Here is a 262,516-nt window from a genome sequence, read left to right on the forward strand (position 1 = left end):
CTTACTGTAGGAACCTAAATTTTTGTTTTGGGCTGTTAATGGGTCCTTCTGATCCCAAATGGCAAGAATATTTTTAAACGATAAAATAAACAACTGTCTCCATGTGTGGACATTGTTCAAAAAAAAGAAAAAAGAAAGAAAAGAAAAAGGCTTCCTGTACAAAAACAGTTTAATATACTTGTTAGAACCTATTAATCACAAATTAAAGAGAAATTAAAAGTAAAAAATTCTGGGATATATTATATTGAATTCCCCTTGGTGAGAGATAGTTGAGTGCTACACATGTTTTTGCAACAAACCTGAAGACATTTTGCAGTGTTGACAGACACTGAGAGGGGGCACATCAATGAACTGAGAAAAGCAAAATGATCCTCTCAACTAAATCTCACGCTATCACGGCTGCCCATCCGTTTGCCAGCCAGACATCATCACCTTCGTTTTTAGAGGTATTGTGAACGAGAAACCTGGATTGCTGTGGATTGGAACCAACTGGATCTGGAGAGAGTCAGATGAGTATGGAGGCCTTGCGCTTCAATTCTGCCATTGCTATAGAATGAACACAATATGTAATGATTTGGGGAGCCATTGCACAGTCGGTCAACATTATCACTAATAGTCAAATAACCTTAGTCTAAAGTCAAGTCTATCCAGTCAGAAGACAGCTTAGGGTTATTCCTACTAGGCAGTTCCTAATTTTGATCTCAAGATATCTGTCTACCCTAGAAACCCTGCTTTGTGATACACCCCTCCTGGTGTGTCAGGGCCCTATGTTGAGAATTGTGGTTTTAAAACATGCTCTTCTTGACTGTGAGGGAATTTGGTAAATTATACATAAACAAATATTATTCTGAACTGATCACACAGCCATATAGCATATATGTGATCAATCTACTATTATTATTGTGAACAAAATAAAGACAAAATATAGGAATTATATGTAATTCAAAGAAACATGGCCTACTTTTACATCATCAACTCCATGGGGTTCAACTGTAGTGAGGGCCTATAGGTGTAGCTTATTCATCACTCAGGGTGATTCAGTTGCTCAAGGACATCAACTCTTCCGTCAACAGGGTCAGCTGACATGAAATACAGACCATATGTCAGCTGTGCTGTACAATCTTAGGGATAGCCCCCTACCCACTATATATAGATAGATAGATTATAGCCTCCTACGTAGACAAGGCCTCCTGCGACTGGTGACCTGGCAACAAGGACAGTAATGAATTCTAATTCATTCTAATTCTAATGCAATTAGGTTTATGCATGAAGCACACTAGTCAGGGTACAGTGTGTAATAAGTTTTTAACTTGTTTTGACCTGTTGAAAACACAGTAGCTACCCAGTAAAAGCATACATTTCAGTGTTAGTGCAACAACTTCAGTCACTAAATACATTTGACATTATGAATACAGCAAGAACCATTCTAGTCTTTATTGTATTTTTGTTTTGTTCTATTCTGGTTTCTTTCCTTATGAATTTTGTTTCAGTAGCTCTTTTGTCTGTATTGCTGTTGGTTAGGTGACGAATGCCAAATTGGGTCTTTCACCACAAGAAGACGTTATTATATTCATTCCTGAATATGGGTGGAAATGTCTATATTGTAAAGTTTACTTGTTTATAAAAGGTATTTTATAGCCACTTTGCTTCAGTGTTTTGTGTTTATGATTATTTTAACAGATACAGCTGTCCAACTAATTAATAATATTATAGAGTGAAAATTAATTAGTAATAATTGATGATCATTTTACTTTTTAAAAAGGGGGAGGAACATTGTTTGTGTACTTTGTCCACCACTGTCTTTCCGTTAAGTTACCTTCTGACATTCTTTAACCCTGTTCACGTTGTATAGGCTCTCCATTAAAGACTCCTGCCTGTTTCACTGCACATAATCACTTTGCAATGCCTATTAAAATGCCTCTTTGAATTTTTTTGGGACATAATATTTAATGTGTATATCCAGTGGTATGAAAAGGTGTTTGTCCATATATAATTTCTTATTATATAGTGAAAAAGGTTTTGAAACCATTGGAGCAATTATGTGGAACAGTGGTTAAAAAAATGTCTAGCTGACCAAACTTACCTCAATAGTGCAGTGAAGACTCATCCAAGAGGTCACAAAAGACCCCACAACAACATCCAAAAAACTGCAGGCCTTACTTGCCTCAGTTAAGGTCAGTGTTCATGGCGCCACCATAAGAGACTGTGGAAAAATGGCCAGAGTGCCAAGACAAAAAACACTGCTGAGAAAAAAGATCATTCTCAATTTTGACAAAAAACATCTTGATGATACCCAAGATAAAAGATAAACTTTTTGGAAGGTGTGTCCCATTACATCTTGTGTAAAAGAACATCACATCTACCCTAAAATACGGTGGTGGTAGTGTGAAGGTCTGGGGCTGTTTTGCAGCATCAGGACCTGGAAGACTTGCTGTGATAAATGGAACCATGAATTCCACTGTCTACCAAAACGTCCTGAAGGAAAATGTCTGGTCATCTGTTTGTGACCTCAAGCTAAAACTAACTTGGGTTCTGCAGCAGGACAATGATCCAAAACACCAACAAGTCCACCCCTGAATGGCTGAATAAAAACAAAGTAAAGATTTTGGAGTGGCCAAGTCAAAGTCCTGACCTGAATCCTATTGAAATGCTGTGGCATGACTTTAAAAGGCGGTTCATGCTAAAAAAAAAAAAAAAAAAACTCCAAAAATCTCCAATTGTCTGCAAAGAAGAGTGGACCAAAATTCTTCCACAGCGCTACCGCAAATGATTGACTGCAGTCATTGCTGCTAAGGGTAATCCAGAAAACACTTTTTCACAAAGGGCCATGTAGGTTTGGATTTATTTTTCTCCCTTAACAATACAGATCCTTTATTAAACTACATTTTATTTACTTGTGCTGTCTTTAACTTTGATATTTAAATTTGTTTGATGATCTGAAACATTGAGGAGTGACAAACGTGCATTATTTGTATTTATAATGTATGGCCATTTAAGAGTCTTGAGCATTATTTAAGCTGGACTCATTTTATGTTGAAATCATGTACATGAGACAGCACAATGCTCAAAACAATTAGCAGATCAGTATCCTTTTTTGATACTGAGCATAAACAATCCTTAATATGGAAACTTAAAGTTCAGGTTTTGAAGTATTTAATGTTTTTTTTAAATAAAAGGCAACCCATCATGTCTGACTATAGGTTTAGCAATTGACTATGAGTTTAGTAATCCAGCCTTTTATTTCATTGGGTGAAAATGCTAACGTCTAATCCAGGCACATACTCAGTACTGAACTGTTGATACTCTAGCCTTCACAACTAAGCTGCAATAACCTTCGTCACTACACTACTTAAAACAGTGTAGACCGCAAGACGTCAATTTAGCCATCTACTTGCAGCTAAATAGTCATCCTGGGTGAAAATCAATGCTAACCAATTATAGTACATTCAAACATGAGACTTACACAGTATGCAGCTCAAACAGGGCTTAGTTTTGAACACTACATAGTGATTTAGCACATTCAGGATATAACATGTTCAAACAATAATCAGAAAACAGACTGATGGTACAGCAGATGTACAGCAGTTTCTATCAAAAGATTATACAGATATTTTATTGGTGGATTGAAACCAACTCCAGGATCTGGACAGTTTTACACAATGTGTACAGTAACAACACAAACAGATACAAGGTAAGCACAAAATGAACTTAACTGCTCAGATTACATTTATTAGAATGGAATTTCAGTAAACTGGAGGGCTATTAGACATACTGAATAAGTGGAATCTTGTATTTCAATATGCCAGTCCACAGGTCAGGTCATTTTCATTCATCCATAAGGGGATAACTCCCTTGCCCGCCCCCAACAGTACATGGATTTTTGTAAAAAGACATCTGGGGTCATCTTCCATGTTGACTAACACCCGAGCCAGGGGTCTTGTCTGTCCGCCCTGGATATGAAGGAGATCTTGCGTGCCATCTCTGCATGGTAGATTCTCTTGCAGTTTTCATAGTTCTCCCTCTGTCTGCGTCTGCAAGGCTTTTCATAATAGCGTTTGCGCTTCACAGTTTCAACGATTCCATCCACAGATAAGATCCTGGAACAAAACAGAAGACAGTTGAAGAAGGATAAGATGAATTGGTCACCCACTGAATGAACACAATCATCTTTTTGTCTGACCAATCAATAGAGTTTAATTCTGTTCAGTTAAATTTCCGTCTGTTAAATTACCTGTAGCAAATATAGTTGCAAAAAAGTCAGATTCCTCTATTACTGTCAATTCTCACCTGATGTCCGAAACCATTAAGAGTCCAGAAGCTGCCAACACACATTGTGTTGCAGTGTAAAAAATGCTCTTTTCACAGCTTATTTCCTTATTAAAGGCTGCACAAAAAGTTTTTTTGTGCGATACTGTATCTTTTTCATTTGATACAGTTGGTTTGATGCTGCAATTGCTTAAATGTACCACATACGTCTGCATAACATTATACTTTAATATCATCACTGACTTCACTTCAACCGCATCCCAAATTCATCACACTAACACCACCATGCTTTACAGTTGGACGAAACAGACCAGAAATTGACCTAAATGGTTCCATGACCATAAAAAGCTTCTTGGTATTTATCAGGTACTAACACTATATTCTAAACCTCAGGAGGATCATAAAAACTGACCTTGGCTGAAGCAACAGAGACATTTATGGCGTCAAATCAATGTCAAAAGTCGAGGGCACAAAAATACCAGGTTAAAAAAACGTAACTAGTGTGTTTTAACATTTTGCGTGTGTAAATTAACTTCTAGTGAGCAAAAAGCTGAAACTAGCGAGCAAAAAAAAAAGGAATTGTGTGCTCGCTAAAGAAAATGTTGCGCTTGAGCTTATTTTTTCTCCTCTCGGGTGTTTTTTTTCCTCGATTTGTGCAATTTACCTGCTGCAGCACTAAAGTTTTGAAAGGGGTGGTTTTGACAGTTTGGGGGCGGGGCCAGGGTCACCTCCCTCAGCGAATGCTTTTGGCTAATATCTCCAGGGTTTGTGATAGACTGCCTTCTTCCACGAGCCGGCACACAAACTGCTGCGGCAGGTAATTCACTCAGCGTAAGAGTGGGAAAAAAACCACTCAAGAGGAGAAAAATGAAGCTTAAGAGCATCATTTTCATCAGCGCGCACACAATTCCCTTTTTTGCTCGCTAAAATGTGTGCTCACATTTGTGCTCACGAGAAGTTCATTTACACACGCAAAATGTTTAAACACGCTGTTTAATTTTTTTTTCATGGTATTTTTGCGCCCTCGACTTTTGACATTGATGTGACGCCATAGGCATTCTGTTCTTTAAACTTTGTTCGTCTAATTAAGTGAAATCAAAAAAATGAAATAAAATCATGCAGATACAAGCCAGAGTTCTGTTTACTCAAAAATGGTTCTGTTGATAAAAATGTTGGAATAGCAGGTTAATACAGAAAAACTAGACTTGTTTGAGCTAATAGAAAGGTAACAGATGATGAGTCTATACAACCGTGCTGAGAAGAGAAGGCACTTGAGGTGCATGGGCTGCAACAGAAATGACCATCAGGTTCCACAAAAATAAGAAGTTGATGACTAGAAAAAAAACACAACCACTTATATATATAAATTAATTTAAAGTAATCCAGTCACAGAGTGGATGGGTGTGGCTTGGTCAGCTGACATTAAGCCCTGCACGAGGCAATGTAAATGCATGTAGATGCAAGTGTGGTTCCTCATCCAAACACTAGATGGAAACACACTGGCAGTTTTAGAACCGTTATCATCACAGAAACATGATTCAGGGTTTGTGCCATATTTACAAACCTGTTTATGTACATTCAAAAGTAGCACAGATTTATAAACAGAAAGAGACAAATATGCTCCTGTGTGACGCTTGTACTCATTAGAAGCTGTAGTAGCTTTAAATTTTACAGTACACCCAGTAAACTGGACAGTTATTAGGGAAGGGATCAATGATACTCAAACAAGTCCATCTAAGTAACCTAATTATAAAATGTTTAGTACAATATCTAGTCGTTAAATAACCGCTGTGTGTATTGTGTTCTCTACAAGCCTAAAAATCAACCAAGATTTATCTTTTAATAGGTTTAAATGAAGAAACATGTTAAATTACAGACTGACTTGCTATAAGAAAGTAGCTCAATATTTACAACACTTATACACGGGAGACTTTACAGTTTTCCCAAATGTTTAAACGCATTTCTAGAAACTTGGCTCAGTTTCTCAAAACTCTAAACACAAACTGAAAATTATTAACTGCTTAGTTGAAACTCCACAAATCTCTAGCAAAACTGACTCCTTTCACAAAAAACATAACACACAGTTATTTATATGCTTATCTCTCACAGAGCAACAAATGAACCCTGACAAGATCAATTCAAAGCACTATTATCAGAAGTATTTGGTTATGTTTTTGACTAAATGAGGCCACTGTACAAAATAAAATGCATACAAGTCCATGGAAATATGTTGGAGTTCTGTTCTTTATATTTATTACTAAATGTATATGCGACACAAATGTAAGCCTTTTTTACTGTATGTAGTATGTTGCAAAACTGTCATTTTCACCTATGTAAGTACAATAAAAAACATGACTAGGAAAATCAGTTTACATACAAAGAAGTAAAAAAAACATTTATTGCAAAATCCAAAGAAACAGATCACTGTTCATCAGACTTCTGATCTCGGTCAGGCCAGAGGACCTGTACTAAATGATGCAATTTGTGTTTAGTGATTTGCAAAGCTGTGATTTATAATGATATTTGAGTGAGAACATATGGAATTTTGCTAAAAGTTTAGCAGTTTGAAGTCACAATGTTGACACATGAGCTTCATGTTTTTGGATTTGTGTCCACATTTTGTGTATATACAATGTGGACAAGACTGTATTGCTACCAAGTAACTTAGGGGTGGGTCGATAAATCAATACAGCGATATATGAACTCATTTTTGTTTGCCATGCTTGGTCTCTCTCTATAATTTTCATTTAAACATAAGCTATAAAGCTATACACTCATTAACACTCGCCCACCAATGTGACTTACTGCTTCATTACTGCATGTGGGGGAGTTAATGAAATCATGTTGTAATCCTGTTTGTGGAGTGGCTATCTGGAGCAGTCAGCTACAGCAGATACTCCAGGAACAAAAAAAAAAGCTTTTTGTTTGTAATTGTAGCTAAAGCCAGACAAGGATGCAAATCATACAGGAGCTCACTACCAGAAAAACCAGCACAAATGTCTTTGATCACCAGATATTTCTGAAACAGCAAAACCATCAGAAACAGGAATTCAGAGGCAGTCTACCAGCTTAGCTTGGAACACTAGGCCTGCTAAGCTCCACTGTGTTTTCTGAGCCTGCAGGCCAAAAGAGGGGTAGTCGAAGGGGAGCGAGCTGAAGTGGAAAATTGTCAGGAGACATTTTAACAGCGTCAGAATTGTTCTAATATATGACAGTTTATGGCTATTTTACAACACTGGATTACATTGCATTGCACTTAATGGATGCTTTTTTCAAAAGTGACTTACAAAAAATGATGTACATTAGCAATAGAGGATATAGAAGTTCAAGGCACAAACATTTTAGACATGGCCAAAAGGAGGCCAAGGGGAATATAGGGCTAGAGGAGAAAAAGAGAGGAAGCAAGGAAGGAAGTTGGATGTAGTTAGTGTGTTAGAGGTGTTAGTAGAGTAAGTGCTTTGTCAAGAGATTCTAAAAGTGAGTAAGGGATGCTCCTGCTCCAGTAGTGGAAGGTAGGTAGTGGGTTGCACTATTAGTGAACTATGTATGAGAACAGTTGAAAGCGTTGCAGTCAGTGTGCACGTGTTAAATGGACATGGGCAAGCTATGCTGTTGTACGTTGTTTATGGATGACAAATTATGTTAAACTGGGATTTACTGGTATTTGTGACAGTATTGTGATTTTCACATTGTGAGATGCCCTACGACTTACATCCGATAGTATTACTACATATCAGAGGCTACATTAGTGAGAAATGATGAAGTGTAAGAGAGCTCCGCTGGGTAAAAAAATATAATTATTATAATACAATGTTGTTGTTGTTGTTATTATTATTATTATTATTATTACTATCAGGCAGGTGAGTGTGAGAGGGTGTGTAGTGGAGCCGAGAGTGAGACGGAGGTCAGACCAGTCACACTCACAGACTCCTCACTCCGATCACTCTCAGAGCGGCTCCTCCGCTCCTCTCTGAACACTGTGAACAGGGAATAAAGCGGGTTGAATACCTGGTCAGAGCATTATAAGCAGCATCGACGTTTCCGTCCCGGACCATCACCGTCCGAGCCACGAAGCGAAGGTGGTTCGACATGTTTCCAGCACCGCCCAGAGAAACAGTCCGGGCGGAACCGTCGATCAGCACAGAAACGTTCCGGCCACGGAGAACTGAGCGGAGAGAACAGAGCCCTAAAATGTTAACTATAAAACACTAAACACCAAAACCGCTTAACCTGTGCTCAGAATCGCTCCTGTTACAGACGTGTGCACTATATCACCATGTCAGCCATTATTTTTTTCATATTATTGAACCTCAAGCTAATCAACAAAATGGCACTGTACACATGTTGACATAATAGTGGCACCAAGCACAGACAAGTAAATATAATTAACCTAGTATATACTACAAAAAAACAAAAGTTTCAAATCATAATAAAACTCTATCAACATTCTTCAGTTTCTTTTCCTTTAAACAGAGGACATATAAGGATTATTCATTATCCATATTATGTCAAGAACCACTTAAGTAAAGAAAAGATGAAGAAAGAAATGAAGGTCAGTCAGAACGTTATAATAAAACTCAGCCTCATGAGGACCACCACAGGAAAAGAAGACCAGTAGTTACCTCTGTGTACAGGATAAGTTCATCAGAGTTACCAGCCTCAGAAACTGCCAGCAGTTACCAGCAGCCCATATTAGAGCCACCTAAATGCTTCACAGATTTGTTTGGTTTGTTTAACATGTCTAAATTTACTACACGATTCATCATGTATTCCTATACAACATATAATAATATACTAATATATTTATGATAAATCTGTGGATAAACAGTTCCTATTTATGCATATCTTAGGATACAATGTGATATATAGTTGTAATTTGACATTGACATGCACTCATAAGAGACATACATGTCTAGTCTTTTAACTAGAGGTGGGCGGATCGATCCAAATATCGATAATATCGATACCAACGCTGGTATTGGTATTGAGCAATACTCGTGTAAAAATATCGATATTCAAGCTTTTTTCTCTGCCGCACGCACTGACTGCTGCGCACGAGGATTCACCACAGTCTACTCTCTGGTCTCTTGTTGTTGCACATGCGTCACATATGGCTCAGCAAAGCCAGCCAAACCGCCACGCAGGTAGGCTCAGCCTGGCCCCGCCCACTCAGCGCTCTCCTCGAGTCGACACGCCTCTACCTCAGGAGATTAGTGATGAGTGATATTTTTTTACACTCTGTTTATTTAAGAAAAACTTGCATTTGAATTGCACTGAAAGGAAGACAATACCTCATTTTTATTGTTTTTCCAAATGACAATTCTATTAAAAAAAAAGAAACAAAGAACTAGAAAAGATGTCTAGTGAGGGGAGAATTTTTATTTTATTTTTTTATATTTTTTTACTTTATATTTAAACTTTGTTTTGTTACTGTTCCATTGTTTCTAAACAAAAAATGTTGATTGTGATACTAAAGTATTTTGTTATCACTTACAATGTTTGGTGAAATTATATCCTAGGTTTTTGGATCATTTGGATCTATAAAGCTTAAATATTAAAAAGTATCGGTATCAGTATCGATATCGGCAATACTGGCCCTGCGTTTACTTGGTATCGGATCGATACCAAAATTCCCGGTATCGCCCACCTCTACTTTTAACTTTAGATTAACCAAAGAACAATACAGTGCTAATGTGCAAAGGAGCTCAGTGCAGGTCTGAGAATGATGACTCATGTCTCTTGGAGCCATAGTCAAACAACTACAAATTCCAAAATCATCAGTTCAAACGACTGCATGCAAAGACAAGAAAATGAGACATGTAGCCACTTTGCCAAGGTGAGGTAGCCCGAAACTGTCACCTTCAGATTGGAAATTGGAAAACATCAAAGCAAGGACTGCTGTCCAAGAAAAACTCCCCTTCTCCAGAACTGACACTTTCATGCTGTTTAAACTTAATGTTCTCAGATGGAAAAATGCCCTCTGAAGAAAGATTTTTTGCCACATTGACCAGAGGTATGTTTGAAGGAGTAAAGGTATGGCAGTCAACCCCATAAACATTTCACTGCACTGGATTGGGTTTCCTAAAAACAATCAATCTTAGCGAATAACAAATAAACTAACGAATGATGCGAGAAAAGAACGAGCAGTTCTGCATGTGTTTCCCAAAGAGCTTCGCAAAGTGAAAAATAACAAACATGTTAAAAGAACGTCTTTGTTGACTTCTCCCTCAAAACAGAGCGCCCAGTTGAACCACAAACACTGATTCAGCACTGCCAATATGCAGTATTTATTCACCAATATGCTCAAAAAACGTAGAAATGTGTTGTAATCAACAACATTATACATATTCGGAATATTAAATAACAAAAAGATATACTTAGGCATTGATAAAATATTCTTAAAGATGCATATGACTAAATAATTACTATATTTTAATAAAATACTATGTAAATGCCATAATCTTTATTTTAAAACATTGAACTATATAAGTTTTTATATTTCATATTGACCTTTATAATTTCATTAATCATCCCTAAACAGTAAAACATGACTAACAAATAGTTCTAAATCACGTTAAATCAGTATAAATTAGCTGTTAAAAACACACATACACACACACACACACACACAGTAACAGCCTGATTACTGAATGCACAGACTTAGATACAGCACCTTTGCTTAGAGCGTGAGCATTATCTGCAGGATTGCTTTCATTGCAGCATTAATTTCAAGAACTCTACAATTGCTAATCTGGATTTTAATTATTTATTCGTGGGTTTGATTGGTCATTTCAAATATGTTCAATTAGACTACAAGGTAGGCTACAGACAAAGTTGGCATTATAATATAATATAATATAACACATAACATATAACATAACATAACATATAATCAATTCAACCACAAAAATAATATTATTTTCTCCCTCAAAAAAGAGATCCCTGGTGTTTAAGGTGCTAAATTGCAAACAGAATCCACATAAAGTAGTTCTTTTAGAACAACTGGGTCGGGTTACTCGTTAATCTGTGTTAATCTCGTTAATCTGCGAGCGAGTTCACGTAGTACTTTAGTTACGCGCTGGTTTGAAAAACACTCTTTAATTAACAATCAATCTTAAGTACGAGTTAACAAAGTTCTTAGCGTTACAAAGCTTTTGGGAAACCCACCCCAGAACTGTTGAGCATGATTGGATCGTTCTCTGGGTTTGTTTTGCTGCTTCAGGAATGCTGTACAAAGTAAAACAAAATTTGAAGAAAGTGGACGACTGTAGAGTTTTTCATTATTACCATAAACCATCAGCTAGATGGTTGAAACTTTGGTTGTTCCAAATAGGAATGATATGGCCCAAAAGTAAAATCACAATATTTCAATGATATTTTTGCATGTTTTAAGGTAATATGACAATATTAACAATATTTTTTTCTCAAAAACATATGACTGTAATAAAATAAATGTAAATGTTGTATTTGGTACAGGTTTAACAGTTTCTAACATTAGGTACAAACCAACAGTGAGATTCTGCAATACTCTACAATTATCTACAATACTTTACAGCATCTGCGATAGTGAAGACAATAAATGACTCCTAAATGAAAAAATATCAAGGGTTATGGATTTTTTTAGTGAAGCATCATTTCACTGCAAGTAAAATATCAATATTTGAAGCCACTTGCAAGCGAAAACAATATATTGCAACATACATTTTCCCCACCCCTAATGTGCTGTATGTGTATTGTGACATTGTACAGTGGCTTCTGAATTTAACCCTGTAGAATTTTCTGTATTTCTACATAAATATAAAATAATTGAATAAAATATTATCAGATTTTCACAGATGCCCTAAAAGTAGCTAAAGACATGTGTGGAAACAAAATTAAACAATGAGATTAAAATATTATATTTATTTATTATCCAATTTTAAATAATTGTGAGTGGTAACAGTATGTGAACTTCTAGGAGTCGCGTTTTTTTAAGGCAAATTTAGAGTTAGGAATGCTCTTTAGAACACATTTGTGGAAGTGTCTCATAGCACGAACAGGCTGGAAAAAGATTTCAAAACCATCTCTGAAGAGTTTGGACTCCATCAATCCACGGTCTCACAGATGGAGGAAATTTAAGATCATTATTATGCTCCCCTGAGGTAGTCGACCAGGTTAACTTCTTAGCAAATGCTTAGGCCTCTCTCACCTTGTCTAATCACCATCAGGAGAACACTAAACAACAATGGTTTTAGGCCATATTTATGCAGAAATATAAAATATTGTAAAGAGTTCACAATCTGTCAAGAACCACTGTATATATAATGTTGACCCTGGTTTGATTTATCTAATAAAGGTAATGTTTGTTGCACTCTCATTCATATGTATGCCGAAAACTTCCGACCACAACTGTATATATTCTCAGTGAGACGTTAGGGTTAGTGCTGAGTAACTGTGGGAACAGGCCTGTTGTCTTATTCAAATTCAGCTGACTCTTATTATGTTGATCACTTCAAACAAAGACCTGCTGATGTTCCTTTAGAGAAAGCGTTCAACAAGAGTTTAAGAAAACAGACTGAACTCCTGCCACAGACTCCATTTTGACTAAACACACACTGCTCCCCTCCCCTGTTCTCCCTCTGCCTTCTTTCCCACTTCTCTCATTCTCTCGCTGTCCTCGTTTCCCTCTGTTCGTTTTCCAGGAGTATCAGTTATGCCAGACATGCTGAAATAGAGCTGTTGAAATGTGCTGGAGAGGGGGAGCAGGAGGAGGTTGGTGAGGGGGAGAGAGAGAAAGAGAGAGAGGGGGAAAAGACTGGGGGAAAAAAGAGAAGTTGGTAATTACCTCTGAGCATTTGAAGTGAGGTACATGGGGTAGGGGGTCTCAGTTTACACTCCCTCCTCTCTTTCTACCTTTGACCACGCAGGCTCTGCATTTGCCTTTCATCTCAGTGAGACGTTTTTCAGGTCGGCCCTCTTTGTCAAACACACACCTCCATTTTGGGATGAGCCTTTTTTATGGTCACTTACACACTTCCAAACAATTTCCTTTCATTAACCGTGAAATGGCTCACATTCTCCCCTCCCCAGCCCCCCCGGCCCCCCTCGTGCCTCCCTGTCTCTGTCTCTGTCTCTGGCCCTCTGTGTGTCTCTCTCTCTAAATCAGGAATGTAATAATGCGTCCAAAGTGGATGAAGATGGAGGGATTACAGGGAGACTGGAGTGATATGAAGACATTGGCTGGTAATGAGTGAGCAGAGTGATGATAAACACATGTCGGCATCATGCCCATTATGGGATGGCAAAAAAACACCAAAAGTCTCTGTTGCTTCCCAGCAGCTTCTCTAAAGTGCTATAAAGGGTTCTTTGAACAATGCAATAGAATATCCAATCTTTGTTTAAGAACAGTTTAAGAACAATAATATAAGTGTGTGAATTTGTGAAGAGTTAATTGCTTTAATTTCTTGCTGTCTTAATGTGTTTGAGAGCATTGGTTGTGTGGTGAAGTGGGAGAGTTGGTATACAGTGAATAGCTCTGTGTGAGAAATGTTTAACAGCACCCCAGATATGAGCCCCCTAAATGCTATATTATTTACTAATTATATTTTGGTTTGTTTAACAGTTAACTGTTTAAAAAGTCGGTCCCTTTTATAATTAGACTACCTTTATAAATGGTTTATAAATGGTTTACAATTAGTTTATTAATGGTTACTAATTAGGTTGTAAATGCCTTAAAAATAATTAATAAGCAGTTATAATACATACGTAGAAAGGGCAATAATGACCTGATAGTGAACCCACAGCCATATATATATTGTTGCCCTTTCTACGTATGTGTTATAACTGACTATTAATGACTTTTAAGGCATTTACAACCTAATTAGTAACCATTAATAAGCTAATTGTAAACCATTTATAAACCCTTTATAAAGGTAGTCTTATTTTAAAGTGGTACCAAAAAGTTTACTACATAAGTCCTTATGTGTTCCTTCATAGTCTGGATTTCTTCAGTATTTATTTACAATATAGAAAAAAAAAACATAAACATTGAATGAGAAGGTGTGTCCAAACGTGTGCATGCTACTGTGTCTATATATATTTGGCCGGCCAAAAAAAAGTTGCCACTAAAAAAAAGGTCACACACTCTAATATTTCGTTGGGCCGCCTTTAGCTTTGATTGCGGTACACATTTGCTGTGGCATTGTTTCGATAAGCTTCTGTCACAAATGTCACAAAATGTATTTTAATACAGTGTTACTGGATTAATTTTTCACCAAGATCTTGCAGCATTGATGATGGTAGAGTCTGACCACTGCACAAAGTCTTCTCAAGCACATCCCAAAGATTCTCAATGAGGTGTAGGGTCTGGACTCTGTGGTGAACTCTCAATCCATGTGTGAAAATGATGATCTCATGCTTCCTGAATCATTTTTTCACAATTCCAGCCCCATGAATTCTGGCATTGTCATCTTGAAATAAGTTGAGAGTTCACATAATTTCTCTAGTATTAGGTTAAAGTCTAGTTCATTTAATTTCTTCTACTTTCTTCTCTATGAGAATCTTTTTAGTGAGGCAACAATTTGTGTTTTGCTTCGTCATTATCATTGTAATGACACAAAAGGTTAGTTTCAATTGAATTTAAACCAATTAATATTATATTTTTTGTTTATTTTATAAAGTTGGCTGTTCTGTAAAATAGTTACCGGTAAATTCAAATCATTCATAATTTTGGCTACATTTACTTTCATTTACTTTAGACAATTCAGATACTACACTGACATGCTAAAATTCATGGAACAGCAGTTATATGTAAACTAATGATGAAATGTTACCTCAGGGGACAGCTTGACACAAATCACATCCGCAATATGTGCAGGAGACCCCACACATATTTCCTGCAGGGCAGAGTACTTTAACTTCAATGGGACATGGTAAAAATCCTGGGACACAATACTTGTATTTGTCTCATGACATGTGTCAAGTCAGTATGTTCTTTGGTCAACTGTTGACTGTTCTGCCTTAAGGGGGTGTAGGAGCATTTTGCATCATTCAGTGTTTGATGTTTAGACTAAACGTAGACAGTCTGGTTTCTGTTCATTGAAAAGAGTTCCCAGTGTGAGATCCAAATGGACTTAACATGTTACTACCAGTGTATAACATGATGTCAACTATCAGGAGGTAACTCACCTGTGCATTCACAGATAAAAAAAAAAAACCCAAAAGAAATCAGCGTATACACGCCCTAAATTCTATTACAGAGCTAAAACCTATCTTTCTTTATCTGTATTCTAAATCGGATTCTTAGGCCTTAATCTGATCTAGGAATTAAGAGAATGCCGTTTAGATGACCTCTTAAATAATCAGATAACTGCAGAAATACAATTATGATTGGATTATTGAGTGCATTGTAATCACATTAAGTGATCAAATTAGACTTGTGTCACGTCTTCTGCAAGAAGCTACATCAGTGTCCAATACAAACTGATGAATTGAGGGTAGTGGCTTTGTTTAGGCTGGTAGCTAGCTTTTTGCTAGCCGTGTTGGTACTTGTAATGCATTCAAATATTTGGCCAAACTTGGCAGAACAATGTTTGGCATGGTTCTGAGTTTGTGGTTAAGTTGTAATGCTGTACAGCGCAGTTTCTCAGGCTGGAATTAAGCCTAGTTGTAGTCTATATTTTGCTTTAAATGGAAAATCTCCATTCAGAATGCTGTGAAGTCCAAGATTAGGCTTAATCTCTGTCTGTGAATCTGCCCCTACAAGTGTCTACAGATAAGCTTCAGAAAATGCGATGGAGTTTCCCCTTTAAACATAAGGTGTAATACTGCAGCTTAGCCAAATAGCTGAGTGCTGCACTGGTATCTCCATTCGTCGTCCTCAGTTCACAGTGGAGTGCTGAGTCGTCTTTAGCTCAGCTCATTAGCACACGTTCCTATTGTGCGTCAGTGACAGCGTGCTTACACCATGGACATACAATGTTGTGGTGCGACTGGGAAAGAGTGTCAGTAATTGTTTTCGTTGAGCGGTCGCCACAGTGTTCGCTGGTTATGAGCATGCTGTGATTTCCTTTGGCTGGGGTGACAGGTCATGTTGTACACTAAAGTTTATTCAGGGACTGTGAGAGCTCATTAAATCAAGCTGCACTGGCAATGTGTTGTTTCCATTACACACTATGGACAGATCTTCAGCTCTCATTCAGGAGCCAGACCCAGATGGATCCTCTGCTGTGGCTGCAGACAGAATTTAAAATCTGTCTTTGTTTAAAGGTTCTCATAACAAAACAGCCCAGAGCAGTACTTTAACTTTTAAAAAATGCAGTTTAGTTTTGCATGGTTTTAATAGCTATTTAAAGTCTTCCTGTGCTGGTGGATCTTATTGTAGCTCTTAGCAAAGTTAATACTAGAAGAACTAGTTAACCTGTTAACAAGTCTTAGCCTGCCAATTGACCACAGGTGTATACAATACATGTATATTTTTTCTGCAGTAACATTTGTTATGTACATTTTGGAGAGATTAGGGGAGTCTAGGGCATGTGGTATAGTCATTAGCCAATTTTCCTACCAGCTCTAAGGTACTGGGTTCAAGTCCCTAGCTGGGTGGAGTTTTCATTTTCTCCCTGTTTCCGTGTGGATTCTGTCAGGGATTCTATAATAATATAAATTGCCCTGAATATTTGCATACTCTAAATTGCCCCTGCATGTATGGATGGGCATTCTGTCCTGGGTCAATGTCTTAGTGTCCAATTCAGTCCAGGTGGGCAGTTGTTTCTATTTAAGAGCATGCTGTGATTGGCTGCCATTTCTCACTGGTGTTTGTTGGATAAGAACTTGTGTAAGTTGTTGTGTGTAGAACATAATATTAAAGCATTCTTGGGTGTCAAGAAAGGGGCTATATAATTGTAACTTTCGCTATCATCATCATCGTCATCATCATGAACTCTTCAGGTTGTAGTCCATAAATATCAATTATGAAATGTAAATTAGGAAAGCATAATTTTTTCTTTCTTGTTTTTATTATATTTTGACCATTGCAGATACATTCCACTATTGTTAAGTATTTTCTATTTAAATTTTACTTCATGAAATATGAAACTAGTATTGTAATGCCTGAAGGAAAGAACTCGAGATTTGGGTAATTCCAGGCGGAATATAGACAAAAAGTCTGGAGTCTTATGAGGTTGACATTTATCTTTGTCATGTCACATTAAACAGGGAGAGTGGATTTCAGTAAAAGAGACCAGATGAACAAGAGACAGCAGAGATGAGAAACAGTGATAAGGTTGTCTAGCCATCGCTGTGTGGCTTGGTTTAAAAGCTAACAAGCATTGACATGCTTGTGTACTGTTACTCTTGTGAATTTAAGACTTAAATAACTCAAAATAGCTGACAAAAGTATGAAGAAATCTTAAATACTTAGGAAGCATAAGGAGAGACATTAATAAGACTGGTACAGCAGGTTTTATATCAGAAATACAACTGTAGGCAATGTTTACAGTCTTTTTTGATTAAAAAGAGCATTCATAAAAGAGAAATATTACATACAGCAGTTTTCTGAAGTGTGATTGGATAAACACTTCCAGTCTGCAGATCAACCATAACAAGTGTGTACACTCTAAGAAATATAAGTACAGATTTGTACTTAAAAGAGTACAAAGCTTGTCGCTGGGGCTGTACCTTATATTGAGGTACAAAAAAGTACCTTTCAGTGAAAGTCCTTTTTTGTACCCATGGTTTTTGTGCCAGTAAAGATTATAAAGATTATAAACATTATCATCAACTAAAAATGGCTCAAAAACTTGATGATACAAAATTGTCTGGCTTTCAAATAAAAAATGTGCAATTTAAATATATACTGTTCATTAGTACAGTGATGCAGAATACTGAATGTACCTTTTGGCTGGTTAAATGGTACAAATTTGTACTTATTGCTGTTAGAAATGACTTTGTACTTCAGAGGGAACAAATCTGACCCTGTAAAGACCAATATTGTACCTTTGAGGGTACAATTATAAAGAATGTACCTTCGAGTATCGTACCTCATATCGTACCTCTGTTTTTTAGAGTGTAGCACAACATGGTTGGCTAATATTTAATTCATTAACATAAGTTATCTTTTTTTCTAAAATAAAAATTATAAACCCCAAATGTGTGACAAATCACAAAACAGTAAAACCATCACTAACTTAACTTAACTAAATGTTTTAACTTAAAGTTCTGGCTACCTGCACCAGTACTACAGCTCACTATATAATTTCTAAGCTATTTGGTGAAATATAAATTTCCTGCATTTCAAGATGTGCTGTATGTTGTTGGAAGACAAATTAGTAGCCAAATTTGATGAACTAGTAGAATTAAAGCTGAACATATAAAACTTATATAATTTGAGGGACTGTACCTTCACAATAGCTAACGTAATTAAATTAAACTCAAAAAGAAATTTGAAAATAAATAAGAATATATATATTTTTTCATCAAACCACAAACTGTAAGAATATTAGCTTACTGCTCTGTACGGAAGGAATGGAGAAATTAGAATTGAACTACACCTTTTAAGTACCTCCACCACAACCCCAGAAGAAGGGATGCACCCTCATTTTTTTTGCAAGTGTTATACCCTAAGATGAACATGCTGCTTTGTTCGTGTCAGAAAAGGTGAGGTGAAAGTTAGCTAGCTAGCGCAAACAATGAAAACTAAGAATATAAACGTGGGAGGTAAATATAAGAAAGGGTTCTTCATCATTTACAGAAACAAGCAAGTCAAATCGGCTGTTCTGAACTGGGCTAAGGGTGTGGGCTGTGTGGCTGGATCCCTGGTTAGGTTTTAACCAAAGCCAACATTTTTTAAAACTATAGGGAACTGTTGTTTTCTTCAGAAAGAGGGTAACTTATATAATTTATATAATTATTATATTATATAATTATATAATTTTTTAAGTATATAATACTTAAAAAAGACTTTTTAAGTATTGTGATGAAATGTGGTAAACCCTGCTAACTCTATTGTCTGTTCTCAGTGAAAGTGGAGAAGCACATGGCGCGCGGAGTGTAGGCCCCGCCCACCAAACAAAACCCACGAGCCGCCTGCAGAACCTGAGTCCAGAGAGAGAGAGAATTACAAGCAGAGAGAGAGAGAGTCAGATACAAGCAGAAAGAGAGAGAGAGAGAGAGAGAGAGAGAGAGATCTGAAAAAGATCTACAGAGCTGTACCTCCATCCAGAGAAAGAAATAAAGAAAGGAGGAGAAGCCTGATGTACAGAGACTCCTGAAAGAAAAGGGCGAACAGAAAACGACGGAAAGTTTGACTGAAAGTAATAACAGTATATCAGAAATCACTGAAGGAGAAAATAATGGAGGGAAAAATCACGGATTTCTCTGGAACCTGGAAAATGAAAAGTTCAGAGAACTTCGAGGAGCTGCTGAAAGCTCTCGGTAAGATTTATTTTATTAATTGCAAATTAATAACACTGAGTATTACTTCAAACAATTTTCCAGCATGAAAATGAAATAAATAGGTATGCATTTCTTTATATATTGAAACAAGTTATATTTTTATTACATTTTGAACTGTATTTTTAACAATTACATTACATTTTAAATGTACTTATAAATCAATTTTACAAATATTTCCTGTCTATTTGAGTTGGACCTATAGCATTTTTTCTTTCTTTTCTTAAATTGTCTTTTATTTAATTTAATTATTTTTTATGTATTAAAATATATTTAATTATCTGATTCACTTAGAGAAAAAAAGATGCAGGAGATGATTTAGGAAATGGCACCATTTATGTGTGGAAATCAGTGTTAACATGAATAAAAAGCTAAATTTTTTTTATGTTTATGTGTGAACAGTTCTGTTAATCTCAAATAAATATTTTGAATAAAAAAGAGTTAATTTAAGTTATATGGCAGTTATTTAGTTAAATAAACCCTGTGTAGGTTTAAGAGTCCTGCTCAATCCAGATTTACAGTAAATTACCTTAATTCAATTCAGTGCAGTCCAACAAGAGCCTTGTTTTTCTTAGCCTGAATCAGTTTATCAGTTTAAAGGGCTTTTAAGGCAGTTGTCTGAGGTGATGTGCTTGCCTGTGGAGCTATAACATTTAACGTCTCTGCTGTAATTTACATCACAGTGCAGTAAGTCTGGGGGGTGGTGCTGGTGGTGGTAGGGGGTAGCCAGGCCATAAAAAGAGCAGGTAAAGGTTGAGTATTTTCAGGTAAATTTCTTGTCCATTAAAAGCCATTGCAATAAAGAATTCAGGACTAATTTGCTGCAGTGCTTGTGGGTCAAACCTTGGCCACCAGCATGGCAGAACAAATGGTTCCCTCATGTAGAAAGGCTGGAATTTGGTGATCTTCTGGGAAAATGAGTCCCCACCTCGCGCCTTCTCCTGGTTCTCCACTTAACTAAACTTTGCGCTGGCCTCAAGCGAAATGAGCTCTGTAATGAAACCCCAGGCAAGGAGGAATGTTTGTGAACGAATCAAGATTACCCTGTCCTTCCCAGGTTCAGGGAACAGTCTGGAGGATCTGTATTTGATTACCTCTGGGAATAGTCAGTGGAAATGCTTTCCATCACAATTGGCGTGGGTGCGCTCATTAAGGGCCGGAAATCTACCCCAGGAAAGTCTTTTGATCTGTCTGTGGATGAATGGCCTTTCATTCCTCATTCTGTGTGTGTCTGTGTGTGTTCTGTAGGTGTAAATGTGTTTTTGAGGAAGATTGCAGTGGCAGCGGCATCCAAGCCCTCAGTGGAGATCTCACAGCAGGGTGAGACCCTCTCCATCCAGACCTCCACCAGCGTACGCACCACCCATGTGTCCTTCACGGTGGGAGAGTCGTTTAACGAGGCCACTGTGGATGGACGACCATGCACGGTAACATCACACCTCTGGTTAGATACATCTGCCTGCCCTGTCCTGTATCCAGAATGATACAATCAGAAAATATTGGAAATATTGGATATAGTTTTATTATCAACTTTTTTCTGACATTGAAATGGGCCATAACATTTTTTTTAAATAAAAAGAGCCAATTAACCTGGACAAGCTTGTACTAATGCTTAATTAATGTATTTGTTTATGGGGTCTTCCAATCTAAATAATCTTAATAATTGCATTGCTGCTTAAAAGGTGTAATAGCTTCATTATTCTATTAAGTTATCATTATATCAGTGGCATAAAATTAAATTAATATCTGTTATTGCAATTATTTCTGAGACAATATGTCATCCAACAAATGCTATTGTAACAGGTTTAAATTGTGAAAGAAAGGCATACTTTATAAAAAATGAGCAATAATAATGCTCATTAATATGTTACATTTTAACATATTTCTGTATATGTGTTGGAGGTAAAGAGCATCTAAAAATAATAAAATTATTACTTGCAAAGCTTTTTGTGAATCAGTATACACCAATTGTTTACAGTTGTTTGGTATAAAAACTAAATGTTTCATTGAAAACCACCACACTCAAGTTACCTCCTTTTTTAGATACCATTTACAGTTGTTACTTTAATGAGTTTGTTACTTTCTTTAACAGCTGTTTTATTTTGTGTTATTCCTCTCAGAGTTTTCCTAAATGGGAGACAGATAGAAAAATCACATGTGAGCAGACACTGCAGAAGGGCGAGGGGCCCAAGACATCCTGGACACGTGAGCTGACCAACGACGGAGAGCTTATTCTGGTTTGTACCTCATTGTGATTGATTACATGAGTGCACATCACTACACAATACCTTCCATCTCATTTCACACACTAAGAAAAGTAGGTACAGATTTGTATTCAAAAGAGTACAAAGCTTGTCACTGGAGCTGTACCTTATATTGAGGTACAAAAAAGTACCTTTCAGTCAAAGTCCTTTTTTGTACATATGTTTTTTGTGCCAGTAAAGATGATAAAGATTATAAACATTATCATCAACTAAATATGTGTCAAGAAATTGATGATCCATAATTGTCTGGCTTTCAAATAAAAAATGTGCAATTAAAATATATATTGTTTATTAGTAAAGTGATACAGAATACTGAATGAACATTTTAGCTGGTTAAATGGTACAAATCTGTACTTGTTGCTGTTAGGAATGGCTTTGTACTTTAGAGAGAACAAATCTGACCCTGTAAAGACCAATATTGTTCCATTTTGAGGGTACAATTATGAAGAGTGTACCTTTGAGTACAAAAAAGTACTTAGATCGTACCTCTGTTTTTTAGGGTGCATGTATCAATAGGGTCAGACTGCTATTCATGGCATATGACTGCATACCCAATTAGCAGTGTATGTCTTTAAGGCCTGACTGCTAACTCAGTTGCACTGCTAATTATATCAGTAAAGAACAACTGCTAGCCATTCTTGTTTTATATAAGTAGTGCTTCACATTAGCAGGTTTTGATACCACTGGCCAAAAGTGAACTGAATTTTTAAATAACTGAAAAGTTGAAGATTAAAGACATTTCAAATATTTTCATATATTTTAGTCAAGATTGGGTGTTTATTTCTATTTTTTACGTTTTCATAACAGAAAAGGGAAATGGCTCATTTCGGGTCTATCTACAGATTTTCATTGATGTTTAGGCGAAGGGATTATGACGTCAGACCCCCACCCCCATGTTTAACAGTTGGAGAGGGGGGCACTTTTTTATAAAAGCCAGGACCTTTTTTATTCAGACATTTGCTGTTTTTTTCATTGCACAAAGATTACACAAAACAACACATAATACACTAATCCATCTTAAAAACAGTGGGTAAAAAGAGCTATTCACAGTAAAAGATATTTTGAACACGGTAAATATATATCTTAATGCAATTTACTAGGACAGTTTTAATGTGCACTAATACAGACATTTATGAATGTATGATGGTGAAGATGTTGTTATCAGAAAGTGTTATCAGAAATGTAAATAATTTTATTCTAGTTTAATGTCATTGACTATAAGGATGCAGATAATTAATTAGTCTGTACTTTATTTTGTTTCAGACCATGAGTGCTGCAGATGTTGTCTGCACCCGTGTTTATGAACGAGAGTGATGAATCGGCCCTGTGGTCAGATGGCTCTTCTAGTTACAACCCACGCTTCATTTTTTTATTACTCACGTAGCCTATACATTTGTTCATTGTCACTGACAGCACCTTTCTGCCATTTATGTGCATCATTTTGACCTAGTTATGTGTGCCTGTGATGTGTGTGTCTCTGTGTGTGTGAATGTGTGTGCATGCTCTGTTTGAGTGTGGATGTGTGTGCGTGTATTTCTCTGCTTCACATGAGGATATCAAGTGCAACAACTGTATTTATTGTGAAGCAACAGTTTCTACCAGCTCAGTCAAAATCTGCATGTGTTGTTTATACACAAGGTTTATGGTCAATAAAACATGTTAACATTCACACACAGATGCAGAATGGCATTTTTTCTTCGTCTTATAAAAGGGGGCGATCTTACTGCACTTGTTAAATGACAAACAGATGTTTCTGCATGCTAAGTCACCACTTATATAACAAAAAATGAGGACATTTCTTTCCCTCCTCTTCTGTTTTCTCGATCCTGCTGGCGTTCAACATCAGTGTTGAATTACTGTGTGGACTTAAAATGTCCATATCCTGCAGTTTTCGTTTTTTCTGTTGATGTGTGACAAATTAGGCATGTCATTATTGCTCCGAGTGGCTCAGCAAACTAAGACACTGACAAAAAGGATCACAATTAAAATCCTGGGTCATGCTACTTAGCCATCAGCAGCTGCATCCTGAAAGAGCACAATTGGCCGTGCTCATTCTGGGTGGGTAGATGGCACTGTCTTTCTTAATCACACCCATAGTGATGCTGGCCACCACATGCATCTGTTGGCCGATGTATCATAGGTGGGGATCTAGTGCTTTACTCCAAGTGAATTGGCTGTCTAGAGATGCTGTGTCTCACTTTGCACGTATCAAAAGATAAATATGGCTCTCGCACTCCTAGTGTCTTAAAACTTGTGAATAAATTGAGCTAAACTGTAAGCTAGGTAAATGTGCAGGTTTTTTTTTTGGGAGGGGTTTGAGAAGACTAAAAAAATTATATATTTTTTTTTGCTTCTCTTCAATGCAGGAAGTCTGCTGCTTAGTAATATTAAGCTAACAAACAAAGTAAAAATATATATATAAAAAGAGTACCAAGTTTTGTTGGGAATTTTATTCAAGCAAACAGTATGATTCGTGAGATCAAACTATATATTATTTAGCTCATATGCAGTCGATAAACAAATATATATTTGATTATATATAATATAACATTATTATAAAAATAATAATAAAGGGCGCCGAGTGGTCCAGCGGTCTAATGCGCTGCCACTATGAGCGGGAGGTCGCAGGTTCGAACCCCCGCTCATGCAGCTTTGCCATCAGCTGCCGGTGCTTAGAGGGAGCACAATTGGCTCTGCTCCCTCTGGGGTGGGTAGATGGCGTTCTTTCCCCATCACACTTAAGGTGGCGCTGGGCGGCACGAGGCGTCTGTGAGCGGATGAATCGGAACCGAGCCGCTGTGCTTTCCTCCGAGCGCGCTGGCAATGATGAGGCAATGATTCATCAGCAACAGCTCGAAAAAAGGGGTGATTGACTTCACACGTGTCGGAGGAGGCGTGTGCTCGTCCGCATCCTCCAAGGGTCACAGGCGTCACCGGTGATGGGGATGCACAAAGGGGTGGGACAATTGGATATCCAAATTGGGAGAAAATGGGGAAAAATCAGAAAAAAAAAAAAAATAATAATAATAATAATAATAAAGAAACACTGCAACCTGAACTGACATTAACACGTAAAAGAACCGACAACTGAGAGGGGAAACACATGGACTATAAATACACTTATCAAAAGAGGAACATGGCCCTCACACTCTTAGTGTCTTAAAACTTGTGAATGAATTGAGCTAAACTGTAAGCTGGGTAAATGTGCTGTTTTTTTTTTTGTTTTTTTTTTTAGAAGATTTAATTAAATTTTTATTTTCTGCTTCTCTTCAATGCAATGTTCTTCAATGATGGGGAGTCTGCTGTTTAGTAATATTAAGCTAACAAACAAAGTAAAAAAGAATATATAAAAAGAGTGCCACGTTTTGTTGGGAATTTTATTCAAGCAAAGAGTCTGATTTGTGAGATCGAACTCTATATTATTTGGCTCATATGCAGTCGATAAACAAATATATATTTGGTTATATATAATATAACATTATAGAAATAATGTTAGATGTACTTTCAATGCTGTAAGAATGTTGAAACAACATTTAATGTTAAATGGTTGTGAAAAAGTGTCAGGAGCAGCAGGGAAAGACACAAACCAAACCAAAAACTGAAATATAAAGAAACACAGAGAGTACTTGGGCATAGCCAACTGAGGTAACAAAGAACATGCAACCTGAACTGACGTTAACACATAAAAGAACCGACAACTGAGAGTGGAAACACATTGGACTATAAATACACACGGACCAACAGGAAACACCTCAGACAGGTTAACAAGGGGGCGGAGCTACAAATGAAACAGGTGAAAACACTTAAGGCAGAGACACAGGAGGAACACACAGGATCATGTGGGCATGAGTAGGAAGGTAAACAAACACAGCAGTAAAAACAGAGACAGACAGGAGATGACAGTGAACAGGGCAAGGACGTGACAAAAGGTTAACATTTTTTTTACCAACATTAAATTCTTAACTAGAAATCAATGTAATGTTTTTTGAGATATAAGAATAATGATTTCATTAGCCTTTTATTATATTTTGATCCACTTCAACTGTCTAACTCATAAAAGCCCAGATCCATTTCTGACCATCAATACCAAATATAAAAAATGGTAATCAGATTAATTCAGTGAGCAGATCAGCAGATTCTTTAGTTTATTACTAAAAAAAATGGTAAGCTAACATAACTAACAAATCCTGGACCGTAACGGATCACAATATTAACAGTCTAAATTATGCCTAGAAACGTTCCCCAATCCACTCAGAACACAGCCAAACAATAAATTGGTGGGTAGCCAATTTTAGCAACCAGAACCCCTCAGCACAATATATTTCTGTTACCTAAATGTATTTAGGCTGCTTTTTTGATGTTTTCCATGCATACAATTTAAGATTTTGTCAAATGTTTTAAAAGGTTATTGAGTTCATTCTACACTCACTACTTGTTAGCAATGTTAGCCTAGTATCAGTTCTGTTTAAACTAAAAAAATTAAACTTAAACTTGTCTTTGCTGTACCGTAAGTGATTAATCATGTTCATTTGATTTCCCCCAAACCTTTAATCATGGAAACAAATTTCATTTAGAGAGATTTTGCTCTTCATAACAGCATCTGAGTAAATTGAGGGATAGTTATTTTCAATCTTTCTGAACATCTTTCTCTTGTTTTTCTTACATGTTCCCTTTCTCTAAGGTAACCGTCGTCTGTTTGCTTGTCTTTTATCAGTCTTTGAGCTTTTTCCAGTTTGGACTCTCTACAACAAATTCATATTTTCTTGAACACACCCCGTTTTTTCCTAAAGGGCTTTGGCACTGAGGACTGAGAAACTTGGGAGTGGTTGGAAAGAAAGAGTGACCAACTGAAAGAAAGAAAAATAATTTCATAGTTTTGAGCTTTTATATTCCCTTTGCTCATCAGCCCATCTGTACCTAGTTACAGCGCTATGAGGTCAGAAAATACCTCTCATTATTTCTCTCTCTCTCCCTCTCTTTGTAAGTTTAACTTGTACAGTGCAGTGTTTGTGTTTGAGGCTTCTGGGTTGGCCCCTCCCCTCAAAAATCCCCCCAAACTTCCAGTACATTTAACATTGCTTTGCTTTATTCAGATCTGAGATGATTAATGATTGTCTGGAACACAATGAAGTTTTAATGAGCTTCATCTGAACCACTGTGGGTTCACTGCTTTCTACCCCTCATCTACAGCAGGGGTGAGCAGTCCTATGTAGTTTTGTGCTTATTAAAATTACCTGTTAATCGCCAGGTTTTGTGGGTCTAATAGAGCAGAAAAATCAGCAGATTTTGATGCACTTCGTTCACCTTTACCCACACCTTATCTAGAGAGAATACACATCTGAAAATGTTAGTCATAACCAAAAAGAATTGGGAATTACCCATTTTAAGAAATACCAGTATGACTGAAGTAAATCTATGAGGTCTACAGGTAGTTCTAGGAATTGTGTTCAAATGAATAGATTATCAGTTCAGCATATCAGTTCAAGTATAGATTGTTGGCTCTGGATTTCATTTTTTCTACTTTGTTCTGAAAGTGTGTGTACAAACACACACACACACACACACACACACACACACACAACCCCATTCTCTGAGTTCATAAGTCCTCTGTATTTTTGCAGTCTGCAGCTGTGATGGTTTTTCCAGGCTGCCAGACAGCAGAGCAGAGAAGCCCACTGAGTTTTCATTCAAGGATAAGGTTCCAGGCTAGCGTGTGTGTGTGTGTGTGTGTGTGTGTGTGTGTGTGTGTGTGTAAGAGAGAGAGAGCAAGAAAGAGTGTGTGCACAAAAAGATCTCTAGGGTCCTCTTTAGACTTTTACATTCTTGAAGTCAAACAAGCCCAGTGTGTGTGTGTGTGTGTGTGTGTGTGTGTGTGCGCGTGCAAGTGTGTGTGTGTGTGTGTGCGGGCACGTAGCCCCTCGTCAGGTTAACTCACTCTTTTAAATAGTCTGGGAGATACAATAAAGACAGTGTTTTCTCATGTCCCTGCAGGAGCACTTCGATTAGGTCTAACAATGCAGGCTAATTCTCTCAGATAGAGCCTCTCAGAGAAGAAGAGTCTGGTCTGTTGCTGCAGTCTGATCCATTTAAACAAGAATTTGAATTCCTATTTTAAGTTTAAGTTTAACTTTAAATTTTATGTTAGAAAATGAAAACATGATTTAGCCCAGGTGCAGCAAGTTTGTTTGTTGCATTGCTAATAAACACTGTGCTGCATAACAAGCCATCTTAAGACCAGTTTTTGGTGGTGAGATATTTTGGATTGTCTAAGGTGGTATTTCATGGTAAAGGTGGTTGAAAAACTGATCAGTTTTTGTGGATAGTTAACCACACAAATTAAAATTCAGATGAAAACATACTCATATGCTGATCAAGAGCTGAGCTAGTCAACAAGCTTGACCAAATTGACTGTTTTTTCAGCAGGTTGACCACTATCAGCATTCTTATCTCAACAGATACATTGAAAAGCCATATAAACAAGTTTTTGCCTATTCAGAAAAATACCATGTATTAGGGATGCGCAGATGTGGGAAATCTGGGCTGATGCTAATATCCGAAATAACATATATATACAGGGGTTGGACAAAGAAACTGAAACATCTGGTTTTAGACCACAATAATTTATTGTCTTGACGGACAGTTCTGGTGGAAACAGGAGAGTTGAGGTGCACATTGAATTCTGCCGTGATTTGGGCAGCCGTGGTTTTATGTATTTTGGATACAATGCGGGTTAGCACCCGAACATCCCTTTCAGACAGCTTCCTCTTTCGTCCACAGTTAATCCTGTTGAATGTGGTTGGTCCTTCTTGGTGGTGTGCTGACATAACCCTGAATATCGTGGCTCTTAATACATCACAAAGACTTGCTGCCAGCAAGACGTGCACCAACAATTTGTCCTGCTCTTACTGGTGCAATGTGCAATTAATGAAGATTGGTCACCAGGCTGGTCCAATTTAGCCATGAAACCTTCCACACTAAAATGACAGGTGTTTCAGTTTCATTGTCCAACCCTTGTATTTGCCAGTGCCAAGGTCGATGATAAAAATACACATTTATAACACTATAAATTTACAGGGGTCCAACCTATTCTAGAAGTTCAGGGAATCTGCTGCATTTTAATAGGGTGGCCGTTCCACCATACTACTGGGTAGTAGCCAGCAAGCTCGGAGGTATGTGCTGCAACACAGCTTTGATACATCAGCTAACAGCCACCTGTGGTGAACAACATCACTGGGAGTGATGTGTGGAGAGAGTACCACCTACCCGCCCAATGACAATGCAGTAACAAAGGAAAATGCTAAGTTAATCGTGTTTCACGTTCCTTTCAGATTTGTGCTGGATGTTAGATGTTGGAACTGGGAATTAAGTCACACTCGAGGTGAGTGTGTTCCAGATAAACTAATTCTATAATTCTGTGCTTCTTCAAAACATAAACTTTGCAGTTTGCCACAACAGATTTGTCAGTCATTTATCAGTCAAAAAAATACATCTTTTTATTTCCCAGAATATCATTGTTAGCATTATTTCAGGTTAGCATTGTTAGCAACAGTTCACTGAACTGTGTGAGAAGTGAATTTTTAATTATGAAAACTTATTATTAAGCATTACTGCAGAATTTAGGAGTTTGTCAGTAATCAGATCAACATGTTTACGTAAACTTGGTTAATCAGATAACATAAAACGTATCATATTATATCAATCTATTTTAGTGCCACTTTGCAGGTACTGTGCTAAATATTACTAGCTTATTTCTAGTATAATGATCTGTTTTCACACATTCGCAGACTAAAAAGACTAAGAATACTCCGGTTAAGAGTATACATGCACTGAGAAAACCAATTACTGAGCTAAAATCCAGCTCTCTGTATTGGACTACTTAAACTGATTTTTAGACCAAACTTAGATCTAAGAAAACAAAGCAAGCTGTTTACTGACTACTGACTAGCTGACTACTAATAATCAGATAACTGCAGTAACCCAACACACTCTGCTCTCCATCAAAAATGCCAGCATGCCTAGTCTGTGACTAACATATGGTCTGACCTCATAAGGTCTTAAATCCTAGGATCATTCAGCAGTGGTCTTGTTAACGAGGGTCATGTTACACCAACAGTGGTAAAGGGGTCACCAACATTTCGCAGCTCATTCCACACTGAGGCATTGTGGTTGTTCATTGTGAATGGGGCCCAGCCCTCCTCACTAATATAAACCATACAGCCTGGAAACGGGGGAACGAATCCCACAAACCCACCCCGACCACTAGAGCCCCTTCCTTCCATCCCTGACTGTTTCCACGGCAACTCACCAGCACCAGGCTTGATGTCAGTTCATTCCTGAGGTGGTGATATCATGGGGCTGCTTGCGCTTGATTGGCTGTGGAATGCTGTGGTTTTTCTGATTCAGAGCTGAGGGCGAAGGGGTGGTAGGGGGTCTGTGGAAGGGAGGTGGGGGTGTTGGAAATGGGAATGGGGTTGCAAAACAAAACTCCACCACATGAATGTAGGATCTTATGTAGAATAAGGATGAGCCTACATGAGCAACAAGTAGATATTTTTATTATAATTTTAAAATTATTTTTCCAGAGCAGTTTCGCCTTGCTTTGCCTTGTTGACCCAGTGTTTGTGTGTGTGTGTGTGTGTGTCAGTCAGCATGTGTATCATATGACTGCCCCTTACTCACCCATGTAACCCCACATGACTGCAGGGTCATACAGCCTCAGAAATTAGAGAAGCTAAAGAAAGATGGGAAACAAGAGGGAAAACAGAACAGATGAGAGAGACTGAATGAGAGAGAGAGAGAGAAAGAGAGAGAGAGAGAATATTGGAAAGTACAGAGACAGAAAAAATGGGTAGTGATCATCATCATCACAGAAATAAATTGTATTTGTGAGTAAATGATCCATCCATATTCTTTTCCACTTTTTTAGTGGGAGCAAAGCAGAAATAACCCGGCACATAACACCAGTCCATGGCAGGGTACCACCTACACGTGTTCACTGCTATCCGAATGTCTGTCTTTTTATTGGAACTGTGCCATATGTCATGGAAATCTGCCCTTTGCTTTTCCCATTTCATACCCCTGGTTTTCAGGTACAGGAAACAGCACGCAAACAGTGTGCTGCAGCCATGAAAACAGGCAAGAGGGATATTTTTCTGCTGAATAGGTAATCACTAAGCTTCAGTACAGTTGCTAATCGTAGCTTACTTAATAATCACCACTCCTGGCATTTCAAACAAATATATTTACTGATCAGCTAGGGAGTAAGATTCGTCGCCACTTGCCACTGTGTGTCAATTGGGCAACCTGCATGAGCTTCGTTTCTGGGGAGAGTCAAGTGGTTCAGAAAACTCTATCCAGTGTTTTAAAATTTAACTGATGAGGCCATTTCTCACACTCTCTTGAATGTATTACTGATTGTTTCTTTAAATGTTAGACATATGATCTTAATGTGTAGTGTTAAATGTTGCTAATTGGATCATAAACGGCCACAACAAACGTTGTCTTAGGATCTTTATGCATATTATTAAATGTTGCTGCTCAGGCATATTTCCTAAATGGCCAAAGCAACCTAACTGTTAGGAGAAAGATTTTTAAGCAACAACAGCAACCTTAATTGTTAGGTGCTGAATTGTCTTTTGTTTGTGTATTAATACTTTGTTATTCATGAAGTGCTGTAAGATTTTCCGGGAAAAACACTGCACTTTGAATTTGGAGTTGATATAACACAGTGGATTAACACCAACATGAAATGGCTCTCCAAACCATTATTGACCATTTCATTTTGTCTAGAGAGTCTGGAGAAAGAGGGCATAGGCACACAGTCCAAGCTGCTTAAGGCCTAGTGTGTTTTTTCAAGTTTTTACAATTAGTGACACATAAATTACAGTAGAGAAGAATAAAGAGACACTATGCTAGCCTGGAAATCAGTGCTAGCCTAGTGAATGTGCAAATTGTCTACTTATCTGTCAAGTTTTGGGGTGCTCCACAGACCTCAATATAACCAGCAGAATTGAGTGAAACTGAAAAAATTTACATCCCTTATTTCGCATTACATTAAACATAAAATTAGATGAGAAAACATCTATTTTAAAAACATTGATTTTCACAGCATTTTTTTAATTCAGGTGCCAGCCCTTGGCCAAAAGATGGAATAAGCTACCCAATAACTCTATCTTAGGGCTGTCCCAGAAACCACCCTGTGTTCTTTGGTGACGTCAACAACATTAATGAAGAGCAAGGTTTCGTAACATGCCTATAGGATAACCCCGCATGACAGGTACGGTATATACAGGTACGGTATATACAGTATATATACACTGTACACAGATTATCCCAATAAGATTCACTATTACAGGCTGTTTTGGTGATCGCATCACCTATAGATTACACTTTATGGCATAAAAAAAAATCACAAATGGTTTGTAATCAGATTTAGCTCAAATCACCCAAACCCCATTTGTGGTATCTTGTTCACCTTTAATACAAATGTAAACAGAATCTGAACAGTATATCCAGATACTACTCAGATACAAAATGCATGTAATTGCCAGATGTAAACAGGCACATAGACATAGACACATAGACTTGGATCCATCCCTTCTAAATCTCACTGGAAAGCTAAACATCCTTAAAGTGAATGTTAGTTGCGCACTCTCAGAGAAAAATAAGGCAATTTCTGTTGCCTAGGATTCCTGGGTACAGACTCCTGTGGCACCATTTGGAACTGCACAACATGACCAAAATGGTCTATCTGGGGGTAGGTCTCCGCACGACGAGTGTTCTGGTATCGCTGAGGGACGCGGTTTAATTTTTCGTGTTGTTTGAGGTGGGACAGCGCCGCCTAATGGTTGAAGTGGACATTGACACCCTGTCAGAAATGTTACATTTTTATTTTAGATAAAAGAACAATGAAGCTTCTTCAGGTGATATATGTCCACATATCAGCCTCTCAAATCAATCAACTTCAATTGTTCCCTCAATTTAACAAACCATTCCTTAAATTTAACTAATCATTATCTAAATTTTATAAATAAATCACTAAATTTGACAAATCGTTCCCTTTATTAAAAAAACTAATTAAATTATTTTAATAAATTGTTCCCTCAGTTTAATAAACTATTCCCTCAATTTGATGATTCGTTACCTTAATTTAACAAATAATTCCCTTAATTTAATTTAATTCATTAAATTATTCCCTCAATTTAAGAAAGTGTTCCCTCAATTTAAGAAATTATTCTCTCGATTTAAGAAGTTGTTCCTTCAATTGAATAATCCATTCCCTTAGTTTAACCACACAATCCCTCAATTTATTCATTTCATTTAAAAATCTGTTCTATCAATATAAAAACCCATTGCCTCAGTTTAACAAATCATTCGCTCAATTTAATTGATCGTTTTATCAATTTTCCTCAATTTAAATTCTCAAATAAAAGTAAGACTTTCTGTTTAGTGCAGTCACTTTAGTATTAGTCAGTACTTTGTTAACTTGAGGGAACGTATTCATAAAGTGGACTGGTACTAGAGTAGAGTGTAGTAGGCAGCACTTCCTGACCTCTTTAGAGCACTTCTTTGGGACAGACCGTGGCCGTTTGAGACGCGCCCTCGTTTCTCCGGTGATTCCGGAGCAGGGGCGTGGCATTGGTCCGGCGCGCGCACGTGGCCCTGTAGCCGCAGTCACATGACTGTGAATATTTCCTGAATTCTGTTGGTTCTCAGGATGCGATAAAGCGGCGCTGTATCTATTGATAAATCTTGTAAAACTGCGGTTCAGCAGCGCGAGATTAGGCCGCAGCGTCTCCAGCACTAATAGAGGGGGTTAAACCCAGCCTGTAGAAGCGGAGAGCCGAGCTGAGCCGAGCCCGGGAGACTCTCCTTAGCTGGGCTTGTTTACAGGGTTTGTTCGCAGCGCCGCTCGAGAACAAAATCAAACGACGAGCTATAAAGCCGCGGTGTGGATTAATAGATCAGGGTTTAATCTGATACTGTTTAACCTGGTACTCTGGAGAGATCAACGGGAGTAGTAAAAACTCGCACGGGTTTAGAAATAAGTCCCACAGGACTGTCAGTCAGTTAACACTAGCTTATCAGCTAATATCCGAGTCTCCACCACAACACAGACATGTCAAAGTACACGAGCTTCCCGGAGCCGAGCGACGACCACAACCCCTTCCAGGTGATTCTAGAGGATATTCAGTGTTTTCTGGTTTAATTCCCTAATTTGTTTAGTTGTGTTCGGTGTGTATTAAGTTGTTTTGTTGTGCTGTTGACCACAGGACCCTTCAGTCACACAGCACAGCAGCAACACGGACTACCCAACTCTAGACCTCTACAACCCGTTCGACACCAGGACTGCTGGGGTGAGTTCAGACAGACAGACAGACAGACAGACAGACAGAGAGAAAGAGAAAGTGTTGAAGAGAAAGTCCTACAGTTTTACTTCTCAGCAGTGACGAGTATCTATCTATCTATCTATCTATCTATCTATCTATCTATCTATCTATCTATCTATCTATCTATCTATCTATCTATCTCTATATTTGTATCTGTCTGTCACTTGCTTGTGAAACCTTTATTCAGCTTTTTATTCACAGGCACAATTTCCTTTAGTATGGCATAACATCGTCTGTTTGTCATTCTGTCTGTCTCTATCTTTCCATATCAGTCTGTCTATCACTCGCTTGTAAAACCTTTATTCAGCTTTATTATTCACAGACAGCATTTCCTTAAGTATAGCATAACATTGTCTCCCTTTACAAAAGTACTTTAGGGGACTTTCACATCTGCCTTTTTAGGTCCGGACTTTCGGGCTTTCCAGTTTGGATCCGAAACAAAAATGCAGGTGTCAGAGGGGCCAAAATTACCAAAATTTGGTCTGACCAAAATAAGTGGTCTCAGTCTGGATTGGCTAAACCATTGTCTGTTTTTTGATCAATTGCAGGAAATTGAGGCAGGTTTTCATCAGTCTTTAAACAAACCAAAGTAACAAAGAACCACTGTTGTGCTGAAATACGACTTTCCTTGGCGTGCAAGGGCATCACACTGCCGTATGGATGCAAACACTTGTACTAGTGATTTCTGTATCTAGTGTTAATGTATATTGATCTATATTTATGAATAGAAATAAAAGAAAACTGATGATCATCTGTTACACTCATTCTTTTAAGTGGTGTGCGTGCCTACAAAAGGGGAGTCGAACTGTGGCAGAGGTAGAGATAGAATTCAGCATAAGGTGGAAAAGGTGAACTGACAACATTTTACAAACCAAATTAATATGAAATCTGGGGAGATGCAGCTTACATATTTGATTTTGACAGGATATATTAAAGTTTGCTCACTAAACTGCAGTCTGAAACCAAAACTAACTAGACCAAATATATACAATGCAGCAAACTTTCAGGTGTTAAAAAAACACCCTTAGCTTTCCTTCTTAGCAGTAAATAAGGAAGAAGCTCCAAACAACTCTCAATTACTGGTTCAAGAAACTGACGCTCTGACGCTTCTTTCACCATGGCCTAATATCATCCCTCTTTACAAGGAAATTTTGTGAGTTTTCAAAAGTTTTATTCCTATTCAGTACAGTAGATTTTTTTTTAATCTATGAAGTGCTATGCCCGGGGTAGTGATTTTGTAACCATTCGATCTGATCCAGTCACTAGGGATCCAGTTTCTGTGGAGAGTTTGGAGAGTCCTGGGGCCTCATGTACTAAGACTTGCGTGGACTTCCTACTAAAATGTTGCGTACGCTCAGACCTGAAAAGTTCCGTACGCACAAAAAAATCCGGATTTATCAAACCGTGCGTAGGCAGAATCCCACGTACGTTCTCTTAGTACATCGCAATCAACTTAAAATCAAGGGCAAATGCACGAAAACATCACACCTGCCATGACTCCTCCCTCAATTACACAGAGTATAATGTTATTATAATAATAATATTAATAATAATATAATATGATTATTATTATTATTATTATTATTATTATTATTATTATTATTATTATTATATATGCCTAGCATATAATTACCCATGTTTTAAATTGTATTATTCTAAAATGGATAATAAATGCTTTCATTTAAATGCTTTAAATGAGTTGCTCACCAAGAAGCCACACGTCACGCACTCAGCGTGTGATCTTATCCTCTTATGCTCTTGGAAATCTAAAACGGTTTATAAGCCAGTCATTATCATGGGCCAAAAAACATAATGGTCACGGAAAATGCGCTCTCAGTGAATTCAATATTTTCCAATAATGCCAATGTTGCCAAATCCAACAACTCCAGCGCAAACTTTTATGCATGTTTATATAATCTGGGCTAAGTGGAAACACGTTGAACGATTATTTCTGTAAGCCAATAAAATTCTGATTAATTGACTTTATTTTACCCAATAATGCTTACTACAATGTGTGCATAAAGGATATCTTATTAGTTGTAATTTCAATGCATCGCCTCTAAGTGTCGCCAAATGACAAAAACACAATACATACGCACAAAAAAACAGACGTACACATGAAACGAAAATGCCGTGGGGGAACGCACTTTCTCACGTTCAAGTCAAATTTAGTACATCTGACCGTGACCGTGAAATATGGCGTACGCTATGTTTTTGTGCGTACGCACCTTTAGTACATGAGGCCCCAGATCCATCATTAACAGATATTATTACCCAGCTCGCAGTTCTAGGGAGAGTTCTTAGAAGGTTAATAGCAGTGTTTCGTTTAAGTCTGCAGTGGGAAACATTTTTTACATGATTTCTAAAACTGAAAGCCACTGCAGAAACACTGTTTTACCAGAAAGAGAACTGCACACATTTGTTTTTAAACCAGCAGTAATCAGCACATTCAGAATCAAGTGGAGGCTCCTGAGTGCTGAAGCTGTCATTGGGAGTTTGTGAGTTTGATGCATAGACTAAATATAAGGATATATAGTAAGTTTCTGTTTAGACTAAGTTGGACTTTTATTAGAAACAAGAGAGCATTCTGAAATACCTGTGTATTCACAATATTCAGTGTGCTCACATTTGGCATTCACCTAATTGCCACACCCCTTGTTAAATATCACCAAATATATATTTTTTAACTTTAAATCGGATTGGGCAGGATTAAAATTTGTCCTACAGCCAGCCACAAGAGAGACACACTTTGGCTTAATTCTAATTGTTAACTGCCCTTTTATAACCACTCTTTTTTATAATGTAGGGTTTGATGCCAGGGTTGGCATAGATGTCTGAAAGTCCCAGAGGGTGAGGGTGAGGGTGTAAAATGGCCTCCCTTTTCCTCCATCGCTAAGCGTGATGCTAACCAACCACAACTGTTTGTTAGCTGAACAAGTGTGGTTGTGTTGGTGAAAGTGTGAAAAGTTGTGGTTAAGCTTCCTGTGTCTCAGAGGAAACATGTCCTCTAGTTTATCCTTTTTTTGCTTAATGAATGTCTGAGAATGTTGGTCATGAAAACCTCCAGTTGCTTAAATGAAATATTTATTCTCATAATTAGTAAAACACCTGTTCTCATTTTTGCATCAGTGTTTCTGATTAGTTGTTATTGTTGCTCTCCTAATAAATTATAAAATCATAGATCAGAGATCACTAAAAGGTTGAGAGCGGTCTTGGTCCAGACCCAGATGTTTTCCTTTCTGGACCTGTTTCTGTAACTAATAAACTATTGAGAACTGTTTAAATTTCATGAAGTGTTATTTTTTAACTTGCTTAAGTTTTTGAACCTTAAAACAGATTATTGAGATGCATTGTAAATACTGCACGTGACTGTGCTCAGATTGTAATCTGATCTGTGCCTTATGATGAGTGTCTGCAGTGAGTGACACACAGGGAAGTTAATTTACTTGGCATGCACTTAAACAAAAAAGGAATGTGGAGCATGAAAACCAAGCTTTTAATCGAGAATGAACTGAATACTTGTTTGTTCTACCCTTCTAAACCAGACTTATATGTTTCAAGAGTGTAAGGATTACTAAAAGCAGTAATGTCGAGAGCTGCTACAGGACCACCACATAGCAGGTATTATATGGGTGGTGGGTTCTTCTCAGTATTCCTGTGACACTGACATGGCAATGGTAGCAGTGGATCAGACACAGCAGTGCTGCTGGAATTTTTAAACCCCACCACCCAAATTATAGCTGCTCAATAGTGGTCCTGCAGGGCTCTGATCGTTGAAAACCAAGGTGAAAGGAGGATCATAAAATAAGCAGAGAAACAGGAAGATTACACTCTGTATAGAACAACAAAGTGTTTCTGTTTGCTCAGTAGAAACAAGGAGTTATTAATTTTGTTCATAGTTCTGTGTTGTAAAAAGTTACATATGAACGTGTTGCTGTATTATAGTAAATGTATTTATTTTTAGTGTATGCAGTTTGGATCAATAGAATCACACAATATTCTTTACAGTTGAACTGATCCACTCTTTAGTCTGTGCTGCTAAGAAAGCATTTTTTTTGGTATGTGTGTGCATACCTCTTTTTTCTCTTCCAGTAATGACATTCAGCAGACACGGAAATGACATTATTTATTAACTCGTCAGGCTTTCAAAACAAAGCTAACTGGTCTGCAACATTAATTGGTGTCCCAGTTTATTATAGAATGCAGGCCTGCTTTTATCATAAAATATGATTTATTTAACATTTGTACTTTAAACAATACTCTCAGCACTCATTTTAATTAGTGGTAATTAGGGGGATGTACAGATGTGGGAATTCTGGGCAGATGCAGGTATCCAATATTAGAAGTGTATATCTAAAGCTATCACTGCCGATATACATATGCAAAACTTACATAAAGACTAGATATAATGGTGTAACTTCAGAAACAAATGTAACATTTATATGTCTTTTATATTTATATATATATATATATATATATATATATATATATATATTTTAACCAAATGTTTGCAAACAATAAAATGAAAGGTTTCTCTTTAGAAATTCGTTTTCATTTTGTGCTTCCACATTTATTTAGCTAATTGGCCCTAACATAGACAGTACAAGATTGTTGAAACAGTAGCTCTATTAATACTCATGAAAATCAGCTTAAATCAATGTTTTTTAAGTAGCTTTGCCAGTGTCAGCCTGTTTTAATTGTGTGTCCAGTGTCATTGGTCCCTTACCAGCATACAATAAAATCCTCAACCAATTCAGATTTGAAATAGTGGCAATGATTTAAAAAAAAAATAAAAAATTAATCTGATATCAGCCATGGCTAAAAAATAACTCACTGAGGGAACTACGTTCCAAACTCCGAGCTGCCGAAAGAAAATGGCATAAAAACCAAAAACAAGCAGACCTAAAAAACTACCAACAGCTCCCTCACAGACTCCCGGAAACTTTTTGCTACTTTTAAATCACTACTGAACCCTCCTCCTCCTCCTCCGGCTACATGCCTTACTGCTGAAACACTTGCATCATTCTTTACTGGGAAAGTGGCAGCTATCAGCAACCAGTTTACTGATGTAACATGTAGCAGTCCTACTACATGCTCTGCAGCCCGGTGTCCCTCCACCGAAGGCGTTGCACTCTCCTTGTTCACTTCTCTCACTGAGAACGAGACACTGGCTCTCCTAACACGTAGCTGTCCTACTACGTGTCCGCTTGACCCAATTCCCTCAAACTTACTACAAACCATCGCACCTGCAATCATTCCAGCTATCACTCACACCATCAATGCCTCTTTAACTTCTGGTGTTTTCCCAACTGCTTTCAAACAAGCACACGTGACACCACTGCTTAAAAAGCCTTCTCTCAACCCCGCCCAGGTTGATAACTACAGACCGGTCTCACTACTACCCTTTCTCTCTAAAACACTCGAGAGAGCAGTTTTAAATCAGGTCTCTGGCTTCCTCTCCCAGAATGACCTCCTGGACCAGAACCAATCTGTATTCAAAAAAGGACACTCTACCGAGACGGCTCTGTTGTCTGTGACTGAAGCGTTGAAAACTGCTAGAGCTGCAGGCCAGTCCTCAGTGCTCATTCTGCTGGACCTCTCGGCCGCCTTCGACACGGTCAACCACGACTTCCTCCTAACTATACTTTCAAACATGGGGATCTCAGACAATGTGCTGTCATGGTTCAGATCATACCTCACTGGGCGCTCGTTCAAGGTGTCGTGGCAAGGACAGCTGTCCTCAGCCCACTCCCTATCCACTGGGGTTCCCCAGGGTTCGGTACTGGGTCCCCTTCTCTTCTCAATATACACTGCCTCTCTTGGTCAGGTTATCCACTCACATGGCTTTTCCTACCATTGCTTTGCTGATGACACCCAGCTATACCTGTCATTCTCACCTGAAGATAACTCAATCTCTGCACGGATATCGTCGTGTCTCTCTGACATATCCTCTTGGATGAAGGAGCATCACCTTCAATTAAATCTCTCAAAGACTGAACTTCTGGTTATACCAGCAAAACCATCTTTTCAACACAACCTCTCTATAAGCATCGACTCTCTCTCTCTCACCGACAAAGGTTGCTAGGAACCTGGGTGTTATGGTTGATGACCAGCTCTCCTTCACGCACCATGTGGCCTCGGTTGCTCGATCCTGCCGCTTTGCGCTCTATAACATCCGAAAAATTAGACCGTTCCTGACGCAACAGGCCACCCAACTCCTGGTACAAGCAGTCGTCATCTCACGCCTCGACTACTGCAATGTCCTGCTAACTGGCCTCCTGGCCTGCGTAGTAAAACCACTCCAGATGATCCAGAATGCAGCAGCACGTCTGGTCTTCAACCAACCAAAACGGGCACATGTCACCCCGCTGCTCATTGAGCTCCACTGGCTACCAGTTGATGCTCGCATCAAATTCAAAGCTCTTACAATCGCCTACAAGGTGATGACAGAACAGCTCCTTCCTACCTGCACTCACTCCTGAAGGCTTACGCTACCTCCCAGCCGCTGCGCTCCTCCAACGAACGTCGCCTCGCTTTGCCAAACACTCACACAAAGCAATCCAGACTGTTCTCATACAGAGTTCCCCAATGGTGGAACAAACTACCTTCCACTACCAGATCAGGAGAATCTCTCGCTATCTTTAAGAGACTCCTGAAGACAGAGCTCTTCAAAGAGCACTTACTCTCCTAACACCTCTAACACACTAACAACTTCTAACCCCATTTCCTTCTTCCCCTCCTTCACTTCTCCATCCCTTTATTTCCCTTCGACCTCCTTTAAGCCCTATCTAAAAATGGGTTATCTAAATTCCTATTACTTTTGTACTTCATTATTGTAAGTCGCTTTGGACAAAAGCGTCTGCCAAATGAAATGTAATAAAGAAGACTAGAATTTTAAATGCAGTAATTTTAAGAGCTGCTCCAGGACCACCATATAGCAGGTGTTATATGGGAAAGGTCATTCTCAGCTAAAAAATAAAAATGAGTTTTAATAAATGGATTTTAAAGTAGCACGGCCAGTGTTGGCCCATTGCAGTTGAGCCGCCAGCATCACTTCGTCCTTTTCCAGTACACAATAAATACATCATCAAATATAGGATTGAAATATCGTCCAAATCAGCCAATGGCGATGATTCTAAAAAGAAAAAATATATAAAAATCTTGGTCCAATACTAATATAATTTCAATATCATTGTACATTCCTAGTGATGATGGCTTAACAATATAATATTATTATAATGTGTTTTTTTTAACAAAGAATAAATGAAACATTAATAATAATGATATAATTAAGACTATATGCTTTGGTGTTTGGTGTTTTATTGTAGTGCATGGAAAACAGCATACATGTGTATAATGCCATTGATTTTTTATAACATTTCTCATTTTGATGACTGGTACATAGTCATGGTACATAGACTGGTACATATTACAAATGCGTGGCTGTTGAGACCTAGAGAATTTGTGGCTTGTGCGAAAATGTATAGTAGTGAATGGGGGAACAAGGGATGAAAAACAAAGTCAGAAAGACTTTCAGAAGCATGACCAGACTGCAAGTAAATTTTGAGGTAAATAAACCTTCCCAAGACTTTTCACCAGATTTACAGGCAGAATGCGTGATATTAAAGAATATCAGTGTTTTGCTAATTGGGTGCATGTGCAGTTACAATTATCATAAAGTTACCAAAATCAATGCTCATTAATAACAAATGATCCCTGTATAAGGAAACTTTTGGAATGAGGAATTTCAGAAAAAGCCTAAAGACCTCTTCCTAAAAGCACAACCAAACAACTGTTCCAATCTCGAAGAAAACCCTGGGATTTAATATAGTGATTTAATAAAACTCCTGGAAACATGTGGCTTATGAGGCCTGAGAAATTCCTCATCTGTCAACAATCTCCTTCTTAAACATTCCAGTATTTGAGGTCCCAAGCCCTAACAGCACCTGTACAGGTACAAGAGTAGCAAAGATATGGTGGACTTCCTTCTGAAACCTGGCTTTACTCTGCAGAGCTCTGCCTGCTAAATCCAGCAACAACACAAGATTAGCCATTTCCACCGGGGTCACTGGTACAGAACCTTAGACATCAAAAATTCAGAAAGATGATTGCTAGTATACAATAAAAGTACTGGTCACACATTATGTTTCTTTTAGATACAATAATGCTAATGTTAATTGTTGTTCATTTCTATTCTTTTTTTATATTGTAGCCTCCACCTCCTTATGATGCCACACCTCCACCGGCTCAGACTCCGCCCAGCAGAACCACTCCTACAGAACCCAGAAATTATGGGTCCTACGGCACGCAGGTACCTTTACAGCCACTTGACAGACATTTCCTTTAGAAAAGAAACCTAAACTTCTAATACTGTCACAAGAAAGAGTGTAGAGCATAAAGTACATGTAGTGCAAAACTTGATAATTGCTAAATTTGTCTGTACTCTGTTTGCTATTTGAGTAAATGTTCATGTTCATTGTGCTGTTTTGAGTTTGACTGATAATTGAAGCTATATTTTGTGTACTGTGTAAAAACTGAGGAATATGAATCTGCTATTAGCTGCTATTACCATGTTTCAAAACACTATTCTATTAATTCTATTAATCTATAACCTTTTTTCATTCTCTCCCTCGCTCTCCCCAAAGCAAGCTGCAGTAAGTGCCACTACTGCGGACCTCCTGAGGAAGCAGGAGGAGCTGGAGAGGAAAGCGAAGGAGCTGGAGAGGAGGGAGAGAGAGCTAGACTCGCAGTCCCGCAGCACTGGATCCTGTAAGTAAAGGAGATGGTGGAGGTGGAGATGGGGTCAAGGAGAATAGAACTTGGCACTTCATGGTGTTGACTATTGAACCGTGCAGATTATAGTGAAATGGCTAGTGTTAAACCAGATACAATATATTACAATATATATCTGAGAAAGCATATGCTAGTCTTTACCCTAGTGTGCTAGTGTTGGGGACATTAGAGTCCTAATTAATGTGTTGGGTAATCGGCATTGCAAAAATTGGGGATAAAATTGGACAATAAAAAAACAAAAAAAAACAAGCAGTGCTTACTGGTCATATGTTAATATGCAGCTGGTCACAGCTTATATGAATTACATGAACACACATTTAATTTTAAGGTGCAATTTAGGTAAAGATTTAAGGTTTAGGTTCAGAATGTTTAAAGCAGGAAGATGGAATAGTAAGCATACCTTTTCTGACATGCTAAAAAAAACAAATCACCTTTTTTTTTTTTTTTTTGCAGTTTTTTTCTTTTACTCTATTTTTTCATGTACAGGCATACCAATGTCATGTGACAGCAATTAGTACTGTGTCCTGAGCCTTTTCCCGTGTCACATGGGAGTTAAAGAATGCTCCATTGATCTGTAGGATATGCAAGTGGGGTCTCCCGCGCTGAATGTGGATGTGATTTTGTGCCACAGTCACTTGTCTTTTTGCATGGACAATTTTAGCCAGACACTGATGGTCACAATCATTACCAACTACTGCACTGTCCAATGTGAGCAGTAATATGTTTCAACACTTTGCATAGAGGAAGGTTTAAATATCTGCACAACTTAAGAAATAGTGACTTTTCAGCATACAGTAAATATATCAGCAAGTATTGTTTTCAAATTTTGGCCATCGGCCGATGCTTATAAAAAAAAAAGTTTTTTTTTCAGGTAAAAAGAAAAGGAGCTGTATTGTGGGCAAAAACTGCTGATGAAGTCTAAATAGCGACTAATACAAACAATTAAAACAGCTTCTGAGCTTCTGACTCCAACTGCATACCATACACATAAATTCATCTGTTAAATAGAGAGTGGAGAGTGAGTGGAAAAAGTTGTATCTGACAAATTCCTACCAGCAGATCACGCACTGCTTTGTCTGTATTACAGGTGTGCTGTGTCATTCACCTCCCATCTGGTTAGCAGTAGTCCACTGATGGATGAGGCAGACGGGGGCTGAGGAATTGCACAGAAACAGATGGGCTATAGGCAGTCTTTGTTCTGTACCTGTGTTTAATGTGAACCTGATAACATGTCTAGTGGGTGTGGTGGCCATCGAATAGATATAACATCTGCTAATGAAATGTAAAGTATAGATAAAAAGATGCAGGATTAAATTTCTTGCGGAGCTAAAAAGTAGAAGGAAAAGTGTTTTAATCGACAGCTGACAGTTAATGAACATGACATTAATGGAACAATGCTCTTCCTTTTAGCTCGTCAGAATAATTGGCCTCCTTTGCCGTCTTTCTGCCCGGTGGGACCCTGTTTCTACCAGGACATTAATGTGGAGATCAGCCAAGCATTCCAGCGCACGGTCACCATCATGTACTACTTCTGGATGTGTAAGATGCTGTGTTTTTCTGAGTATTATCAATATGAATGTGTGGGCTGATTTGACTTCTAAAAGAATAGGAATGGAAATGGTGAACAGTAGGATTATCATTGAAAAGTTAATTTAAGTAATTTATAAAAAAAAAAAAAAAAAAAAAACACCACCCATATTATTGTATAGATTCATTACAAACAGAATTATCTATTTTAAGTGTTTTTTTATTCTTGTAATGTTGCTGATTAAGGCTTACGTTTACCTTAATCTTTATAAAGCTTGAGGGAAGCATAAAGTGCTGTTAGATTTTCCGGGAAAACATTGCACTGACTTTAGAATTGATATAAATAACACAGTGGATCAACACACGCAGATAACTTTGCTACCCAAACCATCATTAACCACCAGTAAATTGCAATTAATTTGGAAATAAAGGGACCAGAGTCTGGAGGAAGAGTGGAGAGACACACAGTCCAAGCTGCTTGAGGTCTAGTGTGAAGTTTCCACAATCAGTGATGGTTTGGGGATCCATGTCATCTGCTGGTGTTGGTCCATTGTCAGCTCAGCCGTGCGGCAGGAGATTTTACAGCACACAATGAGTGCAAATATGAACATATCTCAGCTAAGAGATTATTTACATCTTTTCATCCTTTCAGATCTGCTCCAAAAGTATTTAGTTGCTATCCTGTGGTACCATGGTCTGTTTTCACTCATGCACAGACACACAAATCCAGAAGTTCATAGTATACATGGATTACTGACTTCTGAATTTATAATCAGATTTTTCTAGACCTTATTTTCATCTAACAGTTACTTTACAAAACTTAAATAATGAACAATAACTGCAGTAATCTGATTATGATCATGCATGTGAACATACTTCCTGGCACATTTAAAGCTTGTGTGGTTGCTGCTATATATAGACATGTAGACAGTCCTAGTCTTTGGAGATTATACTTTAGCTGTATGTATGTGTTGAAGCTGAAGTTCAGCTTTAAGAACCTGAATTTATTTATTGAAAGAGGTGTATAAACCTTTAAAGGGAAAAAGTGTATTTTATATCTGGTATATATCTTGCAATAGCCATTAAATACCACTAGAGGGAAGGAAAAATATGCAGGTTTGATTGTAGGACATGCAGATATATTGCATTTATTCTTGATCCTTCTCCATTTCAGCTGCCAATGAAATCTTATAAGGTTTCTTCTTTTCCTTTTTATTATCTTTACAGTTACGGCCTCTGTTCTGGCCTTTAACTTGATATCCTGCCTGTCTCTATTCTGTGTGGATCCCAGTGGCGGAGTGGGCCTGGGTCTGGCTATCCTCTGGATTCTGCTTTTTACTCCGTGTTCATTTGTCTGTTGGTACAGGCCTGTGTACAAAGCCTTCAGGTATTTACCACCTACCTTACAATGACAACATAGTGTTATCAGATGACCGAAAAAAGTAATAGGCACAGGCCTAGCTGCAACACAGTAGGAAAATTAATGTTAAGAAGATATAAATTTTGAGGGCGCCGAGTGGTTCAGCGGTCTAAAGCCCTGCCACTATGAGCGGGAGGTCGCTGGTTCGAACCCCTGCTCATGCAGCTTTGCCCTCAAGCTTCCGGCGCTCAGAGGGAGCAAAATTGGCCCTGCTCCCTTAAGAAGATATACATTTTGTTCCAGAAATAATTGTGATGAACAATATTATTGTCATTTTAACACAATGCCAATAATACAATGAAAATATAATAAAGCAACTACAATATGGTCATAAAAACCCTGGAATTTAAAAATAGCAATGTCCAGGCCTGAATGAGCTTAGAAAAAATACAAATACCCAGAAACTTTTGGAAATGTCATTAAAATGTGCTCTACAAATCTTTGTGTGTCAGTTTATAGACTGAGAAAAGCTGTTTTTAAAACAAATTATTTAATATTAGGGCAAGTCCAAATAAAAGAGCTATTTTTAAACAGACAAAAGACAAATCAGCTCATTCATTTAATGGTTTCTCCTTTCTAAATAAATACAATTGGCGAGAAAGTTCAACAAAAATGATTGAGGTCATGTCTCTATAGTGTACGGTGAGTTTTTAGAGATATAGGAAAAATAATTGAATCATTTTAGGAGTACTTTGACCTGTAAACAAGGAAATGATAAATGTGTTAAGTTTATATTATGCATTTTCTTGTACATTTATATCACATCAATTTGACTTAGTTGTAATAATAAGGCATTTTGTCATTTACTTGTATACTTTCTAATAATAATGAGAATCTTGACTTATATAAACTATGATTTTTAAAGGATGTACATTTTTAATAACTCCAAAAATGTTTACATTTAATGTTGGCTCATTTTAGAAAATTTCTAATTATCTTATTGGGTCAATTTAACATGGAAACATTACTACTGTTGCCTAAAGTCCAACATAACAGAAAGGTTAAATCTATTGTAAGACCACATTAGATTTAACAAGTGTTACATTACAGTGCCAAACTATTGCATTAGAAAACAAACATTGAGCCATTTATATATATTAATTAGTAATCTTTTTCTCACCAGGAGTGACAGTTCTTTCAACTTCTTTGCATTCTTCTTCATCTTCTTTGCTCAAGTGGTTGTGTATGTCATCATGACCATTGGAATCCCAGGATGGGGCTTCAGGTGAGGTGAATGGTACAGAGGCGGTATCTGCTAATGGTTCAAATTGAAGTTTTGATATAAATAATATATAAACATGTTAATAATAATATTAAAATTGTTATTACACCTATCTAACTACTCTATCTCTACTACTGCCTCTTCCCTTAATTTTTGACTTATTCTCTCAGTGGGTGGATAGTGGGTCTCTATGCACTGAAGAAAAATGTTGCGGTTGGAGTGATCATGCTGCTGAATGCTGTGCTCTTCACTGCCCAGGCTGCCATGGGAGTGGTCATGCTGAAGAAGGTGAGCTTAAGTCTTTGTAAGCAGTTAAATCTTTACATGTCAAGGTATTTAATCAAAGCAAGGTAAATTTGTCACTGTGGTTCTTCAGTCTGAATAATCAGATCAGCATTAATTCAGAACTCAGTGTTCAAGACAAACCACCACAACCTACTTGTAATTTTGTGTGACCCCTTACAGCAAGGTCATCCAAAAGTCTGTTGCAATACTTTTTTTCCTTTTTAGCAGTAAGAGAGAGAGAGTCAGCACAGGCTTTGTAAACCTGACACTGATAAACAAGCAGTTGCCTCATAATGAGCAGATTTGCTCATTCTGTCCCACACAGCTATTGAATTTCATTCTGACTAACCAGAGACATATTTGACTACATAGTTTTCAGGCATATGGTGAGTGTCTTATCAGAATACAATCCAGATACTAGTCACATGAAGTGATTAGGTGTTAACAGGCTCCTAGTTTGTCTACCATCACGTTTTTTGGTAAAGTGAGCAGTTCAATTCAGCAGTGTGATCTGGCAAGACTAAGGTCAGACAATATTACATACTAGGGGTGGGTGAAATTCTTGATTCTTTAAAGCATCTCGATTCGGACCTGGATGATTCTGAATCGATTCACAAATTCCAAAAGTTGATTCAAATCTGCCAACATGTTCGCATTTTTCTTAATGAGCCATTCACTACTGTTATTCACACTTTTTCACAATTTATTCACAATTTTTCTAGAAACTGTCGACACTGTCATGCTAAAGACAAAATTCTCTCTCACTCTCAAACACACTTGTGTTCAAGCACGCATAGCTGATGACACGTTTTCTCTTTAATTAGGCAGTAGTTAGGTTAGTATATGCAGCAAAACTTTTTTTTTAATTTTTCCTCCATTTAAAGCTCCCTGGTAAACTCAGCACATTATAATATTCTCATTTAAAAATGCATCAAAACTACTCTGAGATAAACAAACAGCTCTTAATATATTTTGCATAATACATTATTCATATGCAGATCAAACACAGATCAACCATAACATTAAAACCACTCTATATATACATTTATAATGTAATAACTGACCACAGTAATCACCTTCTTGTTTCTCCTTACCTTGTAGCTGATGTTAATATTACCCTAACAACAATAATTCTAGATTTTTGCATTTATCATTTAAATTATTAAAATAACGATGCTTTTTAAAAAGTAAGTACAAATAGTGTTGAAGATTAAATAGGGAGATTCATAATTACACATTTTACTTTAATTTAAAAGTACCAAGTAGTCATGCAATGAGAAACAAATAAAGCCTGTATAGAAGAAAAAGATGCATTGATTAATTGTTTTATCATCGAATCGCAGACCCCTGATTCTTAATCGCTATTCTTATCCTATCCCTATTATTTAAAAAGCAAAAGAAATGGATTTGGGCAGTAAACTAAATTTGTGCCATTTTTACCTGATATGTGAATGTAGATTAAATGTTCGTTTAATGATGAGTCTCTGCTTTAGATTCTAAGGACATTTGTCAAATGGCTCAATGCTAATTATCATTTAGCTGTTTAGCATTTAGCTTGAGTTGTCTCAAGTAAGAAAGAGTACACAGTTATTCTGTATGTGAAGTAGCATAGCATGCAGTGCATCTGTTTTCTATTAGAAATTGGTTCTTTCAATACTACTTTTGAGTACCTTTTTCGGTGTGTCCTTACTTTTGTTCTTGTTAAATGTAGCAAAGGACAATTTTTTATCTATCTATTTGGTATTCGTATGCTGTTTATTTCTTTTTAAAGCACTTTGAGCATTTAAAAATTTAACATGTGTATGAAATATTATAATTATTATTGTTATTGTTAGCATTCATTTTGTTAATATTATTAGCATTATTTTTATTTCAAAGTGTAATAAGAATTTGTATTTCCATTTTAGGTCCACTCTATGTACAGGCAGACTGATGCCAGTTTCCAGAAGGCCCAGGCTGAGTTTGCCACTGAAGTATTTTCCAATCAGACAGTGCGTCAGGCTGCTGCGAGCGCCACGGCTTCAGCAGCACAGGGGGCTTTCACAGGAGCCCGGTAGAGTAAAGGAAGAGGAGGGAGAATTTGGGGGTGGGTAATGGGGAAGTTGAGGATGAAGCTGGAAAACAACAGGTACAGCCAACTGAGAATGTGGTAAATTCATATTGATAAAATTCATGGTCCAGATCTGTTTCAAACAGATGCCTGTAGGTATACCGATAGACTAAGCCCTTCTTGCTTGTGTTAGAGATATAGAGATATAGTGTGTCAGAGTAAAGTTTAATAACTGGAAACTGTCACTTTAATAGCTTTAATAGCCACGCTGGACTGTTAAACATTCAACTGTTATTTTCAATATACTGGGTGGACGGTTTAGGGAACTATGTCTATGTGATGGTGTTTCCCTTGATAACATTCTTATGGGTTATAAAATTCAAATAAGCAGATTAAACTGATGTACCACTATGTTATAACAGTTTGTACCAATTTAATTGGCCTGGTAATGTTGCCTGAATGGCAGAGCTGTTCTTGGCCACATAGATATGGTAAAGAGTTGTTTAATGGCCATAAAGCAGATACCCTGTATTGCTTATGTATTGTAATGCCCTTTCAGTGGTTCGGGGGCATTGGTTGTTAACCAATAAGAAAAAGTGACGCTGTTGATAAAAGCATGGGAAAAGAACTACATATTATCATAATTTAGAATCACAGTTCAGCTCCATGATTATGCCATCATGGTGGATGCCACCACCGAGATCCAGATCATGAGTTGAGAAAGAGCACTGAGTGTAAACTTGAGCTGAAGAGTTCACACAAACAAATGACTACTGGTAACAGAAATAGATCTGCAGTGTGGAGTGTAGCCTACAGCACTCAAATTGCAGCTAAAGGAAATGTACCAAGAAAGACTGCGCAACTCATAATGTGTAAATATATCAAATATCATCAATGTCATGCTAAAAAAAATTTGTATCTCCAAAATAGCAACTTTACAAAAAAAAAAAAAAAAAAAACATTCTTTACTTTCAAGGGAAGTTTAAATATGGCGATTTTCTTGTATTTAGTCATTTCTGAGCCTTTCAATTGGTCCCTTCACCATAAAATTGGTCAAAAATAGGAAAAATGTGCATAACAGCTGCCAGGTTCACATTATGTTAAAAGTGAAAAAGCGCAAAAACGGAGATATGCAAGTTTTGTGCATGACTTTGATGATCAGTTTTTAAAGCTGCATTCTGTAAAATGTAACCATTTTGCTAATTAATGACTATACTCTATGGCCTAAATTATCTTAGAGTATACAAGTGGGGAAAAAAAAAAAACTTAACAGTGGGTTCTGGTATTTTTTTTTCCTTTTCAAATAATACACTGTGCATCTTTTACATTTGTTAATAAAAAACAAATGGCCAAGTCTAACTGAAGACTGCTGGCATTATGCCTCGCTTCTGCAACTGACATTTAGCCTTATGTTTGCCAAATGATTTGTGATGCTGTGCCAGATACAGTGTCTGGTTTAAAGACCTGAAAAGTCATTGGAATTACTTTTTTTTTTAAATATGCCTTGCATGAAAGACTTATGTGATTTGTGGCTACCTTTTGAAGGCATTTCTAAATGCCAAAGATAAATCCTTCAAATACTTTTGCCAAGAAAGTGTGCCATTTTTTTGCTTACTGTCCTTAAAGGGATATACAAGTAAATTTCATGTAGAGTCAAATGCAAACTTTTGGGCACCTCTTCTGGAAATTACATTTTGTTGATTTATCAAACTGTATATAAATGCACCAATCCTAAATATCATATTTCTCTGCACATTTTTAGACACAATTACTAGTTAGTGGCTGAATGAAAAGTGCCATTATGTTTGTACATGTAGTAAAAATCGAGTAATTGTGCATTCAAATGTGTAGAATTGTACAATCTAGTACTTAACAGTAACAAACTGGCCTTGATTTACCACAATGTAGCATAAGTGGAACTGTTCCAGACCGATCCAGGCCACAAACAAAGCAAACTGCCATCAGTCTAGCACCCAGGCTCCTGTTCATATATTCAAGTATATATTTATGTCAACTTTATAAGCACTAATGTTTTCTGTCCTTTGTTAACTTCAGCAGAGAATGCCAATCTTAAGATTTTGCCTATTGCCAAATGTATATCTCCAAATAAGTATTATTTTGGGTGTTTTTGATATTGGTTGTAGCTGTAGGCTATGTTCTTGTCTTGTTTGTCATGCGGTTAATTTGTTTTAATAAAAAATTAATGACTATGCCTCTAGAGATCATGTTCTGTGTTGTCTCTGTAAACAGTGTGCAAGGATTAAGTAAGGTATGCTTTAGCAAATAAAAGCTACCTGTACTGATTTTGTTTTACAGACTGACTGAGTGCATGTGTGTGGTGTTTAGGAAGGGAGATAAAAATCATTTGTTGAAATCTGTTTTTTAAAATGGGAACACAAAAAACTCACAGCGTTGTCAGATGCATCATATATTAAACTAATCAAAAGGTATTAAAGCAGCTGGATTAACAAGATAAGGCATTTTGCCAGATTTTTAATCACCTTAACCCCTTAACCGGCCAGAATTTTGGTAAATTGTCTGTATGACATTACACCCCAAAATCTTGAGGATTTCTGTTCAAGCATTACATACAAATATTTTATAAGAAACATTACTGAAAAGCATAATTGTAATTTAAAAAAATATAGAAAAAATAAAAAAAGGAAAAAATTAAAGAATAAAATAGTCTCTTTCCTGAACGTCATTTTAAAATCAGTATTTTCCTAAATACAAATCAAACAGTTCATGTCCTTCAAACCTTTAGTTTTGTTGTGTTTGACTATTTTTTTTGTCTATTTTCAAACATACAGAATTTGGAGTTGATTCCTGTTTCTGATCTGGAATTATTAAGTGAAGTAGAGAGAAAACAGGCAGCTTTTCCAAGTGTCCTTTAGGAGATTTCAAAGCCCTAAAATGTAAATAAGTTATTATACTGCAGAAAAAACCTACACCTGTGCCTGCAAGCCATTTAAAGGTTAACCATCAAGATCAGCCCATTCAAACCAAGCTACAAGCAAAAGCTGGTCTTAAGCTGTGTGTTTCGAGAGGAATTTCTTGTCAAGCATGGAAAATATACAAAATACTTCAAGCTTGGTAAACTGGATTTATGGTTAAGATAATGATTAGCATATGTTTAGCATGATTAGCATATGTTTTAAGTGTGATGAACTATCTGGCCTGCTCATATTCTACTGGCTGACAAGTAAATGTAATGAAACTTTTATAATATAATGATATGTTATTGATTACAATTTTAAAAACAATAAGTTTATTATGGAAAAAATGTACAATTGGAATGGAATTTTTGTAGACATTGGCAGAGACATTCCAGAAAAAAACCCTGCTGTGCTTGGTCAAACATTATCCTGCTGACAATACCAGTATAAAGCCCTGCCATAAGAGGCAACACACGTGACCACTGGATGTTCTACAGATATTGCTGATCTTATTGCTAAGTGCACCTCATATTGTAAATGATGACTCCCTAGATTATCACAGCCTGTATTTGGGGCAGTTTGTTGCTCCACAGCAAAGACAGGATTGTAGTGCTGACCACAAGGCCTCCATTCTCTAACCTGACTGTTGTTAAATCCCAGACATAACCTGTAGCAGTCCTGGATTCTCATGCAAGACACCACTAATAACAAAGCCAAATGTGACAGATGGAGCTGATAAATGACCTAGATGATGGCCAATTAGTCGAAAGGACCATCCTGCTTCTGTCAGTCCAATGCTGTGCCCCCTCTTAAAGTCTGTCAGTTTGGCAAAAAATATGTGTATCGTAGATTTATGTCTAGCGGTCAACAGTCTCTCACCAAGAGGTAGACAACCCAAATGTAGCCTGTGAGAGACTTTTTATTATACATCTACACCCTCCTTTAGCAAGAAGAACCAGTATCTATCTAATGATTACAGACCACAACTGGGTGCATTATTAGTATGATTGCAGTATGCAATATTGAAAATACCCTGTTCGGGAATGTTGGTGTCGTACACAGCTTTTTGATTTGATGTAAGGCTTTATAAAAACATTAGGCTAATGAGAATGAATAGAGCGCAAAAGTACATGCTCATTTATGTCAAGTTTTGAGATATGAAGACCAAATTCTGCATGCTTATAGAACTCATCACTAGGGGTGGGCAATATGGCCTCACTAATCTCACAATATTTCATGGTCTTTTAGCGATAATGACACTCTTGGCGATATGACAAAACACTGAATTTTAAACAATTATTTCAGAAATACACTACTGCAACAAAATGAAAATTAAATTGTATTATTGCATACAAGAGATAGAGATACCCTGATGTGGCAATTAGGGGAGGGTGATATGGCACAATATTTTAGGGTATTGTTTATAATGTGCGCTTTTGTCAAATCTAAGCATGGAACCCCTTCTCTGGATTGCTCTCCAGAACTGTGTGTGCATGGAGGAGCTTAGCAACACCATAGCAACCACCACAGACACCATAGCAACAATTTAGCAACCACCATGAACACCACAGCAACACCTTAACAATTACCTAGCAACACCTTAGCCACTACCAAGTAACCACTTAGCAACACCATAGCACAAGGCTGGAGTTTGCTTCTTAATCGCCAACCCTTTTTTTTCAGATTTTCCAGTCCACTTTAAGAAGTCAAAATACTAATGATGTGCCAGTAGAGAGCTTGATTGAACCGAGCAAGACGAGTTTGGCATTTAAGGAATATACATTGAGAATAAGTAGCATGGTCTGTTGAAGTTGGCACCAAATTATGAAAATAGAACTATTGAACTGTAATAGCCTAAAGAAGAAGGATTATTACTGCACCATTTTTATTATGACCTTCTGAACCTGGCATTTGAGAAGATTCATTGAAAATGAATTGCCTTTTCTGCCTATATCCAGTGGCCCTAACTCCAGATGATAAAATAGTCTGTTGACAATGACACCAAATTATGATAACAGAACTATTAGACTGTGAATAGCCTAAAGAACAAGGAAAATTGCTGTACCATTTTTATTATGACCCTCTGAATTTGGCATTTAAAAAAAATAATTGAAAATAATTCATTAAAAATGTTGCACTATGGTTGTTATTATTATTATTAGTGGATTAGTGTGGAAGTGAAATAACCTGTATGATGATGGTGCAATGTGTGAACAGCTCATCTCCAACCCAGGTGTAGCAGCAGCAGATCCTGAGAGAGGTCTGGAGCCCCTGACTGGAGGAGATTACCTGATGAAGGCCTTTCCTTTGGTTCTCAGACGACGTGGACTGATTTGACCCCGCTCACTGTCGACCCCTCCTTCTGGGCCGCGTCACATTTCTCTCTCTCTGTCTCTCTCTGAGTGTGAGTGAGTGAGGGTTAGTGAGTTAGTGAGCTGCTGGGTGAAGATGGCGGAGGCCGCCGCCGCTGCCGCCGCTCCTCCTCACAGGTTTTTCTGTCACTGCTGTAAGAGTGAAGTGGAGCCCAGGCTGCCGGTGAGTTCCCGACACACCTGCGGTCTCTGTGTGTGTGTGTGTTTTACCGCGCTGTGTGCTTTTTGAGGTGGTCTCGGTGTTGTTTAACTAACACGGGGGGTCTCTGAAGGAGCAGACCGACTTATTTGTGTATTTATAAGCCGTATTTAAACTATTTCGCGAGTGTCAGTCGATTAATGAGGGATTGTTATTACCCCGCTGTGCTGCTGTTCCTCAGTATCCTGAGAGAAAGGTGGGCTGTTAGAGAGATAAGAGAGGAGTTCAGCCATGGCTGGGCTAAGTTTGGGAGTGACATCGTTGCCATATTTAGCGCAGACAGGGGGGCGGGTGGTCGGTCAGCTGTGCGGCTGAGCTGAGCCTCTCTCTCTCTCTCTGTCTCTACACTGAAGCAGACCCCTCTCTCTTCAAGGCGCTGCCCGCCTGCCTGCTGCAGCTGTTTTGACGCCGCTGAGCACGCGCTCGCCTCAGACCCCGCCCCCCGAAGCACAAACAACCTCTAGACATAAACCATGAGGTCTGAAGTCACTCAAACAGTGATTCATTCATATTATCAGGCTCAGTATCTATATAATGTGTCAATTTATATCGCATTATAGCTGTTTAAATGTCATACAAACGCAATACCTGATAATACATGTATTTATTTTTTAGGATTTACTCTGAATAAAGACATCATTACAGATACAGACAGATATTTATAAAGCACTAGAAAAAAGTGAGCACCACTCTTGGTGGAAGTGAAAGTCCTAAAGTATTCAACATTTTTTGTACTTAAGTATTGCAAGTAGTTTAAAGTAAAGAAAAAGTATTGTGTTGGTAGGTGGTCTTTTTAGATCACCTTAATCGCTTGATTCGCTCAATGATAAGCAGTTTCATCATACCCGGTGACTTTGCAAAGCAGTGATAATGTGGGTTTGGATTGATTTTTAACATTTTTAGAATTGGAACGACGAGTAACGATGCAGCACATTAAAATGTATCAGAGTGAAAGTATTAAACTCATGTAAAATATGTAGTGAGGTAAAAGTGGAAGTATAGGAGAAAAAATAATACTGCATAGATACAGATACAGCATTTTAGTACTTAAGTACAGTAGTAAAGTTTATCTACTATCTCTAAATATATAGGAGTGGTAACCTTTACTTTAAAGTACCTTTCAGTTTGTACATTTTGCACAGTTTTCACTGATTTTGGTGTTGGTGGACTTTTTTTTGTCTGCAGTGCTACAGGATTAAGTCGAATAATTCGTTTTTTTTAAGTGGTTTAAACGGCACATTTCTGTTTTGAAAGGATTTTTTCTTAAAATTTTAAAAATGTTTTTTTGATAATTCAGACATTTCAGTTATTAATTTAGCTATTTTCTGTAAAAAATATAAATGTATAAAAAGTATTAAAATCTCAAAGAATTCCCTGTTCAAAGTAAGCTTTGGCATCAGTGACATCACAACCTTTGTACTGTTTTATTTTCTATTTATTTAGCAGAGGCAAATTTGCTCTTTACAATTTAAACTTGTATTACTTGTTAGCTACATTAGCTTCATTGGTCCAGCGCAAAACTAAGGATATATAGCTTGGCTTATCAACTACTTTTCAGGTAAAATGGCTGAACGTTACATAAAGATTTCTCTTAGATAGTTGTTTTGCTGTTTTAAATGTAAGTAAATGCAAAACATAAAGCACTTGCTAATCATCTCCCCAGGAGTTTCAGTGCCCTAGGTGTGACTCTGGCTTCATTGAGGAGGTGGCAGACGACTCCAGGTGAGAGGTTTTAGTTGGTACTAGCACTGTGTGAAATGATGTTTCTAGGGCAGTTAGCCATTCATTTGTTCGACCTTATTTGTAATACAATATTGTTTTGTAGCCATTTACAGAGTGATATTGCTACAGATGGAGTTGTGGGTAGTGATGGCATTGCTTCACCATTCGCTGAAGTAAGTAATCTGCTATTTCTTTTCTGAAAGCCTTCTGACTTCCTTATGACATAATTTGTTTTGTTAGATTGCTACAGGCAAATAAAACATCTACAGAAACATGGTTGTGTACTATTCTACTTTGCAGTGCCACCTGCTAAAATACACTCTTCATGAAAAAGTCATCAAAAGAAATCAACTTAAAACATCTAAATACTGCATTACGAAAGAAATAGAAGCATTCTGTTCTCAGGCAGTGACTTATGTCCTTTTCGTGGACTAGGGCAGGAACCACAGATGTATGTAAATACTGCACATAAAAGAAAAATTCAAGATATTTGAAAGGATCCTCAGGTGCAGTCACAAAGATCTTCAAAAAAAAAACTTTATGATGAAACTGGCCCTTTTTAGGACCACCCCAGGAAAGGAAGAGCAAGATAAGTTCATTAGAGTTAACAGCCCCAGAAACCGCAAGTTATTAGAACCCAAATAAAAACCTTATTAAGATGCTTCACAGAGTATTTTAGTTTTTTTTTAAAATCTTTTAAATGTACTTTTAAATGGTTCCTTAAGTGTCGTCATAGTCTGGATGACCTCAGTATTAATTTACAATGTAAAACCTTAAAAAATTTAATGAGAAGGTGAGTACAAACTTTTGACTGCATTCTAAAAAAACAGAGGTACGATATGAGTACTTTTTTTGTACTCAAAGGTACACTCTTCATAATTGTACCCTCAAAGGTACAATATTGGTCTTTACAGGGTCAGATTTGTTCCCTCTGAAGTACAAAGTAATTTCTAACAGCAATAAGTACAAATTTGTACCATTTAACCAGCCAAAGGGTACATTCAGTATTCTGCATCACTGTACTAATAAACAATATATATTTAAATTGCTAATTTTTTATTTGAAAGCCAGACAATTTTGGATTATCATGTTTTTGAGCCATATTTAGTTGGTGATAATGTTTATAATCTTTATAATCTTTACTGGCACAAAAACCATGGGTACAAAAAAGGACTTTCACTGAAAGGTACTTTTTTGTACCTTAATATAAGGTACAGTCCCAGCAAATCTGTACTTACTTTTCTTAGTGTGTACTGTAGGTGTTAATAAATGGGACAATACTACTGCTTTTACTACTGTTGGTATGGAAGCAGTTGTCTTGGATTCTGAACTTGTGAGGCTCCTCCAACTTTCCGAGTAGGAATTCCAACTTATAGGAGCGTTCCAGGTAAAACTATCACCTCAGAACTAGAAAAATTCCAACTTCCCAGTGCCGTTAAAACTCAGCATTACCAGTTAGGACAAATGTAAATCCATTCACTTGTTTCCTTAAGGAATTACTTTTCTGGTTGGATGTTCTAAACTTATAGCATAATACACCAGAGCTTCTTTCTGGCTCATTAGACACACATCTTATTGTGTACTTTATCTTTCTTCTTCATCATCAGCTGTGGCAGCTGCTCTTCATGGAACGCTCTGCCCTCCTCTCCGACCCCACCGTCTCAGGCTCTGAATCGCTCCACGGAAGCTCTGCTGTGCAGACAGTTGCTACTCATACTCCAGAGGCGGTGAGGCCTGTAGCTGGTCTAGAGGAGCTTTCGGAAAACTCAGCTCCAGAGCCAATCCCCCCACAGCACAGTCAGCGGAGGCACTCTCGACCAGACCGAGGACCTGCAGTGGAGGGGTGGGTACAGATACTGTACATGTTAAGTAAACATAATGTAACTTTCAATATTTGTCGTATTATACAGCATGAGTTTAACAGGTTTGAACAGTAATGAAAAAGTAATGAAGCAATATTTTTGTAATTATTTTCTGATTCACATTAATATTTATATATATAAAGTCTAAGAATAAACAGCTAATCCCAGGTGCAGCCATGTTCTTCCAGCTGCCTTTAAAGCTCAAGTTGCCTATTGCACAGAGGGGATCTGAACGTAAATGAGGAGGATAACCAGTGCTTTGTCTGCTTTTTGTTCTGTCCAATCCCTTAATTACACAGATTAGGTCAATTACCGGCTTCCTATAGTGCCTGTAATCATTTACTCCGCACTTTACTGTGGGATTTAACAAAAACGCACAAGCTTAGTTTCACGCTTTGTTCAAGGTTGCTCATGCTATAGCCTGTATCCAAACAATGCACCAAACTGCCAAGCTGACCTTGTTTCTCCTGTTAAGAATTGTTCAGCAGTTCTTGGCTGGTCTGTTCACCAACCCTGGTACCCTGAATACTCAGCCAGCAGCATGGTAGGTTTTCATTTTGTTAAGGTTTTAATGTGTTTTGGTGTCTGTGTTGAAGCTGTTACAATTGATTAGGCGTATAATTGAGTAATCTATCCGATGTTTTATTAATTTAATAATCTGAGGCCAAAGAAAAAAACAAGATGATGCTTTTATGTATTTTTACATAATTTTAATCTAGTAGTTGTTCTTTATACAATATTATGTGAGAATGTCAATTAAGGGAAAACAGAAAAAAAACTCCATAGGGACTTGAAATAAAGATGCATTGATTTAAATCAGAATGAACTTGGCATAGGTTGTTCAGTGCAACAGAAATAAGTGATTCCTGAAGTGTGATTCCTCAGAAGAGGGTTGTGATCAACTATCTGTTTGGAAAACTAATTTTAAGGCTCTAGGGCTCCACTGAACTTCAATAAGAGCTATACTATCTAAATGGAGAAGGATTGGAATAGTACTCAGTCTTCACAGGAGAGGGTACCCTCCCAAAATCCTGCATGTAGTGACAAATGATACAAAAATAGCATCTAAAGAACTAAAGATCCCCTCTTAATTGAGGACACTGTTCATAACTGAACCATTAAAAAAGTAAGCAAGAATTTAATCTGTGGTAGAATAGAATAGAATAGAATAGAATAGAATAGAAAAGAATAGAATAGCAAAAACTATTGTTGATCAAATAGAATACAAACACTTTAGAAACATCTAGATGGTGCTAGATGAGCTCTGGAATAATATGTTGGGGACAGATTAATCAAAATTGAACCATTTTGGAACACTGGATTTCAAAGTAACAACTGTGAAACATGGTGGTGGTAGTGTAATAATTTGGGGGACCTAGGTTCCTTTAACAACACTAAGGGATCTATGAGTTTTGCTTTGTAATAGAGCTCTGAGATGTTCAGAGATTTTTAAGTCCTTCTGTGTTTAAAAAAATGCACAAATTTAAGAATTTAGACAGGGAAAAAGCATATTTTCACATGCACTGTATCTGTTGGTTTAATCACAGCACTAACCGCAGTCTTGTTTCTCAGGCCTGGAACGCTGCATTCAAACCCTGGAGATTACGCTTGGGGACAGGGAGGTTTTGATGCTGTCATTACACAGGTGGGTGACTTCAGTGCTGACCACATCAAATGATGAGACAATGACCTCAGTGTTAATTTCCTTCATACATCAATTCTTTCACATTCCTCTTTTAAATAAGGCATATAATACACAAATATAAAACCATCCACTGTGAGGTCCACTGTGGGTGGTAATATGATTTCAGTGACATATTTCTGGTACACATGTGATGCTGTGGATTAAGAAATGTTTATTACCTGCTCAACCTCAGAAATAGAATGCCCAGTCCACCTGGCACCAAATATCTTACCTCACTTTAACTTAAAATTATTAACAATAATTTATGTAACCTTGCCAAGAGCAAGAGCATACCTCACTAGATAACACCATACAACTTATACAGGTGTGGCTGTTCCCAAGTTGTTCCTTACAGTAACCCTTGTTGATCACACACTGCCCATCCCATGACTTTTGACATTTCACTGTATATTCGTGGTGCGTAGGAGCAATGAAAAATTAATTCAAAACAGATTTTCAGCTTAGTTTACATGAAAAAAATTCACACACTGAGAATGGTTAAAGGTTAATAATGGTTTTGTAACAATGTATACAGTACATTAAAAAAGTTTGGACACACCTCCTTGGTCAATGTTTTTCTTTGTTTTTTTTATATTTTCTACATTTTAGATTGATATTAAAGACATGGAAACAGTTAAGGCACACATATGGATTTACGTAGTAAACTAAATCTCCTGATCCCCTGATCTAAACCCAGCTAAGATGGGTGATTTGGGATGAGCTGGAGCTTCACAGCGTGAAGAAAAAGCAGTAACTATTGTTCAGCACCTCCAGGAACTCTTTCTTCAAGACGCTGAGAAACTATTCCAGGTGACTCTTCCTCATTAAGACACTGAGATTAAAATACCAAGAGTGTGCAGATCTGTCCTCAAAGATAAATATGCTACTAAGAAGAATCTAAAGTATATATATATTTTTTTCATTTAACACTTTTTGTGTTTACCAAATAATTCAGCATGTCCTCAATATTAAATGTACAATGTAAAAAATCATAAAAAGAAAGAAAACACATTGAATGAGAAGAGGTGTGAACGGGTACTGACATTCTTTGATTTCCCATCATTTCTTTAATCCTTTAAACACCGATTATTCAAATGTCATGGGGTTTCACATTTAGTCTCCTGAAAGAACATGAATGATGTAATTTTCTGTTCTTCTCTGGCATCCTTTTGTCCTGCAGTTGCTGGGTCAGTCGGAGATCGCTGGTCCACCGCCTGCAGAGAAAGAGATGATCTCATCTCTCCCTACCGTCCACGTTTCCTCAGAACAGGCTGGTGAGTTCCCGTAATCTCCTGAGTCATCACACACAGCACCGTCCTTCAAGGCCTACTGTGTTAAAAAAGGACCCGCCCACACATTTCTTGATGGTTTACCAGAAGGGATTTTCCAGCTTCTGCTGACTTCTAACAGGTTCTCAAAAGGCCTGTACGGCCTGTAGAGCCAGTCACTGTGAATTGGGGGTGGGGGTCTTAAGGATTGAGCATACAGTTGCTGTGTTGTATTGTAGTAATGCACTGATTTGATATACTGGTGTCAGCACTGCTACTGAGCAGATTTAACAGATTTAAGAGTGCTAAAAGGGGTAGTTGCTTTGTTTTTCAGTTATTTTTAAATCAGCACAGAGCATCAGCAGTAAGAGCACAAAGTAAAAAAATATTGTTTTTCTTCTGTAATTAAACAGTGATATTTAGTTACATGCTCATCGTATCTGGCTATCACTAAAAGAAAGCACTAAAAGAAAATCACAGCAACACAGTAAGCAGGAATACTGGAATACTGTTCACTGATGTGGCACATGTTATTGGGCAGGAATTAGGATCCTGTCCTCATGAAGGTAAAGAACACTGCACTGAGCGGTGAGATAAGTGTGAGTGGTCTCCTCTGTTAAATGTGATTAATGTTTCTCCTAGAGTCGTTTGTCGGTTCGTATGAAAAAACTCTATCCAGTCACAGCCATTCATGATCATTAGAAACCACAGGTCACTGTGGATCATGCTAAATGCCTGTACGGATCTCTGTCAAAGTTATGACTTTTATGACTGATACCTCATGACTTATTTGAACGCTGTTTTTTTAAATGCTAAATTCTTATGGAATCCTAATAGTATATTAGTATATTAGTAAAAAAATATCAGTCCATACGAACAATGTCGGTCAAAGGTTTTGGAACACCCCATATTTCTTCCTTTATTTTTGCCATTTAAGCCCTTTAGATCCAGTGAACTTTTCAGTAAACTGCCAGAGCCTATAAGAAAAACGAATTAACTAAAAACTGAAAAAGTACAAACCCCCCATACAGCTGGTAAGTAGCAATAGAAATAAACTTGGCTTTGAAAGTGTGTCATTAAAAAATGTCAATTTACAAAACCTCAGTCTAGTAGTAAAACAGCATTGGAACAGAACTCTCTACTGCAGCATAACACCTACCTAACTACTTACACAATTCACACAGAACATTCACACTTTCATCATAACAACTAGAAAAGACACAGAAACACAGAGAACACTGTACCTATTAAAAATGTAAATCTTTTCTGTAGAGAAATTACAGCTGAAGCCAGATGAATTACAGATGAGTACTGTTTCCTACATTTTCAAAAGACTGTTGGAAACTGGAGAAAACTGGTACAGGAAGACTCAGGTCTGGCTGACCCACATGGCAACACCTTTAGCTCAGCTTAACATTGGACAACAGTAAAGTCTCAGTTTCAGCAGTGAAGAGAAGAATTTGAGGTCTGGTCACCTTGAAGTGCTGAAATAAAGTCATTGCAAAGATGAGAAAATAAAAAGCAGCTTGTCTGGGCCAAACAGCACTGCTACTAAACTACTAAACAATAGGGGTGTTCTAAAACTTTTGACTGGTAGTGTATACCGATGCTCAGTCTTATGCATTAGGCCTTCAGTTCTACCAACCAGTGGTGTTTTAACCAGTGGAAGAGCTAGTGTATTTGTATCCAAACAGAACCAAGCAAAACAAAACTTACATTTTCTTAACATTTGACAATTTTCCGTTTTATGTTTGTTGTCGTTCTCAAATCTTTTACAAGTAGAAGCATCATTCTATTAAATAAAACTGAACTTAATAAAAGAAAATCTAATGAAAATTATCTTAAATTGCTCTTAGTGTTCCCTAATGGTCCTTTATTTATAAGCTATCTTATCCGCGCTAAACGTTTCATGTTTTTCTAAACAGAATTGTATACACACAAGAGCTTAGATCAGTACTGAAGTTGATCTTCTTTTGAACAAACTGCTTATCCTTGCCTATTCTCTCCTCTCTCTTATGTCTTCTCCCCTTGCTCGCTCTCTTTCTCGTCTATCCCCCAGCATGTCGTCTGGAATGTCCCGTGTGCAGAGAGGAGTACTCGGTAGGGGAATCAGTCCGACAGCTGCCCTGCCTGCACTGTTTTCACAGTGACTGCATTGTGCCTTGGTTACAACTGGTGAGAGCCAAGTGCAGCAGCTTTCAAACTTTTTATGACTGTAAAGAGGAGTGGGATTTCAGTCTGGGCCAGCAGCATTGTTCTTTTTAGTCTCTATTATCAGTTCAGTGGCTTATCTGGTAAAGTAATACAAAGATGAATCCTACAGTCTTGTTCTTTTAAAGCAGCAAGTGACAAGCTGGTGTCAGTATAAGCAATGTGATAACATTTACTGGCTTATGTTTGTGTCCAGAAATAACTGAGTTTTATCAATTAAATAACTTAATGTGTGGGTTGTTTATAATAATATAGAAGCTGTGTTGTAGAGAGGAACAAGCCAAATATCCTCTAACCAACTAATATGATTGCCAGGTCCTGAAACAGTTTGGTACAAGCAATTGCTGCTCGCAGTCGTTTCAAAATATTATGACCACCTCTGTGTTGCTTATCAACTGATAAGATGGAGATTCTTAATATTTAACATTTATTTTGATGCAGTTCTGCTCTAGAACCCTGCACAAATCCATTCCTGCCACACTTCATAGCTGTAAATATGAATGTTTAAACTGTCTGGACTTTAACATTAACACTGAGCATGTGCCCATCACCCTCTTACACTCATAATTCAGAACCTGTTTCTACATTAGCTATAGCTCTACATTATCTATTTAACATTATCTACTGAGCATGTGCCACTCACACTCATAATTTAGAACCTGTTTTTACATTAGCTACAGCAAGATATAGTTTTGCGCCGTTAAAATACCAATCTGCCAAAGTCAGAGCTCACCTGGTTCTTAAAGGTAAAAGCAAGTGAAATGCTGGCTAATTTCACGTTAGACCCAAAACACACATTAATGATTAATTAAGAGAATTAGTATATGACTTAGTATGGCACATTTTGAGCAGCGCAAGGCATTCATTGTTACAATAGCAAAGTCACACTGACTCATTTATCCTCGTCTGTAAAAATAGGGCGTTGATGTTCATCATATGGGTTTATTTGTTATCTTTTATTTATTTAACTTATTACCTGAACTGTCTACTACTTATCTTGTGTATTTTACTGATTCCATATTCAGCACCTTGGTCAATGCAAGTTATTTAAAGAGTGTCTTTTAAATAAATGTTATTTACTTACATACTTACTTAGAAACTAACCTTAAGCTGATAATGAGTACTATTAAATATTATGATAATTAAAACAGATACATATAAATAAAGTAACATTAGAATTGGTTGAATTTGTAATTATATAGTCATTTTATAACTAGGAATAATAACGGCAATCAGATAAATTCTATATAATAATTCTTCATTATGATTTAAACTTTTTGTAAAGACTCTCATTACCCTTTGTTTACAGCATGATACTTGCCCCGTCTGTCGCAAGAGTCTGAACGGCGAAGATCACAGCTTCCAAAGCCAGCCTGCACCTCAGGAGACCAGTCCTATCTCCACAGAACCGTACAGGACCCAGCACCTCTGATGATATTCCTCTATCATCTCTCTTTTACAAAGCCAAGTGTTCTACACATGTACCTACAGTGCCTACAGTGCTCACTTCCATAGAGACTGAGATACATCTCTCTTTCATTGATCTCACCATGTTGAACTCTGTTCAGGGATCATTTTTCGAGATGGTCAGTAGGCCAGGATTAAACTATGATTCTTCTGATGTTATGCACAGATAATAAGCTCACTTTTTATAAAGTGAGAAATGACCTATTTGAGTATGTATGTGTTTTCTGACATGAGAATCATACATTTGTACAGCTCAACATGAAATGATTATTTTTTTCATTGTAAAGAAAAGGAAACCATTCTTGGTAATAAAGTTAATAAGTTAATAATGAATTAAGGTACAGTAATGTGTTTGCCTTGGTCAGGCTGCTTTACCAGAGAGGGATTTGGACTAGATGCTGTCCTGCCCCACTGTGGGGCAGTTGTGGTTTAGCGACTAGAGCACAGGGCCATACACGACAAGGTGGTTGGTTTGATATTGCTTTGAGCAAGGCCCTTAACCCTCTTTGCTCCCTGGACATAGCAGCACAGGCTGCCCATGTGTGAAACACACCGGGCATGTGTTACACAATATCATTGTGTGTGTGTGTGTATGTGTGTGTGTGTGTTCACTGCACAGATGGGTTAAAGGCAGACAATGGGTGGAAATTATATCTGTGCCCTGCATGAAAAAGGTGTATATGGTTGTCTTGTCTAGATTTATCTTTTAATAGAGAAGCTTTATTCAGAATACAGCGTGAGCCTGTAAGACCTGACTTGCAAACCAACCCAGTAATGTCTTCCAAAACTAGTCACTTACCTTTACATATTAACAAAAAAAATCTTTTTAACATGAGGATGTTATTATTGATAACATCTTTATATTCTTTTAGTTTGCTTGTTTAAATAGTCGGTCCTATGACAATCATATCTTTTCTTTGTTATTATTCTTATTATTATACTTTTCTATTATTTTCATATTATTTGCGTTACTTAACATCATGATGTAATGTTTCCGCAGCATATATGCTTAGTGAAAATGAATGCATTTTAGTACAATGCAAATACGCTGCCTGGCACAAAAAAAAAGAAAATCAGCACAAAAAAGGTCACACATTCTAATATTACGTTGGATCGACTTTGGCATTGTTTCAGTAAGCTTTTGCACTGTCACAAGATATATTTCAATCCAGTGTTGCATTAATTTTTTACCAAGATCTTGCAGCATTGATTATGTAGAGTCTGACCGAAACACAAAGCCTTCTCCAGAACATCCCAAAGATTCTCAATGAGGTTAAGGTCTGGACTCCAGGTCTGGAATTCATGTCAGGGAAGAAAAAATCCATTGATGGAATAACCTGGTCTATATTCAGTATGTTTTCAGGTAGTCACCTGACCTCATTATTTTAGCACATACTGTTGCTGAACCTAGACCTGACCAATTGCAGCAACCCCAGATCATCTGCTTAGTTAAATCCAGCTGGTGATTTTTTTTGGCAAGGCAGTGTATATTAAAGAAGCTTAGTCTGCTATGTTCTTGCTGTAGAGTGATGTGACATCGTGTGTAAACCAATAGGGTGTTGGAATGGTAAATGGTAAACTTCTTACCCAGCCACAATCAAATTTACACTTATCTAGATAAATTTCTAGATTGTCTAGATTTTTTTTCTTTTGAATGATGAAAAGCCAGAATGAAAACAAGCTGAAATGAAATAGTAATGAGGCTATATTTAAAATGTAAGAAGAAGAAGGTTCAGATAATTGTGCAAAAATGTAAGAAGAAGAAGGTTCAGATAATTGTGCAAAAATGTAAGAAGTAGAAGTAAAAAGTAAAAAAGAAAAATAATATAATCAAAGTTTCTACTTAAGTTAGGTAATGAAGTATTTGTACACATTTGGTAATAAATAAAAAAAGTTAAGTAATTTAATTAAGAACTCTTCTTCTAGAACTAGAGGACGAGACCCCAGTTAAACATAAATATAACATTTATACGCAAGCATTTCAGTATATTAGTACCACCTTTTTCTGACACTTTCTGTTTATTTTATTAGCTCATCTGGGCATATGGGAGCACTTTGTAGTTCTATAAGTTCTATAATTACAGACTGTAGTCCTAATGTTTGTCTGCATACTTTATTATCCTCCATTTCACCTGTTCTTAAATGTCAGTTCCCCACAGGACCCCGACAGAGCAGCTGTTATTTTCATGTGTGATGTTGAGGGAACATTTGAATCAGACACAGCAGTGCTGCTGGAGTTTTTGAACACTGTTTTCACTGATGTTCACTCTATTAAACACTCCTGCCTAGCTGCTCACCTTGTAGATATAAAGTTACTAGTGACTAGAGACTAGTGCTCCATCCACGCCCACAGGATGCTGTAGGCTGGATAATCCTGGTTGGTGGACTATTCTTAATTCAGCAGTGACACTGTGATGTTTAAGAACTCCAGCAGCACTACTGTGTCTGATCCATTCATACCAGCACAATCTTTCACACTACCACCACCATGTTTGAGAGTTGGTATCTTGTTCTTATTGCATAATTTTGTGTTTTACCCCAGCTGTAACCCCACTCTTTACCAAATTTGACTTTCACTGTATTTTTGGTAGTTCCTAAAACAAACTTTTTATTTTGGTCTTGGTTAGTAGTGGATTTCACCTTGCAATTCACCTGCACCATCCTTTTTACTTAGTCTCGTAAATGTTGACCTTATTTAACTTGAGTAAGGCCTGCAGTGCCTGTTATGTTCGTCTGGGATATTCCGTGACTTGCTGGGTGATTTGTGACTGCACTCTTTGAAGAAGAATTGACTCTCTACTACTGTGAAGATTTATCATAATGTTCTTTTTTTTTTTATAAGGTCATAGGGACACTTTAGCCTACTTCAGATTGCCGAAATGTGTCCATTTCAGTGATATTACAAGTTTTGATATCATATACTTGAGTCATCTAATTACATCATTTGGAGTTACAAATCACGGCACATTATAATGACTGGCCTTTTTCATGCCCTTTTTAGCATTTATAGAGATATTTGAGTGTATAGATCTTTTAAATATGCTAAAAAAAACATTAACTGCAGGTTCTTTAAACCATTCTTTTTTGTGGTTCTTTTGTGGCAGCTATTGTTCTACGAAAACAAAATCTATTAGCACCTTTTGTAATACAATGAACTTACAAAAAAATATATCTAAGCTGATTGCTTGCATCTAGAAAAAGGGAGAAACTGTAAAAATAGGTTTTGGTGAGCTATTCCTTTAAGCTTAAAGTTTCTGCAAGTGGGCTGATGTCAGCATGCTTACAATTATATTTACAGAGATACACTTCATAGCTAGGATATGAGTCACAGCTGCATCATGTACCATCTGTGGCAGGATGAGGTCCTTACTGTTCTCATTACCAGCCTGTTTCATGGTTTATATCTTAGTGTCTAAAGGTGCTATAGTAAATAGTATTTACTTTGACATACAGTAGTTGATTTTTTGTTTTTGTTGTAACATATATATATAATGGTGCTATTTTAGTTCCACTGGTGAGCCTGCAGGACACCACCAGACTATAGATCCTATTAAATCACAGACCTTACATGCAGAAATCTGAAAACAATAAAAAACAATACATAAAAATGAATAATATTCCCTCTTTAAACATAAATTAATGTAGTGTATAGAATGTTACAGGCCAGTTTGTTCTGTTGAGTTTTGTTCTGCTATGCACTTTGAGATTACCAACAGCTCCAGTCACTGCAGTTAGACACCCCTGTCATAAACTATTGATGAATTATCTTTGACAGCTGACTGCCATAGGTTACAAAATGCTGGGACGCTTTACATTCCAGTCATCACAGGGTGCAGCCCAAAATATCCTTGACTCCTAAAGTAAGCTGCTGTCTGAAGCTTTACTGCACACCCTGACTGTTATGTCATTACATCCTCATAACATGAAAACATATATCATTACTACATATATCAATCCTGTCAGAACAAAAAAAAAAAAATATATATATATATATATATATTAAAAATTAGAATTTTACATGATAAAGAAAAATCCTGTAAAAAAAAAAAAATATATATATATATATATATTTTTTTTTTTTTTCGGTAAGTATATAATATAAAAATACTAATGATAATTATAATAAAATAATAATTTTGGAGCTGTCCGATTAGTGCATTCAATCATTACCTTTTTACACAATTGCATTCCTTTTAAATGTATCTATTTTTTTAAATGAATCTATTTTTTTCTTATAATTTATAATTATATTATAATTTTAGTATTATTTTTATCCCATTTTTTCCCCAATTTACAAGGCCAATTACCTAGCCCACTCATCAGGACTCCCTCGATCACTAGTGATGCCCCAACACCAGGAGGGTGAAGACTAGCACATGCCTCCTTCGGTACATATGAAGTCAGCCAGTGCCTCTTTTCGAACTGCTGCTGATCATACCTGTCAAGATTTTGTTGTAAAAAGAAGGGAAATGTTCCACCGCCCGCTTCTAGATGTCCCACTAGTCCAACCGAGGTTCAGTGTGTGTATATATATATATATATATATATATATATATATATATATATATATATATTTTTTTTTTTTTTTTTGGTCAATGGTATTGTCTGCAGTCAGAAGGAGTATGTATGATATTATACATAGTATGTATATATATGTATGTACATAGTATGTATGAGTATGTATCATCATAGTATGGTGTTTTTAGGAATACCCACTCTCTCCTTGCATCCATCCATCTCTCTGAATTGTCGTTCCAGGGTTGTTCCACCTGTCTGCACTAACCTCGTGAGAACTGCCACTTGCAGCAGCCTGGGTGACAGTTCTCACGAGGTTAGTGACATTTCAGTTTGGAGAGGCACAGTATGTTTTTTTATTTTTTATTATAATATGTATAATACTGGAAATTTACGGGAAAATACTAATACAGGAGGACGGCGGGAAAAAGGGCTAAATATGGTACTTTCCAGCCAAAAAGGGAAACTTGCTGCTGATCCAGAGTTGCCAAGTAGCCAGTGCACTTAGATGGAAAGCGCAGCAATTCATTTCCGATACATCAGCTCAAAGACCCCTGGGGCTGAGCGACATCACCCTTTTTAGAGTGATGTGGGGAGAGAGCACCATCTACCCACCCAGAGAGAGCAAGGCCAATCGTGCTCCCTCAGGTCTTTGGCAGCTGATGGCAAGCTACATGAACAGGATTCGAATTAATTGCATACAGACTTTTAATACATCCCAAAGGGTAGTAATGGGGTAAAGAGCAATAGTACAAGCATATTATTTATATGTACCATATTGTCCCAATTTTGGGTTGTAAAAAACATACAATAATAACTAATTCAGTGTGGATTTCAATGTTAAGGCACCAGAAGGCATTTTATTATGTCAACAGTCCAGGCTGCTGGATAAGGTCATGGTGTGGCGGTCATGGTCAATGTTTTCTTAGCACACTTTAGGCCTGTTTAAACATGTGCATCACTTCATGGCCACAATTTCCACAATCTTCTGATAGCAACAGAGTGACAAGCAACCATTCATTTTCTAAGGGGAAGGGGTGCAATTTGTAGCTGCGATTCTGCAACTAGAGGCAAGCGACAGTGCAGCAAATATAGTTGACTTTATGCAAAAAGTATGATGCTGTCAAACGACACAGTACACCAAACAAACAAATGGCCAAACAAATTCTTCCGACTAATCACAGATACAGGGTTCTGAGATCCCCACCCTCTGCTTTGTGAACCTTTGATTCCTACCATACTTTTTTCCTTAGTGGTGTGCTTCTGAACACAAAAGAAAGCATTATAGCCGCTGACTATTCCTTTCTTGTTCTATATGATGCCTTTTTTACAAATATAGTGGCAGTTTGGATAAAAGTAAAGCTTGGAAAAAGTAGTGGATAGCTTGATAGGTAGCTTGTAAGCATGATTACCGGCCATGCCACTACATGCCCACTCATGACAGGGCCAATACCCACAACACACCCACAAGAAACAAATGTGGGGCAACGTGAACAACTTATCGCCTGCCAACATGACCGCAAATTTAGCATCACAGCTCCAACCATGTCAAGGTTGGCTGCTGGCATAGCAGCTAACCCGCTTGAAACTTGCCGAGCCCAGCTGCTATGTCTGTTAGCATCACGGCTCCAAGCTTGCTGAGGCCAGTTGCTAATGTCGGGCATAGCACACTCCAAACCTTCCTAGCCTGGAGAAACAATTAAACCCAATGGAGGTCAGCGTACAGTGGTGCGGCTACCACATGCAATGTCAAAGTGCCTTAAGAGCAATGTTTGTTAGAATTGTCCTAATCTTGCTAAAGCCAGCTGTTAGCATCACGGCTACCCCACTGCAACCTTCTAAGGCTAGGAACACCATAAACTGACAACACACACAAACATAGAGAGGGTGCATTCTCTGCTCAGAACACATTTACAGAGCTCCACATCTTTACATTGACAGCAGTTGTTTGCTGCTATATTTATGTTAAAATGTCGAATTATACACCTTTAAAGGTGAATTAATGAATTAACGAATGAATCATCTCTGTTTCAAACTCGCCGTTAAGTGACACCCCTGTTTTACATGCAGGCTTTAAACACGAAGCTCATCCACCAAACCCCAAACAAACCCGCAGTCCAACCAGCAGCGTATCCACGTAGATCAACGTGTTCAGCCGCCCTCCGCTCAGCCCCGCCTCCAGTCTGCGGCGGCCAATAGGAGAACTCCGGGCTGCGCGAGCGTGAAAAACACACACCAACTGAAAACAGCGCTTTGACACAAACCTTCACGGTTGTGCCCCAACGACCTCGAGCCTGTGCGCACACGCGCACTTATTGGGCTGTTTATTAGACCGGTTCTCCGCTACTGACTCCCAGGGGAGTCTACACTGACTGTTTTTCACTGACTGAGTGTCAACGGTGGCACGGGGCGCACGAAAACACGACCCCTTCCACAGTCGTCCTCGGACAGGGCGGCCATCGCGCCTCTGTTGTACTTTGTGCAGCGAAATAAACACAAACAGTCGGACATTTTGTTTGTAGAGTCCGTTCTTTAGCTATACAACTGAAGGGAAAACGAGGAGAAAGTGGAAACACCAATAGCTGTATACATAGGCTATTGCGCCCTCCCTCCATCCACCATCCCTCCCTCATTCACTCACTCACTCCCTACCCCTCCTCCCTGTGTCTGCCTCCCTCCCCTCCCGCCGCTGACTGGGAGAATGCCCGTGTTGTACTGACAGAAACGATACGGGCTCAGCAGACATGGAGGCCCGATTAACGCCACAGGCCCGCTCGGACAGCCCTGAGCTCGACTAGCGCGGTCCCCGCAGAAGGAATACGGCGACATTTTGGAAACTTTCACGGGTAAACTACCGTCGGGACGAGCAGGAGGGAGAGGGCGCAGAAAGCGAGAGAGAAAAGGAGAGAGCAAGAGATCCATTTCGGGTTTCTGTTGATTCAACGCAGCCGCCATTTTGTTGACAGTTGGTGTTTTTTAATAACCTGTGCGGAGCTTTTTCCAAACAGCTCCCTCTCTTGTCACTGCGCTTTATTGTGTTTGTGCTCCGGGAGACGCCGGGGTGTTGTTATTGCTCTGTTTTGTTTTTGTCCCGGGTGCGCAGGAACACTTCGGGTAACCTAGGTTAGCTAGCGTTAGCTGAGCTAACCGAGTTGCACCACAGCGGGCGCCTCGTTTAACGTGAGCTAGCTGTTAGCAATGTAGAGTAACGCTACGTGCGGAACGCTCGCAGATATAGCCCGCTAGCTAACGCTAGCTAGCGAGCTCTCCGTGCCAGTCAGTAATGTGCCACTGACAGGACAGACACCTCAGCCCAGTTTCTAATCAGTGTTTCTGCTTAATAGGCTCCACTTTGAGTTTATTCTGCTATTTTTATAATTGGTCGTGATGTTGTGGAACATGTGCTTTATCGCATTCACTGCTTTTACAGCCACGTTGCTGGACAGCCACCCTAACCTACCATCACAGAGCGAAGCCTGAACCCTTAACGCAGCTAGATTAGAGAGTTATAACAGATATAATCTAGCTATGGTAACGTTACAGTAAAGTAATAAGCTGCTAACGCGGGATAAGCTAATGTTATTCGTCCTCCTTGCAAAACATAGAAACAACGAAAACGTTGTCTACTCGTATAATGAATGGCTTTGGGTTAGCTGTGTCCACAACAACACAAATGTTTAGCTAATCAAACGAAGCATTTGATCAACTAACCTAGCTAGCTATGTTTGGTGCTGATATCTAGCGTTAGCTAGCTAACGTTACCTTTCACTTGCCGTCATTTCGTTGGTGGCAGTTGACGTTAACATCTAGCGTTAACTAACGTTGAATATATGTTTTGGATGGTCATAGAAGGTTTAATACAATCTCGTTTGTTTTAAAATGTCTTATATATATATCCCCCAACGGTCTTAAAATGTCTGACATTAAATAACCTAGGTTACAGTTCTGTTATTTCCCGAATTTTACATGTAAGATTGTTTACAGATTTAACCTACCTAACCTAACTGCAGGCTGAATTAAAACGGTAGTTGGGTAGGTGAACGTTACTGTAGCTAAGCGGGGGTTGTAGGGAATTGTACATTCAATTCAAAAACCGGTTAGATAACCCCACTATTAGGCTGGGTCCCTTTCTCAGAATAGTTTCATTTTTGTTTTTATTGCGAAAGTGGTCCTCAATTATTATTAACGTGGTATTAAACGTCTGAAATTTAGGTTAGCTAATTCTCCACATATGCAGACACCCTGACCGTGAGCATCCAGTTAACCTAGCTAGGGTTCATGTCCCTCTAAAGCTCTCTCAGGCTGGATCACGCTGTTCCGATGATCCTGGATGTTGGTGATCGAGGCGAGCTGTTATCTAGTTCAGCAAGGATGATAAATGAAGAGGAATAAGCTGCGTTAGGTAGTTGGAGACGTTTGCAAGATTTGTGAAGACGTCTGTCTGTATCCTACTTGGCTGCCTGTGTTTGTTTTCTTCCACATTTTTGACCTTTTTTTCCTTTTTCCTTCTCGGGACTTCAACAGTTTCAACATCACTTTCCCAAGGGAACCATGTTGGTACGCACGCAGAGTGGATTTTGAGTGGATCTGAACGATGTGATCGCTGGTTTAGAAAGCGCTAAAATCACGGTGAGTTGTTTTTCTTTAGCTTAGCTACCCAGTTATCTTCTGCCATACAGTTACATTGGTGGTCCACACGGCTGTGAGTGAAATAGCAGTGTCAGTGTGTGTCTAATGCGAGATTTCAATGAGTCTCCATTCAAATCACAGTTTTAGCATCTTAGGATCCACATGTTTGTGTGTTGGTAGTGCTTTTACGACTTCCCAGGCTCTTGCCAAAACTAACGATGGAAGTCATGATGTAGCCAGTCTCATTAGAACTGCAGCGGGAGAAAAACGTGTAGCCAAAATGCCCAGCTTGCTGTGTTTTCATTCTGGAAGTCTGCATTCGAGATCCAAGATTTTTATTAGTCATTTGTTACAAGCAGCCTGTGCTGGAATTCAGACAGGCAGCTCTCTTGAGTTAACAACAGAGAATATGAGCCGTACTAAAAGTTCTCTGGGGACAGATGCCTTGTTTTGTAGTGTGTGTGTGTGAGAGAGAGAGAGAGAAAGAAAGAAAGAAAGTGAGAAAGTAAGTGTGTTAGCCACACTTCAGAGTTAGGTTAGATGCTTCTATACTCACTATGTTTTAAACTTACTTCTGCAATCCCCAAGTAACTGCGGTGAAGTGCTACAAGGCTCATAATTTCACGCCTAGTGTGTTTACACAGTGGTTTAACTGGTTTATTTATCACTCATTTACCACCGTTTCTTATTGACAAGCAAGGAAGTTGAAAGGGAAATTGCAAAGTGTTAAACAATGATCTGATTGTTCACCTGTCAGTGGTTTTGGTGCTTCAGTAAATGAAGAACAATTCATCCTGAAGGAACCTCAATTATAATGGGTCACTGAACGTGCACACTTGCTAGGAACCCTGTGGCTGGTCTGCATGTTAGAGGAGAGCTTCTTTTACTGACTGACCACTCAGCAGCTGATAAGGGAGAATCTGTCTGGAAACCTCTGAGCAACCCCTGACCTCTGACCCATGGAGAGGTTATTTGCTGCCAAGAAAGGAGGAGTTCCCACAGTCTACACCAGTGTCTGTGCCTCCTCTCCTATCCATTCCTTAAGCAGATAAAGACCAATGTGAGGAGAGCCTAGTCTCAAACAGATTGCTGACCATCTCATTATTATTTAAAAGAGCTGCCTCACCTTTGGAATATATTGCAGAAAATGCTTGCGTCAGCTCTGTCCTGCAGTAGTAGGCTGTACATTGTTCGCTTTAATGGGGTTCACTTAACCGGCAAAAGCTTTGCACCTTGCGGACATGAGCACAGTGTAACGGGAATGATGAATGATAATGATGCCGCCAACTTCCGTCCCTTATTTTTGGTTGCTTTTCAGCAAGCAACCTAGGAAAGAAACGTTAAGATTTCCCACATAGCAACAACAACAAAAAAAACAAGTAATCGTTATGCATAAATGCTAAAAAAAACCAGGGAGGTAGTTGGAGAAAAAAGTGGCACAAAGTTGTTGAGCGTATCTCTTCTGCAGCATATTCCTTAGCTGTTTTTTCTTCCATCATTTTCCCAGTGCCATCTGGTCACCTCCAGTCTCACAGTATGTTGATGAATTCCTGGATCTGTGACTCCTCCTGTGTGTCTCAACCCAGCAGCATGTTTTGCTTTAAACCTCAGTACTCAGTGCAGCGTTTGCAGTGGAATCAATTGAATGTGGTCTGTGGTTGGTGAGAGACTAAAATTAAAGCAGTGCTTTATACCTTTACTCAGGATGTCACAGCAAGGCCAGCTCACAGTAGTTGCAAGGAAATGAGGGACCAGGGCAGTGCTACAATGAAATGGAAAAAAATAAAAAAATAATTGGTGGCCTTTTGATGTTCTAGTCTTTAATACAGTGAATAAAATAACTAAATCAGTTTCAGACTTTATGTTTGGAAGCTCTGGAATCTGTTTTAAAACAGTATTAGAAAGTAGAAGTCCTATATTCCTAGTCTTCATTTGTTGATAAGTGGTTTGCGGTTTTACCTAAGCTTTTTCTCCTTGAACATAAAGTTTGTGAGTGTAAAAATGTGAATTAACACAATCAAGTACGTTTTGTAAGACTTAGAACACTTAGGAAATAGTGGAGTGATTGTCACTGAGGGAGGGACAGACAGGGAAAAGCGAAGGAGGGAGGGAGCCCTTGAGAAAATCTGTTTTCGATTAGTAGGAACACAGCGACTCTGGTTTGACCGCTGGACTGTGCGCTTTCCAAGTGAGTAAGAGACTGAGATTGGTGTGTGTGGAAAAGGAAAAGAAGAAGGAAAGGAAGGCAGTATTGTGGGGGTGTTGTAGTGAAGGGGAAAGAACGATGATGTGATTGTGGAAGGAGGTATGTAAAATAGGCGGGAGGGGATCATTCAGAGAAAAGGGGGTTGGACTTTAGAGATATGAAATGAATAATCGTAGTAAACAGAGAAACGTGGGTGTGGGGAAAGTCCGGCAATACTCCAAGTTCTGGTCCATAGTTTACAGTGGCAGCAATCCTGCAGAAAGCAATTTCCCTGCACCGAATGCAGTCACTAATAAAATACGTTTTTCCATCAGATTTCACATGGAGCATTCATCCTGCCCGGATCAGTAAACAGCCACGCTCACAAGCATACGATTTAGATGATCCAAGCACTCTTAATAGACTCTTTGCACTGCCGATAAGCTTTTGGTCTCAGTGGGGCATGAAGAAACTGTCTGCATGCCTCCTCTCTCTTGTTCTGCCTTTCTTTCTCTCTCTCTCTCTCTCTCTCGCTCTCTCCTGCTCCCTCCTTTTGATTGGCTGTCTTGGAGGGCTGGAGAAGGCAGCCAGATACTCTGACTCCCAGAGGGCCGTATGTGCTTAGGTCACAGCTCCGACTTTCCTCTCAGTGACTTCATCTACAGTAAGCACCTGCTCTAGGCAAGCCCTGTGCTAAATCACTCTAGAGCTGGAGAGAGAATAAAGCTAAGCTAAACTTAGTAATTCGAGTCGTAGTTATAAGCCAAACCAAATCAGATTTGCCAAACTGGCATTTGGGATGAGTAATAGGGCTGTAACTGATAACTATATACACGTACATTTAAAATAAATACTGAATACATCAGAATAACATGAAATTAGGGATTTGTGTTGTCCACCCACTCAAAACTAACCAAAATTCTTATTTACTAACATTGGTGAGACTGGCGAGTCTGCAAAAAAAGGTCTGGTGTTTTGTGCCGGCACACAATCTTCCCTGGATACTGTTTATTTTTTGGCCAGTCAAAAAAGCTGTTGAAAGTGTACTAAATATTATGATTAGATTTTGTCTGTGAATAATTGGTCATTGGCATTCTCTTAAAGGTCAGTCCTCAGAATTGTTTGAAAGCATAGCACAATTATGCAGTTGTCCTCATTTATGCCTTTTATCAAAACACAAATTTGTATTGCCTGGCTTGTCCCCATTACTAGGATAGTCTATCTAGCGACACTGAAACCAGGCTAATGAGCTGTCAAGACTTTAGATAAACACTGAATGATGCATAAAAATGTAAAAAGCTACAAACAAGTGAAGACTAATCTACTGTTTGTTTGAGAGCATTTTGAGAGGCAAGGACAGTTTGGGCATCAGTTAGTTCTGGTCAGCAGTTGTTAAAGTATGTCTTAATATTTCACCAAACTCTACAAATTATGATGAGCATCCAGGCCGCAAGAACTTGCTAAAAGACAGACTATATAAAAGCCTTTTTAAGAGCATGATAAAACAAATTAAGCAAATGCTTCAAACTGATTTTTTCCACTGTACAACTGCAATGAGATCCTTGTTTGCTGACTCTCAAAACTGTGCTTATTCCTGCATCCCTTTTGAGGTCACAGTTATAGTTGATGTTAGGTCCTGAGTGGCACCTTTTTTAGTTTCTGGAAGTTGTGACTAACAATCAGCCCTGTTTATAGCAGGTTATAGTTGTGCTGCTTATGCCAGGTTCACACAACATTTTCAGAGTTGTCAGGTTGTTGTAATTTTTGTACTACATAACTTGTCTCGTGATCAAATATCGGATCAGTTACGCAGGCTCACAAAAAAACAGGAGGAAAGTTTTAAAAGCAAGTTTTGTTATGAAAACGCAACCAAGAACTGATTCTACATATGTTCAAGACCCAAATGGTTAACTGTAAGAAGCAATACAAGTTACAATACAAATATGCTTATTATGCAAAAGCACACAAAAGAAAATTAAGTACTATGGATGAGAAAATGGATTGGCAGTTGACACATGTGTATAACTCCTCTCTTAGCTTTTTCCTGAGCCTGGCTTGTACTCTCATTGGCTGCACTGACTTCCACAACAACCGCAACAGTTTTTACACTATGGATATTGAGTCCCCAACAGGTTCAGATATTAAACCTGCGAGACACTAATTTGACTACCTACTGAAGCTTTGTCAGCTGTCTGTATAACCAGTTTAAGATTTGAAAACAATTTAGTGTGAACTAGGCATAGCATAGGATTTAAAAAAATGTTTGAATAAAGTTGGATGACTTGTTGTTTTCATTACTTCAGTAATTTGATAATTGTTCCATTATCAGATTTTATACCCACATTAAGTCCTGATTAGGAGTAAAATATAAAATTCTTAAGTACATTGTTGGTTCATAGGTTTTGCTTACCAAACATAATGTTTGTAATGTGTTTTTAAGAAAAAAGTCTAATGTCTAGGAAAGTCTAAACTGATCGTTTGTCTATGCTTAAGAATAAATGTCTTATGTGTTCCTGGATGGATTGGACATTTTGGATACATTTGCTTATTTGAGCAAGCAATGTTAGTTTCTGAATTTGTGAACTTCTTTAAGGTTGTCCAGTTTAATTGTCTCAAGTCCCTACTCTGTTTTTATTTCCACAGATTAAAGGTGAAGAAGGATAGGCAGTGAGGAAAGGGCGACGTTTCAGCAAACCAACCCAAGTATTTCTTCTCAAGTGTTACTATACCCCCTTCCCCTTCCCCTCTACCCCTTTCCCTCCTCCTACTGGACTTGTGAACCCCCTACTTCTGAAAACTGTACAACTTCTGCACACATCCTGTCTCGCTCAACCCTCCTTGCCAATGGATCAGAGGACACAGGGGGGGCCCACCACGCCACCCCCTCTCCCTGCAAATGCTCTGCCGGTGGAGCGTGAGAAGGAGGGAGTAGGTGGCCAGAAAGAGGATGAGGAGGACAAGAGAAAGCGAGAGAAGGACAGGGAGGGGGTGCCAGCCAACCTTTGCAACCCTGAGAATGGCCCTGGTGACCCGCAGCAACAGTCTCCACAGTTCTCTGTCAAGGAAACCAGCTATTCAGAGGGCAATGTCAAGCTTAAGATAGGCCTGCAGGCTAAACGAATGAAGAAACCCCCTAAAATCCTAGAGAACTATGTATGCCGACCAGCTTTTCGAGCAACTGTTCGACACGGGACCCGAGGAGGGGGGCGTGGAAATCGTCGGGGAGGATCAAATGATGGTAGTGGCAACACTCCTAGTCCAACCCATGTTAAAGAAGCAGAAAAGGGCCCCACCGTTAACCAAGGAGCGCCACAGTCCTCAGGTGTTCCTGCTGCTACTGCCTTCGCATCTTCTCTTCCTCCTCCCACTTCCACCAGCACTTCCCCTCCTGTGAATGGGAGTGCATCAGCTAAACGAGTAAGTAGACTTACTGCGTCATCCTGGAGTGGGATTTTGGTCCTAGAGGGAAAGGGGTAGTAGAGCTGTTTTTTATTAGTCCTCTAAGGAAATGTAAAATAAAGAGACTGGAAGGAGTTATGCAAAACCCTTCCTGCTACAGACTTGGATTTACAGACACCCCATTTTTGGAGGGCAGATGCTGAACTCTCCAATTTTCCAGGCTAATATACACTGAGTTTTATTTATTTGTTTATTTATTTATTTTAGTTATATTATTTGACAAAACTTAATAGATTTCAGCTAAATCATATCTCTGCACACTTTTAAATGTACCTTTTGTATCCTCTGTTTTTCTCTCTAGCCCTGTTTTGAGTTTACATTTTCTTTATTAGGGATGCATACTTTTTTCCCTGCTTACCTTTTCTCTCCATAATACAAACTCTTTTTTTCCCTCAGTAGCATTCCCATTGTTTCCTCTCTGTACCTGACATGTATATAAGGTTTCATCAATCCAGGGGAAAAAGCACAGTGACTAGTTGGCAGCAAATTACCTTATTGAACAGAGCTTTTAAATGGTAAAAAAAAATTGGCTTCCTTTTAGTTATCAGTTTAGTCTTGTAAGTTGATTGTTAGTGTACAACTGTCATGCAATAAGACACTGTAAATATGCTGCTCCACATGTTACTTTCTGATTGTTCAATTATGTTTTTTTTTCACTAGGGTCCTCCAAAGCTGGCCTGCAAATCAGAAGGAAAGGCAGATGTGAAAAGTATTGCACCTTCAGAGAGACCCCTTAATTTGCACGGTTCTTTAGCAGACAGCAAATCACACTCCTCTGGAAAGAAGGGCCTAGTGTCCCAGTCTAACCCTTCAGCCCCTTCTCCACCGGCTCCTTCCCCCACTTCATCAACCACACAAGACACCAAGATGGATGGAGTTTCAAAGAGCCCTGAGTACTCATACACCGATAATCAGAAGGAACAAGAGAGAGGAGTTCAAAGCTGGGGAGCACCTACAGTCACAGAAAAACTTGCGCAGCTCATAGCCACCTGCCCACCTACAAAGTGTCCTAAGCCTAAACCCCGCAAAGTGTCCCCAGCATCATTAAATAGTAGTTCTCCTCCCTTGGTTACCAATTTGCAGCGACCTGAGAGAAATAGGAACACTTATTCCAGAGCAGTTCACCTTGCTCCTCCTCCCCCTGTTTCTCGGCCTCCAGGCCGCCCGTATGGTTCTAGAAACAAAGACAGTATCCTGGAGAAGCTATCAAGCATACCAAGAAAAGAGGATGCTGATGGACTTTCAAAGGGGATTATAGGTAGCAACAGTCCCACCTCTGTTCCAGCTGTATCATATGGTAACAGCCGCTTTACAAACATTACAAATGATAGCAACGACAACAATAACAGCAGTGTATTGAAATCACAGTCTCGTCTTGGGCACTGCCCTTCTTATTCCTCCACACCTACTCTCTCCACCTCCACATCCTCTTTAGAGAGGTTAGGGAGTGGGAGCAGCCACCAGGGAACACCTGCCTCAACTGGCTCTCGAATTAGAGCGAGCCCCTCACAAACAGAAGAGAACATGGAGAGAGAGAAAGAATGGGACAAAGACACTGATAATCCTAGAGACTTAAGCAAAAGTCCTTCAGCAACAGTATCAGGGAAACAAGACACTAAAGAGAAGCTGCCTGTGTCCGTACCTCGAGGTGATCGGGGAAAGAGCTCAAGTCCAGCCAAGCGAAGTCCTGCTCAGGAAAGTCGTACTGCTGGAGAATCAAGCCCTATTGAATCCACCAAACACCAAACTGCGTCTCATTCTAACACTTCCAGTATAAGCAGCAGCAGCAGCAGCCCAGCAGCACTTTGTGATGATCCTGCATCTCCTGGATCTCCTGCCTCACCAGCAGAACAGGACTCAAAGCCCCTGAAAAAACGCAGAGGTCGTAGGCCTCGCTGGACGAAGGCGGTCAGTCGTGCACACAGGCCGTTGCAAGACACAGTTTCTTGTCAGTCTAAACCCACCACACCACTGGATTCAGATTTTACTTCTTTACAAACAATGCGACGGCCTGTGGGAAGGCCGCCCAATGCTAATCGTGTACCATCTGTTGTCTCCCAACTCTTTGAATCTCAACCCAAGAAAAGGGGCCGCCCTAAGTCCAAAATGCCAAGGCTTGATGCACCTGCACGTGGTCGACCACCTCTCAAGGCAGCCCCCTCAAAAGTCTACTCCATGCTTAAGTCCAAAGAGGAACAGGATCCCCCTGTCTTGCACCCAGAGGTGGATCTGAACCCTCCTAAACCCATGCCAAGGAAACGAGGGAGACCGAAGCGCTTGCCACCAACTCTACCACAGGAGACCCAGCCACCAACACTAGCTCCAGAGTCAGGGGATGCTGAATCAGGTGACAAGGGCTTTCGCAACAAGGGCAATGGGCAGCTTATAATGAAGACAATTATTGGCAAGATAAACAAGATGAAGACAGTTAAGCGGAAGCGGTTCCTTAGTCAGATCCTTTTAGGACCAGGCTCGGGACCTGATCCAGAAGTTCCTAAAAGCACAGTTCCCTCAGGAACTGCAACTACTACAACACAGTCTCTCTCATCACTTGCTGCAACCTTTGGTGGAAAACTGGGACCTCAGATCAATGTAAGCAAAAAGGGGACAATATACATGGGTAAAAGGAGGGGCCGTAAACCAAAAATGCCAAGCAACCCATTACCAGGTGCTCCTACGCCACCACCTGAACCTTTCTTGTCCCCAAACACCTCCTCCCCTCATCACTCTCATCAGGCATCTCAAGGTTCACAAAACCAGCAGCATCAGGTGCCTCCTTCTGATATTTTCCCCTCCCCATCGCTTTCCCAGTCCAGTGGTGGCCAAAGCCCCATTAGTGATGCTAGCTTTGTTGAACCAGGTTCAGTGCATTTCATGACCCATCCACACTGCAGCCACTCCCATCAAAACCACCACCCATTTTCTTTTACCCCACCAACGTTTTCAGCACCCTCTCCTCGTACACTTGGAGGAACCACATCTGCACACTCCTCACAAAAGAAGCCTTCTTGCAGAGGCCATCACCATCATCACCACCACTACCGGCAGCACTACCATTATCATAAGCTCTCGCCTCCCAGGCCGCTATTGCCCACATCCCCTGCTCCCCTTAGTGAATTGAAGGAAGCTACACCTTCACCTGTTAGTGAGTCACACAGTGAGGAAACTGTGCCTAGTGACAGTGGCATTGGAACAGATAACAACAGCACATCAGATCGTGGCGAGAAAGGTGGGAGTGCCAGTGGCTTAACTGGAGTTGGGGTTCCACAGGGTTTGACTAGTGGACTACTAATACCTGGCTTAATGGGGTCATCAGTAGGTGCTGGTGTAGGACTTAACCCCAGAGCCAGTAGGAGGCATTCGTCATCAGGGCTTCTTGATCGCCCCTCACCCACACCATCACCACTTGGAACAAGGTCATCACCTGACCCGCGGCGAACACACCCAGTGGCTCCTCCCTCAGCACTAGTTGGCCACAAAGAGAAGCACAAGCATAAATGCAAACGACGTGGACATGGCTGCCCAGGTTATGACAAGCTGAAAAGGCAAAAACGCAAACGCAAGAAGAAGTACCTGCAGCTGCGTTCACGGAGACAGGATCCTGACTTCCTGGCTGAGCTGGATGAGATTTGTGTGCAGCTTAGTGAAATACGAATTTCCCACCGCACACCCGCCCTTCGTTTGGGCAGTAGCTTGGGTCTGGGAGCCGGTCCAGCTGGCGTAAACCGTGGGGCTGGCTTGGCTAGTGCCAGAGCAGGCAGTAGCATTGGAAGTGGAACCAACCCCCCACCTCATCATTATTTGCATAGAGACCTTTTACCCACTATCTTCCGGATCAACTTTAGTGGTTACTATTCCCCCCACCCAGCCTACCCATGTGATTCTCTGCACTATGTTCGTAAGCCTGATCTCAAGAAAAAACGTGGAAGGCCCCCAAAGCTACGGGAGTCAATGTCAGAGGTGCCTTTTGTTCCTGGGCTTGGGTTCCCCCTCTCTAGCGGAGGGTTCTATCACCCATCTTATGGTGTTCCATATTCCTCTGCCCCTCTTGGACTTGGCTATTACCGGGGTTATCCCCCAGCCAGTGCACTATACCCTCACCCCCATCATCAGGCTCCACATTCGAGCCAGTCGCATCATGGACATCATTCGCCTTCCTTTCCTCCTCCTCCTTCATATGTTCATCATCATCACCCATCTCACCTGCTTCTTAACCCTTCCAAGTTCCACAAAAAGAAGCATAAGCTGCTAAGACAGGAGTATATTGGTGGGGGTCGTTCACCAGTGCTTTATCCTGCTATGTCCTCTGAATTGTCATTCGGCTGGCATCACAAGCACAAGCACAGGCATAAGCATCGTGACCGTTGTGGAGAGGAAGAGGGTGATGATGGTGCAGGTACAGGAGGTGGAGGAGGTGGAGGAGGGAGAAGTGGAGGTGAGAGCTTGGGGACAGGACGAGGTGAGCGAGGGAGAAGAGGAGGGAGCCTAGAATCTCTTCAGCGTTGTGGATATGGTCGGGATGGCTCGGCTGACTCCAGCGCTAACAAACAGGCAGCTGCCACCTCTGGCAACTCCCCCTCGTCTTCATCGTCATCCTCAGCGGAAAGATACAAACGCAAAGAAGCCTCTGTGTCTTGTCTAGGCCCTTCACGGCTATCTTTGGGACGAGGGAGTAGGGGACATCACCCTGCAGACTCCTGGTTCAGGATTGGCAGCTCTGATGTTGATTACTCCAAGCTCTCACGTAACCAGGTTCTCAACCAGGGTGCGTTCTCTGATGGACATGTGCAAGACTCAATAGGGTGCTCAGATAGTGAGGAGGAAGATCCTACTTCAGCTAACGAAGAAGAGGATTCAGGATCCCACCACACAAACCTGTTTGCGTCTGCTCTTACTCGGAACTCTCTTAAGGGTAATCGGGGCAGGAAAGGTGGGAGCTCTGAAGGCTCCGGTCTGATACGATTGGATAAATCTCTGAGGAAGGATCGTTCCACGTCTGCTGAGAGGAGAGAGTCTGGTGAGTGAGTTTAGTAAATCAGTGTTAATGTTGAACATCTTGTTTACTAAGAACATTAATTGCCATTAAATAAGATGTGTAAAATTACATAGAAAATTGCACGATATAATTTGCTGTGCAGTTTTAAAGCATCAAGTAACAAAATGCAAATCAGTCCTTGAGTCTTGTGAGGTGACCCACATTCAGTCTGACATTGTGAAGGTTACAGAATTAATGCAGTATTGCAGGAGTGTAGTCACATACCAAATATAGCTGTTTCTTCAATGTCCTCTAGAATTCTTAGCTATAATTTGATTGGATGACGGCATTTTTTGCTTCACTTGTTCACTTGATACATTGATTTTTGATCTGTTACTGAATACCAAGCCGAATTGATTTTACACAAGAATATCCAAGAGTTTAGTGTGCCATCTCTCTGATCAACTCTCTGCAGTTTGCTTTCACCCAAAACCCCAACAACATGAAATGCCTCCCACAGCATGAATGCAGCAGCTTGCTTTAAATAGCAACAAGAGGGAAGAGTAATGGCTTTGCAGCAATATCGGCAGTGCACTCCAGAGCTCTTTTAAAAGCATTGGACTTTTTTGTTTGCTTTAACACTGTAATGTAGAGACATACAATATTTCAGTTAGAGCAGAGATTACATTTTCACTGAAACAGAGATGATGTGTGTGTGTGTGTGCGCACTCACTGCACCTGCTCAGTAATGCTGAACTAGGTAATATGTAGAGTTTTAGGTAACGATACAGGTTTTTCATGCTGACTGAGATGGAGTGTGTACGTGTGTGTATACAGGCATCCATGTGCGAAAGTATGCCCCTTTTAAGACAGAATGTAGTGTAGTATGTAGCCAGTCAAAAAGAAGAAAATAAATGTCATTAATGTGGTTTGTTAAAGATAGAGTCAGTAAATCCATCTAATTTAAATAGGGATGGCATGTTCAATGTTTTCTGCCCAATACTGTTCTTTGACCTTGTTTTAGTGCAATTGGTTGATCGCTGATTCCTGTTAAGGGGACATTCACCTTTCCAAGCAAACTTTGGTAATGCATCATCATGCAGAGCTTCTGTAATGTTTTATGGAATCATTAAAAACACTATGGATCTCCCAGCCCCAGCTGCAAGATAACATGCGTGAATTCTCATTCAGAACCCAGTAGCTTCATTATGTGGTTTCTTTTGCCTTCCAACTGTTGCTGCTGTGCTTTTGTTGTTGTATTTTGGTTAAATGCAGTCTCTACACAGTTTGCTTAGTGGTGTTTGTTGGCTCTGATGCATTTTTATGCTCACTGTATGACTAAAGGATGGACCCTTGATAGTGTTGTCCATACTTTGCTTCCTTTACAAAGTGTGTTGGTTTTACACATTCTACCAATATGAGAGTAAATAACTATGCCACACTTATGATGCAGAGCTGAGCCAGTACTGTAGACAGCTCTGTGGTTACATCTAGCAGTTAAACACTGCAACTGTACAAAAACAATTATCTAGAATAGTAAGCATCAGCTAGAGTTAATGTTGGGCTGTATCCACTTTTTTCATACTGTCATATCATGCCAAAACATTTACCCTGGTGTATGGTATTACTGCGGGCAAGGATTTAATGGCTACAATACCATTCTGGGTTATATATTTAACATGAAAAAATACATAAATTGAACAAAACAAAGTTCTGTTTGTGTAAAGTCTAAGTAAACACTGCACAAACTGCAGTCTCAGTAATGCAATAAATGTTAAACCATCATTCAAACCATCAAGGCAATTAAACTATCTTTAGCACAGCTAACCAAAAGGACCTCACTTAACTAGTATGATCACCACAGAACATTTCTAAACATTTAGCCAAGAACAGTAGTGCTACCGGATATACAAAATGCAGAAATTAGTGATTTCTTCTGTGGTGATAGTTATGAAGCTCACTTTCTAAGCTAGCCACTAATACAGATCCACAAATTATCAGCCAGCTCAGTACAGCTGTTTTTATCTAACTAACCTGAGTACTGATGATAAACACGTGTCTAAGAGGGTGAAGTCTTGGTTAGCTTGACTAGCCAGGAACATCTCACAGCCGTCTATGTCCAGCTTTAGTGGCTTTGCCTATGAGATACGGTGAGATATGGCATTGTATAGGGTTCTTCTACAGGTGAAAAAATGATAAAGTGCCCCACCATTGAATTAAATGTTGTATGGTGCCCATAGATGCCTTCACAATGGAGTGTAATTGTATTTGATGTTATAAGACATTTTTAGTACACCACACCCCTTCTAGAATGTGAATGCTGCATAGTGTGGAGTAGATGCCTTTTTTATTTTTCCGTCCCTGCCTTCAAGTAACTTCGGCCAGTATACTGGCCCCTCAAATATTTACCAGAGCACTCCAGTACTTGTGCACATCACAAGATGTTATCTTGTCACTTTTAATTCTGCTTTCAAGTTGATGCATGGTGTGACCTGTATGGTTGTTTTGGCATGTTTTAACAGTGCTTTCGAATGACCAGAAGAACATAGGGGTTTTATCTCTTGTTGTTGTCTTGCAGGAAACTGTAGTGCTCAGACACGTGGGGGCCATTCAGGTATGCCTGAGTGTTCAGAGGCTCCTCTCCATCGTCACCATCACCACCCTGCCCTGCCCCTCTCCCACGCCCTCTCATGTCTCCCCCACCTCAGCCTGGAACAGCCTGGCGGTGGCATGGCACCCCGCCCCTCCAGCCGTCAAACGAGTCCATCTACACGCCCCTCCCAACCTGCATGCTGCCTTGACTCTTCCCCCTCACACCTCTCCCACCGCTCAGCTCCGCCTCCTCACAAGAACAACCTGCATCATGTCAACAAGATACTGCGTGCCAAGAAGCTGCAGCGACAGGCACGCACCGGCAACAACGTGGTGAAGAAAAGGGGTCCGGGGCGGCCCCGCAAACACCCGCTACCTTCTCCTCCACCATCTCCCCCGCCTTCAGTCCCTGAACTAGAGAACCACTCTTCTCTCGCAAAGCACAGAGCGAGCTGGGAAGGAGACACGGTCATTGATGCCATCGAGTCTGTTGTACAGGGTCAAAAACGAAAGAGCCGGAAGAGGAAGCAGTGGGAGAGAGAAAGAGATGAAAACGAAGAGGATGAGGAAGAGGTTGAAGACGATAGGGAGGAGGAAGATGAGGAAGAGGAGACAAGAGGGCCTGAGACCAGAGAGGAAGAGGTGGTAGCTGCAAGAGCACGACCGACAGGTGGGACGGGATGGCTGACGCAAGAGCAGTGTTTCCAGAGGTTTGTAACTATTTATTTATTTTAGGGTTGAGTACTAATGCGTGCCACACTGGAGGACTGTTTAAAAAAGGCCATCAGAAAGTATACTTTTCTGCTTTTAGTGTTTAGTTACTGTAAAGTCCTTTCACAAAGTGTAAACTAAAGGTCAGTTTTTTCGGTAACACTTGAGAAGAACACGAGAAGGTGACAGTAGACAAAAAAATAAATACAGTAATAACAGCCACAGAGTTAGCACTTGTCTTAGGGACAGAATGACTTAAAACACTCAGACTCTGGAAGGCAGCCTATTATATTTAAAATGTTGCAGAAATCACAAGGAATTCTAGCTCGTAGAACTATAAGAGCTCTCTGATTGTAGATGTAGTACAGGAATCGAGGTGTAAAGACAGATTTATAATACAAAGATAGAAAGAATATTGAATATTGAGTCACCCAAAAATCTATTTTGATTTTAAAGCACCTGTGTGCTCAGATGGCCCCACCACGGATTATTAGCTAAAATTTAAGTGTGCAATATAGCTTAATGCGGCCGTTACATTTTAGTATTTGTGATTGATTGCTTCAGATGAATGTAAATGCTAATGAGAAATCTTTCACTTTTTCAGTGCCGTGGAGGGTAAATCTGATGGCCACTCCTCCCCTGAATGTACAGGTCCAGCCCCTGAAGAACAACCTCCCCCTACACCAATTCCTAATCCGCGGGAAAAAAGAGCTGCTAGACCACCTAAAAAGAAGTTCCAGAAGGCGGGGCTTTATTCAGATGTGTATAAAACTGATGAGTATGTGAAGCACTGCAAATCACAGTTTTTTATTTCTGTTAAAGTTAATGTAAATGTTCCTTAAGGCACAAGATTCTGATTCTTTGTCACTGTCATGTCATGTTCCGCTTATTTTGTTTTCCTCTTTTTCTGTATCTCTACCAGTCCTCGAAGTCAGCTGCTACAATTAAAAAAGGAGAAATTGGAATATATTCCAGGTGAACACGAGTATGGCCTTCTTCCTGCTCCCATTCATGTTGGTAAGTCCACTTATAGCTTTGTGTTATCACAACTTTTAAGAGCTTTGTGCTGCATTGATTACATTAGTTTAAAGGGTGGCAGTGAATATAATGTGGTTAACGTGGTTTATATGGACCCCTGTGCCTTCGTTCGCACTAACCAACTGTCGGTCCACTTCTACTATCTGTATAGGAGAATGCATCATTTGTGCTCGTTCTCTCCTTCTCTCCTTTATAGCCATTAATCCCTTAAGAAAGAAGTATAAAGTACGCCAGTCTAATCAAGCCCATTATATTGGTTGGTGCTGGACATAAAATCCCCTTGTATGCTAATGACAGTTCTATTTTTGTCTGAGCCAGAACAATCAGTCCCTCCCTTGCTCTGCCTTATGAGCTCCTATAGTGAAATAATGTATAAAGGTGAATTTATTATTATTATATCTTTGTGGTGATTTTCCTGTTGATTTGGACATCCCTTTTGATGAATTTCCTTTTAAAACAAACATGCATATTGTCTCGGCCCTGTAGAGATGTATTGCCGATAGAATGGGTCTCTCTGGAGCAGGTGGACATGAATGTATTGTCTCCATTCCTAAAGTCATACAGCATTCTGGGATCACTAATGTCTTGTTTCTAAATGCAATCAGATCCTCACAGCAATTATTCAGAGTTAGACATCAGGGATAGTTATTCAACAAAATAATCTCCTTCTTTTTTTTAAATTGAACTGATTTTAGAATTGACAATAAATGAACAAGTGTCCCAATATTTTTGTGCACATTTTTAATTGAAACAAAACAAGAAGTGGCTCACAAGTATACATTTATATATTTTCGATAGCTATTAAGATTCTGGCACCATTCTGGCACCAACACTGCCAACATATTGTTTGATCTTGCATTTTACCAGTTTTAGTTTGCGTGTAAGCAGAGTGCTTTTGGCCAATTAGAGCTCTTTATTTTCACCCAGCCGACCCGCCTTGCCTCATCTAGCTTCGTGTTGTCAGTGCGTTCTTGGCTGTTCGTGTTGTCCGTGTCTGTATCATGCTGTTTACCATGTGTTTGGTTAGCAATGATGCTAAGTCATTTAATTTCAGTTGCATTTCACTGATATGTAGGTAAATGTTAGTTAAAATAAGCTTTAGGCGAACTATCAGAAAGTATAGCCAAGTGTCTTTGCTTATAACTGGCTTCATCAGGTTTTTCCAAGTTGAAATCTTCACTAAAAATACCCTCTTATCACTTGCTTCCTATTGTTAAAGTTGCTAGAAGGGCCCCAGTGTTTTTTTAGAGGTTTTAATTTCCACTACGCACAAACTGAAGGAAGCTCATGAGAAGAGTCTGCACATAGTCATAGATAGTTATGTTGGGTTTAAGTGCAAAAGACAGGTTATTTGTTTTCTTATCAATTTTTCAATTTTTTCATACATTTTTTTATTCTTTCCTCCACATGGAATATGACATTCGTTGGTTCTCCCAAAGTTAAGGGTATTAAAAAATGTAGCGTTTGTCCTGTTTTTGTTGGAGGAATTGTGTGTAGAGACTACTAAAGAGCTACTAAATTCTGGAGCCTTGTTAGAATTTGATTGCTCTCAGTGACAAAAGCATTAGTGAGGTCAGGATGTACTGCATATTAGTTAGAGAATTAGAGATTAGTTTGTATTGTTCTCATCGTATAATATAGCTTTCTTAATATTTGTTACTTTAACATATTGACTATTACATTATGACATGAGTGCTTGTGGATTGGTTAGGTATTCAGTTGCATGTGCTGCTGTGTAATACCGCAGCCTGCAGGGTTTAATGAGTAGTACAGTATCTCATCCCCTCCCAAGACTGCCTATTATTAACCTCTATCTACCTTCTGTCCTCTCTAGGGAAGTACTTGAGACAGAAGCGCATTGATTTCCAGTTGCCTTACGACATCCTGTGGCTTTGGAAACATGACCAGGTAGCTTGCTAGTACTCCTTCCATTTATCTAGCAGAACTCAGTATGGCTAATTTGTAGTTTTATTAAATGGTATGTCACAAGTTCAATAACCACTTAATATTTTTTCCAGCTCTATAAGAGACCGGATGTGCCTCTTTACAAGAAAATTCGATCCAGTAAGAAGGGCTTTTATTTGTATTAATTTCTGTTTGTCAGTAATAATCATTATTTGACCATTATTTATTCAGTGTTTTTAATAATTTCTTTCTTTAATCTGGTCCTTTTCAGATGTATATGTGGATGTGAAACCTCTTTCTGGCTATGAAGCCACTACCTGTAACTGCAGGCTCCCAGAGGACCACAGTGATAAGGGCTGCTTGGATGATTGCCTGAACAGGTAATAGCACTTGCTATTTAACAGAGCTTCATTTACAAGGCTTTTGCCTTCACCCCTGTTCACCAGACTGATGCAATTACAGTTAATGAAGCCAGACAGCCTGTTCTGTAAGTTTGAAAGGTTGGGTGTGTTAAAAGAAAGTTGAAAAGCCCCATGATACGGCTGTGCTCTGTTAACTGTAGGCCTTTTGTACGCATGTTCTAGATTCACATATTCAGTTGTGAAAGCAGTGTAAGGTAGACTGATTGTGTGGTCCTTTTCATTATACCCAAGTTAAGGGAGTTCAGGACAGTGACAACCATGTGGAGCTAGGACAGGGCAAAATGTGGACTTTCTAAGGGACGTGTGTTTTAAACCAGTGGTTTAGGATGATAAAAGATGATTTCTTGTATATTACTGTGTCAGTTCTTTCTGTCTCTCACTCTTTTTTTAATTTTATTTCCCTCTGTTCTCACCCCGTCTCCTGTTGAATCGTTTCTCTCTCAGGATGATCTTTGCTGAGTGTTCTCCTAGCACTTGTCCGTGTGGTGAGGAATGTGATAACCAGCGTATTCAAAGGCATGAGTGGGTGCAGTGTCTGGAGCGCTTCCGAACAGACGGGAAGGGCTGGGGCATCCGAACAAAGGAGCCACTCCGTTCTGGACAGTTCATCATTGAATACTTAGGCGAAGTGGTCAGTGAACAGGAGTTCAGGTGAGCCTCATAGTAACAGTATGGACTTTAAAGAACTGCCAGTTCATCATAACCTAACGTGAAGTGTTATAGGTCTTGGGTTTTAGCTAAACAAAGGTCTTGATTTATCTTAAAATATTAAACACATCTCCCATAGGTCTTAAAATGCATGAATACAATTCATACAACTTAAACTAATTCCTGAGTACTAGCTACTCATTGACCACAAAATTATGTTTATTTTAAATATTGGTTTATCTGTTTTTTTTTTTTATCGGAATTAAAATGTTACTTTTTTTTCTTCATTTTTTCTGTTGTGAACATGTTCTTAGTTTTGCTCTGAGTAATATTAAAACATCTTATTAAGTCTTACATTTAATATCTTCAAACCTGCAGATACCCTCTGTTCTGTCACTGATTTATGTGCTATGTGAATAAAATTTTGGCTCTTGCTCATGCGTATTCATACATGCATACATATTGCCTCTGATTGGCTAACAGCACAGTCAAACAACAGTTAGAAACGTTTCAAAATAAAGACAGACATTTTTATACCAATAACAGTCTTTGCAATGTCATATGTTACTTTACATTGTGTAATACCTGCTAAGTGCAGTTTAGCCACTGACCTAGTCTTAAAGTCTCTGTAAAATGCTGTGCTGGAGTTGTTTTATTTTAATGAACAAAGTTAATTCACTTGTTTGTGTGGTACACAGTTATGAGCACTGAAATAATCTAAACATTTATTCACTCTCTCTTTAGGAGTCGGATGATGGAGCAGTACTTCGCTCACAGTGGCCAGTACTGTTTAAACCTAGACAGTGGCATGGTGATTGACAGCTATCGCATGGGCAATGAGGCTCGCTTCATCAATCACAGCTGTGAGCCCAACTGTGAGATGCAGAAGTGGTAAGTAGATCTCTTTCTTCCTGATGTAACAGGGTAGAGTAATTTGATATAAGGGTACAATGTTATATCATTTTATTGTTATTTTATTATTAATTAGACTCTTGTGTTCAGATATAATTTATCATAAGTACCTCCATGTGTAGCATTTGGAGCAAGTGCAGTTGTTAAAATGGTTACTAAACAAAGGAATAAGTGGTCCTAAATAGGGCTGGATGTCCTTTTTAAATTTTTAATACCGATACAGTAATGCTGCACTCCTGTTGGAGATTTTATAATTGTATGTATAATAATTTCCATAATTTTGACTATGATAATAAAAATTATATTTTGCATTACTTTTATAAAAGTCTTGTGTTGTACTAGTATTGTACTAGGTGGCTCAGTATATTAAAGAAAACTATATTTAAGCCCTTTTTCTCTTCCTGAAACAGACAAAACTTTAAAATCACCTGTGCAAATATTAATTGCATGCATTTTATTATGTTTATTAATGGCCATTTAAATGTTAATAAAATAATCATCAAAATTAAATTCTATTATATACATTTTTAAATCATTAATTATATTTTTTAATGCTGGTACTTCCATTTATTGTTTGAGATAAAGACAGTAATAATAGTGTGGTTGGTTTAGGTCTTTTTACTGTATTATAATAAATCATGAGAAAGAGAGCGTGCAAGTTAAAGGAAGAGAGCGAGTGAGAGAGAGGGACAAAACAAGCAAATGAGAGCACCTGAAATTTTAGCACAGTGACTGTATTTTGACAATTTGAATTAATTTAAGTGTAGATAAATCCTTAGAAAAAGAATCAGACTTTAGAGCACTTCAACATTTTTATCTCGCTGGGGGTGCTCTCTGCGTTTATGTTTATGTACGTTACATGCAAAGTACTAAAAAATAAGCACCAATTTTATTTATTTATTTATTTATTTATTTATTTGACCGGCACTTCCTAGTAACAAGACATTTTGGTCGATGCCAACCCTGTTCTTGACAGTTCCCTAAGTTAAACTAAAGATGTTTTTCCTTGGATCTGTTGTATAAAAATGAATGGCAGTGATTAGGTGAAACCTAAACATCCTCAGGAATAGGGCATTGCACTCAAGATGTAGGCCAAAGACCCAACATCTGCTTGGTACCAAAGGACAAATGTACACACATTTTCTCACACACATGAGAAAAGCTTCTAGGCTAGGCGGTGGTGGGTCATCTGTCTTGTCATGGAGGAGCAATTATGTCTAGCTGGTAGAAGAGGGTGGAGGACACAGCTGTGCTTCCCACTATATATTCATACCTACACGTGCTCTAACTCACACACATTCAGGCATAAGGCCATTGCAGAGTACATCTTTATTTCATTGTGTCTCACTCTGTATATATTAATCAATGCTCTTAAGTCCTCCTTAAGAAAGTCAAATTAGTCTCAAATTAGTGTAGGTGTACCAAGACAGGTGTGGTTCAAGAATTGGGTAAATTGGTAACTCTGGTGAGGCATTTTATGAAACTGGTCCACAGTGCTTTTAAGTTTTCTTCCAACAGCTTCAATCAGCTGCAGTGTTGGTAGTTTTACTCTTTGCCTATTTGATTATTATTTCTATACTTCAGCTGTTAAGCTTTCTGATCTCATTTCAGTCTTTTTTTTATCAAATTCACTTTAATAACATGTTAAAGCAGCGGTCCTTAAATTTTTTATTTTAAATTGAAAACAGATGTGTTCCTGAGTTAAGAAAGAGTAAAATAATAGAATAAATTATATCTGCATGCTTGAGCTATCATTCCTGCAAGATCTAATATATTCATTCTAAATATTGGTAGAGTGTCTGGTAGGACCCGGTACCTTTTTCTGGCTATAACAGATTTTGTTAGTTACCTGGACAACTATGGTGCTTATAATGTTGCTGATACAAGAGCTACTGCACACGTTGGGATATCAGAAATGCAGAGTGCAACAAAACAACAAATCTCTGATCTGAAAAAATAGACTGAATCATAACACATTTTAAAGGACTTTTTTGCATGCAATAACTTTCTTGGATAATAATATTTACCAATTTCCTTCTACAGGTCGGTGAATGGGGTGTACAGGATTGGTCTGTTTGCTCTGAAAGATATGGACAATGGGACAGAGTTAACCTACGACTACAATTTCCACTCTTTCAACACTGAAGAACAGGTGTGTTTTGGCTGCATGTGAGGTGCACACACATACACTAATATGGTGTGTATGCTCTAAATAGTTGTTTTAATTGTTTATTACAAACAGATTTTTTTCCAACTGTAAACCAGATATAATTCCCAAAATGCTGCAATTGTCAGGCGTGTCCCTTTATGGTTTGGCATTATGATTTCTGTTCTTTGGGTCAAATGGATCTGAACCTTAATTAATACCCCAACCCCAACTGTTTTATTTCTTGGCTTCCTTTGGGTAGGTTCTGGTTTGGGAATCTGCAAATTCTACATTTATTCTTCTTATTCCATGTAGCATCATTGCTCCAAAGAGCATGTGTCTGCTGCTCTGCAGTTCAGTGGCTGATTTTATTAAAATGTATTGGATGATTGGCGAGATGCATGTTAATCTTAGAATGTTAATTTTAGTTTGACCATGGAATCCCATTATAGGATAGCTTTAGAAGTGCATTCTTTTGATGAACTGATTTCAGTTGATCACAGAAAGTTGGCCTCAGAAGACAGGGCATGTTGAAGTAATAGAGCCCTGCAGTCCAAAACTGTACTTGCTTCTGTTGCCAGTGTTTTTTAAGTTTTTTTTTCTTTTAAACCTGGATTTATGTGCTTGTTTGGAATGGACAGAAAGCCAAGCTTATTAATTAGAAGGGCTGTCCATATGATATTGTTTAAGTGACCATATTCTGTATGAGCGTGCAATAGAAAATATTTTACAGTGCTGTTTGTTTTGAAAATGTTTGTTTTTTAATTTAAATGAATAAATCTCTACCCATCAGTATCTTTATTTAAACTTTTCATATTTAGTGCGTTTTTAATTTTGTAAGGCTAGTGTGTCTAAGATTTATTTTTTTGCCCATATTTTTAATTTATGCCCTTTTTTTTTATGTGTTTTGTTTTTTTTGTTGTTGTTTTTTTGTACAGCAAGTCTGTAAGTGTGGCTCTGAAGGTTGCCGGGGTATCATTGGTGGCAAAAGTCAACGAATCAATGGCCTCCCTGGCAAAGCAGGAGGGTCAGGAGGCGGAGCCAAGAGGCTTGGCAGATTAAAAGAGAAACGGAAATCAAAACACCAGCTAAAAAAACGGGTATGGATGATTGGATTGAGGTTAATAGTATTAAACAGTTGTAGTTTCTTAATAGTTTTGTTTATAAATATATTATAGTTTAAGAACAGAACAAGGATTATATTCAATTTCTCTCACTCACAGGAGGAGGAGTCAAGTGACAGCAGTAAATTTTACCAGCATCTTTTGATGAAGCCCATGTCTAACAGAGAGAGGTAAGTTGGAAACAATGCAAAGAATGCAAAAAAAAAATAACATACTGTAAAGTTTGGACACACCTTCAAATTTAATGATTTTTTCCCTTAATTCCTGTAAATGAATACTAAAGTCATCCAGACTATGAAAGACCACGTAAGAAATCATGTAGTAGCTTAAAAGTGTTAAACAAACCAAAATACTCATCTCGGGGGCTGTTAAATTGCATTTTTTTGAGGCTGGTAACTCTGAGGAACTTATTTTGTTCAAAAGAGGTAACTTTTTGTCTTCATTTTCAGTGTGGTTCTGATGAGTGCCAGGTTTATCATTTTTAATTTGATGGTCTCTCCAAACATTTGACTTGTACTGTATATTAATTCAGAGTAAATTTCACTTTAAAATCTAGACTTAATACAGACTTGTGCACAAACTTGCATTTACCAGTTTTCATCTTCATTTTGAAAGATGTTTGAAAGTAGCTGCATATTCCGGCATCCTTAACTGATGAAGGTTGTTTCTGTTTGCAGGAACTTTGTGCTGAAGCACCGGGTGTTTCTACTGCGAAACTGGGAGAAAATGAGGGAGAAGCAGGAGCTGCTAAAGAGGGAGGGAGAAAGGGAGCGAGAGAGGGAAAGTACCAGCCTCTCCCCTTACGCACGCTGGGGAAGCGTCATCCGGGACGACGGAAACATCAAGTCAGGTGTGTGATGTCTGTTGCATTCAGTCAATAGAACTGACTGACATGACCAGTAAAGGCACAATTTCATAATGTTTGCTCAAACTGCAAAATTTCACAATTTTGAAATTGCTAGCTTATTTACTTGTTACGGCAGCCACACCTGACATGTGCGTTAAATTAGCCCACACTGAACAAATCAGTTGAAGGCAGTACAGCTTCCATGATTTAGCTGGTTCCAAATAATTATACTAATCTATTTATTTTGCAGTACCACACAGATTTACTCCACAAAATCCTGATGTTTCTATGTGGCATGAACTTGTCATTTACACACAATTCATTTCAGCAGCCATGACACACATTTAGTGATGTTTTAATTATTTAGTACGACACCCACACTAATAATGCATTCAAAACGTGCCAATACAGTCATATTTTTCAGATAAACATAAAATGTTATATAAATGCTAACGCTGTATTCATTAGTTGGGAAACTGTTTAAAGGTTTGGCTGCATTTGGCTTTTTGTTTGAGTGATTTAGCTACAACAAACATTGCTTTCAAGTTTTAAACTCATGAACAGGAGTTTCTAAAGAGCAGCATTCAGCTGCTTTTCTCCTGTAGCTGTGAGTTAGTATCGGCCGAGCTCGACTAAAGTAGCCAGTTAGCTAGTTAGCTACACTCCTTATAACTAAACCCAGTTAAATGGGTTTACTTACACGTCCTTTTTGGAATCCAGTCGAGGCTGAAATTAAGCTGTTCTCTGGAAGCTGATGAGTTTATTTTCCTGAAGCTGCGTCTAAAGCTTCGTGTCTGCCTGTTTGTTTACAGCAGCCGCCCAGCGTCCTCTGCTGTCTGTGGGCAGAATTGCAGAATGAACATTAGGGGGAGCTCTAAAGGCTCTACAGCAGCTAAACTCTCAGGGATGCCCGAGTGGTGCCTAAAGGCATTAATTAAATATCGGCCTTGTGCATGCAGATGTCAACTGATGCGATGGTCCAAAAAAATGCAATAATCATCCCGATTAATCAGCTTTAACCTGATTAATCATCATATAAATCATTCATATGAATTGATATGAAATATAAACAGAATTAAGATGATGTATTATTGCATCTTTCACATGGTTATCACTGTGAACAATTTTGCCATTTTAAACATTGTTACCATTGTATTTTATTTTTGTTGTAAAAAAGTGTCTTGTGTTGGCCTGTTTTTGATATTGTTTAATTTATTTGATTAAATTTTCTGTATTTGTGTTCCAGACGTGTTCCTGACGCAGTTCTCTGCGCTTCAGACCTCTCGTTCCGTGCGAACGCGCAGACTTGCCGCTGCAGAAGAGAATACAGAAGTCACCCGCACAGCACGACTCGCACACATCTTTAAAGAGATCTGTGACATGATCACCAGCTACAAAGGTTAGGAATAGAACATGCTTGAACACACTTAAATACACATTATACTAAAGTATTTCATGCTGTAGTTGTCAACAAGAGATAATACATAGAAAAACCACATCTTTTCTTGGCTCAAGGCTGCCCATATTCCTCGTTCTTTTACATCACACTCTGTCAACACCTCCAGCTAATGTGTAATCTCACTGTTAATGAGTGACTAATGACAATCTGTCTCTGTGGCATTGGCTCATACTGTGTCTCGTGCACACACACACACACACACACAGACATATATGCCCACACACATACACACCAGTAAAAGAGCTGGGTTTTATTTGTGGGTGGGCTAGCTGAAAATGTTTGGGTACAGTCTGTAGCCTGATGGATTTTTTGCTTATGAAAAATTCATTCATTTGCTGAAAGTACACCCAGGAGGGAAGCTAATAGATGTTTACATAAGATGTTTGACTTTATCTTGCATTACAAGCAATAAACATGCTTGCCGTTCTCCATTCCCTCTCTCCCTCTAAAGATTCAGCTGGACAGACCCTTGCTGCTCCCCTGCTTAATTTGCCTTCTAGAAAGAGGTAAGAGGATGCTTTTGATCATTTAATGTTTTATCTTTATTACATGGGATTTGATTGCTATTGGAATTGCTTAGATTTGTCTTCTTCCTATTATTTTTCTAAATTTGGTGCAAAGGTACAGTAATTTGCTCACTACTCAGTCAAAAGATATACAACCACTGTTTGCCTGATGGTGGCACTATAGATCAGGGATGGGCAACTTCCATGATGGAGAGGGCCACATTTTTTTCAGCATGACCATTGGAGGGCCACATGACCTCGCACTTCAAATAATTGAATATGAAAAACGCTACAAATGATTTTCAATAAGAACAAATTTTATATGAATTTATATCTGTATGTTTACAGCACCAACATTTATCAACAACTATTTTCTGCATATTAATGCATTTTAATACGGCAAAAGACAAACCGTTTGCTTAAAAAAAGTGCAAAAAGGAAGTCCTTCATATCAAAGAACAAAAAGTTTGCTTAAAAAACTGATTGCAAATACAGTAGTTCCTCTGTGTAAAATAAGTTCATTATAACAAGTCCTTCATAAGCAACAAGGACAAAACATTTGCTTATAAAAGTGCAAAAGGCATTTGAACTCATTTATAACAAAGAACAAAAAAGATTTAAAAGCTGATTGCAAATAGCTCATTCAATAATAGCAGAAAACTAGACCACAGAGGCCCAACATTTATTGAAGCTAATGAGAGAGCTGTGGTTTGGCCTGCTGGCTCACAATGGACTGGATGTCAATGTTCAATGTCAATTTTCGTGGTTGTTTGGCAGCGCCCTCTAGCGGTCAAAAGTAGAATTACGTTTTTTTTTTTTTTTTTTTTTTTTTTTGAATTATGAAATTGTGAAATTATTTTTGATCTATTCGCGGGCCGCACTGAGTGATGACGAGGGCCGTGTGCGGCCCCCGGGCCGCCAGTTGCCCATCCCTGCTATAGATCATTGTTTTTTGCGTTTGGGTCAATTACTCTAGAATAAAAATCTTATTCTGACAAGTTTTGTGCATCAAAGGAATTACAGAGATAATAGTGCAGAAATTGTCACTGTCTATTTAGTTGAAAATTTATATTTGATGACTTGTTGCTTACGTATGGGTCTTTTTACAGGAACACGCAGTACTATGAGAAAGTGTCCGACCCTCTGGACCTTAGTACCATAGAGAAGCAGATCCTCACCGGACATTACAAAACCGTGGAGGCCTTTGATGCAGACATGCTTAAAGTATTCCGCAATGCTGAGGTATGTAGAACTGTAACAGCAATTTTTATACAAAGCATGCGTTCATATCATGCATCCCTATCATGGGAATTTCAGTACATTTTAATTGAAATTACTTTATTAGTATTGCATTCGTGGCAGTTTGAAAAGAGACCTGTGATGCTTTAATGTCTTGTAGTGTTGAGGAAAATAGTTTTTAAGGCAAATTTAAATAAATAAATATTACATGTATTCTGTCCTCTACAGAAATACTATGGCCGCAAGTCGCCGGTGGGTCGGGATGTGTGCAGGCTGCGGAAGGCTTACTATGGCGCTCGGCATGAGGCCGCTGTCCAAATTGACGAGATTGTGGGTGAGACGGCCAGCGAGGCGGACAGCTCCGATTCTTTGGAGCGCGACCAGGCACACCACCATCACCACCATGGGCCTGGTGGCCACGACAAGGACGACGATGTCATCCGCTGCATCTGTGGCATGTACAAGGACGAAGGCCTAATGATCCAGTGTGAGAAATGCATGGTGAGTTAAAGGTCAGACTGGGTGGCATAAGTTCAAATATTCGAGAGAAATCTTACGTAAAGGTCAAAAAACAGAAAGAACTAAATGGGATCAAACTTCTGCCAAATATGTTGTAAATATACTGAAACAGAACTGTGGGATTTTTAATTGTGCATTTGAGTTTCATTTCCTTTTGTTCGGTCTTTGCATTGTGGTCAGTGTAACCAAAACGCTTGTGTCTAACATTTACTGAATATATTTAACTGGAATAAACATTTTTCCCTCCATACTGCTGAGTTTTTAGTCAGGTGACCAAGGTAAACCAAGTAGATGCTAATGCTAATGATTTATCACCAAACTGTCCTAATGGTAGACTTTTCAAAAACCTCCCTAACGAAAAATAAAAAAAAACTGTGGTATTGTTTAAAGAACAAGCAGAGAAAGGTCATCTGTAGGGCTCAGGAATTTCAGCCTGACACGTACTACAATTTGTTACTTATCGTTGAATAGCATTAAGAACTTTATTAAGAGTCCCTTTTCTTCCCTCACTTTTAAGCATCTTTATAAAGACATTGTGACAGCAGCCATAAAATCACTTTTACACTCTTTACTCTCTCTCTCTCTCTCTCTCTCTCTCTCTGTCTGTCTCTCACACTCTCTTTCTCATGTTCTCAGGTCTGGCAGCATTGTGACTGCATGCGTCTGGAGGCGGAGGTGGAGCATTATCTTTGTGAGCAGTGTGATCCTCGCCCAGTGGATAGGGTATTTGACCTTTTCACCCTGTTACCCATGACCCCGACCTTTTCACATTCCTCAACCCTGACTACCATTTCTACTGCCAGAAAATAACCTGTTGAGTTGTATGATCAGAGTAGTGCGGAGCCACATTCCTCTGGGTTTATATTACCTAAACCAGTCATAAATAATTTTTACATTCTTATTTCCAAGCCCTTTTCATCCTTTTTTATAATCGAAAGGGGGTGATTACATACACATCTGATCCCTGTTAGATGTGTTTGGATGTTTTTTATGGCAATGCATGCAAGTATAAATTGTTCACTTGTGATTATTTTGCAGACTAACTAGATGGATTATTATCTGTTTGCTGGTTCAGTTCATTCTCTTTTTTCATGATTTGTTGTTGCTGGTGCTGGAAGGACGGCACTGGGGTATAAAGCACTTCAGGCTTTTTTTTTTTTTTTGCTTGAGGACAACACGCATTTTTCCTGCAGTTTAGCATTATTTGATTGGCCTGTTATAATTTAATTATTTGAGATCTCTAATCGAGGATCATTTCCACTAAGAGTTCATAGTTCATAATGGTTCAATGACTAAAGTTGTTGGTGACTAATTTAATAGTTGAATAGCTTGTTATAATATATTTCTAGCACTAACAAGGAAAGGCAGTATTGTGACTGTAGATTACCACTAAACCATAGATTAATCACTAGAGATTAAGCATAACGTATGAATACATTTTTACTGCCGCTGTTACTTTTTGCAGTAATGGGTTCCTTAATAATCACATAGACTGGGCAGCTGCCTATGGCATAAAAAGCGGGTGTGAAGCAAACCTTTATTGTTTAACGGTGGGCCATTAGGGGCCATAAAGCAACGCCACTCTGGTGCGCGAGTGGAGATCAGAGTTATATGGAATATTTAAAGGATTTTTTTCGTTGCAAAAACAACAAAAAAATAAATGAATCAACAGCCCCCATTGGCCCCTGAGCAGTACCACTGCAGTACCCGCTAAGATAGCAACCCTTCAGGTAGTAATTTGAGAAACATGATTCAGTAAGGATCATATAATCAAATCAATTGTAAGTCAAAGATTGCTTCCATTTTAAAGCATGATTATGCTTTGCTATTTGATGTCTGAGGTGCCTAAAATTTAACCAGGGAAAAAATCCATCTCGGTTCTGATTTTGCTCATGTGCAGTCCACATTTAGTAATGCTTTAACTGCATAACATAAATGTTATTTTCTTGTTTTTCTTTTTATTCAATAGGAGGTCCCCATGGTGCCTCAGCCCAGTTACGCCCAGTCAGGCTCCATCTACTATATATGTCTGCTCCGAGATGAGCTGCTGCTACACCAAGGTACGTGTGGTTATGATTGTATGCAAATACAGACAAAAAAAAACTGTTATGAACAAATGTTATTTTATGTATATTTCCTTTTTGTGTAACAAATATAGCTCTGGAAAAAAAATGAGATATTAATTTTGCTATTTATAGGTATATGTTTGAGTAAAATAAACATTGTTATTTTATTCTAAAAACTACAGAACACCATTTCTCCCAAATTCCAAATAAAATTGTCATTTAGAGCATTTATTTGCAAAAAATGAGAAATGGCTTAAATAATCAAAAAGATGCAGAGCTTTCAGACCTCAAAGAAAACAAGTTCATATTCATAAAGTTTTAAGAGGTCAGAAATCAATATTTAGTGGAATAACCCTGCTTTTTAATCAAAGTTTTCATGCATCTTAGCATGTTCTCCTCAACATACTCATCATTTTTAACTGATCTCTTATTTTTGTCCAGAGCTGCATACACAAAATCTTAACTTTCTGAAGATGATACGAAATAGGGCTGTGTATTGGCAACAACCAATTGATGGCACCATGATATATTTTAGAGCATCGCAATCATATATGTCATAGTCATATATGTTTATGCAACCAGAACAGTGAGTTCTGAAGACAAAGTACATCATTGCCCTTTACTGGTTTAAAACACAACACAAAGTGAACCACAGTGTGCTTTCAACATTTACATATAAACCTTTGACAGTGTTGACATGTTTGAAACAAGTGACAGTGTTTTTATAAATTTTTAATAATGACTGAATCAACAGTATCAAAACAATTCTTAACAAAATAGTAATATAAGTGATTTCCATTTAAATATGCATCTTTTCTTAAATAAACACACATAGAAATGACATTGAACACTTTTTACATGCTGATAGTTCTTTGTGTTTTTGGGAGGGAGACAGTAATAGTAGTGTAGTGTGGTTTAAACCTGGCAGACACACACAAACTTGATTGCTTTGAGGATTTGTTGCTGCTAGTGTGAAGGCAGCATGGGCATTCCCATTGTGCATGTGCAGCAGAGTCTAGTGAACTTGTGGAATAACAACATAACGTTAAATTTACTACATCAGTGATCTGCTAATCATGTGATTCGATTAGGGACATCCCAAACTATTTTGTTTTCATATTTTGCTTTAAATTTTCTGAATACTGGTAATTTAGTACTGTTGTGTGCAGCACTGTTGTGTCCCACACTCCAGGATGGCATCCTCAGTTTCTTATGTGTTTGAATATTTTACAGGTGACTGTGTTTACCTGATGAGGGACAGCAGACGCACTCTAGAGGGCCAGCCTGTGCGTCAGTCCTACCGTCTTCTGTCCCATGTCAACAGAGACAAACTGGACATCTTCCGCATTGAGAAGCTCTGGAAAAATGAAAAGTAGGTGAAATCATTGATTTATTAAGATGTTTGCACCACTATAGTTCAATGTAAATCTTTTAAATATGTTAACATAGTAAAAACAAAGAATAAAGGAATGTCATTTACTGTTTACATGACCACATCTTTCTTTCTCCTAGGGGTGAAAGATTTGCCTTTGGTCATCATTACTTCCGCCCTCATGAGACTCACCATTCGCCCTCGCGCCGCTTCTACCATAATGAGCTGTTCCGAGTGCCTCTCTATGAGATAATTCCTCTGGAAGCGGTGGTGGGCACATGCTGCGTTCTGGACCTGTACACCTACTGCAAAGGTGAGACATGCAGTTCTCACCTTCACTACCACACAGTGACATGCAAGATAAACCTTAGGACCTCACAGATATTGGCACCTTTGAGCTGAAGTTAATAAACTGACTGTATACTGTCAGGGTGTCTGTTTCTCACCCAGGACATTTTGATAAAAATTTTGCACACACTTTTTTTACTTTAGTTTACTGACCTGTCTCTCTTCGAACCTGTAATTCAGGTCGGCCGAAAGGTGTGAAAGAGCAGGACGTGTACATCTGTGATTACCGGCTGGACAAGTCTGCTCACCTTTTCTACAAGATCCACCGCAACCGCTACCCAGTCTGCACTAAACCGTACGCCTTCAACCACTTCCCTAAAAGGCTTGCACCCAAGAGGGACTTTTCGGTGAGTAGTAATTGTTTTCTAGATCTAAGAGACTGTGTGTAAATCTGTGTGTATGGAACCTGTGGCCAGAAGAATGGCATGAACAAAACAGAAACAAATTTACAAATCGCAAAAAATTAATCTGTTCATCCCATAGACTGTGTATAGCTGGACAGAGCATCGTCTCTCAAAAGTGAAGCCACCACAGGTCGGGCGCCCCCTGCTGTTCGGTTTCAGAAAGCTGTGTAACCCCACCCATCCCCATAGGTTTCAATGGCAAAACAAACAACTTTCAATCATGTTTTTTTCTAATTTACTGTGATTTTATCTCCATGATTTAAATGCAACAGCTAGTGTAACCTCTGCTTATATTGTTAAATTTTTATATTCCCACAGAATTCATTTTTAAAAACGTTATTTAGCTCTATTCCAAAAAGGTGTGGTTATTGTAAAAGGGCTGGTTATGGGCAGGACCAATAACAGACCGCCAGCTCTGCTCCGCTCTGCAACCTGTGACCGCGAGGCAGCCCTCAGGGGCGGGGTTATTCAAATGATTAGGCTGTCTCTTTACAGTCTTTCTCCCTCCTCCGGTCTCTACTGCGCAGACTCGGGTTTCAGGATAGACAACATTTTTACAGTCTCTGGTTCATCCACATGCAATCACTTCCGACTATGTTAAATCTAATATATCAATCAGTGATCACAGGATGCCATATAGGCCTTGTTTTTTTTCTCAAAGGAGATGAAGCACTTATATGTACTGAGAAGGCGTTTGCCAAGATCTTGTGCCACAAGATCTCATGAAATTAAAACAGCACAATATTTCTCATCAGGTGTTAAATGTGTCTCATAAGACTTGTGCAGAGGTAAACAAAAGAAATGTGCGCAACACGCGCACAAACACACACCTGCCTCTCTGTGTTTGCTGACTTTAACACATTGTTCCTTGTTCTGTTAATCTTGTGGTCCACCGAGCCTTGTGTTCCCACCTACACATTATTACCTTCACAGTTTAAACTGCAGAGCGATGTGTTGACTTTCGGTCATAGGTTGCCTGGTCTGTGTAGAACCCTGAAGGGGGATTCCCAGTTGAATGCACAACCCTCACTGGGGGTACTTTGATAATAGTTCTGTTAGAAGTTCTGAAGAGACTGATTTCATACTGGAGAGAAGTTGTTGAGTTTATAGTAAAAGTAGCTGCAGTACTTGCATACTGTTCTGTATTTTCTTCATATGATAAATATGATGCATAATCAGAGTAAAAAGTGTTTGACACGATGCAAAATGCTAAATATTTAAAAAATTATATATATATATATATATATATATATATATATATATATATATATATTGTTGTTAAAATCTCGTTCTTGTCTCATGAACCCAATATTGTATCTCATCCCTGTGTGATGAGTGTCTCGTCACACACCTAGTACTGTGTTTATTACATCACTGATGATCAAACACATCCTACTGGATTGCCTGGCTCTTTGTGGAGTAGGATGCCACATATTTATTTACCCAGCACTACCTGGAGCAGATAAACTTGATAGATAGATAGATAGATAGATAGATAGATAGATAGATAGATAGATAGATAGATAGATAGATAGATAGATAGATAGATAGATAGATAGATAGATAGATAGATAGATAGATAGACAGACAGACAGACAGACAGACAGACAGACAGACAGACAGACAGACAGACAGACAGACAGACAGACAGACAGACAGACAGACAGATACTTTATTGATCCCGAAGGAAATTTAGCAGCCAGTAGCAGTTACACAACACAGTCAAAACAAACAGTACACAGTAGAAACAAACAATAAGTATTGTAAAATAAAATAAGAGAGCACAGTGAGGAATATAAGACTCTAAACTATAAAATTATAAACTGAGACTTAAAAATATATACATAAATATATAAATACAAAAAAACTATACAAAGTGTGAAAGTAATCAGTCATAGATATGAGGTAGTGCAGTAAAATAATAATTTAAGTATAGAAGGTATCAGCAGATATGACAATATTAAACATAACCTGTGCAAGTATTGTATTTAAGTAAGGTGCGTAGTGTAGTGTCCAGGGGTGCAAATGTACAAGATGTACAGTAAAGTGTCCAGGAGTGAAAAGGTACAGAGTGTACAGTAAAGTGCCAAGTGTCCAGGGATGCAAATGAACAGTATATACAGTAAAAAGGCAAAAGAGTCCCAGGGTGTAGATGTGTAGGGTGCTTTCCAGTACAGATAAAAAAAGGCTGATTAAGAAAGCACATATTGAGACTCGTTCCTCATCTGTCCTCTCTCTTCCGGCTCCACTGGGAGGAGTTGAAGAGTCTGATGGCTCTCGGAACGAACGATCTTCTCAGTCTGTCCGTAGAGCAGCTCTGTGACAAGAGCCTGCCACTGAAACTGCTCCTCTGATCCATGATGATGAAATCTAGTGGGTGACCATCATCATCCATGATGGAGAGTAGTTTTTGCAGTGTCCTCCTCTCTGCCACCGTTACCACAGAGTCTAGCTCCACACCAACCACGGACCCCGCCCGCCTGACCAGCTTGTCCAGACGCATCTCGTCCCTCTTCTTCATGCTTCCTCCCCAGCACACCACAGCATAGAAAAGACAGCTGGACACCACAGTCTGATAAAACATCAGCAGGAGCTTCCGACAGATGTTAAAAGACCCCAGCCTCCTCAGGAAGTAGAGCCGGCTCTGCCCCTTCTTGTACAGGATGTCTGTGTTGGCTGACCAGTCCAGCTTATCATCCAGATGCAGTCCGAGATACCTGTAGGTCTTCACCATCTCCACATCAACTCCCACAATGGATACTGGCTGTATGGGTGGCCTGGCCCTGTGGAAGTCCACCACCATCTCCTTGGTCTTGGAGGTGTTCAACAGCAGGTTGTTTCTATTGCACCACGCCACAAAGTCTTTCACCAGGTGTCTGTACTCCTCCTCCTTTCCTCCCCGTATACAGGCCACAATGGCAGTGTCGTCTGAAAACTTCTGCATGTGGCACGTCTCAGAGTTGTACTGGAAGTCTGAGGTGTAGAGTGTGAACAGGAACGGGGAGAGCACAGTCCCCTGTGGTGCTCCTGTGCTGCAGACCACAGTCTCTGATGTACAGTCCTTCAATCTGACATACTGAGGTCGGTCAGTGAGGTAGTCTGTGATCCAGGAGACCAAATATGAATCCACCTGCATCCCCACCAACTTGTCTTTCAGTAGGAGAGGCTGAATGGTGTTGAAAGCACTGGAAAAATCAAAGAACATGACTCTCACAGTGCTGCCTCCTCTGTCCAGATGAGAGTGGGTCCGGTGGAGAAAGTACAGTATGGCATCATCCACTCCCACTTTCTCTCTGTAGGCAAATTGCAAGGGGTCCATTGCATGTTGAACCTGGGGTCTGAGGTGGTGTAGAAGCAGACGTTCCAGGGTCTTCATGATATGTGATGTAAGGGCGACAGGCCTGAAGTCATTGAGCTCACTGGGGTGCGTCTTCTTGGGTACTGGAACCAGGCATGATGTCTTCCACAGCGTGGGGACCCTCCCCAAACGCAGACTCAGGTTGAAGATGTGCTGCAGGGGAGCCCCCAGCTCAGCTGCACAGGACTTTAGTAGTCTGGGACACACTTTGTCCGGCCCAGCTGCCTTTCTTGGGTGGAGTCTCCTTAGTTCACCTCTAACCTGGTCAGCAGTGAAGGTGTGCAGAGGGGGAGGAGGAGGGGGGACTACAGTGGTGCTGGTGGTCAGGACAGCTGAGTGTGGGGACTCAGCTGGGGGCACTGTACCTGATGTACTTCTAGGTATCCATACTGACTTTTGTATTTAGCACCATTTAAGTTTGATGTATCTGCTTCACTAGCTGGTTTCTATAAACTAGCTAACAAAAATATCAAAGTAAACATTGAAGCAAGTTTGTAAGTTGCCAGTGTTTTGTAAGGCCAGTGTTTTGCTAAAGGGGTAATAACCCACCAGTATGGAACATGGGGGTGTTAACATCCTCACCCCACTAACACTGTTTTACTGAATGCAATCAAATGTCTGGTAGGACAGTAATTACTTTTTTATACCGCCATAACATTTCAAAAGATTACCATAGTATATAGTATATTACTGGAGGCACAAGTCCACTGTTTACGTTGCTACAGTACACACATTGAAAATCCACTCATGAAGAAGAACAGCTGGAAGCAACTGCACAGACAGAGCGCAAAAAAATAGTACCTTTTTTTGTGGTGTTAATTTATAAAGCTCACTTGCTTAGCTAGATTCCAGTACATATATGCATAAGAGTATCAGACAGCTCAGTACAGCTGTTTTTGTTTACTAACAAACCAAACAAAGTACTGATGATAAGGACTTGTTTCTGATAGAGTGAGGCTTAGTTAGCTTAATAACTGCCTGTGGCCATCATAACTGCTCATGAATGAATGAGCTATTTTGGCCTGTTTTAGCCACAGAGCAGAAATTTGGAACGTCAGAAAAGTCATATTCATGAAATACCGTTCTTGTTTAAAGATAACATTAAAATGTTTTAATACAGTGATGTAGAGAGTTATCATTATACCGCCCAACCCTAATCAGATGTTCATTCCTAATCTATTAGAAAGACTTGAGTACTTACTGAAGACGACTAGTCCAACGAAAGATTTTATATATTTTTTTACTTTAGTTATTCCAAAAGAAACTATAATGGAGCAGGTGTTCTTACACCTTTGTAGAGGGCTCACCCGCTCGCTCTCTCTCTCTCTCACTCACTTTCTCTCTCTCTCTCTCTCTCTCTCTATCTTTCTTTCTCTCTCTTTCTCTCTTTCACTCACTTTCTCTCTCTCTCTCACTTGCTCTCTCTCTCACCCGCTTTCTCTCCCACCCGCTTTCTCGCTCGCTTGCTCTTTGCCCCGCTCTCTCTCTCTCTCTCTCACTGGTTCTCTCTCTCTCACCCTGTCTCGCGTCCTCGTTCTCTCTCACTCCTCCTCTCACTTGCAATCAGACTACAATATTTCTGTTCCTCTTCCAAAAATACAGGGAAATACCAGCATTTAAAAAAATAATCACCATATGGTAGTTGAAACCCATAATAATAATATTATTTAATTTTGCCAATCTAATGCTGATGTTTCTTATAAAGAACTTGTAAACACTCTATTGCATCCAGCAATACGCATAGGGAAAATATTTGTAGTCAAAGCAAAGTAATGCTGCTGTTTTTTGTTCTCAATAAAGCACCACAAACCTGTTCATTATTTTATTTTATATATATATATTTTTAATGGGTGTTTTTTTTATAAAAAAAAAAAGTATTGTTTGGGTACCCGTATCGAATTTAAAGTATTGTCTCTGTATCAAAAATGTTTCAATATGTTATATCTGAATATATTGCTGTGGCCTAATGCCCAGTGACTTTTTTATGGATTTTTGCAGATATCTTGCTGTTTTTTTTTTTTTTTTTTCCTCTCTGATTATTTTGATCTCACTCTTTTTCAGCCTCACTATGTGCCAGATAATTACAAGAGGAATGGCGGCCGGGCAGCCTGGAAGAGCGAGCGATCCAAAGGGTCTGTGGCCTGCGACGAAGAATCCTCCCCCAGCGTGTCATGTGACCAGCTGCCCGTGGCCTTCTCCAGAGACACGGAAGGAAGTGGAGGAAGAAGAGCAGAAGGAGAAGTGGACCGAGCGCATGAGGACTCCTCCACCCCAATGACTTCGCTAGTGCCACCACAGGAGCGCACGAGATCTGCTGAAGAGGAGGATGAGGACGATGAAGAAGAGGTAGACGAGGAAGAGGAGAGAAGGGAGATGGATGAGGGCACCGTGGAGAGGGGAGGAGGCATGGAAGTGTTGGAGCCCCACACCTCTTTGTCTCTCTCTCCATCACCCCTGCACCACCCTGTTTTAGGAAGAAGGGAGGCACAGAGGGACCGACTGAATAAGATCCTGCTGCACCTGCTCCATCGGGCACCCAGCAAAAATGGTAAGAGAAACTTGGTGACAGAAGAGCTGTTTTGCTTTAAAGCGTTTGTCTCTCTGTATAAATGCACATAAAACAGTAAACAGGTAAGAGATGGGAAGCCATTTGTGCTCTCTCAGTACTCCTAGCCACAGATGACTATTGCTGAAAACAGTGTTCTGCCATAAACCCCCAGATTGCTTCTAGATTTACAGATTACAACTGTACGCTTTCAGTACTTAATTAGACACTTAATGTTTAAATGAACTAGTGCATCTCCAAAAATTAGAATATTATTGAAAAGTTATTATTATTATTTTACATTATTTATTTAGTCATTCATTTCAAAATGTGAAACTCATTTATATGTGCATAAGTGATCTATTATAAGCATTTATTTATTTTATTGTTAATTATGGCTTACAGCCAATGAAAACTCAAAAATCAGGGCCTCTGGGGAAAAAAGGGTTTTCATTGGCTATAAGCCATAATCAACCACAATAGTAGTCAGCATCCTATAAAAAAATCAGCAGTCCCATTTTCCCAATTAATGCTCCTCTTCTCCACTCGTTCTATTCCTTTTCGCTCCTCCATTTCTCCATTTTTTCCTGAGCTAGGAGAAGAGCAGTAGAAAGGGAGGGGGAGGAGAAGTTTCTGGATGCTAAATATTGGAGCAAAAGTTTCTGAATGCAGCCCAGATATCACAACAAAAGCAAGAATGAAAGTCTGGTTTCAAGACAGAATGCTAGATTTAAAGTAGAATAATGCTAAAAAATAAAAATAAAGGCAAACAAATTACTAATGCGATAAACAAGCTATTCATCAAAGGTCAGTACCTCACAGCAGGCATTACCACCTACAGTGGACAGCACAGTGGGTGGTAATGTTGGAGAAGGGCGAACTGTTCTTTTGCTTCCATGGGACAACAGCAAAAATTATGGGACATGATTCTACTTCTGTGTCCTTTGACATTTGGCATGGCAGTGTGCATAGTGCATAATAGGTTTTGCATGTTAAAAGAGCCAGTGACTGTAGCTACCTAATTTCCTTTGCAAATTATTGTACAATGCAGTTCCTGTCATTTATTCAGTAGGTTTATGCACTTTTGTGTCTCCCCCACAGCGATAGACGTGACTTATCTTTTGGAGGAGGGCTCCGGACGGCGGCTGCGCAGACGAACGCTTGGACTGAGCGACTTTGTGATTAGGAAGTGATGCTGTCAACTTTGCCTGACAAACACATCTCCCTCTTTCTTGCCCAGCAAAAAAAAGAAACAAGTTTTAAAAAAAAGATATGCAGGAGGCTGATAAAAAAACAGCTAAGAGAGGGAGTAAGGTGTGAGAGGAGAGTCCCTCCCTTTAATACTCCTGTCCTTTTGTTCGCTGTCTTCGTAAAGGAGATTGAAAGAACAGACTAGACTAGCTCAAATGCATAGGACACACGGCTTCTGCTAGCAGTGAGAGAATCCTGTTATCACCTTGATGCGTTAAAAAAGTATGATGCAAAGACTCAAGTGTTAAAGACTAAAAAAAAAGAAAACAACATAGGAAAATGTAATCCAGATGCTTTAAACTGAAGAAGTAGAAGGAAAAAAAATCTATTTAAGCCTTGAAACTCAAATGAACTGTCACATATGAAATACAACTGTGCTGACGGTCTAACGGTCTTACGGTTCAGAGGTCAATATTTTTGAGGCAGCATGTGGTACTACATACAGTGTAAGGCCTCACAGACTAGGCCTGTACAGTCTGGGTGAGGGGATGGACATGGACATGGAGGTGGATTTGAAAGAAGACAAGGAGACCAGTGCCCCCTAGTGGTCAGTAATGTCAAATCCACATCTACAAACAACTGAGAAGAGTAGGAAGGAGGGAAGAGGAGCAACATAGGAGGTGCAGTGTAGCGCACATAGACACTGCCCATAGAGTGGGATGAGAGAGAGAGGGTGAAGAGGAAGTGAGCAGCAGAGAAAGAGTAATGGCTAACTGCACTTTTTTTCCTTTGTTTAACGAATATGGACATTGTTCGCTCCCGGAGACATTCATACGTATAAGACACACTAACACTCAACGCAGTATTGAACAATGCTGTGAGGTAAAAGCAAAACAAATTATTAAGTATATCCTCTTTTGTTTGTTTGTTTAATTGATTGTTGTTTTTCTGTCATACTGTAACATTAGGAATGGAGCAGGGTGGCAGTTGGCGGGTTGGGAATTGTTCCTTACTTTGCAAACTCTGAATTCTGGGATATGGGAAAAGACTGGCGGTTAGCTTAGTTTAGCTTAGCTTCTGCCGTCGTAAACGCAGAGACTGGTCTGTGAAGCAGCCAGCCCTGCCCCATTTTCAAGTGTTTGATTCACCAGCTCAACAGGATGGTTAACCAGTGAGGGTGCACTGAATAACTGTAACGCCTTAGAATGCCATGGTCTTGACCTATCTGTCTGTCTGTGTGTGTGTGTGTGTGTGTGTGTGTGTGGCAAGTGTGTATGCACGCGTCCATCACATTCATTTTGAACGCTGGCCCAACTGTATGGAAACATTTAGAAAGATAAAAAAAAAGAAAAAAAAGAAAAACAAAAAGGGCTTGACAACCGTTAACAAAATCGATGCATCCGGTGATGTCACTTTCTGTGAGAGGAATGTTGTGGAATGAGTGCGTGTTATGGGAGTGGATTTGGAGCGCTACTTTTTACTTTTTGTGATTATGATGATTAGGTGACCATGGATAATGTTTCTAAAAGAATTGTGATGAGATTTTTTTTTGTTTTTGTTTTTTGCCCCCCGCATCAGCTTTGTTTTTACAAAGAGATATCCCACCCCTTTGATGGACTGACAGAAAAGAGAGAAAAAAAACTGACAAAGAAAGAAAAATGTATAGTGCCAAGCTATGTATATATACAGACAGGAATATGTGAGACATGTCTCCAAAAGCAATATCTTGATAATGGATTTTGTGTATTGTATTGTACAGGACTCGACCCTATATGTATTATTATTATTATTATTATTACTACTATTATTATTATTATTATTATCATCATTATTAATATACCATTTGTATTGATATAATTGTTCATTTAAGCTTGGGCTGGAGGACTAACTGGCTGGCGGACGTTACGTATGTTTCTGGTCATTGAACAGGAAAAGCTGAGATCAACTGAAATCTTATAGCCCAGAAAAAAAAACAAACGCCCTTTGTTTATAGCCCTTAATGGTCATAGGAGCATGGTCAGATGGACTCGGGTAGAAAGCATTTTGGATCACAGTGACCCCAGACCTGGCAACTGTCATTGTAATTATTAATTTGTAACATTATTCTAATTATTATTATTACTTTTGAGGGGGGGAAAGAAAAAAGCTACCCCTCATTTCTTGCTGCAAAGTGTTGAACACTAAAAAAACAAACCAACATAAAAAAACAATATTTTAGAAGACGATGGAAACAAAGGAAAAAAACAAAAAGAAAAAAACTGTCAGCTAAATATCATGTTCTTAATCTTTTTATTTGTTTTTGTTTTTTTTCCTTAAAGCGGAAAAAATGGTTCAGTTTTTTGTGATAGCGGTCATAATCATGATGCTTGTATTTCTTGTATTTGTGTGTTTTTGTGTGATTTGTTTAGTTATTTTTAGACAATCACAAAAATAACATGCAAGCATTGTATATGGACAGACTGACAGACATTTTGTGTTGTGTACAGTTTGTCAAGATTTCTTCCACTCTGGTTAAAAGTTTGTAATTATGATTCTAAAGTCATGAAAATGCTGTTGGTTTTTACTTTTTTTGTTTTATATTCTATTTGTTTTTGTTTTTTTTGTTTGTTTGTTTGTTTTTTAATAAAAAGCACTACATTGTTGTGAATATACCTGCCTGTTGCTCATACATTTAGCCAAGAAATCATGTGATAGTTCTTTACTAGGTCATAACTATTGATACTCAAGGTATACAGTCAAAGCATATTTTAATTGTATGGATAGTCAATTAATACATCTGCAAATAAAGTGAATTTTAACTATTGAATAGAACCTTTACATTGTGGACCGTTATTTGAATTGCTCACAGACTGTCAAGGGCTCAGGAGGGGTCTTCAACTTGCACACATTTTAACTTGTCCACTTTTGTTTGTGTGTGTGTGTGTGTGTGTGTGTGTGTGTGACAATAGTCACGTTTTTATTCTAAGGTTAAGGGGACTTGTTAGCTGCACGGGCAGGTTTAAGTAAATCTAGTTATAGACGGAAGGAGACGGGGTGCAGGTGCAGCAATGTAGGTGAACATAATGATAAGGTTATAGTGAAGGGAATATAAAGGGTGGATTTTCCTTTTTCAGAAATTCAGATATTTTATAACTTCACTTAGTCAAACCAAAAACATTTCATCTTTTATTCCTATGAGAGAATGATTATCTAAACATAATATACAAATGCTTCTTGGTAAAAAAAAAACAAACAAAAAAACGTTTGGCCTCAGATTCCTGTCTGAAAGTGTGTGATGGTAGTATATTAGCATTTTGCCCAGGTATATGAATTTGCCCACCATGACATTCAGCTTCTTTATACTGTATTAAAATGATAAAGCCCAATCAAGCAGAATTTCGCTCACTTAAGACAAAAGTAAAGGCAGAAAGACTTACAGCAACTACTGAAAACAGCGGCAGTAAAATTAATCTGTCCAATTACTTTTAAGCCCCTGAAATGAGGAGGCTTTATAGAAAAATGGTTGCAATACCAAAACACTTCATATGATATTTTTATTCAGCCATTTTGAATTAATCCTGAAAATCTACACTTTACCTGCATTTCAATTTAATTCAAATTCACTGTGGTGGCAGACAGAGCCCAAATCATGTCCAAATATTTATGTGTCTAACACACATAAATATATGTGATATTAAGAAATTCCAATTTAACCTCAACCAAAATATTCACTACATTTAACAGAAGGTGTACTAGTCTGTGCCTGTAGTTGAGGGGGCTAAATGTAACATTCAACCAAATGCCCATACGTCTGCTCTTACTATTTTATAGAGGATAAATCAACACCAGATATTAGTACTGATAAAATAGTTTAATTAATTATATTTTATATTTATATTCATTTATATTTATCTAAGTTATTTAAGTATATTGGAGTATGTTGTTTTAGATCTGTAGATATTTTATGTTGATGTGAGCAGTAATTAATTAGTATTTACAATGAAGAAGACAATCAGTAAGTAGATATTCAGGAGATACGTAAATCTCAGTCATTAATGTTTTGTTAATAGTGAACTACTGTAATCATTAGCTCAGTACTCTCTACTGAGTAATTAATCAGTACTCCTTGGTAGTTAATAAAAGGGATTTAGGTGTTAATGCAGTTCTGTATGTATTAGTTCATGCAGTTACCTTTTAACTATAGAACAGGGCTGGTTGCATCAATTGTGCGTAAGATTCTTCTTAGATTTTTGTGTAAAGTCTCTATTGAGTTTTTTAACACTAGTTTTAAACTGGCCTTTTACTACATACAATACTGGTTGCACCAAGTATGTCGTGTCTTAACTAGTAGCTGGACTTGATATAACACAGTGGCCCAAAACCAGCAGCTTGACCTGAATCTCCAAACCATCACTGACTGTGGAAACTTCACACTCGGACTGTGTGTCTTTCCACTCTTCCTCCAGACGCTGCTCCCTTAATTTCCAAATAAAATGAAAATTTACTGATGATCAGTAATGGTTTGGAGAGACATGTCACCTGCTGGTGTTGATCCACTGTGTTTTATCAAGTCCAAAGTCAGCGCAGAGTTTTCCCGGGAAAATCTTACAGCATTAAAACGCATTCCCTCTGCTGACAACTTTTATGAAGATGCTGAATCATAAACAATAAAAGAAATAAAATAGATAAATTAAAATATATCACTCTGTGTGTAATACATTTATATAATATGAGTTTTACATTTTCAACTGAATTACTGAAATAAAGTAACTTTTTAATAATATTTTAATTATAGTCTTTCAACTCATTCAATATATATATATATTTTTTTTTTTTTCTTTTTTTTTGTTTGTTTGTTTGTTTGTTTTGTTTTTGTTTTGTTTTTTTGTTTAGTCACAGGATAGGTATATACTACTTTGTGTGACCCGTTTTAATTTATTATTGCGTGAATCTAACTGTAGTAAACACTTATAATATTACAAGTAGTCTTCGTTTAAATTTACGCGCAGCTGGTGGAGCACCGGTGGCCCCTTTATTATAAAGAGTAACCGGGTTCAGATGGAATGCGGGGATCAGACAGGAGGGGGCGCCAAACCCCCCAAAAAGCTGAGCGCGAGAGTCTGCAGTTCACATAGTAACCATATCAACACACTGCAGATACAGCAGTTACTGACCCGGATATCTGCTGAAAACACCGGAGAAACACCGAACAACCCGAAACACATCTTTACCGGAGCGGTAGTGAGATGAAGAAGCGCGGGGAGAGGGTCAGCAGAGAGAGGAGGGGGTCTGGACTGGAGGAGGAGCCGCTGAAGACTGAAGGTCCGCAGGGTTCATCCTCTCTACTCTCTCTCTCATTAGAGCCGAGCTGAGAGAGAGAGAGCTCAACTTCAGCTGCCTGTGTTTACCAGCGTAGTATTAACTTAGTAAGACACGTTATAAAAACAAAAAAAAGATCACCACTGGAGTCCATTTAGCCCAGTGTAATAATTGCAATGTCTTCTTTTTTACATTGAATCTTTGAGAACTGGAATTTAACCATTTAAATGTGGTATGTGTTCACATTAAAATTTAAAATGTTTCTTTGCTGACATTTTCTTAAAAAATGTGGAAAGTTAAAAACGTTTTAAGCATAAAATCAGATTGTGACACAAATACCAAAGACGTTGTGATATTAAGAGTTGGCAAGAAAATATTTAACGTTAGAATTGCTTAAAAATGTGCATAATAATGGCAAAAATGCACTTTTGCTGTTTGGGACCAAAATAAAAGCCCAAAAAAAAACACCAAATATTTTATATTAAACATTTTCTTTTAGCTAAACATGTGAAAAAACATGTTTCTGTGATTGTTGGCCTTCGGTCAAATTTTTCCACTTGTTTGGTAACTTATTAGTTTTAACCTAAAAAGTCTAACTTCCGCATATAAATAAATATTTTTAAATTTATATTTGAATAAGTATTTTACTTTAATCTGTAATTTATTTAACATATAGTATATAACGTTGTTAATTGTAAAACTTAAAGACATTCAATCAGTTAATTTACGCAGTTTTACTTAACATATCACGTTTTGTTTGTACATTATGTTGCTATTTAACTGAAACACACACGGAAGTTTGTAAAATATGTACTCTATACGTTAAAAATGTATTTTTCCATACTTCTACAATGAGCATGATTACTATCATGATATGTTGGCTACAATAATGACGACATCACGATTCTGCGATACAAGATATGTTACTAAGGAGGATAAAATACTCCTAAATAATCAAATATTATGGACTTCGGTGTCACAGTTTCACAGAATTTACCAACCAGTCTTTTTCACCATAGGTTTCAGTCTATTCATTTGATTAGCGCCACCTCGTGGAGTAATGAAGAAGAAACTTTATTAAGTCGAATTGGGGGCGAGTCTTAGGGAGTTTAGTTTAGTTAGAGTGCATATGTTCCAATATAAATATCAATATTTGACACTGATATTATAAACCACTCCCCTACTCTTTAAGCATATTGTAAAGAAAATGTAATTTAAGTGAGGGCTTTCTGGCACTGCCTTCATATAATAATCCTGAATCTTTCAGGTGTATTATAATCGTAAAAGTAATTCAGGAGAAGTATGTTACAGAAATTATGTGTTAATTCCTGTTGTTTAGGACGGAACATACAGGAAAAAAGCCCAGCCCAAACCATAGGTAAGTAAAAACCTGAGTTTTTTCTACCAACAGTATCTGGAACTTGTCTTGTTCAATCATCATCTGTTTTTCTCTCTGTTCTTTTGTCAAAGAGGACTACCAGTGCTCTGGAAACGTGGAGCTGGACTTCCCAGAGCTGTGTGCTTTACATGGCATGAGGGAAATCCCTCTTGTAAAGCTGAAACAGCCATTGGTATCGTCACCTCCTACAGACAGCGGAGAAACAGGTATATAAAATGTGTATGTTTTGGAAATAGATTACTTTTCCTTTCCCACAAACTTATCTCTTTTCTGCCAGACATTGCCATATGGTGTTCATTATTTCTCTGGTTGTATACATTTATACATTTAAATGACCAATTATCTGTATAGAGGATGGCCAAATTTTGTCTGAAAACCCAGTGACAACATGGTGCCCTAAACCCTGCCTTCAGGTAGAGCTGGAGAATGAGGACCCTCAAAGTGCCAAGAAAATCATTATATCTGGTAAGATGGTTAAATTTAATCAGTTACATTTACACTGAACTTGACTGAATTCCAGGGTTCTGGTACTTACAAAGATATCTAAATATCATTTTAAATTGTTGCTTTGAGTCTACTGTATCTATGGATTTAACTATTTAGCCAAATTATCTTTTTCACAGTAGAAACAGTTCATCCAGCAAACACTTTTCTATTACCCTTGGTTTCTGATTAAACTGTAAATGAGCAGCAAGTCTAGAATTCAAGCTAATTGAGAATATGTTACCAACTACCACTTTTGTACCAACATGAACAACCTAGAGCAAATCTGCTGGGAATACTATTAGGGTGCTTTCACACCTACTTTGTTTGGAACAGAGTTTAGTATAGTAGCTGAGGAAAGGTGCCAAAGAACCAAAATTTACTCTGAGCAAAAGAGGTGGTCTAGGTCATTGTATGGTTTGTTTGTTGTTTGAAAACCATTTTTGATGGTTTAGATTTAACACATTAAAGAAGTTAAGTAATGATTACAAGCCTGTAGTCAGAAAAGCTACAGGACTCTAATAATATAGTAGCAGGCTTATCCAAATGCTTGTGTAAAGTTTAATGTTTTGAGTCTAGATTTAAAGACTGTGGGCCCATCATACACCCTGTGCAAGGCATGTCGTGATGCTCGTTGCAATCTTACACCCTGTCAAATATCTATTTTCCTAAAATAGCGTATGAGTTTAGGAATACATATGTGCCGATAAAATATACGATGTGGCACACCCCTAGTGGGAAATACAGGTGCGACACTGACTGATTAAGACCATGACAACAGTCAGCCGCCCAATTATATCTTATCCATGAATAAATATATCCATGAATAAAATAACATTGTTGTTCCTCCTGTTGTACCTTCACAGCATGAACGGTCAGTATCCTCTACACATGAATCACTGCGCTGTTAGGATACGAATGCACCAAAAACAGAACGCATCTGCTTTTTAAAGGGAATGACAACTGGAACACTTGATTGCTTTATTTCACGTCACGCGCAAAAAACAGCCATAATTTATTAGGAGAATTAGTACATGCCTTTTTGCACGTTTTGAGCTGCACAAGGTATATTTTTTTGCACCCTCATGATACCAAGGACTAAATCCAGCAGTGCGATCTGCAACTGACCTGTGTGCTATAGATTGCTAAAATAGGGCACTGGGAGTGATTCCTGTATACTAATGGGGAGGTTGTTCCAAAGTTGCTGGGCTTTATAAAATAAAGTTTTCAACAGATTCTACACACAGCATAATTGACCTCAAAAGTTAGATTTATTTTTTTTTACCCTGGACAGAGAGTGATGAGATTTGTGTTATTGTTTAGGTTGGAGGGTGGACGAGATGATGGTTCAAGTGCTAAATAAGACGTTACCATCCCTGAGCAACTTACAGTGTCTGAAGTGAGTAATGAGTAGAACATTATATTATATTATGTAAAAAATTAATAACTACAGTGTAAATTTAACTTGTGTTATAAACCATATGGTGATATATTTCACAGGATGTGGCGAACTGGAATAACTGAAAATATTTTGACTTCCTTGAGGAACACCATTATTATGTGCACAAACCTCAGGTAACTGTTTGTCTAGGCCATAGTCCTTCACATGCTGTGTGATTGACAGTGATTGACATTTATATGTAGGCATTCAGGAGGCTTTTTCCAGAGCAAAATCATTAAAAACCAAACTGATACCAAAAAAGAACCAAGACTAGCTGTGAAGATTTATAGTTAATTAATTTCTGACATTTTTACTTTACATGTACAGCAGTTGGCAGACACTCTTATCCAGGGCTGCTTATGCTCTGTCAAGTCACCACATTACCGTCTCTTTGTTTCTACACTCATTTGGTCTCCACTGATCATATAAGAGTAGTTGTTCTACATAATCCCACATTATCCTCCTTTCATTATGTTTTTTAATGGTTAGGATCCCTCAGGACCGCTGGAGAGACAGCATTATATAGATGGGAGGACATTCTCAGACCTGCAGTGACTCTGACTCTGGTGGTGTATTAATATGTGTGGTGCTGGTATAGGTGCAGTAAAACTGGGGTTTTTATACATCTCAGTGTCACTGCTGGACTGCCAACAGTCCTGTGGGCAATATCCTCATGAAGGAACAGACGATCATAGAAACTGTGCAGCAACAGATGAGATTCTGTCTCTGAATTTACATCTACAAGGTGGAGCAGCTAGATAGGACAGTTTAATTGGGTGGACAGTCAGTTAGCACAGTGTTTTAAAACTCCAGCAGCACTGCTGATCGACTTAAGCAGCAAAATGTACAATGACACACCACAAACCTAAACTTAATTTCAGTTTTTATGCTTTATGTTCACTGCTGGACATCTGGGTTGAAGTAGTTAAACATTTGTTTTTTTTTAAATCCCATTTTCTCCCTCCTCTGACACATGTGAAGTCAGCCACCACCTCTTATTGAACTGCTGCTGATGCAGCATTGCTGTGTAGCCAGTGTTCTCAGAGGAAAGCGCAGCGACTCGGTTCCGATACATCAGCTCACAGACGCCTTGTGCTAGGTGACATCACTCTTTGAATTGATGTAGGTGGAGAGAGCGCCATCTACCCACCCAGAGAGAGCAAGGCCAATTGTGCTCCCTCAGGGCTCCGGTAGCCGGCAATCTCCGGATCACTTCAACATAACTTAAATTGTTCGTTTTCTCTAATCACTATCAGTGAAAACAAAACAGTCCAAAAACAATGTGTCCTCTGTTATATTACTAGTGCTTTTGCCTGAAAACTAGAAGAGAGTAAAACCTTTTCAAAAAGAAATTTTTACCTTGTCTTTTTTCTTGCTTTTTTTGCATTAGGACAGTCATTTTGGAGGGAAATCCAATCCCAGAACAGAGTTATCACATCCTTATGGGAGAGGACAGTATGTAAGTGTTTCTTTTCTTTCAAACTTGAACATTTGAGGGAGGAAAAATAGTCACATTAACCGACATTAAAGAAAATATATTTTAAAGTGCTTTTTAAAATTGATGTTGTAGGCAGCTTTATAGAAATCTGGTAGAATAACAGAGAATCTCTCAATACATTGAACATACAATACAGAACCACCAGTGAGCAGTGGAGGCAAAGATAATGTCCCTCAGGTCTCTAAGGGTTGAACATCCTTCCCTATCAGGCCGGACAGGTGGGCAGTCAAAAACTCGGATGAAGGCAGAAAGATAGAAAGATTAAATTATTTCTGACTGGATCTATGGAGAACAAACAATATCCAAAATTAGGGCTTATTGCTTATGAGGCAAAAGGTAGACACGAAGGCACCCTGAAACCCTGGCATCCACCCACTCCACCTGTTTGCCTGCTGGGCAAAAAGTTGTTAATGAATAATTGATAGTCAATTCTTTCAATGTTTTTGGGAAGACTTATTTTATTATTGTATTATTCCTTATAAAAGGCTTATGTGAGATTATTGAGCTGTTTTTCAGTTTTATATCAACAGGTTTAGATCAAGGGGACTCTGTAGGTGGAACTTTTAGCTTTTGCCTCTTCAGGTAAAATATTGTGGAAATGTTAAGGGTCATTATCCTGCTGTAGAATCCATTCTCTGTGAATCCACAAATTGCTTACTTCTGTTCACAGTAACAGTGCAAACATGCATAGGATTGTATCAATTTATAGCCCTATTATGTAGTCTGGACTACAGACTATATTTGAGTAGTTATGTTTATTAATATAAACATAAACATGGAAATTATCCAAATAAAAGTCTGTACTATTACTAGTGGCCATTGCAAAACAAAGACTTAGAACAAAAACTGGGACAAAGAAACAACACAGACAAAAAAAACAAAGGACCAACAAGTTCTATGAAACAAAGAAACAATCAAACTAAAGAAACCCAAACAGAAACTTAAGAGTAGAACACGACAGGGTCGAACAATTTATATTTATACACAGGCACAGACAATGAACAAATGGAGGAGGAATGAGGGGGTGGGGTTACAAATGAGACAGGTGGGGCTAGAGCGGAGACAGGATAATAACAAAACAAGGCAATATGCCTAAAAAGCACTTTGCTGGGAACACAAGACAGGAAAACAGAGGACAAAACGACATGGGACCAAAATAGCGAAGAAAAAAAACAAAACAGGCACAGGCTATGGTGTGACAATTATATATATATATATATATATATATATATATATATATATATATATGTGTTAGAGAATATTGTAATGTATGATATGTACAGTTATATATGTGCTGTTATCTGTTCTAATAGGATCAACCATCTATCTTTGCGAAACAACCGTATTGGAGAGGAGGGAGCACGTTTGATTGGTTCAGCTCTTTCCACAGTTCACTCTGCCAACAAGAATCTTCTGACACTTAACATGGCCTTTAACTGTATTGGTGATGAAGGTGCCATTTACATTTCACAGGTGCTGAAATATACAGAATCCTGTTGAATACAATACAATTTACTTTCATTTGTTCTGAGATACACTTATTCTTATTCTGTTCTGAGATTCGAGCAACGCTTTGTTCCACTAAACTAATGTAGAAGTTGGTCATGTTCTCTTGTGAGAATCCAGTTTGTGTTTTCTAACTACTTACCATCTTTTTTTCAGGGGCTGCGTTTCAACCGCACTTTGTTGTGTCTCTCTCTAGCCAACAACCAAATAGGAGATACAGGAGCAAGCAGTCTGGCTGAGGTACATCTTTAAATCCTCTCTCCCTTTTATCTAAATAGAAATGGCCTTAGTAGGTCAGTAGAGAGCTAATGATAAATGCTGGTCCTATCTTGTAAACTTCTTACCATATTAAACCTTTTTGAGGGACATACCTTCTTGTCTAGATCAGCTTTTTCCCCACATCACTAAAAGGGATGATGTCCGCAGCACAGGGCGTCTGTTAGGGGTTAGATCAGGCCCAAAAAATTCCGACCCGACCCAGCCCGAGCCCGTGCACGTTCTGCCCGAGCCCGACCCGAACCATAAACTGTCATCATGAGCCCGAGCCCGACCCGATCCGCCCCGCCCCATAAACTGGCTGTTTTCTGGCTGTTTGAACGAGCAAAATATGATCAGAATTATGTTAATTAACACTGTAACATAGAAGCATAGAACTATTATTTAATTAAAATGATTTTTAAGAACAGTTTTTTAAACACAGTTCTGCAAGTCAAACACGGAGGAGTTCACGTGCGAGAGAGAGAGAGAGAGAGACAGAGAGAGACAGAGAGAGAGAAAGAGAAAGAGAGAGAGAGAAAGAGAGATTTGCTTGTTCTGGTGTGAGCTACTCACAGGTAAAGGTTCTCTTTGATCTCCTCGTGCTTATATTCGAGTCCCATACATAATTCTGCTGCTCCCTCAGTGTTTTCTGTCGTATTTTGCGGCTAGCGCGAGCGCTTACAACTAACACCACGGACCGCGAGGTGCCGCCGCGCTTGTGCCGAATGCAACTCTCTGCTGAATCCGACTCCCGCTTCGCGGACAGAATTGGCTCAACACCCCCCGCTGTAGAACTGCCGTAGTGAAAACAGCGCTTATAAATAAATTAGTTTAGTTTCACTTTCAATTTTCGTTATTTTATTTAAAAATAAAAATATAATTAAAAAACAGACGCCTACAGCTAAGACTATTTTCTGGAGCCCGACCCGACCCGGCCCGAGGAATGTGGTGGGAAATCTCGGGTTCGGGCAGAGAATCTAAGCTCTAGCGTCTGTGAGCTGATGTATCGGAACAGAGTTGCTTCGCTTTCCTCTGAGCGCGCTGGCTACTCGGCAATGCTGCATCAGCAGCAGCTTGAAAAGAAGCGGTGGCTGACTTCACATGTATCGGAAGAAGCATGTGTTTGTTAGTCTTCACCCTCCTGGTGTGTTGGGGCATTATTAGTGATAGGGGGAGTGGGTTGGGTAAATGGTTGAGCAAAATTGGGGAGAAAATGGGGAAAAATCTAAACTAATATTTAAAATTAGATTAAACAATATTGATAGGGCTAGTCTTGGACTACACAAAATCTTGCAAGTAGATTTTCCACTGACAGAAAAATCTACTTTATGTTAAGTTGGCCCACCATCCCCTACTTAAACATAGCATTACACAGAACAGTCAGTGTTAACCAATTCTCTCATTATTATTACGTTGTAGGTGCTTGGCCCCTTTGCTCTGACACATGAAGAAATTATTGAAAGGAGGCAGTTGATGGTGGACCAGTTGGTGAGTAATTGCGTGGTATTATTTCAGACATAGTCAAAAATATTGGCACTCCTAAATTTCTTTTAGAAAATGCCCTACTTCTCTTTGGTGTTCACATATTTCTTTGGTCTGCAGTGGAACAACACAAATAAAGCGTCATAAAAAGTCAAATCTGGTATCTTTCCACACATAACTCCAGAAATGGACAGGATTTAGACCTGAAGTCTTCAGAACTTTTAGCCTTTTTGTCTTAAACTATTTCTGGTTATTGTCCTGCTAGTAGACTCGTAACTCATAACTTTGTTTCTAGACGCAGCCAGCTTTCTGACATTGGGCCCTTCATTGTGCTTCAAATTTTTTTGTTAGTCTTCAGATTTCATAATGTCGAGCACATAGTCAAGGAATCCAGTCCTGAAAGTAGCAAAAAAACCCATATAGCATCTTTGATCCTACACCATGCTAAAACATAGGGACCATGTTCTTTTGTTTGAAGGCCTCATTTTGTTTCCTGTAAAGAAGTGCAGGGGTGCCAATATTCACTGTATTTCTGACATGTGGCTTATTATGTTTTTTTCTTTATATAATTTTTCTCAACACATTTCTGTGCTTTATTTTGTTACATTTAAAAAACTTTTGAAACGATTTCTGGTGCTATACAGTACATCTGCCTTTCGTTCCTTTATACATCCTCCACCACACTTTCATGGCAACCCATCCTTGCTCTCCTTATTTATTTTAGTCGTCTCAGGCAGTTACTGCAGTCTCTAAATGTGAGGGCTCTCTCTCCGTCCCTAGTAGCTCATCAATCGACCACATGAATAAGGGATCCAAAAGCATTCCTAAGAAAAAGGTACAGTCTGTTCTCTCTCTCTCTCTCTCTCTCTCTCTCTCTCTCTCTCTTTGTATCTTAATTACTCATTTGTGAACAATAAAGACATTGTAAATCAGGGCCACCCATAAAATACAAAACTCAATTTATCAAACCCTTCCTATTTGCTTTAGCCACATTCCAAGTGGAACATACTATTACCTTCATAAACAAAGGTCTTACAAAGTTTAAAAGCCAGACAGTTATAGCAAAGGAAGTCTACAAAAACTTTCGTTCTTGTACTGATACATGCTAGAGTGTCTGAATCACAGTCCTGATCAGACTGTAGTAAGAGTAGTAAGAGCTTTTAACAGCATGTAAATAATGGGAACTGATATATTTTTAAATAACAATAACATTGGCCATCAGCTCACATCCTATATATATTACATGTATAAAAGTATTGGGGACCCTGTTCATTCAATGTTCCTTCCCAGCAAAAACTGGGAGTAAATAAACAAAAGGTGACTAAAATAGGAAAGTACGACTTAGCTCAGCAGTATCATGTCTTTGTCCAAACCAAGTACGAGTACAAAAAGAAAAGTGGATCTCGAACAACCCCGAATGGACATCCAAGTACCTTTTTTATGAAACAAGCAGTGCTGTTTTCTCGTATCTGGTGTGCTTGGAATGCATGGCCGTGGCAAAGGAATGTAATTTACGCAGGCATTACGAAACAAAACACCCAAAACTCGCCGATCTCAAAGGTGAGGACAGAAAGCAAAAGATAGAAGCACTAAAAATAGCAATTGAAAAACACAGACTAATGCTTTGAATTAGTTGCTGTTTTTTTATTTTAGTTGATTTATAAAATATATGCTTATAGTTTAACTATAATATATATTTACTTATTAAATATGATGTAATGATTTACATGCACATTGTCACCCCTTCTCTGAAGAGTTAGAAAGGCCACACTGCACACCGCTGACAACACAAGTGTCTAGTTGTCGGGTGATCACCATCCCACCTCATCCATATCCTCATCTCAGCCCAGAAGTTCTGGATAATTTCAGAGAACACAGTTCCACTGCTCTACAGCTCAATGCCAGAGGCTTTATAGCCTGGAGGCATGCCACTGGCGGGGTGTTTATTAATGAACGCATCTTAAAGTAGCTCAATGCAGTTATTAGAAGAGGTGTCAACAAACATTTTAAAGTATACTCACATGTACCTACATCTGAGTGGCACAATTCCATAGATTAGCATAACAGTGAATGCAAATTGTATATATTAAAATGGAAAACAAATATAATATGACACTATTGAATACTTCTGGATTAAACAGTGTGCTGTGGGAACAAAAAAAAACAGTTATAGCTTCAAGTGACCCAGTAAAGACTACAATGGAATATAAGTTACTATACGACTTGAACATATTTCCTTGCAGGATTCTTTAAAAAAGGAGGAGAAACCAGCAGCAAGTCAAACAGTGGGCAATGCAGGAAAAAAAGAAGACGCCAAGCTGGCCAAGAAAGGTAATGAGACTATCCAGTTGCCTTTAAGACACTTTGATTTCATCTTACATGAATTAGGCACAGTAGCATTTTGCAGAAATTCAGATACGGATCAGATACAGATTTGCCAAAAATTAGCCTCTTTTCTATACCACTGAACTACAGTGGCATGAAAAAGTATTTGCCCCTGTCATGGTTCAGACGACATAGATCGGACTCCCTAGAAAGAAGTCGGGTAGAGTGTAACACTAGTTATTCAAATTAAATGCCCTTGCATATAGTATAAAACCAAAAAAGGAATAATTACGACTAAAGAACTGTTTTAATGAAAGGTACAGATCCATCTTTATTTAGATTATATATGTACATCGGACGCCTTAAAACAAGGTCTCACAACTTTTACAGACAAATGCATACTCTTTTATACACATCCAACAGAGAGCAGTAAGAGGGGCTTTCTAGTCCCGCCTTTTCTTATAGAACTTTCTGAGTTTTGAACATAATTAAATCAAATCCATTTTGCTTGTCTTCTTTAAAGGTACCACCCTGTTCTTGGTGGGCACTTCCACCACCGAAAGTGACACTTTGAGACGGTCAAAAAGAACACCTTTTTGTGCATTTTAGAATGTTCTTTTGTACACTTGAAAGTGTTTCTATGGCTTTTCCCAAGTGTCCTTTTTGGTGCTCTAAGTGTCCTTTTTAGCAGGACCTGTGTTTTTTTTATTTATTATTTTTTTTATTTGAGATATTTGCACCGGAGGAGAGTGAATGCATATTGCATGTCTTAAAGTGTTATGAAGTATGATTAACAAATGTAAATATGACAGTTATCTCATTTTAATCAGTCTGCTGTTACTGAGTATTGGCAATGCATGTTGCATTGATATTTGTTTTGTTCTCAATTCATGTGAATGATAAAGATCAAATGTAACATTTTGTAAGACAATTCATAGAAACACATTCACAATCAAAATTATTCCTTGTTAAATGTTTTTTGTGCCCTGCAAAGTTCTGTTGTTGTTAGGAGAATCTGAAGCTCACACAATAAAATGACCAAGTGTTAAATTATGAAGTCTTAAAATCAACTGTCCTCATTTGCAATGCGCAAATCAATGTTAGCACAAAAAATGTGCACCAGGAGCTTTAAAATCATACAATCTACTTTTAAAAAGACTGCACTGTTGACTGGAGTGGTGGAACATTTTACCATCCAGTCTAATGGACTAAACAGGGTTGATTGGAACCTAGAGAACGCTACTTGTCCAAAAAGATATGCAAGACAATAACACCATTTTTTTTTTACTATTAATTACTTTGACAGATACTAGGGTGACACGTAGTAGAGGAGGAAAGTCTGGAGGGAAGGACAAGTCTCTGTCAGGATCAGAACAAGAGGTAAGATAGCAAAATCGAAAGCAAATGTACCAGTCACACATGCACAAAAAAACAGTCATAATCACAAATAGTAATGTATACTTTTTTTAACAAATTAATGTTCTTTGTTGTGATGCATTCCATGCACTATGGACATCCATCCCCACAGGACAAGAGCAACTGTGCACAGAAGGTGTGTTCATATTTCTGTACTGTTTTTTTCTTATTTACAATATCACTATACATATTCTCAAGCTGGTCAACATCTCAAAATAAATAATAAATTAGTTTGGATCTAGAGTTGTCAAAATTAGAACTTACTTGATGCAACAATACAACTGAAGGCCCAAGGTGTCCTGTTTACCCAAAATTCACCAACAAATTAAAATGTTGGCTTTATGTTCAGTTCTTTGTGTTTTGTTAGAAGCTACTGAATATTTATACAGTACATTTAAAAAAAACAGCTCATAAATTGGTCTAGGGTAAATCTTTAAAGTTTGATGAAACACCACAAAGTTTCCCAATGAACCTGAGCTCAGGTGAACTCAGGTGAGTTTTTGAATATGTAGTATAGATAAAAGTGTAAAAGATACAACACATATTCAAAACCTGATGATTTGTGACTGTGATTAGACAATTGACATTAATGCAGATGTTAATTGAAATGAAGTGCAGCAGGCAGCTGAAGAACCACCATTTTTACTGCAGTATTAGCAACATGTAGAAACATACAAATGTAAAGCATAATTCTCATTATATACATATGAAACAGGGAAGAAAAAATTTATTCAAATAAATAAAAGAAAGAAACTGCTGAAAAACGCTGGAGATCACTTTCTGTCAGTACAAAATGGATTAGTATGTTAATATTGTGTGTACTAAACCTGCCAAACCCACACTATTAAAATTACACTTTTCTAGTGTTCAGGAATGTTCTGAACATTTCACTGAAAAAGTGAAATTTTAAAATTTCAAGACAGTTTTTTTTTCTCTGATAAGATTTATTTTTTTACTGAGCATTGTAAGTGTATCATATTTTTCGCACTATAAGGCACATTGGATTATAAGGCGCACCTTATTAATACACTAGCAATAAATGTCTATTTTCATACAAAAGGCACATCATGTGACACTAATGAGGAACAGGAGTATCACCATGTTTCCCTTTTAATTCAGCAGGTCTGGCCACTGAATTAGATCATTTGATCTCAAAACATAGACAAAAAGTTACCAGTCAGTTTTTTGATTGTTGTGTCCAAAAATTTAAGATATGAAATCAGGGATTTTCAAGAATTTTGACATTGCTTACTTTCTCACAAAGATAAACAATCTTACCCCATTGGCAACATTTTGCTTAATATAACTTAGTACACTTTGTCGTCAAATATACTGAACTTTCACACTATTCAAGAATGCTCATCTCCATTATCATTGCTGTTAAAAATTTGCCCCACTTTCACACATTGTCTTGAATGTTTTTTTATTCAGATTATTCTAAAATGTTCTTCTCTGTTCAAACTCTTCTTATATGTTTGTCCCCTTTTTCACACTATTGTAGAATGTTCATCCGGTTTTGCATCAGCAGTATCAGAAAATGCTGTTTTTTTTTTTCATACACCGTTTGTATTCGTGTGTATAAGACAGGAGAGGAAGCACTAAACCCTTTGCTAGATCCTGACATTCGACACGCTGACGGGAAGGTAATTCACCCAGGAAACAACACACTTATCTCCCTCAATCTGTCAGGTCAGTCATATAGGGCTCATTCTAAACCGAAAAAGTGAAGTACTGAAGTACCTATACTAAAATCTGTGAGTGTTTTGAGATTATCATTTCGGTTCCTACAGGCAACAAACTGACAGAACAGTCAGTACAGAAGTTCTTGTCGTCTGTGGTTGGCCAAGATGAAGGAGGACTCCTACATTTTTTTCTCAATGTGAGCTTCATTATCCTTCAGATGTTCTACATAATACCTGTCCTGTTCATGTTCTGTTCACAAACATATTCTTCAGTTGGTACTGGGGTGAAGTTGGATTAGGCACAGAAGTGTTTACCAAAATACATAAATTACGTAAAAGATAATTTATGATATAATGTGTTTGTTGTTGCATTGATAAGTTAACACTAGCAGTATTTTCCTACATTTAATGCAACACTGGTGGTGCTGCAGCTATTTTTTGTCATGTTTAAATTGTGTTCTTCTGTGAGGTGACAGAATACCATCTCTACTGTGCTCCTGTTTTAGGTTGTTGCCTTTTTAACGACAAGTTAATCTGAACACTGACGTTTTTTTTGCAGAGGAACTGCTTTCCCAAAGACTGTGACGCCTTCTTGAAGATACTGGAATTAATGTCTCTTAAGGATCCTTTAAACAAAACCAGCTCTGGTCAGGGGGACGAAGAGCAGGGACAGGAAGCTTAGTGTAGATGGATAGATGACTTGGGACAGAGAAATATTTAAGTAAGTTAAAAGGAAAAAATCAGAAAAAAAAATCACACTATGCTCATTACAGCTGGTCATGTTTCTTTGTGTAAAGGTATCATGTTAATTAAATGTCATTCATTATTTTTTGTTAAACTGTGTGAAATGTAAAACCTGTCATTTATATTTAATAAAATGTAACAAGCTTAAAAAGTTTGGATTATTTTATATGAAGTTGTATGATGTATAGGATATATGATTTTAACTTTATGCCCAGTCATTATTAGACAAACCCTGTAGGAGTGGTAAAACTGGAATGCCACACAAAACAGCTTCCCTCTGGAAGGAGAATATATGAAGAGTACATTGTCTGAGTTTTTTAAATACAAATGGTAGGTCAAGTCCGTGTTCAATTTTTAGACAGGAAGTTAGAGTTAAAAGCCTATCTCAAAAATGTATGATAGGACATCAGAAGAACTTCGGTTCACATTTCAAAAAGAATGTGGTGCTTCATCTTACAAGGAGTAGTAAATGTAATGAGCATCCAAGTGCTCATTTGCAAAAACGGGTGCTATTCTTTAAAAATACCTTTATGTGCTTTTAGTTAGTTCCGACCTCACAATCTGATTGGTTGAGAAGTGTTCTAGCCGTGCTAATATTTGTGATATCATCACGGCCTTCTCACACTAAACTTGTATCATTCCGCCGACGCGTTTTGACAGTTTTGAACCATCACCTCCAGCGGCACCAGCAGCAGCGTTAGCTTAGCACAGGCTAGCGCTCAACCACGGCACGCTCGCCCGCAGCGCTGGCTTGTCTTTTGTGGGAAGGAAAATCGCTCTGCTAATGCTGTCTGACAGCCAGAACGGTAACCTAACCAGCCAGGCTAGGCTAAGCTAAGTTAATGCTGAGCTAAAGCAAGCTAAACTAACCTAACCACAGTCCAGCCTAACCACAGTCCAGCCGGCAAAACAGGCAGAAATGCTAAAAAAAAAAAAAAAGCACAGCTTTCACCTGAAGACTCCACGGAGCAGGAGAGTAGAGTATTAGCGTTATTTCACACTCCTAATGTCACCATCTTTGCGTATTCCCAATTTTGCTTTCAAGCTAACTTTCGTGGTGTTAATCTTTGATTTTTTTCGTTATTAATTTTGTAAAAAACTGTGAGGTCGTATGTTATCACAAATAACATCACAGCTGTGATTCGGATAAATGTTTAAATTTAGTTAAAAAGTGAATGGTGTTTCTGTGACTTCTGTTCAACTTAATTTTATACATGAATAACATAATTTTATACAATATTCATCACATTTTGCACATAATAACATAAAAAATACCAGGTGGCCTCTCCATCATCACATGACATGAATATACTGATCAGAAATTTGCAAAATATCACATAATACAAACATCATTAACCAGGTCTTCACATACAAATGAAACATTAAATTTACATTACCACATATTCATAGTGCCCTATACTAATGAACTCTTAATATGAATATAATCTTAAAACGGAGCACAAAAACTTAAATTTGTGTGTCATGGTTTAAAAGAAGTTACAAATGAGTGTTCATTCACTCATTTGCAGAAAAATAACAGGGTAAAATAATGGAAAGTGCTGCCATAATATCCTTAGACATCGATGTGTTAATACTGCTGTTAAATATCATGAATAATTAAATATATGTTACATATCTATTTTTCAATCTTGTCACATAACAATAAAACATTTCAGTAAAGATGGTGGTTAAAGTATGTTACACCATTGCTTTCCTGTTTAAACTATAGTTGATCTGACGTTATTTATTGTAAAGTTTTTTTTTTTTTAAGACTGAGGTGCAATGTCGAAATAAAGTGTGGATCAGGGTTTGCACAATGTATCTGTGCTCTGGTTCCTAAAGGCTTTGGGCGAGGTGTTTTTTTTTTGCGTGGGGTGAGGGTGTTGGTCCGTAGTGCGGGTTTGGTGGTGGTAATGATATTTGGTGAGGTCCATTTTGGTTGGGGCCACCAAATGCCTGGAAACGGTTCTGCCACCACCTTTTTTCAAAGCCCAGCAACCCATCTGTGATACATCAGCTCACAGACGCCTGTGCTAATCACATTACCTTGACAGTGATAAGAAGAGAGCACCATTTACCCACTCTGAGAGTGCATAGACAATTGTGCTCTCTCAGACTCTGGCTGCTGATCCCTGAACCAGGATTCGAATCAGTGATCTTCAGATAATAGTGGCAGCACTTTCTTTGAATCTTGATTTTTGGATTTGGTGAATTATACAGAGAAAAAAATTAACAGAAACAACTTCTATCAGTCATTTTATGAACAGCAACATTTCTAAACCTACACATCTTTGGTTAATGTAGTAAGTGGTGTTTGAGAGCAATTTGGAAATATTTTGCCATCTACAGCTTGGTTTCTCAATCCTAGTCATGGAGGCCCACTTTACACATTTTAGCACTTTTCCTGCTTTAATGCACCCACTGTACTTCAACTATGGGCTGAAAAGTTGTATTTTAGCTGTTTAGGGTTTGTTATAAGCAAGGAAAACACCAACCTAGCTAAAAACTAATGATGTCAATCTTGAAACAGGGATTTTTAACAGAATCAGTGTATTTGTGTTTCCATACACTACTTTAAAGTCTGTGTCAAAACAAAATAGCCATGTGACTTTCCCCAAACAGTTTTAGTTACCTCATACAGTTTTTAAACTGTTTTTGCAACAAAGAAAGTGCAAGCAGCTGATCTGAGACCAGAACAATAGACCCCAAATATTTCTAAATGAGAGTTGAAAAATCTGATCTCAGAACTGTATTTGTTGCACACTTTAAAAAAGAGTAGCAAAGCCCTTTAACTCTTTTTGGAGAGAAGAGCATGCACACACTTGCTTTATTTATTATTGCTCATATTTCGTCAAACCAATATTACCTTGAAATGAAAGGACCTCAAAAAGAGCTAGGTCTGTTGTGGATCATTCCGAAACATTTCATTTGATTTAATCTCCCAAAAGCCTATATATTTTGCCATCACCACTTAAAAACTGCAGAACTGTGAATTAAGAAACACTGATCTACAGCACAGAGAGAGTTCATGCATTGTAAACCCCGCTTTTAATAAATTAAGCTTTTACATAAATGGATCCTGAGAAAATATCACAGCATGAGCACACATCAATGGGATGAATGGTAAGCGGCAGAGAAAGCATGTGGACATCAACAAATCTCATTCGCGCCTCGTTGTGTCCTATTGTGGGCTCCGTACATTTCCTAGCTACAGTGGGGGAGTCTGAACACGCTGAGAGTGTGCTTACTCAGTCCCTGCGCACTTCCTTCTGCTCACTTCCCTCTGCTCACTTCAGCTTCGCCTGGTCGGGAAAGGGAGCTGGGGGTTTCAGGGTGTGAATGACATGCTCCCTAAAGCGGGGCTCACTATTCCGCCAAAACACCAGTACTAAATTCATGGTTCTCTGCGCGACTGTAGTTCTGATAATATACCGCGATACGGAGATACTGCACTGATACGGACAGCTTAACGCCGCTGTGGTGTTTTAAGGAACAGCCTACTCCTCTGTGAAGTCCCGCCTAAAGGTAGGCATTCTTTAGTTTCACGCGGCCCGAAACCAACAATACTGGATACAGATAGATGTAGCAGTTAACGTTAGCTAGGGTAACGTTACCGAACTAGCGAACCTACAGCTAGCTAATGATCTCCCTGGATCATTTATAAATCACGGCTGATTCTGTAGTTACCTCGGCTGTTGTAGCCAGATAAACACAGCCTGTGCGTTCAGTTGTGTAGCTGTTTACTATCTAGCTTCACAATTTATGCCTTGGGCCTCAGCAGAAAGCCTTTTAAATATAGCTAAACGTTACTTGAGTGTGTTGAAGGTTCGGTTCAACTCATTTCTGTTGTGTTTATTTAGTTAAATCAAAACAACAGGATATTTCACGGTTCTATCTTAACGTTACCTTATTATTAACTTTGTACAGTCGAGATTTAATTAATGCTTAAATATTACACTTGAGTATAGTGAGTATTCCCGTCATGAGGGCAGTGCACTTTAAGGTTTTTAACACATCATTGTGCACTAGTTTTACTGTCAGTCATGTCAGTAACCAGATAGCAAAATTAAGTGCTGAAGCACTTCTCATTTTTCATATTTATATGAGGTAATTTAAACTGAGATATAACATATAATTAGAATATTTTTGCACCGTTGGTTTGTATGAGAATGTTTTCCTCCTGTAACAGCCACAGATTCCTGTTAGCAAAAAATATTGAATAAACGTTAGTTATCTGTTTTGATGAAAAAAAAAACACATTTAAAACAATCTGTATTTAACATTGCCTAATAGGCTTTGGTTAATGTTGAAATTATGACATAGTATCAACGTTTATTTAAATGTTTTGAATGATTGGGGCTCTGAATCTTCACCCACAATGCTTTTGGAAAAAAGGTTCTTCCCACAAACAATAATACTATTAAAATTAATAATTATTAAGTTAATTGTCATTTTCTACACTGCAAGACCACAGTATAGACTATACGAGTAGAAAACAAACAAGATATACATATTTAATGTAAGTGTTCATGTTGAATTAATGTAAAATCGATGTGCACTAGGGGTGGGTGATATGGCTTTAAAATATCACAATATTTCAGGGTTATATTTTGTGATATGGTGATATGACAAAACATGAGCATTTTTTTTATAAAAGGACCATTAAGGATAGTCATAACATGATCAGGATGTAACGTTAACGTTATAATCAGATATTAAGGTAACATGCGTTAAAGTATTTTCTTATTAGAACTGTGTGGTACATCACAATAATCTTTGTGGGTTACAGCCTCCGGATCTGCCCACCACCATTCTCCCATTCCCATTTTCACACTCTGGATTGCCAGGTATAGACAACAACATTAAATCTTCTGCAGATATGAAAACGGGCAAGCTGGCTATTTTTCTGCTAAACAGGTTACAACTGAGCTTCAGGTTTGCTAGCCAGAGCTGCATAATTTAATATCACCAGTAGCATGGTAAAGACATGTTTTTTTTACTTTGTGTCAATCTGGCAACCCGCAAGAGCTTTGTGTTTGTGAAGGGGTGGGTTGGGCAAAAAACTGCAGCGTTTGAAACTTTTATGAATATCACGATGTCCCAATATGGAGCTTTTTTGTGTCAGAGTTCTGGTGGTGGTATTGCGTATGCTACAATGTGGCACACTCATAATGTAAACAAATAAATTCTGACATTGTTGGTCTACGTTGTTTTGGTGCTTTAGCAATAAAATAGCTTGGAATGGGAAGTCTAGTTGTCTAGTCAGTCATGTATACTGTTTAGATTTTGTGTCATTTTTTTTTCTGTCTCAGGTTTTCTCAACCTGCTCTTTACCTGTCCAAGTTTGTTCCCTCTGTCAGCACAGTCATTATGAATGAAGAGGAGGATGGAGAGCTAAATATGACCAATGAGGAACTGCGGCGCTGGGTTCAGTCGGAGGTGGAGAAGGATGAGGTGCTGGTGCAGAGGCGGACACAGCTGGCACAGGTGGAGGAGTGGGTGAAGCAGAAAGAGATTCATGCCACCTACACCCGTACGCTGTACAACAGCGCCTGCGAGTAAGTGTCTTCAGCTCTCCCAGCTGATATAGGGTAGGTCACATAAAAGGCCTGTCGCGATAATTAAGTTATCGACTTATCACATACGATAATTTGAGAATGGACTTTATAAATACCTTGACCTCACCGTGTCTCAACAATCAGCAACCATAGCATAGAAGTACTTTGTGACACTTTCTGCTGTTTTACTTAAATCAGCCTGTATTTTTTTTTCTTCTATTAGGTCAGTACTTGAATGTGAATCAGTAATTAAGGGGGTCTATGGAATGCTGGGATTGGAATATCAAGACACGGACTCGGAAGAAGAAGAAGGCGCAAAACCAAAGCAGAACGTCATACAGATCCCAGAAGATCCTAAGAGAGAGAGTGAAGATGTCTCTGCTGATGCAGAGGATGATTATGTTGTCATTGATTTGGGTGGTAGGAGACTTTTGTGTTTCATTTATGTTCTCTTAACTAATGTGGTATGTTCAAATATTCACTATACTATGTTATGCAGGCAGAATAATGAAGTGTAATACAAACTGATCAGGTCTTCTTTTAAATGTGGCATAACTTGATTACAAGAAAATGTTAATGTTTTGTAAAACTTTAGAAAATGTAGTGCAGTACATTAAATAGCTGCAATATCTCCAGGGACTCAGCATTTGTCATGGTTAACATGCTGCGTGGTAGACAGCATACATGTGCTATTTCCTAAAGTCTCTCTCTCTCTTTGTTTATCTCCACTGAAATTCTTATGCTGTAGCTGCAGTTCCAGATACAACATTAGAGAAGAAGCCAACAGTAAGGGGCTCTAACTTTTAAATTTTAATACCTACATTTATATAAAATTGCAGAGTGGTTCTTGTCTACATTTGTTTCCTCCTCTGTGTTTTTTCTGTTTGTCTTAGGCTGAAGAGCTGTTGGCCAGCCTTCAAATGTCTTCTGAGCTCTCCCGCAGTTCCCTACCATGTGTCAAGACCAGAGAGTCCCCTGTTTTTATTTGTAGTCCTTTACCACATGACGACACATCATCTACATCTTTCAGACCCGTCAGTTTACCAACAAAGTGTGAACGTAGCCCTTCTAGAAGTCCAGAACCATCCGACAATTTGTTATCAACCATCAAGACTAGGGAGTCTCCTGTACCCATTAGTAGTCCTTTATCACATGATGACACATCTTCTACATCTTTCAGACCCATCAGTTTACCAACAAAGAGTGAACGTAGCCCTTCTAGAAGTCCAGAACCATCAAACGGTTTATTAACCATCAAGACCAGGGAGTCCCCTGTACCTATTAGTAGCCCGCCACCCAGTGATATGGCACCTGCATCCTTTGCATCACAAGTTTTACCAATAAAGACAGAGAACAGCCCTTCTAGAAGTCCAGATCTCTCTAGCAGTTTATTGTCAACCATCAAGACCAGAGAGTCCCCAGTACCAATTAGTAGTGGTCAACCATCTGTTGATTTGTTTTCTGAAGCCTTCAATCCTTTGTCTTTGCCAACAAAGAGGGAACATAGCACTCCTAGAAGTCCAAAAACATCTAACAAATCATTGCCAAACACCACAAACAGAGAATCTCCTGCATTTATTAATAGGGTTCCATCACCTGATGTCTCAAGTTCTCCAGATACTACCAGAGGCCCGTCACCCATGAGTTATGCTAGTGAAACTCCTCCATTGGCTACGCCTACTGCATTAGAGAGTGATGCAGAGAATCATGAAACTATAGTCAACGAGACACCTGTTTCCGCAAAACAAAGCAGTGAAACTCCTCAAGCACATCCTAAGGCAGTCTCTAGCAGTACAAGCTCCAAATTACTAGCAACAAGCACTGCTGATGAAACCACAGCAATTGTTACGATATCCGCCAGCAAGCCTGTAAACAGTGACACTTCCAGCACCACAGTAAGATCTGCCAGCACAACGTCAAGTAGCGCATCTCCAGGTACCACGACGAGATCTGCCAGCAAGCCATCAAATATCGTATCTCCAGGTATCACAACGAGGTCAGTCAGCAAGCCGTCAAACAGTAAATCTCCAGGTGCCACGACCAAAACTGCAGACAAGCCTTCAAACAGTGTGACTACCAGTAAAACAGTGAAATCTGCTGACAAGCCCTCAAACAGTGTGACTACCAGTAAAACAGCGAAACCTGCTGACAAGCCTTCAAACAGTGTGACTTCTAGCAAAACAGTGAAACCTGCAGACAAGCCCTCAAACAGTGTAACGTCTAGCACCGCAACAAAACCTGCTGACAAGCCCTCAAACAGTGTGACTACCAGTAAAACAGCGAAACCTGCTGACAAGCCTTCAAACAGTGTGACTTCTAGCAAAACAGTGAAACCTGCAGACAAGCCCTCAAACAGTGTAACGTCCAGCACCACAACAAAACCTGCTGACAAGCCTTCAAACAGTGTAACGTCTAGCACCACAACAAAACCTGCTGACAAGCCCTCAAACAGTGTAACTTCCAGCACCACAACCAACTCAACCCCCGCTGCTAAAGCATCTTCCTCAGCTACTACAGTCAGCCGTCCAGCTTCTAGTACAACTGCTTCTACTAAGTCTTCAGAAACTAAAGAAGGTTAGATGTTCACCTTGCTTCCTCAACATTTCAACTCTTCTGGTTCCAAAATAAAATGTCACCATTTTCCTGTCTATCTCTACAGGGACTGAGACCCTAAATATTCCTGTTCAGAAGGAGGTGGAGGTCAAAATTGACATGGAAGTACTTGCAAGGCGAAGGACCAAAACGTGGCATAAAGCCACAGTTTTAGATATCAAAGAAACAGGTAACAGCTGTTCAGCAGATTAGATGGCTCATTTGATGACACTTAAATGTTACACCATTATTAAGATTTGTGACCCTCTATTATTTATTCTAAATTCATTGGCTTAGACTGCCTGAAACTGTCAAAAGTATAGGGTCAGTTTCCGAGACAGGAATGTAGCCTAGTTGCAGGCGATATTTTCCTTTTCATAGAAAATCTTCATTCTAAGTGTAGTCCAAGACTAGGCTAAATACCTGTCTGGGTAACTGACCTTGAGTTAAGTCAGTGTCGTTCTCCTTAACCATTTCCGTTTATCTTTCTCACTTTTTAGATTCTGGGCACAGATATAAAGTCAAGTTTGAGGGCGATAAAGGAAAAAGTATGTTATCTGGTCATCACTTAGCATGTGTGAACCCTCCTCTGCTGAAGGATTTGTTTGTTGGTTCTCGAGTGGTGGCCACCTATAAAGAGAAAGACCAGTCTTGGATGCATGCGGCTGTAATAACAGAGATGCCAGACCGCAAGAACCGTATGAGGTGTGTTTGTCAGGTTCTTCAATGTTTCAGTCACTGTAGCTGCTTTAGGGTCATGTGGATTGTCTTCTTTGTTTGATTCATGATTTGATGTTTGACACTTGGGGCCCTATCTCACACACGGCACAAGGCGTATTGCGAGGCTCATTGCTATTTTACACCTCACCAACAGTCACACCTTTTTCACGTGTGGTGCTCTGAAAATGAGTCGTGTTCAGGTATATTTCTGGTGCATTGCTATCTTGGCAGCAGAAAACACAGGTGCAGCAGTGACTGATCTGAACCTTGTCAGCAGTCAGATGTTCATTGCTATATTGGCTATGCAGGCGTTAAGGGTGCACTCAGTGCGCACATCCTCGCACGTTACACACATTAGGACATGCATCTTTGGAGGTGCCGAGTGGTCCAGCGGCCTAATGCGCCGTCACTTTAAGTGGGAGGTCGGAGGTTCGAACCCCTGCTCATGCAGCTTTGCCATCAGCTGCCAGCGCTCAGAGGGAGCACAATTGGCCCTGCTCCCTCCGGGTGGGTAGATGGGGCTCTCTCCCCATTACACTTAAAGGCGGCGCCGGGTGGCACGAGGCGTCTGCGCTGCGCTTTCCTCCGAGCGCGTTAGCCGCTCAGGCAATGATTCATCAGCAGCTGCTCGAAAAAAGGGGTAACTGACTTCACACGTGACGGAGGAGGCATGTGCGCATGCACGCATCCTCCTGGGGTCACAGGTGCCACTGGTGATGGAGACGCACAGAGGGGTGGAACAATTGGAGAGCCAAATTTGGAGAAAATGGGGAAAAATCTGAAATAAAATTATAAAAAAAGACATGCAGCATTGCACACACCCAACTTTTACATCAACAATAAACAAAATACAGAATAAAATAACATTGCTGTTCCCATAAATGACCATAAAAGTCACTGATACAAAGATAGACTGTTTCTAAATAAGCCACTAAAACAAACACAGCAGTAAAACAAAATACATTTCAAATTTTCTAAAAGTACTGTCTCTAAAATCTTTAAAAAACAAAAATGAGAAAAAATAAAACAGAATTTATATAACCCTCGATACGTTCTAATTCCTTCTGTCTCACTACATTTTTCAGTTGCTCTTCAGCTCAGTCATACATGCTTAAAACTTAAAACTGTATGTTGTGTTTTCATAAAATGCTTTCTCCACCCTGATAAACTTTTGCCATTGATGTCTTAGATTCATGGTGTTTTTTGATGATGGCCATTCAACCTACGTTTCCCTGCCAGACCTTCGTCTGGTCTGCAAAACAAGTAAGAAAAGTGCTCTCTCCCTCTCTCTCTCTCTCTCTCTCTCTCTCTCTCTCTCTCTCTCTCTCTCTCTCTCTCTCTCTATATATATATATATATATATATATATATATATATATATATATATATACACTGCTCAAAAAAATAAAGGGAACACTCAAATAACACATCCTAGATCTGAATGAATGAAATATTCTCATTGAATACTTTGTTCTGTACAAAGTTGAATGTGCTGACAACAAAATCACACAAAAATCATCAATGGAAATAAAATTTATTAACCAATGGAGGCCTGGATTTGGAGCCACACACAAAATTAAAGTGAAAAAACACACTACAGGCTGATCCAACTTTAATGTAATGTCCTTAAAACAAGTCTGAGGCTCAGTATTGTGTGTGGCCTCCACGTGCCTGTATGACCTCCCTACAACGCCTGGGCATGCTCCTGATGAGGTGGCGGATGGTCTCCTGAGGGATCTCCTCCCAGACCTGGACTAAAGCATCCGCCAACTCCTGGACAGTCTGTGGTGCAACGTGACGTTGGTGGATGGAGCGAGACATGATGTCCCAGATGTGCTCAATCGGATTCAGGTCTGGGGAACGGGCGGGCCAGTCCATAGCTTCAATGCCTTCATCTTGCAGGAACTGCTGACACACTCCAGCCACATGAGGTCTAGCATTGTCCTGCATTAGGAGGAACCCAGGGCCAACCGCACCAGCATATGGTCTCACAAGGGGTCTGAGGATCTCATCTCGGTACCTAATGGCAGTCAGGCTACCTCTGGTGAGCACATGGAGGGCTGTGCGGCCCTCCAAAGAAATGCCACCCCACACCATTACTGACCCACTGCCAAACCGGTCATGCTGAAGGATGTTGCAGGCAGCAGACCGCTCTCCACGGCGTCTCCAGACTCTGTCACGTCTGTCATGTGCTCAGTATGAACCTGCTTTCATCTGTGAAGAGCACAAGGCGCCAGTGGCGAATTTGCCAATCCTGGTGTTCTCTGGCAAATGCCAAGCGTCCTGCACGGTGTTGAGCTGTGAGCACAACCCCCATCTGTGGACGTCGGGCCCTCATACCATCCTCATGGAGTCGGTTTCTAACCGTTTGTGCAGACACATGCACATTTGTGGCCTGCTGGAGGTCATTTTGCAGGGCTCTGGCAGTGCTCCTCCTGTTCCTTCTTGCACAAAGGCGGAGGTAGCGGTCCTGCTGCTCGGTTGTTGCCCTCCTACGGCCTCCTCCACGTCTCCTGGTGTACTGGCCTGTCTCCTGGTAGCGCCTCCAGCCTCTAGACACTACGCTGACAGACACAGCAAACCTTCTTGCCACAGCTCGCATTGATGTGCCATCCTGGATGAGCTGCACTACCTGAGCCACTTGTGTGGGTTGTAGAGTCCGTCTCATGCTACCACGAGTGTGAAAGAACCACCAACATTCAAAACTGACCAAAACATCAGCCAGACAGCATAGGTTCTGAGACGTGGTCTGTGGTCCCCACCTGCAGAACCACTCCTTTATTGAGTGTGTCTTGCTAATTGCCAATAATTTCCACCTGTTGTCTATTCCATTTGCACAACAGCAGGTGAAATTGATTGTCAATCAGTGTTGCTTCCTAAGTGGACAGTTTAATTTCACAGAAGTTTGATTTACTTGGAGTTATATTGTGTTATTTGAGTGTTCCCTTTATTTTTTTGAGCAGTGTATATACAGTTGAGGACGATATTATTAGCCCCCTTACAAAATAGTCCTTGTTTTCTAAAGATTTTCCAAGTGATATTAACCAGAGCAAAATAAACTAAACACAGCTTTTTTAGACATCGTAGTTTTATTTTGGATGCTTACACTATATTGTATTCCACTCAGAAATGAAGATATTACACAAAACACAAAAACTATCAGGGTCAAAATTATTAGCCCCCCACATCCTAATAGTTAATTGTGTATCCTTTTTGCTGGATTACTTCCTGCAGACGTTTGTTGTAGTTTACAACAAGTCTCTCACACTTCATTTGAGGAATTCTGGCCCATTCTTCTTTAGCAAATCTCTCAAGTTCCTCTAGATTCGATGGTTGTCTTGCATGGACATTTTTCTTTAGGTCACCCCACAGATTTTCTATTGGATTTAAGTCAGGGCTTTGTGCAGGCCATTCAATGACATTCACTTTGGTCATCTGGAGATAGTTCTTCACCAGGAGGGATGTGTGTTTAGGATCATTGTCATGTTGGAAAATGAAGTGACGTCTCAGACCCAGTTTCACAGCTGACTGCTTAAGGTTCTCTTTCAAAATAGTCACATATTTTTCTTTATTCATGATTCCATCCACCTTGACAAGATTTCCAGTTCCAGATGCACTGAAGCATCCCCATAGCATAATACTCCCACCTTTGGGTTTGGGTTGAAAGCTTCTTTGGGTTGAATGCCTGTCCTTTTTTTCTCCAAACATAAGCAGTGTCCCTTTGGCCAAAGAGCTCTAGTTTAGTCTCATCAGACCATAAGACACGCTTCCAGTATGAATATTTTTTCTCCAGGTTGTCCCGAGCATACTTAAGTCTTGCTTGAAGGTGCCTCTTCCTCAAAAGTGGAGTTTTTCTTGGTCTGCACGCTCGCAGGTCATTCCTGTGCAGAGCTCTAGTGATGGTCTTCTTAGAGACTATGATTCCCGATGTGGCCAAGTCATTTGCCAGTGCCTTGGAAGTTAATCTGGGGTCTCTAGACACATTTCTCACTAGTATTCTTTCCAGTCTCTCTGAAATCTTTCTCTTTCTACCTCTGCCAGGCTTGTTCTGCACTGTGTTGCTGTCTTTGTATCTCTGAATGATGCCTCTCACTCCAGTTCTTGACACTTGGAAACACTTGAATATCTTTGTATATCCCTCTCCTGCTTTGTGTGCATCAATAATTCTTTTTCTCAGGTCCAAACTGATTTCCTTTGTTTTTGGCATGTTGCTTCCTCAACTGCCAGCTCCATAATGAGGCTTTTATACCATGTTTTAACTTAAATGAGTTAATTAACTTAACTTAATTGAGTGCAGTCATCTGTTTCACCTGATCACCTTTATGCACATCACCTGAGAAGGTAAAGCACATCACTGCACAAAAGTGGCTTGTGTGATGACTTAATAAATGTTAATTTCTTAAAGGTGGCTAATAATAATGTCCCTGGTCATTTTAGCTTATTCTTACATAATAATATTTTGGTGCACAAATATAAATATTTTGGTCCTTCTAATGAAAAATTGTATGTTCAGAAATGCTCTGTTAGAACTGCCTTGCTCTGCTAAAAAGGATCTTGCCAGAATCTTGAGGAGACTTAAAATTTCATAGGGGGGCTAATAATATCGTCCTCAACTGTATATATATATATATATATATATATCCCTCTTTTTATTACTACCTTTTTACTAAAAGTGTTGCTTTACAAAAAGTGACTATTTTGTGGCACAGTTAGAAGAACCTATTGTAGCAACTTTATATTTTAACCTGTTTCTTGTGGCATCTCCATAGTGAAGAATGTGTTCGAGGACATTGAGGATGAGATGTGTCGTACAGAGGTGGTGGAATACCTGAAAGCATATCCAAACCCCATCTTTGTGGTGGTGCGGGTAGGACAGGAGAGCAAAGTGGAGCGTGATGGTGAGTGGGAAGACTGCACTATCAATCAAGTGGATGGAAGCCTGGTCGAGATCTGCTACACAGTAAGTTTCTGGATGTAGGCCAACTGTTGCTATTGAACTTTTCATTTGTGGTAGATTGAGTTTAAGTTTTTAAGAGTTATTGATATATTTTCGTACGAGATATAAGACAGTTGTTTACATTGATGTAGACTGTGTTGCATTTCAATTTGTTCAGACAGTTTGCCTTTCTCTTCTGCCAGTTTATCTACAGGTAATTGTTAATTAAAATGCTTATGTAAAAATTAGGAACATAAAGCTCCAAGTATTTTAAGTCTTTTTTTTTATTCCAAAATAAAAAAAAAGTGGAAAAATATTGAGATGTAAATTTTGTTCCATATCCATCTGTAACTAGTACGAAAATTTTCCCTCAGTACTTATGTTAAGCAGCTGAAAATTCTGATTGTTAAGTCACATCACAACATTTTCACTTGTTGGTAAATTTGACATTATGCTGTTTGTATGTGGCAAAGAGATATTATGAAAAGATACAGAAGACAGTATTTTATTTAAGGCCTTTGGAACATAATTGTATTTTAGGGGTGTGTGGGCAATGGCTTATATACACATTGTTCTGACTGCCAGCACCCACAAGCTTCTCTAATGCCCGGATCAGACTACGTGATTTTAGCCCGATTTTGACCCGATTGTGTGCGTCCGATCCAAATTTCAGTGTCGTCAGCGACAAAGGTCCGTGTAGTGTGATAAAGTCAAAGAGCAGTAATTTGACGTGAGCAATGCCGTTGGAGCGTCCGACGGAAAGACTATCATGTTAGAATTTTTTGTATTTTATCGTCTAGTTTGACACATAGACTGTATATAGCTGGACAGAGCATCGTCTTTTAAAAGTGAAGCCACCACAGGTCGGGCGCCCCCTGCTGTTCGGCTGCAGAAAGCTGTGTAACTCCACCCATCCCCATAGATTTCAATGGCAAAACAGACAACATTCAATCACGTTTTTTTCTAATATACTGTAATTCTACCTCCATTATTTAAATGCAACAGCTAGTGTAACCTCTGCTTATATTGTCAATTTTTATATCCCCACAGAATTCGGTTTTTAAAACTTTATTCAGCTCTATTCAAAAAAGGTGTGGTTATGGTAAAAGGGCTGCTTATGGGCGGGACCAATAACAGACCGTCAGCTCCGCTCCGCCCCGCTCTGCAGCCTGTGACCGCGAGGCAGCCCTCAGGGGCGGAGTTATTCAAATGAGTAGGTTGCTATACACAGTCTTTCTCCCTCCTCTTGTCTCTACTGCGCAGACTCGGGTTTCAGGATCGCCAACATGGCGGAAGATTTTGGCTTCATTTTCATTGAATGAATGGGAACGGCGACACGGCGTCTATCTTTTTTTACAGTCTCTGGTTTGACATGCTCCGCGAAGTGCTCCCTGACTCTGACCAATAGGAAGACAGAGCGTTCTGTTGCGCACAGATTTAAACATGGGAATCGGCACAGTGCTCCTGCAGTTCGCTGGACCAGAGAAACAGAAGAATAATCTAATAATCATCTAATAATCTATTTCATCCATAAAATACACTGAAACCTAAGTAGCTACATCTTTACCATACCTTAAGTTCTCTCTGGAGTACACAAAACATATAATGTCCATTTGGGTCACCCAGGAATGAGCCCACAGTCGCTTTTCCCTCTTCTTTTTATTTTTTTCTAAGCACAAAAGCACTCCCATCACACAAAGGGCTTCTATATGCCATGATTTTCAGATTCTATGCTTCTCCCCCGCAATGACCTGCGAACTCATGCGAGGACGCAGATGATGATTTGTCTGTGACTAACGTGTAGTGTTGCCATTTCCCCGTGTATGACATGAAACGAAGATAACTGCTTAATCTGACATAGTGAAGATCGGGAGGGAAAAAAATGTCGTGTAGTCTGAGCTTGGCATAAGCAGCTGTCTTATCTCTCTGAAAATGTTAATCTTTCAGTTTCTGTTACGTTTCAGAACGATAAAAAGAAGGAGTGGTTGTATAAAGGTTCAAATAGGTTGGATCACATCCAAAGAATCAAGACGCGGATGGCTGAGCAAAAACCAGAAACACCTACTATCAAAGGTTGAGTATGTGTTTTTACGAGCATGTGAGAGAGAAAAACTGTGTTTACAAGAATGCCCTGTTTTTCACTTTCATGTTCTTTCTCTCTTTTTCTCTCTGTCTACAATTCAGTTGTAAATACCACAAATCAGAACACAACCACCACCACCTCTTCTAAAGCTGCTGCCGCTACCACCAGCACCACCACCAGCAGCACCACTGCTACCACATCTTCAAAAGTCACCACAAAAAGTGTTGCCTCAACATCTGCTCCTCCGAGTGTCTCCAAAGCTTCTTCTGCAAGTTCTTCTGCGTTAATGGCTATGGCAAAGTCTGCTTCCATAAAACGTCAGCCTAAAATTGTCCTTGAAAGAATTACTTTTCCCATGTCATTATCCTCATCAACGTTCACTGTATCGAAAACCAGCCTACCAACAGAACCCAGTCCGTCAAACAGAGGGTGAGTTGTTGGACTTCGGTTAAATATCTATATATAATAATCTGTATAAGTGAATCTTAAGGTTTCTCTCAATCTTAAAACTGCTGCTGCTTAACTGCCTAATCTTATTAGATATGGGTTAAAAAAAAAAAAAGTAAAAAAAAAAAAAAAAAAAAAGTTCACTCTTTGTGCCTAAAAAGGTCTAAGTTCGAGACATTATAATTTTAGCATGCCCTGTTAGTTTGAGCGACAATGAAAATGCTACACAAGTGCTCCTTAGGTCAGATCAATTAACAACCAAGAGTAAATATTGTCTGCTCTATGTAGTCCTGGTTTTGATTCATCTTTGCATAGATATACACTGTTATGTATAGATTTTACAAGGTTGAATACTACCCAATTTTTGGCATGATTTTCTGATGTGCCAGAGCCCAAAATATATTTGTCTGATTTCTCTGCAGCACAAAGCGACCTGCCCCTGCAGACATTTACCAAAGCACTCCTCTCCCGGTTGCTGGGCCTTGGTTGAAGTATGTGCCTCATCGCTGCTCCCCGACCTGTCTGGACCAGGTAAGGCCAGCACAGAAGAACCAACATCGCGGCCAAAACCCCCTGCTCATCCCTCTTCTGCATGGCTTTCGACGGATGACTGCTAGAAGACGCCTGGATGGAAAAGTAAGTTTAGGGTTCAGTGGGTTCAGAAATTAGAGCTGTGTGGCTGCAGGTTTTTATTTTAAACAATCACCAGCCACACCTCAAATGAGCAGCTGAGGGTGGCAGTTCATTCAGTGCCTCAGTGCTACTTAATCCTGGTTCTATTTGCCACAGTCTCTTTGTGACTGCTTCACTCTTTCCTCCTTTCTACACAGTTCTTAGTTGTGTGTAGGGCTGTGAATCTTTGGGAATCCCACAGTTTGATTCAGAATCGATTCTTGGGGTCCCGATTCATTTTTTCCCAATTCTTTCAAATCGGTTGGATTTCTTTTTCTTCATCCTCCATACTTTAGCTGCGCAACAACAAACACCGTAACACAACACTACACGCCCCTCTGTAGCCTAATAGGGAGAGACAGTAAGAGCAAAAACTTTCCCTGTCCTGTTGCTGCTGTCTCATGGAGCTCAGCTACTGTCACACGGAGCTTGAGCTTTTTAACTGTCTCTCGGACTTTATCTCCTGCCTTGCGGAGCTCTTTAACAGTTAAAGAGCTCCGCAGGACAGTTAAAGAGCTCCGCAAGACAGTAGGTGAGCTTCGCGAGAGAGTATGAGCTTCTGGCGACAGTAGGTGAGCTCCGCGGGACAGTTAAAAAGCTCTGCGTGACAGTAGCTGAGCTCTGTGGTACAATTAAAAAGCTCCGCGTGACAGTAGCTGCCCCCGCAAAAAATTGTTTTTTTTGAAATTGAGAATCGATTTTGAATCGCTCAATGTTAGAAACGCGATTCAAGCTTGAATCGTTTTTTTCCCTGCACCCCTAGTTGTGTGTGTGTATGGTTGTTTGCCCCTCCATGCTACTCTAAGCATCCTGGGTTTGTGTCAGGCTCTATATATACAGTTAGGTCCAAAAATATTTAAACAATGACACAAGTTTTATAATTTGGGCTCTGCATGCCACAAAACTGGATTTGAAATGAAACAAATGAGATCTTATTAAAGCCTAGAATTTCAGCTGAACAAAAACAAAACAATGAAACATTGAGGAATTACAACCATTTATCTTCAAAGCTTTTGCATTTTGCATTACAAATAATCTCTACAGCTATTTTATAGGCTCCATCGTCTATTGCTTCATTAATTTTTGCTCACACTGCAGTTTAGGGAGCACACCAAAGACTACTCCTACATCCTTTAATCATCACTTACGTATCGATACGTTTTCCTTAACTTGATGCTGATTGGTTTTAGAAGGACATGCGTCTGACGTTGGCATGTTGACAATTCAGCGGGTGGTTTATTCGGTGGAAAGCCTTTCCAGGATAAGGATAAAATAAATGAACAGATTTATTTCGTCTCCATAGTAGTGCTGCTATTGTGGTTTTTTATACCAGCAGCAGCAACTTCAGGCACAGTACTCTAGGTTAGTTCAAATTCGCCAAATGAACGTGCTTGTCCTGAAGCAACTGTATCCACGCCTATGTTATTTTTCTTCTTCTGCTGCCGTTGCTGAGGAACGCCTGCTCAGCTTCCTGTAATTAGTCCGAAAGTTCGAACCATTAAGAAAAGCGCTTTCACACTGCAGGAGAACCGGACTATGGTTCAGAAGGTCGGGACCGAGACCACCTCTCTTGGTCGGACCAAAATCTGGTCCTTTGGTCCGGACCGTGGTTCGCGGCCCCTTTCACACCTGCTACTTTGGTTCGGACCAAACTGAAAAGTCCGAAAGTCCGGATCAAACGAGGCAGGTGTGAAAGCACCCTTACTTTCTGCTCAGATTCAACCAACTGCAGCAAAGTTGGTTGGAAGTGCCTAACAGTACAGATGGACAATGACCCAAAACATTCTGCACAAGCAGGTTAAGAAATGGAATATTTTGCAGTGATCGAATCAAGTAACAGATCTGAACCTGATTGAGATGCATTTCACTATACTATACATTATACGTACTACACATGGGCAGTAGTCACATAGCAGGATGCGACATAACAAAATAACAAAATCAATCATATATATCATTTATTTTCCATGGCATACGAGATATAGAAATATCTACCCATTAATTCTACTCCTAAATTAGATATAAAGTATATTAAATACTTAATATCGTGAGTTAAATTATTGACCTGTTTTATGTGTTGTTCTTGGTCTGATGTTTTGGTTTATTTTCTTCCCTATTTATTTGTTGTCACTGCAGCCAAAAATGTTTTTATTTATTTATTGATTTTTATTCATTCAGCTTGTTGATATCATCTCTTTGACATGTGATCTCTCTAGATGTCCTTTCACGTCTACTACCGTGCTCCTTGTGGGCAGAGTATGTGTGAGATGGAGGAGGTGCAGGACTACCTGTGTGAGTCACGGTGTGACTTCCTCTTCTTGGAGATGTTCTGCTTGGATCCTTTTGTGCTGGTGAAAAGAGCTCTGCTCCCTTCCTCCATGAGCAGCCGACCGCATTTGTTCTTGCCCGACTTCTCAGAGGGGAAGGAGTTGGTCCCTGTGTCGTGTGTTAATGAGACTGACGCCACCCGGCCGCCCCCTCTGAACTACACCAGACACATAGTGTGTGCCCCTGGTGTCGCCATCAACACCAGCCTGGACTTCATGGTGGGCTGTGACTGCACTGATGGCTGCCGAGACAGGTCTGTAGAAAATCACTCTCTGATTGTGATTGATCATAGTGATATTACAACATTATTGTGTAATAAGGGATGGTACTGATTAGGGGTACATGAAATGGACAGAAAAAAAAATCTGATGCACAATAATGTCTGATGTGGAATATGGTAAACCCAAAGGACCACCACCACAGTGGAGGTATTATTTGAAGTAGTGGGTAGTTTTAGGATTTGGTGATGTATCAAGTGTATACATCATGTGTACATTTTCATACGATTCATCAGACGAGACAATATTTTTCACATCGATATAGATTATGCTGCACAGCTTCACCTTGCCCCACCTCTTTTCCTCACTGAACACAACACACACACACACACCCACCCACCACTTAACTGTTGAGTCCTGTAGGCAGCAACAGCATGAACACGGATAAACACATTATAGAAAGTATGGAAGAGGAGCTGGTTAGTAAAAAGAAAAAGATTTCCAGTTGAAAATCTTTAATTATTACATAGAGGAATGCGTTGAGAACAAAATAACCTAAAAATGGTTAATGTAAATCAAAATTACTATCCCATGGCGGTCTAGATTTGGAATCATACTTAAAATCAAACTGGAAAAACTAATGACGGGCTGATTTAACTTCAGTGGAAAATCCTCAAGACAAATTTAAAAGGAGGCTCGGTAGTGTGTCTGGCCTCCACGTGACCTCCCTACAACACCTGAGTATGCTCCTGATGAGGAATTTCCTCCCAGACCTTGACTAAAGCGGCAGTCAACTCCTGGACAGTCTGTGGTGCAACGAGGCGTTGGTGGATGGAACGAGACATGATGTCCCAGATGTGCTGGATTGGATTCAGGAGTCAGTATCTGACAGTTTGAGTGCTCTTGCACTGCTCCTCCTGTTCCTCCTTGCAGCTTCCTACTGCCTCCTCCATGTCTCCTGGTGTCTGCTCCATGCTCTGGACACTGTGTTAACAGCACAGCAAACCTTCTTGCCACAGCTCGCATTGATGTGCCATCCTGGATGAGCTGCACTACCTGAGCAACTACTGTGGGTTGTAGACACACCGCCTCATGCTACCTCTATGGTGAGAGAACTACCAAAATGCAAAAGTGACTAAAACATCAGCCAGAGAGAATGAGAACCTTTATAGGGGTTGTCTTGCTAATTGCCTCTCGTTTCCACATGTTGTCTGTTCCATTTGCACAACAGCAAGTGAAATTGATTCACTATCAGTGTTGCTTCCTAACTGGACAGGTTGATTTTACAGAAGTGTGGTTAACTTTGAGTTACGTTGTGTTGTTTAAGTGTTCCCTTTATTTTTTTGAGCAGTGTACATCTCACCTGAGCTCCTCAGCCAATCAGATCTGTGCAGATTTGGGAGTGTGATGCGCACACACAGCAGAGGTATAAAGCTCATTCAGATGATGTGCTCTGAAACAAAACAGACAGAACCCAACTTTTCAGCAAAACACAGACAGTTTACAACCAGCGTGTCCAATGTTTTAAGAACATAGCACTAATAATAATGAAGTTTCACCACTGAAAATTTCAACCCAGATTTACAAGAAATGGAAAAGTTAAACTCAAACTGCACTTTTTCTAACATGAGTGGATCAGAAGCAGCAGTGCTGCAGTCGTTTTTGAACACCTCACTTTGTCGCTGCTAGACTGAGAATAGTCCACTAACTGCAGTATTTGGAATAAACCAACGTCCCAAATAATACCTGCTCTGTGGTGGTCCTGTGGGACCCTGCCCATTAAAGAACAGGGTGAAAGTATGCAGAGAAACAGAAGAACTATAGTGTTTGATTAACCCCTTAAGTAATACACATGCTGAAGGTAAAAACCCAGGTCTATGTCATTTCATTAACTAATATCCTCTGCTAGGTGTGTGCCATATTGTATTGCACCCCTGTCCTCCACTAATAGTAGCAGTCGTGTGATTGTCTGCAAGTCTTTTTAATGTCTTTGTGTTCTGATCTAAAGCCCAATTTATACTTGTGTCCCGAACCTACAGCGTACCTACGCAGAGTGTGCTACGCAGCAGAGCGCGTTTACACTTCTGAGCGAGCGGGTCTGCGTCGTTTTGCAGTTTAAACTGAGAAGATGGGAATATGTGGGTGCACCAATCACAGCCGTGGCTGCCTGCGTCACACAACGTATAGTTACTAGAGTCTGCGTAGGTTTGACGCTAAAGTATAAATTGGGCTTAATGCTTTGATCTCACTTCTCATGAGTGTGTATGTGTCACAGGACAAGGTGTTCCTGTCACCAGCTGACAGTTGATGCCACATCGTTGTTCACTGGTGGTCCGGTAGACGTAAATGCTGGATACACACACAAACGACTAACAAGATACGTGCCCACTGGGTGAGACCCCTGTCTGTCTCTTTGTGCATTTTCTAGGCTTTTTACATGAATGATGCATAGCAAATCACACAGCAAAATATGAACTAGTTCTTATTCTATATTATTGTCCTTTTTCTTTGCTCTCCACAGTGTGTATGAGTGTAATCCGCTCTGTCGCTGTGACCCATGGATGTGCAGTAACAGGCTTGTGCAGCACGGTCAACAGCTGCGTCTGCAGCTCTTCATGACTCAGCACAAAGGCTGGGGCATCCGCTGCATGGATGATCTTTCGAAGGGAACGTTTGTATGCATTTTTACAGGTAGGTTGAAACTGTGTACTGTCAAGTGTAATTTGCATCTAGGGCCACCCCAAAAAAAAACATGTCTTTTGTGTTTCTGGACAAGCTGGCAAGAGATATGATGGTGTAATGAAATAATGATACAGAATTTTACACAGTCATACATTTTTATATATGGAAACTCAGTGTATGCAGTGTATAACAAGATATTTCACGTTTTGTCTGGTCAGTTTAATTTAATTTGTTAATATATATTCGTTTCTGTAATTGCATTTCCAAAAGTTAAGATTGTAAAGCATTTATCACATTGTGTTGTTGCCAGTTCTTCTTTTTAGCTTCTTTTTAGATCCTTCTTTTTAGACTTTAGCTGCAATTAAAATGTGTTTGCTCTAAAGATAGAAAGCAGGGAAGTGTTTTAGGTGGTTCCTCGTATTCTTCTTACAAATATTTCTTAAGGTGTTCAACAGAACAGGGTAGGTTTCACTTTTTTGTTTTTATTTAAAAATTCTTTACACACCAGGCTACACAAATTAGGCTCATGCCCTGATATTGTTCTCAATGAAATTCCTGCTGATACCTTGTAGGATCATTTCTTCTGCTTGCTGCTCTTCCTTATGTCTCTCTCTCTCCATCTCTCTCTCTCTCTCTCTCTCCATCTCTCTTACTCTTTTCCTCAAATCCGCATCAAATGGGAAAGGAAGCATAAGAGGTTACATTGCCTCCTGTTCACCTTTGCCACTCTTTGCCACTGCACAGTTAGCAAGATGAAACACAATGTGCAATTTGTTTGTCCTGCTTAACCAGAGCCAAACATCAGGGTCTACCATATATCTGGGCAAAGAAATGAGGGACACAAGGGAAAGGCAGGGCTCAACCCCCCCCCCCCCCCCCCAAACACTGCCAATTGCGTTTGTTTTAATGCTGAAAAATATTTTAATTATTTCTACTGATTCTCCTTCTCTGTAGGCAAAATAGTAACAGAGACCATGGCTAGCTCGGATGCTGTTCAGGCTGGCAATGAGTACTTGGCTAACCTTGATTACATTGAGGAAGTGGAAAAATTAAAGGAGGGCTATGAAAGCGAAGCCTTTTGCTCTGAAACTGAAGAAGAGCGCGACAAGAAAACTATCAGACGGATGACGACTGTATCGTCAAAGAAGCATGCTCTGCCAACGTTGGACTGTAGCAGTGATGATGGTACTTTGTGTGTTTTTGTTCGCGTGGGTTTTTGTGTGTGATCACCTCCTTATTTGTAACACCCATATTACTCATTACCCACTGAACATATGGGAGCAAGTTTTATTATTAGACTGTAGTCTTTCTATGTTCTTTATAATTCTCCTTTTACCCAGTTCTTCCAGAATCAGTACTTAGTCAGAGTAGTCATGGTCCTTTGGGCAGAGTCCAACACGAACTGTGTAGCAACAGATGAGCTTCTGCTTATGACTTTACATTTGCTGTATCTACAAGGTTGAGCATATAGGTATGAGTGGCTAATAAAGGTGAAGAGTAAGTGGACACAGTATTTAAGAACTCCAGCAGCACTGCCTGTCTGATCCACTCATACCATAGCAAAACACACCACTGCTTAGAATGACAGTATAGCAAATAATACATTTTCTGTGGTGGACCTGTGGGATCCTTAACATCAAAGAACAGGATGATAAAGGTAATACAGTAGGCAGATAAACAGAAGAACTTTAGTCTGAGTATTATTATCTTTTCTGTTAATCTGTTTAATTCCTCTCCTTCCATTAGAATCAACTGTTGAAAAGCTGAAGAAGGTCAGTGCGGGAACTCTGAAAAACACTAAACGAGATGATTCAGAGGATGAGAGTGACCAGTCAGATTTTTCTGAAGACCTGGATGAGGATGAGGATTACCAAGTAAGCCGGGATGAAGTAAAGTTCTCAGACGGCGACTGCCAGAGGAGCTACATCACACGGAGGAACGCCAAGATTCTGAAGAGTGAGAACTAGACAATTACCGATATGTTGTAATTATAATGTTTTTTTTTTGGAAAGCTCTGTGCCTTGCACAGGGTGTAAAATAGGGCATTATACACCCTGTGCAAGGTTCGTTGTGATGTTCTTGGCTACCTTACACCCGCTGTCAGTCTATTTTCACTCTATGCGCCGATGTCATTTAAATAGCGACAGAGCTTGTGAACATATCTATGCTGATGGGTGTGGTAGACTGGAAGTGGCATGTGTTCAGGTACATTTCTGGTGCGTTGCTATCTTGGCCGTGGAAAACACAGGTGCACAACTGACTGATTTGAACCCTGACAACGGTCAACCGTCAGACATTCTTTGCTATATTGGCAACGCAGGTTCCTGCATGTGGCCAATGCATGTACAACTCCATTTGATACTCACAGACCCACACAGGATGTGCCACAGTGCACAAACCCCACTTTTTATCAACAATAAACAAAATGCAGAATAAAATACCATTCCTGTTCCCGTAAATGACCTGTCCACACAACTTTACAGCATGAACGCGCGGCTCAGTTTCCTTTGCACTGTTAAAGCATTGCACCATTAAAAAACAAAACCACCAATGCCAGAGTGCACCTTGCTCTTATAGGGAGTGGCAATTGACACTCTGGTTTATTTCGAGTTCCACCCAGAACACAGCCGTGATAAAATAAGAGAATTTGCATGTGCCTTTTGCATGTTTAAAGCTGCACAGGGTGAATTTTTCCTGTTGTTACGATACCAAAAACACACTGACTACTAATCGCTAAAATAGAGCCTCATGGGCTTGGCTTTTTATTTGAGCATAATCAAACCTGGCTCATGACTATGGTAAAGCTGCACAAATTGTTTGAATCCTCCATTTAAAAATATGAATTAAAGTTAGATTTTCCTCTGCACAGTGAGGTACAGTATGGTACATGCTTGATTTTGTCACTCTTCTTACCAATGGGTATCGTGCATGACAAATTGAGAGAAGCTAGAAATAGTGCAGAACAGACTGGGGTTGTGTTTTTTTTTTTGATGTACTGGATTGTACTGTGTTCTATTTTGTCCCAGTAGATGAGAGCCTGAGATAACATTCTGGTATATGTTTATTATTTTTTAATCCTTACCCAGGTCATGAAAAATCCCCCAAGGACAGCTATCCTGCTCTGCCTCCTAGCATTTCAGCAGAACAAACGGAAGTGTCCTCATCTATGGCCAAACAGATGAGGAAAGAGGGTAAGGTTCTGTTTCATGGGTTTTTTGGACAGTTACAAGTTTGCATTAGCACTCTGAAAATCATGTTCTGGACCTATTTCAGGCCCGGGGGAGTCTGCAACAGGGTTTGCCAAGAAGTCCACTCGCAATTTTGCAGTGAAGTCCAGCCACCGAAAGGTGAAGCAGCAAGAGGTGCCCGTGGAGACTCCGCCAACAAAGAAGGCAGCACTCTGTAAAAGAAACACCCGCAGCCTGTTCAGTAACGAGAAGGCCTGTTACCTTATTGATGCCAAGCATGACGGCAACATGGGACGCTATATCAATGTGAGCAAAATGAAAAAGAAAGTGTTCCTAGAAAATGGAAACTGTAGCACAATGGCACTACTGCTGTATTTTTTCCACAAATTTTCAAGCACCACTATATAGCCCTGGCCTGCCGGCGGGCCAGAAAAATGTCATATTTAATATCTGGTTGTGTTCATTAATAATTATAGGTTCAATATAGACACCCAATATGCCATTTTAAAGCTTAGAATCTCTGCTTTAATTTTAGTCTCTGCCAATTTAGCTGTATCTCCTTTCAGAAAATAAACATTTAGGGCAAAATATTCCTTGTTTATAAAAATTATGAATTATGAATTTACGCTGTAGGTGAGCTGAGGACACACACCCAACGACCTCCAGCGCTTACCCCGCACTCTTACCTTCAAACCTTCAAACTCTTACCTTATGCTCCAAACTTAAGAAAATCCATCAATCCAGTCGCCAGTAATCCTCATTTATGTCCAACCAGTGCTTGAAATGATTTGAGGCAGAAAAAAATGTATATAAAATCTAACGCTTTATTAAACGCATATTATTAGACTCTCCACCGAGTTCCACATATCTGATGAATCAGCAAAGCCTACTGAACACGACAATATGTAAATGAGCTCTGTCAGCCAACCAGGTGTCGAGTTCTGCAAGCTGAAAGGGGAGCTGGGGGCGGGTTAACCTGGAGACTCTGAGAGCAAGAAATTTTCCGGAGGAGCCCTTTTAAAGAAACACCCCACAATTATCTTTCTATCAGGAGTAGAACATACAAAAACACCATCTTAACTGCAAAATGAGTTATAAAATTGGTAGATTTTATTCTTATAAAGTTTCCAGTCCTTTGGAGAAAGAAAAGACCATTATAGGTTCAGATCACAATAATATCTAACCAGTGAAAGGGAGCAGTTTATGATTTGATATGATGAATGTAAACACTTTATAGCAAAATGTAGAGCTGCAAAAACAGTTCATCCATATAAATATTTCATTTTATGTGTCTTATGTTCTCCACAGCATAGCTGCAGTCCCAACTTGTTTGTCCAGAATGTATTTGTGGACACACATGACCTCCGTTTCCCTTGGGTTGCATTCTTTACCAGCAAGTAAGTGAGATCGCTGTTTCAGTCCTGTTTCTTTTTGCTGGTTGTGATGTAAGACTTTCAGTAATAGAATTCTCAGTTAATTTTTTATTCTCTTCTTTCTTGCAATTGCTTTCAGGCGGATCAGGGCTGGGACTGAACTGACATGGGATTATGGCTATGAAGTGGGCAGTGTGGAAGGAAAGGTGGTGCTTTGCTGCTGCGGCTCGTCTGAGTGCACAGGGAGGCTACTCTGAGCTCATCTTTATTGGTGAAAAGGAACCCTGAGGCATTACTGATGGATCTCTTCTTATATGTTCCGTTCTGTACTACCCTGTTTTTAGAGCAGAGGTATCCAGTTCCACACCTTCCCAAACACACCTACTAAACTTTGTAGCCTGAGTTGAATCTGAGTAAAATTAGCAGTTTTGATAAAGGGAAAGTCTCAAGCTCAGCTGGATTTAGAGTCCTTACTTTCAGACCTGGACATCTCTGTTTGTAGAACATTGATTATTGTCTGGTATTTTCTAGAGGACCAAGAATATTGGAGATTTCTTTGGTACATTCAGGTTTTTCACCAACTGGTCTGCTGCAATACATTTCCCAAGATTAATGAGAATTTCTAGCTGCTGGCTACAGTTTGCGCACAGTATGCATCTTTATAAATCTAAATCTAAATATATATATACCTTATATGTAGAACTAAGAATTTAATGTGTTTATTACAGCAGGTTCTTTGGTTAACTAACATTGTCAAGTTTGTACAATGTTTGTTACACTGTATTTGTTAATAAAAAATATGTGAATCTTCACTGAATTCATAGTTTTTTTTTTCTTTTTCTTTTTTTTTAAATAAAAGATAAGGAGGAACTGCCAGTTGATTATAGTGTCAAGTTTGTTTAGATGCTAGCTTAAGCTAGTGTCAAATGAATGTATTGATATGGAGCTTTTGTGCAAATTTTGACATTTTAATTTAATCTTTTGATTAACCCATTTGAATTTTCTTAAGACATAACATGTTTAACATTTGTCAATTTTATTTTAAAAATTCTATTTTAATTATGCTTTGAGCAGTTGAGCCATTTAAGTTTTTGCATACAATTTGTGCTAAGTAATAGTGATGTTTTGTTAATTTAATTTTGTTTTAAAAAGTGTTAGAGGTTCTAAATAGAGCTGTTTGAGATGCATGCACATAGAAAGTCCTTTTTTTGGCTCTTGTGATGCATCACAAACAACACAAGTTGTGACGTCTTTGCTACTACAATGTCCCTCACATTCCTATAGACCAGGGGTGTCCAAACTAAGGACCGCGGGCCATTTGCGGCCCGTTTCCTTATTTGGAGCAGCCCGCGAGGTATTTTAGAAATACAATGAAAGTTGGCCCGCTGTTAAGCAGGTTCAAAGTTTGAACGCTAGGTGTCAGGAACGAACCAAAGAGTCTTAAAGCGGAGAGAGTGCTCAGTTGTAGCGCAGAAAAACGGGCCAAAAAGTCTAAAAGCGGAGAGGGTGCTCAGTTGTAGCTCAGAAAAACGGGCCAAAAAGTCTAAAAGCGGAGAGTGTGAGCAGTTCTAGCGCAGAAAAACGTGCCAAAAAGACTAAAAGCAGAGAGAGTACTCAGTTGTAGCTCAGAAAAACAGGCCAAACAGTCTAAAAGCGGAGAGAGTGCTCAGTTGTAGCTCAGAAAAACGGGCCAAAAAGTCTAAAAGCGGAGAGTGTGCTCAGTTGTAGCTCAGAAAAACGGGCCAAAAAGTCTAAAAGCGGAGAGTGTGCGCAGTTCTAGCGCAGAAAAACGGGCCAAAAAGACTAAAAGTGGAGAGAGTACTCAGTTGTAGCGCAGAAAAACGGGGCAAAAAGACTAAAAGCAGAGAGAGTGCTCAGTTTTAGCGCAGAAAAACGGGCCAAAAAGTCTAAAAGCGGAGAGACGGAGAGAGTGCTCAGTTGTAGCGCAGAAAAACGGGCCAAAAAGACTAAAAGCGGAGAGTGTGAGCAGTTCTAGCGCAGAAAAACGTGCCAAAAAGACTAAAAGCAGAGAGAGTACTCAGTTGTAGCTCAGAAAAACAGGCCAAACAGTCTAAAAGCGGAGAGAGTGCTCAGTTGTAGCTCAGAAAAACGGGCCAAAAAGTCTAAAAGCGGAGAGTGTGCTCAGTTGTAGCTCAGAAAAACGGGCCAAAAAGTCTAAAAGCGGAGAGTGTGCGCAGTTCTAGCGCAGAAAAACGGGCCAAAAAGACTAAAAGTGGAGAGAGTACTCAGTTGTAGCGCAGAAAAACGGGGCAAAAAGACTAAAAGTGGAGAGAGTACTTAGTTGTATCGCAGAAAACGGGCCAAAGAGTCTAAAAGTGGAGAGGGTGCGCAGTTGTAGCACAGAAAAACGGGCCAAAGAGTGAAGTTGGGCTATCATGCCACCATCAGTGCTCAAACTGTCTATAGGTTATTCTTATACAATCTCTTGATGTAAGACATCATTTTAAAGAGGAACATGGAACTAATTAAAGCATCTCTGTAGCTGGCTCAAAAGCTGATCAATTAACAGCCAACATATGCAATTTTGGAACAGGTAAATGTGGCAAGTGGAAGGTATAGGACAGTTATTTATAGCCATAAATTAACCAAATAAATAAATAACTTTGTAGCCCACTACTCCTCCTGGACAACCCAGGAACAGAGAAAAGTAACACAAACACAGATTTTTAGTCTAGTCACTTGGGCTGAGACAGGATTTCATTAAAAATGGAATTTTAATAAATATTAAACCTTAAAACTACTCACTAAAACTAATAATTAAAAAAAAATCACAAGAAGAAAAAAAAGTGAGCACACGTCACACTAACAACCAAAAACAAAACCTGAACAGGGCTGGAGCACGCTGTGAACATTCTGACTGCAGATGAGAGGAGTCCCCGCTACACAGCACACAAACACACCACTACAACAAAGCCAAGCTAGACTTCACCACCTCCACCACCTGGAAATCACTGAGTTATATTATACCAACTCTAATCTTTCCAAATATATATTTGGTTTTGTAGATTTTTTTTCTTGAAATTTACATTTATTCACTAGTTTACGGTCTTAGTGACTAAAATTGTCATATAGTGAGACATGACTGTTATTGTGTATTAAATTAAAAATGGGATTCTTTATCATTACTCTATAATAATATAGCATTGCTCACGTGCAAATATGTTACCTTTTGCATTATTTTTCATTATCTACACACAGAGAAAGAAAATAAATCAAATTCTTTCAATATACTTCAAATTAATCTGGGAATACCTTGTTATAAAAGTATTGTAATTCACATCCTTGTAAACTTTGCTGGCACTACTCCTTGTATGTCACATTGAAGAGTTTATGATAAATAACCAAAATCCTTTTTTTTTTTTTATTCTGAATGTCACACCATATGACACAATACCTGTTTTTTAATTTTTTTTTTCGGAGATGAAGTTTTGCCGCGTCCATGGGGTGCACTTGTTGGCAGGGGTCCAAAATTTGGCACAACACCTATTTTTTCAAAAGTTGTCTTAGACAAACATTTTTGCCGCCCATAGGAGTGCCATTTTTTTTTTTTTTTTTCTGAGGCAAGGTTTATTCTCCACCCATGCGGGTTCACTTCCGAGACAAAGTTTTTTCGGTGCACTTTTGGGAAGGGGTGAAAAAAATTGGCACAAATTTTTTTTTTTTTTTTGTAGATAAAGTTTTTTCCAGCGTCCATGGGGTGCACTTGTTGGAAGTGGGCAAAAATTTGGCATGACACCTGTTTTTTCAAACATTTTCAGTTTTTACGCTGCCCATGGGGGTGAAATTTTTTTGCCGAAATGCATTTTTCTTTAAATTCACATACAAAATGTTTCTGTAGACTTCTGAGATTATTGTACATCAGTGAAGATTAATCAGCTCATTTCAAAAGAAGCCATGCAATCCCAAATCTTTAACACTATCTCCACTGTGTTTCACAGAAGAGCTTGAATGTTTGGGATCATGAGCAGATCCTTTCTTTCTTTAAACTTTAGCCTTTCTATCACCTTTGTAAAGGTTTATCTCTGTCTCATCAGTCTATAATCTGTACTTCATGGTAAATTCCAGCCTGGCCTTCCTATTCTTCATGTACTTTTGTTCATGAAGTCTTTTGTGATCAGTAGATTGTAATACCTTTACTCTTGTCCTCTGGTAGTTGTTGCTGATGTCACTAATAGTTATTTTATGGTCTTTCTTTACAGTACAATGTTTATGTGTTCCACTGCTGTGGTTTTTCTTGATCTACCTGTTTAACATATGTTGCTAAGTACACCAGTGATAACATTTCTTCAGGATATTCCTAACGGTTGTACTGGCTATGGCCAATATTTGTGCAATGGTCCAAATTGATTTCCTATCTTCTCTCAGCTTTACAATTGTTTGTTTGTCACCCATAGATAGTTATCTGGCTTTCATGCTCAATCAGTCCCACCCATACAGTCATTGGTCCCACCCTGGCTAGGTGTAACTCAGCCCTTTTACAATAACCACTGGAAATAAAAGCTGAAATGCTAATCTTTTGTCGTATATTACTTGTTTAATGTCAACCCCAAATGTTTTCAGTCTACAGTAAAAATAATGGAATTGTCCCCACTTTTCAATTCATTTTGGATGGCACTGAACATGGCACATGACAATGATTTCTGTGTAGCTCTTGAAGTTTGTCAATTTATTTTCACATTTGTGATTAACAAAGTCCTGTTGTGCACTTAAATGCACACATTGTAAAATTTAAATAAAAATATAAATATAAAATAGTCTTTGCAATATGTTTGTTACCACCCCAACTTTTGATTTAAATAATAACATCAAAATATTTTTTTCTGGTTCTCAGAAGGTTAAAGTGTCCATAGGGGTGCACTTTTTGGCAGGGGTAACGTTACCAAATTTGACACAACACCTGTTTCTCACAATTTTGCAGAACTTAAGTGTCTTCAGTGCCCATGGGGGTGCCAAATTTGGCACAACACCTGTTTTTCACAATTTCTTACTGCAATTACACTAACTATGAGACTAAGAGGAGATTTTTTTATTTATTTTTTTATTTGTTTCCAAGTGTTTGAAATGGGCTTCTGTATGAACTGGAGTTTTTACAATAGCAGCTAAATTTGAACTTGGGTGTTATTATTTTTTTTTATCTAATTTTAGTTTGTTATATTGATGTGTAGTATTTATCTGCGGGTCTGTGTGAGTGGTGAGGCGGTGAGCTGTGTTTACGGTGCGGGACTGAGAGCAGTGTGTGAAGTGAAGCATTGGGAGGAGGCTCAGCTCAGTCGTTGTTTCCACTCTATTTTGGATGGGAGATCCAGAGATCTGAAACGCCACCACGGATTTCCTTTGGGATAAACGGACAGGCCTCGCCGCTAAAACGGTAGATAGATATTTGTTTTCCTTTGCCGCCGAACGTCAGTGTTTTGTCGCCCCTCTGCTCTGAGCCAGCCTTGTGTTTTGTGTTTTTAGTCAACAAGCGATTTCCAGAGGCCCCCTCCCCCCTAATGCTAACCTGCGTACTGTCGAGATGGCGGCCTGCGGGTCGGCGGTACACGGCTAATGGCTAACGGCTAACTGGATTAGCGCTTTTTGCCTATTAAACAGCACCAGTGTGTGTTTGTGTAGTTTGTGTTCACTCGTCTGTGGTCACACATATCAATTGAATTAAAACATGCCAGCACCAAAGATTTAAAGGCCATTATTGTTCTGAAGTTTTAAGAACTAACGTTAGGTGTAGCTAACCTAGATTAGCTTAGCTAGCTCATGTTACTAACCGAGTCTAAATAAAAATGCGCATTGCTGTTTTCATCTGCGAGTCCGAGGTTTGCTTTAATAACACTGCGCGCGTAGCTAGTTAGGGAGCTAATCTGAGCATAGCTCAACTATTTCGCCAATTTTGGGTTAGCTAACTAACGTTATATGTTGTGTCCCCAAAGCGGTTCATTTAAATCTACACACAGCTAACGCTAAGCGAGCTGTTAGCTAGCTTCATTTGGCGGATTGCTTTTTATGTGCTGTAACGTAACCTAGCTACACTAGTTAACTAGGTTAACTATAGTTTGGTAAATACTAGTTGGCTTACTGTTTTTTTTGTTGTACACAGCCATACACACAATGAACATGTCCGTTAGTTAACCTAGCTAGCCTATAATGGTAGCTAGCTATAAAAGCTTTTGTCATGAATACTTCTGTACAAATTATGTTAATCAAGAATAATCTCTAACTGAAGACAATCAGTCTGACCCTAGCTGATTTACCACATCAACTAACAATAAGCGACAAGCAGTAAACTTTCTATTAAACTCTTCAAAGCATTAACTAGCTGGCTTGGGAACTAGGAAACATAGATAACCTAGTTTAGGTCAGTTGTATCGTGATATCCGAGATCCTTGACATCCTCGTATCATATCTGAAATCTACAGGGTGTTAGATCTACAGAAAGAGCAGGGAGAACCACCGAGTAATGGTTTTAAGGTAGATATATTGCCAGCATACAATGTTTAATATGTATTACGCTGTTACTCTGGACACATTAAAATATCTGTAGCTATTATAGCTAAACAACTTTTAACCAGAGCGTGCTTGTTGAGATTTATTACACGATCACTTGAAGAGCCACATGATTCATTTGATGTACAGCTAGCTAGTTCCCTGCAAAATAAGAAATAAATAGCTGACTAATGTGATTTCTAACTGCTTTGTAACTTTGAACATTCAAATTGTAGAAATGATTTTGTATTTTAATATAAAGACTTTGATAATGGATTAGGTGTCAACTTCTAACATTTCTATTAAAATCTTGTGTCTTAGGTTCAGGGCACTTACTATCAGATGCTTTTCACTTTCAGACACCGTATTCTAGCTACAGATCTGTTAGTGGTGTTGTGATGCTACTGAAAGTTCTTAAGTAATTAATAAAATTTCTTATAGCTTCTGTTAATAGAAGTTATGATGGCCTGGATGTTCAATTCTAATCCTGAAGATCTACCACCCTGCATAGTTTATCCAACCCTCACGCTTCTCTCACACCTAGCTAAATATGATCTTCAGAGACATGTGAAAACAATTTACTCCTGTATTATAACTGAAAACTACAGGTGTTGAGTCTACAGGACCAGGAGGGAGCCCAGAGCTATTGGTTTAAGGTAGTGATGGGCAGATGAAGCCTCATTGGATGTATGGCACATTTCCCAAACTGTATCGACACTGTGTTGAAACTGTGTTGCTGTATCAATTAATGGCGACATCTGCTGGACTAAGAAAGTCATTGCAAGCAACTGCGCGAGGAAATGCATCGGTCACGTGGTTTTCCTTAAAATGATACGCGGTCCGACACAGGGGCTCGCCTTGTTTGCTCGGTGCATGCGCTGAAGTTTCAGTGTCGTCAGACCCATCGCTACCAAACGATACAGGAAGTGTATCGGTCACGTGGTTTTCCTTAACTTGATACGCGCACCGACACGGGGTTTCGCCTTGACAGCTCGGCGCATGTGTCGAGGTTTCAGGGTCGTCAGACCCATCACTAGTTTAAGGTAGAAATGTGTGAGTGTTGAATGATATAGTTGTTTTAATACAGTAATTTGACAATAAAAGTCATTAATGTGAAGTGCTGCCATCTAGTGTCTCCCTGTATGTTACCATTTTGTTCGGAATAAACATGTGAAACCTCAACAGGTTATAGGCCCAGTCACACAGCTTAAACTGGCTGTTTTACACAGATTTTGTGTGGTATAAACGGTGTTGTGGGATTCACAATGAAGATAAGCCGTTTATTGAGAAGCTAAGTGGACCAGAGAACTGGGCAACATGGACATCTCAAATGGAGCATCTACTGAAAGCTAAAGAACTGTGAGGCATGCTAATGGAAACAGATAACTTAGCAGCAGATGCTAATGTACAGGTACAATCTAAGTTCACAAAACGGAAAGAGAGGGCATTTTCTATGTTAGTGCTAAATGTACACCCAACACAAGTTGTATCTGATTACAAGCTGTCAGACTTCTAAAGAAGCGAGGGACACGCTAAAAAGACATTTGAGAGAGATACTCTTGCAAATAAGCTGTTTCTAAAGAAACAGTACTTCAGGTCTGAGATGGAAGAAAGGAGAAACCGTAACTGAGCATTTAAAACGAATGAAGAAGCTAACTGACAAGCTAGGAGCTGTAGTGGCTGTAATTGAAGAAGAAGACCATATTGTAACACTGCTAGGTAGCCTGCCACCAAGCTATATAACAATTGTTACTGCGCTAGAGACAAAGATAGACAGTCTAACACTGCAGTTTGTGCAGCAAACATTAATAAATGAAGAGCAAAAGTGAGTGCTGCATTGGGGGTGCATCATCTATGTTCCCACAAGCTTGTGGAGATAAGCAGGCTAATGCTAAGGCAGTGGGAGCTGACAGATTTAAATGGAAATGATATGTGGTATAAGTGTGGGAAAGAAGGACATTTAAAGCGGAAATGTCCAAGCATAAACAATAAACATAAAACCCACAAGACTTAAAGCATGATGAAAGACTTATCTGAGAGTGCCTTTATCGCTGAAGAGGCTAATCAGAATGAGAAGTCACAGCAGACCTAGTGGCTAAACAACTCTGTCGCATCAAAGCACATGACCTGCAATAAAGAAATTCTTTAAGACTACCAAGAATTCACCAAACCACAGTTGGTGAAACTGGGTGACAGCAGAATGGTTGACGCTCAAGGATTAAGAAAGTCAAACTAAAAATGACTTTCAAGGTTAGTGATGTCAAAGATGTCACCATGTATGATGTGCTGTATGTTCCCAAGCTATCAGGAAATCTCTTCTCAGTGGGAGCTGCTGCCAGAAAAGGAAATACTTTGCAGTTCAAGAAGCTAGACAAGGAGGCTGTGAAGCTTCGTTTCATGGGATATGCAAACAATGCCAAGGGTTTGATGAGGAGAAAAGGAAGATTCGAATTTGTCTGGATGTTGTCTCCAATGAATCAGACTTTGACTGGAAGCAGGAAGTGGAAGTTTCTTGTTCAGAGAATTAGCGTACCATGAACACAGAAGAAAGGGGAGCACCAGTTGATGAGGACATTGTCAATAAATCTCCAAGAGAAAGTGGAAGAATCAGAAAGCCTCCAAAGAGGTATGAATATGATGAGTTTGCTGACATAGTGACTGTTGATCATTATGCCAATGTCTGTTGTGTAACAGAACCAAGCACACTAAAGGAAGCAATGAAGAGTTCTAATGCAAAGAAATGGAAGGAAGCGGCTGACTTGGAATATATGCCGCTGTAAAAAACCCCCCCTAAAAACATGGATCTTGGTAGATTTACCAAAGTGATCGAAAAACCATAGGATCCAGATGGGTGTTCAAAATCAAGCATCATAGTGACTAACAAGTGGAGCGGTACACAGGCAGACTAAGGCTACTCACAGAAGTATGGCGCTGACTACAATGAAACTTTTTCACCCGTAGAACGTTTCAATTCAATTCGTACGTTGCTATCCTTTGCTGTTCAGAATAATCTACATGTTCACCAGATGGATGTCGTAACCGCATTCCTAAATGAACATTTGGAGGAGGAAATCTATATGGAGCAACTAGAGGGGTATGTCAAACCAGGCCAGGAACACTTAGTGTGTAACCTGAAGAAGTCAATATATGGGCTTAAGCAGTCCCCTCACTGCTGGAGTAAGACTTTTACAGAGTATGTGAAGGATATTGGATTTAAACAGAGCACATCAGACTCCAGTGTGTTCGTGAGATCTCGACAGGAGCTAGAGATACTAGCTGTGTATGTATATGATCTGATTCTGATCACAGAAATAATGTTAAGCATGGAAAGTTGCTCTGAAGATGCGCTACAAGATGAAAGACATGGGTGAGCTGTCCTACATATTGCGCATCTCTGTTGTACGAGACAAGCCAAAGAAATGTGTAATTCTTCACCAGAAGCATTACATTGAAGCCATTCTTCAGAAATATTGAATGGATAAAGCCAATCCAGTTACAACTCCAGCTGACGCAAACGTGAAGTTACAAAGAAATGAAGGCGTCAGTCAGCCAGTGAACCTATCACTCCATTGTAGGTATTCTGCTGTTCGCTGCAATGGCCACAAGACCAGACATTGCACAACAGTGAGTGTTGTGTCAAAGTTCAATGCAGATCCCAATACTGCCTGCTGTGAAAAGAATTCTTTGTTACTTGAAGGGCACCATGAACCTTGCTTTCAAGTATGAGCAGACAGGGTCTGGAACCTTTGTCAGGTTCTTAGATGCGGACTGGGCTGGAGATCAAGTTGATTGTCGCTCTACAACCGTTAATGTCTTACTACTGAGTGGAGGAGCAGTGAGTTGGCTCAGCAAGAAACAGTCAACGATTGCACTGTTAATAGCTGAAGCTGAATATGTCGGTCTCAGCCAAGCAGCACAGGAATGTACCTGGCGTACACGAGTACTGAGTGATTTCAGAGATCTCGTGATCCTGGAAGACAACCAAGGAGCTATTGCCATTACAACTAATCCAGTTGATCATTCAAGGACAAAGCACATTACCATTACATTCGTGAATGTGTGCAGAATGGACAAATTCAACTGCAGTATTGTCCTACAGATGACACGAAGGCAGATATCTTGACCAAACCATTAGCAAAGAAAATGTTTGAGTACCTGAGGCGAGAGATTGGACTTTGCGATGTGTAATTCTGTTAAGGTTTATTATTGGGTAGCCATCTTTAAGCAAGGTTTAAAAAATAAGAGTAGAAATAGAATCGTGCTTGTTTGAGTTAAAACAACAACAACAACAAAAAAAAAATCTTGCCTGTTTGAGTTTAAAGGACTTAGTGTTTCGAAAGTTTAACAACTTTCCTAAGTTAGACAATTTAGTAACAAAATTGTTTAATTTCTTTGTAAAATTAAGTGGGAGTTTTGTAATACAGTAATGTGACAGTAGAGGTCAGTAATGTGAAGTGCTGCCACCTAGTGTCCCCTATATGTTACCATTTTGTTCTGAATAAACGTGTGAAACCTCAACAATAGTATCATATAATATGTTTAATATGTATAATGCTGTACGATTGTATGCATGATTATCCAGAGCTTGTTTGTTTAGATGAACTACACTGTCACATTATAAGCTTATGAGTTATTTGATGTGCACTGAAGCTGTTTAATGTGTTTTTAGGCATGAGCATTTTAACAGTAAATGCAGCGGCATTTTTCTTTTTAATGTTGAATGTTCTGTTTAGAACATCAAGGCACTACAATCTGGCTTAAAGAAAAAAAGTCTAGAAGAGGCCAAATACAATACCTATTAAAATGTTTTATAGAAAATTCTTGAAATTACAGTGAACAATTTCTGTGCTGTTGCCATTGAAATGCTTTGAATGTAGAACCACCAACACAATATATGTATCTTAAGTAACATTTACCCCAGTATTGCCAAATTCTGACAACACAAGCCATGATAAAAGATTAGATAGCTGGCATAATGATATTAAGCACATGCCCAATGCAGTGATCTGCACATTTAATGGTGCAAGTTGTCGGTCATGGTAATTCATGTTGTTCATCTGCATTAATTTGTTGTGTTTGTCATCTGTATTTATTTAGATGCCTCATTCTCGGCGATACCCCTCCTCGGAGCGGGCCAGCCGGTGCAGCTATCAAGACAGGTATCGTGAGCGAGACCGAGAGCGAGGGAGAAAGCAGCGGCACCGCCGGTCACCCTCGTTCTCGTCCAGCAGCGACAGAGAAAGAAGGGGACGTGGGCACAGGCAGGAGGGCAACTATGCACGCTCCAGGAGGTTCGTGTACATGAGAGACAATGTCCTTCGTTGGTTTTGTTGTTGTTGTGTTTTTAGTTTGCCAGTTTTTAGTTGATTCTCTCTTTCTTTCTTTTCTTTTTTTTTTTAAAGCTTTGACAACCGTTCACTCGACAGACGGCATTATGACAGACGTTATTGTGAGAGCTACCGACGGCAGGACCACAGCCGAGATCGTGACCGGGAACGCGGCCATGGGACACCGGACAACTACTACTCTCGTGACGCCTCATCCAGCTATGACTACCGACGTGCTCAAGAACGGGAACGTGAGGACTCGTACCGGCAGAAAGGCAGCAGGCGTAAGCACAAACGAAGGCGGCGTAGAACCAGGTCCTATAGCCCGTCCTCCTCGGTGAGTACTTCCTAAACCATGCCTTGCTCTTTGGACCCTCTTCTCCTCATTCTCTCTCTGTCTCTATCTGTTCTGCTCTTGCTTTCTTTCTCTTTAACCTTTTCTTCTCCACAGCCCCAGGAATTGGTAAGTATGAACTCTTTTTGTTTTGGTTTTTGTTTTTTATTTCATTTTTTGGCGTGCAGTACTAGTAGAGAGAGTAATTCTTTGAATGAAATAGTTTATTGTAGTCATATGACTACAATATATCATATGACTACAGATATACCCATATGGGTTTTGTAACAAGTTAGAGTTAGGTTAGCCCGGATATATATTTATCTTTATTTTGACCTTTAGTCATTGCTTACTTCTAAGTAAGTCGGTCAGTTGGGAAATATTTGTCTTTTAATGCCTCGTTCTCTTCTTTTCATTAGTTCACAACTGAGAGTTAGTGTAAAATAACCAGCAGTATACAGAATTTACACTGTTAATAAATGTGCTTAGAATTTCATTTCGTTGCTTGCTTTCCTTTATTTCAACACTGGTTAGAGCAACGTATTTCTAACTTCTAATATCTTTTGCTCCTGTGTGTTTTTGTATATGAGTAAATGTTTATGATGCAGGTTGATGTTGACTGGTCAGGACTGCTAGGCAGAGGGTTGAGGGTAGTACATGTAGAAAGCAAGATTAAAGGGACAAAATGTGATCTTTGACTTGTTCCCTTGCACTATATCCCTATCGTTATATATATCTCCTCACGTGGTGTCATACGAATCGCCCCATGATCACCAAACCTACCTACAACAACAACAACACTGCTCATCTCCATCGCCGTGGCTATGGCTGCGCCCCTCCGCTCTCCCCTCTCCGCCCACCCCCCTCCTCCCTCTGCGGTCGTGCTGTGTCCTCTCACCTGTGACCCTGGCGGAGGCCGAAAAGCAGCGGAGTGACAGCGGGACGCGGGCGCTGTGTGTGAGGGACGACGAGGAGGGTCATCTGATCTGTCGGAGTGGCGACGTCCTGCAAGAGAGATGTACACACTGCCACTACTACTACTCTACTCCTATATCGTAACCTTTCTCCCTATCAGTACCAGCACAGAGCAGAAAAACACACATATGGGAGGGCAGGAGGTCATGTTTTTGATGATGGTGGTGATAATGCTGAATGTGATGATGCCATTATAGAATGCGCTCCCCTGTCCTCAAATAGAGCAGGAGGTTGAATTGCATAATTAATATGTATTATATATATTTTTAGTTGCTTTCTTTTTATTTGCTGACAGGGGTAGTCATAGTGGTTTAGAGCTGCGTTGCAGGAATGTCTAAAACTATATGTTGCAGCTTTTGATATATTTGTTTTTCTATTAACAAAAAGATCAAGATCTTACAATCAGTATTTATTAGAGATTTGCTGCAGAAGTATGGCACTAAGTTTCAGTCTTGCCTTGTGCCTGAGAGTCTGAAGTAGATGTTAAGTAGATTAAGTAGATTATTTTCTTGAAATTACGAACCAAACTATTAATTTGAGTAGAAAAGCTAAATCAGGTCTTTCTTTAATTTGTTTGACTGAGGACCTTTACCATGATTTCTCAACAGTTGGTGTCTTGCATAGCCTTGTCAGCATTTTAAGGATTGGAAAACTACTCTTACAAATTTCTTTTTGTTTAAGGTGTGCAAATTTGATGGTTTGTCTATTTACAGTTACAAATATTTTAGACAACAACTGTCACAAATTGGAAACCAGTGCTAGAATGTTTATCGCCTGCATTTTTGTTCTATTGTGTTCTATTTCTAAATACACTTTGCTTCTCCTCCTTTCTCTCTTTTTCTTTATCTTTTTCCCCTCTGTCTTTCTCGCAGATGAAATTGTTGGCACTTTAGGGGAGGGCACCTTTGGGAGGGTGATGGAGTGCATTGACCATCGCAGGTAAGAATTCAAGCATTTAATAAATGCATCAGTCAGCTTTCACTTATAGACAGCCACATGGAAATAAAGAGAATAATATTTTGTTAAAATATTTATCTCCAATTTTAGAGTTTCATTCGGTTTACGTAGTTCCTCCCTTTTTTTCAAGTTCAAAAGTAACTGGGCAGTTGTCTGATGCATGACCAAGCTTGTCATTTCCCCTCATTATTATAAGCTCAATACAAGTGTTAAAGTTTCCATGAGCAGTTATAGAATTAATTTTTAATGTCTAAAGTGGTGGTGTTGCACACAAGATGCTTTGATAAGTGTAGTCCAAGATTAATTTATATAATAAGTATAGAAAGGAAGTGTTAACTGAAGCTTATCATCTGCCAAAATTTATTTTGCTATGTTCGCACAAGATTATACTTTAGATGGAAAATGTCTCAAAACATTGAGTTATTGTCCAAATAGTAAAATACCTGATTGTATAATACTTTCAACAGTACACAAAGACGTCTAGAGTAAATATTTTGTTAATGCTATAGAAAACGTAGAGGAGCCAATACTATAATGACTAGTAATAGAAGAAAATAGGTGTAACAAGTGATGCGTGGTGCCCATATAACCACAACCATACATGTGCAGATCAAACTCTGGGAGATCATGTCCAATAAGTTAAAGAATTTTCTTACATTTCTACATCTTAGTGTTTTTTTTTTATTTGTTGTCTTGTGCAGTTAGACCACTTTTGTTAGATTAATCATGATGAATCTTGAATGTTTTGGGTGCCCCCTTGCTCTAAAACACCTAATTCACATTATCAGATTACTATCAAAATCTAAATATTTAAAAAAAAAAGTTTTTTATATCCCAAGAGTCCAATAATTATATTTTTCCCTCTCGAAAAACATATTTCATGCCATAGAGGGTTAACTCTGATATTAATGGGTTAGCTCATATGATGTGATTAATGTGCGTGTGGACTGCTCTGTTTTCTTCAAGGGGTGGTTCCCATGTTGCTCTGAAAATCATTAAAAACGTTGAGAAATACAAAGAGGCGGCACGGCTGGAGATCAACGTCCTGGAAAAGATCAATGAGAGAGACCCTGAAAACAAAAAGTAAGGCGACAACATGTTTTCTGTAATTGTCCACACATACTGTGCTTAATGAATTTTTTTGTGTTTATAGCTTTTAATTGGTGACTATATGGCTATTGAATATTTATTTTATATTTTATATTGAATATTTAACTCTTTAATTTAAGGTTTTCCTAATCTTGCTTCTCCTTCTTTTAATTTTCCATCTTCCTCTTTTAGTCTGTGTGTTCAGATGTTCGACTGGTTTGACTACCATGGCCACATGTGCCTTAGCTTTGAGCTGCTAGCACTTAGTACCTTTGACTTCCTGAAAGAGAACAATTACCTGCCCTACTCAATCAGCCAGGTCCGACACATGGCCTACCAGATCTGCCTTGCTGTGAAATGTGAGTACAGTATCAGCAACATTTCAAATCACAGATTACTGAACAAATGTGTGCATGATGTGGATGTTCTAAAGTAGGGATGTCCCCGATCTGATCATGTGACCAGAAATCAGGACCAAGAATGTATTTTTGAAAGGATCAGAAACGGGCGGGAAAGATCTGGATCCTTGATTTTTGAATTACATGTTATTCGAGTTCTGCACTCGTGCACTGAAAATGTCCCTCCAAATCACTCATATAATTTTGTTGAAAAGTTTGCTTGTTTTGTGTGTTTGTTACTGCTTGAGCTGATGAAGGCTCTCTGGTCTCTCTCTCTCTCTCTCTCTCTCTCTCTTAGTTAAACTCAGTAACTCAACACATTACAATATTTTCATTTTTTTAAAAGCATCACAACTACCCTATCTAAACTACCCTAACCAAAACCACTCTACAGTAATTGTGTATCTATTAAATTAGATATGATTAATTACACAATTGTTGTTGTGCCTTTTTTTAGTTTGTTTATTTAAGAAAAGACACATATTTAAATGTAAATCATTTAAATGGTTATTTAGTACTTGTTTATTTTGTGCTAAATTGGGTGTTTTGATACATTTTTTCAATAGTGATTAAAAATGAATAATAAAAGAACCCTAAGGGACAACTTGGATGTGTTTGTCTCTTTTTTACCGCATTGGCATAGTATCGCATCGGGACTTGATTAATCGAATGACTCGAGTGACAAAAAATGTGATCGGGATATTCCTATTTTAAAGTACAGTTTACACTGCATATAGAAAATGGTTTATTTGCTGTTAGTGTTTTTAAAATTTCATTCAGTTTTTGGTGATAAAATTGTTACTTCTATTTGACAGTTCTACATGATAACAAGCTGACCCACACAGATTTGAAACCAGAAAACATCCTTTTTGTGAACTCGGATTTTACCATAACATACAATGTAGAGAAGGTAAGCTTGTAAAGAGTAGAGGGAGTGGGTTTGTTGACTCTTGAAAAGATTGCATTGTTGTGTCTGTGTTTTTTTTTTTTTTTTTTTAAACATTCAATGTTCTCTTTTTAATTTTTTGGTTCAGAAAAGAGATGAGCGAATGGTGAAGAATACGGCAGTGAGGGTGGTAGACTTTGGCAGTGCCACATTTGATCATGAGCACCACAGCACAATCGTCTCCACCAGGCATTACCGGGCGCCTGAAGTCATTTTAGGTAAAGTATGTTTGTGTTTTAAAGCAGCAGTGCACATTATTTTTTCTTTTAAAATGAAAGTCTCAGGGTGCCGAGTGGTCCAGCGGTCTAAAGTGCTGCCACTATGAGTGGGAGGTCGCAGGTTTGAACCCCCCGCTCATGCAGCTTTACCATCAAGCTGCCGGCACTCAGAGGGAGCACAATTGGTCTTGCTCCCTCCGGGTGGGTAGATGACGGTCTCCTTCCACATCATTTCTAGGGTGATGTCTGCAGCACAGGGCGTCTGTGAGCTGATGTATCAGAACCGAGTCGCTGCGCTTTCCTCCGATCGCACTGTGATGCTACTCAGCAATGCTGCATCAGCAGCAGCTTGAAAAGAAGCGGTGGCTGACTTCACATGTATCGGAGGGAGCATGTGTTAGTCTTCGCCCTCCCGGTGTGTTGGGGGGGAGTCCTAGTGAGTGGGTTGGGTAATTGGCTGTGCTAAATTGGGGAGAAAATGAGAAAAAATTAGGGAAAAAAAAAATGGAAGTCTCCCATACATCTCCTGACGTGGCCAGTTTTTAATCACCCATTTTATTCTTCATTACTTAACTGATTAATCAGCTTCTATTTTATAAAAGCTTGTCTGGCAAACCAGTATGTGAATGACTAAATGTCTGTTTGAGTTGTGTTGCTCTGAACATCCCACTAGGTGGCTTTTTTGCATAAGGGGAGGAACATTCAGTGCTTCATAGTTTAGAGTACTAGACTCAGTTAAGTGTAGTAATTAATTATCTGTAGTGTATTTAGACAAATATTGAAATATTGATCTGTCAACATAGTTCGTATGTATCAATTAGTATAGATAGTGTGTTGTCACTGTGTAAAACCTATTGTGTTATTAAATCTTTCATATGTTTTTCCATGCAGAGTTGGGTTGGAACCAGCCTTGTGATGTGTGGAGTATTGGCTGCATTCTCTTTGAGTACTACCTTGGCTTCACACTTTTTCAGGTACATAGTAGGGTCTTGCTTTCAGTTCCTCTCTCTCGCTCTCTATCTCTCTATCTCGCTACCTCTCTCTACTCCTTAGTCATGACAGCAGTAGACACAGACAACGTTTGTGCTGAAGCAAAGAGATTAACCACGAGTACAAAATGACCTAGGGTCACCAACGTCCACACAGTAAAGCCAGCACCTGTTATTCACTCTAAGACCTTCCATGCCCAGGCTAATTCTCTCTCTCTCTCACACACACACACACATACACACACAGCTTACACACCTGCAGTCTTAACTATGCATGAATAGGCATGACCATATGCTCCTAATGAACCAAGAGCTTGTATCCATTCCAGAGTTCGTTTTTGTCTCAGTTCTTAAAATAAAAGAGCGGCTGATTTCTAAATTTCAGAAGATGTATATAATACAATTGTGGGATATTTGCCTGTATCTATTTGTGTATTCCTTTTCAACATCTAAGCATACAACATCCAAATATCCACTTTCCATAGTGTTGTATTGTCTCAAAATATTACTGTGGTGTACTCTATTACCCAGTGTAGGTAGCATGTATTACCTGCAGAGGTAACATGGCTTCTGTACTATTTAATTCTGTGTTATTTTAAAAACAAGAAGCAATGTGCACACTTTTAGATCAATTATACCACACAGATTAATCAAACCATTACTCTGACAGTTACAAATGTTTAACTGCTGCAAATCACTAGAGAGAAACTGCTTAGCATTAGCTTATTAGCATGAAAAAAGCACTGTACAGATACCAAACGGATGGTAGTGCAAGTTGTTTGTGGCTTCAGTTGGGTCAAAACTGAATAGGAATATTTTATGCATCAGACAGCCCTTAAAAATAACATGACACATTGTGTTTACCTTTAAAAGTACAAAACAAAGTGTATTCTCTGATTCTCTTTGTGGCCTCTCTGCTTCAAATAGGATACTTTTTTATTGTGGTGTAATAAGCTAAAAATGATATTGTGTTTTAACACATTTAAAGAAACAGAAATCATAAATAAATGTGTGTATGAAAAGGCTACAGCAGTCCAATTTCCTAACATTGGGGAGAGTCTGCCCCTCCTGCTCCTCCACAGTTGCCAAACTTGTGCAGGTTGCCAGATTGACACACCATGGCAAGTGACTATTTGTACTCTGTGGCTGATTAGTGAAATATATACATTTCAGTATCCAAATTGTTTGTCTCTACTATGCTAGGGGTGGTAATAAATTACTCAGCTTTGGTTAACAACTTTACTGAAGCGCAGTAAATCTCTATCCAGCTCACCCATTTCCATGGCTGCAGCACACTGTTTTGTGCTGTTGTCTATACCTGGCAACCTTGAGTAGCGAAATAAGCTGCTAGGTTAACAGATTTGGTCACATGAAGTTTTGTCTTTTATTTGCAGACTCATGACAATAGGGAGCACTTAGCCATGATGGAGAGGATACTGGGCCCTGTTCCATCCAGAATGATTCGCAAAACCAGGTAGGACATTGAATTTTCGTGCTGGACATGAAATGCAAACAGAATAATCAGAAGGTGTTGACATTGATTTTAATTTCTTAATCAGAAAACAGAAGTACTTTTACCGGGGCCGTTTGGACTGGGATGAAAACTCCTCGGCTGGAAGATACGTCAGAGAAAACTGTAAACCCTTGCGGGTGAGGGATAGAAAGTTAAATGAAAATGTGTTAATTACTGTGCTCTGCAGTTTGTCTTTGGTTACTTGTCTTGGTGGCGTAACTTGGTTTCTGTCTCATCTGCCTCTCCCTCCCTCCATGTCTTTTAGCGCTATATCCTCTCCGAGGCTGAGGAGCATCACCAGCTGTTTGACCTTATTGAGGCCATGCTGGAATATGAGCCGTCTAAGCGCATCACGCTGGCCGCGTCCCTCAGACACCCCTTCTTCCAGATCCCTATCCCATCAAGTGACCAGATGCCAGGCAAGAGCTGGGAGGGAAACCGTGACATTAGCCGATGACACTTGTCTCCACCACCCTTCGCTTTATGCTGAAACAATCCTAGAAAGCAAGGGTGCTGAGATATAAGGTGGAACTGAGCTATTATTCCAAAAAAATAATTGTTGGGTGTCAGCTGGTGAAAGTTATTCTCTCTTTAAGAAAACCAACTATTCACTGACCAAGTAGTTTGAAGATCAACAATGAATAAAATGTCTAGTTCTGTTCCTACTTTGAATTTACCTACATATAGTGATTTAAGGTGATACAATAACCATTTAATTTGTCTTAAGGTGGCGTTGGTTCTACTTGTAATACTGCAGATTGGGCACAGCACTACTTATATTTATTTATTTGCAGCTCTTAGGCAGAATGATCACCTTAAGATTCTATTTTTACTTACGGTAAATTTATTGTTATGAAGGTAAAAGTCTTCAAACTTACTGGAACCATAGTCTTCCACATAGAGGACAAGCTGCAAGGAGCTTTAGTAAAAATTGAAGATGCAAAGTATATTGAGAGACGATCAGATATTTTGTATTTGATCAGCTCTTTTTTTTTTTTTAATGAACAAAAGGAAAAATGGTGCCAAGAATGTATTAAACATATCTATTGTAGCAAAACAAAAGGAAGTAGGTGCTTTTTTCTTTCTTTTTTATAGAGGTTTCAAAGGCATGAATGTAAACTGGAACCAAGGCACCAGGCTTGGATTTTAGTTTTTTTTTGTTTTTTTTGTCTCTCCTGATTGGACAGAGTAGGTCAGGACTGCTCTTTTATCGTAATAAGCTCAATTCTTCCAGTTGTCATCCAGTCACTGAAGCTCAATAACGTTTCCTCTCTGATCTTTTGAACTCACTACATTTGAGGTGCAGATTTGTCTCTCAAGCACTTCTTCTTTATACAAAACATGGTGTTTCTGTCAGTCCCAACAAACAGGGGCTGCTCTTTTACAGTGTAGTTACATTTTTTGAAAGAGTTTATGAAATCTTTGTCACATGTTTTAGCGTGGCTGATGATAAACACACACATTGTTTGTTTTTTGTTAAATTAAAGGTTTTTCTCTATGTAATCAAGCACAGAGCTTTTGTGCCTGTTTTTGCCAGTGCTGGTTTACAGTATTTATTTTGAAAAATGAAATTAAAGCATTATTTCTGGTGTTTTTGTATGAAGCTAACTGTGTAAATGTGTATATATAAATATATATATATATATATATATATGTATCTATTATTGTATAGAATAAAGACTGTCTGTTTAAATTGTGTTTTTTTTGCTGAAAATGGTACAGGTATCTATTGTTTTTGGGCAAAACCATTAATTTTTTTCCCCTCTTCTAAATGCTCCAGTCTAATTGTTTTGGGTTAACAGTTAATTAGTTAAGTTCTCTCTTTTCACATGCAAAGCTTTTACAGGGGAGCTCAAATTGGGCGCTCTTTTTGCACGTGGGAATACTTCTTAAATTTCAATGCGTATACAGGGACGAGAAAAAGTATGTGAACCCTTTGGAATTTGGTGAGTTTTTGCATAAATTTTATTTAATCTTCATCCAAGTCAAGAGTATTGACATATAATGAGCCTTAACTAATCACACCAAAGAAATTATAGTTATTCTTGTCTTTATTAAGTACAACAATAAAAACCTTATCGTGCTAGTGGAAAAAAAGCATGGGAACCCCTTGTGTTAAAAAGCTAAGAGTTAAGTGTTAGCATGCCTAGAGTCTTACTAGTTTGGAGGTGATCTCATTATATAGTCTAATTTGACTTATAAAAAGCACTATCTTTTTTACTGTATGCCACTCAAGAAGGATACATGCATGTGAGCGATTCCATGCCAAAAAAAAAAAAACTTTCAGGGGATCAAAAATGATTGATTTACTGAAAGTTTGCTTTTTTTTTAGAGGCTTCAGAAAGTCACCAGTCCACAGCAAGGCAAACATGATACAAAAGGAGACAATTTGGATGTGTGGCTAATTGGCCAGAAAGTGTCCACCCAGATAAATAAAGCCAAACCCAATGACAGAGCTTAATCAGTTCTGTCAAAAAGATGCTATTTATTTTAATTGATTGATTGATTATTGATATTATTAATTGGTTTACTTACTCTTTTCCACTGCCAGTATTTTACACACACATTTATTAATACCCTTGATGTGGATGAATATTGGATCACATTTTTAAAATAATTAATTAATGCAGAAAAAAAACATGCAATTCCTGTATATTAATCAGCCTGGAATTATTCTAGAACCAAAAAAATGGTCACAATAATTACATAGTTGATTTGTAATACAATATATGGGTATTACCTTATTCTTGATCATTTATGCTAATCTCCATATCATCCATTATGGTGTTCTTAGCGAGCGGAGCACCTTAATGTAATTGAGCTGGTATGCTGGTTTTGTTTACAGAAACTGTTTAATTTAACTTAATTTAATTTAATTTAATTTAATTTGTTTATTTAGAATATTTAAACATTCTGTCAGTTCCAGTGTCAGAATCTATTAAATAATTAAATGTTTATTATTCTTCATAAGGGTGTAACTTATTAATTATGTTATTATTATGGGAGACTAAAATTCTTACATTTTTTTTAAATTACAGTAATATAATTTAATGTAATTATTACTGGGGAAAAAAGTTAGCCCGACAAGCCTAGAACTAAAACATGCTAAGTTAATGTTTGTTTTCATGTTCTGCAGAAAATAACTGCAATTTAAGTACAATTTGTAGTACAAAACATGACAATATCTAAAGTTCCACTTAAGTATCCCATTCACGTTTCAGTGAGTGAATGGTGTGTTATGTTGGACACTTTTTCTACTTTGTGAATTTTAAACATTTATCAATAGTAAATATTAGCATTGTTCTATAATGGGCATTCTCTTACTTAAATATCCCTATAAATAAATGTCAAATTAGTACTTCATCCTATTTAACCAGTTTTAGGAGGCATTGAATTGTATTTCTTTGCATATGAAGCGCATGGTGTCAAGTCCAAATCATTTCCAGGAATTAAACCAAGTGTGTTTAGTCTGTAGTAATCTCAGAAAACAGTTTGAATTTAAACAGATTTAGTTGTTGTTTTCTCCAAGGTACAGATAGAATGCAGCTTTGACCTAACTGTGTTTAAGCTTACTGCTTAAATGCTTTGAGACAGTTACTCTGCAGACCTTGAACCAGTCACCAGGCTTTATTTAGTGTGTAGCACTAAAGTTACCATGATCTGATCCACAGTGTCTGAGCCAGAGGGCACCAAACCTGGAACTCACCCATGTGTTTACCTAACCTTTCAGCGCATCTAAATCTAGAAACCAGTTACATTGAACTGGCCACCACTGATGTACTACAAAATATAGTGCGATCATTATTAGACATCCTACATATAGAGCTGTCAGATTCTTTCTGCACTTCAGCAAATACAAAAATTAAACTAACAATGCAGTAGGAAAAACTGGGAATACTTTGGATATCCCATTATCTACAGTAAATTTGTAAATAGTTATTTAATTTATTAATAGAAAAAAGAGTAATAAAATGAAGAGATTGTGCAAAATGGTACCCATTGGAAAATTCCAACAAAAAACAACTGCTAACCAAAAAGGACACAAATGTGGGAATACTTTTTTAAAAGTTTGATGCGTATACAGGGACGAGAAAAAGAATGTGAACCCTTTGGAATTTTTTTTTTTTTTTTTTTTTTTTGCCTAAATTTGATCTTCATCCAGGTCAAGAGTAATGACAAATGTAATGAGCCTAAAATAATCACACCAAAGAAATTATGATCATTCATGTCTTTGTTAAGTACACCAATAAAAAACTCATAGTTCTAGTGGGAAAAAAACATGGGAACCCATTAAAACTGCATTAAAAAGCTAAGAGTTAACTGTTAAAATTAAAACATTACAACAAAAAAAACAACTGCTTCCCGAAAAAAGGGTCACAATTGTGACAAGCCACATTTTTCAACAAACTTCTTGATGATGATCCCCAGAACAAGCATAGACATATTCTGTGGGCTGATTTAAAGGTGTGTGCTTCTGGCCTAAAACTTAAAATATCATACTGAAAGTCGAACATGGTGGTGGTAGTGCAGGGTAGTGTGATGGTCCAGGGCTGGTTTGCTGCTTTAGAGCCTGGAAATTTAGTTGTATTTGGTGGAACCATGAATTCTGCTCTATTTCATAAAATCCTGAAGGAGAATGTCCGTGTGACCTCAAGCTCAGGCATGCTTGGGTTCTGCAGCAGGACAATGATCCGAAGCACACCAACAAGTCCACCTCAAAATGGCTCAAAAAACATGGAGTTATGTATATAACAATTATGGGAGATTGATCCATGCCGTTTAGTTCTACCACTCAGCCCTAATATGAACCCTACATTTTTTCTCTGTCTGTGTGTTGAACAAATTCGCACTTTTCTCTTCCACATCTTCTTCCCTTCTTTTCCTGTATCTCTTCTTGTGTTGGGGCTTCAGCCTTCAGGCGCTTTCCTAACGAAGCTGCTCAAAACTCAGTTTGAATCCCCATTCTAGCTTCAAGGGCGAGGGAAATACTAGCAAATCAAAACCTAATTTAATTTCTTTTGCTTTACGCTGATATTATTTAAATCTTTTTGTTATTTTTGTCTGTTGCTTATTTTGTTTATTCAAAAAAGTTCAAGGCACTTCTATTACTGCAAGAATGAGCTGGTGTGAATGTCTGTCAGGTTACTGGGTTTATCTAAAGCTGCTTTATGAATGAAGTTTTTTTTTTTGTGAATGGAGAATAAGGTTGTGATAAAGTGTTCTAAGTGCAGCAGTTGTTGAAAGGTGTAAATAACATCCTTACTGCGTCATTCATGCTTTCCAGCATCTGCCACCTTGTGCTCCTACCTGCCATCCTCCTCCCCTCCTCCATCTGTTTAAAGGAGAGATTTCACTCCTTAATCTGTCTTTCCTGTTTAGAACAACTGTCACTGGATTTCTTTTCTATATACAGATTTAAATTTAGATGATTTAAATGATGAGTAGTGTGTCAGCCCATCACGCATTGCTGTAGATCGTTCACTAATGTTGTATGTGGTTAGTTTGGGTGGTGTTTATGAAGTGAAGTCACCAGTGTTTTCTCAGCAGCACGTGCATTTGGAATTCCCTTCTGTTTCTAACAGGATTACAGGCTCATTACGTGGTTTTCCGATTAGCCGTAAGGAGACTGGGGGATGGGAGCAGGGTTTAAAAACATGTTACCTGATGCCAAAGTCTTAAGACTCTCAAGGAGGCATGACTTTGTGAGCTGGAATAACACTGAGTGGATGTGAGTGTCTGAGGAACTGAGGAACTCTGAGCTTTGACTAAGTGCAGTCTTTGGGTATCAGGTATGTAAAAATGGCTTTATCTTGTGTAAAAAAATATATATATTTTTTTTTCTTGATTAAAACATGCATTGCTACCAGAATGTTGAAAAACATTCTAACTTTCTAAGAATATTAAGGAAACCTGTCAGATTAAACATTCTAAGAACATTTAACTCACCAAAAATTGTTAGCTGGATGTGTGGGCCTACGTGTCAGTTCCTCACTTACAGCTACTGAATTTAGACTGTGTAATATTAAGGGATAATTTATACTATTCAAAGCTTTTCACTGCTAGTTTTAGAGAGTATCATTTTGGAAAATGTCCCATCAGTTTGTGACCTCAAGCTCAGGCATGCTTGGGTTCTGCAGCAGGACAATGATCCGAAGCACACCAACAAGTCCACCTCAAAATGGCTCAAAAAATCACGGCGTTATGTATATAACAATTTGGGGAGATTGATCCATGCCATGATAATTTATACTATTCAAAGCTTTTTACTGCTAGTTTTAGTGTGTATTACTTTGGATGTCAAAAACAGACTTTTGAACTTTAATAGTAGGAACTGAATAATTTATGTAACTTCACTAAATAATTGATTGTGGTTACTGAACAGTTAGTTAATGGAAGATGCTGAACATAGAGCGGATACTGTACCCTTAGTATTAAATACAGGATAATTCATAATACATGTATTATATTATATATTATTATTGCTTTGTGAATAATTTACTATTATAGTATTATAATAATACATGGTAGTTAGAATGGATGATTCTTGAAAGATAAAGAGAATACCATTATTGTAACGAAGAGGAGGAGGCCGGATGCAAATGCAAGTTAGTTTTATTTTCCATTTAAACAAGAAAATAAACAAAAGAGCAAAACCCTATGAAATAGTATAAAGAAAAGGTAACTAAAACAAAACACTATGAACTATGAGGATATGAGAAAAAGACTTAAACAAACAAACAAAATAATCAAACAAATAAATAAACTAAAGAAAACAAACCAGAACACTGCAGACAAAAAGGCTCAAAGGCGCAAAAACACAACTAAACAAGATTCTGACAGAGAAACAGGACTAGATCAAACAAAGCACGACACAGAACAAGGAGCACATGGGGTATTATATACAGGCAAACATAAGGGACACCTGTGGGAGCTAACAAGGGGGCGGGGTTACAAATGAGACAAGAGGTTACAGCACTAATGGCTAGGGCAGGGCTAGGGGGAGACAAGGACAAAAACACAACAATAGCACATGGCTGGGACACATGACAGGAAAACAGAGGGGCAGGAGCACAATAGACCAGGAGAGGGAGACACAACGAGACAGACACGGGCTAAACTGTGACAATTATAGGTATTGAATTATTCATACTGGATATTGAATAATTCACAATACATGCTAAATAGTTCATGGTGGATCCTGAACTATCCAAAGTACAACCCCAAACTTCAAAAATGCTTGGATGCATCTCAAAATATAAATAAATAAAATGCTAAATTGTCACACATTTTAAAAGCTGACATGTAAAATTACATACTTTATGTATTTAATGTAAATAAAACAGAATGCGATGATAAACAAATCCCATAGACCCACGTTTTACCATTTCACAATTTTAGATTTAATTTAGATTTAAATTTAACACTCATTTAGAACCTGATGGCAGCAACACATCATAATATGTAAAGTTGGGACAGGGCAACAAATGCTAAACATGTTTCTTGTAAAAAACACCCATAATAAGAGCAATGTGCAGATACTCACATGACAAGAGATAAGCCATCATATACTGATGCATAGTGTATATTTAATATTTCATATTAATTTCTCATTTAAAGGTGATATTAACTATTCATAATACAACCCCGATTCCAAAAAAGTTAAAGGACAATGTAAAATGTAAATAAATGTATTTAATAAAATCTAATATGTGTTCTATGTTATACTATGAATAAAATATGGGTCTGTAAGATTAGCAAATCATTGCATTTTGTTTACATTATACAGAGTGTCCCAACTTTTTTTTTTTTTTAGGAATTAGGGTTGCACATATTTCATAATTCATTGTAGTTTCTGACTGCATTCTATTTACTGAGTCATTAAATGTGGAATACGAAAGAAACAGAACATAGTAAACAAGCCAAAGTAGGTACTGAATAATTCTTAGTGACTTTCAGATTCAGAACTAAATAAGTGTGTTTTTTATTAATAGATCTCTATTCAAAATGATTTAGTGAATATTTGATTGTAGCGTCTGAACAGGTAGTTAATGGAAGATGCTGTACAAGTCATAGTAGGTACTTGGTTATTCGTAGTGGATACTGTACACTGAGTAATAGATACAGAATAATTCATAATTTAAATTTAGGCCTAGTCCCAGACTATATTTTCCTTTATTAATAGAGAATATGTATTCAAAATTCCTGTTTAGGAAACTGTTTTTTTTTTTTTTAAGTTTAACATTGAGAAAAATTCATACATTGTTTATGGATAATTATATACAGTAAAATTATATTTTAAACTGTATTCTAATGTGAAAATGTTCTACATTTTCAGGTCCTCACATTCTGCTTTCAGAGTGTGAGACTCTGTATGGACAAGAATCAGATTGAAGTCTGCTGTGCTGAGATTTGAAAAACAGAAGTCAGTATCCTTCAGTCTCCAGTTCTACACTTCCACAGAAGAGATACATGGATGCTATTGTGAAGAAATCCCTCGGCGCTCCAGTCCGGCAGCTGTCCAGCTGTGTATCAGGAGTGAAGGAAGGGATGAGCAGGAAAGGAAAGAGTACTCGGAGAAAGAGCGCTCCCTGCTGCTACTCCACCGCACACGACTCCTCCTGGGTCAGAACCTACCAGGCGGAACTGCACAGAGAAAGGCGAGTAATACTAGAATTTTGCCTTTATAAAAAACAGAGCTAACTTTTGATGCCAAGATTAAACTACAGCGTGTTAAGAAATATTTAAGTTATATGTTTATATGTATAGCATTCAATCTGAATTCTAAATCCTAAATTAAATTGAATTTAATTGAATTAAATTACTGAGCCCTATCTTACACCCTGCACATTGCGATTTTACACCATGCCTTGCGCCATTAAGATAGCGTTGGAGTTCAGGAATATTTTCATGCTGAGGGCTGTGGTGGTCTGGAAATGAGGTGTGTTTAAGAAAACACAGGTGTACCACTGGCTGATCAGAACTCAGTCAACCGTCAGATGTCCATCAACGTGACATCTATATCAACGTGAATCATCGTTGATATAGCAACTTGTTTCAACGTCATACTTTTAACCTTTAATAAACCATAGCTCACTAAAATTAAAAAATCCTATGGTTAACAGAGTGTTAACAATAAACTTACATCACTGTAGTAAATCTGAGTATAAAGAAAGTTACCCACAACTAGCAATCTGATTCAACATCTGATCTCAAAAACACTAAACCAGTAAAAACTATTAGAACATGACCATAGTGTTAAATTAAAAAGCAGTTACTGCAAATAGAAGTAAAACACTGTTTCATTCCTTAATCCAACTGTTTTTATAAATTATATGTTGATGAAATGTAAAATGCTGATTCAAAAGGCAGAAGGTTAAATTTTAACGTTAGCACAACCATTGAACATTAAATGTTGATTCAACGTTGTTTCAACGTTGAAACAACAACATACATTACTTTAGTCATATTTCAACCACATGTCAACGTTAAAGGTCGGTTGTGTGCCAGCTGGGTATCTTGGCAATGCAGGTGCCCCTTGTGCGCTCAAAGCACGTACACCCCCGCTCGGTACACACACCCACACAAGGACACATCGCAGCAGCGCAGAAACCCAACTTTTACATCAACGATAAATAGAACACAGAATAAATTCACACTGATATTCCCTTAAATGATTTGCTCACACGCCTTCACAGCGTGAACACGCAGGTCAGGTTTCTCTACTGAGAAGAAGAGCTGCTTCATGCATCAGAGTCAAAGCTGCACCTGGCTCTTAAAGGGACTGGCAAGTGAAGCGTTGATTGGTTTATTTTACGTTACACCCAAAACACACCCATTATGAAGAGAATTAGTACATGCCTCTTGTGTGCCTTTTAAGCTGTGAAAGGCATATATTTTTTGCATCCTCACAACACCAAAAACACACAACAGTGTTCAATTAGTATTGTGTCTGTAAGTGCACATTTATGTTTTTTTGTGCCTTATATATAGCACACATAAAATATACCTGTGCAGTACATTGTATTCTCCAATCTCCACTGTGTGTAGATTACATTTTTGCATAAAGAGCAATTAATTGAAATAGTGTAAGGGCCCTATTTTAGTGATTTATAGACAAGATGTAGACGAACTGCTCAGCATGCAGCTGGATTTAGGGGGTGTCAGTGTGTGTTATGGTGAGGGAGGAATAAATACGCCTTGACAGCTTGAAACATGCAAAAGGCATGTGCTAGTTTTCTTAATTATTCTTGGGTGTGTTTTGGGCATAATGTAAATAAACCAATCAGCACATCACTTGTCATTCCCTTTAACGTTCACGATGTGACGGTGCTCCTCCATCTCATTTAAGGGAACATAATTTTTGTTATTTTATTCTTTATTCTGTTTATTGTTTGCGTGCTGCAGCGTGCCCATGTGTGTATGAGTAAGGAGCAGAGGGGTGTTTTCGCAATAGGAATGGCTTTCTGCCAACTAAAATTTACCTGAACGCACCTCATTTGCAGAACACCACACGTATCTGTGTGAATATATTCCTAAACTCTGAGCCTATTTTATCGGTGCGGGTGCAAGGCATGAAAATAGACTGTTGATGGGGTGTAAGATAGAAGATAGAAATCGCTCAAGGTGCATGCTAGGATCCTAAGACTATAAAGTAAGGAACTGCTCCGAAAACATTACTTTTTAATTATGTTTAAAAACAAAAAATATTGTAGCTACTGGGAATCTTCCTAATATTATGTATCTTTTTAATATTTGAAATGTAGGAAAGTGAGGCAGGTGATGTTATCTCAGAAGAATGCAGAGAGAACAGCGATGAGGAGTCACTACAGGAGTCCACACCGTTATACAAAGGTGAGTGTGTGCGTGTGTCTTTTTTCTATAATTCTATGATTTATTTTTTCTTTAAATTTTCTTATTTGTCGAATATAACATATTGTGGTAAAATAACAACAACAACCATAGATGTTCGATATGTTCAGAAAATAATTAGTAATAAGTAATTGTAATAAATTACATTTATGCAAAAAAATATATTATTGTAATATCTATTATTTTACAGTATATTATATATTATATATTGTAATCCGTCAGGCTGACATTTCTTGTGGGACTATGGAGTAGTATGACATGAGAAACTGGTCCCATTTATTTAACTTAAACTTTCTTTCTAAAGCCCACTCACACAGGTTTCATAAACATTTTGACATTTATCAAGGTTGTCTTCTTTACAGGACCATTAAGGATTATATTTTCTGTAGTAAATCATAACATGATCACAATGAATTCTCAGATAATAGGGAAACAACTATTTTAAAAATAGAGCTGTGAACAATTATGTAGTTTAAAAACACTTTTTTAAAGACTTTTTTTCAATAACAAACTTCTTACGAAGATATTGATGAATAAAACATTGATTTTGGTTTAGGGTATGCTAATTGGTAAATATAAAATACCATTAATATTTTCTTTACGGTATATTACAGTATATGTTGTGTTATTGCTATTATTTTTATTTATATATTATATATATTTATTTATATATATATATTTTTATTATTATATCTGTTGCGGATTTGTTTCTGCAATTCTCTGTACCATGTAATGTAAAAATGACTCAAAAATGACTAACTAGGAAACTAGGAAAAGTGTTCTCAAACATTATGGTGGCTGTTGTGTATCAATTCATGAGTAATAAATAAATATAAATATCATGTTCAGTAACGGGGGTTTATGCTCTGCTTTTTCTTCTTTTCAGACGTCTCAGAACAGAAAGCCAATTAACACCAAAACTCCCTCAAAGAACGACGACTCCCTTTTTGGTGCCTTTCAAGGGCTGAGTCTGAACATGGGCGGCACCCAGGCCTCTGCGGGTGCTTCACCGAGCGCAGAGCAGTGTAAAATGATGTGATTCATATTCTTCACATCAGAGTTTTGCACCTGAGCAGCTTCTGTTCCACTTTTAAAGATAAGGTTTACTGGCTTGGATGTTTGGTGCTACAAAACGAACTTGAACTGGTGTAGAACTTTTACTTTAAACTCCTGCTTAAACAGAAAAGCGGTTCTTTTGTGGTCTATAAACCTACCAGAGCTACCTTTCTGCAAGCTTCACCTCCAGTCCATCATCTTGTCAAACACTGAAGGTAGTGAGCAGATGAGTAAATTGGTATAATCTAGTGGTTCATTGATATTTTTAGTGGGCTGAGGCCCCAGAATGTACCCGGCAAACTGTTAAACTCTCTATAGCAGTCCTTTTCAAACATTTAAGACCATGTACCACCAATTTAAGACCAATGAACAAACTAAAACTTCCAAGAACCACCTACAGGCCATTTCACAGAAACACATGTACCACACACATGCCTATTTATACACAGTAGGATAGACATGTCACCCACACATATACCTGTCATAGTTTTTTACACATGTTGTGTAGAGCGTTTCCGTTTTTGCAGTCCGTACATTAGTATGGTATTTTTGTTTGATTATTGTTTCTGGGTAATACAGTTTCAGGAATCAGGATTTAGAGGGAAAAAAACAACAAGAGTGCCAAACAGGGAACTACAGTGTTTACTACCTTATTTAGCTATTAATGCTGAAACTGTTGTGAACTGTTGGTGACAGTTGGTTGATAGAGCATATCTTGTGGCATCCCACAGGGTTTACCTCTCAGACCAATGAAACTGATAATGACTGTTAAAAATGATAAAACTGTAGTTCTAGAGTGAAGGCCTGAAGTGTAGCATACACTTCTAATGGTTCTAATGGGTAAAGCACTAAACACAAATAGATGTAGCGTTATAAACATTACAGGTGGAAACAGATTATTATTATTAAAGGTTCTCTAGTGTACCACCTTGGGATGCTACTAGTACCACCAGTGGTTCCCATACCTCAGCTTGAGAACCACTGCTCCATAGTATTGTGTTGCCCTCAGGCAACAAATCACATTTTGGATTATTACACTGTCCTTTCATTTTTTGTAGCAGTATTGTTTATATTTGTGGTTAATTTGTTTTCATTTATTTACTAAAACGTTTTAGTAAGTATATTTTTACTTACTGAAACTATTTACATTGTTGCCTCAGGGCAACAATATGCAGTTTGACCACAAGGCAATATAATCTGTCAAAAAAGTGTGCTAAACTATTTAATATATATTTAAATATATTCTCAAAAAATAAAATAAAAATAAAAATAAAAGGGTAAAAGAGGATTGGAAGATGTGAAAGATAAGTCAGATTCAGTTTTCTTAATTGATTAGATTTGTAGCTAAAGTCTATGGAAAGTTCGATTTTTGGGAACAGACATGATAACCTCTGTTTATACCGTATTCATATTTACTAAAAATAACTTTTATTGTATACCTGGCTGCTGCTTATGCAACTGATTTCTAACTATATCTTTGTTAATGAAAATATGTTGGCTGTCATTTTATAATCATTTATATCTGACTATTTTGCTATTTTTGTTATTCATTTAAATGTTGTGATAGCTCTAAGATAGTCTGTCTGAGCCTATCTGTCTATCTGTTTTTGTATAAAGCCTGTATATCGAGTGTATTTAGTAAATGAATAAACATGATTTTGCTAAATAATAAATGATTCTATCCAATCCCTCAGGCAGACATTTCTTGTGGTAATATGTTTCAAGTATGACATGAGAAACTGGTCCCATTCACCCATTTAACTGTTTTAAAGAAGAACTCACGCACTTTTCACCAATATTGTGACATTTATCAATGTTGTCTTATTTATGATTAGTAACAGTACCATTAATGATCCTATTTTCTGTGGTAACTCATAACATGATCATAATAGGTCATCAGATATTAAGTAAATATGCTGAATTAAAGGACTGGCCAGTGTGCTCATGGCAGGTCAATTTGAATGATCAAAGTTGGAGCGAGGTCTAATTGTGGGTCTCAGAAAAATGGAATATTGTCCTGCGATGTGCGGGAATATGTTGTGGAAAGCATTACCTCCCACAGTGGACAGTGTAGTTGGTGTTAACGATTGTGATCGAGAATTGTCCATGAAATCATATGAGGAACATTGGAAGAAATCACATCCACATTCAGTGCAGGAAGCATGCATGTATATCCTGCAGGACACTGCAGTGTTCTTTAACTCCAATGGGACATTTCAAAAGTCATTTACCATGTCAGTATGTTTAAATGAAAAATCTGGTGTGAAATGGATTTGGGTTGTAGTGAAATATAATATTGTGGACTTACTTTTTTAATAAACTGCCTGTGCACTTTCAAAGTTCTCAGTGCCTCATTTTAAATAACAGGGTCCACTAAAAATAGTGATTTATTTGCATGCATGAGACTATGCCCCTATTGCTAGCATTGTAAGTCTGTTAGGAGCATCAGGGACGGATTTTACCACTACGCAAACCATGCAATTGCTTGGGGCCCACAGAATCAGGGGGCCCCCTGCTGGTCAAAAGGTTGGCAAAAAAAACACACAAAAAAAATGAAACGCATTATTTATTTTTTGTTTGACACCAAAGAGACACCGTACATGCAAGTTAAGCTAGGCGAGGTAGACTAAGCGACTAGCATAGTCGCTGTGAAGTGTGGAGAATAGTTTTGCGATATATTGATTATCGCTGAATCACAGTTTTGAGATATCACCGTTATCATTAATTTACCACAGCTGAAAGATGCTGGAAAAAAATTAAAAATGGGCCCTGAAAGTGCTTGAAAAGTGCTTGAATTTTACCTTGTGAAAGGTGTATGAACCCTGAATATTGCATTTTGCTATACAAAATAACCCATTTAATCAGGGACCCAGGAAAAAACCTTGCTTAGGGCCCCAGAACTTCCAAATCCGCCCCTGGAGAGCATCAGCTGTATTTCAGAAAGCTGGGGAGAATGGAGGTGGACTTTTCATACTCATTATCATGTTTTACTACAACCCAAGTCCATTTTACACCAGATTTCTCCTTTAAAGTGCAACAAATAGAATGAGCTGTATTTAAACCCCGCTGAGCTTCCATAGTTTGTTAGTTACATATCCAAAAATGTCTACGATTATTAATCGCAATATAAATCTCACACCACACCAGAGTTAAATAGGACTATAATGTATTTGAATCATTGGGCTGAATACAATAAAAAAGGGATTAACTAACATTGTAATCAGTGTGTGCAAAATAGCAATGCTGTATTAAAAATCAATTGCACTTACACACATTTTAGGTTATTAACTCAAACCCATTCACTTTTGCTGGAGCCTATAGATTCACTAAATCCATGATATAAACGGTTGTGTAGTATTTAACTTTAAAATCTGGGAACCTTTAATGCGTAATGCTGGTAAGTGTTTCTAGAGATATTTATGGCAGAGGACACCATGAATACATATAACTTAAGTCTTATTGGTCTTCTAGTATAAGCCGTAGTATAATCTAGTATATTTCTCAATATAGTGTAGTGTAGTGTAGTGAACACCTATGACAAACTTTAAACAGACAGTTACTCTACCCTCTTTTTCAAGTCCTTTAAAACAACACCGAAGGCAGTCTGACATTGTGAAGTTGCACTCCGTATGACTGGTTTTGTGGGAAGACAGGTTTAACTATTCTAAGCTGTGATTATATGAATCACATGGTATAATACTTGAGTGAGGATAAGCTCTTCAGGACACTCAGACTCACCTTATACAGGGAATTATTATGTAACTACTATGTGTATACCGTAATCGCAGAACCAGGAAAGTGTCATGTTATGCATATTACAAATACATGGAGAGCACCAGTTCTTTAAAATGTGATTCCATACGAATGGCAACCTAGAAATGCAAACAACCCTTATTTTTTAGGTGACTGCCAGCTTGGAAACAATACAGTACCAACCATTACAAACTATCAAACGCCATCCAACAAATTAAATCACCTAAAATTGTTCACCTCCCTGGGTAACAGAAGGCTGGTAATACTGTATGTGCTGCTCTTACATTAGGTGAGAGTTTGCATAAATGAAAGGGTAAAGTGAAACTCCATCACTGTGCACCCGCAAAAAAAAACTCATACACATACATTTCAGTGCCAGACACAGTTTCAAGTAACGTGTAGTTTGTGACTTTTGTTTTCTGACCGTTTAACCCTTAGAAGTCACAGTTATTGCCAGCAATAACAAAACAATATTCAACCTTACATTTAATACATGCGAAGATTAGAAGACATTTTAATATGATTTAAAGTTGATAGTTATTATTTGCATAGTCTTTCTGTTGAAAGAACATGTACAATTGCAAAGGTTTGGGCAGCCCTGGCTAACTGACATTTTTTCCACAATAAAAAAAAATATCTACAAAACATTGTACACAGTAAGAAATACAACATTGCCATAAATCCTAGTTTAAAAGTTACCTTTTTTGTTTCCAGATTGGTGTCTTCCTAACTAGTCAGCTTGTATTTTAAATTAATAGTGTCAATCAATTATAAAAAAATCTGTGATTAATCATGATTAATCACACTTTTTATTCTGTAAGACTAAGCTTTTTATAATGGGTATTTAAATATGAATAAAAGAAACTGTGTTAGAAACAGTTAGATTTGTATTATTGATCCCTAAAAAAAATAAAGTATTAATCCCAAAAGTATTCTTTTAAAAATCATGAATAAAATTATAAACATCATGAATCATTAATTTCTCAGGGTGATTTTGATGTTTTTTAGAATATTGTGAGTTTAACTGAGAGTTTTAATGGAGAAAATAAATGCTTGTGTAGCTTCATATTCCACTTTCAACAGCTTGAAAAGAGGAAAAGTGCCATCGGTTGTGTGTGTTTATGTGTGCATGACCAGATGAGTGTAAGAGAGAGAGAAAGCATAAACGTCAGCATAAATAAAAGATAATCTACCTTCTGAACTCAACAGTAAGTGGTGCTGTGTTATATATCTAAATAAAACTGCTAATGCATCACCAGGCTCTATCAATTTTGTCACATGATTAATTGGTCTTAAAAAAATGAACGTGTTAAAGTTAAAGTAAAGTTTCCAGAATAACTGCATTCATTAAAACATTAATGTTGACAGCCCTAATTTTGATATTTAATCTATAGTGGATTTTGAGGTATATTATGGATCATTGTACTTTTGTAAAAGCACAAAATGCCATGGATCCACCCCAACATTACATTTACCAAGGTGATCTTGATTCTTTCTTTTTATGTCTGAACATATCTTTTGTAACTTTAGTAACATATCAATGTCCACAAATCTTTTGCACAGAGACCAACCTGCAGTGGGTTTTTGCTATTTTGCTATTATATAAAGGGTTTGCTTTGCCTTACTGAGCAGCATATGAAAAGATCTATCTGAGATTTTTATTGGTCTTTCAAATCTTGCCAGAGCTTCCACAGTTCCCTTTAACTGGCATTCCTCTTGGTATCAGTTAAAGAAGCCTATGCTTTTGAGTTGCACAATTAACCATCTGAAAAGCACACAGTTTGAAAAGACAGATATATTTTTTTTTACCTACTTAAGGCCTAACCTAATAAAGCCCCAAATCTCTCACTGTGTTAGTTGCATGAAAGTGTCCAGAGAGCCCAAACCTTGCATACACCTGCATAAACATAAATACATTGTAATATTTTAAGAAAATATAAAATAAGTCTTGACTTCTAAGGGTAACTGTCAGATCCAGATCAGCTAAACGCCTTCAGTCAGTAAAACCTTTCAGTCGGCTGGCACTTGGAGCATGGGCCTCCAAAGCTCAAAGTTCACTGGTGTCCAATGTATTTTAGTGAACACAATAAACAATTAAGACAGTTAATGTAGCAAAGAATTAACATGGTATGTGAGGGGCAAAACGGGACAATTAACATGATTTAATGGCATTCTCAAGACATCGCCTTTAGCTTTTTGCCTTCCCTCCAAACCATGTCCTTAATCCATGCTTCTTAATTTAAGTTGTGAGTTGCTGTCACCTGTCACTGTCCTCAGTTTGTGCCCACTCATAAGGACATGTTGGGCGTGACTTTATTATCCATGCGGTCCATGCGGTCCATGGCAACACTCTCAAAAGCTCTTCTCATGATGGGGTGCTCCTCCAGAACTTCATTAAAACTGTCCACACTGAGAGAATACAGTCGGCAGTAAGTGTCAGCTCTCACGCTAGCTGTGCGGCGGCCACGGGTCAGCAAGCAAATCTCTGAAAAAAGACAAAGACCATTTTGGGATCTTTAAAATATTGATAATGTCATATCAAAACTTCAGTATATTACCCAACTAATGTATTTCCCAAAGTTTGCCATCAAAGCTTTTTTTACATTTTGTCACTTTACAACCACAAACTTTTTATTTATTTTATTGAGATTTTAAGTGATGGACCAACACAGTAACACATAATTGTGAATGAAATGAAATTCATCAAATAAAAACTGAAGTGTGACATGCAAAAGTTTTCAGACCCCCTATATCAATACTTAGGGAGCCACCTTTCGCTGCAATTACAGATGCAAGTCTTTTGGGGTATATCTCTGCCAGCTTTGCACATCTAGTGAAATATCAGAATTAGACCTGTCAACATTAAAGTTTTAACGGATGCACTTAACCTGGAAACTTTCATGTTTCATTTTTTTAGCACAAATTAATCATGTGACAAAATGAATAGAGCCTGATGACTACTAGCAGTTTTATTTAGCGATATAACACTGTTGAGATTTTTTCTTCTTTGCATATTACCTCAAGCTCAGCCAGGTTGGATGGAGAACATCTGTAAACAGCAATTTCTATTGTCTTGCCACAGAAGCTCAATGGGATTTAGGTCAGTTAGTCCTGTATTTACCTCCATCCATCTTCCCATCAACTGAGGAAAACCTTCCCCACAGCATGGTGCTGCCACCACCATGTTTCACAGTAGGGATAGTATGTTAAGGGCGATGAGCAGTGTTAATTTTCCACTGCATAGAGCTTTGCATTTGGGTCAAAAAGTTAAAACTTTTGTCTTATCTGACCAGTACCTTCTTTCAAATGTTTGCTGTTCTTCCTACATGGCTTGTGACAAAGTGCAAACAGCACTCCTTATGTCTTTTTTTCAACACTGACTTTTCCATAAAAGCCAGATTTGTGGACAGATTATCTCACCTGAGCTGTGGATTTCTGCAGCTTCCCCAGAGTGACCATGGGCCTACATGAAAAAGCCTACATGCTGTGACAGCTGTAGGTAAGCTATAATCTATACTCACCCCCAAAGTAGCAGCCATCACTAAGTTTCTTCTCCTTCTTTTCACGGGTGATCACAGTGACACAGCCATGCTGTATGAAGTACATCTTTCGTCCAAGGGTGCCCTCACGAATAATGGTGTCACCTGGCAGGAAGACTTCGAAGCGTAGCTTGGTCAGGAGCACAGTAACGAAGTGGGGATCGGCATTGCCGAACAGCGGCATGTTCGCCACCAGTCCACGACAGTTGTAGCTCACTATGTCCTGGCAGAAAGACATGAATAAATGAATGTCATGTCTGCATTAATAAGTGTTTACCTATTTCAATGATCCCACACTGAAGAATTTACTTTCTAATGATCTGGTTTGTGCTAAGGATTACAATTGTCCTGTGGAAGTCCTAGTACCATCCATTTAGCATGTTTAGCATGTGTGTTTTTGAGTGTCCCCTGAGCCTGTGTGCTTATTATACATAATCACTTATTGATACATAATTAATATAATCTTTTGGAAACCTAGGAATTGAGTGAGACAATAAGAGAGCACCTCTTTAAGTGGATCGCTGAGTTCTCCCAGTATGTTATCTTCATCAAACATCTTCCCCTGGAAACGGTGCTCATAATAGTCATGGATTCTCTGCCTCATGTCAGCTGGCAGCTTATGGAAGGACATGTATTGCTGCACTTGCTTGTACTAAAACAGATAGAGCATTTTAAGTCACCAAACATTCAGCACAATGTATATAAACTACCTGGCCAAAAAAGATCGCATTCCAATATTTGGTTGGACCTCCTTTTTTGGTCCAGAGTTGCATTACTGTTTCAATATAATCTTGTATTAATGATGTGAGATTTTGACCAAAGCCTTCTCCAGCACATCCCACAGATTATAAATGGAGTTCAGGTCTAGACTCTGTAGCGGCCAATTCATGTCACTTCAAGTATACTCCAAGGAAGTACAAATCTAAGCTGACTTCATTTTTTGGGCACATAACATTGATGAACGTAGACTGACCTGACCAACTGCAGCAATCCCAAGTCATAGAAGGCTTGTACATTACATTACATAGCATTCAGTGGCAACTTACAAATATTAATATACATTAGTAATCATGGACATAAAAGTAGGCATAAGGCATTATGATGCATCACTTTAGCCGCTTCTCCTCTTACTCATCACTCTGGAACAGGGTAAATCTGGACTGTGGAAACCACATGACTTTGCTCCAGAGGTTAATCTTTATTATCCCTAGCCAATTGAAGCCATTTTCTGCCAGTTAACATCACTTATAATTGCTTTTCTTAAGGTTACACAGCTGTTTAGTCCCGTGTTGAATGCGTGTTGAAATGCTCTTACTTTCAGTATTAAACATATCCCTGAGTTCTAGTAATGTTTTTCAACTATATGATTTTACCAGATGTTAAAGCGATCATTGATCACCATCATTCAATTTTTTTTTTCAGATAACATTCCTTTCTCAGAGATATTGTTTCCCTACAGTCCTTTAACTTTTTAATAAAGCGTTGGACAGTTATCAACCTAGTTTTAGTAGTTTCAACAACCTCCATACAGTAGTTTTTTCGGCTTGATGCATGCCAATAATTTGACCCTTCTAAAACAGATGAACTTAAATATTTTCCAATGCCACAGGATTTCTCATTCCACAATGTTGTTTAACAAATGAGAAGCTACTCGCTGCATCAGTTAGGGTTAAATAACTTGTTGCCAGCTGAAACGTAATCACTCATGTAGCGATTATCCAATAGGAGGCTCCTACCTACTTGCTTAGTGAAATCCGGGAGTGACTTTTTTTGGCCAGACAGTGTACAGGGGTTGGACAATGAAACTGAAACACCTGTCACTTTAGTGTGGGAGGATTCATGGCTAAATTGGAGCAGCCTGGTGGCCAATCTTCATTAATTGCACATTGCACCAGTAAGAGCAGAGTGTGAAGGTTCAATTAGCAGGGTAAGAGCACAGTTTTGCTCAAAATATTGCAATGCACACAACATTATGGGTGACATACCAGAGTTCAAAAAGGACAAATTGTTGGTGCACGTCTTGCTGGTGCATCTGTGACCAAGACAGCAAGTCTTTGTGATGCATCAAGAGCCACGGTATCCAGGGTAATGTCAGCATACCACCAAGAAGGACGAACCACATCCAACAGGATTAACTGTGGACGCAAGAGGAAGCTGTCTGAAAGGGATATTCGGGTGCTAACCCGGATTGTATCCAAAAAACATAAAACCACGGCTGTACAAATCACGGCAGAATTCAATGTGCACCTTAACTCTCCTGTTTTCACCAGAACTGCCAGAACTGGGACAATAAATTATTGTGGTCTAAAACCATGTTTCAGTTTCATTGTCCAACCCCTGTATATAAAACATACTAGAATGAATGAAATGTTGGGATTTATGGTCTTTAAATTACTTTTAGGAAACATCACCAATTATCACCAGAGGATACATATGTTCAAATATTGCTGGCAAAGTTACTCTGCAAATACCTTTTCTTGGTACTGACGATGAGAGGCATCCAATGACTGGACCAAGGTTGTGGCATGGCCCAGGAACATGGCGTAACAGGTTGCACCAACAATCATGCTTAGCATGGTGAGCCACACATCAGTCATTCTCTCAGGAGCTTGGGCTCCATATCCAATACACAGCATATGGCTCATGGCCATGAAGAGGGCATAGGAGTACTGCACTTCCCAGGTGGCATTCTAAAGAGAGTAAAAAGAACGAAAATTAAGTTCAGAAAATGGGCACAATGTCAGAAAGCATAAGGAAGGTGAAATGAAAAAATGACTGCTCACCACCATGTTGTTTTTGGAGACCCAGCAGTTTGAAGGAAACTCCTGCAGCATGGGCACCATGAACTGAAGACAGCCATCCCAGTGACAGAGCAGGAGCATCATCCCAATCAGATTCACTATTCGAACCACTGCGCTCGCCAGGTCATATGTCATGTGAAAGATCTGAAAGAGAGAGAAGAATCAGAATATGTTCTCTTAATTAAAATGAGTGTTGCTGTTTTGCGGTTGGAAAAAACACGCAGGTGCTACACTGACTGAAATGAACCTAGTCAACAGACAATCAACACAGTCCATTCCTATCTCAGCTACGCAGGTGCTTGGTGCGCACAGCCCAACTTGTTAAACACACATGGACACGCTGCAGCACGCAAACCCGACTTGTACCTCAACAATAAACAGAAAAAGGAACGAATAAAATAACATTGCTGTTCCCTTAAATGAGCTGCTTGCATACCTTTGCAGCATCAACGAGCAGATGAGTTTCCTCTGCTAAGATGTGCAAAAACACAGCGCTGTAAGATATAAACGCGCCAAAATCAGAGCACACCTGGCTTTTAAAGAGAATGGTAAAGTAACTTACTGATTGGTTTATTTTATATCACATCTAAAACACACCGATGACTAATTAAAATACTTAGTACATGCCTTTTTGCGAGTTTCGAAATGCGCAAGTTGTATTTTTTGCACCATCACGATAACAAAGACACCCTAAAGCCAGCTGTGCCATGCAAAATTGATGTCTCATCTATAGCTTACTAAAAAGGGCCCTAAGTATTATAACTGTGCTCTCTAAAGCAATATATATTGCAAGTTCAGACTTGGTTGTTTTTCTGTGGAGAGCTCATCACCCTCGATTCATACCCACCTCTACTGCCACAATGCCATAATTTTTTTTTTTTTTTTATATGCAAAGTTTTCTGGTCCTATCATTAGCTAATCAGAACCCATTTTGAGGTGGGTTAGACATGTTAGAACAGAAACAAACAAAACTAGGCTGTGTAGGGCAGCTCCAAGACTGTAACTGAGCAACAAGTTTTCCAGTTTTTCAGAATACCTTATTACTTCTCAAGGTTTACCCTACCTTACCTACTTTTCCTCATGTAGCCTTTCATGATAACAAGCTGAAGAGCTGAAATAAAAGGGCAGAGTCTCTAGGTCCATAGTTGTGAACACTTGACCAATATGAGCAACAGCAATAGATTTTTAGGCGTGCCAGAAGTAGGGATACACAGAATATTTAGAAACCAAAAATATTTTACTATCTGTCCATAAACTGAATCTCAAGAAAAGGTGGGTTATGCAGCAGGACAATGACCCTAAGCACACAAGTAGTTCTACTAAAGAATGGTTCAAGAAGAATAAAGTGAATGTTTTGGAATAGCCAAGCCACAGTCCTGACCCTAATCCAATCGAAATGTTGTGAAGGACCTAAAGCGAGCAGTGAATATGAGGAGACCCACCAACATCCCAGAGTTGAGCTGTTCTGTTTGGAGGTTTTGATTACCAGTTCCAGAAATGTTTAGTTGCAGTCATTGAAATACTAAAGCAATACTTCACATACTTACAAATACGGAATATTGGATCATTTTTCTCAATAAATAAATGACCATGTATAATATTTGTGTCTCATTTGTTTAACTGGGTTCTCTTTATCTACTTTTAGGACTTGTGTGAATATCTCATATTGATGCAGAAATATAGAAATTTCTAAAGTGAAAATTCACTGTTAAAGTGAAAATTCAACTGTTAATCAATCTGTTTACCAAAAGGATGGCTAACAACATCTGTCTGTGTACATTTCATTCACACGTGACTTGAGTAACACTATAACTAAAAACTATAATTAAAATTATTTCATATGGTAAAAATGTAGCAAACTAAAGAAAACCTGCAAAAAATGTTTTTTGACTTTCAATGTATCTCTAGTCAAAACAAATGGTGCTTCGTCTGTGTCTAGGTTGGGAGTTTCTATCTCCTTTTTCCCTCTCTTCCATATACTGCTCTACTTTTATAAACTCATCACCCAGTTCTCATACCTCTTCCCACTGGTGAATGTAACGGATGAGTCTGGACAGTCGGAGAAGTCTTAGCAGGCTGAGGATCTTGGTGAAGCGGACAATCCTCAATGCCCTGGCTGTGCGATACACTTCTGCTGACTCCACCCGAGCCTCCAGGTCCACAGCCAGGAAAATATAGTCCACTGGGATGGAGGAGATGAAATCTACAAGAAACCAGCCCTGCAGATACCGACTGCGAATAACCTTTGGGTCCAGGATGACGTGGCTGTTGTCTTCTTCCAGGATGCCTGTGCGGAAATTTAGGACCAGGTCAACCAGGAAAAGAGTGTCTGAGGCCATGTTGAAGATCATCCATGGCGGCGTGTTCTGATCCTCAAAAAAGGTGATGCCCCATGGGAGGATGACTAGGTTGCCCATCATCAGAAAGAGCATTACCAAATCCCAGTAGAACCTGCAGTTCAAAAAACAGAGAAAATCCAGGATTGGTTAATTCACTCTACTGTCTATTAGATATTAAACATGCCACTGGCTGTAACAGAAGCCCAAGCATGATCAGGCACCATTCATAACAATTAGAGAAGTGTAATTTTTATGGAATTACACAACTTTTTAAAAATTATTTTATTTCAAATTTTTCACATTTTCTACCCAATTTACACAACCAATTACCCAACCCACTCATTAGGAGTCCCCCTATCACTAGTGATGCCCCAACACAGCAGGAAGGTGAAGACTAACACATGCCTCCTCTGATACATGTGAAGCCAGCCACTGCAGCATTGCTGAGTAGCATCACAGCGCACTTGGAGGAAAGCACACCAACTTGGTTCTGATACATCAGCTCACAGACGCCCTGTGCTGCGGACATCACCCTAGGAGTGATGTGAAGAGAGAGCACCATCTACCCACCCGGAGGGAGCGAGGCCAATTATGCTTCCTCTGAGCGCCGGCAGCTTGATGAAAAAGCTGTATGAGCGGGGATTCGAACCTGCGACCTTCCGCTCATAGTGGCAGTGCTTGAGATTGCTGGACCACTCGGCTCCCCGAGATTGTGCACTTTTTAATCTTCAAACATCCTTTTGCTAGTTATGAGTAAAAAGTTCTAGATTAGCTTTATCAGTCCTTAGAATGTGCTTCCAAAAAAATCACAAAAATGGATTATATGCTTCTCCTGATTCAGAATGTTGTTGTAAGGGCTGGTGCCCGATCGAGGCATCCTCCGGGGCATCGGAGGGCGCGCCAGGCCAGCGCTGAGGGTTGATTGGCTAATCACCAACACCTGCTTTGAACACCTTATAAGCAGCGCCAATCAGCCACTCGGCGCTGGATCTTTGAAGCTCATGAGAGCGAATCTATGCCCGATTTTTCTCTGAGCTCCGGCTCTCATTTCCCTTCTGCTTCTATCCTTAATTTCCGTCTCGAGTTTGGTGTGGCTGTGTAGAGCTGTGTGCTCCACCGCTCTCCTCTTGTTCTCTGAGTCTGTGTTTGTTTGTGTGTGTGTGTGTGTGGCAGCCCGCGAGGCACGCGGTGTGCTCACCTTTTCTCTCCCCTCGCTGTTCCTCTCCTCTCTGGTGGAGCAGCATTTAATCCACAAGCACCTCAGTTCAGTTTTGTTTTCTTTGGAAGCTCTTTTGTTCAGTTACTCCTTCGCCTCGTTTTATAAGAGGTAGCTGCACTTCCTCAGCGATCCTAGTTTACGTTTTCTCCCCCTCTCTTTCACTCACGCTCGGCGCGAGGTTTGTTTTCCACCCGTTTTCACGCTCCGCCCGTTTTCGTTGCTCCACCCCTTTCGGCGGAGGCTCTTTAAAGGGCGATTAAAGCGGCCGCATCCCAATCCGCTCGCTGGTGTAGCGGTTAGAGCACTGGGCTGCAACCGCGACAGCCTGGGTTCGATCCCCGTGTGGAGCGGGGATTAATAAGAACTTATATACATATATACATATAATATTATTATATAATATTATATATCCTATTAATTTATGTATTAACAATTATTTATTATTATTATTATTATTATTATTATTATTATTATTATTATTTCCCCTTTTTTTTCTTGGGTTTACCTGCTTTGAGATCTACTGCTCTGCACTTGGATTCTACAACCTTCTGGGCTGGAGAGCTACCGCTCCCCACCCATTACAGAAAGATCCAGCCCACCATGGATCCAGCAGAGCAGTTAGATCTCAAACAGGCAAAAGTGACCCTGGAGAACCAGGGGGGTACTTTAGAGAGGCATGAGCAGGCCCTTCAGCAGATTCTTTCTCTGCTGGAGGGTCTGACGAATATGATAACACCAGGCTCTCCACAACCCATACAGCCAGCTCCCCATATGCCTGGACACCCCCAGGTAGAGGAGCTTGTAGCTGCTGCACCACCTGTGGAAGCTAGAGTCGAGCCCCCACTACCTACCCCCATGCGTTATAGTGGTGAACCTGGAGGCTGCAGGGGGTTTCTCCTGCAGTGCTCACTTGCTTTCGAGCTGCAGCCATCCCGTTTTCGGTCGGAGCGTGCGAAGGTTGCATAAATTGTCTCCCTCCTCTCCGGAAGAGCACTAGCGTGGGCTAACCCTGTGTGGGAGAACCAACCGGCTACTTGCACCACAGCTGCACTGTTTGCAGCTGCTCTTTTGCGGTCATTTGACCTTCCAGCTCGAGGAGAGGAAGCAGGGACCCGCCTCCTGAACCTACGTCAGGAGGGGAGGTCTGTCCCAGACTATGCCATCGAATTTCGCACGCTTTCGGCTGAGAGCGGGTGGAACTCCAGTGCTCTGGTCAGCGCCTTCTATCATGGTCTCAGTGAGGACCTTAAGGATGAGCTCGCTCACCGCGACCCTCCGTCCTCACTTGATGACTTGATCGAGCTGACCCAGAGACTGGACCAGCGCCTTAGGCAGAGGCGCAGAGTGCGGGTTACGGGAACTGTCCAAGGCCCTCACGGTCAACCCTCAGCTGTTGGACCGTCGCTGGCAGCTGAGAAGCGACCTGACCACGGGGTCCGACGACCGGTGCAGTTGGGACACACCCGTCTGCCAAGGCAAGAGCGCGATGCCCGCATGCGGGAAGGGCGGTGCCTTTACTGTGGGGGTGTGGGGCACCAGCGTATCGCCTGTCCAGAGTTGGCAGCAAAGAATCGTCCGTTAGGAGGAGAGGCGCCCCTAACAGACCTGCCAGGGCTCCCTCGAACCTCGGGAGTATTCCTCCAGGCAACACTGGGGTGGGAGGCATCGGAGGTGCGTCTTCCCGCCTTTCTGGACTCTGGGGCAGCTGGTAATTTTCTGGACGCGGCCATTGCAAAAAGGCTTGGTTTGCCGCTGGTCCCCCTACGGGAACCACTGCCCATAGCAGCCATCGACGGGCGGTCACTGGAGCCAGGGGTAGTGTCTCACCAAACACGACCTCTCATGCTGCGAGTCGGGGCTCATTCAGAGCAGATCATGCTAAACATCATAAGTGCCCCCGACTTGCAGCTGATTTTGGGGTTCCCTTGGCTCCAGCGACACAACCCCCATGTTGACTGGCTGACCCGCTCAGTCCTGAGGTGGGGGCCAGCCTGTCAAACCTCCTGCCTTCAGCCCTCCAGAGTCCCTGAGGTTGCAGAACCTGACCTCAGAGGTCCTGATGTTTCTCGGGTGCCCAAAGAATATCAGGACCTCAGGGAGGTCTTTAGCAAACGACAGGCCCAGATACTGCCCCCCCACCGCCCCTGTGACATCTCTATAGACCTCCTCCCTGGGACTAGTCCCCCTAGGGGAAGACTGTTCTACCTCTCTGGCCCAGAGCGCAGAGCGATGGAGGACAACATCCGGGAGGCCCTCGCTCTGGGTTTTATTCAGCCATCAACCTCCTTTTTCTTTGTGGGTAAGAAAGATGGTGGGTTGAGGCCCTGTATAGACTACAGAGGCCTCAACAAGATCACCATAAAAAATCGTTACCCCTTGCCCCTTATGTCATCTGCTTTTAAGGCACTGCAGCAGGCTACCATCTTCACCAAGTTGGACCTGCGCAGTGCCTACAACCTGGTCAGGGTCAGGGCAGGTGACGAGTGGAAGACTGCGTTCATCACCCCGTCCGGGCACTTCGAGTACTTAGTTATGCCGTTCGGGTTGATGAACGCCCCTGCCGTCTTCCAGGGGTTTATTAATGAGGTCCTTCGGGAGGCCTTGGACCGGTACGTGTTCGTCTACCTGGACGATATACTTGTCTACCGCAGGTCTGTAGACGAACACGTCACCCATGTCCGACGCGTCCTCCAGCTGCTCCTTGAGAACCACCTCTATGTCAAACTTGAGAAGTCCCAGTTCCATGCACAGACCATCTCCTTTTTGGGTTTTGTTGTGTCGCACAACACACTGCGCATGGACCCCACCAAGATCAAGGCAGTGGAGAACTGGCCTCAGCCCACCTCAGTGCGCCTGGTCCAGCGCTTCCTGGGCTTTGCAAATTTCTTCCGCCGTTTTGTGAAGAATTTTAGCTCTGTGGCTGCCCCGCTAACTGCCCTAACGAGGAAGACGTTAGGGCGATTCAGCTGGTCCACAGAGGCCCAGGAAGCATTTGACGCCATCAAGCGTCTGTTGACCAGGGCCCCAGTTCTCCAGCTGCCTGATCCGGGACTTCCGTTTGTCGTTGAGGTGGATGCTTCTGAAGTAGGCGTAGGGGCAGTCTTGTCCCAGCGATCAGGTCCTGGAAACCGGCTGCACCCTTGCGCCTACTACTCCCACCGTCTTACACCTGCCGAGCAGAGGTACGACGTGGGAGACCGGGAGCTCCTGGCTGTGAAGCTCGCCCTGGAAGAGTGGAGGCATTGGCTAGAGGGGGCGGAACACCCCTTTCTGGTCTGGACAGACCATGCGTCTAAACCCACGCCAGGCCAGATGGGGGCTGTTCTTTACCCGGTTTGACTTTGTCTTGTCGTACCGTCCCGGTCCAAGAACGTCAAGCCGGACGCCCTCTCTCGCCAGTGGGAACCCCTCTCTCTTCCAGTGGAACCTTCCACCGTGGTTCCTCCGGCCAGGATCCTGGCACCCCTCCGTTGGAGCCTGTTAGACGCCATACGACGGGCCCAGGAGACCGATCCTGATCTGGGGAATGGTCCCCCGGGCCGAGACTTTGTACCCTCATCTCTTAGGAAGAAGGTACTCAACTGGGGACACGCCTCTCCCCAGACTGCACATCCAGGAGCCACGCGCACGTTGGAATTTCTACGTCGTCGTTTTTGGTGGCCACAGATGGAGAGGGACGTGCGCTCTCACGTGGTCGCCTGTGAAGTTTGCGCTCGCTGTAAGGACCCCAGAACCAGACCCACGGGTCTGTTGCGCCCCCTGGCCATTCCCTCGCGTCCCTGGTCTCGCCTGTCCCTTGACTTTATCACGGGGTTGCCCCCATCCCGAAGCAACACCGTGATACTAGTTATTGTGGACAGGTTTTCCAAGGCGGCACGCTTTGTTGCGCTACCAAAACTGCCATCCGCACAGGGAACGGCCGAGGTGCTGCTGGACCAGGTGGTCCGCATCCATGGACCACCTGCGGACATTGTGTCAGACCGTGGGGCGCACTTTACAAGCCGGTTCTGGGGTGCCTTCTGCCATCTGTTGGGGGCAGAGGCCAGCCTCTCCTCTGGGTTTCACCCCCAATCCAATGGCCAGACTGAGAGGGTCAACTAGGACTTGGAACGGACCCTCCGCTGTCTGGCCTCCTCCACCCCTTCCACCTGGTCCGACCAGCTGAAGTGGGCGGAGTATGCCCACAACACACTCTGGCACTCGTCTCTAGGGATGTCCGATTTTTCTCTGAGCTCCGGCTCTCATTTCCCTTCTGCTTCTATCCTTTATTTCCGTCTCGAGTTTGGTGTGGCTGTGTAGAGCTGTGTGCTCCACCGCTCTCCTCTTGTTCTCTGAGTCTGTGTTTGTTTGTGTGTGTGTGTGTGGCAGCCCGCGACCTTTTCTCTCCCCTCGCTGTTCCTCTCCTCTCTGGTGGAGCAGCATTTAATCCACAAGCACCTCAGTTCAGTTTTGTTTTCTTTGGAAGCTCTTTTGTTCAGTTACTCCTTCGCCTCGTTTTATAAGAGGTAGCTGCACTTCCTCAGCGATCCTAGTTTACGTTTTCTCCCCCTCTCTTTCACTCACGCTCGGCGCGAGGTTTGTTTTCCACCCGTTTTGACTCTCCGCCCGTTTTCGTTGCTCCACCCCTTTCGGCGGAGGCTCTTTAAAGGGCGATTAAAGCGGCTGCATCCCAATCCGCTCGCTGGTGTAGCGGTTAGAGCACTGGGCTGCGACCGCGACAGCCTGGGTTCGATCCCCGTGTGGAGCGGGGATTAATAAGAACTTACATACATATATACATATATTATTATTATATAATATTATATATCCTATTAATTTATGTATTAATGATTATTTATTATTATTATTATTATTATTATTATTATTATTATTATTTCCCCTTTTTTTTCTTGGGTTTACCTGCTTTGAGATCTACTGCTCTGCACTTGGATTCTACAACCTTCTGGGCTGGAGAGCTACCGCTCCCCACCCATTACAGTTGTGTTGAGGATGCAAGAAGGTTTTCTTCTGATTATTTTTTATGAAGGTCAAATTTGTGCAGGAGTCAGTGCACAAATGAACAGTGCATCACAATTCCAGAGTCTGTTAAATTTGCATGTTGACTGCATGCTTTTTTTGATAATGACAAAAATGTCATTATCGTGACAGGCCTCAATACATAATAATAAAATTCACTCTTTACAATTGTAAAATTTCAATACAAGTGCCATTGAATGTCCACTGTTTATCTGTCATTGGTTTGAGGTTTCCTCCTGTTGTAGTTTTTTCCAAAGTGGTGTCAATCAACACCAGCCTCTTACTGACCCCTGAACCTGGCAATGAACCTGACCACTGGGTGAGCTCACAATACAATTACACTTATTACTGTGTTACAGTCATCTGACCTGTGTGAGAAACTACCAGCAGCTTTCATTTATTGTACCACAGGTTCTATTCTCACAACACTGCAGTGTTGATATTGATAATTATCAACTGATTTAGAGCTTTTCTGCTACTAATTGAAGTTCTGGTGTAAAAGATTAATGCTAGTTCCGTAATCTGTAAGTATGGGGTTTAAGCATTCTACCAACACAACACTGTGAGCTGTAATTAGGCCAGGTAATGTGAGACACTGAGTGAAGGCATTTTCTCTGGTTGTTACAAGAACCACTTGCATGATTTGACCAACATAAACAAAGGGGTGTCAAATTTTCAGATAGTAAAAAAAATGGTGCGCTGTTAATTTCTGAATATATGAAGGAGACTCGGCTCTGAAATAATCTGTCACTGAAACACATGCATATTTTAGTAGGCTAGTAGTAAACTAGTTCCACCGTCTAATATTTCCAGTGTTTCTCTTTAGCTCTTATAGGGTCTTCCTTTTTTGTTACATGCATTTTGTGGATTTTTATTCAAAATAATCAAATCTTTTTTTTTATTTTGTTACAAAATACTCAGCAGATGTTTACTTCATCTGAATTGCAAGTAATATGAACAACACATTGAAATATTTTTTGATTTATGAGCCAAGGTCAATAAATCTTAATTTGAAAAAAAAAAATATATATATATATATATATATATATATATATTTGTGTTTGTCTAGCAAAGTTCCATTTTCCTTAAGGCCCTATTTAAACCCTGTGCAAGGTGTGTCACAATGCTCATTGCTGTCTTACACCCCACCAAAGTCTATTTTCACACCTTGCACCTGCGACGCTCAAATAGCGACAGAGCTGTTTAATATATCTATGCTGATGGGCGTGGTGGTCTAGAAGTGATGTGTGTTCAGGTAAATTTCTGGTGCGTTGCAATTTTGGCAACAGAAACCACAGGTGCCCCACTGATTGATTGAAACCCTGACTATAGTCAACCGTCAGACATTCATTACTATCTTCGCAAGGCAGGTGTGTTGTGTGTGTTCAACATTACACACACAGAAGGACATGCAGCAGTGTACAGACCTAACTTTTACATCAACAATTAACAGAATGCAAAATAAAATCACATTGCTGTTTCTGCTTATGCACCTTCACAGCATAAACATTTAAGCACTGCGCTGTTAAGATACCATCTGCCAAAGTCAAAGCACACCTGGTTCTTAAAGTGAATGTCAGGTACAACGCTGACAAAGTTTTTTATAGTCAGGTCCCTAAGACTTGTGTAGGAATGCAGGTTCAGATAGTGTTGGGTGCTCTAATTTAAACATTTATATAAATATCAACACTGAAAACGGGTCTCACAGACCCAAAGACCTTTTAAGAATTAACATATTTCCATTTTATCCATCTGCCCAACATCCTTAGTGTTAAACTTAGATTCAGCTGGTACAACTGGCTACTGATTTTCTGACCAAATCAGGGTTTCAGTATCCATGCTATTTCAGTCAGTTTTGACAATCTCTTTTGTAGTATGAATTTGCTGTTACGTTATATTTTTATTTTATATTTACATTCGTCTGTTTCCCCTGTAGACATTCACTGAAACTAATGAATGGTAAGGACCATCTGTTACTGCATTTACTTGAAGAAGGCCTTCTGGACAATTCACAGATAATGAGAAAGAGCTTGAAGCACTATTCAATGTGTTACAATTAAATGTACATCAAGGCAGGCATTTTGTCCACTAACCAAACAGTTGACTTATAAGTATACACAATGTTTAAAAAAAACAATAAAAAAACATAAAGTACATAAAAACATAAATCTCCAGGCAGAGAATCATTTATTTATTTAATATTCTATATAGAAGCATTGCTTAGTCTAAAGAACCAATTTTTAAGAGTGTAGGCGTACGTGCTGGTTGAAATACCCTTGATCATATTACTGCCTACTGTATCACACTACAAGATGAAATATTTATAATGCTGTCATCTTCCATTCACCTAATTCATTTTACTCACTAATTACAGTTCTCATACAGTAGGAGAGATTGATGCAAACGCATTTAGGTTATTTAAAGGTTATTCAAGTAAACATCATTGTTTTATTTTTTTATTTCTGCATTCTGACAGTAATTAGACAGTAATAAAATTCTCACAGAAAAATATTTTTGTTTTATAGAACTGATGTTTTTCATCACTAAGTTTTGTGAATACGTCACAGATGTCAGTACAGTGTTATTATTGGGGCAGTGTTATTTGTGTATTATATTGCAATGTAAAACATAACAAACTCACAATAAGGGAAAATTAAGCAAAATACAACTTCTATATGATACAGTGAGACCTAACCAGATGCTACAGCTTAATGCTCTTAAAGATACAATTATGTATTTGCCCCACACAAATTCTGAAAGTTGGCTGTTTATAAGTTGTTATTAAATGATCATTAAACAACTCTATAGATAAAAAAGTACAGAGGATCATGAAAGTTTGTCAATGTATTTATGTATAAAAATGTATCCCAGCTGAAAACACAGTGGTGGTTTTGTCATGGTTTGGGCCTGTTTGCTGCATGGGTCACGAGGGACTGCCGTCAACTGATGGAACTAAATTCTGAATTATGCAAATTCTGTACAAAAATATCAGGAGATCTGTCCTTGAGCTGAATTTCAGGAAGACATGGGTCATGCAACAAGACAATGACCCTAAGCACAGAGTGGTAATGAAAAAATTAAAATGTTTAACTGCAGGTATTGCTGCACAGCACGGTTGTACCTCACACCAGATATTGAAAGCAAAGGTTCACATATTATTGCTCTCCCTATCGACTTGATGTGACAATGTCATATTTTCTATATGCAAAGGTATTAGTTGCATATAGAATCTATTGAACATATGAAAATCCCAAGGACATCTGAAAAGAAATTGTACGGATAAGGATGTGCTATTGAAAGTAATTCTTTTTCTTCCCTAGTAATCCATCCATTACGTGGAACAGATTTAAGCATCGGTTTCAGGCTCATTTTTTCAGCCGGATTACAACGTAAATGATAGCCTGAGAAAGCCTCATTGGACAGATGGTTGTTTAGGTCTGTGCCTTACAGTCCTGAACTCATTGCTACCATAGATCCACCTTTATCTCCAGCTTTAATCACTAAGCCAAAGTTACACTGCAAAGCCTTCAGGGCAGCACATTCATCCCTTTAGATTATTTAGACCGATCGTTGTCCAGTATTTTGCATCACGTAACAAATGCAGGATTTACATTTCAGTTGGGCTAAAAAAAGCTTTCTTTATGCTTTAATCTTAAAAACGAAGAATTACGTACGCGGCTCATTACATTGAGTCTGCTCTATGTGGTGAATGGATTACTGAACAAGAAACACACAAAATATTTATCACTAAGCATCCTATTTACTCTGTTGTTTTTTATTTAATAATGACCTTAAATTCCCCTCTTAAGACCTTCTGTGACAGACCTTTGGAATTTAGCGGACCTACTGTCTCAGTAAACAGACTTTTTTTCCTTAAGAAATTACTATTAGTTTTGCCACCTTGAGCAACAAAACAGAGCATGTTAAAGTCCCAAAAATTAGACCAGTGTTGATATTCTAATCACTGTATTACTGAAGATGTAGACAGCATTGCCATCTGACCTGGATTTTCCTAAATTATCCTTGATATTGGCTGGTAATTTCTGGACACAAAGCCTAATCGTAGATTATATTTTACATTTAATGGTAAATCTTCATTTACCCAAGTGCTGGGTAGTCCAAGACTAGGCTTAATCTGTGCCTGGGAAGCTTAAATGTCCAGGAATACAAGCATTTTCAATCTGTTTACAAACATTGGTATTTCTCAAACATTTGTAGCTGGAGACCCTCTTTGTGGATGGTAAGTGCCACTGCGCTCCCCCAGCACCCCACCTTACCTGGGCTAAAAACCATAAACTGCAGGTTTTGCAATGTGTCTTTGTTTTCTATGTATTCTTTTTTATCAGGCACCATTTTTAAGAAATTGACAAATTGGATCATAATAAATGGACATAACTGAAAATCATATATATAAGAGATACAACCTCTAATATTTTTTTCTGTGGCCCCCTGGAACAGCAGGTTCAAACAACCCTTGACCTACTGCCAACAGTTCATCAATAGTACATCACTGGGGATAAGTTATAAATATCCACCTAAGATTGCTTATAATGTGTCCAAGTATCCACTAATTTTAAACGCTCATGCTGACCTTCAATACATTAGCATATTCTGTACGCTAGAACTCTAGATATGCCAAATTATTACCAGTTTTTTCTTTCTGAAATAGTGTTCACTGTCTATAGTATTTTCAAGATTCTTCACTCTGAAGCAACTGCTTTAAAAAATGTTATGTGACATCCTGCCAAGTAATTAATGATGCTTAATACAACACCACATTAGTTATACAATTCATGAACTTCTGTGAATTCTGTTGTTTTTTTACTGTATGAAGGATTATATGAGGGCAGGGACGTTTATGTAGAGTATAGCCATTAATACCACTGAGCCATCATCTGTTCAGAGATTATAGCTTAACTCTGACTAAGAAGTCACAAGGCTTTAATTGCAGTTGTAACGTGATGGTGTTATGTACATTTATTGCTTCCTCTTTTATCTACACACGACAAAACATTTTCATGGGAACTTAGATTAAGTAATAGAGTGGTATTACTGATTTTTTTGAAAAACACATCGATTGTGTAGATTCAAATCTATACATGTGTTTTTGCAAGTTTTGCAGGTCAGTATAACTGATTTAGCACTGCTTTCTCAGCTATCAGTTCCATGCTTATTCCAATGATGGAATTATGGAACTGTTTGAGAGTAGGAGTAGTGCTAGTATCATGCAGGAGTATTACCATAAGATTCCCCCTTTAACCCTATGCTTAAGCATTTTTGAGTACTACACTCACTAAGTAATTAACAGTGGTATGAAGCATAAAGACCAGAACCAGCTGGTTTAGAGACAGCTTAGTCCCTCAGGCTATCAGGCTGCTGAACAGCCGGTAGCAGTCCTCAGTCCACCATAACTTTTAGGAACTATTTTTGGGTTTACACATATCTATATAAATAGCAATATATATAGTACTTCTGTATATTCATAGTTGCTATATTATTCCATCTTCATCAGTGCAATAACATATGTAGGGTTTAGGTTATGTGTGAAAGTGGATATTTTCTTTATTCCTGTTTGTTTTATTATGTTTCAACTAGTCTAAGCAACTTATCTGTATCCCTGTATTACTGTTGATGGACAATAAAACAATTTGATTAAGTAGGAAGATCTTTACACCTACTCATTCGTGCAAGTTATCTAATTCGCCAATAGTGTTCAACGTTCAAATCAACTGTCAGAATGAATGAAAATTAAGATGTGAATTTGAGCGGGTGAAGGGTGGTTATGCCAGATGATATGGTTTGGGTATGTGTGGAACTGCCATACTCCTGAGAATTTCGGCACAACTGTCTCTGGAGTTTAGTACTTAGTTGTAATAAAGATAAAACATCCAGTGAGTGTCAGTTCTGCAGATGGCAATAAATAAATAAAAATAGTTTTTTTATTGGGCCAATATAGAATGTCCAGACTTGTGAGGTAACTCGAAAAACACTCTTTTGTAGTGGGACAATTGTAGTGGGACGGCACAGATTCACCAAAACTGTTGACAACTTGTAATGGTGTAATGGCATTGGGAATGCTTTTACTTAAATCACTCATCACTTGAATGTCACAAACTATCTGAGTATTGCTGCTGAACGTTTGCTTTCTTCATGTGATCTCTTCAAGACCACAATTACCCACAAATACCCATCTTCTAAAGGCTATGTCCAGGATGATAATGCCACAAATGTCACAATGTCTCCATGTCACAAACCAAAAGACTCTTAATAATCTCAGTCTCTTAAATTGGTTTCATGGACAAAGCTACACCAATCTGCATAGATGTCTACTATACTATAAAACATAAAAGTACTAACCTATGATTTCACAGCTTCTGCAACAGTGAGCCTGAGATGATACAGTTTGTTGTCATAATCAATAGCTGAATAGCACACATGCATGGGGGATAGGACATGTTTCACAGTTAAGCTGTAGCACTTTTTAAGCCTCTGCAGGTACACTCATGTTGTACCACCAAATGTACACAGTTTACATATTGATATGTGATGTCAGCAAAACCATTGAAAATGATCAGATACACTCATATCTATAAGCAGTATATTGATTATTATATCAATATAATCACCAGTGTTTATAAGGATAAACAGTGAGTTTCCCCACAGTGGGACTTAAATATATTAATTTTATCAGAACATCAATGTTATAAATATTATTAAAACCAATTATTCTTGCATAGAAATGTATGAAGTAATTCAAATATGCATCATCATAAGTCTCAAACAATTACTAGGACACTGAGAGAAATGTAGAATGAACAAAGAAGAATATTATTTATTAAAAATTCTTAAACAAATCGAGATGAAACCATGCAAGGTTCATGAGTAGAATGCAAAGCAAACAGAAAACTATGTATATAAGCTATAATTCCTAGTGTAGCAACTTTGGTTTGACCTCAAGGCTAAGTGTGCCACAATCGTACTTCGATATCTAACTAACTAAATCTTTAATTACTCATCACATCTGAGCTGCTTCAGGGCAAGTTAAGGTCGACCGATAAAGAATCTTCTGGCTTGTAATGAGAAAATTTGTTTAAAACATAAACATTTATTTCAATATGTATAAAAAGTTTCATTTAAAACAATTAACAACGTACTTAAAATGTCAACTACTAGCAAGAATACTGATACATCTCTAAGTCTCCATGTTGAATTTTTCTTAAATATTCCTGTGTGGAAGCCGCTGTCAGTGAAGCATCTGGATGCTGGAGTGTGTACAGAAGTGTGTATAATGTATATAAGCATACTACATTCACTTAAGGCTACAGAATGATTTTTTCGGAAATTATACTCACATAATATTAATCTTATGTAAAGCAAATGCTACTCATGATGGACATTTTCTGTTTCCTTTTTATAAAAAAAATGACCTTTTTCATCTTCAGGGTTGATTAAATCCTTAAAACATGCCCTTTTCACATAGAAACCTTTAACTTAACACATGGTTTTGGAATAGGCGGAAAGCCTCCTTAAAGCCACAACAAGAGCTCAATGTGACCTTTCAAAAGACAATGCTTTAAACACACATATGCACTAGAATATAGCTTTGTTAAATACATTTTAAACATGGAAAAACAGAAATCATATCAAATAAGTGGGACAGTGATTGAGGGAAAACATTTTCACATTTTCAACAGCCTTAAACTAGTTTAAGTGGTAAACACTTTGTTGTAGAAAACACACAAGTTTGCTAGATGTGAAATATAATGTAGTGAGCTGTTAAATATGGTAAAGAAAATGTGGGATAGGAGTTCTCTGCACCCCGATGCTTTCAGTGTCAGCATTGTGGGTGTGCCTGTATTAGCATTAGCACTAGCCTAGCATCTCAAAAGCATACATCTTATAATAACTTGTCTTGGCAGGTCAGAGCATATTGTTGCCGCCCAATGAAAAACACACATGTCCAAAACAGCAACATTACAGTAGAAAGATAAAAGTTTCTTAATTTTCAATGGAAGTAAATGTAATAGGATTTATTTCTATTGGTCTATTCATCTAGAAATTTGGTCACAGTGTAAGAAACAACGATATGGAAAGAGAGATAAATCACATTCCTGTGATTCACTGCTAAACTATACCTCCAAATCACAAATGTTTTTGTCGCAAGTAGCATCTTTGAACCTTAATAAAACAGCAATAACAACCCTGGTTCTCCAGCCCTGATTTACTGCAAATAAACTGAGCATCCACATGGTAGACCGTCTGATTTACCATTCAAATATCTGGTCCATACAATCAGCTCAACCTTTTAAAAATTTGCATGAGGCAAGGCTGAATCTAAGCATTCTTGTCCTCTGCAGTAGAGGCTTTGTCCTAATGCCCTCTCTCTCTCTCTCCCTTCAAACCTAATCCCCTTATCCATTTATCTCGACCTCCACTTCCTGCACACTAATACTAGGTACAAGATCTCAACCTGACACCTGCTGCACTTCGCGGGTCTTTCCTGACCATCTAGTTTGCAGTGATACACCTCGCTGACTCATGGTAACACTATGAGCGGAGAGAACTGAGAGAATAGTAACTCAATGCCCTGCGTGAGTGTGTTGGTTTCAGTGAAGATTGAGAGGTCCGGCAGTGAATGTGTTTTGAGGGTTTAATTTGTAGCACTTGAGACAACCCCCATGGCACTAATGCAGTTTGAATAATGATACTTCATTAAGTTTTTATTTTGGTCTGTCCTGCTTTTACTTCAGATTGAAACACCATCGAAAACATTGTCTCTGAAAGTCACATTTCTTAAAGAATGTAACAAATTCTCTACCTAAATCTTTGTTTTTTATATCCCATATTCCAGAAAGGATTTTTTGATAGATCTTGATAAGCAACATCCATCCCTACCAACTATATGAATGACTGAATGAAGTTACGCTTATGTAGCAGCTTTCTAGAAACCCAAGGATGGTTTACAATCAACTATTTACACTGGACACACACACACAGCAGCCAAAGCAGCAGCCAATCGCACACAGCATACTCTCAACCGGAAACAAGAGTCCACCTGGAGGACTGCATTGGGCGCTGAGGAGCTGACCCAGGACAGAGTGCCAATCCACACACTTTCCAGGACTAGAGCATCCGAATTTTCTTGGCAATTTAGAGTATCCAATATTTCTGGGCAATTTAAAGTATCTAATTTAACTGATCTCCATATTTTCGGAATGTGGAAAGAAACCAGAGTCCCTGGAGGAAACCCACACAGACAACGAGACGAACATGAAAACTCCGTCCAGATAAGGACTTGAACCCAAGACACCAGCATTCAGAGGCAAACATGCTAACCAGTAACCAACTATATTTACACACATCATCGTTTTTCAGTCTGGCCCTGTTTCTACGTTGCACTAAATAAAAAGGACAATTGGTACTGGTTTAACTTTCTGGTAAATACAGATTGGAGGATGGCAATATGACATTTAATGTTTAATAACATTTTATTATAAATTTACACAATTTGTACTGTTGCATTTTTACTGTGATCATATGCACCATAATAAATACTGAACATTATGATGTTTTTTAATTTCGTAATATCATATTTTTGCCATATTGTCCAGCACTAATACAGTCCTGGTTTGTTTAATTCCAACCATATTAAATGTCCCATAGATTTACCAAGGTCTATTTTTATGCAGGCCTATGCATTTTATTAAGCGTCTTTATTGACATAAGAGCATGTATGGGATAAAACAAATCATACCAAGAATACATATATGTGTGGGATTAATCTGGATTTTATACAATGATGGGCTACTGATTTGTCCAAAGCTTACATTAAAAACAGAACGCCAAGTCCTAGAGCCCACCACTATTAATGTTTGATTATGTAATGCAGCTCTTTTGAGCCCCAGTGCAAAGAATGAATGCAATCCCCTCTCTTTAAAACGATGTACATTTGCTCGTAATTGTTTTTTCAGCTATTCATAATGAACTGGTCTGATTTGTTCAAGTTAAAGTGGATCAAGTTGTCCAACTTGGTCTGCCTTTTTTCAACTTATTTCATAGTGTTGTGGTTCCAATCTACTAAATTAGTTAGACAGAATGGTTGAAAATACACTAGACTTTTAGGATAGCTCTACAAAGTGTCTGGCCTTTGATTTCAAAAAACAAATAGTTCCCGATAGGTAGATGCAGTGTGTTGTTAGCGAAATTACTACTCTTTTACGTCATCTATATTACATACCAAGTGTAGGGGTGTAAGAATATATTGATATATCAAAGTACTGAATTTTTTATCCATTGTCATCGACTGTATTGATTGTCAAAAACACACTATTGATTTTTAATTTTATGTTTTCATGTTCAGTTTCTATTGTGTTTAAATGCTGATTGCTAAATAGCAATATTGTACTTTGTCTGCAGATCCTACTTTTCTGATTTAATAAAAAAAAATTCTTTTACTCTTGTTTTACAAATATCATCAGTTTTCACAATTGCAATATATAATTTAGCTTAAAGTAGTGAATCATAAACCTCTGTATTGTATCGCTAAGTTCTTGCCAATACAATTCTAACTAAAAAGGCTTTACTTATCTACACTGTAACTTTAACTTACTTTGCCAGTGTCTATTTTTTTTATCATGCAGTACTTCTGAAAAATTAAACTTTTTATTGTTATTGTAGCTCTCCATTAGTCATAAGGTATAGGTGTAAGCGGTCCTTACCTGAAGTCACTGTATGGATGTATGATCCACACCCCAAAGGACCGGACTCTTTCTTGTTCAGCTGCGACCCCTTTGGCGCTCCCAAACATGCGCAGGGAGAACTTGTTGACCCCTGGCTGCAGCATGGAGCTCAGTTGCCTGTGGAGGTACGTGGACTGATCAATAGATTCGCAGTCCTCCGTTCCTGTGGATATCGTGATCCCACCAGGTCCAATACACTCATGTGTGGCCTTGCCAGAGCTGGATGCTTCTGTGGCTTTGGAGTTGAGGTCGATGGTGGAGCCAGAATGGTCATCGTAACTGTTCACGAGGTTCAGGATCCTCCGGTCCATAGCCCCTCGCTCTGCGTGCATGGAGGACTGAGAGGTGGAACGCCAACTGGTTAGAGAGAACCTGCCCCGGGGCCTGGAGTCCCCATTAGGAGCTGGACGCTCCTCGCTGCCTGCTTCTTCACTTGCTCCTGTACCATCCATTATGTACCAGCTTCAGTTTTAATATATGAATAATAAATAAATATAGCCTACTGTTCAAAAGTTTGGAGTCACCAATTATAGCAAGCAGGTTTACAAAAGTTTGAATGATTGCTCTTAGTTGAGTTTAAACAGCAACAGTAAGTTTTTAGCTGAGTCAGCAAGAAAACATTTTTAAAAAACTTTCCACTTCCAACAACCTCACATTTCTAGCATCATTTTAATTCCAATAAATTTAATTTCAATTACTCAGTGATAAATTGAGCTGAAGATGACATAAATAATAGATAAAAAAACTACAAAACACTACCTGTAAAAAAAACCACAAAAAATAGATTTATAGAAGTCTCAAAGTCTCAAGAAAGATATGTATATAAATATTTTGTAAATAATGTTACTTGTAAAACTTAAGGACAAAAATCTAAAGGTTACAGTACTAAAGTTGTTTGTACTGACAAAAACAGGACAAAAAAATTAACTGTATGACAGGTGTTTAAAATATTTATGTTTCCAGCGACTTCACATTTCTAGCATAATTTTAATTCTAATTAGATTTATTTTAACTAATTATATAATACAGTATTATACGGAGCTGATGATGATCTTGGATGATAATGGATAAAATCGCTGAATTCAACACAAATTAGGTATTTAAAGTCCCAATAAAGATTTAAGAAACATTTTTTTTTGTAATTAGTGTTATTTCCAGAACTTAAGAACAAAAATGTTAGGTATACAGTCCTATAGTTGTTTGTTCTGACAAAAACAAGACAAAAAAAAAAAAACAAATTTTAAAGGTGTTTCCAAATGTTTTGAACAGCGGTGTAATTACACTGAAATCTCAGACCCCATAAACCGATTTACAAGAATGTGTGAAGTCCTGACTGACCGTACATACACCCTGCATGAGTGTCCATCCACTGCGAGAAGGTCAAAAAGGTAGAACTGTATCCGAGGTGGAGAAATCTCAGAGATGAAGTGAAGCGTAGTTAACTGTGGTAAATAGGAAACTGACCGTTTCGTTTAAAGACCGTAGCGGAAAGTGAACGGCGAAGTTTGCGAACTCCAAACAAAAGCGCAAAAGTACTTTCTGCCCGCTCTGCTCGACTTTCCTTCGTTTTCAGTCGATGTTGTTCGATAACTGCAGCTGTAGCGCGCTCTCGGTGAATCTCGTCTCGCACTGGGACACACGCACAGTCCCTCCAGCGCCCGCGCGCGTTTGTGTGCGCGTGAGTGAGCGTGCGCGCGCACGTGTCTTGCGCAAACGGAAAGATGAAATCCAGAGGTTGCAGTGTAATCGGTTTGCTGTCGCGCGCTGCTAACACCTGAGTGTGTGCCTTAGCGGACCGGCCCGTCCACAAATCCCTTCGCGCGCTCCTCTCCTCCACCTTGGGGGTGTCGTGAACGCGCAGGTGTCTCGTTTCCAGATGAGAAATGGAAGTGGCGGAGGGGCCGGGTGTCCTGTTGCCGTGTCCCAACATGAGTCAGACACTCACAGTAAAGGACAGAAGACTGAGGAACAGTCGCCAGTCGGTCAGTGGCAGTCGCCAGTCGGTCAGTGGCAGCCACCAGTCAGAAAGTAACAGCCGCCAGTCCAGCAGTGGCAGCTGCCAGTTGACCAGTAGCAGCTGCCAGTATAAAACTCTGTCTTACTATAAAGCAGGTCTGTACCATATTCAGAACTGAATTGAGATTGACCCTTGAATTTTAATCCAGTTCCCGAACTTGAATTTGAATGAAGTATGCAAACAAGAAAAAGAATTGCAATTCAAAATCTAATTTCAGAAAGGTGAAATCCCAATTATGTTGCTGTAGCCCAACATGAGTCAGACACACAATAAAAGGCAGAGGAATTAGGAACAGTTGCCAGCAGTTGCAGCTGCCAGTCGGTCAGTGGCAGCCACCAGTCAGGCAGTGACAGCTGCCAGTCCAACAGTGGCAGCAACCAGTCAGGAAGTGACAGTCGCCAGTCAGGCAGTGGCAGCACTAGGGCAGCAAAGAGCCATCAGTTCAAAACTCTGTCCTAAACATTATATAGCAGGCTTGTAAATTTAGAATTGAATTGAGATTGACCCCTAAATTCCAATTAAATTCATGAAGTAAAATTTTTAAATTTATAATGCAAACAGGAAACAGATTTGTAATCCAAAATCAAATAGCAGGAAGTAGAATTGGAATTCCATGAAATTCAAAGAAATTCTGAATTCACCAGTAGCAGCTGCCAGTCTAAATCTCTTTTCTAATTACTATAAAGCAGGTCTGTACCATATTCAGAACTGAATTGAGATTGACCGCTGAATTTTAATTCAGTTCCCGAACTTGAATTTGAATTAAGTATGCAAACAGGAAACAGAATTGCAATTCAAAATCTAATTTCAGAAATGTGAAATCCCAATTATGTTGCTGTAGCCCAGCATGAGTTCCCAATAAAAGGCACACACAATAAAAGGCAGAGGAATTAGGAACAGTTGCCAGCAGTTGCAGCTGCCAGTCTGTCAGTGGCAGCCACCAGTCAGGCAGTGACAGCTGCCAGTCCAACAGTGGCAGCTACCAGTGAGGAAGTGAAAGTTTTCGTTGTGAGACTGTCAGGCAGTGTCAGCCACAAGTCAGTCAGTGTCTACTGCCATTCAGTCAGTGTCAGCCACAAGTCAGGCAGTGTCAGCTGCCAGTCAGTTAGTGGCAGCCACCAGTTGGTCAGTGGCAGCCTTACTTATTTCTTCCAGAATTCTTTTGTTTGTCTTCAAAATGGTTGTTCAAACATTTATGCCATTTAAGGAACTGTTGACCATTAGATGCAACAAAGTTACTCAGTGTCAGGCACAAATCAGGCAGTGGAACCCGCCAGTCCAAAACTATCAACATTAATATTTTATTAACCTTTAAATTGTGGAAAATGATAGGAAAGCACTCTTCACAGCAGTTGTCCAAAGCAATTGGCCATTTGTGGAACCGCTGACCATTAGACAACAATGTTACTCTGTTAAAATAATAACTGCAACATTATAATATATATATTCAACATTAAGGAATGTATGTTTAATTTTTGTGTCTGTAATTCCATTTGGAATTGAAATGTATGTTAAATGTATCACATTCTCAATGATATGTGATAAGAATTAATTTCTCTGAATTGGTGTTCTGTAATTTTGTAGAGGCATCTTTCACTGTGGAGTGTAGGTAAGGCAGTGTTCAGTATAGAGCAGTTAGTCAGTAATCTCTCTCTCTCTGTGGAGTGTAGGTAAAGCAGTGTTCAGTATAGAGCAGTCAGTCAATGGTTTCTCTATCTGTGGAGTGTAGTTGAAGCAGTGTTCAGTATAGAGCAGTCAGTCAGTGGTCTCTCTCTGTGTGGAGTGTAGTTGAAGCAGTGTTCAGTATAGAGCAGTCAGTCAGTGGTCTCTCTCTATTTGTGGAGTGTAGTTGAAGCAGTGTTCAGTATAGAGCAGTCAGTCAGTGGTCTCTCTCTATTTGTGGAGTGTAGTTGAAGCAGTGTTCAGTATAGAGCAGTCAGTCAGTGGTCTCTCTCTCTCTGTGGAGTGTAGGTGGCAGTAACTGGCCTGGTACAGTCCTCCACTCCGCAGCAGAAGCGGAGCTACATCCGGTCGCTGTGTTAGCTAACCTAGCTTATGCTTCCGCTCGGCGTTCGGTAATAAGAGCTCCGGGCATTGACCAAGGTAAACAGCTCGTGTACTTATTAATTTACTGTAATCAATACAAACTACAGTCGTGTTATAACTTGTGTCTGGAATGGTAGCTAAAGCGGTAATAAACAGTGTGGCGGAGTGAAGGACGCCGAGCTGAAGTCCTCTCCTGTCAGCGAGTGAAGGTGGAGGTCACCGCTCTTCACCACATATTACTAACATTAGTTCACCAGTTAAAGCCTGCTGGAGAGAGACAGAGCAGATTCAGCCTTCAGAGGCTGAGTTGTGCTGTGTGTTCTCGTTACATAGCTGACTGAGCTGTAAAACTTGCAGTTTACACGCGTCGCCTGCAGTTATTGTTTTTAGCTAATGCTAATGGTAAGTTAGCTAACGTTATGTAGTCAGTTTAGGTAAGACTGGTGCAGCACTAAACTCTCACAGTGCTGCTTCAGCGATGTAGCTAGGTAGCTTAGCCAACTAAAATGTGACATTCTCTTATTTCCTTCTATTAATATGCTCATATTCACAGTCATTTCTAGCTGCTTTTTCGTAACATTGTCCTTTTTTGCCTTGTCTTGTGGTCTTGTATAAAATATTAGCTAACTATCTAATCTAACCTACAGTATGTAACGTTAAAGGGAAGATAGTTAGCTAGGTTAACTCTAGTCTGTAAAATGCGACTTGAAAAAAAAAAAAAGTAAAGTTTTACCAAAGGTTTGGTTAGAAGGGAATTATTAATGTAACTAAAGTCACTACACATAAAACTAGTTTAACATTATTGGAGATTTTGGACTGATATGTAAAACAGCTCTAGGTAGGTAGTATCTAAACACCAACTAATCAAATAGCTTTTACAAGAATAGTTTAACAGGACAGTTTCAGTGGAGCACCGGTGGCCTAAATCCTTTAATAACACATTAACGTTACTTTTTTATTTTTTGCTTTGTCAACTATCCCTCTATGTGCGTTGTACTGGTGTTCACTGGTAGAAGCTGATTCTTTCTATGTAAAGCTGGAAAATATAATTTAGAAATTTAGTGTATATTTGTTTTTGTTTTTTTACATATTTTTTATGTCACATTTGTTTAGTTAACTAACTAACTGGTCCGTACATAGTCTGGTCAGAGCTTTCAACTTTTCTTTTAAATTCAGTATAAATTAAGCACAGATATATTAAAACTAATACAATAAAATAACAATTAGCTTAAATCAGTGGATTTTAAAGTAGCTGCGGGATAACTACTCTTAGTTATCTCAGAGAATGATTTATTTCTCAATATGCTCATGGTCTGGAAAGGCATAAAAAATAGGCATACAAAATATTCCACCTGATATATCCTTATGCTCCCCACTTGCCCTTTACCCCGCTTTTCCTCCACAGATTAAAAATATTGGCTTTCCTAGATGGAAATAAAGAGAGAGAAAAAAAATCACAATTAGCCACAAAAGAGTCTCTGAAAAAAAGAGGGTAATATACGAATGGAGTATACAGATGAGCTGATACTATCTTCTGACTGTTTTAAAGTCAAGATATCATTTTTTTTATAGACTTTTGTCAAGTTTAGGCAAATTTATCTTGTAACACATTGAGAACACTATGGGGGCGCACCATGTCTTTTAGTGACAATGATTGGTCACTGGTATGTAAACAGATATTTCCTAAATGCACCTATATAGCCCAAAACATTGTTTTGGCTTAACACTTGTACATCTGATTAAAATGTCCAATTTAATTTAATATGTTTTGGAACTATGACAAAGTTAGAGCTATTGGAAGGGAGTTCACACTGTCATACAGGAGGTGTTCAAACAGGATCTTGAACTGTCCCCTTGTATCTATTTGTTGAATTTATCCTCTTGAGTACTAACACTGTTTATGCATTGAATACACTTTGGTACTTGGCAGAAAAATGCATACTACTGTTATAGTCTAAATCTCAGTCAGGATGTGGCTTACACAAATAACAAAGTCTTTAGCTCTGAAGAAACAAACATTTGATTTGCATCATAACCTTTTGATTTTTGGATCTGGCCTTCTTTATGTGCATATTTGGACTAAAATCTAAATTTATTTATTTAGATTATCAGTTGTATAAGTGGCTCTATTTGTTTTTCCCATGGGCCTTGTCCTGCTGTCGCTGTATTTTTTTTTTTTTACTTAACTTCTTTTGGGTTTGACCCGGTGTATAAAGAACTTACATCCCATTTAAACCCCTGTCCAAAAAAAGTAGCACTGCAGTTATTTTTCTACCCATCTACCCATCGTCTAATGGTGATTAAAAAAAAATAAATAAATAGATTATTGTCTGATACCAATATACTTCCAATATCATTGTGCATCTCTAAAATCAATGGATTGGTCCAAGCTTACTTCTTTTTCATTTAATATGTTCACATAGAGCTATGTTTGGTGAGTGCAAGGAGGTATTTATTATGCACATTTATGACATGGTCTTTTTCCGACAGGAAAGGATGTTATCCTGCGTGGGTTGTCCTGTCCTGAGCCGGGTTCTCAGCGGCGGGGCTTCACGCTTGCCTGCTGTGGCAGCTGCAGCTTCCCGCACTCCCAATCCCTCCACTTCACTCAGTGCTGGTAGCAGTGTGGCATTGGTGCGCTACAACACCACAGCTCAGCAGGTACTTTAAACTTATATTTCCACAAAGGAATACTAAATTCAGTCCTTGAGATTTTCTTGGAATGTACAGGTTTGGCTAGGATAGAGCAGTAATAATGGAGATGCACTTCTGCTGCAGTTTAGCAGACTGCATGATGACCAAACAGTGCTCTGTACACTTGTTTTTAATAAGACTATAAGAATGTATTTTTAATGTTTTTGTAGTTTTGTCCTTAAAAAAACAAACAAGGCTAGTAGAATAGGGCTCCACTATGTTTTTTTTTATTTATTTTTTTTTTTTTTACCAAATATTGATGTATTCAAGCTGGAATGCATATGGCTAAACTGTAGTAGCGATCTTGAGTCCTGCGATTTGTAGATAAGATACTGGATTTGCTAACAAATACATTTGTAGGTAGACCCCTGGGAGAAGGGTTGGTGAATATTAAGACTGGAATTTTGGTTTCGTCGCTGTCCAATGAAAAAAAACACTTACTTCCGAAACAGCAACTTTACAGGAGAGAGAAAAACCTTGTAAACTTTCAATGGAAGTCAATGTAAAAAGAGTCATTTTGGAGAGTTTCTATTGGTCCGTTCATCAAGAAATTTTGGCACAGTGTAAGGGACAGTTTGTCTGTTCTAATTATGAAGTAAACTACAAATTGACAAAAATGGAGATAAGTGTTTTTCATTGGACAGCAATGATTTGCACACGACTACACTAAACTTACTAACTAAAGTTTTTTGTCTTTCCCAGGAGAAGCCTAAAAAAACTAAGTTTGGACCTCTTGCAGACCAGGACAGAATTTTCACCAACCTTTATGGCAGACATGACTGGAGGTAGTTTTTATTTTGTCTTCTTTGTATGTGTTAATATGTGTAAGTAGAAAACCTTTTGGTGCCTAAGTGTTGTATTACTTACATAATCAGTCCTAAAAAGGATTTGATGAATTATCCCTTTTATTACAGGCTAAAGGGTGCACTAAGTCGGGGTGACTGGTACAAGACCAAGGAGATCCTGGAGAAGGGAGTGGACTGGATTTTGAATGAGATTAAAGTGTCTGGACTGCGTGGCAGAGGAGGAGCTGGCTTCCCCACTGGTATGAAGTGGGGTTTCATGAACAAGCCCAGCGATGGCAGGTTGGTTTCATTTTGTCTCAGCAGTGGCCAGGCACACTTTTTTTTTGTTGCTGTTGTATTTTCCTGCTGATTGTTTTCTTTTGTTGCAAGCTTTACTTTCTTTAGTCATAAGCCGAAGACAGAGATTAAGCCTATTCTTGGGCTACACAGCACCTTAAATGGAGAAATTCCATTAAAAGAAAAATTAGTCTTTGACTTACCTTAATCCCTTTATGGAAAAAAAAACTGCCCTAGAATAGCATGGATGCAAGAGCGCTATTTTTTTTTTTTTTTTTCATTTTGCTTAGACCAAAATACCTGGTGGTGAATGCTGATGAGGGAGAGCCTGGCACCTGCAAAGATCGGGAGATCATGAGGAATGATCCACACAAGCTGGTGGAGGGGTGTTTGGTTGCTGGCAGGGCCATGGGAGCACGTGCTGCCTATATTTACATCCGTGGGGAGTTCTACAATGAGTCGTCCAATCTGCAGGTAAGAAACATGAGCTATATTGGATATAACCTCAGGAAACTGCAGATTGCAGATCTGCTTGTGTGATCTCTGCATAGCAAAATATTTACTTTATCCCCCCTCATAGTAAAGAGTGCCAAACTTTGCATCCTTCTTATGTCACTGTAATACAAAAACAATAGAATACCCAACCAACAACATAGAACACCAAAAAAAAACACCAGCTATACCAGAGCATTTTGACCTCCTATTTCTCTTGTATGATTCAAAGTCCTAAAGTAAACACATCACATATACACCCTTAACTTTCCTGCAAATGTTCGACACACTATCGCTGTGCGTAAGACTCTCAGATTCCCTCTCATTCACTCACTCGCACACTTGTACACACTCTATTTACATTTTCTATTTACAAGGTAGAATATACACAAGCATTTTGTTTTCTACATTAGAGCTTTCAGTTCAACTCAGTAACTCTCACATTCAATATTCTAATTGAAAAAGCATCAAAGCTACCCTGAGATATTGTAATACAATTAAAAAGGCAGGGCCTAAATCAAATTACACTGTTATTACTGACTCCCTCTAAAAATACGGGAAAATATTAGCATTTAAAAAAATAATAATGATAATTTTTAATTGTGATTATTCACAGAATATTGTGGTGTTTAAAAAAATACATAGTGATTTACACCACTAATATAAATATCATTTAATTTTGTAAATCAACACTGATTCTTTTAAAAAAGCTTTAAAAAAAATCTGGTTGGTCACATGGTTTATACATACATGCATTGTTTGATGTTAGCACTGAAAAAACACCAATTCACCCTAGAGACCATAACCTGACTGTCTGGAAACCACTTGTAAAAATGTTTATTAATCTTAATACATTTTTAGAGCTGAATTTGTAAAGGGTGTTTCTGCAGTTGCAACTAAACAAATTAACTCTTGGACAACATATAAAGAGCCACTAAAGAGAAGTAACCAATTATGCTTTTTTTTTTCCCTTTTTTTCTCCTAGGTTGCCATTAACGAGGCATATGGGGCAGGGCTTATTGGCAAGAATGCCTGTGGCTCAGGCTACGACTTTGATGTGTTTGTAATGCGTGGAGCTGGTGCATACATCTGTGGAGAGGAGACTGCTTTGATTGAGTCTATTGAAGGAAAACAGGGAAAACCTCGCCTGAAGCCACCTTTTCCTGCTGATGTGGGTAAGACATGCAGTCAAGCAAATCAAAGATAGATTGAGTGAAGCTACTCATAGCTGTGTGCCTACTTAGGTCTGTACAGTTCAACTGTAGTAACATTTATTCATTGCAGAAAAATTTGTACAGGGAAGCTTGACTTGTTTTTGTTTCTTCTTGCAGGTGTGTTTGGTTGCCCAACAACAGTTGCCAATGTAGAAACAGTAGCTGTAGCCCCAACCATCTGCCGCCGTGGCGGTACGTGGTTTGCCGGTTTTGGCAGGGAGAGGAATTCTGGCACAAAGCTCTTCAACATCTCTGGGCATGTTAATACACCCTGCACTGTGGAGGAGGAGATGTCTATTCCCTTGAAAGAGCTGATCGAGAGGCATGCAGGTATGCTGGTATTTGCCCTTCAATTAAAGGAACAATCAGTAATAAATGTGATCTTGTGTGTGAAATGGCTACAGCAGACCAATTAACACACATTGGATAGAGTTGTCTGTCTCTCCAGGTTCTCTCAAGAAGTTCATGTATATATTTATATTATGTTCCAGTGTCCAAAATGCCTGTCTCTACTACACTATTGTTGGTGATAAATTGCCCATCTATGGTTAGCAACCTTACTGAAGCTCAGTGATTAGCTGCTCAGCAGAACAGCCAGGGGAATGGCGATGGGCAGATTTGGAGACTATAAAACATACTGGCTGAATCTCTGCTGACGAGCTGATAGTGCTTTAAATCATGTTTTCTTTAATATCTGCTTATACATTCTGATTGTTATTAGGTACTGCAGAAAACATAATCCTTAATGGTCCTTTAAACAACATCAGCCCCCAATATTTGGATAGATCTGGTGGAGGTTGAACAATGCAGAATTACGCAGTCAGCCAGACCTAAGGTCTAGTTATTAGCCAAGATATGTAGCCAAACTGATATCATATTTTGAAACTATTTTCCTTGATGTTTACCATTAGGATTAGTTTTGTAGTATTTTTTTTATTATATCTTCAAAGTCCTAAAAATCCTGAAACTTGTCCTTCAGGTGGTGTCCGTGGTGGTTGGGATAACCTCCTGTGTGTTATTCCCGGAGGGTCATCAACACCACTCATCCCTCGTCATGTGTGCGACGACGTTATGATGGACTTTGACGGCCTCATCCAGGCCCAGACCGGCCTGGGCACAGCAGCACTTATCGTCATGGACAAATCAGTAAGTGACCAATGCTAAAGATAAAAGGTTTAAAATTATTTTTGAACCATCATCTCATCTTGGTTTTGTTCACAGACGGATGTGATTCGTGCTATTGCTCGCTTGATTGAATTTTATAAACATGAAAGCTGTGGCCAGTGCACCCCCTGCAGGGAAGGTAAGTAAATGCACTTCACTGTTGTTTTATTCGTCTCATTCTCATTCGTCTCATTCTCAGTCAGCTGAATGTATAACCATTTTAAAAGACAGTGGATAGAGCTTTTACAGTTGCCCTACATAATGATTCATGATCAGGGTTACCTGGGAATTTGAATGTGGTATGGAGACCTGTCCATCAGTCTGTATCACATGTGATTGAGATAAAGGACAAATCAGCGACCAGCATCAGCTGCACAAACACTTTAGTCCATGTCTAGTTTCTGATCTTTTTGTTTACAGTCTGATTCTTTGCTGCCTGTTAATAGTGTTACAGTACGAGGATTCTTGGAAATGTTATATTATTGTTTCTGATTTGATAGGAACATAAGGAATTTAAATTGGTGTTTTGGTTGACGTTTATGTGTGCGCACATAGAATTTAAGAATTTTTATAAAAGAAGTTTAGTCTTTTAGACTAAAGTGTGACAAATTATCTTTTTGCTGTTCTTAATTAACTTCCAAGTTATTCAGCAATGTATTTAAGTGTAAAAGCTATAAAGGAAAATAAATAATGTAATTAAGATTTAAGAACAATAAAAAATGAAGCTTGGTTAGGTCCTCTAAACATAAGCGCCAGGGTCATATCATATATTGTTCTGTTTCATCACTTAATAATAACAGACAACAGAATAATAACAGGGCAAAAATGAATTTCTTGTTATAAGAAAAAATACTGTTTAATAGATGCATGTGTGACCCTGAACACTGGTGGTAAACGTATGTGAGTGGTATATCAGGTTTTATGTGTAATTCTGTATTTTTGGTCCAGCATGAGCTTTAAAGTATAGCTCACAAATAATAGTCTCAATATTTTTGAGTCTCAATATTGAGCCCTGATTTGTTACTTTAGCAATACACTAAAAACAAAAATGAGAAGAACATATCCATAGGGTTTATTCCTTTTGTTAAATTAATTAAATAATATGCATCATTTATTAAATAAACAGCAGCAGAGTCTATAGTAAATTAAGTAGAATAGCAATGTAACGTTACATTCTTTTATGAATCAGTGATCCCAATCTTTTCTACACACTTCTAATTCTTTAAAAATCGCATGACCGGCTCCTATTTCTGATCACATGATTAAATCGGGACATCCCTACCCACAAATACATTTTTGCAAAGTCAATATTTATAGTTTTTTTCTTTTTACTCACATTTCATCAGAATCATCTGAAATGTTTTTATTATCTGGCTGTTCCTAAAACACATCATCAACTTTGTAGTATGGTAACTTTATCTTGTAAAGTGCACATTATATTTAAAATGATCTTTCTCTTGTTTAGGAGTGGACTGGATGAACAAGATGATGTGGCGCTTTGTAAAGGGAGATGCACGGGCTGCTGAAATTGACATGATTTGGGAGCTAAGCAAACAGATAGAGGGTCACACCATCTGTGCTCTGGGTGATGGAGCTGCATGGCCAGTGCAGGTATGTGAGAGGAGATTATGCTTTAGTGTCACAAAACATGAACACAACATTGAATTATGGCATGATATTTTGATTAAATTGATTCTTCTTCCACAGGGACTGATCCGTCACTTCCGCCCCATTATGGAGAGCAGGATCGCAGAGTTCGAGCAGAAGCAGCAGGCTAAGGCTTAGATCTGATTCCACTACTCTCCTGCAGCGACCTCTTCTGGCCCCTTTCCTCTTTTACCTTATCACACAATATTATTTAAGCAAAAAAAAAAAAAAAGTGTTGTCACTTGATTCATGTACTGCTTTCAACATCCGCCTTGTGGTGCCTTGCCACCCTGTTTCAAAACTTAAAACTTAATAAAGTTCTGTGAACCATATTTGATTTGTTTCTGATATGTGAACATCAAAACATCTAAAATGAAGGGGGGTAGGGGAGCTTGTAAAGCCAAATGTTGAAAAAAGGCAGATGATGGTTCTTGTTTATGCCAAGTGGAATTTTCAGGCTTCTGCACTGGTTTGCTTTTACAAATCGATGTACAGGCTTTAGCATTTAATTAAAAAAGTTCAGTGACTGGAAAAACTATTTTTGTGGGTGAAAATAGGAACAAAATTGTGTTTTTTTCCCTGCATTTAATTGTAGGGTTTAGTGCTTTTGTAATTTTATAGTTACTGTTCTTTTCTAACTTTATTGTTTCATTATTGGTATAGCCTTTGGCGTGACCAGCTAAGGAAGCTCCAGTTTCATCATGTCTGTCTGACAGACAGGTTGACCTGTAACCGAACTCTTCTCGCTGCCCCTTGAGAATTATTTAGTCTCTCTAAAAGGGTTACTCATTTTTTCATGTCAGGAAGGGTTACTAGCTTCTTCAGTGCTCAAAGCAAGTATGTACGCACTAAACAAATCTCACACACTCTTGTCATAAGAACCCATTACCGAAAGTGTTGGTAGTTTTGTTCTGGAAAGTTCTAAATAAGTCCCTTTGACGAGGCAGTACTGTTTTTTGCTGTTAATTCAGCTACAGCCATGCAGCTCCATCATTAAATTGCCAAAGCTAATATTGTGCTTTTCACTACTCTTCATTTATTTTTTTTTGTTCTTTGATTGACTGTTTGTTGGTTGAGGCTGCGAATGCATCAAGACAAGCCACTGGCTTCATAAATAGGAATGTAACTAACAGAGCTCGCCACCTAGAGTTTAGCTCAGATGTTTTCAGTGTTTTACTTATCATGGTCAACCTATTTAAAATCACAAGACAAATGCAAAAAGGAAAGCTTTTTATTCTTTCCCAAGTGCTGACACTGAACACGAGTATTAGGGCCTTGAGAATATCTATTAAGCTGAATCTGAATTTGCTGTGTTTCTATTCATTTTTATAAAAGGCATATAGTTTAAACATAAATATTTGAGGGGAGCCCTTATTTATTGAATTATACTTATTAATTTTCCATCGACATCAGAGTCAACGTCTCTAACATGAGCTTAAACTTACCAGTGAAGGTTAGCAAGTCTGACATGAAACTAGTCTGTACCCTGGACAACTTACCCTTGCCTAATGGATACAGATCAAATACCAACTAAAAGCTTTAGGAAACAGAAGCTCGTATTACAGGGTTACTTTTTTATATAACTATTTTGAGATGGAGATTCAAGTTCCTCTTTTAGCCTAAATAACCAGAAGAGGGAACCATCCATGGGTGCCCTCCTGCTCTTCAAACAGATCATGGAGCTATTATAAAGTGCCTTACTACAGTGTCTCAAAGGTGCCTTGTCCAGGCCCAATCTAAATACTGACAAGACCTACATTAATTACATTTTGCATGGCTTGACATGGACCCCATAACATGATCTTCCCATTGTTTTCAGCAACTTTCTCCCCCCTGTACATTTGTATTTCTGGGGGCCAGTTGTTCAAAAAATGTAATCCGGATCAAAATTATCCAGATTTGGTAATCACATTTTTTGCTATCCAGGATCAGCTGATCTGTCTTACTTTTAAGCCAGTTTTTCAAAGCAATATTGGATTGGATCAACCTGATCCAGAAACACAGTTTTCAGGATTACCTAATCCGGATTACTAGCTATGTAAAAAACAGATAGAAGAACCAACAGGGGTTGATGACTCCTTTTCTTGCAGTAACAAGATACTGCTTATTGCAAAACAATACGAGCAATTGAGCGTTCTGCAGAGACGCTTTGCATGCCTTAACTATTTGCGAGTCGAACCACAGGGAGAATGCAACATAAGACTTGCATGTATTGTCCTGCCCAATGTTGCTACCAGACGCAATGTCCCTCTCTGTGACGTTCATGATGCACCTGAGCCTGTTGAAAAACCAGAACAAACTCTGGTGTTCTTTGCAATTGTTCGAAATAATTTTTGACAGCTTCATATCTGATGAATGTTTCTTTGACATTAATATACAGTGATGAATGACAGTGACGTAGATGACAAAATGAATATATTATTTTTGTTTGTTATTAAAATCTTTTGGGGGGTTTATTTAATGGGGTCAAGATTGTTTTTATTTTTACTATAGAAAAAGGCTTAATTGGTAGCCAATGTCTACTTTATCACTGTAACAGTTAAACAGGTCAAGTGCAAAATAGAAATAAAAATATATACACTAAATTGTACAAATGTATTTTTTTTTTTTACTTTAAAACTTTGATTTTAAAGTTTTACTACATTTTCTTCATGAAATCCACTTTGAAATCCTACCCCTTGTTGGGATCAGGGTAATCCTGTTTTTTTGGATCAAAGTTATCCAAATCCTACTGAAAAGTTTTGAACAACAGAAACTGAAGGTTTGATCCATTTACAAACTAGGATTGGATTACGTGATCTGATCCGTTTTCAGAATGCTTCTTTCCCTTTTGAACAACCCGTTTTTCAGATTTCATCCAATCCGATAACCAAAATCCGATCAGATTTCCTTTGAAAAACTGGCCCTGGATTATTCATGATCATCTTTTCTAACTGTAGTCTAGTGTGTTTAAAACTCGTGCTCCTGGTGAGGCTCGAACTCACAACCTCGGCATATCTTCACAAGTACTGCTGTATAAGTACCGCGCGCTAACCGATTGCGCCACAGGAGCTCGTGTAGAACGGCTTTCAAAGATCTCTCAACATCAGCTTTAATCTTAAACTACGCCATTGCATAAAACAATATTGGCTTCCTTATACAATGAAATAAAACAGTGTAATTTGACATCTACATTTCTTGCTCTGTATGAAATTCTTATATCTTTAAAATGTATAAAAATATTCAGTTAAGCATGAATACAATGTTTGGGGTGTGACTCAGTACTGGAGGAGGAAGAAACCTTGGGAGGACCAAGACTCACATTTAAGGGGGGACCATCCTACCACTGGTCACACGGCTTTTAAAATTTTACATCCAGATAGGTTAAATATATTCAGGAGTATAGCAGCGCCACCAATGAAAGCAGTTATAGTTCATGTAAGCTTGGGTGTAATCTGTAGTGAAGAGTAAAATGGATGATGAGCAGCTGATCTGTTGTGGGTGATGGAGAAGAGCGGACTTCAGAAACTTCCATCCCTCTGGCTGGACAGGAGACTTGAGAGCCTAAGGGTCCAACATCTGTCAGTATCGGGTCAGACAGGTGGGCAGTCAGTAACTAATATCTTTAAAATGTGTAACAATATTCAGTTAAATATGAATACAGTGTTTTGGTTGTAAAAGTTTGTCTGTATTCTGCATGTGGATTATTAAAAGAACACTATAAGTAAGGGTTGCAGGGGGGCAACTGCCCCCTTGGTGTCTCCATGGTGCCCCATGGTTGAAAAGACATCGCTAAAGTGTCCTCTAGAGTGGCAGGAAAGAGACGGAGTGGCCAATTGACTGCCCTTCTTGCAATTAATTATTATTATGTGCTCTCCAGATCAAGAAATGTTTAAATAATGTGTCTAAATGAGTTTTTAGGTATATCCAGAAACGTGTCAATGATGCCTAAACAGCTATGTCTAAATACTAGCAAGACCTCTTTCTGGATAAATCATGATCATCTGTTCTAACTGTAGTCTAGTGTTGTTAAAACTCGTGCTTCTGGTGAGCCTCACAATCACGGCATACCTTCACAAGAACTTGTTTAAATACCTCGCGCTAACCAATTGAGCCACAGGAGCTTGTTCAGCACATATCTCAAACATCTCACAACCGAGCATCAGCTTTAACCTTAAATATATTTTCAGTTGCAATTACTGGGGTAAATACAACAACTACCCCATTGCACAATACAATATTGACCGCACCTTCTTGCAATTATTTATTATGATGTGCTCTCTAGATCAAGAAATGTTTTAATAATGTGTCTAAATTAGTTTTTTGGTATATCCAGAAACGTGTCAATGATGCCTAAACAGCTATATCTAGTGAGACCTACATTAATCACATTTTGCATGGCTGGACATATTCCCCATAACATGACCTTCCCAGTGTTTTCAGCAACTTTCTCCCCCCTGTACATTTCTCTTTCTGGATTATTCATGATCATCTTTTCTAACTGTAGTCTAGTGTTCTTAAAACTCGTGCTCCTGGTGAGGCTCGAACTCACAACCTCGGCATACCTTCACAAGTACTGCTGTATAAGTACCGCGCGCTAACCGATTGCGCCACAGGAGCTTGTGTGGACCGTGTTTCAAAGATCTCTCAACATCAGCTTAAACCTTAAACTACTCCATTGCATAAAACAATATTGGCTTCCATATGCAATCATTTAATTAAATAAAACAGTGTCATTTGACATCTACATTTCTGGCTCTGTATGAAATTCTAATATATTTAAAATGTATAAAAATATAATTTTAAGCATTAATACAGTGATTGAGGGTGTGCATTTTGCCTGTATTATAGATGTGTATTATTAAAAGAACACTACAAGTGAGGGTGGCGGGGGCAACTGCCTCCTTGGTGTCTTCATGGTGCCCCATGGTTGAAAAGGCATCGCTAAAGTGTCCTCTTGAGTGGCAGGAAAGAGATGGAGTGGCCAATTGACTAAATATATAAACTCACAACCTCTGCATACCTTCACAAGTACTGCTGTATAAGTACCGCGCGCTAACCGATTGCGCCACAGGAGCTTGTGTGAATCGTTTTTTCAAAGATCTCTCAACATCAGCTTAAACGTTGAACTACTCCATTGCATAAAACAATATTGGCTTCCCTATACAATCATTTAATTAAATAAAACAGTGTAATTTGACATCTACATTTCTGGTTCTGTATGAAATTCTAATATCTTTAAAATGTATACAAATATTCTATTAAGCATGAATACAGTGATTCATGAGTGAATTTTGCCTGTATTATACATGTGGATTACTAAAAGAGCACTGTAAGTAAGGATGGCTGGGGGGCAACTGCCCCTTGGTGTCTCCATGGTGCCCCATAGTTATGGTGGCATCGCTAAAGTGTCCTCTAGAGTGGCAGGAAAGAGATGGAGTGGCCAATTGACTGCCCTTCTTGCAATTAAATATTATAATGTGCTCTCTAGATCAAGAAATGTTTAAATAATGTGTCTAAATGAGTTTTAGGTATATCCAGAAACGTGTCAACGATGCCTAAACAGCTATATCTAAATACTGGTGAGATCTACGTTAATTACATTTTGCATGGCTTGACATGGACCCCATAACATGATCTTTCCTATTGTTTTCAGCAACTTCTTTCCCCTCTGTACATTTCTCTTTCTGGATGATTCATGATCATCTGTTCTAACTGTAGTCTAGTGTTGTTAAAACTCGTGCTCCTGGTGAGGCTCGAACTCACAACCTCGGCATACCTTCACAAGTACTGCTGTATAAGTACCGCGCGCTAACCGATTGCGCCACAGGAGCTTTTTTTCTGAATTAACTGAACATTGTGCAGTGCTTATACAGCAGTGCTTGTGAAGGTATTGTGAAGGTATAGGTTGTGAGTTCAAGCCTCACCAGAAGTGTGTTTTAATATCACTTGAGTTCAGTATGAGCAGATGATCTTAAGTAACACACTCTATTGATTGCGCCACAAGAGCTTACACACTATGCTCACCAAAGATCTTCTAACCGAGCAGGTGAGATCAGATCAGTCCTTAAATATATATATATTTCTGTAAATATTGGGGGAACTACAATCAAACAAGCCCATTGCACAAATGACTAGTGGCTCCTACATTAGAATAGGGTGACCAGATTAGGGTTTCTGAAAAGGAGGACACCTTTTTTGGGGGGTGAGGGGATGTCGGTTTTATTGAAATCATCTCTAATATGTATTTTCTGAATTTCTCTGATATAACAGCTCACTTCTAATTCTTCAGGTTAAAGGTGCTTCCTCCTTTAAACAGCTATAAAATGTATTTTTATCAGACTACAAACAGGGCTGCTTTATGAATTCATGCAACACAACTATGTCTTAAAAGCATTTGACACTGTTTTACTCTTATGCAGTCTAGGCATACATTTTGCTAATATTACTTTTATATTTTTTACACTTACTTTTTAAGTTAAATGATCATTTATCAGTTTTTAAATATGTTATTTCACTTGTTTCAGTGATTTTTAAAACATGTTGATCCACAGCATAGAGGCTACAAAACTCAAACTATACAGCCTTTTAACACACCTTTAACCTAAATATCTAAAATAAAATCATGTAGCCTAAAATATATACTTGCTGCTCATCCAACACTTCTCAGTCCTGACCGTTTGCTATTTTTATCAGCCATTGCTCATGATTCTCATGTAATAGAGCTAACGTTACCTCCATCACCTCAAAGTCCCTGTGTAATCCTAACTTTACTAACGTTACCTCCATCACCTCAAAGTCCCTGTGTAATCCTAACATTACTAACGTTACCCCATCTCCTCAAAGTCCCTGTGTAATCCTAACTTTACTAACGTTACCTCCATCACCTCAAAATCCCTGTGTAATCCTAACTTTACTAACGTTACCTCCATCACCCTAAATTCCCTGTGTAATCCTAACTTTACTAACGTTACCTCCATCACCTCAAAGTCCCTGTGTAATCCTAACGTTACTAACGTTACTACCTGTTTATGTGCTACACATTCCCGCTCAGCCTGTCCCTCGGTTTCTCCGTCACAAGCCTGCTCTCCCGCTCTGCTGCTTCTCTCTTCACCTACGGAGGACAGAGCAGAGGCTACAGCAGCGAACATGTCTGTGATGTTTACACATTTTACACACGTGCTTTCCCTTGTAAACACTCGGGGGTAGACTGGCAAGCCCAGGCTTTGTTCTTCACACACACACAATGCAAATTAGATAGATTTGAGGAGAAGGGCGTGACTAATTTGCGATACAGAGAAACCTGAAATAGAGTGGAACGGAACGGCGTGGCAATTCTAATCACAATGCACTGTACAATTATTATGTTTGAGGCAGTCAAACTAAATCCCAGACGATTTTGAAATCCCCCCCGGACAGCCTCCACCTGGATCCCAGGTTATATGAAACGTTTAGGATAACATTCTGAAAAAAAAAAAAAATTCTTATTTAAGAAAAAACACAAGGCCTTTGTTGGAGTTGACCTTTTTCAATCTTACAACTGTGCCTACATATTGTGAAGACCTAGAATATATAAACAACCCATATAAATATATGTAGGGGTTGAGATGAGATTTGCCCTATTTTCCACAACAAGGGAAGCAAATGGGACTCTTTCACCATGTTCTGCCATATTAGAGGGAACTTTTGTCCCATAGGCTAGTTTTTTCCAGCTAACTTCATATTATCTTTGTAATGTTAAATGTAAAGTTTAATCCACTGTACTATTCTACTGTTCTTAAAACTCGTGCTCCTGGTGAGGCTCGAACTCACAACCTCGGCATATCTTCACAAGTACTGCTGTATAAGTACCGCGCGCTAACCGATTGCGCCACAGGAGCTCGTGTAGAATGGCTTTCAAAGATCTCTCAACATCAGCTTTAATCTTAAACTACGCCATTGCATAAAACAATATTGGCTTCCTTATACAATGAAATAAAACAGTGTAATTTGACATCTACATTTCTTGCTCTGTATGAAATTCTTATATCTTTAAAATGTATAAAAATATTCAGTTAAGCATGAATACAATGTTTGGGGTGTGACTCAGTACTGGAGGAGGAAGAAACCTTGGGAGGACCAAGACTCACATTTAAGGGGGGACCATCCTACCACTGGTCACACGGCTTTTAAAATTTTACATCCAGATAGGTTAAATATATTCAGGAGTATAGCAGCGCCACCAATGAAAGCAGTTATAGTTCATGTAAGCTTGGGTGTAATCTGTAGTGAAGAGTAAAATGGATGATGAGCAGCTGATCTGTTGTGGGTGATGGAGAAGAGCGGACTTCAGAAACTTCCATCCCTCTGGCTGGACAGGAGACTTGAGAGCCTAAGGGTCCAACATCTGTCAGTATCGGGTCAGACAGGTGGGCAGTCAGTAACTAATATCTTTAAAATGTGTAAAAATATTCAGTTAAGTATGAATACAGTGTTTTGGTTGTAAAAGTTTGTCTGTATTCTGCATGTGGATTATTAAAAGAACACTATAAGTAAGGGTTGCAGGGGGGCAACTGCCCCCTTGGTGTCTCCATGGTGCCCCATGGTTGAAAAGACATCGCTAAAGTGTCCTCTAGAGTGGCAGGAAAGAGACGGAGTGGCCAATTTGACTGTCCTTCTTGTAATTATTTATTATAATGTGCTCTCCAGATCAAGAAATGTTTAAATAATGTGTCTAAATGAGTTTTTTGGTATATCCAGAAACGTGTCAATGATGCCAAAACAGCTATATCTAAATACTAGCAAGACCTCTTTCTGGATGATTCATGATCATCTGTTCTAACTGTAGTCTAGTGTTGTTAAAACTCGTGCTTCTGGTGAGCCTCAAACTCACAACCACGGCATACCTTCACAAGAACTTGTTTAAATACCTCGCGCTAACCAATTGAGCCACAGGAGCTTGTTCAGCACATATCTCAAACATCTCACAACCGAGCATCAGCTTAAACCTTAAATATATTTTCAGTTGCAATTACTGGGGTAAATACAACAACTACCCCATTGCACAATACAATATTGACCGCACCTTCTTGCAATTATTTATTATGATGTGCTCTCTAGATCAAGAAATGTTTAAATAATGTGTCTAAATTAGTTTTTTGGTATATCCAGAAACGTGTCAATGATGCCTAAACAGCTATATCTAGTGAGACCTACATTAATCACATTTTGCATGGCTGGACATATTCCCCATAACATGATCTTCCCATTGTTTTCAGCAACTTTCTCCCCCCTGTACATTTCTCTTTCTGGATGATTCATGATCATCTTTTCTAACTGTAGTCTAGTGTTCTTAAAACTCGTGCTCCTGGTGAGGCTCGAACTCACAACCTCGGCATACCTTCACAAGTACTGCTGTATAAGTACCGCGCGCTAACCGATTGCGCCACAGGAGCTTGTGTGGACCGTGTTTCAAAGATCTCTCAACATCAGCTTAAACCTTACACTACTCCATTGCATAAAACAATATTGGCTTCCATATGCAATCATTTAATTAAATAAAACAGTGTCATTTGACATCTACATTTCTGGCTCTGTATGAAATTCTAATATATTTAAAATGTATAAAAATATAATTTTAAGCATTAATACAGTGATTCGGGTGTGCATTTTGCCTGTATTATACATGTGGATTACTAAAAGAACACTACAAGTGAGGGTGGCGGGGACAACTGCCCCCTTGGTGTCTCCATGGTGCCCCATGGTTGAAAAGGCATCGCTAAAGTGTCCTCTAGAGTGGCAGGAAAGAGACGGGAGTGGCCAATTGACAATCATTTAATTAAATAAAACAGTGTGATTTAGTATCAGTGCAACTAGTATGTTCACTAGCCCCTAAATTTCTTACTCTGTATGAAATTCTAAAATCTTAGGGTTTAAAATGTATAAATATCTGCAATTAAACATAAATACGCGTGATTGAGGGTGTGCATTTTGCCTGTATTATACATGTGGATTACTGAAAAAACACTATAAGTAAGGGTTGCAGGGGCAACTGCCTCCTTGGTGTCTTCATGGTGCCCCATGTTTGAAAAGGCATCGCTAAAGTGTCCTCTTGAGTGGCAGGAAAGAGATGGAGTGGGCAATTGACTAAATATATATGGGTTGAGATGGGATTTGCCCCATTTTCCACAACAAGGGCAGCAAATGGGACACTTTCACTCTCTTCTGCCATTTTAAAGGGCACTTTTGTCCCATAGGCTAGTTTTTGCAAGCGAATTTCATATTATCTTTGTAATGTTTAATGTATCATTTAATTCACTGTACTAGTCTACTGTTGTTAAAACTCGTGCTCCTGGTGAGGCTCGAACTCACAACCTCAGCATACCTTCACAAGTACTGCTGTATAAGTACCACGCGCTCACCGATTGCGCCACATGGAGCTTGTGTTGAAAATTTTTCAAACATCTCTCAGCATCAGCTTAAACCTTAAATATGTTTTCAGTTGCAATTACTGGGGTAAATACAACAACTACCCCATTGCACAATAAAATATTGGTTCCCTTATACCAGGGGTATTCAACTAGAATTCACTATGGTCCAGTTAGAGAAAATTTTGCCAGGCCAAGGTCCGGACCGTCGCTATTTTTAACTTTTAGTGTTATGATTCAGTATTATATACTGTATTATATACAGTATTATATACTGTATACTGAAAGACAAAACAAAATACACATACTAGTATATTTCAACAATATGTATTGTTTTAAAATTTAAATAAATTACATTATGAACCTATCATTAAATAAATGAACTTATCGAGTCTATTAATGTGAATCTGTATGTTAGCTTTGTTTCAAAATGCTTTATTTATTCTATTTAATTTTATTTATATTAGATTTGCGCCTGCCTGTCATGATTATTACATGAATGACAAATCATACAATGTGTGGAGAAATGTTTGTTGAACTTGACCAAAATATCAGCTTTTTTAAAAAAAAACAGCAGTTTTATTTTATTTAATATTATTACTGTATCAGACTTTATTATGTAGTGTGTAAAACTAATGTGGGAAGTTGCCAATGCTTTTTGTCCCGTGGGGGTTGCCTTAGTTTTGAGGTAGGGTTGTTTTGGGATTAAAGAGAGCGCGTCTGCGAGCGAGGGAGGGAGGGTTTTTTTTCTTGCTGAGTTCTGATCAGGTGGAGTAAAGTGGAATATTTTGCACTGTTGTCTCGGTTGTTTCTTTTTAATTCCTCCAAGTAACACCGCTAGGTTACATTACTGTTAATATGTTTTTATTAAGGTAGTATTTTTATTTATTTTTCTGGTGCGCACCATCTGTATTAGCTTTTCTCGCTTTATTCTCCGACTTCTCACCGCCTGTCTCAATGCCCGCGTGGCTCCGCGCGGCTCCTCGCGCTCGCATCTGCACAGCAGATGAGGGCGTTTGGTGATTTTACAGCACATGCGATTGGTCTGTGTGCTTACTGCGCTGCACGTAAACCATAAAGACAATAAACGTTCCGCCGCTTTAAATGAATACGGTCAGAATTAAATCCTTCTCTCTAGTTTCGGTTTGGGTCCGGATCGGACAACGTCTGGGTCCGGACACGGACCGCGGTCCGCCAGTTGGTGACCTCTGCCTTATACAATCATTTGATTAAATTAAACAGTGTAATTTGCAGTGCAGCTAAGTATGTCCACTAGCACCTAAATTTCTTACTCTGTATGAAATTCTAAAATCTTAAGCTTTAAAATGTATAAAAACACGCAATTACTCATGAATACAGTGTTTGGGGTGTGAATTTTGTCTGTATTCTGCATGTGGATTACTAAAAGAACACTATACGTAAGGGTGGGAAGGGGCAACTGCCCCCCTTGGTGCCTCCATGGTGCCCCCATAGTTGAAAAGGCATCTCTAAAGTGTCCTCTAGAGTGGCAGGAAAGAGACGAAGTGGCCAATTGACTGCCCTTCTTGCAATTATTTATTATGATGTGCTCTCTAGATCAAGAAATGTTTAAATAATGTGTCTAAATGAGTTTTAGGTATATCCAGAAACGTGTCAACGATGCCAAAACAGCTATATCTAAATACTGGTGAGACCTACATTAATTACATATTTCAAGGCTTGACATGGACCCCATAACATGATCTTTCCCATTGTTTTCAGCAACTTCCTTCCCCTCTGTACATTTCTCTTTCTGGATGATTCATGATCATCTGTTCTAACTGTAGTCTAGTGTTGTTAAAACTCGTGCTCCTGGTGAGGCTCGAACTCACAACCTCGGCATACCTTCACAAGTACTGCTGTATAAGTACCGCGCGCTAACCGATTGCGCCACAGGAGCTTTTTTTCTGAATTAACTGAACATTGTGCAGTGCTTATACAGCAGTGCTTGTGAAGGTATTGTGAAGGTATAGGTTGTGAGTTCAAGCCTCACCAGAAGTGTGTTTTAATATCACTTGAGTTCAGTATGAGCAGATGATCTTAAGTAACACACTCTATTGATTGCGCCACAAGAGCTTACACACTATGCTCACCAAAGATCTTCTAACCGAGCAGGTGAGATCAGATCAGTCCTTAAATATATATATATTTCTGTAAATATTGGGGGAACTACAATCAAACAAGCCCATTGCACAAATGACTAGTGGCTCCTACATTAGAGTAGGGTGACCAGATTAGGGTTTCTGAAAAGGAGGACACCTTTTTTGGGGGGTGAGGGGATGTCGGTTTTATTGAAATCATCTCTAATATGTATTTTCTGAATTTCTCTGATATAACAGCTCACTTCTAATTCTTCAGGTTAAAGGTGCTTCCTCCTTTAAACAGCTATAAAATGTATTTTTATCAGACTACAAACAGGGCTGCTTTATGAATTCATGCAACACAACTATGTCTTAAAAGCATTTGACACTGTTTTACTCTTATGCAGTCTAGGCATACCTTTTGCTAATATTACTTTTATATTTTTTACACTTACTTTTTAAGTTAAATGATCATTTATCAGTTTTTAAATATGTTATTTCACTTGTTTCAGTGCTTTTTAAACCATGTTGATCCACAGCATAGAGGCTACAAAACTCAAACTATACAGCCTTTTAACACACCTTTAACCTAAATATCTAAAATAAAATCATGTAGCCTAAAATATATACTTGCTGCTCATCCAACACTTCTCAGTCCTGACCGTTTGCTATTTTTATCAGCCATTGCTCATGATTCTCATGTAATAGAGCTAACGTTACCTCCATCACCTCAAAGTCCCTGTGTAATCCTAACTTTACTAACGTTACCTCCATCACCTCAAAGTCCCTGTGTAATCCTAACTTTACTAACGTTACCTCCATCACCTCAAAGTCCCTGTGTAATCCTAACATTACCTCCATCACCTCAAAGTCCCTGTGTTATCCTAACTTTACTAACGTTACCTTCATCACCTCAAAGTCCCTGTGTAATCCTAACTTTACTAACGTTACCTCCATCACCTCAAAGTCCCTGTGTAATCCTAACTTTACTAACGTTACCTCCATCACCTCAAAATCCCTGTGTAATCCTAACTTTACTAACGTTACCTCCATCACCTCAAAGTCCCTGTGTAATCCTAATATTACTAACGTTACCTCCATCACCTCAAAATCCCTGTGTAATCCTAACTTTACTAACGTTACCTCCATCACCTCAAAGTCCCTGTGTAATCCTAACTTTACTAACGTTACCTCCATCACCTCAAAGTCCCTGTGTAATCCTAACTTTACTAACGTTACCTCCATCACCTCAAAGTCCCTGTGTAATCCTAACTTTACTAACTTTACCTCCATCACCCTAAAGTCCCTGTGTAATCCTAACTTTGCTAACGTTACCTCCATCACCTCAAAGTCCCTGTGTAATCCTAACTTTACTAACGTTACCTCCATCACCTCAAAGTCCCTGTGTAATCCTAACTTTACTAACTTTACCTCCATCACCCTAAAGTCCCTGTGTAATCCTAACTTTGCTACTTTACCCCATCTCCTCAAAGTCCCTGTGTAATCCTAACTTTACTAACATTACCTCCATCACCTCAAAGTCCCTGTGTAATCCTAACTTTACTAACGTTACCTCCATCACCTCAAAATCCCTGTGTAATCCTAACTTTACTAACGTTACCTCCATCACCTCAAAGTCCCTGTGTAATCCTAATATTACTAACATTACCTCCATCACCTCAAAATTCCTGTGTAATCCTAACTTTACTAACGTTACCTCCATCACCTCAAAGTCCCTGTGTAATCCTAACTTTACTAACGTTACCTCCATCACCTCAAAATCCCTGTGTAATCCTAACTTTACTAACGTTACCTCCATCACCTCAAAGTCCCTGTGTAATCCTAATATTACTAACGTTACCTCCATCACCTCAAAATCCCTGTGTAATCCTAACTTTACTAACGTTACCTCCATCATCTCAGTCCCTGTGTAATCCTAACTTTACTAAAGTTACCTCCATCACCTCAAAATCCCTGTGTAATCCTAACTTTACTAACGTTACCTCCATCACCTCAAAGTCCCTGTGTAATCCTAACTTTACTAACGTTACCCCATCACCTCAAAGTCCCTGTGTAATCCTAACATTACTAACATTACCTCCATCACCTCAAAATCACTGTGTAATCCTAACTTTACTAACGTTATCTCCATCACGTCAAAGTCCCTGTGTAATCCTAATATTACTAACGTTACCCCATCACCTCAAAATCCCTGTGTAATCCTAACTTTACTAACGTTACCTCCATCACCTCAAAGTCCCTGTGTAATCCTAATATTACTAACGTTACCCCATCACCTCAAAGTCCCTGTGTAATCCTAACTTTACTAAAGTTACCTCCATCACCTCAAAGTCCCTGTGTAATCCTAACTTTACTAAAGTCACCTCCATCATCTCAAAGTCCTTGTGTAATCCTAACTTTACTAACGTTACCTCCATCACCTCAAAGTCCCTGTGTAATCCTAACTTTACTAAAGTTACCTCCATCACCTCAAATTCCCTGTGTAATCCTAACTTTACTAAAGTTACCTCCATCACCTCAAAGTCCCTGTGTAATCCTAACTTTACTAAAGTTACCTCCATCACCTCAAAGTCCCTGTGTAATCCTAACTTTACTAAAGTTACCTCCATCACCTCAAAGTCCCTGTGTAATCCTAACTTTACTAAAGTTACCTCCATCACCTCAAAGTCCCTGTGTAATCCTAACTTTACTTACGTTACCTCCATCACCTCAAAGTCCCTGTGTAATCCTAACTTTACTAAAGTTACCTCCATCACCTCAAAGTCTCTGTGTAATCCTAACTTTACTAAAGTTACCTCCATCACCTCAAAGTCCCTGTGTAATCCTAACTTTACTTACGTTACCTCCATCACCTCAAAGTCCCTGTGTAATCCTAACTTTACTAACGTTACCTCCATCACCTCAAAGTCCCTGTGTAATCCTAAGATTACTAATGTTACCTCCATCACCTCAAAATCCCTGTGTAATCCTAACTTTACTAACGTTACCTCCATCACCTCAAAGTCCCTGTGTAATCCTAACTTTACTAAAGTTACCTCCATCACCTCAAAATCCCTGTGTAATCCTAACTTTACTAACGTTACCTCCATCACCTCAAAGTCCCTGTGTAATCCTAACTTTACTAACGTTACCCCATCACCTCAAAGTCCCTGTGTAATCCTAACATTACTAACATTACCTCCATCACCTCAAAATCACTGTGTAATCCTAACTTTACTAACGTTACCTCCATCACGTCAAAGTCCCTGTGTAATCCTAATATTACTAACGTTACCCCATCACCTCAAAATCCCTGTGTAATCCTAACTTTACTAACGTTACCTCCATCACCTCAAAGTCCCTGTGTAATCCTAATATTACTAACGTTACCCCATCACCTCAAAGTCCCTGTGTAATCCTAACTTTACTAAAGTTACCTCCATCACCTCAAAGTCCCTGTGTAATCCTAACTTTACTAAAGTCACCTCCATCATCTCAAAGTCCTTGTGTAATCCTAACTTTACTAACGTTACCTCCATCACCTCAAAGTCCCTGTGTAATCCTAACTTTACTAAAGTTACCTCCATCACCTCAAATTCCCTGTGTAATCCTAACTTTACTAAAGTTACCTCCATCACCTCAAAGTCCCTGTGTAATCCTAACTTTACTAAAGTTACCTCCATCACCTCAAAGTCCCTGTGTAATCCTAACTTTACTAACGTTACCTCCATCACCTCAAAGTCCCTGTGTAATCCTAACTTTACTAAAGTTACCTCCATCACCTCAAAGTCCCTGTGTAATCCTAACTTTACTAAAGTTACCTCCATCACCTCAAAGTCCCTGTGTAATCCTAACTTTACTTACGTTACCTCCATCACCTCAAAGTCCCTGTGTAATCCTAACTTTACTAAAGTTACCTCCATCACCTCAAAGTCCCTGTGTAATCCTAACTTTACTAAAGTTACCTCCATCACCTCAAAGTCCCTGTGTAATCCTAACTTTAATAACGTTACCTCCATCACCTCAAAGTCCCTGTGTAATCCTAACTTTATTAACGTTACCTCCATCACCTCAAAGTCCCTGTGTAATCCTAACTTTACTAACATTACCTCCATCACCTCAAAGTCCCTGTGTAATCCTAACTTTACTAACGTTACCTCCATCACCTCAAAGTCCCTGTGTAATCCTAACTTTACTAAAGTTACCTCCATCACCTCAAAGTCCCTGTGTAATCCTAACTTTACTAAAGTTACCTCCATCACCTCAAAGTCCCTGTGTAATCCTAACTTTACTAACGTTACCTCCATCACCTCAAAGTCCCTGTGTAATCCTAACTTTACTAAAGTTACCTCCATCACCTCAAAGTCCCTGTGTAATCCTAACTTTACTAAAGTTACCTCCATCACCTCAAAGTCCCTGTGTAATCCTAACTTTACTTACGTTACCTCCATCACCTCAAAGTCCCTGTGTAATCCTAACTTTACTAAAGTTACCTCCATCACCTCAAAGTCCCTGTGTAATCCTAACTTTACTAAAGTTACCTCCATCACCTCAAAGTCCCTGTGTAATCCTAACTTTAATAACGTTACCTCCATCACCTCAAAGTCCCTGTGTAATCCTAACTTTACTAAAGTTACCTCCATCACCTCAAAGTCCCTGTGTAATCCTAACTTTATTAACGTTACCTCCATCACCTCAAAGTCCCTGTGTAATCCTAACTTTACTAACATTACCTCCATCACCTCAAAGTCCCTGTGTAATCCTAATATTACCTCCATCACCTCAAAGTCCCTGTGTAATCCTAACGTTACTAACGTTTATGTGCATTCCCGCTCAGCCTGTCCCTCGGTTTCTCCGTCACAATCCTGCTCTCCTGCTCTGCTGCTTCTCTCTTCACCTACAGAGGACAGAGCAGAGGCTACAGCAGCGAACATGTCTGTGATGTTTACACATTTTACACACGTGCTTTCCCTTGTAAACACTCGGGGGTAGACTGGCAAGCCCAGGCTTTGTTCTTCACACACACACAATGCAAATTAGATAGATTTGAGGAGAAGGGCGTGACTAATTTGCAATACAGAGAAACCTGAAATGGAGTGGAACGGAACGGCGTGGCAATTCTAATCACAATGCACTGTACAATTATTATGTTTGAGGCAGTCAAAATAAATCCCAGACGATTTTGAAATCCCCCCCGGACAGCCTCCACCTGGATCCCAGGTTATATGAAACGTTTAGGATAACATTCTGAAAAAAAATTATTTTCTTATTTAAGAAAAAACACAAGGCCTTTGTTGGAGTTGACCTTTTTCAATCTTACAACTGTGCCTACATATTATGAAGACCTAGAATATATAAACAACCCATATAAATATATGTAGGGGTTGAGATGAGATTTGCCCTATTTTCCACAACAAGGGAAGCAAATGGGACTCTTTCACCATGTTCTGCCATATTAGAGGGAACTTTTGTCCCATAGGCTAGTTTTTTCCAGCTAATTTCATATTATCTTTGTAATGTTAAATGTAAAGTTTAATCCACTGTACTATTCTACTGTTCTTAAAACTCGTGCTCCTGGTGAGGCTCGAACTCACAACCTCGGCATATCTTCACAAGTACTGCTGTATAAGTACCGCGCGCTGACCGATTGCGCCACAGGAGCTCGTGTAGAATGGCTTTCAAAGATCTCTCAACATCAGCTTTAATCTTAAACTACGCCATTGCATAAAACAATATTGGCTTCCTTATACAATGAAATAAAACAGTGTAATTTGACATCTACATTTCTTGCTCTGTATGAAATTCTTATATCTTTAAAATGTATAAAAATATTCAGTTAAGCATGAATACAATGTTTGGGGTGTGACTCAGTACTGGAGGAGGAAGAAACCTTGGGAGGACCAAGACTCACATTTAAGGGGGGACCATCCTACCACTGGTCACACGGCTTTTAAAATTTTACATCCAGATAGGTTAAATATATTCAGGAGTATAGCAGCGCCACCAATGAAAGCAGTTATAGTTCATGTAAGCTTGGGTGTAATCTGTAGTGAAGAGTAAAATGGATGATGAGCAGCTGATCTGTTGTGGGTGATGGAGAAGAGCGGACTTCAGAAACTTCCATCCCTCTGGCTGGACAGGAGACTTGAGAGCCTAAGGGTCCAACATCTGTCAGTATCGGGTCAGACAGGTGGGCAGTCAGTAACTAATATCTTTAAAATGTGTAACAATATTCAGTTAAATATGAATACAGTGTTTTGGTTGTAAAAGTTTGTCTGTATTCTGCATGTGGATTATTAAAAGAACACTATAAGTAAGGGTTGCAGGGGGGCAACTGCCCCCTTGGTGTCTCCATGGTGCCCCATGGTTGAAAAGACATCGCTAAAGTGTCCTCTAGAGTGGCAGGAAAGAGACGGAGTGGCCAATTGACTGCCCTTCTTGCAATTAATTATTATGATGTGCTCTCTAGATCAAGAAATTTTAGGTATATCCAGAAACGTGTCAATGATGCCTAAACAGCTATGTCTAAATACTAGCAAGACCTCTTTCTGGATAAATCATGATCATCTGTTCTAACTGTAGTCTAGTGTTGTTAAAACTCGTGCTTCTGGTGAGCCTCAAACTCACAATCACGGCATACCTTCACAAGAACTTGTTTAAATACCTCACGCTAACCAATTGAGCCACAGAAGCTTGTTCAGCACATATCTCAAACATCTCACAACCGAGCATCAGCTTTAACCTTAAATATATTTTCAGTTGCAATTACTGGGGTAAATACAACAACTACCCCATTGCACAATACAATATTGACCGCACCTTCTTGCAATTATTTATTATGATGTGCTCTCTAGATCAAGAAATGTTTAAATAATGTGTCTAAATTAGTTTTTTGGTATATCCAGAAACGTGTCAATGATGCCTAAACAGCTATATCTAGTGAGACCTACATTAATCACATTTTGCATGGCTGGACATATTCCCCATAACATGATCTTCCCATTGTTTTCAGCAACTTTCTCCCCCCTGTACATTTCTCTTTCTGGATGATTCATGATCATCTGTTCTAACTGTAGTCTAGTGTGGTTAAAACTTGTGCTCCTGGTGAGGCTCGAACTCACAACCTCAGCATACCTTCACAAGTACTGCTGTATAAGTACCGCGCGCTAACCGATTGCGCCACAGGAGCTTGTGTGTACTGTTTTTCAAAGATCTCTCAACATCAGCTTAAACCTTAAACTACTCCATTGCATAAAACAATATTGGCTTCCATATACAATCATTTAATGAAATAAAACAGTGTCATTTGACATCTACATTTCTTGCTCTGTATGAAATTCTAATATATTTAAAATGTATAAAAATATTATTTTAAGCATGAATACAGTGATTCGGGTGTGCATTTTGCCTGTATTATACATGTGGATTACTAAAAGAACACTACAAGTGAGGGTGGCGGGGGCAACTGTGTCCTTGGTGTCTCCATGGTGCCCCATGGTTGAAAAGGCATCGCTAAAGTGTCCTCTAGAGTGGCAGGAAAGAGACGGGAGTGGCCAATTGACAATCATTTAATTAAATAAAACAGTGTGATTTAGTATCAGTGCAACTAGTATGTTCACTAGCCCCTAAATTTCTTACTCTGTATGAAATTCTAAAATCTTAGGGTTTAAAATGTATAAATATCTGCAATTAAGCATAAATACGTGTGATTGAGGGTGTGCATTTTGCCTGTATTATACATGTGGATTACTAAAAAAACACTATAAGTAAGGGTTGCAGGGGGCAACTGCCTCCTTGGTGTCTTCATGGTGCCCCATGGTTGAAAAGGCATCGCTAAAGTGTCCTCTTGAGTGGCAGGAAAGAGATGGAGTGGCCAATTGACTAAATATATATGGGTTGAGATGAGATTTGCCCCATTTTCCACAACAAGGGCAGCAAATGGGACACTTTCACTCTCTTCTGCCATTTTAAAGGGCACTTTTGTCCCATAGGCTAGTTTTTGCAAGCGAATTTCATATTATCTTTGTAATGTTTAATGTATCATTTAATTCACTGTACTAGTCTACTGTTCTTAAAACTCGTGCTCCTGGTGAGGCTCGAACTCACAACCTCGGCATACTTTCACAAGTACTGCTGTATAAGTACTGCGCGCTAACCGATTGCGCCACAGAAGCTTGTGTAGAAAATTTTTCAAACATCTCTCAGCATCAGCTTAAACCTTAAATATGTTTTCAGTTGCATTTACTGGGGTAAATACAACAACTACCCCATTGCACAATAAAATATTGGTTCCCTTATACAATCATTTGATTAAATTAAACAGTGTAAATTTGCTGTGCAGCTAAGTATGTCCACTAGCACCTAAATTTCTTACTCTGTATGAAATTCTAAAATCTTAGGCTTTAAAATGTATAAAAACACGCAATTACTCATGAATACAGTGTTTGGGGTGTGAATTTTGTCTGTATTCTGCATGTGGATTACTAAAAGAACGCTATACGTAAGGGTGGGAAGGGGCAACTGCCCCCCTTGGTGCCTCCAATTGACTGCCCTTCTTGCAATTATTTATTATGATGTGCTCTCTAGATCAAGAAATGTTTATATAATGTGTCTAAATGAGTTTTTAGGTTTATCCAGAAACGTGTCAATGATGCCTGAACAGCTATATCTAAATACTGGTGAGACCTACATTAATTACATATTTCAAGGCTTGACATGGACCTCATAACATGATCTTTCCCATTGTTTTCAGCAACTTTCTCCCCCCTGTACATTTCTCTTTCTGGATGATTCATGATCATCTGTTCTAACTGTAGTCTAGTGTTGTTAAAACTCGTGCTCCTGGTGAGGCTCGAACTCACAACCTCGGCATACCGTCACAAGTACTGCTGTATAAGTACCGCGCGCTAATCGATTGCGCCACAGGAGCTTGTGTAGAACATTTTTCAAAGATCTCACAACATCAGCTTAAACTTTAAATATATATTCAGTTGCAATTACTGGGGTAACTACAACATCTACCCCATTGCACAATACAATATTGGCTCCCTTATACAAGAATTTAATTAAATAAAACAGTGTGATTTGCAATGCAGCTAAGTATGTCCACTAGCATCTAAATTTCTTACTCTGTATGAAATTCTAAAATCTTAGGTTTTAAAATGTATAAAAATATGCAATTGAGCATTAATGCAGTGTTTCAAATGTTGCCTGTATTATACATGTGGATTACTAAAAAAACACTATACATAAGGATGGCAGGGGCAACTACTCCCATGGTGCCCCCATGGTTAAAAAGGCATCGCTAAAGTGTCCACTACAGTGGCAGGAAAGAGTTGGAGTGGCCAATTGACTGCCCTTCATGCAATTATTTATTATAATGTGCTCTCTAGATCAAGGAATATTTAAATAATGTGTCTAAATGAGTTTTTAGGTATATCCTGAAACGTGTCAATGATGCCTAAACAGTTATGTCTAAATATTGGTGAGATCTACATTAATTACATTTTTTATGATCTTCCCATTATTTTTAGCTACTTTCTCTCCCTGTACATTTCTCTTTCTGGATGATACATGATCATCTGTTCTAACTGTAGTCTAGTGTTGTTAAAACTTGTGCTCCTGGTGAGGCTCGAACTCACAACCTCGGCATACCTTCACAAGTACTGCTGTATAAGTACCGCGCGCTAACCGATTGCGCCACAGGAGCTTTTTTTCTGAATTAACTGAACATTGTGCAGTGCTTATACAGCAGTGCTCATGAAGGTACGCCAAGGTTGTGAGTTCAAGCCTCACCAGAAGTGTGTTTTAATATCACTTGAGTTCAGTATGAGCAGATGATCTTAAGTAACACACTCTATTGATTGCACCACAAGAGCTTACACACTATGCTCACCAAAGATCCTCTAACCGAGCAGGTGAGATCAGATCAGTCCTTGAATATATATATTTCTGTAAATATTGGGGGAACTACAATCAAACAAGCCCATTGCACAAATGACTATTGGCTCCTACATTAGAGGTACTTTTGCAAAGCTTTTTCAACCATAGACGCAGCAACAGGGTTGAGCCCCCACCTGGATCCCAGATATATGAAATGTTTAGGATAAAATTCTGAAAAAAAAAAATATTTTCTTATTTAAGAAAAAGCACAAGGCTTTTGTTGGATATGACTCTTTTTAAATCTTACAACTGTACCTACATATTGTTAAGACCTAGAAGTGCCATTTTAGAAGGCACTTTTGTCCCATAGGATAGTTTTTGTAAGCTTATGTCATATTATCTTTGTAATGTTTATTGTAACGTTTAATCCACTGTACTATTGTAGTGTTCTTAGAACTGTTGCTCCTGGTGAGGCTCGAACTCACAACCTTGGCATACCTTCACAAGTACTGCTGTATAAGTACCGTGCGCTAACCGATTGCGCCACAGGAGATTGTGTACAACAGCTTTCAAAGATCTCACAACATCAGCTTAAAACTAATTTTTTTTTTTAATTGCAATTACTGGGGTAACTACAACAACTACCCCATTGCATAATACAATATTGGCTTCCTTATACAATCATTTAATAAAATAAAACAGCGCAGCGGCTCGGCTCCGATACATCATGTGCTGCAGACATCACATGAGTGATGTGGGGAGAGAGAGCGCCATCTACTCACCCAGAGGGAGCAGGGCCAATTGTGCTCCCTCTGAGCGCCGGCTCCACCCTTACTATAAGTAAGGGTGGAGGGGGGAAACTGCCCCATTCGTGACTCCATGGTGCCCCATGGTTGAAAAGGCATCCTCTAAAGTGTCCTCTAGAGTGACAGGAAAGAGATGGAGTGGCCAATTGACCGCCCTTCTTGCAATTAAATATTATAATGTGCCCTCTAGATCAATAAATGTTTAAATAATGTGTCTAAATGAGTTTTTAGGTATATCCAGAAACGTGTCAATGGTGCCTAAACAGTTATGTCTAAATACTGGTGAGACCTACATTAATTACATTTTGCATGGCTTGACATGGATCCCATAACATGATCTTCCCATTGTTTTCAGCAACTTTCTCCCCCCTGTACATTTCTCTTTCTGGATGATTCATGATCATCTGTTCTAACTGTAGTCTAGTGTTGTTAAAACTCGTGCTCCTGGTGAGGCTCGAACTCACAACCTCGGCATACCTTCACAAGTACTGCTGTATAAGTACCGCACGCTAACCGATTGCGCCACAGGAGCTTGTGTAGAACGCTGTATCAGCTTTAATCTTAAACCACTTCATTACATAAAAGAATATTGGCTTCCTTATATAATCATTTATTGAAATAAAACCTTGTAATTTGACATCTACATTTCTTGCTCTGTATGAAATTCCAATATCTTAAAAATGTATAAAAATATTCAATTAAGCATGAATACAGTGTTTGAGGTGTAAGGTTTGTCTGTATTGTGCATGTGGATTACTAAAAAAACACTATAAGTGGGGTGGCAGGGGGGGCAACTGCCCCCTTCGTGCCTTTATGGGGCCCCATGTTTGAAAAGGCATCGCTAAAGTGTCATCTAGAGCAGAGGTCACTAATAGTCGGACAGCGGTCTGGGTCCGGACCCAAACGTTGTCCAATGCGGACCCAAACCTACTGAGAAGGATTTAGTTGTATACACCCTTTGAGGCGCAGTAAACTCACAGACCAATCACGTGTAGTGGAAGATCACCAAACGCTCTCTCAGTCAATCAGATCTGTGCAGACGCGGTAAGGAAAAAATAAATAAATAAACACACCGCTCCTCACACGGGATCAAACCCGTATTGTCTGGGTCGTGGTCCCGCTGCTCCGGCTGTATAATTGGGACGCGGACGTAAAAAAAAACCTTTATAAGGAGATAGGGAGCCCGAGAACGGGCGGAAACTTAAGTCATGCCGAGCGCGACAGAGAGACAGGCGAGGAATGTACACAAAATCTGACCAGAGAGGCATTTATTATTATTATTATTATTATTATTATTATTATTCAGTTCAAGCAACCTTTCAGGATATAACACTTCATTATAACACAAGTTAACAATCGATCCGGACCTTGGCCTGTCGAAATTTTCTCTAACTGGACCATACTGAATTCCAATTAAATACCCCTGCTCTAGAGTGACAGGAAAGAGACAATTGACTACACCTTCTTGCAATTATTTATTATAATGTGCTCTCTAGATCAAGAAATGTTTAAATAATGTGTCTAAATTAGTTTTAGGTATATCCAGAAACGTGTCAATGATGCCTAAACAGCTATGTCTAAATACTGGTGAGACCTACATTAATCACATTCTTCATGGCTTGACATGGACCTCATAACATGATCTAAATTTCTCTTTCTGGATGATTAATGATCATCTGTTCTAACTGTAGTCTAGTGTGGTTAAAACTTGTGCTCCTGGTGAGGCTCGAATTTTGTAGTACAGTTTTCAAAGATCTCACAACCAAGCATCAGCTTAAAACTATTTTTTTTTAGTTGCAATTACTGGGATAAGTACAACAACTACCCCATTGTACAATACAATATTGGCTTCCCTATACAATCATTTAATTAACGAAAACAGTGTAATTTAGTATCAGTTTAACCAAGTAAATCTTCTAGCACCTAAATTTCTTATTCTGTATGAAATTCTAAAATCTAAGGCTTTAAAATGTATAAAAATATTCAATTAAGCATTAATACAGTGTTTGAGTTGTGAAGTTTGTCTGTATTATACATGTGAATTACTAAAAGAACACTATAAGTAAGGGTGGCAGGGGGGCAACTGCCCCCTTGGTGCCTCCATGGTGGCCCCAAAGTTAAAAAGGCATCACTAAAGTGATCTCTAGAGTGGCAGGAAAGAGACGGAGTGGCCAATTGACTGCCCTTCTTGCAACTATTTATTATGATGTGCTCTCTAGATCAAGAAATTATTAAATAATGTGTCTAAGTTAGTTTTTAGGTATATCCAGAATTGTGTCAATGATGTCTAAACAGCTATGTCTAAATACTGGTGAGATCTACATTAATTAAATATTTCATGATCTTCCCATTATTTTCAGCTACTTTCTCTCCCTGTACATTTCTCTTTCTGGATGATTCATGATCATCTGTTGTAACTGTAGTCTAGTGTTGTTAAAGCTCGGGCTCCTGGCGAGGGTCGAACTCACAACCTCAGCACACCTTCACAAGTACTGCTGTACAAGTATCGCACGCTAACCGATTGAGCCACAGGAGCTTGTGTAGAACGTTTTTCAAAGATCTCACAAACAAGCATTAGCTTAAACCTTAAATATATTTTCAGTTGCAATTACTGGAGTAACTACAACATCTACCCCATTGCACAATACAATATTGGCTCCCTTATACAATCATTTAATTAAATAAAACAGTGTAATTTAGTATCAGTGCAGCTAAGTATGTCCACTAGCACCTACATTTCTTACTCTGTATGAAATTCTAAAATCTTAGGTTTTAAAATGTATAAAGATATGCAATTAAGCAATAATGAAGTGTTTCGAATGTTGCCTGTATTATACATGTGGATTACTAAAAAAAACACTATACATAAGGGTGGCAGGGGCAACTGCCCCCTTGGTGTCTCCATGGTGTCCCCATAGTTATGGTGGCATCGTTAAAGTGTCCTCTAGAGCACATGTGTCAAACACAAGGCCCGCGGGCCAAATGTGGCCCGCCACGTCTTTTTATGTGGCCCGCAAGAGCTTGTAAAATCTTAGTGTCTATAATAAATAGGTCAGAAGCGTTCTTTGACCAAAAAATACATTTCCCACAATGCTTGTCGATTGTATTACCCGCAAAGTTACGGCTTACTGCCACTACACGGCAGTGTAGTCATTGATGTGGAAACCCTGCCGGAGGGAAGGTGTAACTTCGCGGGTGGAATTGAGACATGTTTATCCCATAATATCCAGAAAAAGAAAAGTTGATGCAGACGGACGGCTGTGCTTCAAGGCGAAAGACCGGTATGCATTTTGTGTTACTGACGAAAATAAACGCTTTTTAGAAGAGATATAAATTATGTGTAAATATTTATAAGACAATAGCTGATAAAATCTGTTTTAATGAGGTTAATAAACATCACTGTGACATCGCTAGTCGCAGTTTCACCTCAGCAAAGGACGAGGAGGTGAATCACTTATCTAACCAGCCTTTACTGATTTCTGCCCCCAATAACCCTTTCAATAACCTCCAATAGCCTTTAATAGTCTCCAGTAGCCTTCAACAGTCTAACCTTGCAGCCGTGGTGTGTTCTAAACTCCGTAGTTATAAACATCCTGAGGTTAGCAGCGCGCTAACTGACCTGTTTATAATGTAATCCGAGCAGTGACTCCGGGATGGCTGCTCTAAACTGCTGCTGTTAGCTGCTTGGGCTGAAATATGAACTGTAGAGAGCTGTATTATCCGGTTAGTGGGGTTATTTTATTTCATACACAGAAGAATTTTAAAAACGCTCCAGACTGGCTCAGCTGAGTCCTGTAGCCCGTGGCTGGGCTGTAGCTCTGACTCAGTAAAGACTGTGGGCTTGTGCTGCTGCAGCTCCCACTAGTGGTTGGATGAGGAAATGCTAAATCTGTCACAGCTCACAATTTTTGATTTTATATTAATTAAGCCTCTTTTCAGTATCAAACGTTTTGATCAAAGTTAATATAACTTGTATTTTATGTCATTTCTATTCACTTGTATAGTTTGGTTCTTGATTGATGGAGTTTTTGGATTTCATAACAGGATTTATGTTAATAGAGCAACAAGCAAACATTTTTTCCATGCAACTGTAATATTTGATTGAATAAATAATATATTGAGAGTTATTTAACATTAAGGAGTAATTACATTCATTTACATATATTACATTTGGTTACATTTTCTTATATTTATAAGTTACATCTGGCCCTCGGAGGACAGCCAATATGCCAATGTGGCCCTCGGCCAAAATGAGTTTGACACCCCTGCTCTAGAGTGACAGGAAAGAGACGGAGTGGCCAATTGACTGCCCTTCTTGCAATTAATTATTATAATGTGTTCTCTAGATCAAGAAATGATTAAATAGTGTGTGTAAATGGGTTTTTAGGTATATCCAGAAACGTGTCAATGGTGCCTGAACAGCTATGTCTGAATATTGGTGAGACCTACATTAATTACATTTTGCATAACATGATCTTTCCATTGTTTTCAGCAACTTTCTCCCCCCTGTACATTTGTTTTTCTGGATGATACATGATCATCTGTTTTAACTGTAGTCTAGTGTTGTTAAAACTTGTGCTCCTGGTGAGGCTCAAACTCACAACCTCAGCATATCTTCACAAGTACTGCTGTATAAGTACCGCATGCTAACCGATTGCGCCACAGGAGCTTTCTTTCTGAGTTAACTGAACATTGTGCAGTGCTTATACAGCAGTGCTCATGAAGGTACGCCAAGGTTGTGAGTTCAAGCCTCACCAGAAGTGTGTTTTAATATCACTTGAGTTCAGTATGAGCAGATGAACTTAAGCAGTCTAGAAGTAGAAGAGAACAGGGGGAGAATGCTACATTAATCAACGCAAGAATTAAATCAGAAGAACAACATGTTGTTTATATAATGAAACTCCCTTCAGTGTTTAGATAGTATACAGTGTGTAGTATATTGGGTTTAAGCATTGTTTACATGTTTCCGCGTAGAGTAAGATTCTATGGCGACCTACCCAGCTGAATGGGATAGCCATATTTGTGCTACGGCTAAGTCCGGGTTAACCTAAAAGTTAGCTAACAAGCCCTGTAATCCTGCTAAAAATGTAAATTTTTTAACTGTATTTTTGCATATCCTCCACACAAACATAAATAACAGGAGATTTAAAACTGAGGCTACTGAAACTCCTCTTCGCAGAGAAGATTTTATGTTTTTTTCCTTGTGAGGAGCAAAATGCATCTGAAAACACTGATAGAAATCCTGAGCAGGGCTGATTAGCAGAACTGAAGTTACAGTGCATCTCAATACATGGGAAAGAGAAACTTTTTTTCTTATTTAAGAAAAAGCACAAGGTCTTTGGTGGATATTACCTTTTTCAAATAATCTTAAGACTGTGCCTATATTTAGGGGAGACCTAGAATATATAAACAACCCATATAAATATATATGGGTTGAGATGAGATTTGCCCCATTTTCCACAACAAGGGCAGCAAATGGGAAACATTCACTCTGTTCTGACATTTTAGAGGGCACTTTTGTCCCATAGGCTAGTTTTTGTGAGCTTGTTTCATATTATCTTTGTAACGTTTAGTCCACTGTACTATTCTAGTGTTGTTAAAACTCGTGCTCCTGGTGAGGCTCGAACTCACAACCTCGGCATACCTTCACAAGTACTGTTATATAAGTAACACGCGCTAACCGATTGCGCCACAGGATCTTTTTTTTTTTAAAACTAACTAAACAATTAACAATGAAGCACGTGAGATCATAATGCCTTTGTGAAGACACCTATATGGAGTCACTACATTTATCCACTGAAGGGGCTTCTATTGGATATTACAGCACTGCATCACATTTAATCCACTTCTCTTTTAAAGTGGCACCAAACTGGACACCTCATTATGAGATAACATTTTTAGGATTATTTGATTTTATCTTTGCATTTTTGCATTATATATATATATATATATATATATATATTTAAAAAAAAAAAAAAAAAAATATATATATATATATATATATATATATATATATATATATATATATATATATATATATATATATATATATATATATATATATATAGTTTTGTAACTGTTAGAAAAATTACAAGACCCCACTGCACAAATTACTGGTGGCTCACCCATATGAATAATTTCATAAAAATAAAACAAAGTAATTAGCTTTTAAGTCTATGTTGTTTTGGCTCAAACAAGTTGATAGTATCAATGAAAGCCAAGCCAGTCCACTAGCATCTAAGTGTCTTATTCTGTTTGGCAAATATTTGTTTTTTAGGACTGTTTTGGCTATTAAACTGACATCACACTCTGTGAGGTATAAGTGCTGCTTGCTGTGCTGGAATGTAGCCACATGAATTTTATGGCCAGTTACGCATTCTTGTGTGGAGAGAGAGATTAGAATCACTGCTAAGAAAAGGGGCAAAACCTTAAGTTTGCAAATAATTTATCTGGAAAAGTGTAAACTTTGCTTAAGTTTATTAAATACCACACACTAACCTATTGAATGACTAGCAACTCATTTTTTATATAATAATTTATAATATATATATGCATTTTGGCATTTCATCCACACACACATGGTATTTTCATATATGGGACTACTGTGGAGAAGGTCAGCAGCTTTAAGTTTCTTAGTGATGGACAGAACACGCCACATGGGTGGTGAAGAAGGTACAACAGCACCTCTTCTTCCTTGAAGCCAGATGCCAGGATTTTGTTCCAGTTACATGGATGTGTCTTTTTTATAGCCAAGCTGCAGCAGAGCGAATGAGGCAGCTGGATGAATTTATACTTTCAGAACCTGGATTGCCACCCCTTAGAAAATAAAAAATGTATAGGCCTTAATATAATACAATACAAAAATAAGTTATACTAGTGCATCTCAAAAAATTTAAATATCATTAAAAGTTACTTTATTTCAGTAATCCAGTTCAAGATGTAAAACTGATATATTATTTAGATGCATTACACACAGAGTGATCTATTTTAAGTGTTTATTTATTTTATTGTGAATGAAAACCCAAAAATCAGTGTCTCAGATGACATGGCTCTCCAAACAATCACTGGAAACTTTACACTAGACCTCAAGCAGCTTGGACTCTGTCCCTCCTGAGTCCCTCCAGACTCTGATCCCCTTGGTTTCCAAATGAAATGCAAAATTTACTGATGGTCAATGGTGGTTTGGAGAGCCATGTTATCTGCTGGTGTTGGTCCACTGTCTTTTATCAAGTCCAAAGTCAGTGCAGTGTGTCTTTTATAGAGATGCAGATTTCATTTTTCAGTAGGACTTGGCAGCACACTGCCAATTGGTACTCTATAATTGTTACATTTATTGAGACACTGATTTTTGTTTTTTTATTGGCATAATCATTATCATAAAAAATAAAACACCTTAAATAGGTCCCTCTGTGTGTAATACATCTATATAATATATTAGGTTCACATTTTGAACCGAATTACTGAAATAAAGTCACTTTTCAATGAGTACAAACTTTATAGTACCAGCCAAAACTTTGGACACACATCACATTTAATGTTTAGTCTCGACTGATTCTCTCAGTCGAAGAAGCTGTTCTGAGCTCTTGGAACTTCTGCCTATATATGT

At 38.9% G+C, this 262,516-nt stretch overlaps 11 protein-coding genes and 14 non-coding genes across 34 annotated transcripts; 9 read left to right on the forward strand and 16 right to left on the reverse strand.

The window, feature by feature from the left end:
- Positions 1–3,577: 3,577 nt before the first annotated feature.
- mrps21 (mitochondrial ribosomal protein S21) lies at positions 3,578–8,407 on the reverse strand. Its single transcript, XM_007230568.4, has 2 exons — positions 8,275–8,407; positions 3,578–4,097 (listed from the first exon to the last, which is right to left on the reverse strand). Exons 1-2 carry the CDS (start codon positions 8,355–8,357, stop codon positions 3,917–3,919), a joined length of 264 nt encoding a protein of 87 aa, XP_007230630.1. The 5' UTR covers positions 8,358–8,407; the 3' UTR covers positions 3,578–3,916.
- Positions 8,408–19,339: 10,932 nt separating this feature from the next.
- crabp2b (cellular retinoic acid binding protein 2, b) lies at positions 19,340–23,625 on the forward strand. The gene is made up of 4 exons (XM_007230571.4): positions 19,340–19,674; positions 20,941–21,119; positions 21,813–21,929; positions 23,220–23,625. Exons 1-4 carry the CDS (start codon positions 19,593–19,595, stop codon positions 23,268–23,270), a joined length of 429 nt encoding a protein of 142 aa, XP_007230633.1. The 5' UTR covers positions 19,340–19,592; the 3' UTR covers positions 23,271–23,625.
- A 9,980-nt stretch (positions 23,626–33,605) lies between these two features.
- On the forward strand, positions 33,606–51,862 carry scamp3 (secretory carrier membrane protein 3). Its single transcript, XM_007230569.4, has 9 exons — positions 33,606–34,128; positions 34,229–34,312; positions 42,558–42,656; positions 42,991–43,114; positions 44,549–44,677; positions 45,893–46,052; positions 47,209–47,310; positions 47,478–47,595; positions 49,500–51,862. Exons 1-9 carry the CDS (start codon positions 34,075–34,077, stop codon positions 49,647–49,649), a joined length of 1,020 nt encoding a protein of 339 aa, XP_007230631.1. The 5' UTR covers positions 33,606–34,074; the 3' UTR covers positions 49,650–51,862.
- Positions 51,863–54,972: 3,110 nt separating this feature from the next.
- Positions 54,973–65,696, forward strand: rnf115b (ring finger protein 115b). Its single transcript, XM_007230572.4, has 9 exons — positions 54,973–55,113; positions 56,813–56,871; positions 56,975–57,044; positions 58,479–58,714; positions 59,209–59,277; positions 60,306–60,378; positions 61,598–61,691; positions 63,745–63,860; positions 65,206–65,696. The coding sequence occupies exons 1-9, from the start codon at positions 55,027–55,029 to the stop codon at positions 65,326–65,328; spliced, it is 927 nt and encodes a 308-aa protein (XP_007230634.1). The 5' UTR covers positions 54,973–55,026; the 3' UTR covers positions 65,329–65,696.
- A 6,861-nt stretch (positions 65,697–72,557) lies between these two features.
- ash1l (ash1 (absent, small, or homeotic)-like (Drosophila)) lies at positions 72,558–115,127 on the forward strand. 2 transcript variants are annotated; one of them, XM_007230573.4, is made up of 27 exons: positions 72,558–72,724; positions 74,403–74,507; positions 79,336–80,109; positions 80,812–85,168; positions 87,705–88,428; positions 89,034–89,207; positions 89,352–89,446; positions 91,302–91,375; positions 91,486–91,531; positions 91,644–91,752; positions 92,239–92,445; positions 93,187–93,333; positions 95,398–95,506; positions 96,439–96,600; positions 96,724–96,794; positions 97,302–97,474; positions 98,718–98,870; positions 99,382–99,436; positions 100,546–100,678; positions 100,904–101,176; positions 101,831–101,917; positions 103,164–103,254; positions 104,494–104,632; positions 104,773–104,945; positions 105,161–105,327; positions 110,804–111,290; positions 112,389–115,127. In XM_007230573.4, exons 3-27 carry the CDS (start codon positions 79,537–79,539, stop codon positions 112,478–112,480), a joined length of 8,871 nt encoding a protein of 2,956 aa, XP_007230635.3. In that variant the 5' UTR covers positions 72,558–72,724; positions 74,403–74,507; positions 79,336–79,536; the 3' UTR covers positions 112,481–115,127. The 2 variants fall into 2 exon arrangements, with proteins under 2 accessions (XP_007230635.3, XP_022538731.2); XM_022683010.2 differs by lacking the exon at positions 74,403–74,507.
- A 2,410-nt stretch (positions 115,128–117,537) lies between these two features.
- lrrc71 (leucine rich repeat containing 71) lies at positions 117,538–132,161 on the forward strand. 2 transcript variants are annotated; one of them, XM_022683012.2, is made up of 17 exons: positions 117,544–117,779; positions 119,116–119,154; positions 119,247–119,381; positions 119,527–119,640; positions 120,982–121,057; positions 121,159–121,233; positions 122,490–122,558; positions 123,911–124,070; positions 124,260–124,343; positions 125,781–125,849; positions 126,568–126,678; positions 128,087–128,174; positions 129,475–129,548; positions 129,697–129,720; positions 131,168–131,273; positions 131,375–131,463; positions 131,826–132,161. In XM_022683012.2, exons 1-17 carry the CDS (start codon positions 117,704–117,706, stop codon positions 131,946–131,948), a joined length of 1,512 nt encoding a protein of 503 aa, XP_022538733.2. In that variant the 5' UTR covers positions 117,544–117,703; the 3' UTR covers positions 131,949–132,161. The 2 variants fall into 2 exon arrangements, with proteins under 2 accessions (XP_049332242.1, XP_022538733.2); XM_049476285.1 differs by lacking the exons at positions 131,375–131,463; positions 131,826–132,161 and having other exon boundaries at positions 117,538–117,779; positions 131,086–131,177.
- A 3,096-nt stretch (positions 132,162–135,257) lies between these two features.
- On the forward strand, positions 135,258–159,619 carry setdb1a (SET domain bifurcated histone lysine methyltransferase 1a). Of its 6 annotated transcripts, none has more exons than XM_022683005.2 (22): positions 135,258–135,535; positions 136,800–136,857; positions 137,371–137,568; positions 137,792–137,988; positions 138,317–138,354; positions 138,462–140,142; positions 140,228–140,350; positions 140,661–140,865; positions 142,070–142,143; positions 145,650–145,840; positions 147,781–147,889; positions 148,001–148,328; positions 148,769–148,982; positions 151,235–151,599; positions 153,840–153,956; positions 154,086–154,255; positions 155,201–155,431; positions 155,993–156,202; positions 157,333–157,437; positions 157,520–157,740; positions 158,743–158,831; positions 158,947–159,619. In XM_022683005.2, exons 3-22 carry the CDS (start codon positions 137,381–137,383, stop codon positions 159,062–159,064), a joined length of 4,974 nt encoding a protein of 1,657 aa, XP_022538726.2. In that variant the 5' UTR covers positions 135,258–135,535; positions 136,800–136,857; positions 137,371–137,380; the 3' UTR covers positions 159,065–159,619. The 6 variants fall into 6 exon arrangements, with proteins under 6 accessions (XP_022538726.2, XP_022538727.2, XP_022538729.2 ...); XM_049476286.1 differs by lacking the exon at positions 136,800–136,857 and having other exon boundaries at positions 135,259–135,535; positions 138,462–139,950; positions 139,999–140,142; XM_049476287.1 differs by lacking the exon at positions 136,800–136,857 and having other exon boundaries at positions 135,259–135,535; positions 138,462–139,806; positions 139,951–140,142.
- A 4,407-nt stretch (positions 159,620–164,026) lies between these two features.
- clk2a (CDC-like kinase 2a) lies at positions 164,027–179,744 on the forward strand. 3 transcript variants are annotated; one of them, XM_007230577.4, is made up of 13 exons: positions 164,027–164,196; positions 170,403–170,596; positions 170,708–170,969; positions 171,894–171,984; positions 172,814–172,880; positions 173,865–173,981; positions 174,180–174,346; positions 175,201–175,295; positions 175,420–175,549; positions 176,441–176,523; positions 177,933–178,012; positions 178,098–178,188; positions 178,317–179,744. In XM_007230577.4, the coding sequence occupies exons 2-13, from the start codon at positions 170,403–170,405 to the stop codon at positions 178,506–178,508; spliced, it is 1,569 nt and encodes a 522-aa protein (XP_007230639.1). In that variant the 5' UTR covers positions 164,027–164,196; the 3' UTR covers positions 178,509–179,744. The 3 variants fall into 3 exon arrangements, with proteins under 3 accessions (XP_007230639.1, XP_049332245.1, XP_015462954.1); XM_049476288.1 differs by lacking the exon at positions 164,027–164,196 and adding an exon at positions 165,942–165,961; XM_015607468.3 differs by lacking the exons at positions 164,027–164,196; positions 170,403–170,596; positions 171,894–171,984 and having other exon boundaries at positions 170,830–170,969.
- Positions 179,745–183,708: 3,964 nt separating this feature from the next.
- si:ch211-81a5.8 (uncharacterized protein LOC560648 homolog) lies at positions 183,709–190,062 on the forward strand. The gene is made up of 4 exons (XM_049476289.1): positions 183,709–183,840; positions 186,387–186,708; positions 188,815–188,902; positions 189,807–190,062. Exons 2-4 carry the CDS (start codon positions 186,521–186,523, stop codon positions 189,957–189,959), a joined length of 429 nt encoding a protein of 142 aa, XP_049332246.1. The 5' UTR covers positions 183,709–183,840; positions 186,387–186,520; the 3' UTR covers positions 189,960–190,062.
- A 1,764-nt stretch (positions 190,063–191,826) lies between these two features.
- Positions 191,827–221,182, reverse strand: hcn3 (hyperpolarization activated cyclic nucleotide-gated potassium channel 3). The gene is made up of 7 exons (XM_049476290.1): positions 219,362–221,182; positions 202,088–202,520; positions 200,052–200,213; positions 199,740–199,958; positions 197,774–197,920; positions 197,251–197,491; positions 191,827–196,214 (listed from the first exon to the last, which is right to left on the reverse strand). The coding sequence occupies exons 1-7, from the start codon at positions 219,832–219,834 to the stop codon at positions 196,018–196,020; spliced, it is 1,872 nt and encodes a 623-aa protein (XP_049332247.1). The 5' UTR covers positions 219,835–221,182; the 3' UTR covers positions 191,827–196,017.
- A 2,189-nt stretch (positions 221,183–223,371) lies between these two features.
- ndufv1 (NADH:ubiquinone oxidoreductase core subunit V1) lies at positions 223,372–232,070 on the forward strand. Its single transcript, XM_007230574.3, has 11 exons — positions 223,372–223,502; positions 225,936–226,106; positions 226,842–226,924; positions 227,054–227,224; positions 227,512–227,695; positions 228,699–228,888; positions 229,045–229,257; positions 229,907–230,073; positions 230,149–230,230; positions 231,557–231,702; positions 231,799–232,070. The coding sequence occupies exons 2-11, from the start codon at positions 225,942–225,944 to the stop codon at positions 231,874–231,876; spliced, it is 1,479 nt and encodes a 492-aa protein (XP_007230636.1). The 5' UTR covers positions 223,372–223,502; positions 225,936–225,941; the 3' UTR covers positions 231,877–232,070.
- A 2,627-nt stretch (positions 232,071–234,697) lies between these two features.
- On the reverse strand, positions 234,698–234,790 carry trnai-uau (transfer RNA isoleucine (anticodon UAU)). Its single transcript is given in 2 exon segments — positions 234,698–234,733; positions 234,753–234,790. It is a non-coding gene; the product is annotated as a tRNA-Ile (tRNA).
- Positions 234,791–236,244: 1,454 nt separating this feature from the next.
- Positions 236,245–236,337, reverse strand: trnai-uau (transfer RNA isoleucine (anticodon UAU)). The gene is given in 2 exon segments: positions 236,245–236,280; positions 236,300–236,337. It is a non-coding gene; the product is annotated as a tRNA-Ile (tRNA).
- Positions 236,338–237,458: 1,121 nt separating this feature from the next.
- Positions 237,459–237,551, reverse strand: trnai-uau (transfer RNA isoleucine (anticodon UAU)). Its single transcript is given in 2 exon segments — positions 237,459–237,494; positions 237,514–237,551. It is a non-coding gene; the product is annotated as a tRNA-Ile (tRNA).
- Positions 237,552–239,504: 1,953 nt separating this feature from the next.
- trnai-uau (transfer RNA isoleucine (anticodon UAU)) lies at positions 239,505–239,597 on the reverse strand. Its single transcript is given in 2 exon segments — positions 239,505–239,540; positions 239,560–239,597. It is a non-coding gene; the product is annotated as a tRNA-Ile (tRNA).
- A 1,461-nt stretch (positions 239,598–241,058) lies between these two features.
- trnai-uau (transfer RNA isoleucine (anticodon UAU)) lies at positions 241,059–241,151 on the reverse strand. The gene is given in 2 exon segments: positions 241,059–241,094; positions 241,114–241,151. It is a non-coding gene; the product is annotated as a tRNA-Ile (tRNA).
- An 891-nt stretch (positions 241,152–242,042) lies between these two features.
- Positions 242,043–242,136, reverse strand: trnai-uau (transfer RNA isoleucine (anticodon UAU)). Its single transcript is given in 2 exon segments — positions 242,043–242,078; positions 242,098–242,136. It is a non-coding gene; the product is annotated as a tRNA-Ile (tRNA).
- A 1,812-nt stretch (positions 242,137–243,948) lies between these two features.
- On the reverse strand, positions 243,949–244,041 carry trnai-uau (transfer RNA isoleucine (anticodon UAU)). The gene is given in 2 exon segments: positions 243,949–243,984; positions 244,004–244,041. It is a non-coding gene; the product is annotated as a tRNA-Ile (tRNA).
- Positions 244,042–249,791: 5,750 nt separating this feature from the next.
- trnai-uau (transfer RNA isoleucine (anticodon UAU)) lies at positions 249,792–249,884 on the reverse strand. Its single transcript is given in 2 exon segments — positions 249,792–249,827; positions 249,847–249,884. It is a non-coding gene; the product is annotated as a tRNA-Ile (tRNA).
- Positions 249,885–251,318: 1,434 nt separating this feature from the next.
- On the reverse strand, positions 251,319–251,411 carry trnai-uau (transfer RNA isoleucine (anticodon UAU)). The gene is given in 2 exon segments: positions 251,319–251,354; positions 251,374–251,411. It is a non-coding gene; the product is annotated as a tRNA-Ile (tRNA).
- An 892-nt stretch (positions 251,412–252,303) lies between these two features.
- On the reverse strand, positions 252,304–252,396 carry trnai-uau (transfer RNA isoleucine (anticodon UAU)). The gene is given in 2 exon segments: positions 252,304–252,339; positions 252,359–252,396. It is a non-coding gene; the product is annotated as a tRNA-Ile (tRNA).
- A 662-nt stretch (positions 252,397–253,058) lies between these two features.
- Positions 253,059–253,151, reverse strand: trnai-uau (transfer RNA isoleucine (anticodon UAU)). The gene is given in 2 exon segments: positions 253,059–253,094; positions 253,114–253,151. It is a non-coding gene; the product is annotated as a tRNA-Ile (tRNA).
- Positions 253,152–253,838: 687 nt separating this feature from the next.
- On the reverse strand, positions 253,839–253,931 carry trnai-uau (transfer RNA isoleucine (anticodon UAU)). The gene is given in 2 exon segments: positions 253,839–253,874; positions 253,894–253,931. It is a non-coding gene; the product is annotated as a tRNA-Ile (tRNA).
- A 633-nt stretch (positions 253,932–254,564) lies between these two features.
- On the reverse strand, positions 254,565–254,657 carry trnai-uau (transfer RNA isoleucine (anticodon UAU)). The gene is given in 2 exon segments: positions 254,565–254,600; positions 254,620–254,657. It is a non-coding gene; the product is annotated as a tRNA-Ile (tRNA).
- Positions 254,658–255,349: 692 nt separating this feature from the next.
- Positions 255,350–255,442, reverse strand: trnai-uau (transfer RNA isoleucine (anticodon UAU)). Its single transcript is given in 2 exon segments — positions 255,350–255,385; positions 255,405–255,442. It is a non-coding gene; the product is annotated as a tRNA-Ile (tRNA).
- Between the last annotated feature and the right edge of the window lie 7,074 nt (positions 255,443–262,516).

The sequence above is a fragment of the Astyanax mexicanus genome, chromosome 3 (assembly GCF_023375975.1).
Source record: "Astyanax mexicanus isolate ESR-SI-001 chromosome 3, AstMex3_surface, whole genome shotgun sequence".
Classification (NCBI taxonomy): domain Eukaryota; kingdom Metazoa; phylum Chordata; class Actinopteri; order Characiformes; family Acestrorhamphidae; genus Astyanax; species Astyanax mexicanus.

Bases quoted from the DNA above. Each gene is read 5' to 3' on its own strand.
- lrrc71 (XM_022683012.2), top strand. From the start codon at position 117,704: ATGAAGAAGCGCGGGGAGAGGGTCAGCAGAGAGAGGAGGGGGTCTGGA. The intron at 125,850-126,567 runs GTGAGTAATTGC...TATTTATTTTAG, and splicing joins AGTTGATGGTGGACCAGTTG to TCGTCTCAGGCAGTTACTGC. The intron at 129,549-129,696 runs GTAAGATAGCAA...CCATCCCCACAG, and splicing joins TGTCAGGATCAGAACAAGAG to GACAAGAGCAACTGTGCACA.
- mrps21 (XM_007230568.4), bottom strand. From the start codon at position 8,357: ATGTCGAACCACCTTCGCTTCGTGGCTCGGACGGTGATGGTCCGGGAC. The intron at 4,098-8,274 runs GTATTCAACCCG...GTTTTGTTCCAG, and splicing joins GCTTATAATGCTCTGACCAG to GATCTTATCTGTGGATGGAA.
- hcn3 (XM_049476290.1), bottom strand. From the start codon at position 219,834: ATGGATGGTACAGGAGCAAGTGAAGAAGCAGGCAGCGAGGAGCGTCCA. The intron at 202,521-219,361 runs GTAAGGACCGCT...TTTGAACTGCAG, and splicing joins CATCCATACAGTGACTTCAG to GTTCTACTGGGATTTGGTAA. The intron at 197,492-197,773 runs GTGCTCTCTTAT...TCTTTCTGCCAG, and splicing joins TCAGCGATCCACTTAAAGAG to GACATAGTGAGCTACAACTG.
- si:ch211-81a5.8 (XM_049476289.1), top strand. From the start codon at position 186,521: ATGGATGCTATTGTGAAGAAATCCCTCGGCGCTCCAGTCCGGCAGCTG. The intron at 186,709-188,814 runs GCGAGTAATACT...TTTGAAATGTAG, and splicing joins GCGGAACTGCACAGAGAAAG to GAAAGTGAGGCAGGTGATGT. The intron at 188,903-189,806 runs GTGAGTGTGTGC...TCTTCTTTTCAG, and splicing joins GTCCACACCGTTATACAAAG to ACGTCTCAGAACAGAAAGCC.
- ash1l (XM_007230573.4), top strand. From the start codon at position 79,537: ATGGATCAGAGGACACAGGGGGGGCCCACCACGCCACCCCCTCTCCCT. The intron at 91,532-91,643 runs GTAAGAAGGGCT...GGTCCTTTTCAG, and splicing joins TTACAAGAAAATTCGATCCA to ATGTATATGTGGATGTGAAA. The intron at 97,475-98,717 runs GTGTGTGATGTC...TTTGTGTTCCAG, and splicing joins CGACGGAAACATCAAGTCAG to ACGTGTTCCTGACGCAGTTC.
- setdb1a (XM_022683005.2), top strand. From the start codon at position 137,381: ATGAATGAAGAGGAGGATGGAGAGCTAAATATGACCAATGAGGAACTG. The intron at 137,569-137,791 runs GTAAGTGTCTTC...TTCTTCTATTAG, and splicing joins CTGTACAACAGCGCCTGCGA to GTCAGTACTTGAATGTGAAT. The intron at 140,866-142,069 runs GTGTGTTTGTCA...TTGATGTCTTAG, and splicing joins GACCGCAAGAACCGTATGAG to ATTCATGGTGTTTTTTGATG.
- rnf115b (XM_007230572.4), top strand. From the start codon at position 55,027: ATGGCGGAGGCCGCCGCCGCTGCCGCCGCTCCTCCTCACAGGTTTTTC. The intron at 55,114-56,812 runs GTGAGTTCCCGA...TCATCTCCCCAG, and splicing joins AAGTGGAGCCCAGGCTGCCG to GAGTTTCAGTGCCCTAGGTG. The intron at 58,715-59,208 runs GTGGGTACAGAT...TCTCCTGTTAAG, and splicing joins CGAGGACCTGCAGTGGAGGG to AATTGTTCAGCAGTTCTTGG.
- crabp2b (XM_007230571.4), top strand. From the start codon at position 19,593: ATGGAGGGAAAAATCACGGATTTCTCTGGAACCTGGAAAATGAAAAGT. The intron at 19,675-20,940 runs GTAAGATTTATT...TGTGTTCTGTAG, and splicing joins GGAGCTGCTGAAAGCTCTCG to GTGTAAATGTGTTTTTGAGG. The intron at 21,120-21,812 runs GTAACATCACAC...TATTCCTCTCAG, and splicing joins TGGATGGACGACCATGCACG to AGTTTTCCTAAATGGGAGAC.
- clk2a (XM_007230577.4), top strand. From the start codon at position 170,403: ATGCCTCATTCTCGGCGATACCCCTCCTCGGAGCGGGCCAGCCGGTGC. The intron at 171,985-172,813 runs GTACACACTGCC...TCTTTCTCGCAG, and splicing joins CGACGTCCTGCAAGAGAGAT to ATGAAATTGTTGGCACTTTA. The intron at 178,189-178,316 runs GTGAGGGATAGA...CATGTCTTTTAG, and splicing joins AAAACTGTAAACCCTTGCGG to CGCTATATCCTCTCCGAGGC.
- scamp3 (XM_007230569.4), top strand. From the start codon at position 34,075: ATGTCAAAGTACACGAGCTTCCCGGAGCCGAGCGACGACCACAACCCC. The intron at 34,313-42,557 runs GTGAGTTCAGAC...TTTATATTGTAG, and splicing joins TCGACACCAGGACTGCTGGG to CCTCCACCTCCTTATGATGC. The intron at 47,311-47,477 runs GTGAGGTGAATG...TTATTCTCTCAG, and splicing joins ATCCCAGGATGGGGCTTCAG to TGGGTGGATAGTGGGTCTCT.
- ndufv1 (XM_007230574.3), top strand. From the start codon at position 225,942: ATGTTATCCTGCGTGGGTTGTCCTGTCCTGAGCCGGGTTCTCAGCGGC. The intron at 226,107-226,841 runs GTACTTTAAACT...TGTCTTTCCCAG, and splicing joins ACAACACCACAGCTCAGCAG to GAGAAGCCTAAAAAAACTAA. The intron at 229,258-229,906 runs GTATGCTGGTAT...CTTGTCCTTCAG, and splicing joins GCTGATCGAGAGGCATGCAG to GTGGTGTCCGTGGTGGTTGG.